Source organism: Salvelinus namaycush, chromosome 3, assembly GCF_016432855.1.
Source record: "Salvelinus namaycush isolate Seneca chromosome 3, SaNama_1.0, whole genome shotgun sequence".
NCBI classification, from domain to species: domain Eukaryota; kingdom Metazoa; phylum Chordata; class Actinopteri; order Salmoniformes; family Salmonidae; genus Salvelinus; species Salvelinus namaycush.
This window is the reverse complement of record NC_052309.1, coordinates 19848529-20136886: the sequence shown is the minus strand read 5'-3', so window position 1 is coordinate 20136886 and position 288358 is coordinate 19848529. Positions and strand designations below refer to the sequence as shown.

At 43.0% G+C, this 288358-nt stretch overlaps 2 protein-coding genes across 2 annotated transcripts in view; one reads left to right on the top strand and one right to left on the bottom strand.

Annotated features, from left to right (window-relative positions):
* Positions 1–49899, top strand: part of LOC120045062 (roundabout homolog 1-like) — a 184996-nt gene extending 135097 nt beyond the window's left edge. The window contains exons 3-29 of the mRNA XM_038989902.1: positions 6314–6471; positions 16355–16475; positions 17593–17731; positions 17981–18108; positions 25246–25254; positions 25387–25511; positions 25692–25863; positions 27471–27676; positions 27782–27863; positions 27993–28161; positions 28591–28757; positions 28946–29067; positions 34312–34546; positions 36502–36623; positions 36902–37073; positions 37880–38077; positions 43768–43794; positions 44894–44936; positions 45194–45348; positions 45582–45935; positions 46081–46194; positions 46286–46664; positions 46769–47271; positions 47387–47536; positions 47666–47887; positions 48094–48284; positions 48417–49899. Coding sequence (XP_038845830.1) covers positions 6314–6471; positions 16355–16475; positions 17593–17731; positions 17981–18108; positions 25246–25254; positions 25387–25511; positions 25692–25863; positions 27471–27676; positions 27782–27863; positions 27993–28161; positions 28591–28757; positions 28946–29067; positions 34312–34546; positions 36502–36623; positions 36902–37073; positions 37880–38077; positions 43768–43794; positions 44894–44936; positions 45194–45348; positions 45582–45935; positions 46081–46194; positions 46286–46664; positions 46769–47271; positions 47387–47536; positions 47666–47887; positions 48094–48284; positions 48417–48431 — 4478 coding nt within the window. The 3' untranslated portion in view covers positions 48432–49899. The remainder of the gene's footprint in view (positions 1–6313; positions 6472–16354; positions 16476–17592; positions 17732–17980; positions 18109–25245; positions 25255–25386; positions 25512–25691; positions 25864–27470; positions 27677–27781; positions 27864–27992; positions 28162–28590; positions 28758–28945; positions 29068–34311; positions 34547–36501; positions 36624–36901; positions 37074–37879; positions 38078–43767; positions 43795–44893; positions 44937–45193; positions 45349–45581; positions 45936–46080; positions 46195–46285; positions 46665–46768; positions 47272–47386; positions 47537–47665; positions 47888–48093; positions 48285–48416) is intronic.
* Positions 49900–60126: 10227 nt separating this feature from the next.
* On the bottom strand, positions 60127–197718 carry LOC120043561 (roundabout homolog 2-like). Its single transcript, XM_038988121.1, has 27 exons — positions 197664–197718; positions 193227–193553; positions 122846–123003; positions 122586–122706; positions 122299–122437; positions 112528–112664; positions 111818–111829; positions 111009–111133; positions 109874–110045; positions 98494–98699; positions 88694–88775; positions 87816–87981; positions 87274–87440; positions 86874–86995; positions 82730–82961; positions 80129–80253; positions 79712–79883; positions 78543–78719; positions 75164–75190; positions 74936–74975; positions 70020–70147; positions 67788–68060; positions 66371–66539; positions 65131–65388; positions 63779–63975; positions 62341–62505; positions 60127–60410 (listed from the first exon to the last, which is right to left on the bottom strand). Exons 1-27 carry the CDS (start codon positions 197716–197718, stop codon positions 60127–60129), a joined length of 4236 nt encoding a protein of 1411 aa, XP_038844049.1.
* Positions 197719–288358: the final 90640 nt, after the last annotated feature.

The following is a 288358-nucleotide window of genomic DNA, read 5'->3' as shown; positions in this document are numbered from 1 at the left end:
TATCGTCTGTATACCACGCCTACCTTGTCACACCACAACTGATTGGCTCAAACGCATTAAGAAGGAAATAAATTCCACAAATTAACTTTTAACAATGCACACCTGTTAATTGAAATGCATTCCAGGTGACTACCTCATGAAGCTGGTTGAGAGAATGCCAAGAGTGTGCAAAGCTGTCATCAAGGCAAAGGGTGGCTACTTTGAAGAATCTCAAATATAAATATATTTTGAAATTGTTTAACACTTTTTTGGTTGCTACATGTTTCCATATGTGTTATTTCATAGTTTTGATGTCTTCACTATTATTCTACAATGTAGTAAATAGTAAAAAATAAAGAAAAACCCTTGAATGAGTCGGTGTGTCCAAACCTTTGTCTGGTACTGTATATACTGTATATGCACTGTATAAGGGAGGCGGAATAAATGGCCTGACTTGCCATGAGCGCTAGTGGCTGTTAATGAACGCGCTGTAACGGATGGAGAGGGACTGGGAGTTGAAGGTTAGGGGCGCAGAAAGGAGGTTCGGTTTGATGTTCCTGAATCCAGAAAAGCTGAGGCTTCTCTCTCACTGTCAAACACTTTAATAAGCATTTGCTACTGGTACTACTCTTTCCCTCTCTGCCTGTCTCCTCCTGTGCCTGTATATCCCTTTATTTTGCTTTCCTACAACCTGTGATTTGGGAGGTTAAAGACATGCTCCGGAACTTTGGCAACATCTAAGTATTTTTGAAACTTCGCACAATGGGCTGGATGTGTCAATGTGCAGTATGACGTAGTACCCAATTTTCAGGGACCACTTCTGGCTTGTGAGCGCAACTTTCAGAACTACTGTCCAAGAAATTATACAGAACTACTGGATTATCCCTTTTGGCTGTGGGGTGTGAGTCCAAAATGAAGTGTTCTCTGTCTGGGTTTGGGGCTGTAAATGTCAGAGGTCCAAAGTGTACTTCACCCTAATGTAATTACCCCCTCAGTCAGTGTTGTTGCTCTTAGAGCTACGCTAAACTGAATTTGCCTTCACAGCCACAGTAAAAAATAGCAGTGACAGAAAACGGAGAATTTGACCTAGAAGAATCAATAGCAAAACATTCCAATATAAATGATAAACAGCATTCCATTCAGTAGTCTCAGGTAAACACACTGTTAGTCAGTGGGACTCTAGCTGGTATAATTATGGTGTCACACATGTATTTGTCATCAGACTCCCGTGGCCACTAACAATATAGTATATTTTGACAGACGTACATAATTTTGCTGTACCGATAAGGTTGTAGCGTCGTAAGCAACATGAGTGAGTATGCAAATTCTATTCATACCCAAATGTCAGGCACGTCTGTGATTACTCTCATTTGCATACATCACTGGTGGTTTGCATAGATGGGCTTACATGGCTTTTACAACATGCATGTTCCCTTGATAACCACCAACTGTTAAATATGACAGTTAGACATTCTGGAAGACTCTATACATTTTTTTTGTGATGAGTTCATGTAAAATTAATTTGTTAGCTGTAAGACATTATTCACTTTTGAGTGTGCACACAAATTCAACCTAGACACAGAGGAATGTCTTACAATACAGTACAATGTAACATAATGTCATATTGTGTAATGAGATAAAATATAGTGCCTGGTATTGAAATGTAGGGTAATGCAATGTGCTTCAATGTAATCTATGCAGTGAAATGTAATGTAATGTAATCTGGTTTGGGGAGACAGTGTTGATTAAATGCTGGCAGCGAGGGGACTGGGGAGAAGGGAGGGGGGCATCATTAACTGTATTGGGAATAGAGCCTGCCAGCTTGTAGTCCTAAAACCTGGAAATAAGTTACATCTGGTTTGTTCAGCCATTCCAATGGGGAAAATGAATGGGGAAAGATTAGTGTTTTCGGATAAACGCTGAAAATAAGTTCTGAGGTTAACACAGGCTTATGAGATCTTATACGTTTTGTTCTATGAGATAATATCAGTCAATTAACATGACCTTTTGTAACGACAGTCTAGTTCTTCCTCCTCCTCGGACGAGGAGGGGAGAGAAGGATCGGAGGACCAAAATGCAGCGGGTTGTGAATACATAATGAATTTATTTAAAGACGAAGACGAACACGAAAAACACTTGGAAAATTACAAAACAAAAAACCGACGTAGACAGACCTGAACATGGAACTTACATAAATAACCGAAGAACTCACGAACAGGAACAGACTACATCAAACGAACGAACAAACCGAAACAGTCCCGTGTGGTGCACATACACAGACACGGAAGACAATCACCCACAAACAAACAGTGTGAACAGCCAACCTTTATATGGTTCTCAATCAGAGGAAACGTCAAACACCTGTCCCTGATTGAGAACCATATAAGGCTAATTACAAGTGACCTAAACATAGAAACACAAAACATAGAATGCCCACCCCAACTCACGCCCTGACCAACTAAACACATACAAAAATAACAGAAAACAGGTCAGGAACGTGACACCTTTATGCATTATGAAGCCTTTATGTGCTTTTTTTAATTAACTTCTAGTTCCTCCCAATCCCGGATCCGGGAGCACCCCCGTCAGTAAAAAAGCTGACTAGCATAGCCTAGCATAGCGTCACAAGTAAATACTAGCATCTAAATATCATTAAATCACAGGTCCAAGACACCAGATGAAAGATACACATCTTGTGAATCCAGCCATCATTTCTGATTTTTAAAATGTTTTACAGGGAAGACACAATATGTAAATCTATTAGCTAACCACGTTAGCAAAAGACACCACTTTTTTTACTCCACCATTTTTTTACTCCATCAGTAGCTATCACAAATTCGACCAAATAAAGATATAAATAGCCACTAACCAAGAAACAACTTCATCAGATGACAGTCTGATAACATATTTATTGTATAGCATATGTTTTGTTAGAAAAATGTGCATATTTCAGGTATAAATCATAGTTTACCATTGCAGCCACCATCACAACTCTCACCAAAGCGACTAGAATAACTACAGAGAGCAACGTGTATTACCTAATTACTCATCATAAAACATTTCTTAAAAATACACAGCGTACAGCAATTGAAAGACACAGATCTTGTGAATCCAGACAATATTTCAGATTTTCTACGTGTTTTACAGCGAAAACACAATATAGCGTTATATTAGCATACCACAATAGCAAACATCACAACAGCATTGATTCAAGCCAAACATAGCGATTACGTATAAACCACCAAAAGATATTAATTTTTTCACTAACCTTCTCAGAATTCTTCAGATGACAGTCCTATAACATCATATTACACAATGCATATAGAGTTTGTTCGAAAATGTGCATATTTAGCGGCACAAATCGTGGTTATACAATGAGAAAAGTAGCCAAGCTGCAAAGAAAATGTCAGGAGAAATCTTGGGAAAGGCACCTATTCTAATCGAAAACTATTCATAAACTTGACTAAAAAATACAAGTTGGACAGCAAATGAAAGATAAATTAGTTCTTAATGCAATCGCTGGGTTAGATTTTTAAAATTAACGTTACTGCGCAATACAGCGTGCGCTAAAGCGAGACCGCCCCATAATTCATGGCGGAATTATTATTTAACATTTGTCAACATAAGTACGAATTAACAGCATAAAGACTGCTTACTATTAGCTGAGCTTCCATCAGAATCTTGGGCAAGGTGTCCTTTCTCCAGAACAATCGTCTTTGGGTTGAAAGATGTCCTCTTGTCCGGTCGAAATAGCCGCTAATGTTAGCCACCAACTGGAGAGGTGTCCAACTCGTGAAAGCTCATGACAAAGAATATCCCAGAAAATCGCAATAAACTGCTATAAACTGCTATAAGTCGGTTTAAATTAACTACCTTATGATGTCTTTAACACCTATAACGAATAAAAACATGACCGGAGATATAGAACTACTAAAACGAAAGCGTTTGCAGGACGCCATTGTGATGTCTTCTTGCGTCAGGCGCACCGTTGAAAAGGACGGTACTTCCATTCCACGGTCTTATATAAGGTCCCAGATTGCGCAATCCACTCCATTCAAATTCTCCCCGCTTACTGACATCTAGAGGAAGACGTATGCAGTGCATGTAGCCCGATGGCTTACATGGGGACTTATAAACTGACCTCAGAACAGGGACCTCGATTTCTGAAATCTCACTCCCCGACAGGAAATGTGCTGCAGAATGAGTTCTGTTTCACTCAGAGAAATAATTCAAACGGTTTTAGAAACTAGAGAGTGTTTTCTATCCAATAGTAATAATAATATGCATATTGTACGAGCAAGAATTGAGTACGAGGCAGTTTAATTTGAGAACGATATTTTACAAAGTTGAAACAGCACCCCCTATATTGACAAGAGGTTTTAAGTAAATGCTTCAAAATTCATAAAGGGTGACGTTAACTGATGAAGATTATCTCTTAGAACAAAACATATATCTCTTAGGCCTGTGTTTAACACATAACTTATTTTCGGCATTTATCCAACAAGCATACAAAAACTCCATTTTTTTCCCCTATAGGCTTTGTTCAATGAACCATGGCGGAGTTAGTGCCTACAAAAAGACACCATTACTATTGCTCTCTATAGAATGAAAAGAGCTGCGGAGAAGGGATGAACAATTTCTCCAATTTATGAGAGCATGATGTCCCTCAGGGTGTAGTCGCTAACTCGCTGTACATTCATCCAGAACGGGCTGGGAAGACAATGACTGGGACTCTGGGATTGACTGAAACAGCCTGGACTGGGCTGAAATAGCTGCTCTATTTTTTCTACTCTTCTCCTTTCTTCTTTTGTCTTCTCTTCTCTTCCCATCTCTTATCTTCTCTTCTCTTCCCATCTTTTCTCTTATTTTCCCATCTCTTCTCTTCTCTAGGCCTCTGTTAGCTAGGTCAGTACGCCAGTATGTTCATCCCTTCTTCAAGTCCAATCAGTGTCTAAATATCACCAGGAGCAGATACAGTAGCCTGTCTTCGCTCCCTGACAAACTCATTGTCTCTGTAGTCAAAACAGAGCCTCACACAAACGTATGATACCATTACCATTCACCTCCACAGCCATATATTCACTAACTACCATTACACTGTAATTGTGTCAGGCTGTTATTGCTGTGTGATTAGTGTGATTAGGGTTGCAAAGCTATCGATAGTTTACCAAAGTTACAGGACTCTTCAGCAATTTAGGTAATTAACAGAAAATCTATGGCAATCTATCGTAACTTTGGTAATTTATACTTTAATAAAACTTTTTTTTATTCATATAGAGTATTCATTTTTATATCTGCGTCCATATTGTCCATGAGTTTCTAGTAGATAGACTATATGGTTCAACAGAAAATAGCCAAATTAATGAAAAAGCATCTAATAAAAAATTGCATTATTTTCAGTTAACTCTGCAACTCTTCCAACTATTGACTTTTGTCACAACTGTTTGAGGCCGAAACATTGACAACAAATGCATACTGACATGGTAAAATAAATAAAATGTTTAAGTAAATGATATTTCATGCTGAAACCCTCATATTAAACACCAACGTTAGTCACTAAGTTGATGGTTTATATTTAAGATAATGTTTTACTGCTTTGTCATTACATTTTTTCTTTGGAAATCATGTTATTTCATATATTTTACATGTGATAAAGCCACATGTAAAGCAACCCTATGTATAATGTATCGAGATGTTGCGTTAATGGTCCTTAAACCTTTGAAGATGTTGAGTGTGTGTTTTTCACCTAGCTAGCTTGTTAATGGCTCTTGCGAAATATCCACCTATCTCTCTTGAAGTGTTTGATGGGCAAACATTGTATGGAAACATTAACTGGAGAGGTTGTATTTTGTTCGTGTTTATCTCACACTTCAAACAAAGTTCCTGGGAGTCGTAAATGGGATTGTGATGCAAATGTTTGCCTGTGTGTTTGTACGTTCCCTCAGGGCTGGAGTGGAGAGTGACAGTGGAGAGGCAGGTGGGAGAGAACTAGTCTAATCAGACAGAGAGAGTGGTAGTCCTATACCACTAAAGCACATCAGGGATTTGACCCAGCCCCCCGAGACCACTTTACACTATAGCATTATATCATGTCCAGATACCTCAAGACTCTATCTGTGATGGACATGATTGACTGCCTTTGCTCAGACTTCAGAGTTTTGTCATTACACATCGAGAGTCTGGTCATAATAGTCTTGAATATTTGACACGTATACCCTGTCCATTGGTGCATTAGCGAATTTTTTTGGGGTGCCTTTTTTTCTGTTTCATTTCGACCTGCAATGTACCTGCAATGCTAACAGGCCATTAACCCCTCCTCTCTTCTGTTCCACAGTACTGCGTGATGACTTTAGACAGAACCCAGCGGATGTGATGGTGGCGGCGGGGGAACCTGCCGTACTGGAGTGCCAACCCCCCCGTGGGCATCCTGAGCCCACCATCTCATGGAGGAAAGACGGTACCAACATCAATGACAGGGATGAGCGCATCACGGTAAGACACAAGCTCTGCTAACATCGGAGCACACTCTCTGTGTAGAGCATACACGGCACTGCCCTGGGCCTGCACGTCACACACACACACACGCGCGCGCGTGCACACAAACACTGCCCACTGCTTGCTGGCGAAGCTCCAGGAAGATCAAAGTGTCTCTGTTGGCAGACGTGTGGCATAATGAGGAGAAACAAGTGCATCATCTATTTGACAAACATAATGAAATCATATTGCACTGTGGTTTGGCCAATCAATGTCTATTTGGAACAAAGGCTATCTGGGGAAGCGTGAAAAGGAATCAGGGGAGGGTGTGTGTGTGCATGCAAGCATGTTTGTTTGTTTGTTTGTCTGTATAGGGTACTTGTTAGTTGGGATCCAAGGCTTATCCTCCTCCGGATTGACAGTTAGTCTGTCTCTGAGGAACTGCAGTGGACAGAGCAGCTCTCCTCCGCACCAACAAGAGGGAGGTGGAGGCTGTGTTGACTTTGTACTTCCCTCTTTTCTCCTGATTTATGTCCAGGATATCATGAGGACCAACACCTACAGTATATAAAATAAAATACGAAGTCAAAATCAACTAAGGTCTTGTAGTGTCAAGTCAGGGCAGCCATGTTGGCCCCAGTCCCTATAGCGTATGTGGTTTTCCCTAGTGTACTGGCTCAGTGTGTAAACAGAAGGCCGGCTTGGTTTCTGTCTCATAGCTATAGCTCGGCTCATTGGACTAATGGGCCTGCAGATAAGACTGTTTCCTTTTTTTTTTTTTACTTTTTTTTTTAAATTTTATCCCATTTTCTCCCCAATTTTCGTGGTATCCAATCGCTAGTAATTACTATCTTGTCTCATCGCTACAACTCCCGTACGGGCTCGGGAGAGACGAAGGTCGAAAGCCATGCGTCCTCCGAAGCACAACCCAACCAAGCCGCACTGCTTCTTAACACAGCGCGCCTCCAACCCGGAAGCCAGCCGCACCAATGTGTCGGAGGAAACACCGTGTACCTGGCCCCCTTGGTTAGCGCGCACTGCGCCCGGCCCGCCACAGGAGTCGCTGGAGCGCGATGAGACAAGGATATCCCTACCGGCCAAACCCTCCCTAACCCGGACGACGCTATGCCAATTGTGCGTCGCCCCACGGACCTCCCGGTCGCGGCCGGCTGCGACAGAGCCTGGGCGCGAACCCAGAGACTCTGGTGGCGCAGTTAGCACTGCGATGCAGTGCCCTAGACCACTGCACCACCCGGGAGGCCCACATAAGACTGTTTCCTAATGAGTCCTCAGGCCCTGTAAACAATACAGCGCTGGTGATGGAGTGTTGTGTTTGTACTCTGTTTCTAACACAACATCCACTCCCAAAGTTGTTGTTGTTTCTTAAAACCACGGCGAGTTCTGGGGTTCTGTTGTGGCCAAGCTTGAAGTAATGGGGTGAAGGACGTTTGGGGGAAGGTTTTGAGTGGGTGGGCACTGGACAAGCGGCCAGTGGTGCAGATGCATCATCAGTGCAACAATGCATCAGTGCAACAGTGCATCAACAGGAGTACTTCTAGATAGAGTACTATACTGTGGCATAACATCATATAACACCCTATATTGACTGTAGTGGGGTCAGGTTGGGTGGTGATGTGGCAGATGCATAAGGAAGGGTGAGAGCGAGAGAGAGGGATAGGAGAGAGGACGAGGACAGGAGTGATGTATTTGCTGGTGTTGTTGTGGATCTGACGTTGAGAGAGCTGGTAGTCCCATTCACCAAACTACCAGGTGTGAAACAGGGAAGGGACTCAGGGGGTATGCTAATTTGGTATAGAGCAGACCTAACTCACTCTATTAAATTAATAAAAACAGGAACATTTGGCTAAAAATTCAAAAGGAAATGATCTCAACATAGAAAAATGTCCTCCTGTGTGCTACCAATATCCCACTACTAGAATCCCCATAGTTAATTGGCTTCTCCATCCTGGAGGGGGAAATCAATAATTTCCAGGCCCAGGGACATGTACTAGTCTGTGGCGACCTAAATGCCAAAACTTGACAATAACCTGACACCCTCAGCACACAGGGGGACAAATACCTACCTGGAGGTGACAGCATTCCCTCCCCCATATGCCCACCTAGGCACAACTACGCCAACATAACCAACAAACAGGTCACAACTCTTGTAGCTCTGTCACATGCTGGGTATGTACATGGTCAATGGTAGGCGTCGAGGTGACTCGGTAGGTACACCTTCAGTATAGCTCATCTCTTGGCAGTAGTACTGTAGACTACTTTATCACTGAACTCAATCCGAGTCTCTCAGAGCGTTCACAGTCAGCCCACTGATACACCCTATCAGATCACAGCAACATCACACTTTCCTTGAACAGAGCAATGCTCAATCATGAGGCATCAAAGCCAAATTAACTGAATAATATTAAGAAATGCTATAGATGGAAGGAAAGTTGTGTGGGAACATACCAAAAAACAATTAGGCAACAACAAATTCAATCCCTTTTAGATAACTTCCTGGACAAAACATTTCACTGTAATAGTGAAGGTGTAAACTTGGCTGTAGAAAACTTAAACAGTATATTTGACCTCTCAGCTTCCCTATCAAATCTAAAAATTTCAAGCAGAAAATCGAAGAAAATCTAAGAAAATTGGAAAACACTAAACAAACAACAACACGAAGAGTTATCTGTCCACAATGGAGATGTATGGGTAAGCCACTTCTCCAATCTTTTTGGCCCTATAACAAAGAACAAACAGCAAAAACATTATACATGATCAAATACAAATCTTAGAATCAACTATTATAGACTACCAGAACCAACTGGATTCTCAAATTACATTGAATGAATTACAGGACAAAATGCAATCCCTCCAACCCAAAAAGGCCTGTGGTGGTATCCTCAATGAAATGATCAAATATACAAACCAAAAATTCCAATTGGCTATACTTAAACTCTTTAACATCATCCTTAGTTCTGGCATCTTCCCCAATATTTGGAACCAAGGACAGATCACCCCAATCCACAAAAGTGAAGACAAATTTGACCCCATAACTACCATGGGATATGCGTCAACAGCAACCTTGAGAAAATCCTCTGCATTATCATTAACAGCAGACTCGTACATTTCCTCAGTGAAAACAATCTACTGAGCAAATGCCAAATTGGCTTTTTACTTAATATGGTATGATATGGTCAATACGACAGACCACATATTCACCCTGCACACCCTAATTGACGAAGAAACAAACCAAAACAAAGGTAAAGTCTTCTCATGCTTTGTTGATTTCAAAAACGTTTTTGACTCAATTTGGCATGAAGGTCTGCTATTCAAATTGATGGAAAGTGGTGTTGGGGGAAAAACATTATAAAATCCATGTACACAAACAACAATTGTGTGGTTAAAAGTGGCAAAAAACACACATATCTTTCCACAGGGCCATGGGGTGAGACACTGTGACGGACCCACACTTAAGGAAAGCTTTGACTATGTACAGACTCAATGAGCATAGCCTTGCTATTAAGAAAGACCGCCATAGGCAGACCTGGCTCTAGAGAGAAGACAGGCTATGTGCACACTGCCCACAAAATGAGGTGGAAACTGAGCAGCACTTCCTAGTTGCTACATGCAGACAGAATGCACACCCACAAAGACACAAGGATTTCCCACATATTATCGCCAAAGGTGGACTTATAAAGGCTCGCACATATCGCACTGAATGTGGATCTATGTTTCATCTGCCCATCGTTCAGTGCGCTGTTTTAGGGACCACCTTCTGTAGTGGTCTGACTGACGAAATGTTTAACCATTTGTACATGTAAAATCGATGCGCATTCGGTTCGCAAATTACGTTCAGAGGTGCTAAATACTCTCAGCTAGCAACCGCTATTGTTGTGTCTGTGCCCTTACGGTGTTGTGTGTTTGTACTGAGTGGCTGAGTTGCATGCTGTTAATGCAAAACACATGCACGTGTGGGCATGCACTAGTGGTGTAACGGATCGTAGTTGATCCGTGATCCGTACGGATCACCCCCCACGGTTCGGCCTGCATGTGAACCGCGGATCAATTGCAAAGTTTAACCATCATAGTGTGAAATACAGTTTTACTGCCGCTGTTACTTTTTAAAGTAATAGTTCCCTAAATCTCGATGCAGAGTTGCAGTGAAAAGATAAAGACAAGACAGATGCTGTGTTTTACTCTGAAGCCTGAAGGTTGATTTGATTATTGTTAAAAAGCAGTTATGTGTACTGTTCACGTGAATGGGGCATGTTGAATCCCAACGAATCAATCCTGGATGCTCGTGTTGCAAAAAGCAAAGCAGAAAAAAGTGCAGTGACAGCCATGGCTAGCGGAGGAGCTGAAGAACTGGAAAAGCCTCCCGCTTCATTTAAGTCTCATGTATGGGGGCATTTTGGCTTCCCTGTCAGATATGATGACGGAAGAAAGGTGGTGGACAATACCATTATGGTGTGTAGGCATTGTGCCACAAGAAAGCCGTATGATCATGGAAATACATCACACATGGCCACACATTTAAAGCGTCATCACCCTGGTGTGTCAGTGACGGGAGCCAACTCAGCCAAGAGACAACAACTTCTCACCGCGGCATTTAAGCAGCCCTTTGCTGCAGAATCAGACCAGGCTAAAGCCATCACCAAATCTATTGGGATGTTTATCACTGCAGACATGAGGCCACCCTCTGTTGTGTAAAACAAAGGGTTTAAAAATATGGTGAAAGTGCTTGAGCCACGCTACGAAATCCCCTCTCGCCCACTTCAGTATGAAGATCGTGCCAGATCTTTATGAACAGGAAAATATCAAAATTGTCGACAAATTATCCAAGGCATCCTCTGTTGCCCTCACCACAGATGGGTGGACCTCCAGGGCAACGGAAATCTATGTGAATGTGACTGATCACTACACCACAGAGGAGTGGGAGATGCGAAGTCCGGTGCTACAGACACGCCCCCTCTATGAGAGTCACACAGGCACAAATCTGGCGCAGGTACTGCTAGAAGCAGTAGCAGAGTAGAAGCTAGAGAGGCCCAATAGCAATATCCCAATCACCACAGATAATGCCAAGAACCAAGTAAATGCATTGATAGAGGCTGGACTGAGGCCAAAGATAGCTTGCTTTGCACATGTGATTAATTTAACGTCCCAAAGGGGAATCTCAGTGAACCAGATGGACCGCCTCCTTGGGAGGATTAGGAAGGTGGTTTCCTTTTTTCACCGAAGCACAACAGCCACTCATGTGTTTAAGACCAAGCAAGAAATGCTACAGCTACTGTCCCACAAGCTCATACACAATGTCACAACAAGATGAATACTCTGCACTGCCAGACAAGACCCTGAAAAAAATAAAGACATCGTGGCAGAGGAGGTCCTCCAGGTGCTCAAACCCCTCAAACCAGTTACAACCCTACTGAGCACTGAAACTGCACCGTCTGTGTCCATGATCCTACCTCTGAAAACAAGGATTCTACAATCCATGGCCCCAAGTGAGGAAGACAGCACCATCACTACAGATGTCAAGGCTGCCATTAGAGAGGACTTGAACCCCAGATACCCCGCTAATGTACAGGACTACCTTCATAGATCTACTGCACTGGATCCAAGGTTCAAGTCCCTGTCTCACCTAGACCCTTGCCCTACACCGGGGGACATACAGTGATCTCACCACTGAGATTATGGCCACTGAAGAGGTAAAAAAAAGAAATAAGAGTGAATTACTTAAATATTAAATATACTGCAGTCTAATCTTAGTCTATGCTATTGCTATTAGAATCATCCATTTTTGGGGGGGGAATATGAAATATGAAATATGAAAATAAATAATTAGTCAGTTTAATAGATCATGTCATTTTTTCTGCAAGGTCAAGCCACTGAGCCAACAGGAGCTGACTCAGAGGCATCTCCTCCACAAAATAATTTGGCCATGAAGGAGCTTTTTTGGGAGACCTTTGCGAGCAAGGACACAGGCAAGACGTTTTCCAACACCATCAAAGAGGAAGTGACTTCCTACAAGGCAGCAAGCGGCATTCCAGTGGATAGTGATCCACTGGCATGGTGGAAAAACAATGAGTGTAAATACCCTTCCATGATGGCAAGACGCTACCTGGCTGTGTCTGGTACTTCAGTTCCTAGCAAGAGGGTGTTCTCCACGACAGGGGACATAGTGACTGCAAAGAGGTCTACCCTCTCCCCAGACAATGTAGACTTTTAGAAAAATAATGTGAAGTTATAAGCTCAGGTTTGCTTCGCTTTCTTTCTTTTTTAACTTTTTTGTATGACGGGTTGACACAGGCTATTTTTACATTCACTATTGTTCAAAGGAAGAAGGTATCATGCCTCATATTGCACTTTAATTTAACAATTGAGTATTGAATATTTCATTTAAAGATTTATACATTGAAAAGTTCCTTGCTTTAAGTGTTCTTTAAGTAATTAATGGAAAGCAAAGTTATATTTGTCTCCCTTTTTTTTTGCTGATCTGAAAAATGATCCCATCCGTGACTCAAAACCGTGATCCGAACTGTGAGATTTGTGATCCGTTGCACCACTAGCATGCACACACACACACACATGCACACACACACATGCACGCAGGCACAAACTCACACTCACACACTCACACTGAATGTATCACACTCCTCTGACCTTTGCCCCCCATTAAATGCACGGTAATGTGATGGCACTTTAAAAGTTGCCAACACCACAGGGGGTGGAACATGAAACAGTTCCTGGCCCAGTGACCTCTGAGACCTCTGGGATTTGAAACCTGGCCACTGCCCTCTCCCCTCATCTCCCTTCCTCTGCCCCTTCCTCTTCCCCTCCTCTCCCCTGCTCCCCCCCTGATCTCTCCTGCTCTCCCCTCCTCTCCCCTGCTCTCCCCCCTCCTCTCCTCTCCCCCTCATCTCACCCTCCCCTCCTATCCCCTCCTATCCACTCCTATCCCCTTCCTCCCCCTCCTCTCCCCTTCCAATTCAATTCAAGGGCTTTATTGGCATGGAAAACATATGTTAACATTGCCAATGCAAGTGAAGTAGATACACTCACAGAAGTTCCAAAAGAATAAAGACATTTCAAATGTCATATTATGTATATATACAGTGTTGTAACAATGTGCAAATAGTGAAAGTACAAAAGGGAAAATAAGTAAACATAAATATGGGTTGTATTTACAATGGTGTTTGTTCTTCACTGGTTGCCCTTTTCTTGTGGCAACAGGTCACAAATATTGCTGCTGTGATGGCACACTGTGGTGTTTCACCCAGTAGATATGGGAGTTGGGTTTGTTTTCGAATTCTTTGAAGATCTGTGTCTTTAATATTGTCATACACTGCAGAAGGTTAGGAAGTGCAGCTCAGTGTCCACCTCATTTTGTGGGTAGTGTGCACATAGCCTGTATTCTTTTGAGAGCCAGGTCTGCCTATGTTGGCCTTTCTCAATAGCAAGGCTATGCTCACTGAGTCTTTACATTGTCAACGTTTTCTTTAAGTTTGGGTCAGTCACAGTGGTCAGGTTTTCTGCCACTGTGTACTCTCTTTTTATGGCCAAATAGCATTCTAGTTTGCTCTGTTTTTTGTTAATTCTTTCCAATGTGTCAAGTAATTATCTTTTTGTTTTCTCATGATTTGGTTTGGTCTAATTGTATTGCTTTCCTGGGGCTCTGTGGGGTCTGTTTGTGTTTGTGAACAGAGCCCTCTGCATGCAGAGTCTCAATTTGATGTTTGTCCCATTTTGTGAATTCTTGGTTGGTGTGCGGACCCTAGACCTCACAACCATAAAGGGCAATGGGTTCTATAACTGATTCAAGTATTTTTAGCCAGAGCGTGACAGAACGTTCCTCTCCCTTCCTATCCCGTTCCTCCCTCTCCTCTCCCCTCCTAACCCCCTCCTCCCTCTCCTCACCCCTCCTCCCTCTCCTCTCCTCTCCTCTCCTCTCCCATCTTCTCCTCTCCCACTCTTCTCCTCCTCCTCTCCCTGTGTAACACATGATGACTTTTATGGCCTGGGAGAATATGTCAGTGTGAAGAGGGAAGGTCAACCTCCTCTCAGCAGGTTTCAGGTATTATGAGGGCGAGAGGGGCAAGGGGGGACAAGAGGTGGTGAAGAGGGTTAGTATTTGTGTATGAGGCAGAGAATGGGCGGGAGCTAGTCTGCTGTAAATCAGGCTGTGAGTAGATTAGCTATGACTGTTTGGCTGGTCTTCCCAGCATGGTTTACATACAAGAAGTTGTAACCTACTGGCCTGGCCATATCAGGACTCCTCCACTTCCCTCCTTTCTGACAGGCTCTGGTGCCTTATGATACCTCACACTCACTAACCAACGTCACTCTACACTGCACTTTACCACTGGGAAACAAGAGGCAGGGACTATAGAAAGGTTTTCCTTCACCCAACCTCACCCTAGTGTTTGAATAGCAATCCCTCTTTCAAGACATTTTAATGTTATTTGAACATTTCTGATGCATGATTTGGCTTTTACTTATCAGTTATGTTTGCAGAAACCCTGATTCCATATTTTCTGCACGGAGGTTCTTCTTTGAAACTAGCATAATTCTCCAACCCAACCATCTAAAGTTATTTCCCATTACAACAATCCTGTTGCATGTCACAGTACAGGATCTCTAGGCTGGTGCTGTAGCAGTGTTCTCTGAGGCCTGAGATATTGTGGGCTCACTGCTTCCTCTTTCAGTGGAAAAAAACCTGTCAGGCACTGCCCTCCCTGCCACGCAGCCAGCCAGCTGGGGCAGCTGGGAATGCACACTGTTTACTTCTTAAAGCTTCTGCCTTAAACCTACCAGATCTTTGTCTGGGCTCTATAGCAGTGGTCACCAACTGGTTGATCGTGATCTCCAAGGTATTCATAGTCGGTCACCAAACATTTCTGTGACAAACAACAACGATAAAGCCTTCGCGTTCCTGCTTTTTTCATTCGGTAAGTACACTTGATTCAGCAGGCAAAGTGTTCCAATTTTGAACTATTTCATGTATCTAAGTGTAGAACTCTGCATACCTGGCAGGCCCAGAGAGCAAATCAAGTGCACCTATAGGCCTACCGCTGGCCAATCAGATCACCGTATCTGCACAGTTTCCTCGAGACATAGGCTGTAAAAAGAGGCCTCGAGCGCACAGCAAAGTTGATGCTGTGAGATTTCAAAACTGTTAAAACCATCATGTTTAAGTTGTTATTCAGCACTGTCAACCGTTTCTTCAACACTTTTATAAGCCATAAAATGTGTATTCTCCCTACATCCACTCACACTAGAACCAGCACTGCAGCAGCAATGAATGAGTATAGCAAAGTATTTCGATAGGCTTGCGCTGTTATTATTAGCTGCTTGTCTTTTTTAATAGAGAGGAATATTTCACTTTCTCTGGTCATAGGAGTAAAAATTCTTATTACAAGCCCTTAACCAACAATTCAGAGTTTTGTTTTTTTAAGTAATTAAGAAAATATTTGCTAATTTTTTAAATAAAAAAAACCATTTAAATACAATGTACCACAATAAAATAACAACACAGAGGCTGTACACAGGGGGTATCGGTACCGAGTCAATGTGTGGGGGTACAGGTTAGTCAAGGTTAGTCAAGGTAATTGAGGTACATGTCGGTGGGTGTAAAGTGAGTAGCAACAGCGTAAAAAAGGGGGTCAATGCAAATAGTGTGGGTAGCCATTTGATTAACATTTAGCAGTCTTATGGCTTGGGGGTAGAAGCTGTCCTAGATTTAGTGCCTTCTAAACCACAAATAATTTCACCAAATCGCTTTTTGATAGCCTTTCAAAGCATAACTTGCCATATTCAGTGTGGTGTTATTTATATTTGGTTTATATAGGTATCTAGTTACAGATATGACCTTATAACTTGTATTTTTCTTCCCTCCATCTTTCAGATCCGCAGTGGGAAGCTGATGATCACCAACGCCAGGAAGAGTGACGCAGGGAAATACATTTGTGTGGGGACCAATATGGTGGGAGAGAGGGAGAGCGAGATTGCAGAATTGACTGTTCTAGGTAAGACCTTCTTTTTGTCTGTCTGTCTGTCTGTCTGTCTGTCTGTCTGTCTGTCTGTCTGTCTGTCTGTCTGTCTGTCTGTCTGTCTGTCTGTCTGTCTGTCTGTCTGTCTGTCTGTCTGTCTGTCTGTCTGTCTGTCTGTCTGTCTGTCTGTCTGTCTGTCTGTCTGTTTGTCTGTCTGTCTGTCTGTCCCTCTAGTAGAGTCTGTTTCCCTCTCCCTCCTCTCAGCCCCATTCAGTGAGTCTTAGTTGTGTCAGTGAGTCTGCATGTCCCCTTGGTAAAGGTTTTTCTCCCTGGCACATAATCCAATAATGGAACAGGTTACATAACAATGGCCCCCAGCCCTGCAGCTGTGAAGGCATTTCTCCTGAATCCTAAACTCAGGGTGACCCTGTCTTCCCACCGTGACCCCTGTCACCCCCCAGCTGTCCTGGACCAGGTTGTATCCCCACCCTCATCCCCCACTCTCACTCGTTCTTCTTGCTGCCAAGTGTCCCAGACCACTGACTCCTAGCCTGGTTCCTCTCTCCACCCCCACCTCCACCCTATGCAGTCCCCCTCTCCACCAGCACCCACCCCCTCTCCAAACACTTCCATTGTAGCAGACTGAGACATCTTATCACGGGAATGGCTAGGCTGGGCTGGGCGACTGGCCAGGGCACACCACACACATTTATAATAACTAGTAAAAACTTCTAGGGCTAATAGAATAATACTGTGTATTGAATAAACAGATCTGTTTTCAAATGTGCTCTGGGACCAATGTGAATAAAATGGCCCTAGTTTTAACAAGCCCTACTAGTTTTAAGTGGATTTAAGTTGTTTTCATTCACATAAATGAATGTGTTTTAGTGAAAATAAAATTAATTGTGGAACTACTTGTCCCAGTGGGTGAAAGAGGGTAAAACACGGGGGGAATGTGCGTGTGCTACATCCGTCCCATGGAGAGAGAGTTACAGGGTGCTAATGGTATTCAGAGGTAGCGTTTTTAGGTGCTTATCTAATAGCATTGTATAAGCCTGATTTTGCAAGGGCTAAGGGTTGGAGATCCAAGCAAAAATATCAGTCTATCACACAACTTTAAACACATTATGATAATGATCTCCCCCTTCTTCAGAGCGCCCAGGGTTTGTGAAGAGGCCAAGTAGTGTTATGGTTCTGGCAGATGAGAGTGTGGAGTTCCACTGTGAGGCGCAGGGAGATCCGGTCCCCACTGTCCGCTGGAGGAAAGAGGATGCAGACCTACCCAAGGGGAGGTATGGATGGATGGCCCAGCAGTACTCTTTATATTACGCTGTTACACATCATAGACACACACTCTAAACAAAATTAATATGCACACTTAGGTTAACGTCTGGTCATGGAATTAGATGCGTGGTATATTACAGTGTGCATGCCATCATGTGAAGCTCCTTTGTCTCATGTCCATCTCTCTCTTTATATCTCCCAGTCCCTTTCTCTCACACTGTGTGTATGTGTCTGTCTGTCTGTCTGTCTGTCTACAGGTATGAGATCCTAGAGGACCACACCCTGAGCGTACGAGATGTAAGACTGTCAGACGAGGGCTCCTATACATGTGTTGTGGAGAACATGGTGGGAAAGGCTGAGGCATCCGCTACACTGACCGTACACGGTCAGTGCAACCTCCACCGAGCGTAACCCTAACCCCAACCCTAACCCAGGTCACACCTGCTGTTTGACATGAAAGTGCACAGACTATGTAAAGTGCAGACTGGGTTTATGCTGTGCAGCTGTTGCTCTGACATTCATGAAACGTTAGATAAAGTGTGAAGGAGAAGACAGCTGTTCTCAGAGCAGTTGGATATCTTACCTAAACCTGTCTAGCCACACCAAAGAGTGTCATACCACTGATTTCTGGCCTGCCCTGATTTATTTAGCATGGATCAGTTTACATTCATATGTCGAGTCAAGCAGGTGCCAGAGTAACCGACTGAGTTGGGTTATCAGTTAAATGTGAGGTCATGTACAGTTGAAGTCGGAAGTTTACATACATTTAGGTTGGAGTCATTAAAACTCGTTTTTCAACCACTCCACACATTTCTTGTTAAACAAACTATAGTTTTGGCAAGTCAGTTAGGAAATCTACTTTGTGTATGACACAAGTCATTTTTCCAACAATTGTTTACAGACAGATTATTTCACTTATAATTCATTGTATCACAATTCCAGTGGGTCAGAAGTTTACATACACTAAGTTGACTGTGCCTTTAAACAGCTTGGAAAATTCCAGAAAATGACGTCATGGCTTTGGAAGTTTCTGATAGGCTAATTGACATCATTTAAGTCAATTGGAGGTGTACCTGTGGATATGGTTCAAGGCCTACCTTCAAACTCAGTGCCTCTTTGCTTGACATCATGGGAAAATCAAAAGAAATCATCCAAGACCTCAGAAAAAAAATAGTAGACCTCCACAAGTCTGGTTCATCCTTGGGAGCAATTTCCAAATGCCTGAAGGTACCACGTTCATTTGTACATACAATAGTACGCAAGTATAAACACCATGGGACCATGCAGCCGTCATACCGCTCAGGAAGGAGATGCATTCTGTCTCCTAGAGATGAACGTACTTTGGTGAGAAAATTGCAAATCAATCCCAGAACAACAGCAAAGGACACTGAAGATTATGGAGGAAACAGGTAAAAAAGTATCTATATCCACAGTAAAACGAGTCCTATATCGACATAACCTGAAAGGCCACTCAGCAAGGAAGAAGTCACTGCTCCAAAACCGCCATAAAAAAGCCAGACTATGGTTTGCAACTGCACATGGGGACAAAGATCGTACTTTTTGGAGAAATGTCCTCTGGTCTGATGAAACAAAAATAGAACTGTTTGGCCATAATGACCATCGTTATGTTTGGAGGAAAAAGGGGGAGGCTTGCAAGCCGAAGAAAACCATCCCAACCGTGAAGTACAGGGGTGGCAGCATCATGTTGTGGTGGTGCTTTGCTGCAGTAGAGACTGATGCACTTCGCAAAATAGATGGCATCATGAGGCAGGAAAATGATGTGGATTTATTGAAGCAACATCTCAAGACATCAGGAAGTTAAGGAAGTTAAAGCTTGGTCGCAAAGCGGTCTTCCAAATGGACAATGACCCCAAGCATACTTCCAAAGTTGTGGCAAAATGGCCTAAGGACAACAAAGTCAAGGTATTGGAGTAGCCATCACAAAACCCTGACCTCAATCTTATAGAACTCAGTTACACCAGCTCTGTCAGGAGGAATGGGCCAAAATTCACCCAACTTATTGTGGGAAGCTTGTGGAAGGCTACCCAAAACGTTTGACCCAAGTTGAACAATTTATAGGCAATGCTACCAAATACTAATTGAGTGTATGTAAACTTCTGACCCACTGGGAATGAAAGAAATACAAGATTAAATAAATCATTCTCTCGCCTATTATTCGGACATTTCACATTCTTCAAATAAAGTGTTCATCCTAACTGACCTAAGACAGGGAATTTTTACTATGATTAAATGTCAGGAATTGTGAAAAACTGAGTTGAAATGTATTTGGCTAAGGTGTATGTAAACTTCCGACTTCAACTGTATTTACTTGGCTTGAGTTCATATTAGTTCTGCAGCAATCAGCACTCTACTTGCCTTGTTCCCTACTCGTACAACTCATAGTCTAACCATGACTGGATCAGTGTAACAGTTCTGAATAGGTGCCCCGATGGGACTGTTGATGAGGCACCAGGAAGTGGTTTCATTTATGAGCAGGGATGCCCTTCCACAATGACCCCCACAGCACTGGGACTGATGGCAGGAAATGAGCAGCAACACCCCACTACTCACACATACTTGCGTGTACACGAATGCACACACACACACACACACACACACACACACACACACACACACACACACACACACACACACACACACACACACACACACACAGACACAGACACAGACACAGACACAGACACAGACACAGACACAGACACAGACACAGTGGCCCAGTGGCCCAGTGACACAAAGCAAGAGAGAGATAGACAGACAGTGAGGAGGAGCAGGGCTTAATTAAAGACAAGCCTGAGTCCCATGCAGGGAAATGACATGGTTCCAATTACAGAATCTACTCTACACAAAACCTGCCTGCCTCTCTGTCAAATTGGTGAAGTGAAATTAAAAAAAATAACTTGTTTAAAAAAGTTCAAATTAAAAAATATACAGAAAAGTGGTGCGTGCATATGTATCCATCCCCTTTGCTATGAAGCCCCTAAATAAGATATGGTGCAACCAATTACCTTCAGAAGTCACATAATTAGTTAAACAATGTCCACCTGAGTGCAATCTAAGTGTCACATGATCTCAGTATATATACTTGTTCTGAAAGGCCCCAGAGTCTGCAACACCATTAAGCAAGGGGCACCACCAAGCAAGCGGCACCATGAAGCCCACGGAGCTCTCCAAACAGGTCAGGGAAAAAGTTGTGGAGAAGTACAAATCAGGGTTGGGTTATAAAAAAATATCAGAAACTTTGAACAGATAACCCTGAAGGAGCTGCAAAGCTCCACAGCTTAGATTGGAATATCTCTCCATAGGACCACTTTAAGCCGTACACTCAGAGCTGGGCTTTACGTAAGAGTGACCAGAAAAAATCCATTGCTTAAAGAAAAAAATAAGCAAACACGTTTGGTGTACGCCAAAAGACTCCCCAAACATATAGAAGAAGGTACTCTGGTCAGATGAGACTGAAATTGATATTTTTGGCCATCAAGGAAAACACAATGTCTGGCGCAAACCCAGCACCTCTCAGCACCCCAAAAACGCCATCCCCACAGTGAAGCATGGTGGTGGCAGCATCATGCTGTGGGGATGTTTTTCATCAGCAGGAACTGGGAAACTGGTCAGAATTTAAGAAATTATGGATAGCGCTATTATAGCGCTAAATACAGGGAAATCCTTGAGGGAAACCTGTTCTAGTCTTCCAGAGATTTGAGACTGGGACGGAGGTTCACCTTCCAGCAGGACAATGACCCTAAGCATACTGCTAAAGCAACACTTGAGTGGTTTAAGAGGAAACATTTAAATGTCTTGGAATGGCTTAGTCAAAGCCCAGATCTCAATTGAGAATCTGTGGTATGACTTAAAGATTGCTGTATATCAGCAGGAACCCATCCAACTTGAAGGACCTGGAGCAGTTTTGCCTTGAAGAATGGGCAAAAATCCCAGTGGCTAGATGTGTCAAGCTTATAGATACATACCCCAAGCGTCTTGCAGCTGTAATTGCTGAGAAAGGTGGCTCTACAAAGTTTTGATTTTGAATAGTTATGCACACTCAAGTTTTCTGTTTTTTTCGTCTAATTTCTTGTTTGTTTCACAAGAAAAAATATTTTGCATCTTCAAAGTGGTAGGCATGTTGTGTAAATCAAATGATACAAACCACCCAAAAATCTATTTTATTTCCAAATTGTAAGGCAACAAAATAGGAAAAATGCCAAGGGGGGTGAATACTTTCGCAAGCCACTGTATATTTTTGTTTTCTCATGATTTGGTTGGATCTAATTGCGTTGCTGTCCTGGGGCTCTGTTCTCAAACACAAACAGACCCCACAGAGCCCCAGGACAGCAACACAATTAGACCCAACCAAATCATGAGAAAACAAAAAGATAATTACTGGCATAAATGAAACATAGCTCTATGGTTTCTCTGTTTTCTGCCCCAAACATAAACAGTCTAGTGGGCTTGCTGTGTTTGAACATATCCACTCGGCAGGCAGGAGATTAAGGGTTTGTTTCCTCTTTAAACAGTCTGGCCGTGTTATTGTTGCAGCCAGGCCACGTTATCAGTAGTGAAAATCAAAGCATATTGGATCCCCACTCCAGTCGAGCTGCGTTCAATCCCAACACACCAAGGCTAAGCTGTTATTTAAAAATAAAACGTTTTTCTTTTGTCTATTTATTATTATTTATTTAGCATTATTTCCATCATCTAACACTTTTACTGACGTCGTTCCTCACTCTTTAACTAGTGCCAACACTCCAGATCATCTTGTAGCGTTTTAATGTATTTCCTCCTCAAAGTCAAGTCTTCATTTCTCACCCTTTTCTGTTCTTACTACGGCTATTCTGCTTCATTCATTCATTCTTTCACCCCCTACTTTTTCCCTTTCTCTCTCTCTCTCTCTCTCTCTCTCTCTCTCTCTCTCTCTCTCTCTCTCTCTCTCTCTCTCTCTCTCTCTCTCTCTCTCTCTCTCTCTCTCTCTCTCTCTCTCTCTCTCTCTCTCTCTCTCTCTCTCTCTCTCTCTCTCTCTCTCTCTCTCTCTCTCTCTCTCTCTCTCTCTCTCTCTCTCTCTCTCTATCCATCCATGCATATCACTGTTTATCTCCAATAAGACTCACAGTGTGCCACAGCCTTCACAGAGAAATTAAGCCCTCAGTCAATAAGGCTCTATAGGCCTAGCTCGACACCCAGAGTTCCAGTCTCCGAGTGTCTGTTTTAGTTAATCCAGCACATGGAGCTGTAGTAGAATCCATCCCCCTTTCTTTTCCCTCAGGTTTATGTGTTTACGGGGGGGGTTGTAACTCTGTCCAAACAGGCTGCAGGACTGGCTGGCCTTGTAACTCAACCCAACACTCCCATGCAAGGCTTTTCACACCTTTGAGTCAACAGGTCCAATGGGTCTTGAAGGGTTGGGAACGCTGTGCCCCAGCAGCCTTACTGAGCACACATAGTAATATACACACACACACACACACAGGGGCACACACTCAGGGACACACACTCAGGGGCACACACAGGGACATACACAGGGACACACACATGGGAGCTCACACAGGGGCACACACAGGGACACACACACAGGGGCACACACACAAACACACACAGGGGCGCACACAGGGACACATACAGGGGCACACACATGGGGGCTCACACACGAGGGCTCACACAGGGACACACACACAGGGGCACACACAGGGACATAAACAGGGACACACACATGGGGGCTCACACAGGGGCACACACAGGGGCACACACACGAACACACACAGGGGCGCACACAGGGACACACATGGGGGCTCATACATGCACAACAAACAGGGGCACACAGATGCACGACACACACACAGGCACGCACGTACACATCAACGCAAATACACACACACACACACACACACACATTCACAAACACGCTTCAAGATACACTCTCACACTCTATCTTCACCTTTCACTGGCCCATTCAACTGACCAAACACAAGAGCTCACGTGTTCCCTCAGCACCACCTCCAGTCACCCCATAAGGCTGCCAGGGGACTTCCTGCCTCTGGCCCCAGATAGCTCCATAAAACACAAGCTACATGTCAGGGGTCATCACATTGGCTTTCAGTGTGGACCTATAAGCACGACACCAAACCTTTCAAACACTTCCAACAATATGTGTTTGTGTGTGTCTGTGTGCGGGTTTGCATGCATGTGCCAAGGAAATGTTTTCCTCCAAGATCCTGGGTCCTAAATATTACACAGACAAACATAGTGAAGGAAACATGGCGTTCTCCAGAGGCCAATGGAAATAATTTGGAAATAATTACATACGACTATATGAAATATGGTGGGAGCCTGTAGGCTGCGTATGTGGCCCGTAGAGGGGGTCTGGTCTGAGCTAAACACACTGAGGCAGGACGCTCCACTTCCTTTACCATACAGCATGGCATGCTGGGAGCTGGACCTCGGCTCTTATGATGTCCATGGTCACACATTCATCAAGTCCCGCTCCGAAAACATGGCTGTCAGGGGGTTAGAGGGTTAGAGGGTTCAGAGGGTTAGAGGGTTCAGAGGGTTAGAGGGTTCAGAGGGTTAGAGGGTTCAGAGGGTTAGAGGGTTCAGAGGGTTAGAGGGTTCAGAGGGTTAGAGGGTTCAGAGGGCACAGCCAAATTCAACAACAACAACACACTGCTTTCTCCTGTCTGTGTCCTCCCTTTCTCTCCGCCCTCTGTTTGGTCCTTTCTTTATGGTCTCATATGTCCCTCTGTGTCCTCCCTTTCTCTCCGCCCTCTGTTTGGTCATTTCTTTATGGTCTCATATGTCCCTCTGTGTCCTCCCTTTCTCTCCGCCCTCTGTTTGGTCCTTTCTTTATGGTCTCATATGTCCCTCTGTGTCCTCCCTTTCTCTCCGCCCTCTGTTTGGTCCTTTCTTTATGGTCTCATATGTCCCTCTGTGTCCTCCCTTTCTCTCCGCCCTCTGTTTGGTCCTTTCTTTATGGTCTCATATGTCCCTCTGTGTTCCGGACATTCTCTTCGTGTCTTTAAGAAAGGAGATTTCTACTTATCTCTATTAGTAGTGTAATAGTGATAAAATAGTAAAAGGTACATTGCTGTAATGTGCGTGTATGTGTGAGAGTGTGTATGTCCACAGTAACTACATGTGTGTGTTTTGCTAGTGTTGAGGAATTTAGATAGAGGGAGGGAGATGTATTTACGGTCAAACACACACTAAAGCATTCCCCCATTGGGGTCCCATTCATTGAACACACAAGCCGACTCCTCCGAAGATCAGTCTCAGTCAACACACCCTACCACGCATATCCCCCATTAATGACTGGAAAGTAGTCTAGCACACAAACAGAGCTTCTGCGCCTCATGGCCCCACTGTGTGTTAGATTGTTGTTTGTTCCATTCATGTATTCATTCATCAAAGTGTTTGTTGAAAATGTTTAATGATTGACTGATAATCTTTTCCCATTGCATGTGCCATCATTATTCATCTCCCGTGTTTGTGTCTCTTCTCTTCTCTTCTCTTGTAGTCTTCACTGGTAAGTTATCATCATTATGTCATCCTATTTCTATGAGATTTTAGTTGTTTATTCGATTATTATATTGCAATGCTTGCAAAGTTTTTCAATGGCTTGTCCTGTTAACCAAGCCACATCTCTCCACCCCTGCAGTGCCCCCAGCGTTTGCCATGCGCCCCAGAAACCAGGTGGTGGCGGTGGGGAGAACGGTCACCTTCCAGTGTGAGGCCACTGGCAACCCCCAGCCTGCTATCTTCTGGCAGAGGGAGGGCAGCAATGTGAGATACCATCTAGTCCATCTAATTTGTAAATGTAGATGCATAGAGTTTAAGTTATTGATCCATATCCTAGTGTAGGATATAGGATATTGATAACACCATGTCCAGTGGATGTCTCAAGCATAGACATGTAATTCCAGTCTCTCAAGACCCCTCTGTCTCTTTCTCTCTGTCCTCCAGAGCCTGCTATTCTCCTACCAGCCCCCCCAGCCCTTCAGCCGTCTCTCTGTGTCCCAGACTGGCAGTCTGACCATCGCAGATGCCCAGCGCTCTGACGCCGGGTACTACAGCTGTCAGGCCCTCAACATTGCTGGCTCCGTCATCACCAAGGCCCTGCTGGAGGTCACTGACAGTGAGTGAGGGAGTGAGGGAGTGAGGGAGTGAGGGAGTGAGGGAGGGAGGGAGGGAGGGATGGAGGGAGGGAGGGAGGGATGGAGGGAGGGAGGGAGGGTTTCGTCTTATCAACTGACCAAAGCTCCTCCGTTATGTAAGTTGACTCCACTGGCCTGGTTGGCTGAGTTGTCTCTCCATGATTGGAAAATACAGAATCTGTGGCCTCCAATGTCATGACTAAAAGATCACCACTGTGTAGCTGAATAGCTACTTGCTGCTTTGCTGACTGGATGTATGGCATATCAGCCTTTCCTGTAGACTGCTGAGATGCTGTGTCCTCTATGGTTCATTGTTTCTTACTGTTACTAATTGTTGTTGGAGTGAATTCAAGAACCCTCAGCTGCAGGCGTTTGGACTCCAAACCCCCTGTTCCCATGGTGACACTGCATGCAGACTGCCCATCCCCTCCTTACAAACTGAACCCTCCCCCAAAACCCACACACATATACTCACATTTTCACACACACACATTTTTACACACACACACACACACATATTTAAACAGACACCTTTCGTTCTCCTCCCTAATGTCATGCTGGTGAACCGAATGATGATAATCCTGATAATTGCATCAGTTATTAAAAACTGAATTAAAATGGTGAGGCTGGCTCAAAGGCCTACAACTGTAATTACAGCAACCATCACCACCAGCAAAGTCTACTTGGTTATAATAAACTGACTTGAGTGTGGGCATGCGTGCGCATGTGTGTGTGTGTCTTCACTATGTACATATATTATGTTAATTCACATAATTGCCTGAGGCTGGTACAGGCGGCAAGCATTGTCTGTGCATAAAGGTGACTTCAGCAGTGGTAGCTATTGGTTCTGGCTAATCATATGGTGATGATAAAGCTTTCTGCAGCTGCCAAGGTGTCGCAACGGACAAATAAGAGTCACCGACGTAATGTACACTCAATTACACTTAATGGAAATGAAACAAGGATGTAGCATGTTTAATCCAAGGAGGACTTCTCACTCTGCTATCCCTTATATTTCCTTCAAGTGAATAGGCCTACCCGTCTCTCCTCTCTCCCTTCCCCCTCCTCCCTCCCTGTTTGCGAGGTGTATTTGTATGGAAATAACTTGCTGCCATTTCCTCTGGCGGTTTTCAAGGTGTTTCCATTATTTTTCCCTCTGCCTCTGATTTTGGAGAGCTTTCCCCCCCCTATTTCCACAAGGTTGTGAAGTGGGAGAGTGATGGCTGCGTGACTGCTGTCTAAATGGGATTTGTTATTAGTTGGTCTGTGGTGCTCTGGTTATTGCCAGCTCCTACTGTTCCTGCTACTTCCCAGTGATTAGCCAGTTGCTCTGGGCATTGGGATAATCTGATTTCTATTCCCTCCACTGCCCCAACCGATCACTCCTATTGTGTTCTCCTCATATCAATTTCGCTCAATATCTCTCACATCACATCTGCCCTTGTTTTTCTCTCTGTCTTTCCCCATTCCATTCTCTTCTATACATTTTTTATTTCTCTCTCTATCTGAAGGGGTGATTTACTGAACTATTTACTCTCACAGTATAACTGGTATTAAACAGTACATTCTCCCGCTCTCTTTCGAATAGTGGTGTCGGACCGCCCCCCTCCCGTGATCCGACAGGGCCCGTCCAATCATACGGTACCTGTGGATAGCACAGTGGTCCTGGGTTGCCAAGCAACAGGGACCCCCACACCAACAGTTCACTGGAAGAAAGACGGGGTGATGGTGTCCCCCGAGGAGGCCCGCATCACCCAGATAGACACAGGAGCCCTGCAGATCCGCTACGCTAAGGTAGGGGGCAGCGTAACACCACCACCAACATACACTCACAGACCACCACTCAGCCACCACCAAATGAACCCACTCTTACACTGTCTCTGTGTCTCTGCTCCTCAGCTTGGAGATACAGGCGTCTATACATGCGTGGCGTCCAGCCCCAGTGGAGAGGCATCCTGGAGGGCTTACCTGGAGGTGGAAGGTAGGTTATGGACATCATAATGATCTTTTCAGCTGTATCTTTCACTCTCTGGAGTCATTGCTGTGAGTAAATGGGTATTTATTTGATTGTTTGATTGCCACTCTGACCTCTCTGTTTCGTGTGTGGCAGAGTTCGGAGTAGTAGTCCAGCCAGGTCGACCCACAGACCCTAACCTGATCCCCAGCGGCCCGTCCAAGCCTGACGTGACTGACGTGAGCCGCACCTCAGTCACTCTGTCCTGGAAATCCAACCCAAACGCTGGGGCCACGCCTACCTCCTATGTCATCGAGGCATTCAGGTAAGTCTAGGAAATCCAACCCAAACGCTGGGGCCACGCCCACCTCCTATGTCATCGAGGCATTCAGGTAAGTCTAGGAATTCCAACCCAAACGCTGGGGCCACGCCCACCTCCTATGTCATCGAGGTATTCAGGTAAGTCTAGGAAATCCAACCCAAACGCTGGGTCCACGCCCATCTCCTATGTCATCGAGGCATTCAGGTAAGTCTAGGAATTCCAACCCAAACGCTGGGTCCACGCCTATCTCCTATGTCATCAAGGTGTTCAGGTAAGTCTAGGAAATCCAACACAAACGCTGGGTCCACGCCCATCTCCTATGTCATCAAGGTGTTCAGGTAAGTCTAGGGCTGTATCTATATGCATGTATGCACTCATTTTTAAGACCTTGCCTGTTGTGAATGATTGACTATTGTTCCTCCATCTGTGTAGTCACGCGTCGGGGAGTAGCTGGGTGACTCTGGCTGACCACGTGAAGATGGAGACCTTTGTCCTGAAGAACCTCAAGCCAGGTGCAGTTTACCTGTTTCTGGTGAGAGCAGCCAATGCCTACGGCCTCAGTGACCCCAGCCCCATCACTGATGCAGTCAGGACACAAGGTGAGATAACCCTCTCCTCTACAAGCTTTACCTGATGATCGAATCACATTTAGCTGATGTCAGAGACACTGAGACTTAGTGGTCCTCATATTGTAACCAGCTGGCTTGGCAGGGGCAAAGTGAGTGCCTGAGTGAGCTAACATGGCCAATCTGTTTGAACCCTTTCCTCTCTCTGTGTCCCCACTCAGACACCCCTCCCACCAGCCAGGGGGTAGACCATCGTCAGATCCAGAGGGAGCTGGGGGATGTGGTGATCCATCTCCACAACCCCACCATTCTCTCTTCCTCTTCCGTCAGGGTGCAGTGGACAGTGAGTAGAACCCTGACCCTCGACCTAACTGGGCCTGGCCCGTCTGCAGATACTATCCATCCTAAGGAAAAGTTACCCTAGTGTCTGTCTGTGTCAGCTGATTGTGAATGATTACTCCCAGCTTCTTAGACTGCATGGTCTGTTGGTCTCCCTACACAAAGGAGGGGGGGAAGTACGGCACTCGGGCCGTATCTGTTCCACCGGGAACTTCAATCCAGCCCGTGAGACATAAAATAATAATAATTTTTTTAACCCCTTTTATCTCCCCAATTTCATGTTATTCAATTGTCCCATCGCTGCAACTCCCGTACGGACTGGGGAGAGAAAGGTCGAGAGCCGTGCGTCCTCCGAAACACGACCCAGCCAAGCCGCACTGCTTCTTGACACAATGCCCGCTTAACCAGCCGCACCAATGTGTCGGAGGAAACACCGTACACCTGGCGACTGTGTCAGCGTGCATGTGCCCGGCCCGCCACAGGAGTTGCTAGAGCGCGATGGGACAAGGAAATCTCGGCCTGCCAAGCCGTCTCCTAACCCAGACGAAGCTGGGCCAATTGTACGCCACCTCATGGGTTTCCCAGCCCATGTGACACAGCCTGGGATCAAACCCAGGTCTGTAGTGATGCCTCAAGCACAGCGATGTAGTGCCTTAGACTGTTGCGCCACTCAGGAGGCCCCCGCAAATTGATTTTAACAATTGTTCCCCCATAAAATGAGACCCTCCATTGAATTTCAAAATCCCGATGTGGCCCTTGAGCCAAAAAGTTTGCCCACCTCTGCCCTAAACCTTTCTGTGCTTGCGTGGCTATAACTGATATTCACAATAGGCTAATTTGATTGATTGAGAAATGATGTATTTCAGAACACATAGAGCATAGAATGTGCTGTATAACCAGCTGTGTAGAGCTGTGGGCAGGATGCAGGGGTTGGAACCTAAATTATTTTCCAATCGTTTCATTCTGAACAGAATCATACTTTTTTTCATTCCGTTCCAATTTTCCGACCAGCAAAGTCAAGTTCTGAACTGGTTCCAATCCCAAAAAAGTGATGGTTTATGTTGTTCCTTTCTGTTCCTTTTTAACCTTTCAGTAATACCCATCCCGGATCCCGGAGCATCCTCATCAAAAAAGCTGACTAGCATAGCCTAGCCTAACGCGACAGGGATATCATATAATATAATTTCATGAAATCACAAGTCCAATACAGCAAATGAAAGATAAACATCTTGTGAATCCAGCCATCATTTCCGATTTTTAAAATGTTTTACAGCGAAAACACAATATGTATTTATATTAGCTAACCACAATAGCCAAACACACAACGGCATGTTTTCACCATGTTTCCACCACATAGGTAGCTTTCACAAAACCCATAAATAGAGATCAAATTAATCACTAACCTTGAACAACTTCATCAGATGACAGTCTTATAACATCATGTTATACAATACATTTATGTTTTGTTCGAAAATGTGCATATTTAGAGCTGCAAATCGTGGTTATACATTGTGAATACGTAGCAACAATTCACCAAATTGTCCGGAGATATTTTGGACAGTCATCTAATCTAACCAAAGAACTCATCATAAACTTTACAAAAAATACATGTTGTACAGCAAATGAAAGATACACTGGTTCTTAATGCAACCGCTGTGTTAGATTTAAAAAAAAATAACTTTAGTACAACATACAGCATGCAGTATTGTGAGACAGCGCTCACATATTCTCCGCCTTGTTGGAGCCAACATTTACCACAAAAATACGAAATAACATCATAAATATTCTCTTACTTTTGCTGATCTTCCATCAGAATGTTGTGCAAGGAGTCCTAGGTCCAGAATAAATCGTTGTTTGGTTTTAGAATGTCCATTTCTTCTGTCGAATTAGCAACTTTGGCTAGCATTGTGGCGCGAACATGCCCATCAACTCTTGGCGCTTGAAACGAAAAATTCAAAAATTCCCAATAAACGTCGAATAAACTGGTCAAACTCGGTTGAAAATCCTACTTTATGATGTTGTATATATCCAATAAAATGAGAGCCGGAGCAATTCGTACTGTATACCGAACGCTTTTCAGAAGACAATGTGAGGTTCCCCTGCGCGCCGTCGAAAACTGACAAAAGACCGGACCTGCCACTCCAAAAGCTCTTATTCGGCCTCACATCAAGCTAGACACCCCATTCAAGCTAGACACCCCATTCAACCTTCTACTGCCTGTTGACATCTAGTGGAAGGCATATGAAGTGCATACAGATCCATAAATAAAAGCCAGTTGAATAGGCAGGCCCTGACACAGAGCCTCGTTTTCAGATTTTTCACTTCCTGTATGGAAGTTTGCTGCCAAATGAGTTCTGTTTTACTCACAGATATAATTCAAACAGTTTTAGAAACTTCAGAGTGTTTTCTATCCAATAGTAATAATAATATGCATATTGTATGATCTAGAACAGAGTACGAGGCCGTTTCATTTGGGCATGATTTTTTCCAAAGTGAAAACAGCGCCCCCCTATTCACAAGAAGTTTTAAACCTCTGAAATATAAAAATATATTTTTTACATGTCTTACCTTTTTGGACTTATTACAATGTGAAAGATGATAACTAAAGTATCCTTAAGTAGCATTGAAAAAGTGAATCCATTCTTCTCTCATAAAAAATCTTTCTCCCTAATTTCTGAATCACGCTTTTAACCTCTCTGCGCTACGGATCCCTTTAGCGGGATCATTTTCCTAAACAACCGCTGAATTGCAGGGCGCCAAATATTACTAAAAATATTTATAATCATGCAATCACAAGTGAAATATACCAAAACACAGTTTAGCTTGTTGTTAATCCACCTATCGTGTCAGATTTTGAAAATATGCTTTACAGCGAAAGCAATCCAAGCTTTTGTGAGTGTATCAATCAATGCTAGAACAGCTAGGCCCAAATTAGCATGGTCACGAAAGTCAGAAAAGCAATACAATTAATCGCTTACCTTTGATAATCTTCGGATGTTTGCACTCACGAGACTCCCAGTTACACAATAAATGTTATTTTTGTTCGATAAATATTACTTTTATAACAAACAACCGCCATTTGGGTTGCGCGTTATGTTCAGAAAACTACAGCCTCGTTCCGTTCGACGAAAATTCCAAAAAGTATCCATAATGTTCGTAGAAACATGTCAAATGTTTTTATAATCAATCCTCAGGTTGTTTTTAACATACATAATCGATAATATTTCAACCGGACCGTAACCTATTCAATAGAAGAGAGAAAGAAAATGGAGAGCTACCCCTCTCGCGCGCAGGAACTAATCAAAGGACACCTGACTAGTTTTGAAAAATATCGCTCATTTTTCAAAATAAAAGCCTGAAACTATGTCTAAAGCCTGGTCACAGGCTGAGGAAGCCATTGGAAAAGGAATCTGGTTTAAATGGTTTAAATGGAAGAAAGACGGGAAATGAAACACAGATTAAAAAAAAAAAATCACTTCCGGGTTAGATTTCCTCAGGTTTTCGCCTGCAAAATCAGTTTTGTAATACTCACAGACAATATTTTGACAGCTTTGGAAACTTTGGAGCGTTTTCTATCCTAATCTGTAAATTATATGCATATTCTACGATCTGGACCTGAGAAATAGTCCGTTTACCTTGGGAACGTTATTTTTTAAAAATTATAATAATCTGACCCCTAGCGTCAAGAAGTTAACATCAACAGGCTACAGTAGCCTGTGCTTTGGAGGGGGAGGGGCATGTAACCTACACACGTACACACACGTAAAGATTTTCAGCTAGCAGGCAGACACTGGAAAAAGTTTCTGAGTGACTGAGTGAGGGTTTTGCATTGGCACCTTGTTGTGTTTTTTGTGAGACTAGAAAAAGATTCCCTAAACGTAAAATAACGTTATTAACCAGTTCCCATGATTTTAAAATAACGTTTCTGTTCCAGAACAGTATAGATCACTTTCGTTCCCGGTTCTGATTGTTATTTTACAGTTTTCGGATCTGTTCCCTGAACCTGTTTCAACCTCTGGTAGGATGTGGACCGATGGCCTAATCAAGACCGCCTGATATTCACAATAGGCTATACAAATATAATTTGATTGATTGAGAAATAATGTACTTCAGAACACATAGAGCATAGAATGTGCTGTATAGCCAGTTGTGTGGAGCTGTGGGTAGGATGTGTACCAATGGCCTAATCAAGACCACCTGTGCTGACAGAGTGAGTTTTGATCCTGGTTTATGAAAGAGGACTTGTATATGTTGTGAGGCCTTTCTCCCTCTCTCCCCCAGGAAGGGCCAAGGGGCTCAGTGATGAATGAGCACATGTCAGGGGTGCAGTACTAAACAGAGTCAGAATGTAAATAGTTTAGCTGAGCAGGCCCAAAGCCAGACTGACAGGGAGAAGGCTCCCCATGGCCAATGTCTGTGGAACTTGGCTGCCTGGAGAGTTTTTGAGCTTTCCGCATACTTGGACCAAAAATTATTAATAGGGCCACTGGACAGTACAAATTAACATGATCCCCTTTAAAATAGGTGAGAACACTTTGTTATGGGCCATTGCCAAGTAAAAAGTATTGGGCCCAGTCATTCATAAAGTGCTTATGAAGTCCTAGCTTCCTTAGCCATATCTACGACACCTAACTCTGAGGCCCATGTTTCTTTGTGTGCTGGTTAGCAGTGCCCTCCTGGCAGTGTCCTAACCAGTCCCAGGCTCTCAGGAAACTGGTGGCTGGTGATGACCTCATGCTGTGGTTTCTCTGAGCTCTGGAAGATGAGAGGGGGTGTAACCTAAGAACTCCCCGTGGGCTTGGGGGGCAACATAGCACAGAACTAAAGACTTCTCCTGGAGGATGTTCATAATATGGTTAACAGCCCAACACACGCAGCAGAAGAGTTATGGTTTTATAATGTGTATTGTTTTTTTATTTCATCATGTGACACACTGGCCCAACATCTGAGATCGCTGTACCATTTCCTGCTGTTGTAATGGCTCTTTGACACTTGTGTCATAGATCCCAGGGCTTACTATGAAATAGTTTTGGTTGGAACTATAATATTAAATATCAGCGGCCATGGCAACCAAAATGTTATAGCAATTTAATAGACTAATTTACAGTAGGGTTCCTTTTTCTAGCGTTAGAATGTGTTCCAAAGTTCAAAGTGAGAACACATGGTCATAACACTGCTTATAAAATGATGTTGTGTTTTAGATGCCTTCTAAGAAACCCTAAAATCTGTTCCCCCTTTCTGCCACTAGGTGGAGCAGCAGTCTCCATACATCCAGGGTTACAAGGTGATGTACAGGGCGTCTGCGGAGCTGGGCCAGCCGGGGGGGCAGTGGGGCGTGTTCGAGGTGTGGAACCCTGGGGAGGACGGTGCTGTGGTGCCTCAGCTGAAGAAGGGAGTTACCTACGAGTTCAAAGTGCGTCCCTTCTTTGATGAGTTCCAGGGAGCGGACAGCGAGGTGAAGGTGGCCAGAACGCCTGAGGAAGGTGAGAGGCTGAGGCCAGGGGTCAGGGATCATGGGTCAAGGGCTTCTGTTAGAGAGGGTAGTGATGGGATGTCTGAGTGGAGATTAAAGGTTTCATACAGGAGTTATAGTATTAGAATGGAGTAGGTTGTTTTGTGAGAGTTTTAGTAGTCCAGGGAAGTGGTTGACAAAATCATCCTTTCACGTGTAGAAATAAATGAATGAGATTTCTGAGAAACCATAACACATCTCGGTAACACATTATTTGGATAGTCCATCTGTAGATGCTCTACAGACTATCTACAGACAATCAGTAATATTTCAACTCTGTACTAACCTTAGTTCTAACCCTAACCTTAAACCTTATCCACAGGAGGTTGGTGGCACCTTAATTGGGGAGGACGGGCTCGTGGTAATGGCTGGAGCTGCATAGGTGGAATGGTATCAAATACATCAAACACATGGTTTCCATGTGTTTGATGCCATTCCATTTACTCTGTTCCGCCCATTATTTTGAGCCGTCCTCCCCTCAGAAGCCTCTACTGCCCTTATCCTAATCCTAAACTTAACCCTTACCCTAACCCTAACCTTAACCATTACCCTAACCCTTATTCTAAACCTAATAGTAACCTTAGCAAGCAGTTGCTTATCAACAGATAGTTGGTGATACTATCTACAGAGCTTTTACCGATGGAAAATCTGTACTATCCAAATAAAGTGTGCTAATTGTTCCAGAGATGTGTGGGTGTTACTGTATGGTTGTTGCATAGTAATCAACATTGGTGAGATTTGGGAGTTTCACATTGTTTAAAGCTGATGTGTGTCTGTATTCTGTATAGATGAGTGTGTAGCAGCAGCTGTGCAGACAAATTGCGCTGCTAATTGTTTTCTGAGTTCATGCGTAGAGCCCCAGCCAGCCCGAGACAACAGACATGCCTGCTTTCATTATCTTTAACTAGGCGATGACTAAGCTCCTGAGGCCAACGCGCTACTGATTCACTTGAATTGCTCTCATCAGGTGACTAGCACCACCACCACCATCAACACCGTGGCACAGCACACAAAGCCTCCAGGCATTACTAGAGCTCGAGCAACGTATCATTCATCACAACATCAGCTCAGTCAATTCCTGTATTATACTGGTGACAAACTTGCTACATCGACCTGTGGCTTCATGTGGGTTTCATACCCTTAGGCAGATAATTGCAAGAAGATGTAGTGGGCTGGGCTAGATAGATAGATATGTGGAACGTTCAGTGCCCCAGCTCGTCAGAGATAACATTGTGTATACACATTTTTTTTTTTATCTTCTCATCTTACAAATACTAACAATTATCACAACATCCATACAAAGTCCCCACTGTCCCACTGGGCAAAAACTGGTTGAATCAACATTGTTTCCACATCATTTCAACAAATAAAATAAATGTGAGGACGTTGAATCAACCTGGAAAACAGATTATATTTGTAAAAAGTCATCAACGTAAGGGCATTTCATATTTTTTTACCCAACTTTTAACCTAAATCCAATGACATGGTAAAATGTTTTGTTGATTTCACATTGAATGCACGTTAGTTTACAACTCAACCAAATGTAAATCCAAACTATGCGCTGAACTGACATCTGTGCCCTGTGGCTATTCACTCTAGTTCCATACCCTTACAATTTAAAACTTCTAGAATATCAATCTGTATTTATTCCACATGCTGTTCATTAGCGCTTTATGATCATTCTGTTCAGTAACATTAGTCTTGTTTAGAGCTTTTGCATCACCTATTGTATTGAGAATAATCTGACTACTGCAGGTGAAGCAGTTGCATCTGATCTGAATTGTCACTAAATCTTCTTTAATGTTCAGTAAGAGACATGGCAGACGCTGAGCGGAGCTCTGACATGTACAGGATCAAATGAGAGTGGGGGTCTTTGATGTCATCATGATGTCTGTGCATCTGTCTGATGGTGTGTTCCCGTCTCAGCTCCCAGTGGAGCCCCCCGAGGTGTTACCGTGACGAAGAGTGATGCCAATGGGACCGCCATCCTGGTCGCTTGGCAACCGCCTCCTGAGGAGGAACAGAACGGAATGGTACAGGAGTACAAGGTAAGATGGAGAGAGGGTTTGATTTTCTGCTGAAGGAAAGAGGGGAACAAACAGAGAGAGGTATGGAGCAGAATCTCAAGCCTCCCACTTCCTCCCTCTCACTTCCTTGGGTTCGTGTGTTTTTAGTTGCTTCAGCAGAGGTGGACTAAGCACATTGATGTGAGACACTGTCATGGGCTAATGTTGATATGTCACATCAAATACAGTTTTTGCATTTACTGAAAAAAAATCCACTGACTCTCACCATCACACTCCTTCTTTCACCCTATCCTCTACAGATCTGGTGCCTGGGCAATGAGAGCCGTTACCACGTCAACCGGACAGTAGATGGCTCCACCTTCTCCGTGCTAATCCCCAGCCTGGTGCCAGGGATACGCTACAGTGTGGAGGTCGCCGCTAGCAACGGTGCTGGCCCAGGGGTCAAGAGCGATGTCACCTTCTTTCAACTTGGTGAGCTGCTCAACTGTAACACTTGATAGTCTCCCCTAAGTTTAGAGCATGTAAAAATACATTAAGAATGTTATCTTATCTCAGAACCAAGAAAAGAAGAGGTCAATTAACAGTGTTAATCCATTATCTATGCCTGTCGACTCACAAGCTTCAGGTCAACACCATTTCAATCGCTACCTGTCTACGGTCTTTTCAGTTATAGCCATGTGATAGATGGTCTGTGTGATTTGCACACTGTGTCAGTTCTCACCATGACAAATGTAAAGTACAGGTGTCTATCTAAAGTCCCAACATGAATATGTCTCTGAGTCATTTCACAATGCCTTTAGTTAAATAATTTGCATTCAGCCTCTCCTGCCCTAGTCTCAGGTTCACTATATGTGACAAAAAGCACACACACCACAGACATTTTCAACTCGATTTTCCACCTCTCCATCATATTAGTACATTCCAGCCTTTTCACATTACCAATATAAAGCTTTTAGAGTTACATGATGAAGCCCATTCACTCCAGTTCACCTCTTGGCCTAGCACTCTGATGAGCAGAGAATGAGAACATTCTCCATGACAGATTGTGTGACCAGATGTATTTAAAGATATCTCCTTTCAGCTGACTCTCCTGTCTCCTCTCTGTGATGTTGTTTTCCATCTCAGACTCCTGCCCATCAGTTGAACTTTAATGTTTTGAAGGATTGATGTTTGTCCTTCAGGATCCGCCTCAATTCTTCCCCGTCATTTTTCTATGATGGAGTTCACTATATACATGTCCTTCGTGTCAATCTCCTCTCCTCCTCTTCCTCCCCCAGACTCTACAGGTCAGATGATGGACAGTCGTGAGGATCAGGACACATTGTCTCAGATCTCAGACGTGGTCAAACAGCCGGCGTTCATCGCGGGCATTGGTGCTACCTGCTGGGTGGTCCTCATGGTGTTCAGTGTGTGGCTCTACCGCCACCACAAGAAGAGGAGTGGCCTCAGCAGCAGCTACGCCGGCATACGCAAAGGTCCATAGTGGATGTGGGCTTGGGTGTATTTATCAGTGGACATGTTTAACTATACTTGTGGGGATCAAGAAAAGTAAACGAACAAAACTTTGACCAACTGGGGACATTTTGTAAGTTTAGGGTTAGGCTTAGGAGTTTGGGAAAATATGATTATTTAATTAGTAAGTAGAGTATCAAATGTTGATCACACCCAGCTAATATTTTGTTGTGTAGAGATTGGAGGGAGATGAGAAGAGACTGGGATGGTGATAGTAATTAGATGTGGGGAGGTGGATAGAGGGAGGACATTAGGTTAGTGTTATGATCATTCAGCTGAACACTAGCAACCTAAGCCCTCTGACACACAAGTTTGAGACGGGACACTGTCCTCTGTGTCACCAGGGTAATTGCATTTATTCACTTCAATCACATTCTTTTAATGTATTTTTATTTCACCTTTATTTAACCAGGTAGGCCAGTTGAGAACAAGTTCTCATTTACAACTGCGACCTGGCCAAGATAAAGCAAAGCAGTACGACAAAAACAACAACACAGAGTTACACATAAACAAACGTACAGTCAATAACACCAAATAAAAGAAAAATAGAAACATCGATGTAGTGTGTGCAAATGTTAAAGAGTAGGGAGGTAAGGCAATAAATAGGCCCTAGAGGCAAAAATAATTACAATTTAGCATTAATACTGGAGTGATATATGTGCAGATGATGTTGTGCAAGTAGAGATAATGGGGTGCAAAAGAGCAAGAAGGTAAGTAATAATATGGGGATGAGGTAGTCGGGTGTGCTATTTACAGATTGGCTGTGTACATGTACAGTGATTGGTAAGCTTCTCTGACAGCTTATGCTTAAAGTTAGTGAGGGAGATATAAGACTCCAGCTTCAGTGATTTTTGCAATTCGTTCCAGTCATTGGCAGCAGAGAACGGGAAGGAAAGGCTGCCAAAGGAAGTGTTGGCTTTGGGGATGACCAGTACAGTATACCTGCTGGAGCGCGTGCTACGGGTGGATGTTGGTATGGTGTCCAGTGAGTTGAGATAAGGTGGAGCTTTACCTAACAAAGACTTATAGATGACCTGGAGCCAGTGGGTTTGGCGACGGATATGTAGTGAGGGCCAGCCAACAAGAGCATACAGGTCGCAGTGGTGGGTGATATATGGCGCTTTGGTGATAAAACGGATGGGACTGTGATAGACTACATCTAGTTTGCTGAGTAGAGTGTTGGGGGCCATTTTGTAAATGACATTGCCGAAGTCAAGGATTGGTAGGATAGTCAGTTTTACGGGGGTATGTCTGGCGGCATGAGTGAGGAGGCTTTGTTGGGAAATAGGAAGCTGATTCTAGATTTAATTTTGGATTGGAGATGCTTAATGCGAGTCTGGAAGAAGAGTTTACAGTCTAACCAGACACTAGGTATTTTTAGTTGTCCACATATTCTAGGTCAGAACCGTCCAGAGTAGTGATGCCATTCGGGCGGGAGGGTGCGGGCAGCAATCAGTTGAAGAGCATGGAATTAGTTTTACTAGCATTTAAAAGCAGTTGGAGGCCACGGAAGGAGTGTTGTATGGTGTTGATCTCATTTGGAGGCTTGTTAGCACAGTGTCCAAAGAAGGGCCAGATGTATACAGAATGGGGTCGTCTGCGTAGAGGTGGATCAGAGAATCACCAGCAGCAAGAACGACATCATTGATATATACAGAGAAAAGAGTCAGCCTGAGAATTGAACCCTGTGGCACCCCCATAGAGACTGCCAGAGATCCGGACAACAGGCCCTCCGATTTGACACACTGAACTCTATCTGAGAAGTAGTTGGTGAACCAGGCGAGGCAGTCATTTGAGAAACCAAGATTGTTGAGTCTGCCGATAAGAATGCGGTGATGGATAGAGTCAAAGCCTTGGCCAGGTCGTTGAAGACAGCTGCACAGTACTGTCTTTTATCGATGGCGGTTATGATATTGTTTAGGACCTTGAGCGTGGCTAAGGTGCACCCATGACCAGCTCGGAAACCAGATTGCATAGTGGAGAAGGTACGGTGGGATTCGAAATGGTCGGTGATCTGTTTGTTAACTTGGCTTTCTAAGATTTTAGAAAGGCAGGGCAGGATGGATATAGGTCTATAACAGTTTGGGTCTAGAGTGTCTCCCCCTTTGAAGAGGGGGATGACCGCGGCAGCTTTCCAATCTTTGGGGATCTCAGACGATACGAAAGAGAGGTTAAACAGGCTAGTAATAGGGGTTGCAACAATATTGGCGGATCATTTTAGAAAGAGTGTCCAGATTGTCTAGCCCGGATGAATTGTAGGGATCCAGATTTCGCATTTCTTTCAGAACATCAGCTGTCTGGATTTAGGTGACGGAGAAGCGGGGGGGGGGGGGGGGGGGGGGGCAAGTTGCTGCAGGGGGTGCTGAGATGTTGGCCGGGGTAGGGGTAGCTAGGTGGAAAGCATGGCCAGCCGTAGAGAAATGCTTTTTGAAATTCTTGATTATCGTGGATTTATCGGTGGTGACAATGTTACCTAGCCTCAGTGCAGCGGGCAGCTGGGAGGACGTGCTATTATTCTCCATGGACTTTACAGTGTCCCTCATTTTGGGGGAATTAGTGCTACAGGATGCAAATTTCTGTTTGAAAAAGCTAGCCTTAGCTTTCCTAACTGACTGAGTATATTGGTTCCTGACTTCCCTGAAAAGTTGCATATCGCGGGGGCTATTCGATGCTCATGCAGAATGCAACAGGATGTTTTTGTGCTGATCAAGGGCAGTCAAGTCTGAGGTGAACCAAGGGCTATATCTGTTCTTAGTTCTACATTTTTTAAATTGGGCATGCTTATGCTTTAAGATGGAGAGGAAAGCACCTTTGAAGAGCAACCAGGCATCCTCTACTGACAGGATGAGGTCAATATCCTTCCAGAATACCCGGGCCAGGTCGATTAGAAAGGCCTGCTTGCTGAAGTGTTTTAAGGAGCGTTTGACAGTGATGAGGGGTGGTCGTTTGACCGCGGACCCATTACGCATGCAGGCAATGAGGCAGTGATCGCTGAGATCCTGGTTGAAGACAGCAGATGTGTATTTAGAGGGTAAGTTGGTCAGGATGATATCTAAGATGGTGCCCATGGTTACTGATTTTGGTTGTACCTGGTAGGTTCCTTAATAATGTGTGTGAGATTGAGGGCATCTAGATTAGATTGTAGGATGGCCGGGGTGTTAAGCATGTCCCAGTTTAGGTCACCTAAAAGAACAAACTCTGAAGATAGATGGGGGGCGATCAATTCACATATGGTGTCCATGGCACAGCTGGGGGCTGAGGGGGTCTATAGCAAGCGGCAACGGTGAGAGACTTGTTTCTGAAAGGTGGATTTTTAAAAGTAGAAGCTCGAATTGTTTGGGCACAGACCTGGATAGTATTACAGAACTCCGCAGGCTATCTCTGCAGTAGATTGCAACTTCGCCCCCTTTGGCAGTTCTATCTTGTCGGAAAATGTTATAGTTAGGGATGGAAATGTCAGGATTTTTGGTGGCCTTCCTAAGCCAGGATTCAGACATGGCTAGGACATCGGGGTTTGCGGAGTGTGCTAAAGCAGTGAATAAAACAAACTTAGGGAGGAGGCTTCTAATGTTAACTTCTTATGGCTGCAGCCCGGCGTCGGTACACTTATGACAACAGCCACTTCAAGTGCAGGGCGCGAAATTCAAAAGATATATTTTTTAAATATTTAACTTTCACACATTAACAAGTCCAATACAGCATATGAAAGGTACACATCTTGTGAATCCAGCCAACATGTCCGATTTTTAAAATGTTTTACAGGGAAGACACAATATGTAAATCTATTAGCTAACCACGTTAGCAAAAGACACCACTTTTTTTACTCCACCAGTTTTTTACTCCATCAGTAGCTATCACAAATTCGACCAAATAAAGATATATATAGCCACTAACCAAGAAACAACTTCATCAGATGACAGTCTGATAACATATTTATTGTATAGCATATGTTTTGTTAGAAAAATGTGCATATTTCAGGTATAAATCATAGTTTACATTGCAGCTACAATCAGAAATTGCACCGAAAGCAGCCATAATAATTACAGACACCAACGTCAAATACCTAATTACATTTCTGAAAAATACATAGTGTACAGCAAATGAAAGACAGGCATCTTGTGATTCCAGCCAATATTTCCGATTTATTAAGTGTTTTACAGCGAAAACAAAATGTAGCGTTATATTAGCTTACCACAATAGCCAGAAACACTTGGGCGCCGACGACTAGTTCACATCTACGACAGATATATGAAATAGCATCATAAAATGTTTCTTACTTTTGCTGATCTTCCATCAGAATGTTGGACAAGGTGTCCTTTGTCCAGAACAATCGTTGTTTGGATTTAGAACGGCAACTTTCCCTCTTCATTTAGCAAGCACACTAGCCAAGTGGCACGACGCTCTCCATGTCAACAAACGGAAGAGAACGGAACATGGCAAAACTCCCGAAAAATTTTCAATAATCTGATGAAACTATATTGAAAAAACATACTTTACGATGATATGGTGACATGTATCAAATAAAATCAAAGTCGGAGATAGTAGTCGCCTATAACGGCAGCTAAACAAAAGGCAATCCCACTGTCCACCTCGCGCTCTTCAGAGTACCGAAAATGGTGGACACGTCATTCCAAGATGATGTGTTCCATCTCAGACCAAGATAATCACCTCATTTCTTCTCTCACAGCCTCTTGACACCCAGGGGAAGGTGTATGACGTGCATGTATACTAATAGGTCTCGTGCCCATTTATAGGCAGGAAGAAGAACAGAGCCTCGATTTCAGACTTTCCACTTCCTGGTCAGGAAGTGTGCTGCAGAATGAGTTCTGTTTCACTCAGAGAAATAATTCAAACGGTTTTAGAAACTAGAGAGTGTTTTCTATCCAATAGTAATAATAATATGCATATTGTACGAGCAAGAATTGAGTACGAGGCCGTTTGAAATGGGCACCTTTTATCTGGCTACTCAATACTGCCCCTTGCAGCCCAAACAGGTTAACATGCATGAAACCAATGCTTTTACATTAAGGTGTGTTTTTCTCCAGTAGCCCATAATGTGACTTGCCTAGTGTCAGCTGCTTTTATCCTCAAAGTAAGGAGCCTGATAACCACATCTCATATGGGGAATAAAGTAAGGAGCCTGATAACAACATCTCATATGTGAAATAAAACGGGTTTGGTCTAATCTTCTCCCCTGACTCGAAGACCTCAAAGGGTAGTGACGATGAGCCGGCACATCCCAGAATACGCTGACATTCAAACACTGACATTTAGGGTTCATTTCCAGGGCACTGCCCGCCGCCTCTCCCCGGTGAGGCACAGTTAGAGTAGGGACAAGCCTGTCACCCAGGTAATATGACACGTGTTCTGCTATCTCTGTTATCTCCTTCCGTCTGACCACAGGTGACCTCCATTACCAATAAGGCCACATGTTCCTGATTGATGAAGGACAGGGAGCCTCATCTGACTGTGTGTGTGTGTTTGAGTGTGCGTGCATGCGTCAATATGTCTGCCAGTTTTTGTGGGGCTTTTTTCACAGGCTTACGAAATGTCTATTTTGCAATCAATAAATGAACCATCTTCTCTCTTTCTCTCCCACCTCCTTTTCTTTTTATTCCCTCCTCCTCTGGTTGGGTTGGGTTTGTTCCTGCAGTTCCATCTTTCACCTTCACTCCTACAGGTATGTATGAAGGAATGTGTTCAGCTGTAAACATGTATTTGTTATTTAGCGGTATGTGTACTGACCTTGAAGCCCCTATGATTCAGAGATGCCTGTACACAAACACAGTTCTCTCTCTATGTCCTCAGTTCCTCCCAGCACTCACAAACAATCTGTTCCAATACACAAACAGCTAATGGAGCTAGTGTTTATCTTTGGTGGCCTCACATCCACAAACCAATGATATAAAATTCAAAATCTCACGGAGGGAGGTGCATTCAGGGCTACACAAAGGGGTGTTCTGACATAAGGTGAATCAGGGGGCAGACAGCTCCTAAAGAGGTCATTAGCCCATCCCTATCCCACCCTCTTAGACCAGGCATAGACAACGACACACAACATGGCCACCAGTTGGCCTGTCCTGTGGTTGTGGTGAAGACAGTTTAGAGTACTGCTGAGTCACTGTGCTTTGTGACAAGTAGAGAGGCAGTTAGTGCCATACAAAGCATAACCACAGTCCCATGTCCCCACTTGTCCTTTACACAGTGACCGTAGAAGTAGTAAAGTGTATCTAATCATGTGGTTGAAATGACTCACCCTCCATTGAAGAGGATGTGTCTGAAATGAAGGGTTATCAGTCATTGTGAAGTGTGCCTCAGGGTCAAGATATCATGTTTAACACTCTGATACTGATTTTGTTTTTCTACATGTACACCTCTCAATGCCAAGTGCCCCAGGTGTGTGTTGATGTGTGTGTGTGTGTGTGTGTGTGTGTGTGTGTGTGTGTGTGTGTGTGTGTGTGTGTGTGTGTGTGTGTGTGTGTGTGTGTGTGTGTGTGCGTGCGTGCGTGCGTGCGTGCGTGCGTGCGTGCGTGCGTGCGTGCGTGCGTGCGTGCGTGCGTGCGTGCGTGCGTGCGTGCGTGCGTGCGTGCGTGCGCGTGCGTGCAGAGTATGACTCATGACAGGATGTGTCTATCAGATGCGATGAGTCAGACTGACCTAAGGACAGCTGTATGAGTACAGAGTGACAGACAGGTCACACCAACCTGGATTCCCTCTTTCATTTGTCGTGCAGGTTGCTTTCTTGTGTTTCTCACATTTGGTCTCTTTCTTTAAATCAGTGAACTATCAGAGAGGAGGAGAGTCTGTCTGCAGTGCTGGGAGGTAAGGGGTGTGGTTTTATGTGTACACTTGACTGGATATGATTTCTCCACTGTCTATATAGGGCACTTATGATGGTGTTCAGAAATGCAGGAGGGAAGTGGTAAAAGCAACAGCAGTGTATTCCCTACTTGAACCACCAGAGGGAGGTCTCCCACTGTCTGAAAAATGACTGAGGACAGAAACTCCCATGCCCCTCCCTGACTGAAACCCTGTTTGTTCTGTGTGATAATGGTTCTGGTTTCATGCTTCTGGTTCAGACCCGGGCTGCTGAACATGGGCGAGAGTGTGAACCAGCCGTGGCTGCCAGACTCCTGGCCCAACGCCTGTGCCAACCACAAAGACTGCAGCATCAACTGCTGCAACACTGGAAACGGCACCAGCGACAGCAACATGACCACCTACAGCCGCCCAGGTCAGTACCGTTAAAGCTACAGACCTCCTCTGGGGGTGATAGTGGTTAGGTCCCAGCAATGGAACTTATAGTATAGAGATATAATGCAAATCAAATAAGCAATGAGGGTTATCATGGAAATGAAACATGGCTTCAACATGATAATTAATGGTGTTATGTGACTTCCTGTGTGAAGGGTTAATGAATAGGTAAAGTGTCTCTAACCCTAACCCCATGTGGTCTCCTTTCCTCAGCTGACTGCATCGCCAACTATGGCAGCCAGTTGGAGAACCAGCAGGGGGGTCTACTGGGGCCTGAACAGGCCGTGTACAGCGACGTGGACCTCTCCAACAAACTCAACGAGCTCAAGACCTTCAACAACCCCAGCCTGTGCTACATGGGCCCAGGGGCAGGGCCGCCCACCCCCTACGAGCCCACCCCCTACGCCACCACCCAGCTCATCCAGTCTAGCATCCTAAACAAGGCTGGAGCTGCAGGGGCTGCGGCTGGGGCCCCTGATATACGCTGTTGGAACCAGCCCCCCTCCCAGCTGCAGAAAGCACATATGCAGTACAACATCATGGAGCAGAGCAACAGGCTCAATAAAGGTGAGAGGATTGGACATAGCGTAGCAGTGGTGGGAGGGAGGGTATTTGGGAAGTTTCTTCTGTTTGTGTTTATTTGTTTTACTATGTGTAGTCTACATATCTGTTTAACTCTGTCTCTTTCTCTCTGTATCTGCTGTGTCTTCAGACCACTATAGAGGAGATGGGCCTCTGCAAGGCACCGTCCCGTACAACCAGGCCCACGAACACCACACAGGAGGCTCCCATCACAGCTCTGACAGGGGCAGCAACAGCACCTCTGGTGAGACACTGATTTCCCGGATCATAGCAATAGGACAAATAAGTATTTGTTCTGCAGTATGTTCTAAGAGTTTGTTCGATTACCTCTGCAGGGAGCCAAAGTCATAAGAAGGGAATTCGCACCCCCAAACTGCCCAAAACGAACACAGTGAACCGGGGTGAACCTCTACACCCTTCCTCTGCCAAGCCCCCACCAAGCCAAAGCTGTGACGAATATACCCTGCCCATGGAAAAAAGCTTTAACCCAGATGCCCTATGCCCAATGCTTCCCTCGCGGATGTACCTGCATCCGGATGAGATGGAGGAAGAGGAGGCGGAGGAGGGGATGGATAGGTGTCCCACCCCCCCTGTCAGAGGGGCAGCCTCATCCCCTGAGGGTCTGTCCTACAGTCACCAGTCTACGGCAACTCTCACCCCCTCCCCCCAGGGAGACCAGCACAACGGCCTACACAATGGAACAGACCACCACAGGTAACTATGAGCCCAACTCACACTGCATCTCACTCATCCCTGCTACAACCGTCAGCCATTTGTATTAATCAATGCTTTGATCCTTTCCCTTTTTCCCTTCTTAGACAACACGTGGCCAGCCCCCCTCCTTCCCCGCTCCCCCTCTCCCCCCCACATACCTACGGCTACATCTCCAGCCCCCTGGCACTGGATACTGACGGCCAGGAGGAAGAGGAGGAGGAGGAGGATGAAGAAGAGGCAGGGGATGAGACGGATGCAGACATGGCACAGAGTCACTACCACCAGCACCAAAATAACCACCAGCCCCACCAGCAACTGCGCCACCACCAGCACCCCCGTTCCCCACGCAGGCTGCACCTCCGGGGGCTGGAGCAGACGCCGGCCTCCAGCACGGGGGACCTGGAGAGCTCCGTGACGGGCTCCATGATTAACGGCTGGGGCTCGGCCTCCGAGGAGGACAACGGCTCGTCAGGACGCTCCAGCGCAGTCAGCTCCTCAGACGGATCCTTCTTCACAGACGCAGACTTCGCCCAGGCTGTGGCCAACACTGGAGACTACACAGCAGGCCTACGCATGGCCAGGTTCCCAGAGGACACAGGACCAGCAGGTGAGGAGGAGAGAGGGGCAGGAAACTGGGTCAGGGGAAAATATCAGAAATAAAATTCATAGATATGCCTTCTTAGATAAACTTTCATGGACTGACTGTTTGTCTGTTACCTCAGGGCGAAGACACCAGCGTCCCAGCAGCCCACTGTCCACAGACAGCAACATGAGCTCTGCAGTGATGCAGAAGAGACCGCCCAAGAGGCACAAGCAGCACCAGGCCCAGGTTGGCCACCAAGGTCACCAGAAGAGGAACGACTTCACAGACGGTAAGGGACTGGGTCTGAGACATGGGTCACTGCATGGAACAGCTCTCACATTGACTTCTCTAGCTATACAGTACATATGCCTTGGTGAATAAAGTTCCAATTTCCATGTCTGTGTTCTTCTCTCCTCAGACTCATGCATGCCCTTGAAGTCCCCTAGTCACATGTCGCGGTGTGGCTATGAGGTGAGAGGTGCCACGCTCCCGAGGATTGGCTCTGGGGAGGGTCGGGGCCGGAGAGGGAGTGCAGGAGGCCAGAGGACCAGAGAGGGCTCTGTAGAGAGACGGGAGGGCCAGGACAAGAACAGGACTCCACAGGGAGGCAAGGGGAGTAGCAAAGCCCATCAGCCACCAGGTACTTACTGCAATGTAGTTTACTTCCAATGTGGTTTGTGTGTTGGAACAAAGTACAAATATAAGCTTTATAACATTATGCTTGTATGTGGTTCCTACATGTCAAAATAAATCCCCTTGAAAACTAGATGATTCATCACAATGGAGTTTATCCAGCACAAACTAAGTAGAATGTGTTTAACCAACCACCATCTCTCTCTGTCTCAGGTTCTGAGGACATCCCCCCGTACAGCAGGCCCTCCTTCCCCTCGGTGCAGGGCCAGAGCCAGGCTCAGAGCTCCTCCAGCTCCATGTCCTCCCGGGGCTCAGGAGGACGGAGGAGAGATGGGGCCCGCAGGAACCCCACAGACACACTGCCCAGCATCACAGGCTTCCAGACCCAGGAAGAGGAGCTAGAGGTGAGAACAAGATACTCATAAAAGTGTCCATTTACTAGTTTCCAAGAGTTGAAAATCTAGTATGTCTATGATCTTCTTTTTATGGCAATTATTCATAAGGTTATATTATAAACTTGTGTCTTGAGTCTACAGCTTCTGGAGAGCTGAGGATCATGGGAGAAGAAAAGGAAAGGGGATCTGACATCACAATTCAGTGACTATTATGTAAATTACTTTTCATATCATACAGAACAAAAAAAACAGAACAATATTGAATATTTGTTTTTCTTATTACAATTTCTCATTCGATGTCCATCTTCCAGGAAAAAAGAAAGTGAGAAAAAAGGTGCAATCAGTGTGTTAACTCACTGGTATGAAGCACCATTAGATCATTGTTTACTTGACTTGTTGGTAGAGAACTGGCTTCCATTCGCCTCGACGAAAGTAGTCACAGCCTCAATGAAAGTACATGCACATTAGATGGCTGTTGTCAATGTATACAGATACCTTGTCTTGGACCACCTGATGTGGTACATGTCTGTTGCCCCTGTAATTCATATTTGGACATCACTATCCATCTTGTAAATTGTTTGTTAATTTTACTGCCACAAAAATTGCTACAATGGGAAATTTACATTTGTTTTTAATGTATTTTTGTAATGCACTGTTATTGTTTTGTTATTGATGTTGGTCTTGTCAATGTGCATTATTTGTTCTACTTTGGTTTCAAAAGCACAATCACTTAACTTTATTTTAAACTATTGTTATCTATGACCTTCTGTCATACAAGAGGAACAATGATACAAATGATCTTGTTAATCGTTGTCTATATACACGATTGGACCAGTGTTATGTGTCTTAATATTCTGTTTCTGTTAGGGGTTGGGATGGAAACTTAACTCCCCTGTCTAGTTTAGGTTTAATTCAAACCACTGTGTTCATTTGGACTCAAGGGGACACTGCCCAAAGCAGTGTCCCCTTGAGATTTATTATGACACAAACTACTGTGTTAATCGGACTATACTCTCATGTCTAAAATTGCACTTATGAGGAAGTGAGAGAGACAGTAGACAAGCTGACGGATACATTGTACCAATAGAGAAGGGTGAGGAAGCCCCATTAGTAGGAGTCTCCCCATCAGTAGGGAACGTTGATGGATACATCCTGGAAAATGGATTTCTCCATGCCTGATGATGGATAGCGTTTTCTCCATGAGCAACCAGTACACAGTGACACATCCACCATTGTTTCCCAGCAAGACAGAGGGCAGAGGAAAGTGACATTAATACTTACCCTAAAGAAGGACTCTATTACAGAAAGAGGACAACAGGTGACAAAAGACTGGGACTTGAAAACCATGCTGCTTGGCGATGGAACAGCATGTTGGGTTTAGGTTCTTTATGGCTACATCTAGGCCAAGCTTTGGGTACATTTTTTGGTACATCTACAAAATGTGTAAAACATTGTTCGCTGAGGACACCTGACATTTGTTTGGAGTTTGACATGTTTTAAAGAATTGCAACTATGTTCATGATGTCAGCCATGTTGTGTCATTACTGAGTATGTTATAAACGGGGATGAAAAAAAATATTGTCATTTTTACCACATTATTTATTATTAAAATGTCTTCAAATGACAGTGTCCACTTGGAATTTTTTTGTGGTTCAATCTTTGTTCACTTGTTAGGTTAATACCTTACTTCTCTAGCATTTCACCAGTCAATACATCCTAACACAAGGTTGAAGTGAAGAAGGAAAATGGAAGAGGAAGAGGGAGAGGCACCCAAAAGCCTGTTCTTTATGGGAATGTGATGACATGCTGCTTAATTAACCTCACTCATGAACCCTTGTGGTTAATTAACAGAGCAGCTGTGTGCTGTCAAAGGGAAAGAGATGCTCTGAAGCCGAGCACAGGTGTGGCTCTGTGTATGTGCCATGTATGTGTGTATGTGTAGTGGGGGGGTGGATAGCAGTCAAAACTACAGCTACGAGCGGCAGCCAAAATTCTTCTCTTTGTCCTCCTCAGAGCGCAAGATTGTGATGGAGAGAAAGAACCTGTCCATCAGCCACCCACACACAGATTCCTCCAGAAAGATTCTAATGTGTTCATATTGTTTAACTGTAAGTACATCTCTGCATAATCAGCGAGAGCAGAGCAGGAGACAGATGCTGAGCTGCTGGAAGTCCTATCACTGATTGAACTACACAATTGCATTCCATGAGAGATGGGACAGGTTGCTGATATTAGCTGGAGCTTCTCTCTCCTCTCTCCATCAGAGTGGAATGAAACCAGTGTCCCGGCAGCTGTACAGGGCTGTCTGTAAAGGCTAGCTACCTACATTTTAACATCAACAGCCCCAGTCACCACAGTGCTAATTCAGTGCCATAAAGGGTCGACACAATTAACCCAGAAAGACCACACTGTAGCCTCCTCTGCTTCTAGCCCACTCTATCTGCCTCCTCTATGTAATTCCCTGTGGTCCCGCAGTAGGACCTGCTGATTGAGTCATACTCTATCCTGATTGCTCTTTCCATTAATTAGGTAATCATCTATATTTCCCCTGCGCAATTCTCTTGTCTGTGGGAATGGATGACTCAGATTTACTGCTTTAAGTTACAGTAACAGTAAAGTGGAGAGGCCTTATGCCAGTTTTTTACCGACTCATCTGGTGGGCCCCACTTAAATTCTATATTGCATACTTATCAAGATATTGAAGTAACTCAGTTTAAAGGTCCAATGGAGCCGGGATTTTTTAAATCTCAGTATCAAATAATTTTGGGGTAATAATTAAGTAACTTACTGTGATTGTTTTAAAAGAAAATTGTCAAAAAGAAACAAAATAGCTTCTTAGCAAAGAGCAATTTCTCAGCAGGAATTTTGCTAGGACTATCTGGGAGTGGTCTGAGTGGGGAGGGTAAAACTGAAAACGAGCTGTTATTTGCAGAGAGATTTGGAACTCTCTTGTTGGTCTATTAACTAATCTACCGCCCAGTGATTCCATCCCAGCAAGATAAGCAGAACTTTAAGGCAGCCTTTTCAAACAGCTCTTACTCTAAAAGGGCATTATCATCATTTCCCCAATTTAACAGTTTTATTCCAAACTCATAGTTCGTAAATATATACACTCAGTGGCAGGACCGCTACCTCCGCCTTTGTGCAAGGAGGTGCACTGCCAGAGCCCTGCAAAATGACCTCCAGCAGGCCACAAATGTGCATGTGTCAGCATATGGTCTCACAAGGGGTCTGAGGATCTCATCTCGGTATGCACATTTGTGGCCTGCTGGAGGTCATTTTGCAGGGCTCTGGCATTGCACCTCCTTGCACAAGGCGGAGGTAGCGGTCCTGCTGCTGGGTTGTTGCCCTCGTACGGCCTCCTCCACGTCTCCTGATGTACTGGCCTGTCTCCTGGTAGCGCCTCCATGCTCTGGACACTACGCTGACAGACACAGCAAACCTTTTTGCCACAGCTCGCATTGATGTGCCATCCTGGATGAACTGCACTACCTGAGCCACTTGTGTGGGTTGTCGACTCCGTCTCATGCTACCACTAGAGTGAGAGCACCGCCAGCATTCAAAAGTGACCAAAACATCAGCCAGGAAGCATAGGAACTGAGAAGTGGTCTGTGGTCACCACCTGCAGAATCACTCCTTTTTTGGGGGTGTCTTGCTAATTGCCTATAATTTCCACCTTTTGTCTATTCCATTTGCACAACAGCATGTGAAATTTATTGTCAATCAGTGTTGCTTCCTAAGTGGACAGTTTGATTTCACAGAAGTGTGATTGACTTGGAGTTACATTGTGTTGTTTAAGTGTTCCCTTTATTTTTTTGAGCAGTGTATATGCCGGTGTCTACTCTGCTCGTGTTAATTTCCTGCTTCAGTGGAACAAGTCACTCCAGGAGTGGTTTGTGACAATATCCCGAATACCAAGCTGGAGAGAGAACCCTCGAGTTGTCGCTTACTGTTTAAATTATTACCAGTAATGGTGCCAGTGGTGTGGAGCCACTCACAGTCCTCTGTACCTTAATTTCACCATTTAGGAATAGGAGAGGAGTGGGGGGACAGACATTTCTTCTCCCTGTTATTTCAATCTACTAAAATATCATGAAATGAGCACGTCAGCATTCACAGAAATGTTACCATCCAATTATAATGCTATTTCTGCATGCTGTTTGTTGTTGTTTATAGATTGTATGCAAATGTAAACCTTATGCATGTGCTCCAGGACAATGAACCAAATGCAATCCATCGTGGTATACAAGCATTATGCAGTCTATTTAACAAATCTAAATGCACATGACTCTACAAGCTCTGCCATTATGACAGGCAGGCAGACAGACAGAGATGCAGACAGACAAGTAGGCAGACAGAGAGGTCATACGGTACACAAATCTATGAGGACATTGACATATCATTGTATTACCCTCCAGTCCCACATTGAAAGCAGTGTCAACGTAAATCCACATATAGCCCATGCAGCCCCAGGGAATCACACCTCATAGTTGACCTTCACAATGCACTAGGAGCAGGTCATATGGTTAGAGACCTGTCCTAAAGCGCTGGTGCCAAAGCAAACCATGTTTTAGAAACCATGTGTTTTTGATGTCTGTGTGTGTGTGTGTGTGTGTGTGTGTGTGTGTGTGTGTGTGTGTGTGTGTGTGTGTGTGTGTGTGTGTGTGTGTGTGTGTGTGTGTGTGTGTGTGTGTGTGTGTGTGTGTGTGTGTGTATGCACCACGCATTTCTGTGTTTGCATGCATGTGTGTGTCTGCGCATGTGTTTGTGTGTCTGCGTCGTGGTGTGTGTGCTTGCATGCATGTATGTGTGTGTGCACGTGTGTGTGTGTGGCACCTTAATTGGGGAGGATGAACTCATAGTTATGGCTGGAACGGAGTTATTGAATGGAATCAAACACATGCATGTATTTGATACCACTCCATTCACTCCATTCCAGCCATTATTATGATTCGTCCTCCCCTCACCAGCCGACTGTGCACGTGTGAGTGTGTGTATGCGTGCGTGTGTGTGGATTTATTTATCTCAGCCTGTTTATCCTTGGGCTCATAAGTGATTAATGGTGGTCTTCATGTCACTTTTTATTTGATTAAAAGAGAGACATAGCAGCTGCTTTGAAATAAAAGCAGGTAACTAGGCCATCTGCTGTGTTATTTACCAAAACTAAACTTTAGCAGAAGTCAGACAGGCAGCTGGAGTAGTGACAGTTGACTCTACAGTACGTGAAATGGCTAGGAAATGAGTTCATTCATGAGCTAAAATGCCAAGAAAAATCTATTATTTTGAAAGACAGAAGCAAAAATCTGAATTTAAGATACTGTATGTCTGTCTGTGCTGCCTATTTTCTCAATGTTATTCTTCAATTTAGAGATAACGGGCTATTGGTTACTCTGAAATCCAGTGGCAAAGAAGGCCTTTGTCTTGGACAACTACCTTATGTCTATTCAAAATGGTTTCTTAGATACTACAGGTGTGTGTGTGTGTGTGTGTTTGTTTTACATTTGAACTTTATTTAACTAGGCAAGTCAGTTAATAAGAACAAATTCTTATTTACAATGACGGCCTACCGGGGAGCAGTGGGTTAACTGCCTTGTTCAGGGGCAGAACGACAGATTTTTACCTTGTCAGCTCGGGGATTCAATGGTTAGAGCCCAACGCTCTAACCACTAAGCTACCTGCCGCCCCTCTAACCACTAGGCTACCTGTATGTGTATGTATGTGTTGTGCGTGTAGGTTTCCTTGTTTTCATTTCAAATGTCAGAATGTTTTCATTGCACTCTTGCCTCCCTCTGTTCACAAAGGGCTGTCCTTAATAAAAACCAAGGCTTTTAAAATGCAGGAGAATACCAGTGAGGCTGAGAGAGTGAAATTGAAGGCTGTCACCCCAGTAGGCCTACAGCACTTGATCAGAGCACACATCTACAGTACGTATCCGACATACAGAAATCCTGTCTCATAAATGATTTTATACAAAAGTATTTAAACTACAACATACTGTGTTCTGGGGTTTTCATCTGTATTGCGTAATGGTACACAATGATTTCAAGCATGGTGACAATGCACAATGTATCACACAACACTGACTCATGTTAATATATTCCCTATATTTCATATTGAGTGAAATGGCCTGTGTCACAGAGCCAGCATGGAAGTGCCCACTCCAGGGGGAGAGATTAATAATGACGGTGGGAGACAGAGACAAACTGGCCACTGAGGGAGCTGAAGATCAGAGGACCCCAAGTCTTTACCTACCCATCCATCTGGGGTTAGGGTCTACATACCCTCGTCAAGAACCAGGCAAGCCTGTTGAAGTCCATGGCACAAAATCAGCTAAAAAATCTATGTAAATCAGTGACGCCTTGCAACACGTCAAACCAATCAAATGCCTTGTTTGGGCGGAGGTGCTCACTAGATTAGTGTTGTAGGTACATCAGAGCGTGAGGATGGCCGAGAAATCGCAGATTAAAACCCCATCAAAATATATTGATATATGCCATGTTTCTGGTGAACCGTACAACTATAACAGGAACAAACATAACCTTTTGCAAGGTAAATCGTTTTTTATTGCGACCGGACTACATGATGGCTTTAGAAGAGATAACGGGACCTGTCACGCTGACTGATGGGTTTTTAAAAGCAGTATGTGGCCCCTGTCGCAATCTTCTACTCAAATATAAAAGAAGTGCCAATGACGTGGAAAGAATTGTCTGTTTGTGAGGGAAAGAGCAAGATTTAGAACGAAAAGATTTGCCGTGGCTGTCTTTACCCCCAGAAGTACCAATAATAGTTTCTGTTCAGGAAAGCACAGAGTCCGGTGAGAGGAGGCCTGCTGCTACCAGCTCTCACAGTCTCAGGTCAGATTTAGACGTTCATCCGTGCCTCTCAAACATCAAATTTCAAAGTTGTTCCAAACATCAATTTTCAAAGTGTTTAAGGTTAAGTTTAGGCATGAACTCTGAATGGTTAAGGTAAGGGTCAAGATTTAGGATAGGCTTAAAACAAAAATATCAAAAACAACTTTCTATCGCTTGATTCGAAATTGCACCCTTTGGAATCAGATGCTTATTCGAAACCTATTTGAAGGTAACAGCACTCACTTTTGCCACTAGCGGCTGGTTTTTGCATCACCTCCCGACGTCCTTAGACATGAAGGGACTTCGAATACTAACTTGTATCACATGACCTGGCTGGCCTATTCAAGGACCCAGCCCCAGCGACAGATGACCAGCCACCAGATAAAGGAATTCAACCACTACAAGCACTGTATTTTGGTGCATCATCGACTTTAAGTGACAACAACGAAAGTGATCACCGCATATTTAAAGTAAGTGCTCTATGTTTCGAACAACATAGCTAATCTACAGCAAACTTTTATCAATGCAATTTGATTTGTCGGAGTGTGACGTTTTGTCTGTCGATTATCCAGAGCGTGTGACTGGCTCATGCTAACTTAGGTACACTCTATTACTGGGTAATTAAAACAACTTTTGAGGTCATGAGAAGTATGAATTTAGGCAAAATGTGGGATTATTTACAAAAAGTTGTCGGAGGAGATATCGTGCGACTTCTTTCTACATCGCTCAACCGAAAGCTGTCCAAGAAACATTTTTCAACAGAATCGCCGGAATGAATACACCCCTGATCACACGTAAACACAGTTCACGTTCATAGCAGCCACATACAGTGCCTAGCAAAAGTATTCATCCCCCTTGGCGTTTTTCCTTATTTTGTTGCATTACAACCAGTACAGAGTGCTGTTGAGGCTACTGTAGACCTTCATTGCAAAACAGTGTGTTTTAATAAATTATTTGGTGATGTGAATATATTTAGTATATCTTTATCTAAAAAGTTTTTTAATGTTTCACTATTTTTTTAAATTAAATTTACTGAGGACGATGGTTCTCCCCTTCCTCCTCTGAGGAGCCTCCACTGCTTGAAATGTAACATCTAATCAAAATCTGGCCACTGGGAACCAGTAGACAATTCAACAAATTTTGCAACACAATATGATGGCTTGACTTTGGAGGTATGGCAATGCGAGACTAGGGCCCACCTGGGGTAATGGTGCTGTAGACTGGGGCCTCCACCCCCTCCACCTGGAGGTAATGGTTCTGTAGACTGGGGCCTCCACCCCCTCCACCTGGTGGTAATGGTACTGCAGACTGGGGCCTCCACCCCCTCCACCTGGGGGTAATGGTACTGCAGACTGGAGCCTCCACCCCCTCCACCTGGAGGTAATGGTTCTGTAGACTGGGGCCTCCACCCCCTCCACCTGGGGGTGATGGTGCTGTAGTCTGGGGCCTCTACCCCCTCCACCTGGAGGTAATGGTTCTGTAGACTGGTGCCTCCACCCCCTCCACCTGGTGGTAATGGTACTGCAGACTGGGGCCTCCACCCCCTCCACCTGGGGGTAATGGTACTGCAGACTGGAGCCTCCACCCCCTCCACCTGGAGGTAATGGTTCTGTAGACTGGGGCCTCTACCCCCTCCACCTGGGGGTATTGGTGCTGTAGACTGGGGCCTCCACCCCCTCCACCTGGGGTGATGGTTCTGTAGACTGGGACCCTCTCCACCTGGGGTAATGGTGCTGCAGACTGGGGCCTCCACCCCTCCACCTGGGGGTAATGGTGATGTAGACTGGGGCCTCTACCCCCTCCACCTGGGGTAATGGTTCTGTAGACTGGGACCCCCTCCACCTGGGGTAATGGTGCTGTAGACTGGCACCCCCTCCACCCCCTCCACCTGGGGGTAATGGTACTGCAGACTGGGGCCTCCACCCCCGACACTTGGGGGTAATGGTACTGTAGACTGGGACCCCCTCCACCTGGGGTAATGGTGCTATAGACTGGGGCCTCCACCCCCTCCACCTGGGGTAATGGTACTGCAGACTGGGGCATCCACCCCCTGCACCTGGTGGTAATGGTACTGCAGACTGTGGCCTCCACCCCCTCCACCTGGGGATAATGGTACTGCAGACTGGGGCCTCTACCCCCTACACCTGAGGGTAATGGTGCTCTAGACTGGGACCTCCATCCTCTCCTTCCCTCCGTCGTCTGCTGTCCTGTGGCCCATGTAATCACATCACACAAGATTACTGTTCAAACTTTGCAATTAGCCAAATTTCATGACTCATTAATGAGCTGTTCTAGCTCCAAGGCCACGGCTCTACAGAATCATTTCAAAGGTTTTGTCCACACACGGAATGGCAACACTGAATAGAGGAAAGGTGTTAAACATGATGGATGACTAAGCTGACATGGTTAATCGTTATTGCAATGGGTGTAAAGAAGGGTAATATTACAGAAATGTTAAGGAAAGGATGCGGGGTGGAATACGTTATAGCTTCCATTTCTGTCATTAGAGTTGTGTCCTGTTCCTCTGTGTTTGGCCAGTAGGAACAGCCAGGCTTAGCCCAGAAAGATGAGAGATGTACCGTATGTGACAGAGGCTGGAGCCAATGCAGTATGCAACAGTGATTTGGATAGTTGTAGTAGAAATGTGATCTCATGTAGCAGTTGTGATTCATTAGGTGTAGAGTGTACATTATATGATATGACAAATGGAGTTGAAAGGCATGGATGCCCCAGGAAAAGCCACCATAACTCTATAAATCAATGTAATTGCATTTCTTGAATGCAGTAAATGAGCTACAGTATGTAGACTGCTAATGACAAACATGTCTGAAATGTAATCACCACTGAATTCACATGCATCTTCAAAATCCCATAAAGATGATGGAAAATAACTGGAATAAAGGAGAGAATCATCGTCGTAATCTTTCGTTGTATCATGAAGTCCCCAAATTGCCGATGCTAGAGCTGTGTTCAATGTTTTCTTGGTAAATGGATAACTCTGACATTTCCTCCAGTGAGTAAATGTGTTCTGGTGTAGGAAAACAGAGAGTGAAGGGATGGATGCATAAAAATGGAGTAATAATTATTTAATTTTCCCATTAGCTCTGACTAATACTGATTTAACACGGAGACGCTTGAGAGAGGGAGACCGAGTATTGTTCTTATTCATATGTAACTAATCTCTGATCCTGTTAAAAGTGTGTGCATTATGCTAATGTGGAGCTTATAAGTGTATGCACATAATGTCCTAATGGGAAAATCAGTATTAAGAAAATCAGCATTAACATTTATCATATGAGGAGAATATCTTGGACCATCAACTCAAATGCATAGCACAGAGACTTATGGTTGATTCCACATACACATTTTATTTGTATCATAGGATTGGCCACACTGTACGTGTATTCCTGAGGGCAGACCGGCAGACCATACAAAGACCGGCAGACCATACAAAGAAGGGAATCAAAACACTTCATTGTGAATCTCTGCTGCCCTCCGTGACTGGTTACAGTGTTAAGGATATCCTCACTTGGCAAGGGGCTCACTATGCCTAGGTAACCATACGTGTCCTGATGAGCGTTCATCTGTTACCAGTCTGTTACCAGGGTGATAAAGGGGCCACATTATACTGCACCAGTAGGATTAAAACAGATGGCCATCACATCTATGATGGGTCTATTATTATAATCTAATTGCATATTGTTGTTAATCATGCTTGCTAGTCACTCAGAGCTCTGGAAACCCAGTCTGGGATTAGCTAGATTTCTAAAGGCCAATATCTCTTCATTTTAAGACCTGTCTCACTGTGTTATCACTCTATCCCCATGGGTAACACTGACAGAGTCCATCTGTGCACACAGCTGTCCACACCTGACCACACCTGAGTGGTGCTCTGTGGGCCCAACACCTCACTATCAACAACTAGCTATTGTCCTCTGCCTCTGCATTAACAGTTCCATTTGAAATGTTACACATAGATGGTTTAAATGTATTGATTATTCTGAACTGTCATTATTTGGAAGGTTTCAAGTACTGCTGTCTCACTGTAATGGGCATATAGTGTATGGGCAACATTGCACATCTGCCACATCATCCCCACGGACCACTGCAGATTGAAAAACAAAACATCATAACATGTGGGCGTCTTTTTCATTTCTGAATTTCTTTGTGTTTCTTATATCTCTCAATACATCTGTCTCTGAAAAGCATTTACTGTGTCAAATATTATATTTCTTAAATGTAAGGTATATTATAGACACTCCTCTTCATCATTCTTCTCTGAGCCTCAGCTGATGACTTTGTGCTTATCATCACAAAACGCTCTGTGCAAAGTAAACAACAATACAGTAGTTTCATCAAAATTAAGCAATATTTTGAGCATTTATGAAAAACAAATGTGGCACCACAGTCCATCAACTCACAATGTAAAATGACAAGTAAACGAGACAACTTCAATGTCAGAATTTGGCTTGCATAGCAAAGAAAAAAATTGAAAAACTGAAAATACAAAACCTATTTACAGGAAATGCAAGTCCTTTCACTTTCATGAGTCAATAGCTTAACTGTAGGGATTTTTATTTTTCATTAATGTGGAGTGAGTTTCTGTACATCATGTGACATGAAATAGGAGGGGCATGTGATATACAGTATATTCTTTTGGAAGGAGGGATGAAAGTAACACTGTAAAAAGAACACTGAGATGTGTGTCTGTGTGTCTGTACATCACATTTACAGCTCTGCGTTTCTCTCTGGCTCCCTCTTTCTCTCTCTTTCATCTTCCAGCCTTCTCTTTATATTCCATCCTGTAGCATTCGCAGAGGGGAAATCTCATTGCACTTATAGACAAGGTGTCCTGGGACAGGCAGCACTGGAGGGTCCGACTCACAAAGACTCTGAGAGATGAAGACACACAGACAGACAAAAGTGTGAATACAGTATATCACATATAACCAACAGAAAATTGCTTCACACCAACCAGAAACAATACCATTGTGTGACTACGGAGAGCCTGAATACATACATCGTTCTCCATAGCTATGCTCGGTGCTGTTGGGAGGCGGGTGGATGTTGTGTGGATGGTCTGTGCCCGCCCCAGCCGCAGCCCTGTGGCGTGTCCTGCCCAGAGTGGCCATGTTAGAGGGTCTGCCGCTCCAGGAGGCCATATGCTGCCGCTCCAGCGTTGAGACCATACACTCCTCTGGTGGGTCCGAGCCCCCAGACGCCCATGACCCATGCAGCCTTGCCCCCACACTGTGGACAGGCTCAGGGGTAGGAGAGGCCACTGATGAGGGAGAGGAGGACATAAGGCACTGGTTAATACTGCTCCCAAGATGGGTTATACACAGCGGCCTTTGTAATCGGTTGAACATGTCACAGAGATCAGCATGGCTATATACACTGAGTGGACAAAACATTCTGTAACATAGATTGACCAGGTGAAAACTATGAACCCTTATTGATGTCACTTAATAAATCCACTTCAATCAGTGTAGATGAAGGGGAGGAGACAGCCTTTTATGGCTGCAGTCCCGTTAACGGGATCGATATGACAACAGCCAGTCAAAGTGCAGGGCGCCAAATTCAAAAAACAGAAATCTCATAATTAAAATTCCTCAGACATTCATGTGTCTTATATCATTTTAAAGGTAATCTTGTTGTTAATCCCACCAAAGTGTCCATTTCAAATAGGCTTTTCAGCGAAAGCACTACAAACGATTATGTTAGGTCACCACAAAACCACAATAACCACAGCCATTTTTTCCAGCTAAAGATAGCTTTCACAAAAACCAGAATAGAGATAAAATTAATCACTAACCTTCGATTATTTTCATCAGATGACACTCATAGGACTTCATGTTACACAATACATGCATGTTTTGTTTGATTAAGTTCATATTTATATAAAAAAATCTGAGTTTACATTGAGGCGTTAGATTCACTAGTTGCAAAAACATCAAGTGACTTTGCATAGCCACATCGTTTCAACAGAAATACTCAACATAAATATAAATTATAATACAAGTAATACACATAGAATTATAGATATACCTCTCCTTAATGCAACCGCTGTGTCAGATTTCAAAAAAACTTTACGGAAATATAAACCATGCAATAATCTGAGACGGAGCTCAGATGATTAGCCAAATTAGCCACCATGTTGGACTCAACAGAAACCAGAAAATACATGATAAATGTTTCCTTACCTTTGATGAATTCATCAGAATGCAGTCCTAGGAATCCCAGGTCCACAATAAATGCTTGATTTGTCTGTTATTTATGTCAAATTAGCTACTTTCGAATTGTTTACCAAACGCCCTAACCAAAGTCCCAAAGCGCGACCACTATAACGTGACGAAATGTCCAAACGTTCCGTTACAGTCAGTAGAAACATGTCAAACGATGTACTGAATCAATCTTTAGAATGTTGTTAACATACATCTTGAATAACGTTCCAACCGGAGAATTACATCGGCTTCAATTGAGAGATGGAACGGAGCTCACTCTCACATGAACGCGCCAGTTCAATGTGTGGGCACCTCATGGCAGTGATTACTAATTTCTGTCTCCTTCAACCCCCCTTCACATTAGAGTCATCAGACTTAGTTATATTGACTGTTGACATCTAGTGGAAGCCGTAGGAAGTGAAAACCCATCCATATCTCTCTGTATTTTCAATGAGAGCTTGGTTGAAAATATGGCACCCCCAGAAAAAAATCCAAACAGGAAGTGGAACTTCTCAGGTTTTTGCCTGCCATATGAGTTCTGTTAATCTCACAGACATAATTCAAACAGTTTTAGAAACTTTAGAGTGTTTTCTATCCAATACTAATAATAATATGCATATATTATATTATTAAGAACCGCAACACTGCCTGGTTTTTCATGCTCAACAGTTTCCCGTGTGTATCAAGAATGTTCCACCACCCCAAGAACATCCAGTCAACTTGACACAACTGTGGGAAGCATTGGAGTCAACATGTGCCAGCATCCTTGTTGAACGCTTTCGACACCTTGTAGTGTCCATGCCCCGACAAATTGAGTCTGTTCTGAAAGAAAATGAGGTTGTGCAACTCAATATTAAGAAGGTTTTCTTAATGTTTTGTACACTCAATGTAGTTCGCTATAAACCACATTCAACAAAGAGAGATCCCATCCACCTTCCCCATCTCTCTCTCTGTCTGTCCTCTCTGCCCCCTCACCCCATGTCTTACCATCTGTGGGGGAGTCTCTCCGGCGGGGCAGTGTCCCAACAGTTTCTGCCTGGGGTTTGCGTCCAGTGTGTGTGGCCCTCTGGTGACCGAGGCTCTGTGTACCCAGAGCACTGCTCTCTGTGGAGCCTGAGCTGACTGGTCGACCCCGCTGGGAGTAACCTTTACCTCCAGGGGGCGATGGAGAAAGGACAGGGACACAGGGACAGAGAATTAGGGAGACGCACAACATAGTTAATCAGTTTAGATTAGCAAGAAATGACTCATTATCATAGCTTTGCACTGCTAAACTATATGCTAGAAATGATTCAGTGTAGTACTAAAATGAACTCAAGTATGAAAAAATACATGTTGTAAATCAAATTAACTGAGGAGAGGAAGATAGAGGGGGTACAAATCAGTGCAAGAAACCTTCCTAGATAAGACTGTTTGTGTGGGTAGTATGGGTAAACGTTCACATCTTGACAATTCAAGGTAAAGGATACGATGTGGTTATAATTCCTGGCTCCCACCCTAAGTGCATTGGACTTTCTGTGTGTGTGTGTGTGTGTGTGTTGGCCTGGTCTTTGCGGGAGAGGAGACAACGGAGAGACCATTGTAGAGATAAGCTGATCTAGCATAGCATTCTCCCCATAGAGGCAACACAGCAGATTACTGCACATCACCTACTTTATCACAGACACACCACAGTATATTAGCACAGTTTCCCGTGTCTCAGCCAGCACGCCATACGTTCCATGATCTCCTTGACTAGGACTGAACCATGGTCTCACTCTCCCCCACAACACAGACTAGTGGTCTACAAAAACACATCACACTTTTGACCTCTGGATCTGTCCCCACACCTTGTGCTCTCACTCTCCTCATAGCTTTTGAGGTTAGACACTCTTCCGAGTCATTCGCTTTAGAGAGGCTAAAAGACTAAGTGTTTAGACAATATGGTCATAAACTTGAAATGGCTTTGAGTGATTGAACAAAAAAACCAAAATTAGATATTGTGGAGAAATGATTGCTTCCATCTGAAATAAAAAAACTAGCCAGTTTAACGTTTCTTTATTTAATGGAGATGGATTTCACTCATGTGTCCACACCAGACTACAATACATCTTTCCCTTTCATTAAATTCCTTGTTCAAATTAATGAGTCTGAATATCACAATATGAAACAATCAGACAATTGGTTCTGAGTATGACACGATACGGTTGAGAAAATTGGAAATAATAAAACTGTCAGTCGAAACTGCATAATGAGCAAGGCATTTAGTCTCCGTAAGTGGTGACTGAATAAAACCATATTGCTATTGCCAATTTTTCTCACTGCTCCCAAATCTTTGTCATCCTGCTCGATGTAAAGACGGGTGCACCTGTCTGCACTGTGAAGAAATGTGGGGCATGATCTGAGTGTATGTATTTGTGTGTGTGTGTGTGTGTGTGTGTCTCACCTGAGTCCTCATGGTTGTCCATGCTGCATCTGGCCGTGTAGTCAAAGCCACAGAGCTGATGTGACACTCCGTAGGCTTCATCCTCCTCCTCTTCCTCACACGGGATGTTGTTTCCCAGGTCAGACCCAAGCGTGCTAGACACGTACCCCATCGGAGGGACAGGGGCCATAGGTGGGTGTTGGCTGCCCTTCATATGCCTGTATAGAACATGAGGGAACATGTTATGGCGCTGAGGTAGAGGTAGAGAAAGACACTAACAAACAGGAAGTAAAGGCCAAAACACAAATCCACGAACAACCAAATACCAGAGTGCAGTACTAGAGCCCCGTTCAGCATGTTTGAGTGAGTGCCTGTGTGGGAGATTGAATTAATTATTTTCCATGTGCGGCGCGCGGCGATTACTTTGGCTAATTCTGCGGTGCTCGTGCTCGCACTAACACAATGAACTGGTAATTGTCTGGGGGAAGGGAGAAGAATGGCAGGCTAGGCAGGGCTGTCAGTAACATGTCTGTTATCTCCCCCACAGCTGTCCCCTCTGAAGCCTCGCCCCACGCCTCGCCCCACGCCTCGCCCCACGCCTCGCCCCACGCCTAGCCCCACTATGGATGAGACACCCATGTAATTAGCAGTTCTTGTTCCTGTTGTCAGAGCAGCACGCTAGGCCAAACCCCATCATTACCACCTCAACGCTATTTCCTACTGACATAACAAGTTTCCCAATGAGGTGTAATCAATGAAGGGCTGTTTTTATATTTTGCAGGAAACATGAAACCAGGGGATAGGATGACATACCTAAATACCACACTGATATGAAACACTCAAAAAAACTGGCTATTGATATACAAAAGCATCCAGATCAATTGGAGAGAATGACACCTCATTCATCCACAGCACAAATCAGAAATTGCAGGGTAAATGTCTCATGATTGAAATATCATAGGCAATTTAGTCTAACAAGTACCTGTGGCAATTCAAAAGAACACAAAGTACAGTACTTTGTGTTCTTTTCATAGTGGAAAGTGGATACATAACACACTGAAAACATGTAGCAAAGACAATTGTTGTATCATATCATGATCTACGGATACATAGAAAGTAGTCTCTCTCGCCAGACTCAGACTTGAGAAGAGACTAGAAAGAAAGTAGTCTCTCTCGCCAAACTCAGATTTGAGAAGAGACTACATGGAAAGCAGTCTCTCTCACCAGACTAAGACTTGAGAAGAGACTACATAGAAAGTAGTATCTCTCACCAGACTCAGACTCGAGAAAAGACTACGTAGAAAGTAAAGAGGTATAATATATTTTTTTAATAAAGACATTGACAGATCCACAGTAAATTCTCTCCTGCTCACCACGTCTGTTTGGCCACTTGGTACTGGTAGGCTCTGGTCAGCTCATCCAGGTGGGCCTGCAGCATGGACTGCATCTCCTCGTGGTGGGTGGAGCTAAGGGAGGAGGATGACGGTTGGCTGTAGGGAGCTGCTGCCGGGGAGGAAGCCACTCCCCTGAGGGGCGGGGTGGGCACTCGCTCCTCCTCTAGATCGCTTTCCAATCCCTGGTGGAGGTACGTCTGAACAGGAAGGGGCGGGGCCCAGATGTCGCTGTCATACCTGCAACATGAACTACAATGTGAGTAATTTGAACTAAAACCGTATCCTGCACTTCTCTGTGGATGTGTGTGTTTAAGGTGTTTAGAATTCTAATTGTTATTGCTAGTGCACAGTGACCTGCTCTCAGTGTTGTACGCTTAGCTCACAGACAAATACAATTGTTTTTCTACTGGTTTGTATTTTGCCAGACCATTAAAAACATTGTTATCTGATGTTCTATCTCTCAGCAGAGGGAGAGAGGGAATTACACACATTTGCTGCTGTTTGTAATTACAAATCCACTGGCAGGGATGGGATGGTGAGATCAAATTACAAGATCTAACCACATGCTGTTTTGTCATAAGTGGTGGTTAAACCAGCCAAAGCTGTCTGAAACGGGCTGCAAGATATGTGTGCACACCCCAAGGGTTTCCCACTGCCATCCTTTCAAAAAATGCCTGTGACAAAAACAGTGTATTTTTCATGTAATACCAAGCAGAGTAATGAAGGTTTCCTCAGTATGACTAGTACAGGCATCGGCAGAGGGAGCTTACTACTCCATGTAGCAACCTCCTGCTCGTCTGTGCTTAGCGCTCTCCTTGAGTACACACACACACACACACACACACACACACACACACACACACACACACACACACACACACACAAACACACACACACACACACACACACACACACACACACACACACACACACACACACACACACACACACACACACACACACACACACACACACACACACACACACAGCAAGAGATATAGGAGAGTTCAAGGAGAGAGAGAGAGCCACGCTGGTTACAGCCAATTAGGAGAGGGTTTGCTTTCCTCTCAGTGGTTCACAGACATACCTCAGATCCCTTATAGACAAGAGAGGCTGCATGTGTTCCTTGTCATTATTTCACTTCCTGTGTAGCATCATGATATGATGTGTATAGGTGTATGTTTAGATGTGTGTCCAGACAGAGAGAATATTATCTTACCCTCCTCCATGGTTCTCTGGGGGGTAGTGGTCCACCTCGGTGCCTGGCAGAGGGTGCATGGGTGGGGGAGGCAGGGGCATGTTGACCCAACAGGACCCATTGGATTTGGAGGTCTTTGTCCCACCCTTTGACTTCTTTTTCTTGCCGCCCTTTCCACCTGAGGAGGAAAGAGAGAGAGAGAAAAAAAGACAGATAGAGAAAGGGAAGGGAAGTCAGAGATTGATAGTTTATCTTATCAGCCTGGTCTCTGCCTCACAATACGGAGATATCCCTATAGCCCTCAAGCTGTGGGTTTTAATGAGCTGATACTATTCCCCATTGGGTTCAAACACACACACATACACACACACTGCTGCTTGGAAAGCTATTTTATCATCACCTGGGCTTTCTCCCTCTCTTTCTCCCCCACCTGGCTCTCATTATTTCTCTCCTCTCAGTGTGCTGACGGAGCACTAAGACTTTTCCTCTATGTTGACATTTCTTAAAGAGGCGTAGAGACCTGGGGCCCGGGGCTGCAGGCTGGCTTCCTCCCTCCGTCTGTTCTCTCTCTTCCTCTTCCTCTCTGTTCATTATCTCTCTCAGGTAACCAGCATTCAGCTGAGCATACAGCCCAGAGCACATAAGAGAATGGACGTCCGACCAACAGACAGACAGCCTGAGACCCTCTCAACAATACGCCTCCCCTCCGCACAGCCAAGGTAATTGTATATCCACGGGTCAAAACACGGGTCAAAACACTGCCTCTGCTAATCAAATTAATCCAAAGAAATGTGCCTTAATTCTCTGACATTTCTAGGGTAGAAAAACTCCTGAGGCTGAGGAGTAAAAATCGACATGAGGAGAGAGGAGCGATTAACAACAATATCCTCAGGGTCCATTTTCAATGAAAATGTAAATATAACATTCTCCTCTCTCTGCTGCCCCCCTCTCGCTCCCTCTTTCTCTCGCTCTCTTTAATTTGTTTTTACGCAGTGTGTGTCTCTCTCTCTCTCTCTCTCCAAGGTGGCAGGTAGCCTAGTGGCTAAAATCTGTCAATGTGCCCTTAATTGCTCCTGTACTGTAAGTCGCTCTGGATAAGACCGTCTGCTAACATGTCAACTAAACATTCTGCTCTTTTCCAATCAATCTACTGAAAATAATCTCTTCTTCTATTGTTTCTAGACTCGAATGTTCTTTCTTCATCTCTCTTTCTCTACTCCTCCTCTACTAGTCCTATTGTTATTCCAAAAAGGCATCTAATGAATGCTAAGCTTCACTCTGTGACTGACCATCCAGCCGATGCTACAACCTAGCGAGATCTGATGCTATGCTTTAGAGCACGCTCCTTCGGGGCACACACACATTCACACATTCAAAACCACACAGCCCTACCCTGCCCATCCCCTCCCTGTGTTTCCCCAGTGTTGCTGTGGCGTACCGTTGCAGGGGCGTCCGTCGGTCATTGAGTAGCCCAGGTTGGCTATTTCCTGCTGGGCTCGAAGGGAAGCCTTCCAGCGAGGGTCTGGTCTGTCCACAGCCAGCTCATGGAAGCTGTTGGAATGCAGGATCTGAGTGGTGGCATAGGGGGTGGCCTGGCTGCCCCGTGCTGGGCTGCTGTAGCCCGCCTTGCCTGTGAAGTCTATACTGCTGTATATAGCACCATCAGACAGCATGGTACCTGTCTTTTCACCCGCTCCAGAGGGCAGCACGTCTGAGATGAGCGAGACAGCAGGGAACAGACAGAGATTCATGGAGAGATAAAGTTACCAATCTTTAAGGTCAGTGTGTAACACATTATCACTCCCTGCTGTTCCAGTGTTAGGCTCCCTGGATTAGTTAAACTGATATCAAATGAACTGAGATGAATCAAAGTGATTAGCTAGCAGAATAATTATCATGTTGTCATGCAATGCCTACGCTGTGACACAGGGAAAGGGCCTGTCACACAAGGCTGACCTTCAGCTTTACCCACAGGAGCCCCAGGCCTCTCATCAGCCTGGTGGGAGTTAAATGAGCTACAGGAAAATGGCACCAATACACACATAGCATCTCTCCTTCTCAAACAGCCACACACACAAGTACACAGACATAAACACTCACCACCACAAGCCCACATCTATTATTAGGAGATCAAGCTAACGAAGCTGGTGAAAACCTATTGAATTTGCTGCCGTTGGTTATTATTATTCTGCTTATGGATAAAGTTCTAACAACGCAATATTTTCCAGACAAGTACTTAAAACAACATGGCCGTTACTGACCAATAAGCATTTAATTTTGCGTGATCTGGCACATAAATCAGTCACAGATATTCCTATTGTAATAAAACTTGGTACACATGTTCCAAACAATCTGAAGGCTCAACCTGTGTCAGCACAACACAGTCGAGCTATTTTTATTTAACGAGGCAACTCATTTAAGATCAAGTTCTTATTTACAATGACGGCCTACCGGGGAACAGTGGGTTTACTGCCTTGTTCAGGGGCAGAACGACAGATTTTTACTTGTCAGCTCGGGGATTTGATCTAGCAACCTTTCGGTTACTGGCCCAACATTCTAACCACTAGGCTACCTACCAGCTATAACAGGAACATGTTTATATCTCTTAATCTGTGTGTGTTTGACTGTGGATTTATGTATGTGTGTAAAACGTTTCATTGTGAAACACTATCAATACTCCCGATGCACCTCTTCAGGTACTACTAACACTTTTGCCCTCTTTTAACAACTTTTCAACTCACTTCAACATTTATCAACAATGAATAACAGTATGTCCCTCTCGCTCTCTGTCTCTCGCTCTACCGCACCTGCTGTCTTGACCTCTGAATTCTCCACTATGAAAAGCCAACTGACATTTACTCCTGAGGTGCTGACCTGTTGCACCCTCTATAACCACTGCGATTATTATTTGACCCTGTTGGTCATCTACGAACGTTTGAACAACTTGAAGAACGATCTGGCCTTAATGGTAATGTACTCTTATAATCTCCACCGGTCACCGCCAGAAGAGGACTGGCCACCCCTCAGAGCCTGGCACCTCTCTAGGTTTCTTCATAGGTTCCTGCTTTTCTAGGGAGTTTTACCTTGCCACCTTGCTTCTAGGTCTGCAATGCTTACTCTTTGGGTTTTAAGCTGGGTTTCTGTTTAAGCACTTCGTGACATCTGCTGATGTAAAACGGGCTTTATAAATACATTTGATTGATTGACCTAGCTTGAACCCTGGCAATGCTGCTTGCAGGTTTAATTATTACTATTATTATTATTACTACAGCTAGTATGAAAGTGTATTAAATCAATCATGGACAGACAGAAGAAACACATACACACTCTCAAGTTCTTGTCAGTTATTTTAAGCCAATAGTGATGAGAGAGTTAACGTGATCCAGAGAGACTGAAAGTCCAAAGTGTGTGTGTCAGCCTGTCAGTGTGCCTGCTGAAGTATACCCTCCACACTGAATAATGCATGCCGCTCATACATGTATTAACATCCTCTCACTCTGGGCACATGACCTTTGACCTCTGGCCTCACTGTGGGGCCATGGTGTGGCCGTGGCATAGAGTGACACCGTGGTCAGCTGGGAGGGTCTGGGTCAGCCCTCTCTCAACCTCCATTCTCTAGTTCCCTGGGTTTGGTTCTGTTTGACCAGGGGTGATACCTCTGTGTTCTTACCTCCTCTGCCAAAGTTTCCTCTTTCCTTTGTACCTCCCATGCCCCCATTTGCTGGCAGGCTGGTGGAGGGCCAGGAGTCAGCCAACCAGGGGAATCCTGGGTCACCGGCTTTCAGCAGACCAGGATGACTGTTTTTTAGAAAGATATAGAGGAGAGGGAGGGAGAAAGAAGGGATACATAGAGAGAATGGGAAAGAGGGGAGGGAATGTGAGATTGTTATTAGACAAACCTCTGGTGCTGTCTGAATCCCAGCAATATTATTCATTTTCTCACATGTTGTAATAACGACTGCTTCAACAACAAATTGCTGTGGAACCTCATTCAGCATATCTGCTCCTCTGGAGCAGCCTGGAGCAGAGGCAACAATAAACAAGCAAACAGAGAGACATAAAAAACTGACAAGTCCACAAATCAGTGCTGGGCTTTAGCGCCCCTAACACCCCCTGGAGAAACGGACCAGGACTAAATGCACAGACATTAAATCAGTTTTAGAGCCCAGCACTACAGAAATTTCCATTTTAAATGTAGAATCATGGAGGGCCTTCTGGCGGTTAGTCTGCCAGCCCGGGGAAGTTGGGTAGTGTCTCCATAGCAACACACACGGCAACACTCATAGGATGGTTTGGTGAAACCACCCCTCCCATATTGCACAGGAAATTGGCAATTTCACTCCATTGTCTGAAATAAATACAGAAATACTTGTATTTTGTTACTAAGAGTTGAATAAGGAACATATATAGGATCTTAACCTCTTTGGGCTCAAGGGGCAGTATTGAGTAGCCAGATAAAAGGTGCCCATTTCAAAAAGGCCTCGTACTCAATTCTTGCTCGTACAATATGCATATTATTATTACTATTGGATAGAAAACACTCTCTAGTTTCTAAAACCGTTTGAATTATATCTGTGGGTGAAACAGAACTGGACTTAGAGCAATTTTCCTATGTGTATGTCATAATGCAGAATTTTGCTGGCTGTTCTGAGACCTGTGTATTAATTTGCCTGTCCTCTATTGGTTGAGATGCACTGCATACGCCTTCCACTGGGTGTCAGCGAATAGGGAGAGTTGAAATGGAGTTTCTACGTAGGTCCCAAAGGTTATAAATTGCTTGGAACCGAAGTGTCCCATCTTTCCACTCTTCGCTCTGACGCAGGAAGGGTCTTGGCATGTCATTTTAGAAGCTCCCGTATTAGCTCCTAGATATATCCGGCTCTGTTTTTATTCGATATAGGTGTTGAAGACATCGTAATGTTGTTATTTTAAACCAAATTATATCAGTTTATGTCAGTATATTGCGATTTTCGGGTATTTATTTTCGTGACGTTTTAGGAAGTTGGGTATCTCTGGCCCACATGGCTATTGTTTATTGCTAATTGCAACGTTGAAGACGACGTTCTCCAACCTAGCAACGATTCTTTTGGACAAAGGACACATTTCCCAAGATTCTGATGGGAGTTCATCTAAAAGTAAGAACTATTTATGCTAATAATTCATTGTTCTGTTGAAAAATGTCAAATGCATAAGACGCCATTTCCTGCAGTGTAGCCTTGCGTTATCGCAGCCTGTATTGCGCAGTAAGGTTAATTTTAAAAATGTAATTCAGCGATTGCATTAAGAACTAATTTGTCTTTCAATTGCTGTCCAACCTGTATTTTTTTAGTCAAGTTTATGAATAGTATTTGATAAGAAAAGGTGCCTTTACAAGATGGCGCCGGACAGATTGCTTGACGTTATGGACACTATTCTCATTGTCTAAGCACGATTTGTGCCGCTAAATATGCACATTTTCGAACAAACTCTATATGCATTGTGTAATATGATGTTACAGGACTGTCATCTGAAGAATTCTGAGAAGGTTAGTGAAACAATTAATATATTTTGGTGGTTTATACGTTATAGCTATTTTTGCCTTGAATCAATGCTGTTGTTATGTTTGCTATTGTGCTAAGCTAATATAACGCTATATTGTGTTTTCGCTGTAAAACACTTGATAAATCGGAAATATTGTCTGGAATCACAAGATGCCTGTCTTTCAATTGCTGTACACTATGTATTTTTCAGAAATGTTTTATGATGAGTATTTAGTTATTTGGCGTTGGTGTCTGTAATTTTTCTGTCTGCTTTCGGTGCAATTTCTGACTGTAGCTGCAATGTAAACTATGATTTATACCTGAAATATGCACATTTTTCTAACAAAACATATGCTATACACTAAATATGTTATCAGACTTTCATCTGATGAAGTTGTTTCTTGGTTAGTGGCTATTTATATCTTTATTTGGTCGAATTTGTGATAGCTACTGATGTAGTAAAAAACTGATGGAGTAAAAATAGTGGTGTCTTTTGCTAACGTGGTTAGCTAATAGATTTACATATTGTGTCTTCCCTGTAAAACATTTTAAAAATCGGACATGTTGGCTTGATTCACAAGATGTGTACCTTTCATATGGTGTCTTGGACTTGTTAATGTGTGAAAGTTAAATATTTAAAAAAAATATCTTTTGAATTTCGCGCCCTGCACTTGAAGTGGCTGTTGTCATAAGTGTACCGACGTCGGGCTTGCACGCCAAACAGGTTAATTTGACCTGTATTGTCACAGCAAAATAATCCTGCAGCAACAGGATTTGAACCTTTAGTGTCGCTTGATGAGTGGTTAGGATGCCATGGTCGGTGGTTAGCTGGTCAAAATGAGGCTACATGAAAAGTGGAATACTGTTAATATAATGTGTTTGTGTGGGTTTTCAGGGAATTTATGTAACTCACGAAGCTCATCTGCATTTCCTGCGGCTCAAGAAAATTCTCAGCAACAACAGAGTGATCAAATTAAGATCGTATACTGTATCTGTATTTTTCACAATTTTATATCCGTGTTTTACCCTATTACCTTATCTAGCTGTTGGTTTAAAGAGAGGCTTCAGTCACATGCCTTTGTTTGCATTTGGTTAATTAATGCAGTAGTCCACAAATGCATTTCCCTGTGAGCCAAGCCTGCCAAGCGCTCAGGGAATTGTACACATCTGACTTGTGATGGCTTTAAAGGTGTTTAAACAAGTATGGGAGTAATTTCCATAAAAATCACACAGGCGTGTTCACACAAATTTACACAGACACACACATTGAATAATGCACACACACATGCGTGCGTGCACACACACCCGCACACACATAGACAAATACAGAGAATTCGGAAAGTATTCAGACCCCTTGACTTTTTCCATATTTTGTTACGTCACAGCTTTTTTCAAAAATGTATTAAATAAATAAAAATCCTCAGCAATCTAAACACAATACCCCATAATAACAAACTGAAAACAGGTTTTTCACATTTTTTGCACATTATTGTCTTTTTGATGGAGGCCACTGTGTTCTTGGGGAGCTTCAATGCTACAGAAATGTTTTGGTACCCTTCACCAGATCGATCGGGACAAGTCTCTGAATGTCCTTCAGTGGCCCAGCCAGAGCCCGGACTTGAACCCGATCGAACATCTCTGGAGAGACCTGAAAATAGCTGTGCAGCAAGGCTCCCCATTCAACCTGACAGAGCTCGAGAGGATCTGTAGAGAAGAATGGGAGAAACTCCCCAAATATAGGTGTGCTAAGCTTGTAGCGTCATATCCAAGAGGACTCAAGGCTGTAATCGCTACCAAAGGTGCTTCAACCAAGTAAAGGGTCTGAATACTAATGTAAATGTGATATTTCAGTTTTTTGTTTTCATAAATTGTATATATATATATATATATATATATATATATATATATATATATATATATATATATATATATATATATAAAAAAAAAATGTTTTTGCTTTGTCATTATGGGGTATTCTGTGTAGATTGATGAGGAACATATTTGTTTACATTTTAAAATAAGGCTGTATGTAACCTAACAAAATGTGGAAAAAGTCAAGGGGTATGATTACTCTCGCAAACACACACTTGTTGACACAGGCAACACAACACAGTTTATTTTAGTGTATTTTTTTGCTATATTTGTTTCAGCTCAGGACTGGATCTGTCTGCTCAGGTGTGACAAAGTAGAGAAATAGAGACGAAATAGAAAAAACACAAGACAGCAGAGAGAGAGAGGACAACCCTGATCCCTAGCTGCTGTGGGAGCTCTCTTCATATTCTCACTGAATCAGTGCCCAATGATATTCAGCCAATGATATTCAGAGCTAGGTATCTCTCTGCTCTGTAAGACAGACCACACTAGACTAGCTCTAGAAGACAGGGGTGATCTACATTCTTATACTGCCAGTGTCTGTAAGCATTAATATTAATTTCACTGCACCTGCGATAACATCTGCAAAACTGTGGATGCGACCAATAAACTTTGATTTGATCTGTCTGCCTGCAAGCCTGCCTGGGGTTTAGTGGGACTGGGGAGTCCCCTCTCCGGCCCCTCTCTCCTGGGTCATTATCACTGTACATCGTTACATATGCTTGCATTCTGGAGGCGTGCCGTGAGCCTCGCGGTAGCCTGTCTGTCGACAGGCAAATTCATCACCCCCTGGAAACGCCGCCACCGGCACCTCTGCACAGGATGAACGAGCCAATAAAAAAACCTGCTCTGCATGCATTAATCGTTTCTGATCATTTCACGGGAGTGATTGATGACTCACACAATCGATACATCAACGCACGTGTTGCACCAGGATGAATAAGTGGAGGAGCGTTGGAACATATAAGAAGTTAATTCATATTCCAATGACTTTGTGCCCTCCATGAAGGTTGATCAAGTTCCATCATCACACTAACATCTATGTCGTTCCACAAGGGATGTACCATCACTTCTAATGTTTATTTGTTACTGTAAAGCCCATGGCATGACAATGTGTTTGAGTGATGGGAGGGTTGAGTGACTTAATAAGGATTTTGATTGTATTATGGAAAGGTTTTAGAGGTGTGGTCCTCACCTTCCATTTCCAATCAGGCCTCTGTCTCGTTGGAATGTCACTGTGGTCCAACCAGAGAGAGATGGCAGGGAGTAGAGAGAGAGAGAGGGAAGAATTTTAATCAGAAGAGTTCTTTGTTAAGATTGAATGTGTTTCAAGCTGTTATATATTTTTCTCATATATATTCTCTAAATATATTCTAGCCCAATATCCAAAGTTAGCTGACAAGACAGGACAAATGGTCAATACCTGCACGGGTAAAGGTGAAGGACTGAACTGCAAAACAAAAAGACAGAGAGTGTGTGTGTGTGTGTGTGTGTTAAAAGCCTGTCGACACTCGACACAGTCGATGTAACATCAGCATAAACAAACATGAACACAACCACAGACATAAAAAATATGCAAACACCATCCTTTTGACGATGGTAGTCACATTTTGATCAGGAAAAATGTGACACAAGAATAACTAGAGTATGGAGGTTGGCTGGATGAGAAATACAAAGCAGGCAGGAAAAAGGAGACAGAAACATTTAACTGGATATTGAAGATACATTTGCTCTGAGAGGGGTGGGATCAGAGGAGCAGCGATGGTGAATAAAGTAAATCACTATTGAATTAGGTAATCAACATGGTTTCCACACCAGCCACTGAAGCATGGTGATAGCAATACACATTATAATGAGAATAGTCCAGAGCTACATGCTACCCACCCATCCCCCAGAAGGCCAATCGAAAAATAAGCATAACTAAATCTGGAAAATGCATTTACGGCTAATGTGTGAACATGGGTCACGGTTCCATAATGAAAGGGAATGTGAATTACTTATTTGAAATGAGTGTATTTGAGTTTTAATGTGCAGTTTTGATGGGATTGTGTTTATAGCCGATGCATATAGGTGCACAATGGATTAAAGCAAATATGACTTATTTCCGTCTGAGCTGAACATCTCTACCTTTGTTCTGCATTAAATGATATACCATCGAGCCAAAACACCTCTGTCTCTCACCTCTGGGATTCCACTTACTCACACTAGACACATCCTCTAAAGGCAGTTGGGAAAGCTAGTCTACACTGTGTTTGCATAGTGGTTCTGATCTCTGTTGATATTACTCAGGCCTGTGTCTGTAACAGTATATAGTGTGTCTGATCTGTGTTGATATTACTCAGGCCTGTGTCTGTAACAGTATATAGTGTGTCTGATCTCTGTTGATATTACTCAGGCCTGTGTCTGTAACAGTATATAGTGTGTCTGATCTGTGTTGATATTACTCAGGCCTGTGTCTGTAACAGTATATAGTGTGTCTGATCTGTGTTGATATTACTCAGGCCTGTGTCTGTAACAGTATATAGTGTGTCTGATCTCTGTTGATATTGCTCAGGCCTGTGTCTGTAACAGTATATAGTGTGTCTGATCTCTGTTGATATTACTCAGGCCTGTGTCTGTAACAGTATATAGTGTGTCTGATCTCTGTTGATATTGCTCAGGCCTGTGTCTGTAACAGTATATAGTGTGTCTGATCTCTGTTGATATTACTCAGGCCTGTGTCTGTAACAGTACATAGTGTGTCTGATCTCTGTTGATATTACTCAGGCCTGTGTCTGTAACAGTATATAGTGTGTCTGATCTCTGTTGATATTACTCAGGCCTGTGTCTGTAACAGTATATAGTGTGTCTGATCTCTGTTGATATTGCTCAGGCCTGTGTCTGTAACAGTATATAGTGTGTCTGATCTCTGTTGATATTACTCAGGCCTGTGTCTGTAACAGTATATAGTGTGTCTGATCTCTGTTGATATTACTCAGGCCTGTGTCTGTAACAGTACATAGTGTGTCTGATCTCTGTTGATATTACTCAGGCCTGTGTCTGTAACAGTATATAGTGTGTCTGATCTCTGTTGATATTACTCAGGCCTGTGTCTGTAACAGTATATAGTGTGTCTGATCTCTGTTGATATTGCTCAGGCCTGTGTCTGTAACAGTATATAGTGTGTCTGATCTCTGTTGATATTGCTAAGGCCTATGTCTGTAACAGTATATAGTGTGTCTGATCTCTGTTGATATTACTCAGGCCTGTGTCTGTAACAGTATATAGTGTGTCTGATCTCTGTTGATATTACTCAGGCCTGTGTCTGTAACAGTATATAGTGTGTCTGATCTCTGTTGATATTACTCAGGCCTGTGTCTGTAACAGTATATAGTTGTCATGACGTTGGCCTGGGGGAAGGTTTATGACAGTCATAAATACCTCTTTCCCCCTTTTTCCCTCTCCCTACTATAACTGATGTGACATAAGAAAACCCATTGGTTAACATAGAGATTCTGGGAACATCAGAAGTTGGGGGGAAATGAACTATATTCTGGTAATCCGACCAACTGAACATATGCGGTGGTACTTAAGGTATATTATGTCAGTTCGGTTGCCCTCTGACACATTCTCATCAATGATAGAATGACATAAACTCTACTGTGGAAAGTCTAAACGTCAGAGGTATCGGATTCACATGGAATTGTTGTTTAATTCAAATGTTTGAATATGAAATTATTTGTGAAGAGATGAAATGTAATTTTAGCTTCCAAATGAGAGATTTGGGTTTTCATAAGTTTGGCTTCTGCTCAACCAGGGGCCCGCCCCTGTGAAGAGACATGGGTTATAAACTTTTCAGACACACCCCTCTCCCTCCACTATAAAAGCCATTGACAAAAATATAACTTCCTGTTCCGGGGACACTAGGATGACGATCCGATGTCAGAATGGTTCAGATAATAACTACAGAACTAAGCCAACATCAGCATGGACTTTGGTTGTAAATGGTATGAACTTTGAACTCGTATTCACTACAGAAGTGATACCTCCTAGCCGTTGAATAAGCAACAGCTGCTACAAACGCAGGTTAGGAAGGACAGTCAGAGTATCCCGTCTACTCCACAACGACGTTACCACATATCCAGTGACCACCAGAGACATTCTTCAAAGGACAGAGGACTCGGGTTGGCGATACGGTCTTCCATCTACCACCAACCTACTGAAGCGCAGCTCAGAGTAAATATTTATTGCATTTTCCTTTTTCAAATGGGCGGTAATTTAGAATGCATAAGATACTGTATTTACGATAGCACAGCTCGCCTATGTTCCAGTCTCCCGCTCTTTCACTAATATCCCGCCCCTTTTCTTTGTGTAACAAGCTGTCATATTTATTCCGCCCGCTAGGGACGTTTGCCTTTATGACGGCAATTTGTGATCAAGTTATGATTTAATTGTGTATGTGTGATTCTGTGTGATTAGTTAGGTATTTAGTAAATAAATAATTAAACCCAATTTTGTATTGCTGATTCAACTTGTTAGCCAGGATTCTTGCAGATAACCAAGGATTTACAACTTTCAGATGAGACTGAATAAAATGACGATTAATGTGACTGCTATGGATGTAAAATATTACTAAATCTTTAAGAGTTTATTCGAAAGATAACAGCTCTATAAATATTCTTTCGTGGTGTCCCTCTCTAGTTAATTACATTTACATGATTACTTCAATCAGGTAATATTAATTACGGAGAAATTATTTTATAGAATAGCATGTCATAGCAATTAATCTGGCAAAGCCAAAGACACGACATAGTGGTTCTGACCTGCATAGTTGCTGAGGCCCTTCCTCTTCTTCCTCCTACAGTACAGCCAGGCGCTGAAGCCCATGAGGACGATCCAGCAGGCCCCTCCCAGCCCAGCGATGAAGGCTGGCTGCTTCACCACGTCTGAGATGCTGTTGTTGCCCTCCACCCCCGTCATCACATCACGCAGCTCTGCACCTGGGGACAGACAGGAGGGGACAGGGGACACCCATCGGATTGACAGCATGGCATCTGGTGGATGGATAGTGCTATGTTGTCCACTAGACCTAAACCAGTCAACAGCTAACATCTTTCAAAATTGATTAAAATCAATGTTTATCAATAGGTAATATCAAAATCTACTATATGATTTAAAAACAATAAACTCTGTACGAAAGGTACAATCACGTTACAGTTATTTTCTAGGTTTAAAACAATACAACACCATGAAACACTATAGATAAAGAATATCAAATAAAAAACACACCATCGAAACCATAAAAAAACTGCAATATGTAGGCAGAGTGTTCATCAATTCAGCAGTGCTCTCATCAATTTGAACTCCGAGACGGGAGATTGACAGAGCAGCTCAGACAGTTTGATTTTCTGCTGCAGCTACTGTGCTGTGAAATTAGATTCACAGTCTCCAGCGTGAGCAGGAGTCCCAGCCCCAGTCATTAAGCCTTAGTCCACAGGCCTCTGTTTGCCTGTCTCTGGCCGTTAAGGATATTTTCCCCACACATCAGTCAAAAGTCACGGATGAAGAGCATCTGGCCTGGTTCTGCTATTGATTTTAGGCCTATATACTCAGCGCATCCCTCAGCTGTTTGATAGGATGATAAACCCACCCCAATAACACTGTCTACCATTTTTAGCGACGGCCCCACAGATATCGAGGATTATTATTATGGCTAACAGCTCTCAACACACTGTTACTGGACACTACACTAAATGAAACGCTATTGATTTCCTGATAGATCACTATGTATGTAGCCTGCCTTACAGAACTCACTGAACCCCTCGTTTCAAACCGTACACATGTGATCTCCGACAATGCACAATTGTATTTTTCCCAAGTGTGATAAATTGATCAATCATTCTTCCAGACCGCCTGCCTGTGAAGCAGGTTAGGGTTCCCTGCTATTATGTGGGTTGCCTCAGACCTTGTGCCCTGTGTGTTTATGTGTTACCTATGATAATAGGCTGGGGCTCGCTCTTCACTCCCACCCCCGAGCTGGTGCCTGCCGCCACCTCCACACGGTACTGCACCCCCGCCTGAAGACCCCCCACCACCACCGAACGGATGGCCGCATCCACCGTCTTATTCACATGGAAATGGGTCTCGTTTGCCAGGCACCAGATCTAACACACACACACAGGGACAGGAATTTGTGGTGAGAGACAGTTGATACCCAATTTCAAATCAAATCAAAGCGTATTGGCACAGGTAAACAGTGTAATAAAATGCTTAATAGCAAGCTTCCTCAACAGTGCAATGTAAACATTTCTTGTAATATTTCTACACAATAAAAATACAGTGAACCTGTATGCCAGAGCCTTTATTCTCAATAAGACTACTGTATCCTATACAGATTGCTGCTCCCTACCTTGTACTCCTGGATGATGCCATTCTGGTGTTCTGTGGGAGGGGGGTCCCAGGACACACTGATGGAGGTGCTGTTATGGTTCCCTACTGTCAGCACTGTCACCTGCTGAGGAGGAGCGCTGGGTGCTGCATTGGGAGGAGGCACAACAAAACACATCAACATAAATATTACCACATACCGATATTCTCATTCCAACAGAAAACTGCTGCTGCTGCCTGCCGTTGCTGTTTACCTGAGCACAACAGAGAGCACTACCTTGATTTATATGAAACTAGTTCAGTGAGGCAGGCTTTCTCTGTAGCAGCAGAAAAGCTCAGTGCCACTGCTTTAATAACATTTGTTAAAGCCCAATGCCACTGCTTTAATAACATTTGTTAAAGCCCAATGCCACTGCTTTAATAACATTTATTAAAGCCCAATGCCACTGCTTTAATAACATTTGTTAAAGCCAACATGTGTTAAAGCAGCGGCATTGTGCTTTGCTGCTTGGGAGAGACAACACTCTCTACACTTCATGCTTCCAGACTCTCTCTCTCTTTTTCTTCCTCTCTCCAACCTTCATCCCTTACAGTATACTTCAATCTTGCTTTTTCTAATATCTCATTCCTTTTCCGCTCTTTTAAAGTTGCAACAGAGTAACAAAGTAGCAGAGGTCTCTTGGTGCCTTCATAGGTTTAGGGGAATCAACTATAACAGTCCATCTAATAGAACAGCCAATTAGAACCTCTAATGCTACACAATACTATTGGATTTCATATTAATGGATCACGGCCAACACACGCAGTCACACACTAGCACTTGGACGCTAAAGATGTGCATATCTGAGCTAAATGAAAGCACTCCATTCTGGTGTACAGTAATGAAGGAGATGCTAGTAAGTCCATTAGCTCTGTGATGTATCGCCGGCAGAAATATGACCCGCGGTGTTTCACGTAATGTGCTAAGTGACACTATGGCAACCCCAAGGCCAATCGTTTGAGATCTACAAAACACTCTTTATCCCCTGTGTGGGCAGACAGACCACTCAGACCCTTCACTTTCAAAAGCTGTATGGGGATTCAAACAGCTAGCAGACACCTGCAGGCTAACAGCATGGCTATGGGATCGCTTAACACATGGGCCTATTGTTTCTATAGTGTTGGAGGTTCATTATTATTCATTCAGTCAGCACTCTACAGTAACTTCATACTTTGAACTACCATCTCTGTATTTCCGAGGTACAACTCATTCAAATCAGATTGGTTGGATGGGAAAACTCAGGACTAAACTCAATTGAGAAGCCACAAGTTTTGTAATGGCATTATACAGTCTGTGGAAGAACCATGTGAATCAGCTACTGGATCAACCTGGACTCAGGGGTAGACATAACATAGTAAATGAAAATCCGGGACACTCATATGATATATTACGTTTGGTATGGTATGTATTAATTTGTGGATGTCCATCGTTCATTTTGTATGATATGTTAAGAATTACAATTTGTATGATATGTTACGAATTGCAGTTTGTTGTAGCTAACGTTAGTTAGGTGGCTAACACACACGTTAGCTAGGTGGCTAACGTTAACTAGGCTAGGGTGAAGGCTAGGGTGAAGGTTAACATTAAAGTTAGGGTTTTATTTTTCACATGCGCTGAATACAGCTGGTGTAGACTTAACTGTGAAATGCTTGCTTACAAGCCCTTCCCAATGATGCAGAGTTTAAAATAGTAACACAAGAGGAATAAAATAAAATACACAAGAATGGAGCTATATACAGGGAGTACCAGTACCAGATCAATGTGCATTAGGGGAATGAGGTATTTGAGGTAGATATGTACATGAAGGCTAGAGGGACAAACTGAACATTCCCAGAGCATGGGACGTGGAGAACAGCTACTGTGTGGGCCTAATTGTGTTAATGTACACAAGGAATAAAAAGCAACCCAATTAATCAACCATTCACAGAGGGCTGAATCTTAACCTGAGACACCTGTGTAACTTGAGCTTCTGTTCAAATCTCTGACTGACATCAATGTTTGATTTAACTTAAGTAACTTTTCATTTATGCATGTATATGATGGAAAGGGGGAGAGTTGGTGAGACAGAGAGAGAAAGAAAGAAAGAAAGAAAGAAAGAAAGAAAGAAAGAAAGAAAGAAAGAAAGAAAGAAAGAAAGAAAGAAAGAAAGAAAGAAAGAAAGAAAGAAAGAAAGAGAAGGGGTGGAGGGAGGGAGGTAAAATCAAAAAGTCACAGCATGAATGTTGTATGCAACAGGGGCATGGCAGGTGACATCAGGTGTCCAGGGAGATAGGGACAGGGAGAGGTGCAGGGAGAGAAGCAGGAAGAGGGTTGAGCTGGTGTCACAGGAAACAGCCCCCCCACCACCCCCCCCCCCCTTCTCTTGAGTGTGTCTGTTTGCAGAGAGAGTGTGTGTGTGTGTGTGTGTAATGACATTCTGTATCAGCTTCTAGGTACAGTATGTGGCCATTACCTGATGTAGCAAACAAGTAGCATTGATGTAAAATAATTTCAGGAGTTTCTGACAGTGAAAATAATACCTCCTACACAGTTGGCAATATCTGTTGCATCACTACACATATTGAGTCGGTAAAGGTCCTTTACCTTCCTCCAAGGTGCGTGCTGTCATTGATTCACTGTCTGCTCCCTGGAATTCGTTGAAGTACGGACGGACTTTTATCTCGTAGACAACACCCTTCTTCAAGCCAGACAGAGCCACGTCTCTCTCTGAGGGGACCTTCACGTCCTGCACCTGCCAGGCCCCCGGGGAGGGCAGGCCTGACGTCTGCCTGTACAGAACACGATAGCCCTGGATAAACTGTGAAGGTTTCTCCACCTGAAGGAGAGAAAAGGAGGCAGACGTATATATTGTAGATTTTTGAAGGGATTTTTCTTCAACATTAGCTAAATTATATCAACTTTGATTCATAGTAACTACTTCCTGCATATTTAAATACACCACATGCCAACCAAACCAGCAAAACAGAGAGCTACGAAGCTCTTACACCCTGACAGAGTGGATTAAAACCACACGTTATCCTTTTCTGTAAACAAATCGTGTTACTATGGCGGGGGAAAGTTGCAGTGGTGGGGTCTGGGGATGGAGTGTGCAACATAACTCACAGTAATGGCTTGTTAACAGGGGCAGAAGCAAGCAAAAGCTTTTACAGGGCAAATAAAGCAGCTGTTTACCGTCAGCCCAGTCCAAATAAATCATGGAAACGTGCTGCTGATGCTCTGCCTCTACGGTTGCCTGCTTGCATTTCATTTAACGATATGATTCGTGAATCTAAAAGCTTTATGAATGCCCGCCCCCACACTCTCTCTTTCCCCTCCCTCCCTTACCTGTAATAGAACTGCTTGATCCATCTAGATGCAGCCATAGTGGGAGTAAATATCATAAACAAGCCCATTCTGTTTAGTTTTCCCTTGTCTTATAGGACAGGTATGCTAGGGTATGTTAGGAGAAGGGTTTTGCTTGACAATAATAGTATTTGTGAAGAATAAAAACCTACGCTTATTCTGAGACTTAATCTGGCCTGTGTTACAATGTAATTACATACTAGAAATATTATCATGTCACTAACTGAAGATGGTAGATGGTATCTCAAAGTGTAATTTCAATTGAATGGTATTTTGGATTGTTCCCTTGAATAAGCCATGTTATGAACTGATGTACCTGTCATAGGTGTGCGTACTGGGAGCGGAGTCAGGTGCAGGAGAGCAGAGAGTTGTGAACAGGCGCACACTTTATTTAGGCAGGAGAAACCAACAGACGGACGCCACTGCGTCGAAACCTCCAGCCAATGCAAAAGTGCAAACGCGCAAACAGTCACAATAATATTGTATAAACACAATAACATACCTCGTGAAATAAAACACGGAATAAACACATATCAGTAAAACGCGTCAACATAGACACGTAACACAAAACAATCTCACACAAAGACATGAGGGGGAACAGAGGAATAAATACATGAGGTGTGATTGGGGAATGAAAACCAGGTGTGCAGGGAACAAGACAAAGCAAATGGATAAATTAAAATTGGAGCGGCGATGGCTAGAAAGCCGGTGACGTCGACCGCCTAACACCGCTGGAACAAGGAGAGGGGCCGACTTCGGCGGAAGTCGTGACAGTACCATCTGCTAAACAAAACAATGGTGCTATGCAGCACTATACAAATCCATTTCTCAAAGAGAACCAGATACCTAATAATGTTAAAATGACATCAAGGCACCGGTGCATACAGTGCTGAAGCATATGGAGTGCATGGGTGTACGTGCGTGTGCATGTGTATGTATGTCAGTGGAGGCTCCTCAGTGGAGGGAGGGGAGGACCATCATCTTCAGTGAATTGTATAAAAATAAAATGTTTAAAACATTACAAAAGTGATCCTTTATAGATAAAACTACACTAAATATATTCACGTCACCAAATAATTTATTAAAACACACTGTTTTGCAATGAAGGTCTACAGTAGCCTCAACAGCCCTTTGCAGGGTAGCACCATGATGTAGCCGGAGGACAGCTATTTTCCATCCTCCTCTGGGTACATTGACATCAATACAAAACCTAGGAGGCTCATGGTTCTCATCCTCTTCCATTGACTTACACAGTAATTATGACAACTTCAAGAGGATGTCCTCCAACCTATGTTGTCCACCCAATCAAATGATCAGAGAATGAATCTAGTACTGGAAGCATAAGCTACAGCTAAGACTGCAGTGCATAAAATGTGGTGAGTAGTTGACTCAAAGAGAGAGAAAGAGAATAGTTGGAACAGTTTTGAACAAATACATTTTTTTCTAAAAGGAAGGAGAAGCGAGAGAGCGGGAGAGAGAGCTATATTTCATTGTACTTTTTTTCACCTTCACTTACCTAGCGAATGCAGGTAGCTAGTTTAGCCTACTCAAACACAGAAGGATGCTATGTTAGCTAGATGGCTATGGCTATCCAACACTGGAACGCTTCCAAGTTAAGGTAAGATTTTGGTTTTATTAATTTACTGCTTGATTGTAGCGGGTTTACTAACGCGTTAGTTCTAATGGCTAGAGTATGTTGACTAGCTATGACATTAGCTAATATGGTGACAACTATGTAGGCTGTGTGTAGTGGTTATGTTATGAAGGTTTGGCCTGGGAAGTTTTTTTTTTGCATGGTCACAGACAACTGATGTGTTGTACACTGAAGTCCACATGCGAAGGGAAACGGTTAGAGGAGGAGAGCGCGTAGATGCAAGAAGGAATTCTACAACAAGCTAAACGATCATGCTGTTTGTATGTGGCTGCTATGAAAGTGGACTGTGTTTGCGTGTGATCAGGGGTATATTCATTCCACCGATAATGATTACACCCTACATCAGCTAGAGTGTGCAAGGCGGTATTGAATGTGTCACTGTCTGTCACCTAGATTACTAAAAATGTTCTCTCTACCTGTGCACCTAAATTGTAAACTTGAATTCATATGCTAGGTTGTAGCAACCTAATGATAGGTATAGGGAAAATTTGAATATCTTGTAGTAACCTAAACCTATCGATTTTACATTGAGCTGGGTCTAATCATACCAATGTTATTTGTCACATGCGCCGAATACAACAGGTGTAGACCTTCCCGTGAAATGCTTACTTACAATACCTTAACCATAAAATGTTTACTAAATAAACAAAATAAAATGTAATAAATCAAAAAGTAACAAAATAAATGTGCATGACAATAACGAGGCTATATACACGGGGTAACCGTGTACAGGTTAATCGAGGTAATTTGTAAAGTGATAGATAATTTGTAAAGTGCATAGATAATAAACAGCGAGTAGCAGCAGTGTAAAAACAAAAGGGGGGGAGGGGGTTCAATGTAAACAGTCCGGGTGGCCATTTGATTAGAACATGAATGACAAGTCATCCGATATGCTGTAATAGAAAAAGATGCTCATAAATTTTTTACAAATTGTCCTCCCTCATCCTAAATGTCACCGACCGCCACTGATGTATGTGTACTTGTGCGAGGAATGGAAGAGCCTCTGTCATTAAGCAGTGCTCTCCAGAAGCCAGAAGGGAAAATATGAATAACCTCCAGATAAAGAGCTGACTGCAAACCGCATCCAAAAGAGAGAACACAACATGTTGCCGCTGATGGTGATCTATTTGTCTCAGTGAGAAACATTTGTCTTAATTCCTGCGTCACCCCAAACAATCACAGATTGATGGAACACCAGCTGTCCCTGGACTCCACGTCCACCCGTCTCAGACACTTGCACTGTGTGTGTGTGCGCACACGTGTGTGCGTGCGTGTGTTTATGCATGTGTGTGTGCCAACTGAGAACAGACAGTGGGTGACACACAGCATATATGAGTGAAAAACTAAACTCAAACTGTGTATGAAGCTTGGAGATAAGCAAAGGCTTGGAACTGGCTCTGTTCCTGAACGATCCTAACGCTGTACAAGGCTCATCTCTCTCGCTACTCAGCTCTTCAGGTTCTATACTGCCTGTTTGATTCAGTGAGAATAATAACTCAGCACAGAGACAAAGCATCCTTGTTCATACCAAACCTACTCATACCAGTTCCTCATTGTGACATCTATACATAAATTAATAATTGGGCTCTGCAAGTCTAAATCTTAAGTTAGAGTGTGTTTGTTGCGTCCCATTACAGATGGTCAACAGATGCTCAAACTGTCAACTGCAATTCTGTCGATATGCAACAATAAAAACAATTGACAGTATAGATTCCTATCAGTAGTACTCACAGCCCATGTGACCTGGACAGAGGTGGAGCTGATGACCACAGGGTTATGCATGCTGACCACCACATCACCCAGCTCCTTCTGAACACGTCGATGGTCGACACCCTGCACCGGAGGGCTGATGTCTGAGAGAGAGAACGAGAAAGAGAGAGAAAGTGAGAGAGAGAGAGAGAGAGAGAGAGAGAGAGAGAGAGAGAGAGAGAGAGAGAGAGAGAGAGAGAGAGAGAGAGAGAGAAAGAAAGAAAGAGAGAGAGCGAGCGAGAGAGACAGACAGAGAAAGAGAGAATGTGTGGGAGAGAGAGAGAGAGAGAAAGAGGATGATGCCAATTGCGATTAAACCCTTATGAAAATGTTCTAATGCCATGAGGTACACTGAGACACAGTGGTTAGTTTGGTACAGTACCTTGGGTGCGGACAGGCTCAGACATGGGGCTGGGGTCTCCGAGACCCTGGGCATTGACCGCTCTGATGATGAACAGGTAGACCGTGTTGGGTCGCAGGTCCTTGACCGTGAACTGTGTGGTCTTCCCGTGGTCAGCCACAGTCTGCCAGCTGTTGCTGACCAGCTGACTGCTCACAGAGAAAACAGGAGGAAGATATTTAGTGAAGCAAAAAAAAGCTTTTACGGAAATAACATTCCATACTGTAGCTATGGCAGTCCTATTGTTTTTCACTTAGCTAATTTAACTGGCAACATCAAGACATCTGAAACTCTAGTCTGAAACCTAAACACTTTTTAGTGGTTCAAAAAAACTCTGAACAACCTTGTTGGACTGTACATGATTCTTGTATGCAGACTATTCAGCCAAAGCCCTAGGATGTATGTGCTTGCCCTGAACAGGCCAGTGAACCTTATGCCCACATACATGCATACATCTATCATTGCTCTGAAAGTTTGGGGTAATTTACTGCAGCTTCTCTTAGGGCCAAGGTTCCCAGACATACCCAAAGGCCTCAATGACATAGGAGGAGATTGGGGAACCCTCCTCGGCCCCAGGTTCCCAAGACAACGAGACTGTGCTCTTGGTGACATCAGTGACCACTGGCTTGGAGGGAGGCCCTGGTAGGGTACTGGCATTGTGGGACATGGAGTCTGTGAGGTCACTGGACTCTGAGATGGAGAAAAGGAGAACAGGTTCTTTCAAAATGAATCAAAATGGACATGGCAGATTGAAGGAGAAACAAACGCATCAGGTTGATTGGCTTCAATCAATGGTGTGTACTCTACACTCTTAGAAATAATGGTTCCAAATGGGTTCTTGGCTGTCCCCATAGGTCAGGGAACCCTTTTTGGTTTCAGGTAGAACCCTTTTTGGTTTCAGGTAGAACCCTTTTTGGTTCCAGGTAGAACTCTTTTGGTTAATCAAAAGAGAACCATTGTGCTCTCCCAAAAGCTTGGCTGGTGCGTAAAACCTTTGAATTCAGACAAACAAAGAGGTGTAATGGGTTCACACACTATTTTTTTTTACATACTGTAAAGCTTACTTTATTGTTTGATGTTTTACCACCTCAGGGATAGTGTACACAGACGTTTTGGCTTTAGAGCCTTCTTCAGTGTGTAGGTACACTTTTCGTTAATTCCAAACAGCATTTGTAAAGAACAACAGATTAGCAACAGGTGCTTCTAATCGGGGTTGCCACTCATCTGCCAATCAGGGACTATTTTGGGTTCCACGTAGAACCATCTGTGGAAAAGGTTCTACATGGAACCCAAACTGGTTGTAAGTGTTCTCCTACGGGGACAGTCGAATAACCATTTTCGGTTCTAGATAGCACCTGTTTTTCTAAGAGTGTAGAATCAGATGGACACATTGTTACTATACCTCTGACATCCAGGAAGGCACTCCATGAGGTCTCCCCACTGGAGCTGGTGGCCACACAGGTGTACAGCCCAGAGTCAGATAGCTGAGGAGGACAGAGGAACACATCAGAACACATCAGAACATACACTGACCAGACAGTTGACAATGAAACAACTGTCTTCCCATTTATTTCTCAAAAGAGAAACAACCAAACATGCAACCCTAAAACTGATCATACAACTGACCAACCAAACATTCAGCTGATGAACAAATCAATCAACTCCTCAATTAATAACAGTTTGGAAAGACAAACATTTTTATATACAGTACAGTGCCTTCAGAAAATATTCACACCCCTTGTAATGTTACCTCCTGAATTTAAAATAGATCAAATTTAGATTGTGTGTCATTGGCCTACACACAATACCCCATAATGCCAAAGTTGAATTACAAATAAATAAAAAATGAAATGCTGAAATGTCTTGAGTCAATAAGCATTCACGCCTTTGTTATAGCATGCCTAAATAAGTTCAGGAGTAAAAATGTGCTTAACAAGTCACATAATAAGTTGCATGGACCTTGTGTTTAACATTATTCTTTTTATGACTACCTCATCTCTTTACCCCACACATACAATTATCTGTAAGGTCCCTCAGTTGAGCAGTGAACTTCAAACACAGATTCAACAAAAAAGATCAGGGAGGTTTTCAAATGCCTCGCAAAAAGGGCACCTATTGGTAGATGGGTAAAAAAACAGACATTGAATATCCCTTTGTGCATGCTGAAGTTATTTTTTAATTACACTTTGGATGGTGTAAAAATACACCCAGTCACTACAAAGACACAGAGGGCCTTCGTAACTCAGCTGCCGGAGAGGAAGGAGAGGGATTTCACCATACGGCCAATGGTGACTTTAAAACAGTTACAGAGTTTAATTGCTGTGATAGGAGAAAACTGAGGATGGGTCAACATTGGACTAAGGAGTTTTTGTTTTATAGAAATAAACTGAATAGAGCTCAGCACAGGCTAAATCCTAGAGGAAAACCTGGTTCAGTCTGCTTTCCAACAGACACCAGGAGACAAATTCACCTTTCAGCAGGACAATAACCTAAAACATAAGGCCAAATCTACACTGGAGTTGCTTACCAAGACGGCAATTAATGTTCCTGAGTGGCCTAGTTACAGTTTTAACTTAAATTGGCTTGAAACCTATGGCAAGACTTGAAAAAGGAACAACCAACCTGACAGAGCTTGAAGAATTAAAAAAATAATAATGTGAAAATATTGTACAATCCAGGTGTACAAAGCTCTTAGAGACTTACCCAGAAAGACTCACAGCTGTAATCAATGCCAAATGAGATTCTAACATGTATTGACTCAGGAGGTTGAATACTTATGTAATCAAGATATGTGTTTCATGAATTTTTTATAAATGTTAGAATTGTTGTTCCAATTTGACATTACAGAGTATTTTGTGTAGATCATTGACGTTTTTTATTTTATTTTATTTTTTTACAATTAAATACATTTTAATCCCACCTTGAAACACAACAAAATGTTGAAAAAATCCATCGGTGAGAATACTTTCTGAAGGCACTCACTGGCGTACCGGACACCCCAGCAAGGCAGGGGCCGATGAGCTCTGGGGGGCCATGCGCCTATCATTGATGTACATTTTTATTATAATTTTTTATTATTTTGACATTAACCCTCTAAAAAGTAATTCATAAAACGTTTTATTTTCTATGTGTGCTAGGAGGCTAAGTGTTTGTTTCTTGGGCTTCAGGAATGTGACTGAAACATTTAAAATAAACTGATTATAGGTATGAGGGAATATCAGTGAACAAATGCCGTGGTCAAGTCTACGATGACGCCAGTGCAATGAGTGGAGCTTACTCAGTTGTTCAAAAGCACATATCAGACTGAGAGCCTAATGGTTCTTAGGTAGTTATTAGTACGTTTTAAATTAGAAAATTATCTCTCCACAGAAGTGACAGTTACAGGAATGGTAAAAACAATTTGATTGCGTTAGCAACATCAGGGAAACTGGGCAGAACGGAGTTGTGCTTGAAATACAGCAGTTCTGTAACATCTCTAATTAATCCTCTCATTCTCCTTAATTGCCAGCATCAACACATTACGGAAAGAGATTCACTGTATAGGAAGCTCTGGGGACAGCTCGTCTGAATACTGGGCAACCAATAAATTGACAGATGCAAACAGATTATCATCTTTAGCAGACAACAGTTCTTGGGGCTTGAACAAAAAAAGCAGTTTGCGATTTCTTTCATACTAGTGAACCAGCGCTTAAATTGTGTGGTTGCAATATCAACAGTCCCTTATCTATGTTATATCTTGGCATGCATCATTCAAGACTAAGTTGAAATTGTGTGCAGCACAATGTCTCAGAAAAGACTGTCTAGGTTGGTAATACTCAATATATAAAACAGTCGGTTCCGCAACCTGGGCCTACAGGCAGTGGTGGAAACATTAGCTCACAAAAAAGGAGAACTTCAGAAGACCAGGGGAGTCTCTCAAGTTGGATTTAATATTAATTTGATTTTATTTACCTTGAATATTGCAGCCCAATAGCCAGACAAAAGCCGCTGAGTTCAACAATAAATAGTGGCTGAATTTATCCTCAAGCCGACTACTTTTTTCCTCAATGTTTGGCTATTTGATGTGTCATTTTTATAACACGTTTCTAAATCGAAGCTAAATACTGTATATAGCTATAGATAGTACACTGCATAATGAAACAATCCCTAGTAAGCTAGTGTTTTGAGGGTGGACTGATTGTATTATTTGGCATCAATGGCCTGGTTTTACGCACAACTTTCTATGCAAGCTGGGAGAGAGTGCGAGGACGGCTCATGTCATTCAGGTTCAGGTAGCCTATACGGGACAGTTAAAAAAATCTAGCTGATTAGTATGCTGTTGCATCAAACATTTATTTTACAATCTGAATGTTTGAATTTGCCACCAGTCGGCAGTATAAAAATTGCAGCATTGTGACACCATGTAGACCTTCGTGAAATGTTAGGCTTAATATGAGAAAATGACGACCAAATAGGCCTACCAATAAACATGTATCTATTAGCTAAAGCTAAGCTAAGCCCTGGCATCACAGAAAGCCTATCGTCGGTTCGATAGGTATGCAGCCACATAGACGTCAGCACTATGGACAGTGATCAGTAGTCTATACTTAAATGTTTTATTTTATTTAAGGGGGGGTCCAGACCTTGCAGGGAAGTCCAGAGAAACTGCGTTATGCCAGTGAAGGCACTGTATGCTCATTAAAACCAGTGTGCCGTTTTGATAGTAGTAATATTGTTTGTTGGTGATGCTTGGTGGCTCCATTGGTCTTTCCAGTCCAACCTTGATCCCAGTTGGCCTTCACAGCCCTTTTGTCAACCTCTGCTATTGAAAGGGCAGGCAGCAGTACACAAAAAATGCATTAACCTCCACTGGCCTGATTCGCACCCAGGGAGAGAGGGAGTGGGTGACAACAAGAAGATAGAGCGAGGGAAGATGCTGTAAGTGCTGAAGTTATTTAAAAAATAAAATACATCGCTTAGTACTAGTCAGCCTCCCACATCCTCAGCCCTATCATCATCAGTACGGATCAGACACAGTGAAACAGGGACATGATCATCTATTTAACGCTGGCCTCTTTAATACTGGGGCTGCTCCTTTACACACTCTCTCTCTCGCTCTCCTTGTTCCCGCTCACTCTCTCTCCTTTGTTCCTGCTCTCTCTCTCTCCCTTGTTCCTCTCTCTCTCTCTCTCCCTTGTTCCCCCTCTCTCTCTCCCTTGTTCTCTCTCTCTATCTATCTCTCTCCAAAATAGGAGAGGGTTGTCAAACTTTTTGGGGGGATTTGGGAAGGGTTGTGTGTTTTTTACAATTGCTCTTTTGCAAGTTTCTTCCATCCTAGCCACATTTCCTTACCTGCTTGTGTGAACCTCCCCTATATCACTGTGTTTTGGTACTCCCCTTATGCAGTACGCTATTCCATGTGCTAACTTTTACTATACCACAGTATAGTAAACCTAACGGTCTTGTATGCCCTTTATCCACCATTTATAGTGACAATAGCGGTAGGTGGATCGTTTGTCCAGATCTGCAATAGGCTAACTAGCAATCATACCACACATTAAAACATTCAAAGCTGCATACACTTTTTATATGAATCGACAAGAACAAATAGGAATAGCTGATAGGCAGCAGAGAGGCCAGATGCCTCCTTGTGCATGAAAGAACAGTGAAGACATGAGACACACAGCTAAAACAATTCCCCTATTGATGTTGTTTAGGGACAATGCAATGATCCTACCTAGACTAGCCTACCACACCACAATGCAATGGAAAATGGCATTATTGTTTTCCAGTGAGTACAACATTCTAGCCTACTCTAGGCTGCAGTGAAATTGTCATTTGAATATTGGCGCAAAAGCCCTGTGATTTGAATGTTTCATTCAATTTGGATCAGTTTTGGGTCTACTCTTTATAAGGTCTAGAAACACACTGTAGCAGGCCAGTCTTGCTGTATTTTTACTTCTGATACTGAATGCGCAATCTGTTGCAGATCATCATTTCAAAGTCTTCCTATAGTAATGTGGCCACATATGCTCCCGGCAGGCCCAGTTATTCAGGAAATTTCAACACACTCTGGCCTCCTCTCCAATCCATGCAGCTATTCCTTGCACACCTAGAAACTAATGCTTCAATATAGCCTAAATATGTATAATTTAATTGTTTTAATATGAACACAACCAGTCACAATGTGCCATCTGATTATGCTACTTCAAAAGTTTCCTGTAGGCATGCGCACGTTCATCCAAAATATCATTCCAGCATCCTCAAAATAGCTTGACATTAACCAGGTTTCCATCCAAATTGTTTATGCGAGTAAAGTATCCTACATGTCTGATAAAAAATGTCAACACATCATAGGAAAGCATGCAGTTTATTAGGCTCCAGATGAAATAAGTTGTGATGAACTTCACAGGGGGGTGAAAGTGCACATTGATACGGTTGATGCTCCTTTCAATAGATATTGAGGGTCTTATTCTGGTGACATGATGATCCATGCTTGGCTGCCGTTTGACAAATAAAAATAATCTCACACTTTGTCCATAATAATATCATGATGTAGTAGGCTATACCTGCACTGTATCTGCAAGCTGTTGACTAGACCGCATGTGCCAATACCGGTGGGCACATTCGCTATACCTACGCAACATTTTTGTGACAAAACCTTCAGCAGGCCTAGAGTTGAACATGCAATGGAAACCCTTTTACCTTGTATTTTTTATTCGGTACATAGCAATTTAAACCCAAAATATATTTTTGTATGTGCACTATGTATTTACGCACAGATTTTATCTGCAACAAGTCAATTTAATGGAAACACAACTATGATGGGAAAATACTCCAGGTTTTCCGTTATGTATATGGTAATTGCCTGCATTTGGGCAATAAAAAAATTCAAAGCCAATAAATTAAATTGTAGAAGGCCAAATTGTCCAGGAGAGGCTGTCTATCATAGCCTATACCCCGAATTCGATCGTCAGCACCATTCTCTCACGCCTTGCGCTCACGTACGCCTGCTGTTGAGGAGAGAGAGAGCAACAGAGGAGCCTTGGCCTAGGCTACTGTTGATTGTGAAGATGGAGGCCTTTTTCATTGAAGTAAAACAAAAGAGGAAAAAGAGTATGCTATGCCTACAGTATTGTGAAAAGCTTATGAGGGGAATTTAGTGTACTTTTTAATATTGTTGTGGACTAAGATCTGAAGAATGCAGCATTTTGGAGCTTTATAGTAATTCGTTTTATCTGTATTATTATTACTGTATATAACTGTTATTTTTGTAAGCTTATTTATTATTCCAAACCAGTTCTTTAAATATGAAAAACCTGTTTTGTTTAAATATTTTGAGACATTTTCATTGGCTACAATTACATCTGTCTTTTTAATTGTGTGCTTAGATAGGTTATAAGTAGGCCTGTTTTAAAATAAATAACATTATACTTTTTCTGTCATTTGTTGGGTATGGTAGGCACTTGCCTTTGTTGGTAATTGCTGCAATATAGCCTGTTCAAAACTTCTGTAAAGGTTTAAACCAAATTAAGTTCCAACTTTAATGCTGTGTTTGCCTGCTCGTATTTTCCCTATAAACAATGGCTTAAATTACTTTTGACATTACCTTAATAATACACTTTAGTGAAGGTTTGGTGTGGCTGATATTAAGCTTTAGCCACTGCAAGCATATGATATGAAGGCAGTGTGCACTGGCGCTCCAACTGACTCCAACAGTAGAACTTGAGGTGAGGAAGAATGTTTCATGCCTACCAGAGTTACTACTATAATCTAATAAAACAATGCTTATCTTTATACCAGATATTCTGATTGAAAAAGAACAAATTAGCCTCCTTCTGTACATCTGTACTATCTAGCCATCTGACATAAAGAAATGCATGTCAGTGTTGTAGCATGCCACAAGCATATCTGTCTCTATCTCTCTGGGGCTAGGCCTATGCTTCTCTTCCTTATATAGGCTCTATATATTTTGTAATGTTAATATCATATAGTGGACACCTAAGCCTATGCATGCAATGCACTTAGTGCTCAAATCTCTGACAGCTGAATTGTGAGGTGGACAATATTTTTTTTAGGAAAGAAGCCTAAAAAACAATATTTTTTGTTGTTGCATATGCTACACATCGAAACATAAGGAATAATGATTAGGTAATTTGATATAGGTTGTTTTTAGGGACACGTAAATGTGGCTCATTTGGCCAATATCCCTCATTTACTGATGGCGCTGGTGCCGCCAAGTCGGATCTGAATGCAAATGGATGTCCGGTAAATTTCTCAAATGTCTAGTAAATTAAAATCTTCCCAGTCACATTGTCAGGCGACACATTTTCCAAAAGGAAACCCTGAAATATGCATATTGTTTTGATGCATATTTTAGAATATTCACATGAAAATCTGTTGCCAATTAGATGGAAACCTATAGACACCCTAAAGACTCTGTCAAGTGTGCTAGTCCAGTGTCACTTTGATTATGCCTGCACATCATGGTTCACCAGCAGCCCCAAACATCTAAAAAAGAAGCTACAGACTAGGTTTGAATAATTTCCCGGTATTTTACAAAATGTTCCACCTCGAGAATAACCACTTTTCTCCCAGGTTATCCGGTATTTCCCGCCCAAACCGGAAGTGCCATTCTAAAGCATATTAATACATGTATGTCTGGATTTGATTAGAGCTTTGATCGGCATGAAAATTCAAGTCTGATGCTACCTGAGGCTGATGAGTCATACATTAAATAAATGTTATGAGCCCAAGCCCAAAAAAGCCCAAATGATTGAGCCGTTATCCAATACATGTTAAAAAATAAGGTGACCCCCAAAAGCCAGATGGAGAAGTGTAAATTAGGCGTGCATTCAGTCCTTATATTTCTGCAACATGTGCTGCAGAAAATGTAGTGACCACAATGTGACCACAAAGTCCCTGACTTTATTGTGCAATCCCAGTCACTTTAAAAATGATTTCTGTATTCAGAAAGTATTCAGACCCCTTGATGTTTTCCACATTTTATTACGTTACAGCCTTGTATGAAATATTTTTTTCTCTCATCAATCTACATACAATACCCAATAATGACAAAGCAAAAACAAGTTTTTATAAAGTTTTGCAAATGTATTAAAAATAAAAAACTGAAATATCACAAGACTCCTTACTCAGTACTTTGTTGAAACACCTTTGGCAGCGATTACAGCCTCGAGTCTTCTTGGGTATGACGCTACAAGCTTGGCACACCTGTATTTGAGGAGTTTCTCCCATTCTTCTACAGATCCTCTCAAGCTCTGTCAGGTTGGATGGGGAGCGTCGCTGCACAGCTATTTTCAGGGCTCTCCAGATATGTTAGATCTGGATCAAGTCCGGGCTCTGGCTGGGCCCTCAAAGACATTCAGAGACTTGTCCCGAAGCCACTCTTATGTTGTCTTGGCTGTGTGCTTAGGGTTTTTGTCCTGTTAAAATGTGAACTTTCTCCCCAGTCTGAGGTCCTGAGCGCTCTGTAGCAGGTTATTATTATGGATCTCTCAGTACTTTGTTCCCTTCATATTTTCCTTGATCCCGACTAGTCTCCCAGTCCCTGCCACTGAAAAACATCCCCACAGCATGATTCTGCCACGACCATGTTTCAACAAAGGGATGGTGCCAGATTTACTCCAGACGTGATGCTTGGCATTCAGGTCAAATAGTTCAATCTTGGTTTCATCAGACCAGAGAATCTTGTTTCTCATAGTCTGAGAGTCCTTTAGGCAAACTCCAAGTGGGCTGTCATGTGTCTTTTAATGAGGAGTGGCTTCCATCTGGCCACTCTACAATAAAGGCCTGATTGGTGGAGTGCAGCAGAAATGGTTGTCCTTCTGGAAGGTTCTCCCATTTCCACAGAGGATCTCTAAAGCTCTGTCAGAGTGACCATCGGGTTCTTGTTCACCTCCCTGACCAAGGCCCTTCTCCCCTGATTAGTCAGTTTAGCCGGGCGGCCAGCTCTAGGAAGAGTCTTGGTGGTTCCAAACTTCTTCCATTGAACAATGATGAAGGCCAATGGTTCAATGCAGCAGAAATGTTTTGGTACCCTTCCCCAGATCTGTGCCTCGACTCAATCCTGTCTCGGGGCTCTACGGACAAGTCCTTTGACCTCATGGCTTGGTTTTTGCTCTGACATGCACTGTCAACTGGGACCTTATATAGACAGGTGTGTACCTTTCCAAATCATGTCCAATCAATTGAATTTCCCACTGGTGGACTCCAATAAAGTTGTAGAAACATCTCAAGGATGATCAATGGAAACAGGATGCACCTGAGCTCAATTTCAAGTCTCATAGCAAAGGGTCTGAATAATTATGTAAATAAGGTATTTCTGTTTTTCAATTCAATACATTTGCAAAAATGTATAAAAACCTGTTTTCGCTTTGTCATCGCGCGGTATTGTGTTTAGAATGATGAGGAAAATAAACATTTAATCAATTTTAGAATAAGGCTGTAACGTAACAAAATGTGGAACAAGTGAAGGTGTCTTAATACTTTCCGAATGCATTGTATGTATATTTTTAACTTTGAATCAATCAATCAATCCAAACTGTGCAGATTCAATTTGATGAATGGAAAGAGACATCTGGTACAAAACACCAAAATGTCGAATGAAATTCAGAGATTCGATACTGGGTAAGCCTACAAGATCGGGAGGGATGTGTTTTTACATTTATTGTTATTTGTCAATTTCGATCTGTCCCTTACATGGTTGCATTCCCCCCAATCACTGTCCTTGGGTTAGAGCATCTCTAAATGCTGCCTAGGCGAATGGCTCTAAATGACAGCTTTAAATGACTTATAAAAATCAATACCCTCTATTCATCTTTAAAGGCAACCTGCCTGCACTTGTCCATTTGAATTAGATCCAACTGACATCAGATGGGAATTTGTCTCTCCTCTCTCTCACAAGCAATATAAAATAATGGATAAAATAAAATAAAAAATGTGAGGCAAGCGCATAAACACACGTAAGCACGCACACACACACACAAACCTTAACAACCTGCCTTTGAGAATAGAGAGAAACTGTAAAGAATGGGCAGTTTATTGAAAAGAAGGCAATGAAAGTAGAGAAGCAGAGAGAGAAAAGATGGAGTCACTATGGCAGGCAGACTCATGGCCAAATCAATCATGAGTGAACACAGTGTGGAGGCTTGCTGCTGTGACTGTGTGTATTGTGTTTGTACACCATCAGTCCTATGAACCCACCCTGGTGCTTTGGATCTGCAGGCTGCCAGGCTCCAGCAGGGCCATGCGAAGGTCCTTCCCCAGCAGACTGAGGCCATCCTTCAGCCAGGTAACGGTGGGCTCCGGGTCCCCTGACGCCTGGCACCTCAGCAGGGCCACACCCCCAACAGCCTGCGTCTGGTTGGACGGGCCCTGCCGGATGATGGGCGGGGGGCGGTCCTTTGAGGCTGGAGAAAAACAAGGAATCACAATGAAAACATTGAAACACAAACTATGAATTACAGTTTAGTGCTATACTAAATTACAAATTTGACCCCATAAACGTTCATGAATTTATCATTGGAGGCGCTAGGTCTTCTTGATGTATCTGTTGTGATAGGGGGTACCTGTTTTGGGGGTCGTTTGCAGGTTTCTGATAGTGTGTGCTAATGGCACCACATCACACCATAGCGCTCTATTTACAAGGTGTAGAATAACGATGGCTCGCCTACGGCGCAAATTACCCTGCCTTCCTCATAACACATTCACACCCTCCCTCCTTCCTTCTCTTCCTCCTTCTCTTCCTCCTCTGACTCACTGCTGCACCTCACAGCTCCCTCCCCCAGACAAGAAACAAGCCACTGCATTTCTGGGGTGTTCAATCTTTTAATATTGTCTCTTCTTCCCCTGCTTATCAGTGCTGTTAGTCTCAATTCAGACAGAGTATTTGCACCAGGTTCTAGAGCTCTAAAATTCTATCACAGCTCCTTCAGACTCAGAGGACATAGTCACTAAACCAGAAATGCAGAGAAACCAATCAGACACCAGCCTTTATAGAGTGAGACATCCTTTTACTCTGCTAACTTTCCTGCCGAGACCTTTATGCTATACCCACTGTATACGTAATAATTGTCAGCACCGCATTAAATGATTAATATTGAACAATTGCTAGACTCAAAAAATATGACTTAACTGTAATCAGATGCTATAACAAAAGATTACTTCTTTCTTGCATCATTTTTCCAGCCAGACCGCTCAAGATTGTACGCCTGTCCATGTCCTGAGGACATCTGTAAATGCCTTCGAAACCGGCCAATAGATCGCTATAACGATCAAGTAGGCTTCGGTTTGCTAAGGCGTGGATAGCGGTGGTGGAATGGGAGAGTATATATGGATACGCCCAGTGCCCAAATTGATGACGTATGTCACGCAGCTGAGAGTGGAGTGTAGATTTTTATTTTTTTTATTTTTTATTTCACCTTTATTTAACCAGGTAGGCAAGTTGAGAACAAGTTCTCATTTACAATTGCGACCTGGCCAAGATAAAGCAAAGCAGTTCGACACATACAACAACACAGAGCTATACAGGGAGTAAAACAAACATACAGTCAATAATACAGTAGAAAAATAAGTAAGTGAGCAAATGAGGTGAGATAAGGGAGGTAAAGGCAAAAAAAGAAAAAAAAGGCCATGGTGGCGAAGTAAATACAATATAGCAAGTAAAACACTGGAATGGTAGATTTGCAGTGGAAGAATGTGCAAAGTAGAGATAGAAATAATGGGGTGCAAAGGAGCCCCCCCCCCCAAAAAAAAATACAGTAGGGGGAGAGCTAGTTGTTTGGGCTAAATTATAGATGGGCTATGTACAAGTGCTAAATTATAGATGGGCTATGTGAGCTGCTCTGATAGCTGGTGCTTAAAGCTAGTGAGGGAGATAAGTGTTTCCAGTTTCAGAGATTTTTGTAGTTCGTTCCAATCATTGGCAGCAGAGAACTGGAAGGAGAGGCGGCCAAAGGAAGAATTGGTTTTGGGGGTGACCAGAGAGATATAACTGCTGGAGCACGTGCTACAGGTGGGTGCTGCTATGGTGACCAGCGAGCTGAGATAAGGGGGACTTTACCTAGCAGGGTCTTATAGATGACCTGGAGCCAGTCGGTTTGGCAACGAGTATGAAGCGAGGGCCAGCCAACGAGTGCGTACAGGTCGCGGTGGTGGGTAGTATATGGGGCTTTGGTGACAAAATGGATGGCACTGTAATAGACTGCATCCAATTTATTGAGTAGGGTATTGGAGGCTATTTTGTAAATGACATCGCCGAAGTCGAGGATAGGTAGGATGGTCAGTTTTACAAGGGTATGTTTGGCAGCATGAGTGAAGAATGCTTTGTTGCGAAATAGGAAGCCAATTCTAGATTTAACTTTGGATTGGAGATGTTTGATGTGAGTCTGGAAGGAGAGTTTACAGTCTAACCAGACACCTAGGTATTTGTAGTTGTCCACATATTCTAAGTCAGAACCGTCCAGAGTAGTGGTGTTGGACGGGCGGGCAGGTGCAGGCAGCGATCGGTTGAAGAGCATGCATTTAGTTTTACTTGTATTTAAGAGCAATTATAGGCCACGGAAGGAGAATTGTATGGCATTGAAGTTCGTCTGGAGGGTTGTTAACACAGTGTCCAAAGAAGGGCCAGAAGTATACAGAATGGTGTCGTCTGCATAGAGGTGGATCAGAGACTCACCAGCAGCAAGAGCGACATCATTGATGTATACAGAGAAGAGAGTCGGTCCAAGAATTGAACCCTGTGGCACCCCCATAGAGACTGCCAGAGGCCCGGACAACAGGCCCTCCGATTTGACACACTGAACTCTATCAGATAAGTAGTTGGTGAACCAGGCGAGGCAATCATTTGAGAAACCAAGGCTATCGAGTCTGCCGATGAGGATGTGGTGATTGACAGAGTCGAAAGCCTTGGCCAGGTCGATGAACACGGCTCCACAGTATTGTTTCTTATCGATGGCGGTTAATATATCGTTAAGGACCTTGAGAGTGGCTGAGGTGCACCCATGACCAGCTCTGAACCCAGATTGCATAGCGGAGAAGGTATGGTGGGATTCGAAATGGTCGGTAATCTGTTTGTTGACTTGGCTTTTGAAGACCTTAGAAAGGCAGGGTAGGATAGATATAGGTCTGTAGCAGTTTGGGTCAAGAGTGTCCCCCCCTTTGAATAGGGGGATGACCGCAGCTGCTTTCCAATCTTTGGGAATCTCAGACACTCTTTCTCACGAAAGAGAGAGGTTGAACAGTCTAGTAATAGGGGTTGCAACAATTTCGGCAGATAATTTAAGAAAGAAAGGGTCCAGATTGTCTAGCCTGGCTTATTTGTAGGGGTCCAGATTTTGCAGCTCTTTCAGAACATCAGCTGACTGGATTTGAGAGAAGGAGAAATGGGGAACGCTTGGGCGAGTTGCTGTGGGGGGTGCAGTGCTGTTGACCGGGTTAGGGGTAGCCAGGTGGAAAGCATGGCCAGCCATGGAAAAATGCTTATTGAAATTCTCAATTATAGTGGATTTATTGGTGGTGACAGTGTTTCCTATCCTCAGTGCAGTGGGCAGCTGGGAGGAGGTGTTCTTATTCTCCATGGACTATACAGTGTCCCAGAAGTTTTTTGAGTTTGTGTTGCAGGAAGCAAATTTCTGCTTGAAAAAGCTAGCCTTGGCTTTTCTAACTGCCTGTGTATATTGGTTTCTAGCTTCCCTGAAAAGTTGCATATCATGGGGGCTGTTCGATGCTAATGCAGAACGCCATAGGATGTTTTTGTGTTGGTTAATGGCATTCAGGTCTTGAGAGAACCAAGGGCTAAATCTGTTCCTGGTTCTAAATTTCTTGAATGGGGCATGCTTATTTAAGATGGTGAGGAAGGCATTTAAAAAAAATAACCAGGCATCCTCTACTGATGGGATGAGATCAATATCCTTCCAGGATACCCCGGCCAGGTCGATTAGAAAGGCCTGCTCGCTCTAGTGTTCCAGTGTTTCAGGTTTGACAGTGATGAATGGAGGTCGTTTGACCGCTGACCCATTACGGATGCAGGCAATGAGGCAGTGATCGCTGAGATCTTGGTTGAAAACAGCAGAGGAGTATTTAGAGGGCAAGTTGGTTCGGATGATATCTATGAGGGTGCCCGTGTTTACGGCTTTGTGGTGGTACCTGGTAGGTTCATTGATAATTTGTGTGAGATTGAGGGCATCAAGCTTCGATTGTAGGATGGCTGGGGTGTTAAGCATGTTCCAGTTTGAATGAATGGATGAATGGATTCGGTTCAGTTAGTGGTCTTGATGAGAACTTCCCAGCATACTAGTTTATGCTGGCCACAACAGCAGTATGGCGCTAGTTAAAACTTGTAAAAGAAAGTGATGTTTATTTCGATGGTCGAGGGAGAAATAATTTGTCGGATGTCACCATGGCATGCCAATTAGCTAACATAATGACAAGAAGTTGCGAATGACCAGTGCAACAGTGTTCTATTGAGGCGCTTGCTAGCATCTTTTCTCCGGGCAACAGGTCTCCCGGAGCAATGCAATATGGTTGGGCTTAGAGGCTAGTGCTTGCCGACGTGTGCTGCTTCCCACTGGCCAGCAGTTGCCTCCCACCAGGTAGCAGCATAACATGTCACTGGCGGTAGCTAAATTGGGCAATTTATTCCATCCCACTTGATTTTATTTAGAGTAGGATAACATCCTACACGAGAGTTAACTTGTAATATTGGTATTTGATACTAGTCACCATGTGGATGTCAAAGTGATACAGTCTACTGCTCAATGGGGAGAGTTTGCACTGCAAGCTGGTAACACAACAACACAGGGCACAGTGTCCCTTCGATCCTGCTTGCCGCAGTAAGGAAAGGGAAGTAGCTAGATAGTGTAGCCAACATCAGGCCAGGGTGAAGGCTAAAGCACATTTATTGTAGTGATTTTCAACGAAAACTTACAACTACGGCATTAACGTCTACATAAAAAAACTATTCTAAGCACGCTCCCAAGTTCCAACTTTGGCAGGCAAGCAACTTCTTTTTAGCAACATCTATCAACTAGCAAGCTGGGAAGGGCTCAATAGGATGACTTACTGAACCGAATCTGTTTGTCTCCACTCTACTTTTGCTGCACCAAATATCTAATACATTTGGGCACTAGGCATGTCCGTATAGCCTCTCCCGGGTTCCGAAGGTCCCGTGTTCAATTCCAGTTGTAGAGACAAATTTTGACTTTATTTTTACCTTAACCCTTAACGTAACCATTTGGAATGAATGCCTAAACTTAAAGATGCACTACGCAGAAATTGCCTAATTTCAGTTTATGTGACAAACAAGCAAGTATAGTGTAGGTGATCATTGTACCATCTAAACCGTTGTTAATATATGTTCCATAACCAAAAATATTGTATTTTCAAATGCTTGAAGCTGGTGTACAAAACCGAAAGAAAAAGATACAAAAATTAAACTTTAAAACAGGAAGCATAGAAATAGTGCACATAGAACATATCTACAGCTTCTTAGCCAGGTAGGCTTGCAATGAGAATTACATATCTATAACTCACATTTCTAAGTGAATTTTGTCAAGTCGCCCAAAAAGTTACACATTGGAGCTTTAATGTTTTAACTCTATCCAAAACCTTAACCCTTAATTTAAAAAATGTGAGGTTTGAAGTAGGGCTGATTCGGTGACCATATTACCGCCACACCGGCGGACACGAGTCATGAAGGCAGTCAAATTCCACGTCACCGTTGAGTCACGGTAATTAGGCTTCTCCAAGCTCTGATGCTGCTGATGGTCATTAGTAGCCTACCAAACTTGCTAACTGCCTGGTACTGCCTGGTACTCAGCACTCTATTGCCCCTGTAATCACGCTGACATCAATGCAAATGTCATCAAAAATTGAATCAAACACTTCATGAGAGCCCATGAGCTCATGTTACTATCTATAGGCGATGCAATTGCGTGAGAAAACAGTGACGGCCTCTATTAAAAAGAGGATCCAATCAGCTTTCTATAGGCCTACTATATTTATTTCTCAACTTTCCTAATACTAAGCACATTGCTTATCTTTACAACAAGAGTATAGCCTACCTGGCTGGCATGAAAATGAATCACGGGAAAAGCGTCCTCCATTCGCTATTTAAGTGCATAGATGACATGTATTTTTTCCCCTTCCCCTGTTTGGAGACAGGTGCATGATAATGGTCCATTCTAAATCAAAACAAATTTCACACATATATTATTTAGTATACGTAAAGACAAGATTAAATCAAGAATAGTCTGATGGGTGACAATATTAGCCTATCACTTGTGAATTACATATTATCACTTGTGAATGATGCCCAGCGTAAGGCAAGAAACAATGCCTTTTTTTGCAACTTTTTCAAATCATAGTTGCACACCTCATGTAGCCTATCCTATAGGCCTATACAGTGGTATAAAGTACTTGTGTAAAAATACTTTAAAGTAGTACTGACGTAGTTTTTTTGGGTATCTCTACTTTACTTTACTATTTAAATGTTTGACTACTTTTACTTTTACTTCACTACATTCCTAAAGAAAATAATGTACTTTTTACACCATACATTTTCCTTGACACCCAAAAGTTCTCGTTACATTTACAATGCTTAGCAGGACAGAAAAATTGTCCAATTCATACACTTATCAAGAGAACATCCCTGTTCATCCCTTTTATTTCTTATCTGTCAGACTTCCCAAACACAAATGCATGGTTTGTAAATTATGCCTGAGTGTTGGAGTGTGCCCCTGGCTATCCGTAAATAAATATAAAACTAGAAAATAGTGCCTTCTGGTTTGCTTAATATAAGGAATGTGAAATGATTTATACTTTTACTTTGATACTAAAGTATATTTTGGCAATTACATTCACTTTTGATACTTAAGTATATTTAAAACCAAATACTTTAAGACTTTTAATCAAGCAGTGTTTTACTGGTTGACTTTCACTTTTACTTTAGTCATTTTCTAATGAGGTATCTTTACTTTTACTCAAGTATGACAATTGGGTACTTTTTCCACCACTGGGCCTATATGTTTTGATAAGACTGTATCACAACTAAAGTGGCCAAATAACTTCTTAAAATTAAACACATTAATCCACTTTACAATGAGTTTAGAGCATACCTGGCATACATAAGTAGCGCGTGAGTTTCAAGTTTGGGGAAGATACTTTTCACCATAAAAATGCACCTTTATAATCAAAGCATTACATGCATAATCTCACTTTTGATAATGGTGTTTTCCCGCTAATGGAACATTCACGCTTATCACCTACTGCCATGTGTGCATTGCTGCGCTTATAATGTGAAGAAATAGCCTAATAGTTAACGAGATGTCAAGCTAAATGTTCTGATCTGTTGCGTCAGCCACATTGCTGTCACGATCGTTGTAACGTGGAAGAGAGGAGGACCAAGGCGCAGCGTGATAACAATACATCTTCTCTTTTTTTGAAGACGAAAACGAAACGAACACTGACAAACTATACAAAACAACAAACGACCGTGAAGCTATAAAACGAAAGTGCAGACACAAGCAACTAACGTAAAGACATAGACAATCACCCATGAACTACCTAATGAATATGGCTGCCTAAATATGGTTCCCAATCAGAGACAACGATAACTGCCTGGTACTGCCTGGTTCTCAATCTCTCTAATTGAGAACCAATCTAGGCAACCATAGACATACATACACCTAGACTGAACACTGCCCCATAAACATACAAAACCCTAGGCAATACAAAACACATACATCCCCCATGTCACACCCTGACCTAACTAAAATAATAAAGAAAACAAAGATAACTAAGGCCAGGGTGTGACAATTGCATTAAAAAAAAGTATGCTAGTGGTTGCATTCATTTAGGATCTATTGCATCCCACAACTGTACCAGACTATGTTTAGAATATTTATTTCTGGCACAGAATAGAATAGGTAAACTTTTGTACTTTGGGGGATAGTAGATTGACATAGGCTAGCGCTTTTGCTGTTTGTTAGGCCAACTCATCTTGTTGGCTGACGAAAAGTAAATGTGGACAGTTCTTCCAATATCTTCAATATGCGCCTCGGAATTGGATAAGCACGCACCCAGTTGCGTCCCCGATGTGTCTATCTTCACTTGTAGCCTGTGAGAAAGACCCGATCACGTGATGGAGAGCCATGTGAGTGAGAAGTGATTCGGGGCACTTAGCACTCAGGGAGAAGGCAACAACTGGCCGCAAAAGTCATTAACTTTTTTTAGGGTGCATTATGGCCACACAAAGGGGATGCCGTCGTGAAATTAGAGGCATTATCAAGTGCTTGTCAACTTGTGAATGAGAGACTGATGAAGTGTGTACAGCCTGCGCAAAAAACAAAGCAGAGCTCATGCCTTTCAAGCGACTTTTTTCAAATCATCATTAGAGTTGTGTCATTCAGCCTAAAGTTACATTAATAACTATAAATTAAACATATAGGAGTACCTATTTCTTTGCTACCGCTCAACACGCATGCAATAGACGCATGCACGCACTCCCTCAAACAGTTTGGAGAAAATATCCTTTCTATTTTATTCAGCTTAATTCAATTGTATTCTTCAGACTATAAAACAATATAAAATAATGCCCCATAATTCTAACCAAATCTTGTCTGCTAAATGAACTAGTGTAGCCCACAGCCACATGGCATAGCCAGATTAGGACCTAACATAAGGACAACTGAGAGTATGCTAATTTGTTCCTCTGAAATAAATTACATTTTCTTTATATCATATTTCTTTAGACCTGTCTAAAATAAATAATAGATTTCTTGTGAATGTGTTGGCTATATTACGTGGATTTATTAGCCTTTTTAAAATGTAGATGTTCCAAAGGTCTGCATCTGTGGCTTGTAGGCTATGTGTGGAAACTAGGAGATGCTAAATGTGTTTATTACCGTGAGATCGACAGTTATTTGCTTGACAACCACCGGGTGACGAAATTTTGTGACCACACAGCCCTAGTTTGGAGCAACGGACAACGGAACTATGCTGAGCAAAAAGTTCTACAGCTGCACCATCGAGAGCATCTTGACTGGCTGCATCACCGCTTGATATGGCAAATGCACCACCCTCGACTGCAAAGCACTACAGAGGATGGTACGGACAGCTCAGTACCGAGGTCCCTGCCATCCAGCACCTCTATATCAGGCAAACGTAAGACTGCTAAATAGTTAGTTAATGGTTCCTCTGCACTGACCCTGTCTTGCACTGACTCTATGCACACTCACAAGACAAAATATACACACTATATACACACTCACACATATACCATACGGACCCACTCACACAAAACCCACACACATTCACTACTGTACATACGCACATAACACACAAATGCATACAGACACAACAAAAACACACAACACACAACAACCTCTCCCACAATGTGATCAAGACAAAGGAGATGATCGTGGACTACAGGAAAAGGAGGGCAGAGCACGCCCACATTCTCATCGACGGGGCTGTACTGGAGCAGGTTGAGAGCTTCAAGTTCCTTCCTGCCCACATCACCAACAAACTATCGTGGTCTAAACACACCAAGATAGTTGTGAAGAGGGCACAACAACACCTATTCCCCCTCAGGAGACTGAAAAGATTTGGCATGGGTCCTCAGACCATCAAAAAGTTCTACAGCTGCACCATCGAGAACCTCCTGACTGGTTGCATCACCATCTGGTATGACAACTGCTCGGCCTCCCGTACGGCCCAGTACATCACTGGGGCCAAGCTTCCTGCCATCCAGGACTTCTATACCAGGCGGTTTCAGAGGAAGGCCCTAAAAATTGCCAAAGACTCCAGCCACCCTAGTCATAGACTGTTCTCTCTGCTACGACATGGCAATCGGTACCGGAGTGCCAAGTCTAGGTCCAAAACGCTTCTGAACAGCTTCTACCCCCAAGCCATAAGACTGCTAAACAGCTAATTAAATGGCTACCTGGACTATTTGCATTGACCTCCCCCCCTTTTTTTTATGCTGCTGCTACTTGCTGTTTATTATCTATTATCTATGCATAGTCACTTTACCCCTACCTACATGTACTTATTACCTCAATTACCTCGACTAACCTGTACCCCCGCACATTGACTCAGTACCGGTACCCCCTGTATATAGACTCGTTATTGTTATTTTATTGTTGCTCTTTCATTTTTTACTTTAGTTTATTTAGTAAATATTTGTTCTTAATTCTTGTTTTTCTTAAAACTGCATTGTTGGTTAAGGGCTTGTAAGTAAGCATTTCAAAGTAAGGTCTAATCTTGTTGTATTCAGCGCATGTGACAAATACAATTTGATTTGATTTGACATACTCATCATATGCTGTTGCTACTCTGTTCTTTATTTTAGTCTTATTATTATCTATCCTGATGCCTAATCACGTTACCCTGCCTTCATGTACATATCTACCTCAAATACCTCATTCCCCTCCCTGCACATTGATCTGGTACTGGTACTCCCTGTATATAGCTTCATTCTTGTATATTTCATTCCTCTTGTCTTACTATTTTTATTTTTACTATTATTTTTTAATTCTGTATCACTGGGCTCGTAAGCAAGCATTTCACTGTTAAGTCTACACCCGTTGTATTCGGCAGATGTGACAAATACAATTTGATTTGATTTACTTGATTTGAGCATTAGGAGCAACCCAGGGCGTCAAAAACACTTCAAAATTTGACCTTTGGAGCATCTTCAAAATTTGTGTCTGAATCTGAAGTCAAATTGGTAAAACCGTGAGCTCTTGTTGCATTTTTCACACTCAACCACTTGATCATTCCTTCAATCCCCTGTACTGTATACAGCAACACTATTTACATATTTTCCAACTCGCATGGCAAAGTATGTTCTCTTTCCAAAAAATCCTTTAGCAGATGTTAATTCAATAATGTGTTTGAGAGGAATCCAGGAAATGAGTGAGAAAGAGAGAGAGCGACGGAGACAGAGATAGAGAGCGAGAGAGAGAAAGAGAGAGCGAGAGAGGCGTAAACAGCTCCTAACTGGCACTAGCTCAGCACTTAAGATAATGATGCTCTTTGAGAGGAGGAGAGAGGTGTACATGTGACTCTCCATCAGGGAGAGAGTTTTCATTTGAACAGTTTCTCTCTTTGCAGGCCTTTCATGGCCTCTCTCTGGTGCAACTTCCCACAGTGACATGCTAATGAAATGGATGAAGGCATTTGACCGATTAGCTCTTACACCTTTCAGCACATCTCAGCCAAGACAAGTGCCAAGCATTAAACAGTCAGCCTCTGATGCATTTAATGCACCTTCAGTGCATGTGGTCAAGCAAGTGTGTGTGCTTGCACTTAGTTGTGCATTGTTCTCAGGCAAGGCGCACAATTCTGTTGGCAAGGATAGCTCTGCAGGTGCGCATTGATATGACCACATCTACCAGTGTGTGTGTGTGTGCGTGTGTGTGTGTGTGTGTGTGTGTGTGTGCGTGTGTGTGTGTGTGTGTGTGTGTGTGTGTGTGTGTGTGTGTGTGTGTGTGTGTGTGTGTGTGTGTGTGTGTGTGTGTGTGTGTGTGTGTGTGTGTGTGTGCGCATGTGTTTGTGCATGGCATGCTCTATATGCTCTCACCGTCTGCCACCTCTAGCTGAGCCTTGGCCAGGATGCTGCCGGCCACAGTGAGGGCCTGGCAGGTGTAGTAGCCTGCATCAGAGCGCTGTACGGAGGAGATGGTCAGCTCTCCACTCACTGCCACTGACACACGGCTGTCTCCCTGCGCTGGCTGGCTGGGGAACAGCAGATCCTGGTGAGATAACATAGATTCATTATGAAAAACAGCATGGTGTTTTGTCCTGTGCTCCATAGAAAACATGGCGAGATTCAATGTAGGCCTAAATGTTGCCGTTGATAGTATGAGTAAATAGTAAATCATAACTGTACTGTGCAGTTATGAGTCATAATTGCTGTCAGTGACAACCTTGGCAATACAATGTTATATAACAGTATAGTCCCAATCACCGTACATGTGCAAGGCAAGATCAGGCTGCATTAACTAAAAAGCAACAACAGGTCAAACCAATCATCTGAAACCTTGCTCTATTTTACTCAATTTCCATTCTCAGTGTGTGTTCATTACTGACTAGGATGTTATGTCCTTAGTCCTCCTATTCACTCACTTGTCCTAGAAATGTGTGTGTAATTCAGTAGTAAGGGTTTGTGGTCCTCTATCTGCTCGGAGTGGTCGGTAATTTACACTGTGGGTGAGACGCAGTCAGCCCTGCCAGTGATGATGCCCTGCACTACGGGTCTTGAAGTTAAGTGAGTCCTCACGGCCGCCCACACATAGCCTTGACGTCTCTACCTCTTTCGCTTCAATTAGATTTTTTTCCCATTCCGCTACATGAGAGCAGACAAACGGAGGGGAAGGGAAGGACATTAGCCTGATCCCATTATGCCTAACAACAAATGTAGCAAATTAATGTAATTTTTTGTGAAATAAATTGCTGGTCAGAGCCCTGCAGAGTGGACTGATGATTGATGACCACTTCATTATGTAACTGTCACCGTGCTCGGGAATTCGGAGTGCCCTCTCTCGTTCCACGGCTCTATCCACTGTCGAATCAGGACCCAACCTTCATGTCTCAATTAGGTAAACAAGGATATTTTTTTTTTGTTTATGTGCATTGGAGGAGGCCAACACACTAAGGGGAACTCTCATGTATAAAACAGACATTCAACACACGTTATTCAAACAAGTGTTTCTTACCTGGCTGCCCTCTCGTTGCCAAAACACAGTGGGTTGGGGGTTGCCCTTGGTCTCACAGGGGAAGGTGGCTGTGCGCCCTTCAGCCACGATCTGGTCCCGGGGTCGCACCACAAACAGGGGAGCCTCTGAAGGTCAAAGGTCAGAGATGTGAAACTGTCACCACAGCACAGCAGGAACACATTTAGAGAAAATTATGTTCATGTACACAAACTAAGCAAAGAGCGCTACAGGTTTCAGCTACAAGCTACAGGCTGCAGGGAACATGCAACAGGTGATTGTCTAGTAGTCTCTCTTAAGAGCCATTACTACAGGTAACAGACCACAGAAGCCATAGATCCAGTTGGCCGCAAACCTGCATGAATGAGACCAACTCATGAGCACGGCTGCTTTAACACACATTCTCCCCTTCTAGTCTCTACATCAGAACTACTGCATATCAACTACTATGTCTTGATACTGTTGGAGAAACAAAGGGTTTTCAACTAACTTTACAACACACAACTAAAAGGAGGGCAGGGTTGGGTGGTTCAAACTAAGGAACTAAATGTGCATGTATTAGTACTGTATGTTAAATAATCAGGTGTGAATGTGTGTTTTGTGTTTATGGGTGTGTATGTATGCAAGTGTAGGAACATTTACTGAGCCCTTTAAAGCATGAGCCTTTGCGTGTGTGTGTGTGTGTGTGTGTGCATGTGTGTATCGTTGTGTGACAGAGAGAGAGAGAGAGAGAGAGAGAGAGAGAGAGAGAGAGAGAGAGAGAGAGAGAGAGAGAGAGTAATACATGCACAATGGGATCAGGTCTTACTTACCAACAGGGCGAGCTGGTGAAAGAACAATGGTGTGGATGGGTGAGGACAAAACACAAGACCGAGAGGAGAGGAGGAGAGGAGGAGAGGAGAGGGAAAGAAAAATAAATGAAAATCAGAAATGAATGACATATGGTGTTGGGTACAAAAGTCTAGCAGGTACGGATGAGGAGAGTGGGGCTCAGTCACCATGGCAGGTGATGGCATGGGGCTTAGGTAAAGGAAATAAACCTGGCATAATCTTGGGTTGGAAGGGTTTTATAGTAATACAATGTTCACATTGTCTTATGCACAGTCACAGATGTGGAAACATCATAGCATCACCACTGACGCACTGTGTGCTTATGTACAAACAAACAAAGGCAAAATTAGAACGCTGAGTTTCGCCTGCCCTTACCCTCTTCAACTCAAATACCCTTAAAATACCCTACCAGAGTCTCACTGCACCAGTTCTATTAGCATCCCAGTGGAGAGAGGGATGCAGGGTGTGTAGCACAATTGGTTCTGGTTAAGTTGCTCATCTTTCTGTGGAGGCTGGAGGTCCTGGTGTAATCATTCACTGGGAGCCCTGGGAGAGAGAGGGACTGAGCCCAGCTCCAGGCTCACATCAGGGGGGCAATAACACTCGCACAGACTCACCCTGCTGAGACTATTACCACAGCTCCAGGAACAGGACTGGTGTTTGTCTGTCTCCTACAGTAGCATATACTCACCCCTGATGGTGAGGGTAGCCGAGACCTCCACTTTGCCCACACGGTTCTCAGCCACACAGGTGAAGGTGCCCTGGTCGCCAGCTGATGCCTTCTTGATCCTCAGGAGGAAATCCTCCTTCTCATAACGGATGTCATATCTGAGGAAGGAGGAGAGGAGAGGTTGACATTAAACAAGTCAAGAGTGAGAGTGAGAGAGTGAGAGAGTGAGAGAGTGAGAGAGTGAGAGAGTGAAAGAGTGAAAGAGTGAAAGAAAGAAAGAAAGAGAAAGAGAGAGGCTGTCTAATCCCAGAGCCGGCAAGGTGGAAAAATCTTCCCTTCTGCCCTTAAGCGAGGCAGTTAACCCCCACAACAACTGCTCCCCGGGAGCCGATGAGGCGGAAGTCGATTAAGGCAGCCAGAGCAGGGCTAACAGTTCATCACTTAGAGAAACACCAGTCCTAACAGAGCAGGGCTAACAGTTCATCACTCAGAGAAACACTGGTCTTAACAGAGCAGGGCTAACAGTCCATCACTTAGAGAAACACCAGTCCTTACAGAGCAGGGCTAACAGTGCATCACTTAGAGAAACACCGGTCCTAACAGAGCAGGGCTAACAGTTCATCACTCAGAGAAACACCTGTCCTAACAGAGCAGGGCTAACAGTCCATCACTCAGAGAAACACCAGTCCTAACAGAGCAGGGCTAACAGTTCATCACTCAGAGAAACACCTGTCCTAACAGAGCAGGGCTAACAGTCCATCACTCAGAGAAACACCAGTCCTAACAGAGCAGGACTAACAGTCCATCACACAGAGAAACACCAGTTCTAACAGAGCAGGGCTAACAGTTTATCACTCAGAGAAACACCTGTCCTAACAGAGCAGGACTAACAGTCCATCACTCAGAGAAACACCTGTCCTAACAGAGCAGGACTAACAGTCCATCACTCAGAGAAACACCAGTCCTAACAGAGCAGGTCTAACAGTCCATCACTCAGAGAAACACCTGTCCTAACAGAACAGGGCTAACAGTCCATCACTCAGAGAAACACCAGTCCTAACAGAGCAGGTCTACCAGTCCATCACTCAAGGGCAGAGGGTTTGACATGGCTACAGAGCATGGAACATTATGGAGCTGGACTCTCCCCTCTAAGGGGCCTCCTCTGGTCTCTGAAGCAGACAGACCAGCAGACGGTAATCTGTCCAGTCTTCCATAACGTCTGGACATGTGAGACGAGCAGAGCACTGAAACAGAATGAGGGGGGTGGGGCCACAGATACAAGAGGTGAGAAAAGTGAGGGGGAGAATATCGATAGAGCTTTCTGTCCGTTCGGACAGTTGGTATGTCTGTCTGAAACTTGTGAAGACTCCAGTCACGTCACGTCTCTGACCCACATACACACATCCCTGGAGGGCTGGTCTGGGAGGGATGGGGAAAGAGAGGGCGGGAAGGAAGGAAGGAGAGAGAGAAAGAGAAAGAGAGAATGGCAGGTCTGAAAGTAGGGCATGTTTCTGGAATCAGGGGGAAGGATGGAGAAAGGAGTGAGCAGGGAGTAGACAGAGAGACAGCCAGACGGAAGTACAGCCAGACAGACACTACTTTATTCTACGCCAGTCTGAGAGAATGTTCCTCACGGCCACTTCCCGTCTCGGACACATGGTCCTGCTGAACACACAGACTGAAGCCAACACTATCTTAATTCTCTCCCACACCACTACTACTTCAGGGCACTTCCTTTAGAAATACACACTTCAATTATATCATGGACTGAAACATATATTTCCTCTCATACAGATCCCAATAGGGTCAAAGACGTTATATGGGATTTGACATTGGCGAACTGTGAAAGGGTTTTCAGTTACTGTGAAACAAGCCAGGCCAACAGAGTAAAGCCGGCTGCTGGGAGGGACAAAGAGTTATGGTAAATGTTGTTTTATGCTGTGGACCTAACCACATATTGACTCCATTGGCAGCGTAGTCCTCCTGCTGTGACACCAGGCTAAGGACTCTAACCTCAGACTACCCTGCATGTCCAAAGCCAGTTGTGTAAATGGATTATTGCTCTGGACAGTTGTCCTGATGGCACTTCAATTAGATAATGATACATAATAGTGGCCTAAATATATGGTATTGCTAGAGCTTAGGTCTGTGTAGAGTAGCTATATAAATAAAATGACTATTTCTATGAGTCTAGCTAGAACGGGTAGAATGCCTTCAGAAATAATTCATACCCCTTGATGTATTCTACATTTTGATGTGTTATAGAAATATCTAATTTACATAAGTATTCACAATCCTGAGTCAATACATCACCTTTGGCAGTGATTACTGTGAGTCACTAAGAGCTTTACACTCCTAGATAGTACAATATTTGCCCATTATTCTTTTTAAAATGATTCAAGCTCTGTCAATTTGGGTTGTTGATCATTACTAGACAGCCATTTTTAAGTCTTGCCATAGGTTTTCAAGTTGATTTAAGTCAAAACTGTAACTAGGCTCCTCAGGAACATTCAATGTCGTCTTGGTAAGCAACTCCAGTGTGCAATAGGCCTTGTGTTTCAGGTTATTGTTCTGCTGAAAGGTGAATTAATCTACCAGTGTCTGGTGGAAAGCACACTGAACCAGGTTTTCATCAGGTTTTCATCTAGGATTTAACCTGTGCTTAGAACTTCTTAAGGCTAGGGGGCAGTATTTTCGTTTTTGGCTAAAAAACGTACCCATTTGAAACTGCCTATTTCTCAGCCCCCAAAACTAGATTCGGGGGCTGATTACGATAGAAAATACTCTGAAGTTTCCAAAACTGTCAAAATTTTGTCTGTGAGTTAAACAGAACTGATATTGCAGGCTAAAACCTGAGGAAAATCCAATCAGGAAGTGCCCCTGTTTTTGAAACCTCTCTGTTACTATGCATCCCTATTGCCCATTTAAAGGGATATCAACCAGACTCCTTTTTCTATGGCTTCCCTAAGGTGTCAACAGCCTTTAGACATAGTTTCAGGCTTTTATTTTGAAGAATGAGCGTGAACGACCACATTGCGTAAGTGGATAGGTGGGGGCTCTCAGAGTGAGTTGTGCGCAAAAGAGAAAGGCAGCCATTGTTACTCCCGGTCCTAGTGAAAAGCCAACTGTCCCGGTTGATATATTATCGAATAGATATTTGAAAAACACCCTGAGGATGGATTATAAAAAACGTTTGACATGTTTCTGTGGACATTATGGATATAATTTGGAATTTTTGTCTGCGTTGTCGTGACCGCTCTTTCCGGTGGATTCCTGGGCATAACGCACCAAACTAACGGAGGTATTTGGATATAAAAAGTATCTTTATGGAACAAAAGGAACATTTGTTGTCTAACTGGGAGTCTCGTGAGTGAAAACATCCGAAGATCATCAAAGGTAAACGATTAATTTGATTGCTTTTCTGATTTTCGTGACCAAGTTACCTGATGCTAAGTGTAATTATTGTTTTGTCGAGCGATCGATAAACTTACACAAACGCTTGTATTGCTTTCGCTGTAAAGCATAATTTCAAAATCTGAGACGACAGGTGGATTAACAAAAGGCTAAGCTGTGTTTTGCAATATTGCACTTGTGATTTCATGAATATAAATATTTTCTAGTAATATTATTTACCTGTGGCGCTATGCTACGCTATGCTATTCAGCGTTGCTGATGACAATTATCCCGGATCCGGGATGGGTGGTTCAGAAAGGTTAGCTCCATTCCGTTAATTTTTATCCTGAAAAACTCACCAGGCCTTAACAATTACAAGCATACCCATAACATGATGCAGCCACCACTACAGTATGCTTGAAAATATGAAGAATGGTACTCAGTGATATGTTGTGTTGGATTTGACCCAAACATAATGCTTTGTATTCAGGACATAAAGTTCATTTATTTGCCACATTTTTGGCAGATTTACTTTAGTGCCTTATTGTAAAAAGGATGCATGTTTTGGAATATTTTTATTCTGTAAAGGCTTCCTTATTTTCACTCTGTCATTTAGGTTAGTATTGTGGAGTAACTACAACGCTGTTAATCCATCCTCAGTTTTCTACTATCACAGCCATTAAACTCTGTAACTGTTTTACAACCACCATTGGAATCATTTTGAAATCCCTGAGAGGTATCCTTCCAATCCAGCAATTGAGTTAGTAAGGACGCCTGTATAATTCTAGTGACTGGGTGTATTGATACACCATCCAAAGAGTAATTAATATGCTCACGCTGCTCACAGGGATATTCAATGTCTGCTTTTTTTTAACCTTTCTTCCAATAGGTCCCCTTTTTTGCGAGGCATTGGAAAACCTCCCTGGTCTTTGTGGTTGAATCTCTGTTTGAAATTCATTGCTCGACTGTGAGTCCATGAAACGTATTAATTGACTTGTTAAGCACATTTTTTACTCCTGAACTTATTTGGGCTTGCCATAACAAAGGAATTGAATACTTATTGACTCAAGACATTTCAGCTTTTCATTTTTAATTAACTTGTAAAAATGTCTAAAAACATTATTCCACTTTGACATTATGGGGTTTCGAATTCAGGCTGTAACATTATTTATTTAATAAGTCAAGTGGTGTGAATACTTTCTGAAGTGCATTCGGAAAGAATTCAGACCCCTTGACTTTTAACACATTTTGTTACGTTACAGCCTTATTCTAAAATGGATTAAATCGTTTTTTCCCCTTAACAATCTACACACAACACCCCATAATGAAAAAGTAAAAAATGTTCGTAAAAAATGCAATGTCACATTTACATAAGTATTCAGACACTTCACTCAGTACTTTGTTGAAGCACCTTTGGCAGCGATTACAGCCTTTAGTCCTCTTGGGTATGATTCTACAAGCTCGGCACACCTGTATTTGGGGAGTTTCTCCCAATCTTCTTTGCGGATCCTCTCAAGCTCTGTCAGGTTGGATGCTGAGCGTTGCTGCACAGCTATTTTCAGGTCTCTCCAGAGATGTTAGATCGGGTTTAAGTCCAGGCTCTGGCTGGGCCACTCAAGGAAATTCATAAAGTTGTCACTCCTGCATGGTCTTGGCTGTGTGCTTAGGGTCGTTGTCCTGTTGGAAGGTGAATATTCACCCCAGTCTGAGGTCCTGAGCACTCTGGAGCAGATTTTCATCAAGGATCTCTCTTTACTTTGCTCCGTTCATCTTTTCCTCTATCCTAACTAGTCTCCCAGTCACTGCCGCTGAAAAGCATCCCCACAGCCTGATGCTGCCAGCACCATGCTTCACCGTAGGGATGGTTCCAGGTTTCCTCCAGATGTGACGCTTGGCATTCAGGCCAAAGAGTTCAATCTTGGTTTCATCAGACCAGAGAAGCTTGTTTCTCATGGTCTGAGAGTCCTTTAGGTGCCTTTTGGCATACTGCAAGCGGGCTGTCATGTGCCTTTTTACTGAGGAGTGGCTTCTGTCTGGCCACTCCAACATAAAGGCCTGATTGGTGGAGTGCTGCAGGGATGGTTGTCCTTCTGGAAGGTTCTCCATTCTCCACATAGGAACTCTGGAGCTCTGTCAGAGTGACCATCGGGTTCTGGGTTGACTCCCTGACCAAGGCCTGTCTCCTTCATTTGCAAAGTTAGCCGGGTGGCCAGCTCCCGGCCAGCTCAAACTTCTTCCATTCAAGAATAATGGAGACCACTGTGTTCTTGGGGACCTTCAACGCTCCAGAAATGTTTTGGTACCCTTCCCCAGATCTGTGCCTCGACACAACCCTGTCTCAGAGCTCTACGGACAATTCCTTCGACCTTATGGCTTGGTTTTTGCTCTGACATGCACTGTCAACTGTGGGACCTTGTATAGAGAGGTGTGTGCCTTTCCAAATCATGTCCAGTCAATTGAATGTACCACATGTGGACTCTAAGCAAGTTGTAGAAACGTCTCAAGGATGATCAATGGAAACAGGACGCACCTGCACTCAATTTCGTGTCTCATAGCAAGGGGGCTGAATACTTATGTGAATCAGGTATTTCTGTTTATAATTTTTAATAACTGTAAAAACTTGGTCATTATGGTCATTTCCGAATGCACTGTATATCATCGAAAATCAAGAGCTTGAATACTAAAATATACATACAGAAACACAGACAAAAAGGAGGAAGTAGAGTAAAGAAATTGAATTGCGTGCATCATACACTATGTATACAAAAGTATGTGGACCCCCCCTCAAATTAGTGGATTTGGCTATTTCATTCGGCTATTTCAGCCACAATGTTGCTGACAGGTGTATACAATTGACCACACAACCATGCATACACAAACATTGGCAATAGAATGGGCTTACTGAAGAGCTCAGTGACTTTCAATGTACAGTCGTGGCCAAAAGTTTTGAGAATGACACAAATATACATTTTCACCTTGTTTGCTGCTTCATTGTCTTTAGATATTTTTGTCAGATGTTACTATGGAATACTGAATTATAATTACAAGCATTTCATAAGTGCCAAAGGCTTTTATTGACAATTACATGAAGTTGATGCAAAGAGTCAATATTTGCAGTATTGACCATTCTTTTTCAAGACCTCTGCAATCCACCCTGGCATGCTGTCAATTAACTTCTGGGCCACATCCTGACTGATGACAGCCCATTCTTGCATAATCAATGCTTGGAGTTTGTCAGAATTTGTGGGTTTTTGTTTGTCCACCCGTCTCTTGAGGATTGACCACAAATTCACAATGGGATTAAGGTCTGGGGAGTTTCCTGGCCATGGACCCAAAATATCGATGTTTTGTTCCCTGAGCCACTTAGTTATCACTTTTGCCTTATGGCAAGTTGCTACATCATGCTGGAAAGGCATTGTTCGTCACCACACTGTTCCTGGATGGTTGGGAGAAGTTTCTCTCGGAGGATGTGTTGGTACCATTCTTTATTCATGGCTGTGTTCTAAGGCAAAATTGTGAGTGAGCCCACTCCCTTGGCTGAGAAGCAACCCCACACATGAATGGTCTCAGGATGCTTTACTTTTGGCATGACACAGGACTGATGGTAGCGCTCACCTTGTCTTCTCAGGACAAGCTTTTTTCCGGATGCCCCAAACAATCGGAAAGGTGATTCATCAGAGAAAATGACTATACACCATTCCTCAGCAGTCCAATCCCTGTACCTGTTGCAGAATATCAGTCTCTCCCTGATGTTTTTCCTGGAGAGAAGTGGCTTCTTTGCTGCCCTTCTTGACACCAGGCCATCCTCCAAAAGTCTTCGCCTCACTGTGCGTGCAGATGCACTCACACCTGCCTGCTGCCATTCCTGAGCAAGCTCTGTACTGGTGGTGCCCCGATCCCGCAGCTGAATCAACTTTAGGAGAAGGTCCTGGTGCTTGCTGGACTTTCTTGGGCGCCCTGAAGCCTTCTTCATAATAATTGAACCGCTCTCCTTGAAGTTCTTGATGATCCGATAAATGGTTGATTTAGGTGCAATCTTACTGGCAGCAATATCCTTGCATGTGAAGCCCTTTTTGTGCAAAACAATGATGACGGCACTTCTTTCCTTGCAGGTAACCAAGGTTGACAGAGGAAGAACAATGATTCCAAGCACCACCCTCCTTTTGAAGCTTCCAGTCTGTTATTCAAACTCAATCAGCATGACAGAGTGATCTCCAGCCTTGGCCTCGTCAACACTCACACCTGTGTTAACGAGAGAATCACTGACATGATGTCAGCTGGTCCTTTTGTGGCAGGGCTGAAATGCAGTGGAAATGTTTTTTGGGGGATTCAGTTCATTTGCATGGCAAAGATGGACTTAATTCATTGCAATTCATCTGATCACTCTTCATAACATTCTGGAGTATATGCAAATTGCCATCATACAAACTGAGGCAGCAGACTTTGTGAAAATGTATATTTGTGTCATTCTCAAAACTTTTGGCCATGACTGTAGTACCGTCATAGGATGCTACCTTTCCACTAAGTCACTTCATCAAATTTCTGCCCTGCTAGGCTTGCTCCGGTCAACTGTAAGCGCTGTTAGTGTGAAGTGGAATTGTCTAGGAGCAACAACAGCTCAGACGCAAAGTGGTAGGACACACAAGCTCACAGAACGGGACCGCCGAGTGCTGAAGCACTTACAGCGTAAAGATTGTCTGTCCTCGGTTCCCATACTCACTACCGAGTTCCAAACTGCCTCTGGAAGCAACGTCAGCACAAGAACTGATCGCCGGGAGCTTCATGGAATGGATTTCCATGGCCGAGCAGCCGCACACAAGCCTAAGATCACCATGCGCAATGCCAAGCATCGTCTGGAGTGGTGTAAAGCTCACCGCCATTGAAATCTGGAGCAGTGGAAAGACGTTTTCTGGAGTGATGAATCACGCTTCACCATCTGGCAGTCCGATGTGCGAATCTGGGTTTGTCGGATGCCAGGAGAACGCTACCTGTCTGAATGCATAGTGCCAACTGTCAAAGTTTGGTGGAGGAGTAGTAATGGTCTGGGGCTGTTTTTCATGGTTATGGCTAGGCCTCTTAGTTCCATTGAGGGGGAAAATTAACGCTACTGCATACAATTACATTCTAGACGATTCTGTGCTTTCAACTTTGTAGCAACAGTTTGGGGAAGACCCTTTCCTGTTTCAGCATGACAATGCCCCCTTGCACAAAGCGAGGTCCATACAGAAATTGTTTGTCAAGAGTAGTGTGTAAGAACTTGACTGGCCTGCACAGATCCCTGACCTCACCCCCGAACACCTTTGGGATGAATTTGAATGCCAACTGCGGGCCAGGCAATAATAATCGTCCAACATCAGTGCCCAACCTGACTCTTGTGGCTGAATGAAACCAAGTCCCCTCAACAATGTTCCAACATCTAATGGAAAACCTTCGCAGAAGAGTGGAGTCTGTTATAGCAGAAAAGGGGGGACCAAGTCCATGTTAATGCCCATGATTTTGGAAAGAGAAGTTCGACAAGCAGGTGTCCACATGTTTTTGGTTGTGGTGTATATATTGTACATGCAGTCATGCACAGGTAAATGGCAATATATGCTATACTAATGCACTCACACTCACAGACAACATACACAAGAGCATGAAGACATACCAAATCTAATCTGTACCTCAGGGTAGCATGCGTATGTTAAGTAGCATATTACATTTAATCTGGGCTTAAGAACAGGACTCCGTGGGCTTTGAGAAACAATGTTAGGCGCCGTGATCAAAGCAACGCTGTAGTAAAATGTCAGGTGTTTACCTGCTCCAGCTTCAGCCTGGGACTCATTAGTCCTGCCTCACAATCCATATATCAACACGTTTCAACCATGGCCACAACAGGAATCATAAAAGACAAGAACGCACACACAGCCACTTAGGGCACATAGGCACACCCACACTCACAAGCATGCACACACACACATACGCACAGGGGTGGAAAAAGAACCCAATGTTCATACTTGAGTCAAAGTAAAGATACCTTCATAGAAAATGACTCAAGTAAAAGTGAAAGTCACCCAGTAAAATACTACTTGAGTAAAAGTCTAAAAGTATTTGGTTTTAAATATCCTTAAGTATCAAAAGTACATGTAATTGCTAAAATATACATAAGTATCAAAAGTAAAAGTACAAGTAGAAATCATTTCAAATTCCTTATATTGAGCAAGGCAGACGGCCACATTTTCCAGTTTTTATTTATTTATTTATGGATAGCCAGGGGCTCAATCCAACACTCAGACATCATTTACAAACTAAGCATTTATGTTTAGTGAGTCTGCCAGATCAGAGGCAGTAGGGATGACCAGGGATGTTCTGCATACGCACATGCACAAACATATGCACACACACACTTTCTCTCCTCACCTGCCGCGGGGTATATCCACATTATCCTTTCTCCAGCGTAGAGAGGGAGGTGGGTCTCCCTGCACCTGACACCTGAGCTCCACACTCTCCTCCACCAGGACCACCTGGTTCACCGGCCGACGCACAAAAGTGGGTCTCTCTGGAAAACCACGAAACACATAGACAGACAAGACAGTAGTCTATAAGCTTTCTAAGCAAGGTTTTAAAACATAAACAGATAGCATGTAGCCACTGCAGCCATTACAGGTAAGCACAGAGAGAAGTGTCTGTCCAGTATCTGTCCTTACCGAACACAGAGAGCTGAGCCGTCTCACTGTCTCTCTCCCCCACCATGTTGGTGGCCACACACACGTACATCCCTGCATCACTCTTCCTGGTTTTGGAGATGGTCAACTTCCCTCCACGAATCTGACAGTCAGACAACAGAGATGCCTCAACAAAGTCTACATCAGACAATCTGGGATGGGGGGTCATTTAATCTGTATATTTTAGCTATCCATAATGAGAGCAGACACAATGGACCGGGTCCTCGGGACGTAGTACTCACAGTGATCCTGTCATCTTTGAGGTCCAGACGGGCCTTGTCTTTCCTCCAGAAGGTGGTAGGCTCAGGGTGCCCACGAGGAGGCTGGCACTCCAGGGTGGCAGGTTCCTCCACTGCCACCACCAAGTCCTGGGGGTTCTGTCTGAAGTCATCACGCAACACTGGGAGAAATAGAGAGAGAGAGGGGGGGGGCGGGGTAAGGGTCTTTCTAAGCAAGGTTTTTAGTTGGTTCATCCCACAACATTTGTGGACATAATCCACAGTTCTTCTACTTTGAGGATAAACCAAACAAATGCATGGACTGCACACTGTAAAATGACAAGTAAATACAGTACGGTGTAGAAATTAGATCCATTCTGTCTGTCAGTAATAGAGTCCAGGTACGGCAGATAGAGTATATTGTGGTGCGAATAACTGGAGGAGAGCCAGAGCCCAGAGCAGATCTCTAGTCAAACAGGAACTCTGCCAGAGCCCAGAGGCTGCACTGTCAATCACAGTCAGCTGTGGAAGACGAGCTCATGGGTGTCTCAGTCACACAGGCCTAGCCAGGTCTATAGAGCTATATGGCTGGGTGGGTTCTGCCCATAGAATTAGGAATTATATTTATTTTTTGTATTTTTTACTTACTTACTTAGTAATTTAATAGGATCTCTATGGTTCTGTCACTGTCACACATCTCTCCTCTCCTCACTCAGACAAGCCCTTCTTCCTCCTCTTCCTCCCACCCCAGTCACTCCTGCTGTGCCACATCAAACATGGCACCTCCAAAAAGCGTTGAGCGAGATATTCCATATGGAAAGTGGATACAACACAACTCACAAGCTGTATAAGCCACATATGCCCACATTCCAGCTGTATTTGTTTCCCAACAGTGATGACAAAAAGAAAACTCACAATGGTGGGAGAGCACACATTTTGATCAGCAATAAGTGAATTTAGATGCAATAATGCACACCTCTGAGAGGGTAGCAACCCAACACAATGAGATGCCCTCACAGATGCCCTCTGTTCATGGCCAATCATGCTGGTGTGTGTTCTGATTTGAAGACATTGAAAGTCAAGCCCCCTCCCTGCAGTAGAAGCCGTGCATAGTGTGTTGTCAGGGTGTAATTATTTCAGAAATAGGGGCCCACCGCTGTCTACCGCTGTCTGATTGGGTATCACTCAATTATTCCAAACAGCCGTTCAGAGTTGGCTTTCTGCATTTATCCTGTCAGGATATAGAATGATTCTGAAATGGGCTTCAATCAGTGGCAGTCGGTGCTGTTTAAGATGAGGGAGGATGATCATTTTTTTAATGAGCATGGCCTTATTTTTTAGTACAGCATATTGGATGACTGCTATTCATATTCTATTCACCCAGCTCAATGTAACATTGATAGGTTTAGGTTACTACATCATACTCTAATTTCCCTTTACCCATCATGAGGTTGCTAAGTGAAGTGAGAGAATTTTTAGTAAACAAAGTGACAGACAGTGACACATTCAATACTGCCTTGCACACTCTTGTCTGCATCTAGCTGATCTAGGCTGAAATCTGTAGTCCAACAATTGCAAATTAGAGTTTCTATTGGACAAATTCAGGTATCAGGTACACCCCTGATCACACGCAAACACAGTTCACATTTCATAGCATTGTAAATATAATTCCTTCTCGCAACTATGAACTCTCCTCCTCTCACCTTTTCCCTTCACTTGTGGACTTCAGTGCACAACACATCAGCTGTCTGTGACCAGGCAAAAAAAACTTGCCAAGCCAAACCTTCAAATTATAACTGCTAACCACTACACACAGCCTACATCGTTTTCACCTCATAGTCAACATACTAAAACTAACGCATTAGTAAACCCGATATAATCATGCAGTACAGTGTACAGTCAGAAAGCAGTTTAGCAGTTGTAATATCGGGCCCCAGTGGCAATACATTTATAAAACCAAAAGCAAACCTTGACTTGAAAGAGTTCAAGTGTTGGATAACCATTGCCAGCTAGCTAACATGGCATCCCTCTCTGTTTGAGCTGGGTGTTCGCTAGCTAAGTAAGTGAAAGTGAAAGTGAAAAAAATACAACGAAATATAGCTAGATCGCTCGCTCTCTTGCTTCATAGCATCCCTCTCTGTTTGAGCTGGATGTTTGTGTAGGCTTAACTAGCTAGCTAGCTACATTCACAGGCTAAGTGAAAGTGAAAGTTTAAAAAAATTCAACCTAATATAGGTAATGCTCTCTCTCTCTCTCGCTCTCTCAATTCAATTCAATTCAATTTGCTTTATTGGCATGACATAACAATGTACATATTGCCATAGCTTACTTTAGATATTTACAATATTATGACAATAAGAATCAAAATTGTCAGCGGGACAACAGTAACAACAATAACCAAGGGTCAAAATAACCATACATTGAACAATAACAATAAGTATACAGTAGAGGAAATGTGCAGGTTGATTAGTCTGTCCCTCATCTAATGACAGGCAGCAATGTAGTGCGCTGCCAACCCACAGCTCTCTGTGTCTTCCCCCAACAGGACGGGTAGCCTATTGTCATCAGAGAGGTCTTTGAAATCTTGAAAAAGTTGCGGAAATGACACTCTCTAATTGTTTTATATTTTTTACATTTTGTCAGGAAATGCAGCTCTGTCTCAGGTTCTGCTGTGGTGCAGTGGTTGCACAGCCTTTCCTCTTCAGGGAGCCAGGTTTTCCTGTGTCTACCCTTCTCAATGGCAAGGCTGTGGTCACTGAGCCTGTACTTTGTCAAGGTTTTTCTAAGGTTTTGATCAGTAACCATGGTCAAAGAGTTAGCCACAGTGTATTGTCGATTTAGGGCCAGATAGCACTGCATTTTTCTTTGTGCTTGTGCTTGTGTTTCCCAATAAGCAAAGTAGTTTTGTTTTGATTGTGTTGTAATTTGTTTTATTCTGATTGATTGGATGTTCTGGTCCTGAGGCTTCAGTGTGTTAGTAGAACAGGTTTGTGAACAGTCTGGCAGTACTGCTCTAGCAGGTTCAGGGTCTGCTGTAGGCCATGTGCTGTGGGAGACGCAGGCATAGGTCATCTGTGAAGAGAAGGCATTTAACCTCTGAATTGTGGAGACTAACACCAGGGGCTGTGGATTTTTCTAGAATAGTGGCCAATTCATTGATGTAAATATTCAAGAGTGAAGGGCTCAGATTGCAACCCTGGCGAAGGCCCCGCCCCTGGTTAAAGAATTCTGTTATTTTCTTGCCAATTTTAATGCTGCACATATTGCCAGTATACATTGATTTGATGTATATATGTTTTACCCCCTACACCACTTGCAAAAACTTTGTAGAACTGTCCTGTATGCCAAATAGAATCAAATGCTTTTTGTAAGTCGATAAAGCAGGCGTATATTTTGGTATTATTTTGGTGGACATGTTTATCTATCAGGGTGTGTAGGGTGTAAATATGATCAGTCGTGCAATGTTTTGGTATGAATCCAATTTGGCTTTTACTCAAGACATTGTGCTTATTAAGGAAGTTTAGAACTCTTACATTTATAATACTACAGAAAACCTTCCCCAGGTTACTGTTCACACAAATGCCTCTGTAAATGTTAGGGTCAAATATTTTTTTTGTTCTTAAAGATTGGAGTTATGAGTCCTTGATTCCAGATGTCAGGGAAATAACCTACACTCAGGATCAAATTAAACAGTTTTATTATAGCCAATTGAAATTATGCACTTGTGAGTTTGAGCATCTCATTTAGGATGCCATCAGGTCCGCATGCTTTTAAAAATTTGAGGGCCTGAAGTTTCTTATAGAGCTCCTGGTCAGTAACTGGGGAGTCCAATGGATTTGATTGTCTAATCCATTCAACTTCTCATGAGCGGTGTTGTAGAGTGTTTTAAAATGGGTTGTCCATATGTCACCATTTTGTATCGCTAATTCTCACTCTCTCTCTCTCTCTCTCTCTCTCTCTCTCTCTTGCGTCTCCTTAATTTTGGAAGAAATTAACTTGTTCAAAACTGTTCAACTATTGTCTTTCTCTCTCTTTGATTCAACTACTCAACCACATTTTATGCACTGCAGTGCTAGCTAGCTGTAGTTTATGCTTTCAGTACTTGATTAATTCTCTGATCCTTCGATTAGGTGGACAACATGTCAGTTCATGCTGCAAGAAGTTGTCATAATTACTGTGTAAGTCTATGGAAGGGTGTGAGAACCATGAGCCTCCTAGGTTTTGTATTGAAGTCAATGTACCTAGAGGAGGACAATCTACATTATTTCAGAAAGGCTGCTTTGCTAAACACCAGAAACAGAGAAATTAAAAGAGAGATATTGATTTAAAAAGAGAGCAGATGTTAAATAAAAGATGGTTATTGCTTTTTCTGGCTTTGGGCTCACAACATATCCTAAATCAGGTATGCAAATATGGCATGATGAATCTTAAAAAGCCATACTGCATGAAGGCCAACTCTGGCAATCAAGTGCTTTTACTAACTTCTTATCAAGTTACCATCTAAATGCTGTCCAACAACTTGGACTACTGCTGGCGTTGCTGGCTGTGGAATGGTGTTTTATAATATGATCTCTCTTGACAGAGGTCTGCTAAAAAGTAGTTGGAGTTTGTTGAATATTCTATGTGATGAGAACAGCCTGCAGGGGCGAGTTACTTTCTCAACAGCAGTCAGAGGGCTGTCCCATTTCTGTCACACATGACAAACACACACACACACACACACACACACACAGATTCAGACACACACACGTACGCTCGAACACTATCTCTCTCCAACGTAAACATACTGTATACACACACACACGCATGTGCGCACGATCACACACTCTCTCTCTCAAACACGCACACACATGCACACACAGATCCAGACACATGCACGATTGCACACTCTCTCTCCAACACACACACACACAAATATACACAAATACAGTTGCCTAGGTCACGTACAAACATTTTCTGATGAGCATATTATCCTTTTTCAAAAGAGCGAGAGACAGAGATATATAGAGAGAAAGACAACAGACACACAATGGGGGATTTGGGGGATTTTTGAATAAATAAACAATGTATCATGTCTGTGCCCTGAAAAAGTAATCAGCAATCAGTCGGGAGAAACTTCAGAGTGAAGACATTGAGCATTTACCCAGCGTCCCCCAGGGCCATGCGCCCAGAACAGATGCACATTACCTATTAGAACATGATCTTTTTAGCAGCCAGACAATGGTCCAAGAGCCCCTCACAGAAAGGATGTGGCTGGCGGCAAACAAATGATCTATTTGAATTGTTTATACAATTGTATAAGCAAGTGAAGCTTGAGGAGCAAGGGGGAAAGGATGCACAGTGATTTTTATAGGTTATGACTTGAAGTAACATCAATCAGCAGGTCACATCACATCCCTGATCTTTAATCCCATGACGCACCCAATTGCATCCTAGTCCTTAGGTGTATGTCTGCCTGGTGGCATGTCTTGGCTGTAACAGTGAGTGCTTCTCCCTTCATAACTTTTACCATTGGCACATGAATATACACACTCCTCTCACGTGTACCAACGTCTCCTTCTTCTAGTTGCATGTTGGCTAAAGCCAGCCAGCCACCATGAAGGTTTAACGTTAGTTAAACCTTAACTACAGTCATGTAGCATTAGCATCTCCTCCTCTTGTCATGTAATATAAATTGAAGATGTAGATGGGTGAGGATGCTCTCCTCCCTCCCCTATTCCATCCATCCCTCGCTTTCTCTCTCCCGTCCTCCCAATTACAGTATCAGTGCTCCCACAGACCACACTTCCACATCTATAATTGATTAACGTTCCTTCTGTCTCTTTATGCATTCACTGACTCTCACGCTTCTCCTGCTCTCAACCTAACCTAACCTACTTTCTCTACTGCTCCCTTGTGCCTCTCTCTCACCCACTTAAAGCTAGATGAGCTGCCTTCTACTGTACAACAGCATCTGGGGCTGGAACTGTGAATATTTTGGTTTGTAGCCTACTGTGTCTGAGTGCACCGTAGCACTGACGAGATGCTTTGATGGTATGGTATATAGGTTTCAACAGGCCTGATTTGGTACAATTCAAATCAAATCAAATGTTATTGATCACAAGTGTTTAGCAGATGTTATTGCGGGTGTAGCAAAATTCGATTTTAGTCTGGTGTTTGGTGCTCTCTAGTGAATGAGTGATTCACTGGGTTCTAATGTCATCTCTTGCCCAGTCATACTGGAACAGACGTACTGGCCCACAGGCCAGGTGTGTTTCTAGGACTGGACACTGAGAGAATGCCTTCTGCTACATTACATTGTAGGTTTGGGTGGGAGAGAGGGAGAGGGAAAGAGAGAGGGAAGGAGAGAAAGAGACAGAGAAAGAGAGAGACAGAGATAGAGAGAGCGAGAGAGAGAGAGAGAAAGAGAGAGAGATACAGAATTGTGTTTTATTTCGGAAAGCGATCGCTCGCATCATAAAACCTTCCAGCAATATTGTGAAAATGTTATGCATCAGCGGGAGTGTGAGTCAGGGATTTGAATCTGCCCTTTTATCTGCCTTGTTTCACTAAAGCAGCTATTGCCCGGGGAGTGTGGGCTTTCTTACATGCACTTGTCTTACTTCGGTGAGATCACACAGTGCAGTGTTGCAAAAGGTTGCTCAACCACAATGGAAAGAACTAGATAATGCAAAATAATGACCATACATGTGTTCATGTTTTCTCACTAAACCCAGGTTTAATTACCAATTTAACTGTACAGCTTTTCAGAGTAGGTGTGTAAGAGAAACAATGAGAGACAGAGAGAAGCAGAGAGAGGGAGGGGAATAGGCATGTGAATCTCAGAGAAAAAAAGGCTTCCATTTTTCTTCTCCAAAATAACTGCTGTTCTCTCCTCTCTTCTCACAGACAAATGATAAAACAGCAACCAGGCAGATGAATGCATTAAATTCAGCATTTCTCTTCATCGGTCAAATTCTGCTGGGATTTAATTGAGAGAAGTGATGTCAGAGAGAAGCAGTGAAATGCCTGGGACCATCTGTGCCTCGAAACCATCCAGCATGTTCAAACACATCAGTGGAGAGGAGAGCTGCCTAGCTAACTGAGAGAGTGGAGTGGGGAGGGATATTCTAAACTTTGTTTACTGCAAGGCTACGATTACATTATTTCTGCTGGACACATGCAGATGGCACACAGCATGTACAGCGCCTTGCAAAAGTATTCACCCCCCTTGGCGTTTTTATTTTGTTGCATTACAACCTGTAATTGAAATGGATTTTTATTTGGATTTCATGTAATAGACATACACAAAACAATCCAAATTGGTGAAGGGAAATGAAAAAGTATTACTTGTTTCAAAAACTGCAAAAAAATTAAAAACGGAAAAGTGGTGTGTGCATATTTATTAAACCTTTGCTATGAAGCCCCTAAATAAGATCTGGTGCAACCAATTACCTTCAGAAGTCACACAATTAGTTCAATAAAGTCCACCTGTGTGCAATCTAAGTGCCACATGACCGGTCACATGATCTCAATATCTATACACCTGTTCTGAAAGGCCGGAGGTCTGCAACACCACTAAGCAAGCGGCACCATGAAGACTAAGGAGCTCTCCAAACAGGTCAGGGACAAAGTTGTGGAGAAGTACAGATCAGGGTTGGGTTATAAAAAAATATCCGAAACTTTGAACATCCCACGGAGCACCACTAAATCAATTATAAAAAAAAATAGAAAGACTATGGCACCACAACAAACCTGCCAAGAGAGGGCCACCCACCAAAACTAATGGACCAGGCAAGGAGGGCATTAATCAGAGAGGCAACAAAGAGACCAAAGATAACCCTGAAGGAGCTGCAAAGCTCCACAGTGGACATTGGAGTATCTGTCCATAGGACCACCTAAAGCCGTGCACCCCACAGAGCTGGGCTTTACGGAAGAGTGGCCAGAAAAAAATAGTTTAAAGAAAAAAATAAGCAAACACGTTTGGTGTTGGCCAGAAGGCATGTGGGAGACTCCCCAAACATATGGAAGAAGGTACTCTGGTTAGATTTAACTAAAATTGACCACCCGAGAACACCATCCCCACAGTAAAGCATGGTGGTGGCGGCATCATGCTGTGGAGATGTTTTTCATCCGCAGGGACTTGGAAACTGGTCAAAATTGAGGGAATGGTGGATGGCGCTAAATACAGGGACATTCTTGAAGGAAACCCGTTTCAGTATTCCAGAGATTTGAGACTGGGACGGAGGATCACCTTCCAGCAGGACAATGACCCTAAGCATACTGCCAAAGCAACACTCGAGTAAACATTTAAATGTCTTGGAATGGCCTAGTCAAAGCCCAGACCTCAATCCAATTGAGAATCTGTGGTATGACTTAGAGTTTGCTGTACACCAGCAGGAACCCATCCAACTTGAAGGAGCTGGAGCAGTTTTGCCTTGAGGAATGGGCAAAAATCCCAGGCGCTAGATGTGCCAAGCTTATAGAGACATACATACCCCAAGAGACTTGCAGCTGTAATTGCTGCAAAGGGTGGCTCTACAAAGTATTGACTTTGGGGGGTGAATAGTTATGCACGCTCAAGTTTTCCGTTTTTTTGTCTTATTTCATGTTTGTTTCACAATAAAAAATATTTTGCATCTTCAAAGTGGCAGGCATGTTGTGTAAATCAAATGATAAAAATCCCACAAAAGTATTTTTTAATTCCAGGTTGTAAGGCAACAAAATAGGAAAAATGCCAAGGGGGGTGAATACTTTGGCAAGCCACTGTATATGGTTAGAGCTATAGAATGTAAACAGGGCGAGGATGTGACTACAGGAAAACGACATAATTTCCAACAACTGACATTCAGGACAAAGAGAAAGCTCATTCATATAATAATCAATGGTATCAATCCATTATCATACTTGTGCATACATACACGTCCTGTTGGTTATTTCATTGTAAAGCAGGGGTCAGCAACAGGCGGCCCGCGGGCCAAAGCCAGTGTTGGTGAAGTAACAGCTGTTCATAAGGTCACCACCACCAACCCTCTGTGCCAGGGGCAAGCGTGGATCAAAACAAGTCCAGCCAAATGGGTGAGGAGGGGGAAGGGATGACGGCCAGGAAGTTGAAACAGGTGTGTTCTGCCTACCACAGGCGCTACTGAGCCCCTGGAAGCAGCTTCTAGGATTACTCACACCAAATCTCTGTTAATCACATTTGGGCACATGCCCCCTGGTCTGTGCTAACCTACCATAGATTTATCAGGACTGTAGACGGAGAAGCAGTCTGGGGGACAGTTAGAGGTCAAAGGTAGCAGTGGAGGACATCGTCACTGGTATCCCACACACTGACACAGTCTACCAACACCCAGAGAGCATAGGCACTCACATTAAACCATCTCCTGTCCCTCCTCCCTACACATTGCACCTGGGCAGATAAAGATGGACTATCAATCAGAGGCCTGACTGCAATGCCACCTCAGCAAATGGCATCAATTCTTTACGGATGACAGTTTTATAGACAGATAGGCATGGGGAATCAGTCAAAGCTTTCTGATGATAGCTCATCAGAGGGTGATCACAATGAGTCTCCTGTGATGGAGGACATTCCATCTCCCCTACACACTGCATACACAGACGCACACACACACACACACACACACACACACACACACACACACACACACACACACACACACACACACACACACACACACACACACACACACACACACACACACACACACACACACACACACACACACACACACACACACACACACCACATACACTCCTCTCAGGGAGCTCTATTTTAACATGTTGCAAAGTGCCTCTGTGTCAAACATTACTTCCCATTCAGCTGTCTGTGCTGGCAGTGAGAGTGAGCTGAGAGTAAGCAGGGTGAAAGAGAGAGGAAGGAGAGCAGAGAAAGATTAAAACATAACCGCTCATCCCACAAGAGGCCTTTCAGTGGCAGACTTCCAGGAATCAGGTTTAATTTTTTACCCCTCATCTTCTGTCAGTCTTCTGTCTTCTGTCTCTGTCTTACACACACACACCCACACACACACACACACACACACACACACACACACACACACACACACACACACACACACACACACACACACACACACACACACACACACATACACACACACACACAACACACACACACACACCCACTGTTCCCTGTTTCTTCTGGCAGCAGCAGTAGTTCTGCCTGCATTCTCTTGTCCTCCATGACTCTCTATAACTCCACCGAAAAACCATCTTGTTTATTTATTCACAAACCTTAGCACTAATCTCTCCCACAACCATCACTCTCTCCTCCTTCAAAAATGTTCTGCCACCGCTTTCACAATCTATCCCTCCATCTCTTCTACACTATCTGTTTAAATCCCTCACTCCCCATCTCTTTATCCATCTCTCCCTGAAGGGTATAAAAGAAAATACCATGTTAAAGCAGCCTGTTAATGTATTTTTGGGGATCATCCTGAGCCCGCAATCATAATAGAAAACCGTTACAGTAAATACAGATATAGCAGGTCATTACCAGAGCTGTGTGAAGTGAACCTCGGAGGACAGAGGACAGTGTACACAGTGCATTCGGAAAGTATTCAGACCTCTTGACTTTTTCCACATTTTGTTACGTTCCAGCCTTATTCTAAAATGGATTAAATAAAACAATTTTCTCATCAATCTAAACACAATACTCCATTATGACAAAGCAAACACAGGATTATAGAAAATGTTGCAAATGTATTAAAAATAAAAACATGAATACCTTATTTACATAATTATTCAGACCCTTTGCTATGAGACTCAAATTAAATCATCAAATCAAATCAAATTGTATTTGTCACATACACATGGTTAGCAGATGTTAATGCGAGTCTAGCGAAATGCTTGTGCTTCTAGTTCCGAAAATGCAGTAATAACCAACGAGTAATCTAACCTAACAATTCCACAACTACTACCTTATACACACAAGTGTAAAGGGATAAAGAATATGTACATAAAGATATATGAATGAGTGATGGTACAGAACGGCATAGGCAAGATGCAGTATATGGTATCGAGTACAGTATATACATATGAGATGAGTAATGTAGGGTATGTAAATATAAAAGTGGCATAGTTTAAAGTGGCTAGTGATACATGTATTACATAAAGATGGCAAGATGCAGTAGATTATATAGAGTACAGTATATACATATACATATGAGATGAGTAATGTAGGGTATGTAAACATTATACTAAGTGGCATTGTTTAAAGTGGCTAGTGATACATTTTTGATAAATTTCCATCAATTTCCATTATTAAAGTGAGCTGGAGTTGAGTCAGTATGTTGGCAGCAGCCACTCAATGTTAGTGGTGGCTGTGTAACAGTCTGATGGCCTTGAGATAGAAGCTGTTTTTCAATCTCTCGGTCCCTGCTTTGATGCACCTGTACTGACCTCGCCTTCTGAATGATAGCGGGATGAACAGGCAGTGGCTCGGGTGGTTGTTGTCCTTGATGATCTTTATGGCCTTCCTGTGACATCGGGTGGTGTAGGTGTCCTGGAGGGCAGGTAGTTTGCCCCCAGTGATGCGTTGTGCAGACCTCACTACCCTCTGGAGAGCCTTACGGTTGTGGGCGGAGCAGTTGCCGTACCAGGCGGTGATACAGCCCGACAGGATGCTCTCGATTGTGCATCTGTAGAAGTTTGTGAGTGCTTTTGGTGACAAGCCGAATTTCTTCAGCTAGTGAAAGTGCAGGGCGCCAAATTCAAAACAACAGAAATCTCATAATTACAATTCCTCAGACATACAAGTAAGTCAGAACCGTCCAGAGTAGTGGTCCGGATAACAGGCCCTGACACACTGAACTCTATCTGGGAGGTAGTTGTTGAACCAGGCGAGGCAGTCATTTGAGAAACCAAGGCTATTGAGTCTGCCAATAAGAATGCAGTGATTGATAGAGTCAAAATCCATGGCCAGGTCGATGAAAATGGCTGCACAGTACAGTCTTTTATCGATGGCGGTTATGATATCGTTTAGGACCTTGAGCGTGGCTGGGGTGCACCCATGACCAGCTTGGAAACCAGATTGCATAGTGGAGAAGGTACAGTGGGATTCAAAATGGTCAGTGATCTGTTCGTTAACTTAGCTTTCGAAGATTTTAGAAAGGCAGGGCAGGATGGATATAGGTCTACAACAGTTTGGGTCGAGAGTGTCTCCCCCTTTGAAGAGGGGGATGACCGCGGCAGCTTTCCAATCTTTGGGGATCTCATGTGATACGAAAGAGAGGTTGAACAGGCTAGTAATAGGGGTTGCAACAATTTCTACGGATAATTTTAGGAAGAGAAGGTCCAGATTGTCTAGCCCAGCTGAATTGTAGGGATCCAGATTTTGCAGCTCTTTCAGAACATCACCTGTCTGGATTTTGGTTAAGGAGAAGCGGGGGGGGGGCTTAAGCAAGTTGCTGCAGGGGGTGCTGAGCTGTTGGCCGGGTTAGGGGTAGCCAGGTGGAAAGCATGGCCAGCTGTAGAAAAAATGCTTATTTAAATGATCGATTATCGTAGATTTATCGGTGGTGACAGTGTTTCCTAGCCTCAGTGCAGTGGGCAGCTGGGAGGAGGTGCTCTTATTCTCCATGGACTTTACAGTGTCCCAAAACTTTTTGTAATTAGTGCTACAGGATGCAAATTTCTGTTTTAAAAAGCTAGCCTTAGCTTTTTAAATTTGATTTGATGTTAATGCAGAACGCCACAGGATGTTTTTGTTCTGGTCAAGGGAACTCAAGTCTGGGGTGAACCATTAATGGTCTGCGCTGCTTCATAGCCTTACGTGGTGCAGTTCGTCAGATTAAAAGTGACCAAGGAAGCAACTTTGTGGGAGCCAAAAATGAACTGTCACCACTCAAGGAAGTTAACATGGACAGGCTGACTGCCTATCTCGTTGAGAAACAGTGTGACTTCAGCTTGAATGCTCCCCATGCAAGTCACGTGTGTGGCATCTGGGTGCGATGGATCAGGACAGTGAGAGGTATCCTTAGCTCCAAGCACACTCACTCTCTTCTGGTAGACAATGATTATTCTCTATGAGCCTTCTTCTACGAAGCAATGACAATTGTAAACAATCGCCCACTCACCAATGACAACCTCAATGATCCAAACACTCACCATCAGGCAGCGCTGGCCATCAGGCAGCACTGGCTCACCCCGAAAAGAAACCTGCAAATCGATGACATAGTGATGATGAGAGACGATGACCTGCCTAGAAATGAGTGGCGGTTGGGTAGAGTTTCAGAGATTACTGTTGATAAAGATGGACTAGTAAGGAGAGTCAAAATATGTGTTGGTGATCGGAAGTTAGACAAGACAGGCAAGCGTCTCACCAAGCTGTCAGTTTTTGAATGCCGAGTTCAAAAGCTGGTCTTGTTACTGGAGACTGGTTCGGCGCCTTTTCTTTCCATTTTCACTTAAAATGACACACGCAAATCTAACTGCCTGTAGTTCAGGCCTTGAAGCAAGGATAAGCATTTTTTTGGTAACATTTGAAAGGAAACACTTTGAAGTTTGTGTAAATGTGAAAGGAATGTAGGAGAATATAACACATTAGATCTGGTAAGAGATAATACAAAGAAAAGAACAACCGTTTTCTTGTATTTTTTTGGACCATCGTCTTTGAAATGCAAGAGAAAGGCCATCATGTATTATTACAGCCCATGTGCAATTTAGATTTTGGCCACTTGATGACAGCAGTGTATGTGCAAAGTTTTAGTCTGATCCAATGAACCATTGCATTTCTGTTCAAGATTTTGTATAAAGAATGCCCAAATGTGCCTAATTTGTTTATTAATAACTTTCATGTTCAAAACTGTTTACTCTCCTCAAACAGTAGCATGGTATTATTTCACTCTAATAGCTACTGCAAATTTGGACAGTGCAGTTAGATTAACAAGAATTGAAGCTTTCTGCCAATATCAGATATGTCTCTGTCCTGAGAAATGTTCTTGTTACTTACAACCTCATGCTAATCGCATTAGCTTACGTTAGCTCAACTGTCCCAAAGGGGACTGACCAATCCTGAAGAAGTTTTAAGATAGATGCCACCCAAATCTCTTTACATATTATATCTAGCCATGATCTCTTGTACCTTGAAATGGTTTATGTTATGATTCCATAACTTTCTGATACCCTATTTCTGGTCTTAGGTCATTTAAAGTACAGAAATAATTTGTTCTTTGTGTATACCATGCACATTGTTCCAAATCACTCCGGATTTGATGGGAGTGTAAATGAACCCCTAAAGCGAGTGTCCGAACACAATGTCTGCTTCCTATTTGGACTTTATTTTCTTGTATGAGATTTATATTTTCAATGTATATGTCACGAATACTACCGAAGGTGACTCCCCTTCCCGTTCGGGTGGCGCTCGGCGGTCGTCGTCGCCGGTCTACTAGCTGCCACCGATCCCTTTTTCCTTTTCGTTTATGTCTGTCTAATTGTTTTCACCTGTTTCTTGTTGGGGTTTTGGGAGGTGTACTATTTAGGTTAGTTTCGCCCGCTAGTGTTTGTGCGGGCTTATTGTGTGTTCATGTTACGTCAGGAGTGGATTATTTGATTGTGGGTTTTTCGCTGTCCAGTTTATTTTAAACAGTTGGTCTGTGGGTTGTGTTTGCGCCTGTGTTTTGGCGTCACCCCTTTTGTACCTGTTCCTGTTTTCACTGTGGACATTAAAGCGTTTTTGTTCCCGTAAACTTCTGCTCTCTCTGCGCCTGACTCTACACCCATCATTCTCCTGGCGTTACAGTATATTTGACAGTTTAGTGTGACTTTTATTTTGAAATCAGGTGTTTTTTTGCCTTCTCTGGTTTATGCGCCAAGGGTAAAAGGGAAACGGGTGCGAGAGACGAAAAGGAAAATAACTTTTTGTTAAGGTTGTTCAAACACCCAAGAAACAACGTCAAACTTAGCACCTAGCTCGAAAGAGAACAATGTATTTACCGTCTTTCAATATTGGTCTTGTTTCAGAAATCTTTCAATTTTTTTGGAACGTGTACAAAAAATATATTTGTGTTGTAATTGATGTTCTGAAGTCTGCTAGGAATATGACGTTATTAGATGTAGCCTAGCTCCACTGTGTGCTGGCTAATAATACTTAATCTTGCGCCACATTAGCAAGCTATTAGCACCTAATCAACAATTCTGGTATGTATTCTCAAGGTTTTGATGTATCAAGCACACTCATGTAAAGTTGTGTAAAAGTGTATTGTTTGTGGAATGTATTGTTCATATTGTAAAGCATTTTTGGTTTGTTTCTCCATCAGCTCTTACGGTGTGTTTATGGAAATAGTACCGCATTAAATTTTCATGAACCATCAGTTTGAGAAATGACCATTCATTCAGCTGGGGATGCTAAGAAGGGGTCTAAATACTTTCTTTCCTGTAACCCCAAGTCCTAATATGAAGTAATAACATCGTCATTCAGCAGATCTGTTTATCAAAAGTGTCTTTTAGTTGGCACAGTCCTGCCGTGTTGCACTAGCTACCATAATTCTGTTGACAGTTGTAATGTCATGGCCTGTATGGTCCGTATCATGTTGATGACCTTCAAGGCCATACAGAACATTGTAGGGGAGAGTGGGGTAAGTTGAGCCAAAGGGGTAAGTTGAGCCTCCCTTGTTTCTAGGAAACCATACACATAACTCATAATTTGACAAAATATTTAGGAAGAGTCTGTGAAGTAAGAAACCAAAAGTCAAATAAATGTATTGTGTTAGCGGTTTCATGATGGTTGTATCTAAACTAAAGTAGATCATTGTTCTATACATCAGTTGGTGTCTCTATAAGCTTCAATATGAGGTCCTAAACATAGCATGAAAGTGCATTCTTGTAGCTGTTTGGGCTAATATAGTCAACATTTTGCCTTTAGGTAAGTTGAGCCAATGGCCATGGGGTAAGTTCAGCTAATGGTTGAACCAATGGCAAGTTGATGCAAGGCATTATTGCTGGGATATGAGGTAAAAGCAGGACCTGGCCTATGTTAATAGTGTAAAAATAAGTACAAAGTGTTTGTTAGGTGTTAAGCCTGTTAAGTGGAGCAGCAGTCTAAGGCACTGCATCTCAGTACTAGAGGCATAACTACAGACACCCTGGTTCGATTCCAGGCTGCATCAAAACCAGCTGTGATTGGGAGTCCAAGGGCGGCGCACAATTGGCCCAGCGTCGTCCGGGTTTGGCCGGTGTAGGCCATCATTCGAAATAAGAATTTGTTCTTCACTGACTTGCCTAGTTAAATAAAGGTTAAAAAATATATAAAATATGTTTAAAATGATTGAAAAGCAATTGAGATTGTGTTGAATTGTGTTTGGGAAATAAAGAAAGATATGGTTTTAAAAGGAAAGTGGTAATATTTCATTCAGTACAGATATTTATAGGTGGCTTAATTTACCCTGTCCATGATTCAGCTTACTCCATACCTGGGGTAAGTTGTGCCAAGAGACTGCTTTTTTGGGACAAGCTATGTTTACAAAACTGTATTGTTTCCATGAATTCTGATTATTTCCAGGGATACACAACATCCTGAAATATATGTAGCAGTGCTTGTCGGTGCCGTTCAATACCGCCTTGCACACTCTTGCCTGCATCTAGCTGATTTAGAGTGTAATCATTAATCCAACAGTTGCAAATGAGAGTTTCTATTGGACAATTTCAGGTATGTTTATCCTGTTTCCTTATGTTTTCTTCCATTTAAGAAAAGTTTTTCAACAGAATCGGCAGAATGAATACACCCCTAATCACACACAAACACAGTTCACTTTCATAGCAGCCACATACAAACAGCATGATCACTTTGCTCGTTAATTCCTTCTCACATCGACGCGTGCTCCTCTCACCTTTTCCCTTCGCTTGTGGACTTCAGTGTACAACACGTCAGCTGTATGGGACCAGGCAAAAACACCTTTCCAGGCCAAACCTTCATATCGTAACCGCTAACCTCTACACACAGCCTACATCATTGTCACCAAATGAGCTAACGTCATAGTGAACATAGCTACTAGAACTAAAGCGTTAATACACCTGCTACAATCATGCAGTACAGTGTCCAGTCAGCAAGCAGTTTAGCAGTTATAATGGCGGGCCCCGGTGGCAATAAATTAATAAAACCAAAAGCTTAAACTGACTTGGAAGAGTTCCAGTGTTGGGTAGCCATAGCCAGCTAGCTAACATGGCATCCCTCTCTGTTTCAGCTGGGTGTTTGAGTAGGCTAAACTAACAACCTGCATTTGCTAGCTAAGAAAGTGAAAGTGAAAAAAAATACAACAAAATAGAGCTAGCTCGCTCTCTCTTTGTTCAAAACTTTTCCAACTATACTCTTTCTCGCTCTTTGAGTCAACTACTCACCACATTTTATGCACTGCAGTCCTAGCTAGCTGTAGTTTATGCTTTCAGCACTAGATTAATTCTCTGATCCTTTGATTTGGCGGACATGTCAGTTCATGCTGCAAGATCTCTGATAGGTTGGAGGACGTCCTCCAGAAGTTGTCATAATCACTGATTGTTTGCCATCCCAGAGACAGAAAGACAGGCAGCCAACACACACCAATGGCTGGTCAGAGCACTAGCATATGGCTGACAGGAAGCTAACAGTAGGATGCCTGACCGTCCCACTGCCTGGCCAGCTGAACGCTGGTCAATATGCAGACTAACCTGGACAGATCCATGGATTAGCTTCTGCCCATTCATTCACTTATTACTCATTTGATTTCTGCAGTAATCTGACTGGCCAGGGCTAGTGAAAGGAGGAGATGGAGAGAGAAGGGTTAATGCAAATTCATGCCAGTGGATGATATACTAGTCGTAAAACATAGCAGACACTGAACCACTTGTCTCCTATAAACACACCTGACCACATCCAGAGACCCACACACAGGCACACACACACATGTTCTTTATCGATATAGCTCATTCATATGCTCTCCACATAAAGACATCGGACACATTTTATTCCATTGTCTGTTGTTTTATCTTATTTTCATCAAGGTGAAACCCTTCCAAATCTTCATTCACCCTCGCCTGTGTCCAGGCTTTGGTCCAAAAACTGATATAACTGACATAAACTGATTGATCACAGAAATCTCACCATCAGCAGAGACAGAGAGAGAGGATAAATAAAACAAGTGAGGGATGGCTCTTTCCCTGTGGGCAATGTAATAATCCTTTAAATCATCTTAAAATGAATGCTGTGACAGCCAAGCTGCCTTTGCCTCTGCCTCTCTCTGCATCGGTCTACCTCTGACTACATCTGCCTCTACATGCCTGCCTCTGCCTGGAGAGATGAACAAGAAGAAGCATCAAGACAACACTGATGTGACATATTCGTGGAGGAGGAGGTCAAATAGCGATGCACGCAATGAATGAATGGCAGGCACATACAGTACAAGGACATGGATGCTAGCACAAATAAAAACACTGCACAATACAGTATGACAGACTTTTGATCTCTACTCCTTTTCCTGGTTTAAGGGGGGAGAAACAACACACCATATCCTCCAGTGGATGAGCATGTGTTTGGGACTCACCTTGGCTGAGGTAGTTATCACTGTGGTAACCCCTGCATCTCCAGTGACCGTGATGTCATCAGAGGTGAGAGAAGCATCCCAGTGGTGCTTCTAATTACAACAACAACCATTCCTGGTTAACGAGGGCCTAATTACCTGAACATGGCCTCTGCCAAATGGGACACACAGACAGACAGACAGACAGGGAGGGGATGTTAACTGGCAGGTGAGAGAGGACAGAGTTAACGTTGAAGCATTGCGTATGAATTGAATACTTTAGCCAATATCTCACTGGTTTAATTGACGCTAGGGGTCAGATTTATTTTTTATTTTTTTAAATAACGTTCCCAAGGTAAATGGACTATTTCTCAGGTCCAGATCGTAGAATATGCATATAATTTACAGATTAGGATAGAAAACACTCCAAAGTTTCCAAAACTGTCAAAATATTTTCTGTGAGTATAACAAAACTGATTCTGCAGGCGAAAACCTGAGAAAATCTAACCCGGGAAGTGATTTATTTTGATTTTTTATCTGTGTTTCCTGGCCCGTCTTTCTTCAATTTAAAGGGGTATCAACCAGATCACTTTTCCAATGGCTTCCTCAGGCTGTGATCAGGCTTTAGACATAGTTTCAGGCTTTTATTTTGAAAAATGAGCGAGATTTTTCAAAAGTAGTCAGGTGTCCTCTGATTAGTTCCTGCGCGCGAGAGGGTAGCTCTCCATTTTCTTTTTCTCTCTTATTGAACAGGTTACGGCCCGGTTGAAATATTATCGATTATGTTTGTTAAAAACAAAACTGAGGATTGATTATAAAAAACATTTGACATGTTTCTACGACCATTATGGATACTTTTTGGAATTTTCGTCGAACGGAACGAGGCTTTGGTTTTCTGAACATAACGCGCAACCCAAATGGCGTTTTTTTTAAATAAAAGTAATATTTATCGAACAAAAATAACATTTGTTGTGTAACTGGGAGTCTCGTGAGTGCAAACATCCGAAGATTATCAAAAGGTAAGCGATTAATTTTATTGCTTTTCTTACTTTCGTGACCAAGCTAATCAAGCCGAAGATTATCAAGCCGAAGATAAGCCTAACTGTTCTAGCATTGATTGATACACTCACAAAAGCTTAGATTTCTTTCGCTGCAAAGCATATTTTCAAAATCTGACACGATAGGTGGATTAACAACAAGCTAAGCTGTGTTTTGGTATATTCCACTTGTGATTGCATGATTATAAATATTTTTAGTAATATTTTTGAATCTGATACATTTGGGAATTTTCTTCTGCCTTTCAGGACCGGAACGAGGCTGTAGTTTTCTGAACATAACGCGCAACCCAAATGGCGTTTTTTTGTTATAAAAGTAATATTTATTGAACAAAAATAACATTTGTTGTGTAACTGGGAGTCTCGTGAGTGCAAACATCCGAAGATTATCAAAGGTAAGCGATTCATTTTATTGCTTTTCTGACTTTCGTGACCATGCTAATTTGGGGCTAGCTGTTCTAGCATTGATTGATACACTCACAAAAGCTTAGATTTCTTTCTCTGTAAAGCATATTTTAAATATCTGACACAATAGGTGGATTAACAACAAGCTAAGCTGTGTTTTGGTATATTTCACTTGTGATTGGATGATTATAAATATTTTTAGTAATATTTTGCGCCCTGCAATTCAGCGGTTGTTTAGGAAAATGCGTAGCGCAGAGAAGTTAAACTTTAGAGTAAGCTCCTTAACAGCCTATCCTGATCCTTTAAAGACCAGCAAATATTAACATCCCATAACCCCTGCCCCACTGTCTGCACCAGGAATTGAATGTAAAAGAACCCATGAGCACACGTGTGAAATCCTAGGGGAAAATCTGGTTCAGTTTGCTTTCCACCAGACACTGAGAGATGATTTCAGCTTCCAGCAGGACAATAACCTAAAACACAATGCCAAATCTACACTGGAGTTGCTTACCAAGAAGACAGTGAATGTTCCTGATTGGCCGAGTTACAGGTTTGACTTAAATCTACTTGAGAATCCATGGCAAGACCTGAAAATGGTTGTCTAGCAAAGATCAACAACCAATTTGACAGAGCTTGAAGAATTTTGAAAATAATTAATGGACAAATGTTGCACAATCCTTTTGTTGAAAGCTCTTAGAGACTTACCCAGAAAGACTCAGCTGTAATCACTGCCCGAGGTGCTTCTACAAAGTATTGACTCAGTGGTGTAAATACTTATGTAAATGAGATATTTCTGTATATCATTTTCAGTAACTGTGAAAAAAATTGTAGGTCTGCAACTCTTCCAACTATTGACTATGTTCACAACTGCTACCAGATTGATGCCAAAACATTAACAACAAATAATTATTGACATAGTAAAATAACTAAAAGTTGTAAAAAAAATGTATCAAAGGATATTCCATGCTGAAACCCTCATATTAAACACTAATGATATTCACAAAGTTGATGGTTTATGTGATGTGCTGTGCTGTGCTGTGCTGTGCTGTGATATGCTGTACTCCATTGCGTGTACCCCGCCACACTAATTTAAAATTATTCACATTTAAAAATATATATGTATATATATATATGTATATATATATTTTTTTTAAATAAAATGAAATCTTCACATTTTCAAACAGTCCATTTATATTTTCCAAAGGGGCTTTACATTTGGGTGAGTTTTTTTTCTTCGACTGAGTAGCCTCGTAACACTGCCAAAAAATAATATAAATAAATAAAAAATAAAAAATGTTCAGCCTACGACTGTTTTCAATGGCTGTATTTTTTATTATAAGGCAAAATCCTCACAGATTGCAGTTCCTAGAGCTTCCACTAGATGTCAACATTCTTTAGAAAGAGTTTCATGCTGGTTTTTCGAAAAATTTGCCAGAAATTGTAGTTTTTCTAGGTGGCTCCCATTTTGGCTGTAGTGTTTCCAAGTGTGTGGAAGAGAGCGCGTTCTTTGGTATTTTTCTCCAGTAAAGACAATAACGATTCTCCGTCTTAATTTTTATAATTTACTTACGTATTAGGGTACCTAAGGTTTGATTATAAATGTTGTTTGACTTGTATGGAAGAGTTTATTAGTAACGTTTGGGATTCATTTTGTATGCATTTTGATGGAGGGAAACTGGGTGGATTATTGACTGAAGCGCGCCAGCTAAATTTAGTTTTTATGGATATAAAGAAGAACATTATTGAACAAAAGGACCATTTGTGATGTATCTGGGACCTTTTGGAGTGCTAACAGAAGAAGATCATCAAAGGTAAGGCATTTATTATATCGCTATTTCTGACTTTCGTGGCACACCGGCCTGGTTGAAATATGTATTTCATGCTTTTGTATGCGGGGAGCTGTCCTCAGATAATTACATGGTGTGCTTTCGCCGTAAAGCCTTTTTGAAATCTGACACAGCGGCTGGATTAACAAGAAGTTAAGCTATATTTTGATGTATTACACTTGTGATTTTATGAAAGTTAAATTTTTATAATTCTGTAGTTTGAATTTCGCGCTCTGCAATTTCACCGGATGTTGGCCAGGTGGGATGTTACTGTCCCACATGCCCATAAGAAGTTGAAAAGCTTGGAAAATTCCAGAAAATAATATCATGGCTTTAGAAGCATCTGATAGGCTAATTTACATCATTTGAGTCAATTGGAGGTGTACCTGTGGATGTATTTCAAGGTCTACCTTCAAACTCAGTGCCCCTGCTTGACATCATGAGAAAATCAAAAGAAATCAGCCAAGACCTCAGACAAAATATTGTAGACCTCCACAAGTCTGGTTCATCCTTGGGAGCAATTTCCAAACTCCTGAAGGTACCACGTTCATCTGTACAAACAATAGTATGCAAGTATAAACACCATGGGACCACGCAGCCGTCATACTGCGGGAAGGAGACGCGTTCTGTCTCCTAGAGATGAACGTACTTTGGTGCGAAAAGTGCAAATCAATCCCAGAACAACAGCAAAGGACCCTGTGAAGATGCTAGAGGAAACAGGTACAAAAGTATCTATATCCACAGTAAAACGAGTCATATATCGACATATCCTGAAAGGCTGCTCAGCGAGGAAGAAGCCACTGCTCCAAAACCGCCATAAAAAGGCCAGACTATGGTTTGCAACAACAAAGATCGTACTTTTTGGAGAAATGTCCTCTGGTCTGATGAAACAAAAATAGAACTGTTTGGCCAAAATGACCATCGTTATGTTTGGAGGACAAAGAGGGAGGCTTGCAAGCCGAAGAACACCATCCCATCCATGAAGCACGGGGGTGGCAGCATCATGTTGTGGGGGTGCTTGCTGCAGGAGGGACTGGTGCACTTCACAAAAAAGATGGCATAATGAGACAGGAAAATTATGTGGATGTATTGAAGCAACATCTCAAGACATCAGGAAGTTAAGGTAGTTAAAGCTTGGTCGCAAATGGGTCTTCCAAATGGACAATGACCCCAAGCATACTTCCAAAGTTGAGTAAAAATGGCTTAAGGACAACAAAGTCAAGGTATTGGAGTGGCTATCACAAAGCCCTGAACTCAGTCCTATAGAACATTTGTGGACAGAACTGAAAAAGTGTGTGAGAGCAAGGAGGCCAACAAACCTGACTCAGTTACACCAGCTCTGTCTGGAGGAATGGGCCAACATTCACACAACTTATTGTGGGAAGCTTGTGGAAGGCTACCCAAAACGTTTGACCCAAGTTAAACAAGTTAAACGCAATGCTACCAAATACTAATTGAATGTATTTAAACTTCTGACCCACTGGGAATGCGAAGAAAGAAATAAAAGCTTAAATAAATAATTCTCTCTACTACTTTTCTGACATTACACATTCTTAAAATAAAGTCATGATCCTAACTGACCAAAGACATGGAATTTTTACTTTGATTAAATGTCAGGAATTGTGAAAAACTGAGTATAAATGTATTTGGCTAAGGTGTATGCAAACTTCCGACTTCAAGTGTATATGTCCGTTATGTTTATGGGGGGTCAATTAACATTCTCTTCGGCAAACCACTGGAAACCAGGACAACAGGAGAGTATATTTTTTAAGTACTGGACAGCTTTGTGACATCAAATGGACTTTGGTGGTCAAGATGTGTTGATATCTGTACTGATGACGTAAAAGCCATGACAGGGAGACATAGTGAAGTGGTAACGTGCTTGCAAGCAGTTGCTCCCAACGCCACTTGGGTACACTGCAGCATCCACTGAGAGGCTGTTGATGCCAAAGGAATTCCTGACAGATTGAAATACGTTTTGGACACTACAGTGAAAATTGTTCACTTTGTTAAAGCAAGGCCCCTGAACTCTCATGTATTTTCAGCACTATGCAATGATATGGGCAGATACAAACGTGCGCTGGTTATCAAGGGGCAAAGTATTGACACGTATTTTTAAATTGAGAGACGAGCATGAAGTTTTCTTTACTTACCATCATTTTCACTTGTCTTACCGCTTGCATGATGACGAGTTTCTCACATGACTGGCCTATCTGCGTGATGTTTTTTCTCGCCTGAATGATGTGAATCTACGATTACAGGGACTCTCAGCGAACTATATTCATTGTGCGGGACAAAATTGAGGGTATGATTAAGAAGTTGGAGCTCTTCTCTGTCTGCATTAACAAGGACAACACACAGGTCTTTCCATCATTGTATGATTTTTGTGTGTGCAAATGAACTCAAGCTTACGGACAATGTCAAATGTGATATAGCGAAGCACCTGAGTGAGTTAGTTGCGCAATTATGCAGGTACTTTACCGAAACAGATGACACAAACAACTGGATTCGTTATCCCTTTCATGCCCTGCCTCTAGTCCACTTAACAATATCTGAACAAGAGAGCCTCATCAAAATTGCAACAAGCGGTTCTGTGAAAATTTAATTTAATCAGAAGCCACTGCCAGATTTCTGGATTGGGCTACGCTCAGATTATCCTGCCTTGGCAAATAGTGCTGTTAAGACACTGATGCCCTTTGCAACCACGTACCTAAGTGAGAGTAGATTATTGGCCCTCACTAGCATGAAAACGAAATACAGGCACACACTGTGTGTGGGAAATGATTTAAGACCGAGACTCTCTCCAATACAACCCAACATTACAGAGTTATATGCATCCTTTCAAGCATACCCTTATCATTAACCTGTGGTGAGTCATTCACAATTTTCAATGAACAAATACAGTTTTATATGTAAGATGGCTAAATAAAGAGCAAAATTCTTTATTATTATTATATTATTATTTGTGCCCTGGTCCTATGAGAGCTCTTTGTCACTTCCCACGAGCCGGGTTGTGACAAAAACTCACGCTCATTCTTATGTTTAATACATTAGTGTGTGTGTGGCAGGCTTACAATGATGGCAAAAAACAACATTTGAGAGTGCGCTGACCCGGGTGCTAGAGGGGGTACGCAGCTGGAAGTTGAATGTTTGAAGGGGTATGGGACTATAGAAAGTTTGGGAACCACTGGTCTGGACCAACCAAACATGGTAGTTTTGGGGCTGCGGAGCTCATTAGAATAATAGCCTGTGTGTAGAACAATGCCCTAACAAGGATATGAAATGTTTCTACCTTTGTGTACCTATGCAGGATACATCACCATAAAGAGAATGACATTTCTGTATAGTACAGATCAAGGACACATGATGTAATTGTGTTACCACCATTCTGTTATCGGGTGTTGATCAACTTCATATTTTTCAAACTCAAGTTGTCATATCATAGCTGACACCCCATTCTTTCTGCAGACATGTTTGAATCTTAATGCAGAGCAGATATTTAACAGAGTTTTTGGAAAACGTGGTCACATAATAAACTGATGGAGATTTTACTGTCATTCTGTTATCAAACTTCTAATCTGCACTCTTCCTCAAGTAAATGTATTTTAATAACATTTTAAGTGGCAATTGTTAGAAGTAGACTTTTGCATATTTGTATGGATTGTTGAACTTTGCAATCAATGGTTTTTCCTTAGCATACATTTTAATGTTAAAAAGAGAGTCTCAGCGTCACTCTGTTACCATGGAATTGCTGCTGACCCTCAGCAAGAATAGCAGCTTCAACTGACTTCCCAAGGGCACTAAACTAATATGCTCAATGCCAAATTCACTTTTCTGAAGATGCAACATGTTGGCACACAAACACAGAGACAGCTTGTTAATTAGATACACAAACTGGTGGAGAGAAAACATTTTCACCAATTCTGGGAGAATTAAAATCTAAATAAAGCACACACATACACGATACACACACATTTGTTTCTCTCTCACAACAGCTTTGAAAGTAGAACATCCACAAACCCAGCTGTGCAGCTAGTTGATTGCCATTATCACTATCAACAATGCCTCTTGAGTGATGAAATAACATTTAAACAAGCACTTGGAAGTAAAACCATTTTATTTTATTTATTTTATTTCACCTTTATTTAACCAGGTAGGCTAGTTGAGAACACGTTCTCATTTGCAACTGCGACCTGGCCAAGATAAAGCATAGCAGTTCGACACATACAACAACACAGAGTTACACATGGAATAAACAAACATACAGTCAATAATACAGTAGAAAAAGTCTACATACAGTGTGTGCAAATGAGGTAGGATAAGAGAGGTAAGGCAATAAATAGGTCATGGTGGCGAAGTAATTACAATATACCAATTAAACACTGGAATGGTAGATGTGCAGAAGATGAATGTGCAAGTAGAGATACTGGGGTGCAAAGGAGAAAGATAAATAAATAATACAGTATGGGGATGAGGTAGTTTGATGGGCTTTTTACAGATGAGTTATGTACAGGTGCAGTGATCTGTGAGCTGCTCTGACAGCTGGTGTTTAAAGCTAGTGAGGGAGATATGAGTCTCCAGCTTCAGTGATTTTTGCAGTTAGTTCCAGTCATTAGCAGCAGAGAACTGTAAATCAACATGAAGGAACATTAAGGAAATCGACATTACATTGTGAAAGAAAAATACCAAACACCATTAAAAAAGTAAGTCAGGAGTTGACAATGGAAAACTGAAAAAATGTAAGAGAAGGAAGAGGAGAAGAAAGCAAGGGACAGTTAATAAGTTAGGAATGAAGAAGAGAGGGGAAAAAGAAGGTTGAGGAATAGGGTTCTTCTTCTGACCTCCAGCTCCCCATTGGGATACACAGCCTCCCCCACGGACTGACCACCATAGAAAATGTTTCATTGACAGAAACACAAAATACTCTTACAGGGACTACTTTTGGTGATACAGACTGTAAAAAAAAAAAACTCACAGACAACACTGTCCCATTGCAGATGATTGCTTTGGTCTCTCTGTGTGTGAGAGTGCGAGTGAGTGTGTCTTTTTGGATTTGAACGGTCTGACAATTTCATACATTATGCATCTTGGTTATTTGATACTGGTAATGTCAGGGGTGCCTTAAGTACTTGCTAGCACTTTTTCTGGAAAACATTTTGAGTTACTCTTACAGATAGAGCTTGCCTGCTTGGTCTGCATGCCAGGTCCGAAAAGACACAGAGGATTTCAGGTCTTGGTAAACATGTCTGTAGGTCTAGGTAAACAAGTCAGAACTACCTAACCAACAGCACTAATTTAGTTTCAGCCTGTCAGTGTATATAAATAGTATTGCTGTCAGTGTAGATAAACACATGATTGAGTATAGTATGTCATATAAACACATTTCCTCTGACTGGGGCTCTTAGTAAACACATTTAGAGATGTGCAGTGCTGTGGCAGGCAAGCAAGCAGGCAAGCAGGCAGGCAGCTGCATTCTGGATGTCCTCAGCAGACAACCTAATCCGACACAGCAGGGGAATTATAAACCTCACACAAACTTCACTAGAATAGCACTGCAAGCCTCAGCTCCCATCAGCAACGCAGAAAAACGTATCAGACACCAGGGTCATTTCCAATGCTTTGCTGGGCTACGCCATTTGGTGAGATCAATCCAACTTTCTTTATGGATTTCTACAGTGCCTTCAGAAATGTTGTTACGTTACAGCCCTATTCTAAAATTGATAAAATATTTTTTCCCCTCATCAATCTATACACAATACACCATAGTGTCAAAGCAAGAACAGGTTTTTAGAAATTGTTTGTTAATTTAATTTACTTAGTACTTTGTTGAAGCACCGTTAGCAGTGACTACAGCCTCGAGTCTTCTTGGGTATGACGGTACAAGCTTCGCACACCTCGATTTGGGGAGTTTCTCCCATTCTTCTCTGCAGATGCTCTCAAGCTGTCAGGCTGGATGGGGAGCGTTGCTACACATCTTTTTTCAGGTCTCTCCAGAGGCGATCGATCGGGTTCAAGTCCGGGCTCTGGCTAGGCCACTCAAGGACATTAAAAGACTTGTCCCGAAGCCACTCCGGCATTGTCTTGGCTGTGTGCTTTGGGTCGTTGTCCTGTTGGAAGGTGAACCTTTGCCCCAGTCTAAGGTACTGAGCACTCTGGAGCAGGTTTTCATCAAGGATCTCTCTTTACTTTGCTTCGTTCATCTTTGCCTCGATCCTGACTAGTCTCCCAGTCCCTGCCGCTGAAAAACATCCCCACAGCACAATACTGCCACCACCAGGCTTCACCGTAGGGACGGTGCCAGGTTTCCTTCAGATGTGACGCTTGGCAACCAGGCCAAAGATTTCAATCTGGTTTCATCAGACCAGAGAATCTTGTTTCTCATGGTCTGAGACTCTTTAGGTGCCTTTTGGCAACTCCAAGCGGACTGTCATGTGCCTTTTACTGAGGAGTGGCTTCCGTCTGGCCACTCTAACATAAAGGCCTGATTGGTGGAATACTGCAGAGACGGTTCTCCCATCTCCGCAGAGGAACTCTAGAGCTCTGTCAGGGTGACAATCGGGTTCTCGGTCACCTCCCTGACCAAGGCCCTTCTCCCCCGATTGCTCAGTTTGGCCGGGCGGCCAGCTCTAGGAAGAGTCTTGGTGGTTCCAAACTTCTTCCATTTAAGAATGAGGGAAACCACTGTGTTCTTGGGGATCTTCAATTCTTTAGAAATCTGTTGGTACCCTTCCCCAGATCTGTCCCTCGACACAATCCTGTCTCGGAGCTCTATGGACAGTTCCACTGTTGGACTTTATATAGACAGGTGTAGGGCCTTTCCAAATCATGTCCAATCAATAGAATTTACAACAGGTGGACTCCAATCGAGTTGTAGAAACATCTCAAGGATGATCAATGGGAACAGGATGCACCTGAGCTCAATTTCGAGTCTCATAGCAAAGGGTCTGACTACTTATGTAAATAAGGTTTTTCTAAAAAAATATATATATATATTTGCAAAAATGTCTAAAAATGTATTTTAGCTTTGTCATTATGGGGTATTGTGTGTAGATTGCTGAGATATTATTTATTTAATAAATTTTAGAAAAAGGCTAAAACGTAACAAAATTTGGAAAGAGTCAAGGGTTCTGAATACTTTCCGAAGGCACTGTATTTGTTCCATCGCAATGTCATCATGACCGACTGAGTCGATTGATGCGCCCAAGTGTCAATCTAGTTGGCATAATAAAACAATCCTCATCAAAATCCATCTGTTTAAATTGAGATATCTGTTTTCAAATCAAATGTTATTTGTCACATGCTTCATAAACAACAGATGTAGACTAACAGTAAAATGCTTACTTACAGTCCTTTTCCAATAATGCTGAGATAAAGATAAAAATAAATGTTTTCTTGCATGGGCTGTGTCTCCATCCACTGCATCCGCCGGTCAGCCTCCCGCATTTCTGGTGGAAGGTGGCAGAGCGGTGTTTGTCAGAGCAGGAGACAACCAGAAAACCCTTCTCACAAAAACGTCTGTAGCGTCCCAACGATGTGGGTTACAAACTAATGACCCCACCATCGAAAGCAGAGACTGTCACGGACACGTACTGTACATGTCGGTTGTCTCTTTGACACAATTTTCTGTCCGAAATGCTCATATACTCTGGCTTACCGTGTGTAAACACAACAAAGCACATGGTTCTCCTTGCAAATATCATCCTTCAAAAATGTACTTGAACATCATGTATCCGATAATCTGGATGAAGCTATGATAATATAATCTATAAATCTAAAATATAATCCACAGAAAGCCCTTGTTTGAAAAGGGATTTCTCTTGTCTTTTGTTTAAGAACACACATAATAATACACTGTTTCTGGGAATGTCCCTCTATAGGCCATACTGTTTGGCTCAGATGAATAAAGGACAGAATGAAATTAGAAGCAGGAAAAATAACTTCCAAATGAGCATTATGTCAGACATTCTATATCCAATGGGCTTTTACTCATTTACAGTTTAAAGCTCAATACAGTTGTAATGTCCTTTAACATTAATTTATTCTGCTTCATCGCATTAGTCCCAATGTACTGATCTACACACCAACATTTACCTTTCTCCATCTCTCTCTCCTCCTCTCCCTGACCTCAGTTCAACCCTTCACATGGCTCTTCACTACATGAGAGTGTAACAGACAGGGGGAATTCATTGATCTGCCTGAGATCAAAAGAGGAATAGGAGAAATGGGAAGAGGGCGGAGGATGTTCTCTCTTTCACCCCAACCTGGGCCGGAGGAGATACCGGCCTCTGCTCCTCTAGGTCATCTATACATTCGGTGTCTCTGCTCACTTAGTGAACGGCTGGGAGGGAAAGTGAATGTACGACCCTGGGAGAGTTGGATTCATGAGGATAGGGTAGGATTTTAATGAGGAAGAACCCATCTATCTGACATACCTTAGAGGTCTATGAATTCCAACAACCCGGCTGATGAATGGCAGACATTTTGTGTCAGAATGGCAATCAGCAGTCAGTTTGTAAAGGAAAAAATAGGAATCACTACATCTAGACAGACACACTTCCTCGGGGGTGTCAACAAAAACATCTCAGCTTTGTTTCTCTCCTTCGGCCACTGGACACTTATTTTCCATGGCAACATGTTGTAGTTAGGTTGTTACAACTGACACCAGCCCAACGGAAGTTGTCCTCCCACTGTTCTATTATAATTGAATTGATCAAGAGAAAGGGCTGTAGTAATGAATTGTTTCATAACACATGTTTCAATTACAGAGCTCAGCATGTGGCCATAGCTCCTTCAGGACATTCATTATTACATTAGCTTGGACACCCCCACATTTACACCAATAATCAGTCATTAAACCAATGCTACATTATTGCAACAAAACATTTCTCCTCCAGCGGTTAGAAAACAACACATTCCACCATCGACTATGTAAAACATTACATCTTTGTTTCAGGGGAGTAATTAGTGATTAGCCATGTTTGCCCATCTCTGCTAAGTAAGTCAATTGAAAGAATAATTATGTATGAGAAAGAAAGAGGGAGAATGTGAGAGACTGAGAAAGACAGAGATAGAGGGAGAGAGATAGCATGAGAGACAGGGAGGCGTTGAGGGGTGTGTGATGTGGAGAGAAGAGCGTTCAGGCTGGTCAAGCTGTTCAGTCTGGCTGCTGTGTCATTAGGGCTCCGTGGTTGTGCAGTTGAGCGCTGCTGGTTGGGTTTGGCGCGATCAGCGATGTGACTCACTGTGGGCCGCTCTGTAAGCCCTCACCCACTGAGACCACCAGTACCATCACATGCCTCTTTCCCGGAGAAAACATTCACACACACGCACACACAGGCACATACGGTAGAGCCATTTTCATTAACGGAACCACTGGCACTCTCAGCCCAGCTGGTCTCTGAGCCGACACTGGAACTGTACATATGGTGTCAACACTCTCTGAGAGAGGGGGCCATCTTGAGAGATGGGAGGGAGGAAGAGAGAAATGGGAAGAGGGAGAGATAGATAGAGAGAGAGAATGTGAGAAATAGAGTGATGGAGGCATAGCGGATAAGAGGGAGAGGTAGAGGTAGAAAGTGTAACATGGAAACGGAGACAGCAAGGAGAAAAGTTACCATTCCCACCCATGTCATTCACCTGAGTGTACAGTATTCACCAAATATAGGACAGACACTTCAAAACAAACTTCCTATTGATTTATTTTTTGATTATCTGTTTTTCCATGTATGAATCTGTTTTTCAATGCATTTCTATGGGTTAATAGCAGTAAGGGCAAATTCAATGTTTCATAAAAAATTTTTTTTACATATACAGTTGAAGTCGGAAGTTTACATACACCTTGGCCAAATACATTTAAACTCAGTTTTTCACAATTCCTGACATTTAATCCTAGTAAACATTCCCTGTCTTAGGTCAGTTAGGATCACCACTTTATTTTAAGAATGTGAAATGTCAGAATAAGAGTAGAGAGAATAATTGATTTCAACTTTTCTTTCTTTCATCACATTCCCAGTGGGTCAGAAGTTTAAATACACTCAATTAGTATTTGGTAGCATTGCCTTTAAATTGTTTAACTTGGGTCAAACGTTTTGGGGAGACTTCAACAAGCTTCCCACAACAAGTTTGCTGAATTTTGGCCCATTCCTCCTGACAGAGCTGGTGTAACTGAGTCAGGTTTGTATGCCTCCTTGCTCGCACACACTTTTTCAGTTCCGCCCACAAAATTTCTATAGGATTGAGGTCAGGGCTTTGTGATGGCACTCCAATACCTTGACTTTGTTGTCCTTAAGCCATTTTGCCACAACTTTGGAAGTATGCTTGGGGTCACTGTCCATTTGGAAGACCCATTTGCGACCAAGCTTTAACTTCCTGAATGATGTCTTGAGATGTTGCTTCAATACATCCACATAATTTTCCTGCCTCATGATGCCATCTATTTTGTGAAGTGCACCTGTCCCTCCTGCAGCAAAGCACCCCCACAACATGATGTTGCCACCCCCGTGCTTCACTGCTGCCACCCCCATGCTTCACGGTTGGGATGGTGATCTTTGGCTTGCAAGCCTCCCCCTTTTCCTCCAAACATAACGATGGTCATTATGGCCAAATAGTTCCGTTTCTTTTCCTTCAGACCAGAGGACATTTCTCCAAAAAGTACAATCTTTGTCCCAATGTGCAGTTGCAAACCATAGTCTGGCTTTTTTATGGCGGTTTTGGAGCAGTGGTTTCTTCCTTGCTGAGCAGCCTTTCAGGTTATGTCGATATAGGACTCATTGTACTGTGGATATAGATACTTTTGTACCTGTTTCCTCCAGTATATTCACAAGGTCCTTTGCTGTTGTTCTGGGATTGATTTGCACTTTTCACACCAAAGTACGTTCATCTCTAGGAGACAGAATGCGTCTCCTTCCTGACCGGTATGACGGCTGTGTGGTGCCATGGTGTTTATACTTGCGTACTATTGTTTGTACAGATGAACGTGGTGCCTTCAGGCGTTTGGAAATTTCTCCCAAGGATGAACCAGACTTGAGGAGGTCTACAATTGTTTTTCTGAGGTCTTGGCTGATTTCTTTAGATTTTTCCATGATGTCAAGCAAAGAGGCACTGGGTTTGAATGTAGGCCTTGAAATACATCCACAGGTACACCTCCAATTGACTCAAATTATGTTAATTAGCCTATAAGTGAAATAATCTGTCTGTAAACAATTGTTGAAAAAATGTGTCATGCACAAAGTAGATGTCCTAACCGACTTGCCAAAACTATAGTTTGTTAACAGGAAATGTGTGGAGTGGTTGAAAAATGAGTTTTAATGACTCCAACCTAAGTGTATGTAAACTTCCGACTTCAACTGTATATATATATATTTATATTTAAAGGGGTCCTAAAATTCAAAATCAAATAGCTAAATGATCCTTGGTAAAACCATTTTAGGCTTAGACTCTAGGTTTTAATGGTTCTAGTCCTAGTTAAAACATGTCTATGCAGGACACGAATAATGCCTTGCATGGTTCTTCATTAGCATGCTGTCCAAGGGAAGTACACTACTTAACACTTAATATTACATACAGTACACTAGCTATATTTCTTATTCATCTAAAATTGCTTTAAAATAGCACTGTGGATAGTACAGACTGAGTTATCTTGTCAGTGTCTCCATTAGAACAGACAGTGACATTGTATGGATGTGTACATCACCTCTTCACCCCTCCACTAATCTGTTCCTATTAGGAAGACAGTGGTGGGGCATGTCATGCCTGGAGACAAACCCGACGTGATTATAATGATTATCATCACTGTGACTGTCTTGACGATGTCGGTGCTGCCGGTTCTGATGTCCTCTGCATCACCTGGCCTGGCCATAGATTGACCGCACAGAGACAGTGGGAGGACGGAGATGGGCTGCTCTGAACTACAGCTCTAGGACACTGAGTTAGAAGAGGGAAGACGATGAAGCAGTGCAGGACTGCACACACTCACACACCACACACAGTAGAATTCCCCATCTCCCCTGCCCCCACTGTGACTGGATGGCTGGAGCTAAGCCGCAGATACGCCTCCATCCGAATGCTCATATGAGCTAGGACATTATCCACTTACTGTTATTAATGCTGCAGGTCTCTGGAGAGACCATGGAGAGGGAGGGAGAGAGGGGGCGGCACTCATAATCCACCACTGCAAACTCACGCAGACTGCATGGAGCTCTATGGTTGTGGGTGGGACTATGGGTGTACGGGCAATGCAAAGTTGTCCATTGCCATGTAAGCTAGGGTATCAGACAAAAAAGTAGACACATTGACATTCAGAGTAGACACATTGACATTCAGAGTAGACACATTGACATTCAGAGTAGACACATTGACATTCAGAGTAGACACACTTACATTCAGAGTAGACACATTGACATTCAGAGTAGACAGACTTACATTCAGAGTAGACACATTGACATTCAGAGTAGACACATTGACATTCAGAGTAGACACATTGACATTCAGAGTAGACACATGACATTCAGAGTAGACACATTGACATTCAGAGTAGACACATTGACATTCAGAGTAGACAGACTTACATTCAGAGTAGACACATTGACATTCAGAGTAGACACATTGACATTCAGAGTAGACACATTGACATTCAGAGTAGACACATTGACATTCAGAGTAGACACATTGACATTCAGAGTAGACACATTGACATTCAGAGTAGACAGACTTACATTCAGAGTAGACACATTGACATTCAGAGTAGACACATTGACATTCAGAGTAGACACATTGACATTCAGAGTAGACACATTGACATTCAGAGTAGACAGACTTACATTCAGAGTAGACACATTGACATTCAGAGTAGACATTTACATTCAGAATAGACACATTGATATTCCGAGTAGAAAGAAAAATGCTATCTAGAACCCATAGGAGAACCCTTTGAAGAACCCTTTTTGGTTCCATGTAGAACCCATTCCACAGAGGTTTCTACATGGAACCCAAAAGGGTTCTACCTGGAACCAACCATCTCTGCCTGGCCGGTTCCCCTCTCTCCAGTGAGATTCTCTGCCTCTAACCCTATTACAGGGGCTAAGTCACTGGCTTACTGGTGCTCTTCCATGCCGTCCCTAGTTGGGGTGCATCACTTGAGTGGGTTGAGTCACTGACGTGATCTTCCTGTCCGGGTTGGCGCGCCCCCCCCCCCCCCCCCCTTGGGTCGTGCCGTGGCGGAGATCTTTGTGGGCTATACTCGGCCTTGTCTCAGGATGGTAAGTTGGTGGTTGAAGTGATCCCTCTAGTGGTGTTTTTTCTAGGGAGTTTTTCCTAGCCACCGTGCTTCTACACCTGCATTGCTTGCTGTTTGGGGTATTAGGCTGGGTTTCTGTACAGCACTTTGTGACATCAGCTGATGTAAGAAGGGCTTATAAATACATTTGATTGATTGATTGAACCAACAAGGGTTCTTCTATGGGGACAGCCAAATAACATTTTTGAATCCTGTTTTCTAAGAGTGTACCAAACTGGAGACACAAATAAGAAATGCTGAAATTATTGCATTTCTGCCCAAGACTCCAAACTGAATGTTGTAAACAACACAGAGACCCACAATACATCAGGATGACCTTACATACAATATAAATAGATACAGTAAATGCCCAGCTTCACCTCATGCTGTCTCCCCACCTAGCAGAAACAGTGAGGAGAGAGAGAGGGAGAGAGAAAAGAGGGGTATGGATTCATCCATCCTTCTCCTCTCCTGCACTTCAACCCCAGCCTTGCTTAATTATAAATTCAGAGATGTTCACTTTGTAGAGCACGAGTGATCCTGTCAATTAAAACTGTGCACAGCTGTCTGCACGTCCACGTGAAGAGAGGGAGAGAGAGGGAGATGAGGAGGAGGAGGAAAGGGGGTGTGCTACTTTATCTGATGGCAAAGGCACAGGTAGATGGATGATGGTGTTAATTGGTTGGCTGTAAAAGAGAGAGAGAAAGAGAGAGAGAGAGAGAGAGAGAGAGAGAGATAGACTGGAACCACTGTGTCGGTTCACAACTGAAGCTCTATAGGTTTAACAGACATGGAATAGTTAAGTGATAATGCCAGAGAAGCCGGCGTTTGGAGAATATATTGGTACGGGTGTTGTTAAGCCAGAGAAGAAGTCGAAGGGCCGGCAAACCGTGCCAATTTATCCTCCAAACACCGGATTCAAGGGCATTATCACTTTTATACAACGGGTTACCAACATATTCAAATAATGATTGACATATTTTCATTAAACATGTTATTTTGATGAATTTATTCATACTATTTCATCCTTCCATGACATATAGTCCCAACACATATCTAGGGTTGCTACCCAAGCAACTATCGATTTGAATGTTAGAGACGCGACCCAGTCATTAAGTATTCGTTTTCTAAATCTATGTACGCGACCCAGTCGTTCATTCTAAATGTTCCATTGCCATGATGGCTGGGAATGTTCTTATCCCTTGCTTGCTAGCTAGTCAACTTTGGCTAACACATTCATGTCAAACAGTGCAGCCAGAATAACAACAAAGTAGCTGTATTTGCATTTGTTTAAGCCGTGCTCTAGTGTTCTTTTTCATACATCAGTAACACGCTAATGATGTGCGATTTCGCCTGGCATAAAACATTTGGTCTCTCACCAGGCCACTGTTCAGAAGAGCACAAACACAATCACTTCAAACTGAAGCTGGAATGACAGCAAACTAGCTGCATTTCGTGTTTTTCTATTGACATGTCTTTGCATATATCCATAACAATTATGCTGATTCATGATTTCGACTGGCTGAGAAAATCTGCCAGCCTGTATGTCTCGTCCTACTCTCAACACGTTCATTACCATAGGGCAGCTGGAGATCAAATATTGAAACAATGTTGCAAATGTCGCAGAGACAGACAAATGCTAGCCTAAAAGAAATGGGAGATAATGTAGATGCTTTTTACAGTGTACTGTAGATCTAGTATATACATTGCCTGACTGAGCTGATGAGACAGTGGATTGTGCAGTCTGATGGAACAGAGTACATTCAACATCATAGATTTAGCTGGTGGTAACTTGTGGAATAGACACAGGCTGGAATGCGTTTTTAACCAATCAGCATCCAGGATTAGACCCACCCGCTGTATAATTTCCCACAAAGAAGTACTATACGGTACAGACTGATGATGCATCTACTGAATAACTAATAAGTATGCAGTCCAGAGAGAGAGTGAGAGAACGTGAAAGAGAGAAACAAAGAGAGCATATACTGTATATGCATGTTTTCTAAGCACAGCGCATAAATATGTAAAGTGCATGTGTGTTTGTGTGTGTTTCAGGGGTAACGGAGGTCCAGACCTCTCTTGTACCCTCCCTCTCCCCTCCCTGCATCCCTCCTTTCCCCTCCTTTTCACTACCGCCCTCCCTCCCTCCCTCTCACTACCTCTCATTACCTCCAATTGACCTCTGAAGCAGCGGTGTGATCGTGCTTTGAGCACAAAGTGCTTTCCTCTGTACCCATAGTTTGAGATTCCCCCCATTTGATGATGTATATGACTGAGCTAACCTTTCTCCTCACCACACACCACCACACAGACACACAAGAAGTCTTTCCATATCCTACTGGCTTTAGCTTCTCCAAAACCACTGGCCTCAGGCTGTGTACTTTCAGAAGCTCTGCAGTCTTATTCCATAAGCCATAATACTGCTTCCCAGAATCACACAGCATATGGCAGCTGAGCCAGCCACCCCTGCCTGCTTGTTTCCCAGAAGCACCAGTCCAGGGTGGGCACTGCCTCAAAGGTACAGGCCGAAGCCAGAGTGTCCTTCTGCCTGGAGAACACACACACCCAGGACCAGTAAGGGAGAGCCAGCCAGGCAGGCATACTGTTCTGCAGGGACCAAGGAGCTCATCCAGGGATGTTATGGAGCTAGAGCCTAGACTGGATCAGTCTTTGATGGGGAGGCATGACGAGAGGGGAGACGCTCTCTCAGAGGGAAGCAGGTGTGTGGAGAAGTGATAAGGATGCTGTGGCAGCCATTACACACACACACACACACACACACTGCAGCATCTCCAAAAAATTCCTGATGCAAATTCAAATGGCCTCCCATCAAATGAATGAGTTACTTTTGGCATGGTGCGTAACACTCCCTTCTCCTTGTGCAGTAGAAAGAGAAAAAGAGAGAGAGGGAGATAGAGGAATAGAGAAAGGGAATGAAAGAGATGGATGAGGGGGAAACGGAGAGAGTGAGAGGGGGCTCTGAGGAGCAGACAGAGGAAATGCATTAATTTATTACAGGGGAGGAGGGGAAATGTGTCTGTGTGTGTGGCTCTCTCTCTGTAAGGAAGTTCAAGATTTTGGATGTGTGTGCTGTGGTGCAGACATACGTAATTTATGAAAAACACACAATTTGTTTGGCTGACTTATTCCAAAAGCCATTAAGATGAATTAAGTATGCAAAATGTGGTTCTTTAGAGTTAGCATTTCACAGATACATTACCATTATTAGCTCTACAGCAGTCAGTCAACTACATTTACGTGTATGTATAATGACAAAGACTGAGCACATTTACAGACTGCAACATGGAAATATAAAACATATCTCACAGAAGTGTGTGTGTGTGTGTGTGTGTGTGTGTTAATCAGAGGAGTAGGCTACAGTGCCTTCAGAAAGTATTCATACCCCTAGACCTCTTTCACATTTTGCTGTGTTACAGCCTGAATTTAAAATGGATTACATTGAGATGTTGTATCACTGGCCTACACACAATACCCCATAATGTCAAAGTGGAATTATGTTTTTAGAAATGTTTTCAAATTAATAAAAAATGGAAAGCTGAAATGTCTTGAGTATTCAACCCCTTTGTTATGGCAAGCCTACAGGAGTAAAACTGTGCTTTAACAAGTCACATAATAAGTTGCATGGACAATTCTAAAATAATGTTTAACATGATTTTTGAATGACTACCTCATCTTTGTTCCCCACACACACAATTATCTGTAAGGTGCCTCAGTCGAGCAGTGCATTTCAATCACAAATTCAACCACAAAGACCAGGAAGGTTTTCCAATGCCTCACAAAGGGCACCAATTGGTAAAAAAAGCAGACATTAAATATCCCTTTGAGCATGGTGAAGTTATTAATTACACTTTGGATGGGATTTCACCATGAGGCCAATAGTGACTTTAAAACAGAGTTTAATGGTGGTGATAAGAGGATGGATCAACAACATTGGATTACACGACAATACTAACCTAAATGACAAGAGTGAAAAGAAGGAAGCCTGTACTGAATAAAAATATTCCTAACCTTACCTGAATACAAAGCGTTATGTTTGAGGCAAATCGAACACAACATTTACATTTTTTACATTTGTGTCATTTAGCAGACACTCTTATCCAGAGCGACTTACAGGAGCAATTAGGGTTATGTGCCTTGCTCAAGGGCACATTGCCAGATTTTTCACCTATTCGGCTCGGGGATTCAAACCAGCAACCTTTCGGTTACTGGCCCAACGCTCTTAATTGCAAGGCTACCTGCCGCCAACACACACTGTGTACCACTCTTCATATTTTCAAGCATGGTGGTGCCTGCATCATGTTATGGATATGCTTGTCAATGGCAAGAACTAGGTTGTTTTTTACAAATTCACCTTTCAGCAGGACAATCAACTAAAACCCAAATATACACTGGAGTTGCTTAACAAGACTACATTGAATGTCCCTGAGTGGCCTAGTTACAGATTTGACTTAAATCGGCTTGAAAATCCAAAGCTTCACTTGTAAACAACTGTCTAGCAATGATCAACAAAAAACTTGACAGAGCTTTAACAATTTTAAAAAAGAATGTGCAAATATTGTACAATCAAGGGGTGCCACGCTCTTACAGACTTATCCAGAAAGACTCACAGCTGTAATCACTATGAAAGGTGATTCTAACATGTATTTACTCAGGGGTGTGAATACTTATTTAAATGAGATATTTCTGTATTTAATTTTCAATACATTTGAAAATGTCTAAAAACATGTCTAAAAACACGTTTTCACTTCATCATTATGGGGAATTGTGTGTAGATGGCTGAGAAAAACAAAACAACGTAATTTGTTTTGAATTCAGACTGTAACACATCAAAATGTGAAATAAGTCAAGGGGTATGCATACTTTCAGATGTTTTCTGTATGTGTATAAGTGTGCACCTGCCTATGCTTATGAAAGCCAGACAAAAGAGGACGAAGAGAGACAGTGAGCAAGACAGAGAGGAAGCAATTACAACCTCCATCATTAAATATTTGGTTTCCTTCACTGGCGGATCATGTGAAATGGAGACGGCCATGTAGGCAGGAAGGCAAACCCAGACCAACCCACCTCATATACTCTCATTTTACACTCTCTCAGTGTAAGCAATTAGCTGCAATCAGAGTTTAATTGAGCAAACACAGAAGGATAGCGCTCAAACGGTTCTGCCTTAGCGCTTTCCTTTCCCTCAGTCTAATTAAAACATTCAGATGTGCCTGACTATGGATTGTGTGTGTGTATGTGTATATTATTATGGTCATAGAGCAAATGTTAGCACTACATTCACTCTTTCATATTTCTTCCATCCATCTTTCCCTCTTCCTTTTATTTTCCACAGTAATTTATGTCACACTCTTCCGTCACGTGGAATAGAGGAGACACACAGACACTGTGGGTTGTAACAGCTTGCCTGGGAATAATTGGTCTCAAGTGAATTTGCCCTGTTCCCACTCAGACAGAGATTCTCCCCAACGACTTCTTACACCTCTCTCTCCTCAACCCTAGGGACCAACCATTTATTAAGTGACTCTTTCCTCTCATGTGATACATACAACACAAACCTTCCAAACAAACCACAGTCATGACTGCATTAATTTGTTTCTCTACCTCTACCAAGCCACAGTGAAATTAAACATTGGTGAATAAATTCTATCATGAGGGTCATTTTAATGAATCATGAAAAACAGATCAGCAAACCTTTAAGCTCATTGTACAGTAGTTGAGGGCAATGCTAAGAGTGCACTACTCTAGACGTGTCAGTGAATGACCTGATGCATGTGGGAAATGTGAATGATCCAACCGGTGCGGACACAGACAGGCCAAGTTTAGCCTAACACTAGCGACCTAATTATTTGAAGGGGCCCATAACCTCCATGACTGAGACTTCTCTACACTACCGTGCTGTGACTAGGAGACTATGAGCCCTACTGTATCTACACTCCACCACCAGGCTCTGACACAAAGAGCTGAGGAACATGGCAGAGGGCTGGAGAGGTTTTCCAAGGAGATCTGGGGAGAAGTGGTGAGGGTCTGAGCCTCCATGCTTGTCTAATGTGAGAGAGTGTAGGAGACAGACCCTGTTGGCTTTGGGAGTGTAATTATACTGTATCCAAGGCCGTAGGGAAATCTTCCTTAACAGACTCTGTCCACCGGGCTACAGCCCCACAGCCCCAGAGCCCCACAGACAGACAGACAGGCCCCTCAGACAAACATTTTCCCCACGGAGAAGCGTCGCTGCAGGGCCAAAACGCTGCCATGACCCCTACCACTCAAGCCTCCTCTCCAGGGGGTAGCCCACTGACCATGCCCTAACTCTCTCCCTGTCTGTCTGCATTGCTCACCCCATTTATCTCTCATACATACACAGAAGCACCGATGTACACACACTCACTCGCGCTCTCTCACTACAATACACACACTAGTCGATGCAATTGCAAGCAGGCCACTACATTAGAAGCCATCTCTATATCAGAATTACAGTATTGCACTCTTTCTTTTTCATCAGAGCCATAACATGAAGAGTTAAATGTTTCATCTACAAACATGAAAGAGTTACAGAGGAGAGACTTGAATCATTCCAGAGCTGCTTCCTGACAAATGAGTGCAGTTTTCGAAATCACATATCAGACTGTAGCACTTCTTCAGAAAACATCAACACCAGTGGGGATGGAGACTCCATTGAAAATGAATCATAGATGAACCAAACACTCTCTGTGGTGCTTAGTAAAGTGAGAAACGGGAGAAATGGTGATGATGATGAGCAGTATAAAGTATAAAGTTATAAAATATGCAGCTTTGTATCATTCGGGCTCTGTAACACCGCTCGTCTTCCATCCATCCCCATGTACTGAATAATATTAAGAAAAAAAGCAGAGGAGAAAATAGAAGCATTCCCCTTAGGTTCCTCATCATCATCATCCTCATCATTATTACATCCCATGGTGTATTATGACCGAGAGCAGCATCCCACAATGCCGTGCAAACGTCGGTGTGAGTTAGCATTAAGAAAACACAAGAGACATGCACGCATCATGTAGTCAGGAGAACATGACTTGTGGGATGACAGCCAGAGGCCCTGGAGAGGGGAGGAGGGTGGTAGAGAGAGAGGCAGAGAGAGAGAGGGGGGGGGGGGGGAGAGAGAGGGGTACAATGTAGAAAGTCAATCACAGAAAGGGAAAATAACATCCTTGTATAAATCTCCACTTGTTGAATCAAGAGTAGAGAGTAGGCCAGATATCTGACAACTATGTTGTGTGTGTCAGGCTGTGAGAGTTTGTGTGTGTGTGTTTGGAGTGGTACTGGGGTTGAATGTGTGTGTGTGTAAGTTCAGAAGGGGTTCCTCCAGAGGGAACAGACAGCTGGGATCCATCCCCCCCCCCTCCTCCTCTGATACCAGAATGCCCTTGACTGACCAGATTAAAGCCCAGATGACAAATGCACAGAGACCACTGCACTGCATGAACACATCTGCTCAGGGACACAGTCCATTCTTCCCCACGTTCATGTCCTGTATATCAGGTCCTGTATACCCCCAGTCCCCCGTCCTAGTCCCCACACACACAACATATGCAGGGACGGCCAAGTGCACAATACCCAGCAGAGCATGACCCCCAACTAACATCTATCCCGCTAACCATCAGAGCATTATCAATCTGTCCACCTTCTGGTTTGAAAGGTGACGCAGTGCTGCACCCTAAATAACAAAATGGACAACACCTGGCCTGCCATGAAATTTAAGCCATTTGACCTTATTTTGTCTTATGAGATAAAGCTGTGGTCTTTAGTTAATGCCAGTAGAGATGATACAAAGGGATTAGTTGGTCTTAACAAGATCATGTACAGCTACGGTCAGAAGTGACATTTCATAGCAGGTTAGGAAAATGTATGCAGCAGGTTAGGAGAATTGGTTTAAGGTTAGGAAAAGGTTAGGGTTAGATAAAAATAAAACATTCTCCCCAAACATGCAACTTTTGACGTCAAATTGACATAAACTGTATCACATCTAGCCATGACCAACTTAATGAGGGTACTGTATAATGTTGGCCAACCATGGGGTGCAGCCTAGTGACTCACTGGCCCTCACTGTGCTGTTTAGATCTGAGTTCCATGGGTTCCCCTGTCCCCTGTTAGGCAGATCAGGGCAGGGGGCTGCAGGGCTGTAGGCCCAGGATTGCAGATTGGCTCTCAGTGCACTTTGTCCACAGTGCCCTCCCTTTCTGGGCTGGACCCTGGCAGGATGGCACGGTGCTAAGGGGGGCAGTAGGAGGGTGGGAAAGAGGAAGAAACTGGGAGGTCATGGGGGCCATGAAGGTTATATAGTGGTGGGGAGTGAGGAGAGAGGTTATGCAAGCAGGCTGACGTTTATTGTCATGAGGCTTGTCCTGGAGGCAGAACTGAGTGATCCACTTAGATAGGCCCACTGCAAAGTCTAAATTGGCTATATTGAAAAAATGCATGTTTTTTTGTCTTAAGGTTAGAGTTAGGCAATAGGGTTAGCAATGTGGTTACAGTTAAGGTTAGGGTTTGGTTTAAAATCCGATTCTATGACTTTGTGGCTGTGCCAGCTAGTGACCACTCTGTAGAGCTGCCTCCGAAACGCTAACCTGCATTATGCAATGGTATGTAGGAGCAGAGAGGGGTGATAGTGCACGGCAGAGTATGTAGAGATGTGTGTGAGCACAAAGGTATTGAATGAATGCAGGATTGTGGGATAGTGAGGTGAGACCAAATGAAGAGGTAGCTATGGAACAAGAAGGTGAGGGCCTTGAGTGAAGAAAGATTCATTGGAGGATGTGGGATCTGTCTGGGTGCCAGAGTGCCCCCCGGGCTAACACTTGCCCAACTGGCTCTAATCCTGCCACCCGCTCCACCCATCTGCAGCACGCCGCCATGGCTAGCCCCTGGGGAGACGCAGGCAGCATGGCCTGTAAACCGTAATAGAAGGATGCTAACATGCTAATCAAGAGATGTGAATGGAATGTTGTTTGCTGTCACAGTCCCAATTATGTCCTGTATAGCGGAGGAGAGTGAATTGACACACATTAGGGAGCAGCACAGAGGGCTGGGATTGAGACTGACAGGTACAAGAGGCTGTGGTAGCCCACATCAAGCTGTTCTCTCTGCTTTTACACATGGACCTGCATTATAAAATAACCTACCATGGAAAAGAGAGAGTGAAAACAGATGGATGGATGAGAGTAAAAGTGCAGAGGAGATATAGGAGATATGACATATGACAGGGGCGGTCAGTGCCGTTTATGATGAGGGAGGACAATTTTTTTTTCATGAGCATGGCCTTTTTTCTATTACAGCATGCTGGATGACTGTCATTCATTTTCGATTCACCCAGTTCAATGTAACATCGATAGGTTAAGGCTACTACATGATAACCGAATACTCCCTATAGTCATCATGAGTTTGCTACAACCTAGCCTATGAATGAAAGTTTACAACGTAGGTGCACACAGGTTGAGAGAAAAAACTGAGCTGACAGACAGTGACACATGGACAGACAGTGACACATTCAATACCACCTTGCAAACCTTTGTCTGCATCTAGCTTATCTAGGGTGTAATCAGTAGTTCAACAGTTGCAAATGAGAGTTTCTATTGGACAAATTCAGGTATTTTAATCCCCATTTCGTTTGCTTCCGTTTAAGAAACATTTGTCAACAGAATCAGAGGAATGAATATAGCCCTGATCCTGCATAAACACAGTTCACTTTCATAGCAGCCACGTTGTATTCCTTCTCGCCTATATGTACTCTCCTCCTCTCACCTTTTCCCTTCATTTGTGATGAACAACACATCAGCTGTATGTGACCAGGCCAAAAAAAACTTTACAAGCCAACCATGTCATAACCGCTACACACAGCCTACATCGTTGTCCCCATATTAGCTAAAGTAATGTCATAGTCAACTTAGCTAATAGAACTAATGCGTTAGTAAACCCGCTACAATCATACAGTAACGTTACAGTGTATAGTCAGTTAGCAGTTACACCGACGGGCCCCTGTGGTAATAAATTAATAAAACCAAAAGCTTACCTTGACTTGGAAGAGTTCCAGTGTTGTGTTGGATAGTCAAAGCCAGCTAGCTAACATAGCATCCCTTTGTTTGAGCGGGGTGTTTGAGTAACTGACCTAGCCAGCTGCATTTGCTAACTAAGTAAGCGAAACTGAAAGTGAAAAGAAATTACATCATCTCGCTCTCTTGCTTCTTTTTCAGTTTTAAAGACATTCATTTGTTAAAAACTGTTCAACTATTGTCTTTCTCTCTCTTTGAGTCAACTACTCACCACATGTTGTTCACTGCAGTGCTAGCTATATGTAGCTTATGCTTTCAGTACTAGATTCATTCTCTGATCCTTTGATTGGGTGGACAGCACGTCAGTTCATTCTGCAAGAGCTCTGACAGGTTGGAGGATGTCCTCCGGAAGTTGTCATAATTACTGTGTAAGTCTATGGAAGAGGGTGAGAACCATGAGCTTCCTACGTTTTGTATTGAAATCAATGTACCAAGAAGAGGACGGACGCTAGCTGTCCTTCGGCTACACCATTGTGCTACCCTACAGAGTACTGTTGAGGCTACTGTAGACCTTCATTGCAAAACAGTGTATTTTAATCAATTATTTGGTGACATGTAGTATAGTTTTATCTAAAAATGATTTTTCAATGTTTTAAAAACTTTATTTTTATGAAATTCACTGAGGAGGATGGTCCTCCCCTTCCTCCTCTGAGGGGCCTCCACTGACATACTACTACTGTACTGTATAAGCAGTGGATTTCATCAATTAATAAAACTTGTGGATGTTCCTCACTTTTTACTCCGTGAAGGGGATGCACTGTAGAAGTCTGATGTCACCCTAATGCTGTCCTAGCGAAGCACTGGGTCTTTCTCTCCTCTCTGTGAATGGGAGGTGGCTGATGCCAGATGGTCTGCTGTGATGGAGCTGAATGACTAGGTTAGACAACAGGAAGCACTGAACAGTACAGTACTGGGTGTGACACTCAGCAGTTAGAATGGAAGGTAGGTTGCACTAGATAACAGAGGTTTGTAGGGTAGGGCACATGAATAATACAGTCACTATGGAGCCACTGGCTGACAGTGCAGATGCTCCTCTCTCTCATATCTCATCTCTCACCCTCAACCAGTCAGGGTGGAGGGTACTGGGGGTGGAGTTGAGGGGAAGATGGGAGAGAGGGGAACTACAGTGGCTTTTTATTATTTTGTTGCCTTTCAGCCTGGAATTAAAATAGATTTTGGGGGGGTTTGTATAATTTGATTTTCACAACATGTCTACCACTTTGTAGATGCAAAATATTTTTTCTTGTGAAACAAACAAGAAATAAGACAAAAAAACGGAAAACTTGAACATGTATAACTTTTCACCCCCCCACAAAGTCAATACTTTGTAGAGCCACCTTTTGCAGCAATTACAGCTGCTGGTCTCTTGGGGTATGTCTCTATAAGCTTGCCATATCTAGCCACTTGGATTTTTTCCCATTCCTCAAGGCAAAACTGCTCCAGCTCCTTCAAGTTGGACGGGTTCTGCTGGTGTACAGTCATACCACAGATTCTCAATTCGATTGAGGTCTGGGCTTTGACTAGGCCATTCCAAGACATTTAAATGTTTCCCCTTAAACCATTCGAGTGTTGCATTAACAGTATGCTTAGGGTCATTGTCCTGCTGGAAGGTGAACCTCTGTCCCAGTCTCAAATCTCTGGAAGACTGAAACAGGATTCCCTCAAGATTTTCCTGTATTTAGCGTCATCCATCATTTGTTCAATTCTGACCAGTTTCCCATTCCCTGCTGATGAAAAACATCCCCACAGCATGATGCTGCAACCACCATGCTTCACTGTGGGGATGGTGTTCTCGGGGTGATGAGAGGTGATGGGTTTGCGCCCGACATAGCGTTTTCCTTGATGGCCAAAAAAGCTCTCATCCCCCCGAGTACCTTCTTGCATATGTTTGGAGAGTCTCCCACATGCCTTTTGGCAAAAACCAAACGTGTTTGCTTATTTTTTTCTTTAATAAGCAGTGGCTTTTTATCTTGCCATTCTTCCGTAAAGCCCAGCTGTGTGGAGTGTACGGCTTAAAATGGTCCTATGGACAGATACTCCAATCTCTGCTGTGGAGCGATGCAGCTCCTTCAGGATTATCTTTGGTCTCTTTGTTGCCTCTGATTAATTCCCTCCTTGCCTGGTCTGAGTTTTGGTGGGCGGCCCTCTCTTGGCAGGTTTGTTGTGATGCCATATTCTTTCCATTTTTTTATAATGGATTTAATGGTGCTCCGTGGGATGTTAAAGTTTTGGATATTTTTTTATAACCCAACCCTGATCTGTACTTCTCCACAACTTTGTCCCTGACCTGTTGGGAGAGCTCCTTGGTCTTCATGGTGTCGCTTGCTTGGTGGTGCCCCTTGCTTAGTGGTCTTGCAGACTCTCGGGCCTTACAGAACAGGAGTATACATACTAGAGGTTGACCGATTAATCGGAATGGACGATTAATTAGGGCCGATTTCAAGTTTTCATAACAATCAGTAATCGCCATTTTTGGACACCGATTATGGCCGATTACATTGCACTCCCCGAAGAGAATGCGTGGCAGGCTGACTACCTGTTATGCGAGTGCAGCAAGGAGCCAAGGTAAGGTGCTAGCTAGCACAAACTTATCTTATAAAAAACAATCAATCAATCTTAACATAATCACTAGTTAACTACACATGGTTGATGATATTACTACTTTATCTAGCTTGTCCTGCGTTGCATATAATCAAGCAGCAGGCTCGTAAGCATTCATTCAAACAGCACTTTCCTGCATTTGCCAGCAGCTCTTCGCTGTGCTTCAAGCATTGCACTGTTTATGACTTCAAGCATATCAACTCCCGAGATTAGGCTGGCAATACTATAATACCTATTAGAACATCCAATAGTCATAGGTATATGAAATACAATGGTACAAGAGAGAAATAGTCCTATAATAACTACAACCTAAAACTTCTTACCTGGGAATATTGAAGACTCATGTTAAAAGGAACCACCAGCTTTCATATGTTCTGAGAAAGGAACTTAAACGTTAGCTTTTTACAAGGCACATATTGCACTTTAAATTTATTTTCCAAAATCTTGTTTTTGCATTATTTAATTGAGACTCAGTTGATTGTATTGATGTATTATATTTAGTTAAAATCAGTGTTCATTCAGTATTGTTGTAATTGTCATTATTACAAATATATATATAAAAATCGGCTGATTGACCGGTATCGGCTTTTTTTGGTCCTCCAATAATCGGTATCGGTATCGGCATTGAAAAATCATAATCGGTCGACCTCTAATATATACTGAGATCATGTGACAGATCATGTGGACTTTATTTAACAAATTATTTGACTTCTGAAAGTAATTGGTTGCACCAGATCGTATTTAGGGGCTTCAATGCAAAGGTTGAATACATACGCACGCACCACTTTTCCGTTTAATTTTTTTTTGAATTTTTTGAAACAAGTTATCTTTTCATTTCACTTACACAATTTGGACTATTTTGTGTATGTCCATTACATTAAATCCAAATAAAATCTATTTAAATTACAGGTTGTCATGCAAGAAAATAGGAAAAACGCCAAGGGGATGAATACTTTTGCAAAGCACTGTACATTAAGGGCATTATGTCATGAAAGGACATGTTTGTTTGTGATGGTCTTACATGGATCCTGAAAGTCTCCGTCCAGTTTGACATTGTGTTTTCATGATATTGTAAATAAATAAATAAATACAATATATGTATATATGGTACCAGTCAAAAGTTTGGACACACCTACTCATTCAAGGTTTTTATTTTATTTTACTATTTTCTACATTGTAGAATAATAGTGAAGACATCAACACTATGAAATAACACATATGGAATCATGTAGTAAACAAAAAAGTGTTAAACAAATCCAAATATATATTTTATATTTGAGATTCTTCAAAATAGCCGGCCCTTTGCCTTGATGACAGCTTTGCACACTCTTGGCATTGTATCAACCAGCTTCACCAGGTGAAGCATACTACTAAAGTACAGTAATAGTATGCTTAACCTGGTTGATCATCCTTGAGATGTTTGTACAACTTGATTGGAGTCCATAATGTCAATTGATTGGACATGATTTGGAAAGGCACAAACATGTCTATATACTGTAAGGTCGAACAGTTGACAGTGCATGTCAGAGCAAAAACCAAGCCCTGAGGTCAAAGGAATTGTCCATAGGGGGAGAAGGGCCTTGGTTAGGGAGGTGACCAAGAACCCTGTGGTCACTCTGAAAGAGCTCCAGAGTTCCTCTATGGAGATGGGAGAACATTCCAGAAGGACATGTATCTCTGCAGCACTCCACCAATCAGACCTTTATTGTAGAGTGGCCAGATGAAAGCCACTACTCAGTAAAAGAGACATGACAGCCCGCTTGGAGCTTGCCAGAAGGCACTTAAAGGACTCTCGGACCATGAGAAACAACATTCTCTGGTCTGATGAAACCAAGATTGAACTCCTTGAAAGGAATGCCTAGCGTTGCGTCAATTTTTTTTATTTCACCTTTATTTAACCAGGTAGGCCAGTTGAGAACAAGTTCTCATTTACAACTGCGACCTGGCCAAGATAAAGCAAAGCAGTGCGACAAAAACAACAACACAGAGTTACACATGGGATAAACAAAAGTACAGTCAATAACAATAGAAAAATCTATATGCAGTGTGTGCAAATGGAGTAAGGAGGTAAGGCAATAAATAGGCCATAGTAGCGAAGTAATTACAATTTAGCAAATTAACACTGGAATGATAGATGTGCAGATTATGATGTGCAAGTAGAAATACTGGTGTGCAAAAGAGCAAAAAAAAGTAAATAAAAACAATATGGGGATGAGGTAGGTAGTTGGATGGGCTATTTACAGATGGGCTGTGTACAGCTGCAGCGATCTGTGAGCTGCTCAGATAGCTGATGCTTAAAGATAGTGAGGGAGATATTACTTCAGCAATTTTTGACATTTGTTCCAGTCGTTGGAAGCTGAGAACTGTAAGGAAAGGCAGCCAAAGGAGGTGTTGGCTTTGGGGATGAACAGTGAGATATACCTGCTGGAGCGTGTGCTATGGGTGAGTGTTGTTATGGTGACCAGTGAGCTGAGATAAGGCAGAGCTTTACCTAGCAAAGACTTATAGATGACCTGGAGCCAGTGGGTCTGGCGACGAATATGTAGCGAGGGCCAGCCGACGAGAGCATACAGGTCGCAGTGGTGGGTGATATATGGGGCTTTGGTGACAAAACGGATGGCACTGTGATAGACTGCATCCTGTTTGCTGAGTAGATTGTTGGAGGCTATTTTGTAAATGACATCGCCGAAGTCGAGGATCGGTAGGATAGTCAGTTTTATGAGGGTAGTTTGGCAGCGTGAGTGAAAGAGGCTTTGTTGCGAAATAGGAAGCCGATTCAAGATTTAATTTTGGATTGGAGATGCATAATATGAGTCTGGAAGGAGAGTTTACAGTCTAGCCAGACACCGAGGCATTTGTAGTTGTCAGAACCGTCCAGAGTAGTGATGCTAGTCGGGCGGGTGGGTGCGGGCAGCGATCGGTTGAAGAGCATGCATTTAGTTTTACTAGCGTTTAAGAGCAGTTGGAGGCCACGGAAGGAGTGTTGTATGGCATTGAAGCTTGTTTGGAGGTTTGCTAACACAGTGTCCAAAGAAGGGCCAGATGTATACAGAATGGTGTCGTCTGCGTAGAGGTGGATCAAGGAATCACCCGCAGCAAGAGAGACATCATTGATATATACAGAGAGACTGCCAGAGGTCTGGACAACAGGCCCTCAAATTTTACACACTGAACTATATCTGAGAAGTAGTTGGTGAACCAGGCGAGGCAGTCATTTCAGAAGCCAAGGCTGTTGAGTCTGCCGATAAGAATACGATGATTGACAGAGTCGAAAGCTTTGGCCAGGTCGATTAAGACGGCTGCACAGTACTGTCTTTTATCGATGGCGGTTTTGATATTGTTTAGTACCTTGAGTGTGGCTGAGGTGCACCCTTGACCAGCTCGGAAACCGGATTGCACAGCGGAGAAGGTACGGTGGGATTCGAAATGGTCAGTGAACTGTTTGTTAACTTGGCTTTCGAAGACTTTGGAAAGGCAGGGCAGGATGGATATAGGTCTGTAACAGTTTGGGTCTACAGTGTCACCCCCTTTGAAGAGGGAGATGACCGTGGCAGCTTTCCAATCTTTAGGAATCTCGGACGATACGAAAGAGAGGTTGAACAGACTAGTAATAGGGGTTGCAACAATTGCGGCGGATAATTTTAGAGATTGTCTAGCCCAGCTGATTTGTACGGGTCCAGGTTTTGCAGCTCTTTCAGAACATCTGCTGTCTGTATTTGGGTGAAGGAGAAGCTGGGGAGGCTTCGGCAAGTAGCTGCAGGGGGTGCGGAGCTGTTGGCCGAGGTTGGGGTAGCCAGGAGGAAAGCATGGCCAGCCGTAGAGAAATGCTTATTGAAATTCTCGATTATCGTGGATTTATCAGTGGTGACAGTGTTTCTTAGCCTCAGTGCAGTGGGCAGCTGGGAGGAGATGCTCTTATTCTCCATGGACTTTACAGTGTCCCAGAACTTTTTGGAGTTAGAGCTGCAGGATGCAAATTTCTATTAGGAAAGCAAAGGCTAGCTTTTTCTAACTTTCTGTGTGTATTGGTTCCTGACTTCCCTGAAAAGTTGCATATGGTTGGGACTATTCGAAGCTAGTGCAGTACACCACAGGATGTTTTTGTGCTGGTCGAGGGCAGTCAGGTCTGGAGTGAACCAAGACCCAAGCACACAGCCAAGACAATGCAGGAGTGGCTTCGTGACAAGTCTCTGAATGTCCTTGAGTGGCCCAGCCATAGCCCGGACTTGAACACGATTGAACATCTCTGGAGTGACATGAAAATAGCTGTGCAGCGATGCTCCCCATCCAACCTGACAGAGCTTGAGAAGATCTGCAGAGAAGAATGGGAGAAACTCCCCAAATACAGGTGTGCCAAGCTTGTAGCATCATACCCACAAAGATTCTAGGCTGTAATTGCTGCCAAAGGTGCTTCAACAAAGTACTGAGTAAAGTGTCTGAATACTTATGTAAATGTTATATTTCATTTGTTTTTTGCTTTGTCATTATGGGGTATTGTTTGTAGATTGAAACAATTTAATCAATTTTGGAATAAGGCTGTAACGTAACAAAATGTGGAAAAAGTCAAGGGGTCTGAATACTTCCGAATGCACCGTGTATATAATCACAAGGACAAAACATATTAATGTGTAGACACAAATACACACATGGACAAAACAGCTGTACAGTACATAACAGAGTACATAAACGGTTCTACATGTGTTTGTGTTTGTGCATGTTGTGCATAGTGTCACAATAGATGACCATGTCTTTGATTAACTAATCACCAGTCTGGACTAAGACCAAATAGAAACTATTAACCCCAGATATTAACTTTGCCTCTTTGCAAAGCCTTTAATTTCCCTGTGGACCAGAGCCGAGGGCCAAGGGCCCTGTTGAATCGGCTCAATACAGCCCAGGTGGGCAGGTTACCTATTAAATCCATACAAACTCATTTAAGCCTTTAATGAAGCTCTGATTGACTTTGCAAACCAACACATGTCTGACTCTCAGTCTCTTTAAACACACCAAGTCAACAAGAGGTGGCCTTTATGACCAGCACTCCCACCATGTCTCCTCATCTGGATTTTATACCGGTACCTTGCCTCCTCTTTGGATGCCTATAGCTGCTTGATTAAAGATATCCTGTTCTCTCTGTAATATGATTATGTTTTCACCTAGATACATGTAATGTCAATAGCTAACTGAATAATACATACTACTAAGTAATAGAGATTGAAGAGGGACTACAGTCATAGTCTGCCCTGGGTTAGTCACCCAACTGGACTGCTCTTTTATATTACAGACCAAGGGTTACAGTGACGGCAGCACTGCACTACTGCAGGACTCACAGAGGGAGAGTGGCATAGGGATGCTCCTCTAAGAACATTAGTCAAGTGATATATGGCTGAGGCACTAAGGCAGCGGTGCAGTCAGCCTCACGTCATTAATCAGGCCTTCTCAGAGAACGCAGTCGCAATTTGCTCCGAACAGCAGCTACAGTATGCTCGGCTATGAAAAGCCAATTGATATTTACTCCTGAGGTACTGTCCTGTTGCACCCTCTACAACCACTGTGATTATTATTTGACCCTGCTGGTCATCTATGAACGTTTGAACATCTTGAAGAACAATCTGGCCTTAATGGCCATGAACTCTTACAATCTCCACCCGGTACAGCCAGAAGAGGACTGGCCCCACCTCAGAAACAGGTTCCTCTCTAGGTTTCTTCCTAGGTTCTTGCCTTTCTAGGGAGTTTTTCCTAGCCACTGTGCTTCTACATCTGCATTGCTTGCTGTTCGGGTTTCTGTATAGCACTTTGTGACATCTGCTGATGTAAAAAGGGCTTTATAAATAAATGTGATTAATTGATTGATCAACACCATGCTCATGTCACTAACTGATATACTGTATCCTACATTTTCTGTGAAGTGAGAGGGTGGGGTGGTGGAGAAAGGTTCACATTCTCACAGGGTAGAGATACTTTAAGACAGGAGAGGAAAGGGAAACAGGGAATAAAAACATGGCTTCCTTTTCTTCATAGTCTTTTTTTGCTTATTTCCTTTTATGTAGATGATGAACTACCACTGACACTTATTCCAAATCATAGAGTGGGTGATTTATAGTGTAAACTACAGCCCATTTAGTGATGTTAAAGGAGTGGACAAAGACAATACACAACACGGCAAGTTAGCATGCTAGTTCACACCAGACGCAGCCAGCCTTATGCTAACCAACTGTAAGAAAGTGCAGCAGAGCTGATAAAGGGGTTTGCACGGTCCAACTAACACCAGATGCTAGGCTTTAGCCAACTTACTTGAACAAGTAATGCACATCTAAGGAGTTAGCATGGTCCAGTTAGCACCAGATGCTAGCCCCTTAGCTCATTCTCTCTGGCCAAGATAAATATGGAGAAATTAGTTCCAGCGACGTGCCCTAGCCACCTCTGCCTCTGTTCCACCAAACAAGTACACCCACACAGAACACACAATCTTACAATCACTTACACAGATTAATGCTTGATTGTTGCTTCACAGATATTCTAATCTCAATGTGTTGACTGTACAGAATAGAGCCTACCCATCCCATTAACACTAATTCATCATTTATATTTTTGTCATTTAGCAGACACTCTTAAGCATGAAACACATCGAGAATCTCACTGCTGATAGATACTTATCAACAACTTGCCTTTGAGCCAATCAGAGAGCAGTGGGAATCCCAAGTGGCACAGCAGTTTAAGGCACTGCATCTCTGTGCAAGAGTACCTGGTTCAAATCCAGGCTGCATCACATCCGGCCGTGATTGGGAGTCCAATAGGGTGGTGCACAATGGGACCAGGGTAGGCCGTCATTGTAAATAAGAATTTGATCTTAACTGACTTCCCTAGTTAAAAAAAATACAACCATCCATGAATTAGCCAGTCACACTTCATATGCAATGTAGGCTTTGGGATGGTAGCTAGCAAGGTGTACAGAGGCAATGCACACAACACTAAACACTTCCTCCAAGCTAACCACAGTAGTTAGTATTGACATAATAATTAAATCACAGTGGATTAGCTAGTTTAAAGGGAACAGCTGCTGAGTTAGTGCATTGTCCTTAGCTAGCCATGTTGTGCTAGCTGGCTAAACATTTGGCTATGGGCTGGCACTGGCAGTATAGGATTATGGAGAGTGAATTAAATTCTTTGTAATCTTGCTATTTGGTTATCTAAACTCAGCAAAAAAAGAAACGTCCCTTTTTCAGGACCCTGTCTTTCAAAGATAATTCGTAGAAATCCAAATATGAAAACTCAGGACACTAAAGAGGCCTTTCTACTGACTCTGAAAAACACCAAAAGAAAGATGCCCAGGGTCCCTGCTCATCTGCGTGAACGTGCCTTAGGCATGCTGCAAGGAGGCATGAGGACTGCAGATGTGGCCAGGGAAATAAATTGCAATGCCAGTACTGTGAGACGCCTAAGACAGCGCTACAGGGAGACATGATGGACAGCTGATCGTCCTCGCAGTGGCAGACCACGTGTAGCAACACCTGCACAGGATCGGTACATCCGAACATCACACCTACGGGACAGGTACAGGATGGCAACAACAACTGCCCGAGTTACACCAGGAATGCACAATCCCTCCATCGGTGCTCAGATTGTCTGCAACAGGGTGAGAGAGGCTGGACCTAGGGCTTGTAGGCCTGTTGTTAACCAGACATCACCGGCAACAACGTTGCCTATGGGCACCAACCCACCGTCGCTGGACCAGACAGGACTGGCAAAAAGTGCTCTTCACTGACGATTCGCGGTTTTGTCTCACCAGGGGTGATGGTCGGATTCGCGCTTATCGTCGAATGAATGAGCATTACACCGAGGCCTGTACACTGGAGCAGGATCGATTTGGAGGTGGAGGGTACGTCATGGTCTGGGGCGGTGTGTCACAGCATCATCGGACTGAGCTTGTTGTCATTGCAAGCAATCTCTATCTCGTTACAGGGAAAATATCCTCCTCCCTCATGTGGTACCCTTCCTGCAGGCTCATCCTGACATGACCCTCCAGCATGACAATGCCACCAGCCATACTGCTCGTTCTGTGCGTGATTTCCTGCAAGACAGGAATGTCAGTGTTCTGCCATGGCCAGTGAAGAGCCCGGATCGCAATCCCATTTAGCACGTCTGGGACCTGTTGGATCGGAGGGTGAGGGCCTTTGTTCAGGAACGCATTATTCTTTTTCTATTAGTCACATGTCTGTGGAACTTGTTCAGTTTATGTCTCAGTTGTTGAATCTTGTTATGTTCATACAAATATTTACACATGTTAAGTTTGCTGAAAATAAACGCAGTTTACAGTGAGAGGACGTTTCTTTTTTTGCTGAGTTTAGCTGTGGCTATCTGGTTAGTTGTAAGGCCCAACGCCGGCCAGGAGAAGCAGATATGGGGAGTCAGACATTTATTCGGGAACAGACAAGGAAACAAGACAGGAACAGCGCCGGAAACACGGGTAACACGGACATGAAATAATTAATCCCGAAGCAGGGAACAGAGCTTGGGAACAGACAGATATAGGGAAGGTAATGACACAAGTAATTGAGTCCACGTGAGTCCAATGATCGTTTTTTTACATGTATGTTAAATACATGCAATCATTTTATTTTTGTCAATAAATAGTTTCCGCATACAGAGTACCAGTCAAAGGTTTGGACACATCTACTCAATCTAGGGTTTTTCTTTATCTTTACTATTTTATACATTGTGGAATAATAGTGATGACATAAAAACTATGAAATAACACATATGGAATCATGTAGTAACCAAAAAAAACAACAACAAAAATTTGTAACAAAAAGATAGTCCTATTTGGTAAAAGACCAAGTCCATATTATGGCAAGAACAGCTCAAATAAGCAAAGAGAAATTACAGTCCATCATTACTTGAAGACACGAAGGTCAGTCAATCCTTAAAATTTCAAGAACTTGAGTTTCTTCGTGCAGTTTCAAAAACCATCAAGCACTATGATGAAACTGGCTCTCATGACGAACCACCACAGGAAAGGAATACCCAGAGTTACCTCTGCTGCTGAGGATAAGGTCATTAGAGTTACCAGCCTCAGAAATTGCAGCCCAAATAAATGCTTTACATAGTTCAAGTAACAGACACAACATCAACTGTTCAGAGGAGACTGTGTGAATCAGACCTTCATGGTCTAATTGCTGAAAAGAAACCACTACTAAAGGACACCAATGAGAAGAGACTTGCTTGGGCCAAGAAACACGAGCAATGGACATTAGACCGGTATAAATCTATCCTTTGGTTGGATGAGTCCAAATGTGAGATTTCTGGTTCCAACCACCGTGTCTTTGTGAGACTAGGTGAACAGATTATCTCCGCATGTGTGGTTCCCACTGTGAAGCATGGAGGAGGTGTCATGGTGTGAGGGTGCTTTAGTGGTGACACTCTCCATAATTTATTTAGAGTTCAATGCCCACTTAACAGCATGGCTACCACAGAATTCTGCAGCGATACGCCATCCCATCTGGTTTGCGCTTAGTGGGACTATCATTTGTTTTTCAACAGGACAATTACCCAACACACCTCCAGGCTGTGTAAGGGCTATTTGACCAATAAGCAGAGTGATGGAGTGTTGCATCAGATGACCTGGCCTCAACAATCACCCGACCAACCCAATTGAGATGGTTTGGGATGAGTTGGACTGCAAAGTGAAGGAAAAGCAGCCAACAAGTGCTCAGCATATGTGGGAACTCCTTCAAGACTGTTGAAAAAGCATTCCAGGTGAATCTGGTTGAGAGAATGCCAAGAGTGTGAGCTGTCATCAAAGCTGTCATCAAGGCAAAGGGCGGCTACTTTGAAGAATCTCAAATATAAAATATATTTTAATTTGTTTAACACTTTTTTTGGTTACTATTAGTTTTTAGGTGTTCACTATTATTCTACAATATAAAAAATAATCATCAAATAAAGAAAAACCCTTGAATGAGTAGGTGTATCCAAACTTTTGACTGGTACTGTATTTTTCTGACTGTTAACGGGTCTTGTGAGGCCTTCAGACGAGTCTTGTGAGGCCTGTGGGCGCCCTAGAGCAAAACATGTACATGTTCGTGAGAGTCTCACCTTTACACAGAGGTGTCATATTAGTGTGTAACAAAAACTGTTCAGACGCTACAAACAGAAGTTGGCAGTACCGACTTCAGACGAGTCCCAAGACGATTGTGTGGGTCGTAGAAAAACGTAGAATCCCATCCTGTTCGTGAGAGTCCCATCTTTCCATAGAGGGGTCATACTACTTTGTAGGCCAAACTGTTCGGATGCTACAGACGGTTATGTGAGAAGACCGATTTTGAGGATGTCTCATGGTCTGACACCTTTCTCTAGTTCTGTCACCTTTCTCCAGATATCTCTACCTTAAACTGACAGATTCTTATGGGTATTTTTGTATGATGCTAATTAATTTTCAGCGGAGGCGCGGGCATCGGGAGGGTTAATCAGCTTCTTGATAGGCCACACCCGTCAGGTGGATGGATTATCTTGGCAAAGGATTAGTGCTCACTAACAGAGATGTAAACAAATGTGTGCACAACATTTGAGAGGAATACATTTACATTTAAGTCATTTAGCAGACGCTCTTATCCAGAGCGACTTACAAATTGGTGCATACACCTTATGATATCCAGTGGAACAACCACTTTACAATAGTGCATCTAAATCTTTTAAGGGGGGGGGCGGTTAGAAGGATTACTTTATCCAATCCTAGGTATTCCTTAAAGAGGTGGGGTTTCAGGTGTCTCCGGAAGGTGGTGATTGACTCCGCTGACCTGGCGTCGTGAGGGAGTTTGTTCCACCATTGGGGTGCCAGAGCAGCGAACAGTTTTGACTGGGCTGAGCGGGAACTGTACTTCCTCAGAGGTAGGGAGGCGAGCAGGCCAGAGGTGGATGAACGCAGTGCCCTTGTTTGGGTGTAGGGCCTGATCAGAGCCTGAAGGTACGGAGGTGCCGTTCCCCTCGCAGCTCCGTAGGCAAGCACCATGGTCTTGTAGCGGATGCGAGCTTCAACTGGAAGCCAGTGGAGAGAGCGGAGGAGCGGGGTGACGTGAGAGAACTTGGGAAGGTTGAACACCAGACGGGCTGCGGCGTTCTGGATGAGTTGTAGGGGTTTAATGGCACAGGCAGGGAGCCCAGAATACGCTTTTTATGCTTCTGGAACACTTCTGGGATCTTTTATTTCAGATCATGAAACATGCGACCATCACTTTACATGTTGCATTTATATTTTCAGTGTATCTAAACATTTTTTCATGAAATTCCCTGAGGAGGATGGTCCCCTTAAACTAGAGTTCCACCATCTCCTACTCACACACCTCTTCCTCTCTTAGGAGCTTTATGCTAAGTAAACTTACTCTTACGCATCACTATCTTTTCTTTTGTACTGTGCTGGAGATGTTGCTTCTCATGTCAAAGATATAGTACACCATAATGAAAAGAAGATACACTATACACCTCATATCTTAAGATACCTAAACTCACTTCTTTCTAGTCTAGTATACTGTGCTAAGTGGTTTTATACCCTAGCTCTTTAGTGGGTGGCTAGCCCACATAATGACAACATTGCCATGGACAACTAGGTCCCATGACATTTGAAACTGTCAGAAAGTGCATGGTGGCCCAGCCAAGTTCACTCACCTATGATCTCGTTTCTCAACACAGGCTTTACACAGGCTTGACAATTGGGAGGTGGAGGAGGATTAGTACATGAGAGGGGTGTCAGTTGACTGTCGGCAGCCTTTCTCCACGCTCAAGCCACCCTGTCCCCACACCTTCCCAGGACACTCAGGGAGGCATGGCATGGGGCTGGGAAGGCTGGAAGGCAGCAGGTTGGGAGCTGTCAGTGTGAGAAAGCGGGACCTATGATTAATGAGAGCTGGCTGGGTGCCAAATACCCATTCATACATTCCACTCAGCAGCTCTACCACGGTCTAACCACAATCATAATCTCACAATGACACTTACCACAAATGTGTTGAAAAAATATTGAACAAACCACTAACTCAGCACCATCTCACCACAATCTAATACAGCACTACATGATCAGTGACTTCAAACACCGCAATGTCTGCCATATCAACCACATCCTCACTGACCACTAAGTCCACACACAGCATCACAATATGCAATACTGTACATTGTGTGCAAGCCAAAACATCTGACTACTCCAGGCGTTTATCCTAACCGTCTGTTAGTCTGTCTGTCTGGCTATCTGTCTCTGACGATGAGGACTTATTGACTGACGATTGTCTGTCTGTCTGGCTACTCTTCTAAAAGCCAGAGGGGTGTACAGACAGAGAGGTGAGGTGGTGAGTGGGTGGGGGGGTTGTTTGTGAATTATTTATACAAATCAACACCCTCGCATTCGCCCTCGGCTCCCCCACCCCACCCCACCGCACCTCACCCCTCCTCTCGCAACACATCATCATTAATGTGATTCTGTCAGTCATTATAGCTACTCCTAACACCATCAGCAGCCAGTCATTCCCATTAAAGCCGTCTGCAGGGGGTCGGGGGGGTCAGAGGGGTGTTTGTGGGTGCTATAATGCTATAACTGAAATAGCGTTCAGCTGCAGTGTTGGAGAGGTCAGTGGGGCGGCTGGGAGGTGGGAGGACGGCTGGCTGGGTGTTGCTGACATTGACAGCAAGTGATGATTGTTATTAAAATAATCCCTGGCTATGCTGACAAAACAGCAGAAGCCTGCCGACACTGTGCCCGCACTGTGTAACAGCGTCAGAAACACACTTTGTCACAGTGTCAGAAACACACTGTGTGCTCCTCAGACCTGATCCACCTGCCCTCGAAGGCACAATGTTACTAAAGCTGTTTCTTAGGCATCCCAGGAATTAACACTTCATCGTAATTCTGCTCTTTAGTCAACTACTCAAAAAGTCTAAATAAAATGTAATCTATATTCACATTAACTAACAATTTTATGCGTGAGAGCCCCCAAAAAGATGGCTTAGAGACAGCCATTGAGTGGGAGACATCTCCTCATTAGTCTGTTTCACACCCAAAGACAACATTCCCACTCAGCACCTGCTATCATTTCCTGTGTTAAGACATGGAGGCAGTCGTCATCGAGATAACTATCTGATTAGCATCTAAATTTGAGCTTTCTCACTATGAGCAAGTCAGGAAGGTATCTGGGTGGATTTTTTAAAACCAGAACGAAGGCTAACATTGAGGTCTAATGGGACTAATGTATCTGCATTTTTAAAAGAGGGTGGGGTTAAGGTCAGGGCTAAGGTTCAGGGGCTTGAAAGGGGGTGTCAAAAACAATATCAGAACTAGAGCCAGAATTTTGAAAAGGCCAGGCCAAGGTGAAGTCCTCCGCTTTTGCTGTCTCTAACACAGTTAGATGAAATCCCATAGCTATCCTGTTATCTTACCACACACTAACCCAGCATAATTTAAAATACACTACATAATCGGAAGTATGTGGACACCTGCTCGTCGAACATCTCATTAAAAAATCATGGGCATTAATATGGAGTTGGTCCATTCTTTGCTGCTATAACAGCCTCCACACTTCTGGGTCGGCTTTCTACTAGATATTACTGCAGGGATTTGCTTCCATTCAGCCACAAGAGTAATAGTGAGGTTGGGCACTGATGTTGGGCAATTAGCCCTGGCTCGCAGTCGGCGTTCCAATTCATCCCAAAGATGTTGGATGGGGTTGAGGTCAGGGCTCTGTGCAGGCCAGTCAGGTTCTTCCACACTGATCTCAACAAAACATTTCTGTATGGACCTCGCTTTGTGCGCAGGGGGCATTGTCATGCTCAAACAGGAAAGGGCCTTTCCCAAACTGTTGCCACAAAGTTGGAAGCACAGAATCGTCTAGAATGTCATTATATGCTGTAGCGTTAAGATTTCCCTTCACTGGAACTAAGGGGCCTAGCCCAAACCATGAAAAACAGCCCCAGACCATTGTTTCTCCTCTACCAAACTTTATAGATTGGCACTATGCATTCGGGCAGGTAGCGTTCTCCTGGTGTAACTGAGGTGAAATGGCTAGCTAGTTAGCGGTGGTGCGCGCTAATAGCCTTTCAAACGGTGACGTCACTCGCTTTGAGACCTTGAAGTAGTGGTTCCCCTTGCTCTGCAAGGGCCGTGGCTTTTGTGGAGCGATGGGTAACGATGCTTCGTGGGTGACTGTTGTTGATGTGTGCAGAGGGTCTCTGGTTCGCGCCCAGGTCGGTGCGAGGGGACGGTCTAAAGTTAAAACTGTTACACTGGCAACCGACAAACCCAGATGTGTACTGCCAGATTGCACTGCCAGATGGTGAAGAGTGATTCATCACTCCAGAGAACGCGTTTCCACTGCTCCAGAGTAGAATGGCAGGGAGCTTCACCAGTTTGAAATTCGGAAGTGAGTGTTGCAACCGAGGACAGATGATTTTTACCCTCTATGCGCTTCAGCACTCAGCGGTCCCGTTCTGGGAGCTTGTGTGGCCTACTACTTCACAGCTGAGCTGTTGTTGCTCCTAGATATTTCCACTTCACAATAACAGCACATACAGTTGACCGGGGCAGCTCTAGCAGGGCATACATTTGACAAACTGACTTGTTGGAAAGGTGGCATCCTATGACGGTGCCACATTGAAAGTAACTGAGTTCTTCAATAAGCCCATTCTACTGCCAATGTTTGTCTATGGAGATTGCATGGCTGTCTGCTCGATTTTATACACATACTTTTGTATATTTCGAGTATGTACCATTTAGAGGTGTATTTAATCTGCAACATGTAATTGTTTTCATATCTCATCATCCCATGGCATCCCATAAAAAACAAAAACAATACAAGCCAGCACATCTCCCTCCTACTCACACACTCTTCCCTCCCACCACACACTCTCACACTCACAGCTGTCTAGCTGGAGAACTGATGTGTGTGTCTCAGATATCCTGCGGCTCTTCACCCATAATCCTTTCACAGGACAGCAGGGCAGTATTGATTACAAACCAGGCAGAGGAAATAGCAGGAGGAGGAGGAGAAGAGTATGGAGGGATAAAGGATAGAAGCGGAAAACGGAGCGAATTAATATTTATTAGGATCCCCCATGTGATAGGGGAAAAGAGTTAAGAAGGAGAAAGCGGGGAGCGAGGGGATGGGATGCACAAAGACACACAGAGTTTTTAGGTTTTGTCTTCATCCAGCAGCTGTTGTGTTTGAGTGAGAGGGGTGTCCTCCCGGGTGCTCCTTCAGTCTCACATGCTGGCTCACGCCAAACACAGTTCCACCCGTGTAAAGATCAGCATGTGTCATAACCATACCAACCATACTAACAATGCTTCATCACTGACCCCAGGGCACCGACAGACAGCAAGGCAGATGTCTGATGACAGATTTAAGGCAGTAAAAAAGGGAGGGACCCCCCCCCCTCTCCTCACCTCTCCTCTCACCCCAGGGAGGAAAGTGTACACAACGTCATCAGGTCATACTTTCCCTTAACACACTGCAAACCACCAGTGTAGTATGGGAACGAATGTGGATATTTATGTAGCTACAGTATGTGTTTAGCTCATTTACATTCACAGACCATTCACATTTTGTGCATTGTTTCTCAGTTGTCTGCTGTGAGTGTGCAGAATGTTTGTGCAGTGGCAAGGAACCAGTTCAGTTTAGCACATATTGGAGATGTGAATAGTCCAGTGAATATTCAACCCACCCCCCCCATCCAATACCTTTTAAGAAAGTTGAAGCTCATTTACTAAAAGCTAAAATGACCCCAGCCATTATGACATTGGCTGCTGTAGGTTCATTCACCTCAGTCGATCTACAAACACATAGCCTATTAGCGATCATTAGCCGCTACACATTAACTTACATTAACTCAGCACCGGGATTAAAAATAATTTAATACATACAGAGGGATCTGTTAGAAGAAAAATATTTTATTAACAAAAGGTAAACAAATAAGTATTCTTTACAGATTTATTTTGTGTGCAGTTTTACAGCTAATTTCCTGCAATTCTACTTTTTTTGCCATGACTTATGCCATTTTAATATGATATCAGAGCGAGAGTGACTAACAAAATCATTGGGGGCCCCCTGGAAGTTAGGGCCCCTGGGCATGTGCCCTGCATTCCCAGTCGATAATTTGGCCATGATTGCTACACATTTACTGTAGATGAGTGATTTGGAGGCCACAGGATGAGACCAGTGTTTTTTTTAATGAATTTTATAGTAAAGATGTAACTTAACTGTAAAAATGTATGAACTTTTAATGTGCCATGAACACAACCAGTCATGATGTTTCCATCTGATTGTCAAACAAATCAGAGCAAAATTTAGGTTACCTTCGATCGATCATCAAAAATAATTCCAGCATCCGAACAGCGTACTGTGCACCCGCCAATGTTCCTTCAATCGCAAGTGGCTGAAACTATCTCACCGGAGAAAGTATCAGAGTGAGTGAAACAGTGCCCTTCTGTTTTACTACATGTAGCCCATGTATCTGATGCTGTCTGGCAACATCAGATACAGTACATGGGCTACACATACATGTCCTCTGCCTCTGCAACGATTATCAGCAGCAAAGAAATGCGTATTGTATCCCCCTAGAGCAAGGCTCTCCAACCCTGTTCCTGGACAGCTACCATCCTGTAGCTTCTCACTCCAACCCTGTTCCTGGACAGCTACCATCCTGTAGCTTCTCACTCCAACCCTGTTCCTGGACAGCTACCATCCTGTAGCTTCTCACTCCAACCCTGTTCCTGGACAGCTACCATCCTGTAGCTTCTCACTCCAACCCTGTTCCTGGACAGCTACCATCCTGTAGCTTCTCACTCCAACCCTGTTCCTGGACAGCTACCATCCTGTAGCTTCTCACTCCAACCCTGTTCCTGGACAGCTACCATCCTGTAGCTTCTCACTCCAACCCTGTTCCTGGACAGCTACCATCCTGTAGCTTCTCACTCCAACCCGGTTCCTGGACAGCTACCATCCTGTAGCTTCTCACTCCAACCCTGTTCCTGGACAGCTACCATCCTGTAGCTTCTCACTCCAACCCTGTTCCTGGACAGCTACCATCCTGTAGCTTCTCACTCCAACCCGGTTCCTGGACAGCTACCATCCTGTAGCTTCTCACTCCAACCCTGTTCCTGGACAGCTACCATCCTGTAGCTTCTCACTCCAACCCTGTTCCTGGACAGCTACCATCCTGTAGATTCTCACTCCAACCCTGTTCCTGGACAGCTACCATCCTGTAGCTTCTCACTCCAACCCTGTTCCTGGACAGCTACCATCCTGTAGCTTCTCACTCCAACCCTGTTCCTGGACAGCTACCATCCTGTAGCTTCTCACTCCAACCTTGTTCCTGGACAGCTACCATCCTGTAGCTTCTCACTCCAACCCTGTTCCTGGACAGCTACCATCCTGTAGCTTCTCACTCCAACCCTGTTCCTGGACAGCTACCATCCTGTAGCTTCTCACTCCAACCCTGTTCCTGGACAGCTACCATCCTGTAGCTTCTCACTCCAACCCTGTTCCTGGACAGCTACCATCCTGTAGCTTCTCACTCCAACCCTAATCTAGCGCACTTGATTCTAATAATTAGCTTGATGATAAGCTGAATCAGGTTAGTTACAACTGAGTTTGGAGTGAAAACCTATAGAAGGGGAGCTCTCCAGGAACAGGGTTGGAGAGCCCTGCCCATGAGTCTAAGGGCCCGAGGCTGGCCTCGTCCAAAACCAGGCTTCCTTAATATGGGTAAGCCTGGGGAAGTTCATGGCAAAAAAAATGCTAAATAGGGGTGGAGACCCAGTTTAAATCAGTGACGCCTCACTATACATCAAACCAATAAAATGCCTTGATTGTGCGGAGCTCCAATAGTGCTCACTAGATTAGTGTCGTAGGTGCAACAGTGCATGATGGTTATTTTTACAGTCTATGGTGAGGATGGCTGGGAAATTGCAGATTAAAACCCCATCAAAATACAGTATGTAGATCTATGTCGATTTTGTGTGTAGAGCACACTTCTGACAAAACATTATTTTAAATTCCTCCAGGTTTTGCTCCATTTTCTGCTATGTTGCTAACTAGCATACAGAACAATTCTCTGTAAAATGTGTCCTTCCTGGTTTGAAAACAGTGACGAACAGAACACATAGCACCAACGGGCATGTGGCGGGAAGGCTTCTTGAAATGTAACATCATATCAAATTCTTGCCACTGGGAGCCAGCGGACCATTCAAACCGTTTTTGCAATAGAAAATTCTCCAGACCTCCAAGGGAGGCGTGACAGTGACGTGATTTTGAAGGTATGGTAACGTGAGACTACTACTAAGCTAACATATGGAATTGTTTTAAGATGGTCAAACCAAGGATAATTAAGTGATATGACTTTGCATTTTAGGACCCCTGTAGGTATAACATTTAAAAAAAAAAAACATTTTGAATAAACATTGAATTTGTCCGTACTGCTATTAGCCCATATACATGCATTTAATAACAGATGAATACATATTCAAACATAGTCAAACATTTTATCAAAAGGAAGCATGTTTTGAGATACATTAGAAAGCTCTGATGATCTATATAGCACATTTCAGACATGAATGCAATGCGCTTCACAGGAAAGAAAATATAAAAAACAATGCAAATAAAAACAGAAATATTTACTACAAAACAAACAAAACAAACAAAAGAATAACAATAAAAACAGAAAGACCAAAAAAGCACCCTAAGCAAAAGCAAAGCTAAAAAGGTGTGTTTTACGATATATGTCCGCAGTTTAAATATGTCCACAGTTTCGGCCTCCCTCAGGTTCTGCCTCTCCATGCCTCTTGGTCCTAGGCTTTGGGATAGTTAAAAGGCCAGTGTGCTAGAGGACATTAGGGACCTACTGGGTACATAACTCAAAAGCATGTCTGATATGTATTGGGGTGCACAATCGTAGATAGATTTAGAATAATAGAATAGAATAATCTTAAAATGTATTCTAAACTCACAGGCAGCCAGTGCAGAGAATTCAAAACCAGTGTAATGTGTGCTCTCCGTCTGGTCTTGGTCATTATCCGTGCTGCAGCATTCTGTATGTTTTGCAGTTGACCAATGGCTTTCTTAGGTAGACCAGACAGGAGAGCATTACAGTAGTCAAGCCTGCTTGTAATAAAAGCATGGATAAGTCTCTCTGTATCAGCCTGAGAAAGAAACGACCGCAACTTGGCAATGTTCCTCAGTTGGTAAAAATATATTTTGGTCACATTCCTGTTCATACACTCAATAAAATCTGTAGCAACTTCAGAAGTAAGGTAATGTTTTTTAATAATGCGTTCAGTATTACCCTGTGCTATGAGCAACACGGTAGTAAAAATACGCAGTGGTGATCAGATAAAGCAGTGTCAACAATAGTGGATACATCAATAGAAAGCCCCTTGGTAATGACCAGGTTGAGAGTATGGCCGCGGTTATGGGTGAACCCAGTAACATGTTGGATAAAGTCCATTGAGCTAAAAAGATTCATAAATTCAATGGCCTTGGAGGCAGTCTCTTTGTCAAAATGAATATTAAAATCGACCAACACAATGATTTTATCATAGTTCTCAAGGACAATAGACAATAGTTCAGAGAATTAAGTAAAGAAAGTGGGGCTGTGCTTTGGTGGCCTATACAGGGTTATGGCCAGCATTGGTGGCTGACTTAAACATTATTGCATAATGCTCAAAAGACCCAAAGTTGCCAAATGAAATGTCCTTACAGCTGAGAGCATTAGTAAAAATAAAGGTTGTCCCCCCACCCTTTTTAATTTTGTTGGGAGAGGCTTCAATAAGAGCGGCACTACAGTCTGAAGACAGCCAATGCTTTAGTGAGAAACGTGCAATCAACGTTGCCCTCACTAATGAGGTCATTCACAAGAAATGTTTTACTAGTGATTGCTCTAACATTTAAAAGCAACACATTTAATGAGTGTGGGCCACACCTGGGCATCTACATTATGGTAACCAATGGAATAACAACCAAATTATGAACGTTACAACAACGTTTTCTAACAGTCTCCAATCTATCAGAATGGTAGGATATGACAGTTTGTATGAACTCAGTAGAAGGCGGAGTTAGAGGAAGATAAATTAGGCTACTCACAATAACCATAGTGCCATTTTTACGGGAGTTGATGGGGGTCGTAGAGCAAATTAGAGAACACCATCGTGAGAGTCTCATCTTATCCATAGAGGGGTTATATTAATGTGAAGGCCAAACCGTTCGGACGCTAAAGAAATTTTCGTGAGAAGACCGATTTTCGAGATGTCTCATGGTCTGACAAACACCGCTGTAGCTTTGCCACCTTCCATCGTAGATGTGAAAGGCCAACATTTGCGGATGCAGTGGATTTAAACGCAACCCAGCTCGAGGCCCCTTGGTATTTTTTTCTCTGACATGGGCTTATTAAGTGACTGTCAATGAGTGATATATAACAAGAGAAAAACTGCTGATGCACAACCAACGTTTCGAAATTGCAACTTGTGTATTCCACTATTCTAACTCTCAACACTAAGTGGAGACCACAAATGAGTTCCTAAAAATATATATATACACTACCAGTCAAAAGTTTGGAAACACTTACTCATTCCAGGGTCTTTCTTAATTTTTACAATTTTCTACTTCGTAGAATAAAATTGAAGACATCAAAACTATCAAAACTATGAATTAACACAAATGGAATCATGTAGTAAACAAAAAAGTGTTAAACAAATCACCCTTTGCCTTGATGATAGCTTTGCACACTCTTGGCATTCTCTCAACCAGCTTCATGAGGTAGTCACCTGGAATGTATTTCAATTAACAGGTGTGCCTTGTTAAAAGTTAATTTGTGGAATTGCTTTCCTTAATGAGTTTGAGCCGATCAGTTGTGTTGTGACAAGGTAGGGGTGGTATACAGCAGACAGCCCTAGCCCTAAGTCCATATTATGGCAAGAACAGCTCAAATAAGCAAAGAGAAATGATAGTCCATCATTACTTGAAGACATGAAGGTCAGTCAATTCAAAACATTTGAAGAACTTTGAAAGTTTCTTCAAGTGCAGTCGCAAAAACCATCAAACGCTATGATGAAACTGGCTCTCAAGAGGACCGCCACAGGAAAGGAAGACCCAGAGTTACCTCTAATGCAGAAGATAAGTTCATTAGAGTTACCAGCCTCATAAATCAGCAATTAACTGCACCTCAGATTGCACCTCAGAGAGTTCAAGGAGCAGACACATCTCAACATCAACTGTTCAGAGGAGACTGCATGAATCATGCCTTCATGGTTGAATTGCTACAAAGAACTACTAAAGGACACCGGGTTCCAACCGCCGTGTCTTTGTCAGACGCCAAGAAGGTGAACGGATGATCTCCGCATGTGTGGTGAAGCATGGAGGAGGAGGAGGTGTGGTGGTGCTTTGCTGGTGACACTATCTGTGATTTATTAAGAATTCAAGGCACACTTACCAGCATGGCTACTACAGCATTCTGCAGCAATACGCCATCCTGTCTGGTTTGCGCTTAGTGGGACTATCATTTATTTTTTCAGGACAATGCCCCAAGTCACCTACAGGCTGTGTAAGGGCTAATTTACAAAGAAAGAGAGTGATGTAGTGCTGCATCAGATGACCTGGCCTCCACAATCACCTGACCTCAACCCAATTGAGATGGTTTGGGATGAGTTGGACTGCAGAGTGAAGGAAAAACAGCCAACAAGTGCTCAGCATATGTGGGAACTCCTTCAAGACTGTTGGAAAAGCATTCCAGGTGACTACGTCATGAAGCTGGTTGAGAGAATGCAAGGCTGTCATCAAGGCAACGGGTGGGTACTTTGGGTTACTACATAATTCCATATGAGTTATTTCCTAGTTTTAATGTCTTCACTATTATTCTACAATGTAGAAAATAGTCAAAATAAAGAAAAATCCTTGAATGAGTAGGTGTGTCCAAAGTTTTGATTGGTACTGTATATATATATATAGAAATGTTTGTATTAATTTAAAAAATGAGGTCCAGACCTCTGTGTCCTAATTTTTAGCTATAGTCCTGTAACACCTCATTTAACGAAAAGCCCTCCCATCCCAGAGGCCACATTAACGTCCCAGTGAGGGGCAGAGAGAGTGCACGACGTCAAACAGAAATCAAAGAACAATCTAGAGACTTCATCCATTTTTCATGATTTTTTTTTCATTTAGCCTCTTAGGATCCCCAGTAATGGCAATCAATAGATCAAGCTGCAGTCACACCGTTAAGACCTATAGGGACCACTATATAGGTCTATAAACACACACACACACACACACACACACACACACACACACACACACACACACACACACACACACACACACACACACACACACACACACACACACACACACAATGCCTTTATTCAACACAATAGTATTCTCTACAATTATTCTCTATAATTATACTTCTTCATAACTATAATTTATGACTGCAATATTACCATCCACAAAATATGTGCTACTACTATCCTTTTAATGGTCATATCATCGAGTTTACAATAACAGCATCATTAAAACACATACACATAGGCAACACAGCTCGTCCAATGGGGCACTCTATCTTTCCAATTTCATGGCACTCATTCATAACATAAAGAATTGTGGGTGGGACTTACATGCTACTTCTAACGATGCGTTTCTGCTCACTGCCTCCCCCAGGTAGTTACGGGCCACACACACGTAGCTGCCGTCGTCTGGCTTGCTGCGTCGGCCGTGGACGATGCGCAGGAAGAAGAGGGAGCCGCTGGGCAGCAGCATGCGGTGGGAACGCGGGTTGTCCCTGTCTGTCTCCACCCGCTCCCCGTCCTTGTACCACTCCACCGTGGGGGCGGGATGCCCCTCCGCCTTGCAGTTGAGGGTGGCCGGCTCCCCCTTGGACACGATGAGGTCAGAGGGGTGCTCCACGATCCGAGGAGGGGAGTCATCCTGACGCAGACGAGATCCTGGGAGGAGAAGATTGGAGAAATGATTAGCTACACATATGCCAACATAAGATATGTTCAGTAATACCAACTGACAATATCGGTAAGTCCGGATTGATGTGTAAAATATACAGGGAGAAAGTCTGAGAGAAAGCCTATAAATGAGTGCCAGGCCCTGACAGGCAGCACACACACCATGGCACCACACAAAAACGAGCCGCAATATCCACACTGACAGACAGAAGCCAGAGAGTTATTATTTACGCATTCCGTCAAGTGCTCTGTTCCTCTTAGATGCTGCTGGGTGGTGAGTGGGTGAGAGAGTTGGTTGTTATTGGTTAGTGTGTGTAGCAAAAAAATGTTGAATGTCGGTTTCTATTTCTAAGCGTGTCTTCAGATAGGCACATGTGTGCCCATTAGGGATATAGAAAAGCATAATCAACATGTGTGTCTTCTGTTCCTCCTTGACAGATGCAGACTTTTGCATTCAGTGTGAATGAGGAGTCTGTTTCTCTGTCCCTCACCCAGGGTTTGATGTCACCGTGAACAAGTCAACAGGAACACATTCCTCATGTCGTGTGTCAGCTGGAAGTGGAGGAAAAGCAACCCAACCATGCTATGGGAAGGAGAGGAAGCAGCAAGTGTTTGATGTCATTACCAAACGCTTGCTCCCACACTGCCTCCAGCTCTACCTAGTACCACAACCCTCCTCTTCTCCCCTTGTCTGTGTCGGTGACGCAGCGAGGCATCACAACACAACATGATTCTATCATTACTCATACCAAGACAAATGGGATATGACAAACACTACTCTGTTTTTCTGTGTAAGGATGGGAGTAAGCACTAAACAGGGTAACCTGGGAGAGAGCTATAGTGTTCAGTTGGATGACGAGACTAGCTGAGCTATGACAGAAATATGTTTTAGTAATGGGTTTAGTTTTCTGCAACTGTTGCTCTTTCAAGTCTGCACAGCTCTTTTTGATGGGAAATCTGCTAAAAATACACAAAATAAGTATATTTCCACCTTCTCAAATCCATCAGACTCTACCTAGTCCAACAGGTGGATTGCTAACCTGAGCGAAGCTGCCAGCCACTTGCATGCCACACTCCAAAACGCTACTCTCAGATGATTACCAATACCCAGCCCACTCAAGTGTGCCGACTCCCTGTCCGTCTGACTTACTCTCACTCTCACTCCATTCCCCACACCCACCCCCACCTAGTGTTTAATGGCCCTAATGGGGGCTGGCTGGATCCATTCAACTACAACCACAGTTATAAATTCATACATAACCAAAGATCTCCGCCCTCCAAAAAGCTTCTCATTTCATTAGTCCCTTCAGTGAGCCTGTTCATGGAACTGCCCACGCAATTCATGCACTCAGTTTCACCCAAGTCCTGAGAGCAGTACAGAAACTGAAACAGACTAATGCTCATTACAGCCACCCAGGGCTTACTCTACTACGGCCCTGCATATGAGCAGTGGTTTTTACCCCTGAATAAACTAGTCTTAAAGGTCTTCCGACAACCTGAACTTTCTGAGATAAGGTTTCCCCATAGATCAGCTATGGTCTTTCCAAACTCATTACTCTCTACCTTATCTTGCTCTCTCTGAGGTAAAACTGTACGCCCAGGCGACAGCAGAAATGTCATGGCTACGCTTGACTGGGATTTAGCTGTACTCTGGCTAAACAAAAACATATGAAAACAGCATCTCCCTCTGCACTTTAACTTTGACCATATCAACTGTCACATCCATTACAGCTGACATCCCTCTCCTACTGAACATAGCTGTTGGCTGGAATATTCATGAAGGGAAGTGTACTGAGGGAACCCAGTCAGGCAGAATAGTTATGGTGATACCATCACCTACCACTGATATTATCAACACGCTGTATTGACAAATTATAATGTCCCTTGAAATTACAGTGGAATAACAATTATACTTTTAAAGTGTATGTACAATGAATGTATTTGAATTGCTGATTGATGAACTGCACTGTGCACATACAGAGTTTGCACTTCACCCAATGTGCAGTTATCAGGATTTGACTGAATATAGACTAATGATTTTGACCATCTTAGACTCTCCCATCACAGCAGAGGATGATAATGTGTCTTTCTCTGTTACATGGCGTTGTCTCATAATGGGTCTGTTTAATCTCAAGCTTACTTTCAATAACACAGCGCTGCCAAGACCTTGCCATTTAATCACCCACAGACAGTCAAATGGCCTTTTGCCAAAAACTCTCCATGTCACCCTCTTTCATACACAACAATAACACACATGCACAGGCAGAAAACAACCTCAAAGCCAACTTGACAAACTTATAAAGCAAAAAATCGATGAAGAGAGAGGCGAGTGAGTGTGTGTAAAAGAAAGTGAAAGACAGAGAGAGAGAGATACTGCTACTAAAACACAATCTAATACTAGCACACAGTATAACACCTGCTACCCAATTGTAGATGTACAGGAGTTTAATGAAAGCCCTGTAAAAGTGGTTAAGAGTGTTGGGCCAGTAACTGAAAGGTCGCTGGTTCAAATCCCCGAGCCGACTTTGTGAAAAATATGTTGATGTGCCCTTGAGCAAGGCACTTAACCATATTTGCTCCTGTAAGTCGCTCTGGATAAGAGAGTCTGCTAAATGACTAAAATGTAAATGTGGTAGAATATAAGCAATGGAGTGGGGCACCACTGTGTATATGGTAGTCAACAGCCATAGGGATGGAACCAACCCCCTCTCTCACAGAATCAATGCTTTCAATGTGGACATGGTCATCAAAAACAGCTGCATGTCCAGTGGGGGACAACACAGTGGCATTGGCCTGGAAAGCCCATATCGACCAAGACAGGGAGCTCAACCGTTATGAGTGCTGTGTCCTCACCAGTGATGGTGCTCAAGGGACAGACAGTACGTACAGTATGTCCCGTGACCAGTGGACACAGTGTCCATATATAACAGATTGAAACAAGCCACAGGACTATAAGATAATTCAGCATAATAGTCTCCATTACATTTTTTGGGGACTTTTCAGACAAAGAATCTAAGTTCCACCAGCTGCATCTCAGAACCCAAATCATCTGGGTCTAACACAAGCCTTCTGATGTTCGGGGTTCAACTGTATAGATCCATCAACTCCACCCATTTTTTCCCCCTTCTTTACATTTCTTAGACACTATTGATGTCCCTCTAAATTCTTAAATGGAAAATCCACTCAAAACTATATTTTGCTATTTTTTTCAGTCCGCTGTTGACACAGTCCCAAAATGTTTTCTATGTCAGGAGTCAAGTTTCAAGACTTAGGACTCATCATGATGATGTGGCAAGTGGCACTATGCTTCTTGAAAATCCAATATCTTAAAAACTTGACTGCTGACATGCAAAACATTTTGGGACTGGATTAACAGTGGACTAATGAAAAAAATACCAAAATATAGTTTTAAGTGGATTTTTCCTTTAAGACTGCGAAACTTTACTAGGACATAACAACAGAAATATGACAATGAAAGTGAAAGCTGCTGCCTATTAAATATGTGAGTCACCTATGGGTAATTGACACAATACAGTGCTGAATGTCATTAAATTGAAACCGAATAAATGGTGCATTCATTTATCAGCCAAGGGCACAATTAAACCTTTCAAATCCTCCCTAATGATAGACTTACATATATTAGGAAAATGTATTAATTAACAATGAAATTAATCAGGAACCCCTAAATAAGCATATGTTTCGAATTGCAATACATTATTCATTTGTATGAATTCAATCGATAAAAAACACATTGACAATCCATTGCTCATAAAATAGTCTGGTGCAACAAAGCCAAGTTGAAAGGATTGACCCCTGCATGTTGAGACACATTAAGTGCGCAAAGAGAAACCACATGTGTGCACACCTTTTTCACCTGCTTTTTGCAACGTTTTGAAATGAGGAATAAACAGAACAAGTCAGGCAAAATACAGTTGCTACTGCAGGTGCTCTAATCAAGCGCGGGGTTGTTCGATGTTTTATGTGGGGTACCAACACTTAGACTATGTGTACATGTAAAACGAAAAACAGGGAAAAGCTATGTTTTTATTACAAACTTCATTGTGGTGACCAAATCAAATTAAAGGTTCCAGGACTTACCGTTGACTTGGGTGTGCAATAGTCCATAGAAAAATAAAAACCGTAGTTGACCCATTCTGGCATAGTAACCGTCCACGGTATATTAGCGCAAAACTCGTCAGATAGACTTCTTTACCTTGCTTATTGTGCGACTGTAGTCGGTTCTGAGCACATAAACTGTTGAAATGATTTAAGTTATATTTTAATGGACAACGAAATCATTCACGATACGACTTCATGTTTTCTCACCAAGAGCGCACCCGATGGGTAGCCTACTTCTCCATACAACATTTGGAGGTGTCTCATCACCAGACACTAACCAAAGAGCGACGATGTGCTCGCCTCATAGCATCACCCCGACCGGCTCCCAGAGCCTATTTCATGCAATGCTCCTTCTAGCTAAAATCGTCGAAAACGAAGCCCATGGGCTACAATATCGAATATAAATGGTCTGAATGACCATCATTTTGAAAATATCACTCCGGAAGATTACGCGCAGTTCAGTAACCTACAGGCGGGACTGTTGTGAGACAACGGTGGTGGACTGTGGTGGTGGTTTCAGACCGAGGTGAATAGCTGCACAGTTACAGCCCCCTTCCTCGTGGAACTAACTGTACATTGGTAGGCTACAGTAGCAGTGGGCTACAAAACGCGAATACGCAGAATTCCATCAAACCATCTCAAAATGTGTTAGCTAGAGGTTGCCCCTATGCGCTGATCTGAAGTCAGTTTGGGATAGATTAGAGGGGCAAACAAGTCCTAGATCTGAACTGTCGACATAGCTACAGAGCGCTGTGGAAACCACATACAAATCACATAACCACATTAAGCTATGCCAATATATCTTGGGAAGATTTGCGCATAGAAATGTTGTTTGGATTTGGTGTTTAAATTGCTATGCATTTGATTTGCAAATCAAGGCAATTAATTTAATGGCACTGCTCTGTGCGCGTTATAACATATGGAGTAGGCTGAACATCAAATCAAATTGTATTGGTCAAATACACATATTTAGGAGATGTTATTGCGGGTGTAGCGAAATGCTTGTGTTCCTAGCTCCAACAGTGCAGTAGTATCTAACAATTCACACACAATACACACAAATCTAAAAGTAAAATAATGGAATTAAGAAATATATAAATATTAGATCGAGCAATGTCGGAGTGGCATTGATAAAAAAATACAGTAGAATAGAATACAGTATACATCAAAGTTCAATCATGTTGCGTCCTCTATCGACGACATGGTTATCTCATAGATATCATCTGGCATAGACAGAATGTGACTGCAAAGTGGTTTGTTCCTATATGGCAATTATCTCAGTGAATATCAATGACAACTTGACTGCTAATAGCCGATGGCACATACTGTCTACTGCCAGCAGTCGATTCCATCCACATGAAAAAGAGGAATGAAAACCCTGGGCTTTATTCTTGATGAACTGGGCACTCAATGAGCTATTGACAGAAATACTCCTCCCAACAAGCACATTCAATAATGCTTATCTACTGATGATAATTTAGTTAGCCCAATGAACTGAATTGAAATGTACTGTAACTTTTTGGTTAATCACTTTACTATAAAGGGAGGTATCATCTTTAGCAGGGGTCAGCAGCAGGCGGACCGCTGGCCAAAACCGGGCCATGAGTAATTTTTGGGCCCCCCAAAGTTTTTAGTAAAAAATAAATAAAACATTTAAAAAGACTGTAAAATCAGCAAAACATTTGTTTAATTCAGGAAATCTTTTCCCAAGTGTTCCCACAAATAAAAAAAGAGACATATGTGATCGTGTCTCAATGTATGAAATGATTGTTCTTTTAAAACACGATCTCTTTTTGTGTTTAGTTATGGTCAATTTGCAGCCTGCAAATTATTATAATTATGTTCCAGCCCTTTGACTATCCACTCCCACAAAAATCGTCCCGCGGCTGAATTTAGTTGCCTACCCCTGATCTACGGTGTCAGGAGAAATCCAGGTGGTGGAGAAATGTGTGTGTGTGTTTTTCCCTGTTGAGAAAAATGTAAATGTATGATGGTAGGTGTAAAGTGAGGTGGTTCATCGTAGATTGCCATTCTACAGGTAGATTTTTGGTTGTGATTAACCAAAAAGTCACAGAAAATGTTAGTTCAGTCCACCAGGCAAACTAAATGATCACCTGTGCAACTAAAAAACTGTAGATCAGCTTTACTCCACACACAGAGATGCATACAAAGCTCCCTCACCCTCCATTTGGCAAATCTGACCTTAACTCAAATCTGACCATAATTCCTGTTTACAAGCAAAAACTCAAACAGGAAGTACCAGTGGCGTGCTCAATATGGAAGTGGTCCGATGAAGCGGATGCTGAGCTACAGGACTGTTTTGCTAGCACAGACTGGAATATGTTCCAGGATTCATCTGATGGCATTGAGGAGTTTACAACATCAGTCACGCAAGCCCCCCAGATGAGCTAAATGCCTTCTATGCCCGCCTCGAGGCAAGCAACACTGAACCATGTATGAGAGCACCAGCGCTCTCCGTAGCTGATGGGAACAAGACTTTTAAACAGGTTAACATTCACAAGGCTGCAGGGCCAGACAAACTATCAGGATGCGTACTCAGAGCATACGCTGACCTGCTGGGCAAGTATCTTCACTGACATTTTCAACCTCTACCTGACCCAGTCTGTAATACCTACATGTTTCAAGCAGACCACCATAGGTAAATCAAATTAAATCAAAGTTTATTTGTCACGTGCGCCGAATACAACAGGTGTAGACCTTACAGTGAAATGCTTACTTACAGGCTCTAACCAATAGTGCAAAAAAGGTATTAGGTGAACAATAGATAAGTAAAGAAATACAACAAAAGTAAAAAGACAGGCTATATACAGTAGCGAGGCTATAAATGTAGCGAGGCTACATACAGACAACGGTTAGTCAGGCTGATTGAGGTAGTATGTACATGAATGTATAGTTAAAGTGACTGCATATATGATAAACAGAGAGTAGCAGCAGCATAAAAATAGGGGGGATGGGGGGGGGAACACAATGCAAATAGTCTGGGGGCCATTTGATTACCTGTTCAGGAGTCTTATGGCTTTGGGGTAAAAACTGTTGAGAAGCATTTTTGTCCTAGACTTGGCACTCCGGTACCGCTTGCCATGTGGTAGTAGAGAGAACAGTCTATTACTGGGATGGCTGGGGTCTTTGACAATTTTTAGGGCCTTCCTCTGACACCGCCTGGTGCAGAGGTCCTGGATGGCAAGCAGCTTAGCCCCAGTGATGTACTGGGCCGTACGCACTACCCTCTGTAGTGCCTTGCTGTCAGAGGCCGAGCAATTGCCGTACCAGGCAGTGATGCAACCAGTAAGGATGCTCTCGATGTTGCAGCTGTCGTGACTTTGGCTATGCCGGATTAAGTGATATGACATGCTATTCTATAAAGTAATAGCAGTCAATATTAATCGTCACCTTATTTCAGTCTCATCTGAAAGTTGTAAATTCTTGGTTATCTTCACGGACCCTGGCTAACAAGTTGAGTCAGCAATACAAAATTGGGTTTAATTATTTATTTACTAAATACCTAACTAATCACACAGAATTACATATACACAGAATGAATCATACCTTGATTACAAATTATGTCATAAAGGAAAACGTCCCTAGCGGACGGAACAGATATGACAGCTGGTTACACAAAGAAAAGGGGTTTGGGTTTGAGTGAAAGAGCTGGAAGACTGAAGAACAAAGGGAGATGCTATGTCTCTATCCGGCCGTAGGCAGCTACTCTATCGTAAATACAGAATCTTATGCATTCTAAGTTACCGCCCATTTGGAAAAGGAAAATGCAATAAATATTTACTCTGAGCTGCGCTTCAATAGGTTGGTGGTAGATGGAAGGCCGTGTTGCCCAACAGAGTCCTTTGTCCTTTGAAGAGTGTCTCTGGTGGTGAACGGGATACGTTGTAGTGTCGTCGTTGTGTGGTAGATGGAATACTCTGTCCGTCCTTTCCTAGCCCACGTTTACAGCGGCCGCTGCTAACTCAACGGCTAGGAGGTATCACTTCTGTAGCGAATAAGAGTTCAAAGTTCATGCCATTTGCAACCAAAGCTCACGCTGAGGTTGGCTTCGTTCTGTAGTTATTATCTGAATCCTTCTGACATCGGACCGTCGTCCTAATGTACCCGGAACAGAAGGTTCCATTTTCGTCAAGGGCTTATATAGTGGAGGGAGAGAAGGGTGTGTTTCATAGTTTATAACCCATGTATATTCACAGGGGCGGGCCACTGATTGAGCAGAGCTCTAATCTTATGAAAACCCAATTCTCTCATGTGGAAGCTAAAATTACATTTAAATTTAATTTTCACAAATAGTTTCATTTAAATTGCATTTAAATTGCACAACAATTCCATGTGAATCTGATAACTATAATGTGTAGACTTTCCCAGATACAGTTTATGTCATCCTGTCATCAGTCATAATGTCTCAGATGACAACCGAACTGACATCATATTCATTAAGTACCAATGCATATTTTCCACTGGTTGGATTACCGAAATATGGTTCCTTTCCCCCCCACCGTTTGATGTTCCCAGACTCTCTATGTTTAACATAGGCTATTCAAGAGTACTTCAGTAGAGTCAAGAGAAAGAGAGGGGAGAAAGGTATTTATAGGGGGTCATAAACCTTACCCACAGGCCAACGTCATGACACAGCTGTAGAACCTTTTGAGGATCTCAGGACCCATGCCAAATCTTTTTAGTTTCCTGAGGGGGTATAGGCTTTGTCGTGCCCTCTTCACGACTGTCTTGGTGTGTTTGGACCATTTTAGTTTGTTGTTGATGTGGACAACAAGGAACTTGAAGCTCTCAACCTGCTCCACTACAGCCCAGTCGATGTTAATGGGGGGCGTGCTCGGTCCTCCTTTTCCTGTAGTCCACAATCATCTCCTTAGTCTTGGTTACGTTGAGGGAAAGGTTGTTATTCTGGCACCACCCGGCCAGGTCTCTGACCTCCTCCCTATAGGCTGTCTCGTCATTGTCGATGAGCATGCCTACCACTGTTGTGTCATCTGCAAACTTAATGATGGTGTTGGAGTTTTGCTTGGCCATGCAGTCGTGGGTGAACAGAGAGTACAGGACGGCACTGAGCACGCACCCATGGAGAGCTGCAGTGTTGAGGATCAGCGTGGCATATGCGTTGCTACCTAGCATTCTCACATAAGTGTTCCTTTTGTCCAGGTGGGAAAGGGCAGTGTGGAGTGCAATAGAGATTGCGTCATCTGTGGATCTGTTTGGGCGGTATGCACAAACACTTTTTTGGTTACTACATGATTCCATGTGTTTTGTTTCATTGTTTTGATGTCTTCACTATTATTATACATTATACATTATACAGTGCTTATAAAAATATGCTTTATTACAGACAGCCCCCCCCCCCCACACCCCCCCACTCCCCTCCTCTGACGATCCAGCAGGTGAAGAAGCCGGATGCGGAGGTCCTGCGCTGGCATGATGACACGTGGTCTGCGGTTGTGAGGCCGGTTGGAAGTATTGTCAAATTCTCAAAAATGACATTGGAGGCGGCTTATGGTAGAGAAATGAACATTCAGTTCCCTGGCAACAGCTCTGGTGGACATTCCTGAAGTCAGCAATCCAATTGCACGCTCCCTCAAAACTTGAGACATTTGTGGCATTGTGTTGTGTGACCAAACTGCACATTTTAGAGTAGCCTTTTATTGTCCACAGCACAAGGTGCACCTGTATAATGATTATGCTGTTTAATCAGCTTCTTGATATGCCACACCTGTCATGTGGATGGATTATCTTGACAAAGGATAAAATGCTCACTAACAGGGATGTAACACATGTGTGCACAAAAATTGAGAGAAATAAGCTTTTTGTGCATATGGAACATTTCTGCGATCTTTAATTGCAGCTCATGAAACATGGAATGGCACCAATACTTTATATGTTGTGTTTCTATTTTTGTTCAGTTATAGTTTCGTTATAGATCTTTTCTTTTTTGTTACTATTTTTAAAAAAATGTTGCAAAATGTTTGTACTTTTTAACTCTGCATTGTTGTATTTGGCGCATGTGACAACTAACATTTTATTTTATTTTTTATAATATGAGAGGGCTGAGTGCAAAGCACTCACAGGAATAGGTGGTCTCTGCAGATGATGGGATAAGTGCTATCATGAAGTGAAAATAAACCATACCGTCTGTGATTGCTTCTGATGGGAGAAAGTGACCCTTTTCCCATCCCACACTTTCCTTTCTCTACCTCTGATGCGCACCTCTGTGGCCTTGTCTTCTAGATGATGCCTTTACATCTCCCCTGCCATTATTGGCACTCTGTATCTGAAAGACACTTTGGCAGAAAGAAAACATGTAGTTTATAAAAGTTTCATGAATTGAATGTTTTGAGGTGCATAGGCCTACTCACACCCACACACACACAACACTAGTTCCATTGAGGAACACTGAAGATAGTTGTTCGCCAAATAAGCTCTCATTGGAAATGTAATGGTCTCTCACTCAATAATACATAACAGAATAGTTCATGAACCTGACATCTTAAAACTTCTTGCGACTACAGGGGGTGCTGTTCCGAATTAGCATTTTGTCGTCTCCAAATTAAACTGCCTAGTACTCAATTCTTGCTCGTACAATATGCATATTATTAATTCTATTGGATAGAAAACACTTTCTAGTTTCATACAAAGTTGGAATGATGTCTGTGGGTGACCCAGAACTCTTTCTACAGCGAAATCCATGACAGACAGTGAAAGGTCTGAGAGCGAAGCTCTGGTTTCAGATCAGTTTTTAAGGTCTCTGTCTATCCTATGGAACGACACGAACTGCACCCGCCTTCCCCTGGATGTCAGTAACCAATGAGAAGTGGAATGGGCCTTCTCCGTAGCTCTCAGAGGTTATAAAAGACCAAGGAGTGAGAGTAGCCCCCCTTTCGACGCTCGCCCTTACGCAGGAAGGGACCTCCGGATGCCATTTTCACAGGCTCGGTTATCAACTTGAAATGTATCCGTCTGTAATTTAATTCGATATAGGACTTAGAAACATCATAAGGTAGTTAATTTAAACCGTTTTATAGCAATTTATATCCGTTTAGTGCGATTTTGATGCATTTCTATGTGAAGCACCGGGCACATTTCGGGGTCCCGGTCGAACGTTAGCGGGCATTTAGACGGACAAAGGACATCTTTCGACCAAAAGAAGATTAAACCCAAGAAAGAATACATTGCCCAAGAATCTGATGGAAGAACAGCTCAAAGTAAGCAATATTTAATATGATAAATCGTTGTTCTGTCGAAATATTTTAAACGCATATTTCGCCATTTTGTTTGGTATAGCTTCACTTGGCGAACCCTGTATTGAAAAGTAAGGATAATTTTAAAAATGTAAGTCAGCGGTTGCATTAAGAACTAATTTGTCTTTCGATTCCTGTCAACTCTGTATTTTTTAGTCAAGTATATGATTAGCTTTGGATTAAACTAGATCACTCTGAAAGCTGACGTCCCTCATTTTGATGCTTGAGTTGTGACTATTTCCATTGTATAACCACGGTTTTGTATGGCTAAATATGCACCTTTTCGAACAAACTGTATATGTATGTTGTAAAATGATGTTACAGGAGTGTCATCGGAAGAATTCTGAGAAGGTTAGTGAAAAAATTAATATATTTTGGCGATGATAACGTTATAGCTCCCTTTGCCTTGAATTCATGCTCTACTAACGTTTGTACATGTGGTATGCTAACTTATCGATTTATTGTGTTTTCGCTGAAAAACGCTTAGAAAATCTGAAATATGGTCTGAAATCACAAGAACTGTGTCTTTCCATTGCTATGCTTTGTCTATTTTTATGAAATGTTTTATGATGAGTAAATTGGTCATACACGTTGCTCTATCTAGTAATTCTAGTCGATTTGTGATGGTCGGTGCAATTGTAAACTGTGATTTCTACCTGAAATATGCACTTTTTTCTAACAACACCTATCCTATACCATAAATATGTTATCAGACTGTCATCTGATGAGTTTTTTTCTTGGTTTGTTGCTATCAATATCTTAGTTTAGCCGAATTGGTGATAGCTAGTGGTGGAGAGAGAAAATGGTGGACAAAGAAAGATGGTGTATTTTGCTAACGTGGTTAGCTAATAGATTTACATATTGTGTCTTCCCTGTAAAACATTTTAAAAAACAGAAATGATGGGTTTATTCACAAGATCTGTATCTTTCATCTGGTGTCTTGGACTTGTGATTTAATGATATTTAGATGCTACTATTTACTTGTGAAGCTATGCTAGCGATGCTAATCAGTGTGGGGGGGGTGGGGGGTGATCCCGGATACGGGGTTGATACTCGTGAAAGGTTAATGAAATCGGCACAGGCATTCACATATGTACAGCCCTCACACAAACACACAAAAAATGATGGTTCATGATTTTGTCAAACGGTATAGCTCATAGGCTATCGTGTCTCACGGCCAATGGAGGTGAACAGTAGCCTACACTGTACATTTTTACATTTACATTTTAGTAATTTTGCAGAAGCTCTTATCCAGAATGACTTACAATTAGTCCATTCATCCTCAGATATGTGTGACAACACAGAGGCGGATGCAAGATGCAAGCAACGATGGTTTAATGAAATACAGTTTTACAGCAGCAACAGGACAGACAGACTGTACTCAGACGGAATCCGACCCAGGGACTAGGGCGCCGAGAGAAAGAGCCCAGACACACGACATAACCTCAGGGAAGTAACAATGATCTGACAACAAGAAACACTGGTTACAGAACATATAAAGGGAAGATAAGTGATTCCAGCTGGCGCAGACAATCAGGCCGAGATTGGGAACCACGCCCACACAAACACGGGAGAGAGAGAGAGAGAGAGAGAGAGAGAGAGAAAAAGAGAAAGAGAAAGAGAAAGAGAGAGAGAGAGAGAGAGAGGAAGGCAGTGGATTCATGAATCGTGACAATACCCCCCCCCCTAGGAACGCCTCTTGGCGTTCCCAGGCGAATTACCCTGTCGATTGAAATCATCGATAAGGGAGTGATCCAGAATGTCCCTAGTAGGTACCCAACTTCTCTCCTCCGGACCGTAACCCTCCCAGTCCACCAGGTACTGGATTCCGCGTCCCCTCCTTCTAGAGTCCAAAATACGATTGACAGAAAAGGTGGGTTCCCCATCAACAAGTCGTGGCGGCGGGGGAACTGGGACCGGCGGGTTAATGCGTGCCTGAAACACAGGTTTTATTTTAGACACATGAAAGGTAGGATGAATTCTCCTATACGCCGGAGGAAGCTTGAGCCGGACCGCCACCGGACTAATGATCCTGGTGACTTTGAACGGGCCGATAAATTTGGGGGCAAGCTTGTTCGAAACGGATCGGAGTGGAATGTTCTTAGTAGAAAGCCACACTTCTTGGCCAACGACATATACCGGAGGCTTCGACCGGCGGCGATCGGCCTTAGCCTTGGTGCGCGCCCCCACCCGGAGAAGAGTCTCACGGGCTCTGCTCCATGCGTGACGGCACCTCTGGATGAAAGCGTGAGCGGAGGGAACAGTGACCTCGGACTCCGTACTGGGAAAGATAGGTGGCTGGTAACCTAAACTACACTCAAACGGAGAGAGACCCGTGGCTGCCACTGGCAACGAATTGTGAGCGTACTCAACCATAGAGAGTTGTTGACTCCAGGAAGAGGGATTCTTAGAAACCAAACATCGCAACACTCTCTCCAAATCTTGGTTGGCCCTCTCCGTTTGACCGTTGCTCTGGGGATGAAACCCTGAAGACAGACTAACACTCGCTCCCAGTAACCTACAAAACTCTTGCCAAAACTTGGACACAAATTGGGGCCCCCTGTCAGAAACTACGTCCATTGGCAGGCCATGTAAGCGAAAGACGTGATCCACGACAGTTACCGCTGTCTCCTTGGCAGATGGTAATTTAGGCAAGGGAATAAAATGAGCCGCCTTCGAAAACCGGTCCACCACGGTCAAAACAACCGTCTTGCCCTGGGAGGGCGGGAGGCCGGTAACAAAATCTAGCGCGATGTGGGACCAGGGTCTCGAAGGGACCGACAGCGGTTGGAGTAACCCATCTGGAGGTCGATTAGAAGTCTTCCCAGTGGCACAAACCGAGCAAGCCAAGACAAAACTGTGAATGTCACGAGCCATCAGTGGCCACCAAAAGCGTTGCTTAACCAAAAAGCTAGTGCGGCTGACTCCTGGATGACACGCTACGTTGGAGCAATGCCCCCACCGAATAACATCGGACCGACACCCCTCCGGCACAAACAACCGATTAGGCGGGCAACCGGCCGGAGGCTTTACCCCTTCTAAGGCCGTTTTGACCCTCGATTCAACCTCCCATGTGAGTGTGGAGACCACTAGGGTCTCGGGTAGGATGCACTCGGGAGTGGATGGGCGTTCGGAATGGTCAAAAATGCGAGAAAGGGAATCGGGTTTGACATTCTTGGAACCCGGGCGATACGAGAGAGAGAAGTCAAAACGTCCGAAAAAGAGTGCCCACCGCGCCTGCCTGGAGTTGAGTCGCTTGGCGGTTCTGATATATTCCAAATTCTTGTGATCGGTCCAAACTATAAAAGGTACCCCCGAACCCTCTAACCAATGGCGCCACTCCTCCAGTGCTAACTTCACTGCCAACAACTCTCTGTTGCCAATGTCGTAGTTGCGTTCCGCAGGTGATAACCGATGGGACAGGAACGCGCAAGGGTGCATCTTGTCGTCAGAAGAGGAACGTTGGGAAAGTACCGCACCTACCCCCACCTCTGAAGCGTCCACCTCCACCACGAACTGACGCGAGGGATCGGGAGCTATGAGGATGGGGGCCGAAACAAAGCGGCTCTTGAGTTTGGCAAATGCAGCCTCGGCTGTATCGGACCACCTGAACGTCACTCTGGGGGAGGTTAAGGCGGTAAGAGAAGCGACTATCTGGCTAAAGTTGCGAACGAAACGCCGGTAGAAATTGGCGAATCCCAGAAACCTCTGTAGGGCCTTACGGGAATCTGGGCTTGGCCAATCCACCACAGCCTTAACCTTGTCAGGATCCATGTGAATACCTTCAGTCGAGACGATGTAACCTAGGAATGGAACGGATTGTGCATGAAAAATGCATTTCTCCGCCTTGACAAAAAGTCCATTCTCCAACAACCTCTGAAGCACTCGTCTGACGTGCTGAACGTGTTCCTGGAGAGAAGAAGAAAAAATCAGTATGTCATCCAGGTAAACATATATGAACTGATCAATCATATCTCTCAGCACGTCATTGACGAGTGCCTGGAAAACCGCTGGGGAGTTGGATAGCCCAAAAGGCATGACCAAATATTCGAAGTGCCCTCTGGGGGTGTTAAACGCGGTCTTCCATTCATCCCCCCTCCTTATGCGAACCAAATGATATGCATTACGTAAATCCAACTTAGTGAACACGGATGCTCCCTGTAACCTTTCAAAGGCTGAGGACATCAACGGTAAGGGATAGGTATTCTTCACTGTGATGTTATTCAACCCACGGTAATCAATGCAAGGACGCAGAGATCCGTCCTTCTTCCCCACAAAGAAGAACCCCGCCCCCGCTGGAGAAGAGGAAGGACGAATGAATCCAGAAGTCAGAGAATCAGAGATGTATCTCTCCATAACCTCCCTCTCAGGAACAGAGAGTGAATATAACTTGCCTTTAGGCGGAGACTCACCTGGCAATAATTCTATTGCACAGTCATAGGGACGATGCGGAGGAAGAGAAGCAGCACGGGACTTGCTGAACACCTCCTTCAGGTCGAGGTATTCAACGGGCACGTTAGACAAATCCACTGCCTCCTCTAGAAACACAGAATCAGACACAGATGAACAAGCAGACACTAAACAGGACTCAAGACACTTGTTACTCCACATGGATATAGAGTTATGACCCCAGTCAACTCTGGGGTTGTGTTGGGTGAGCCAAGGGTGGCCGAGAACTAATGGTGCAATGGGTGAGTCCATGAGTAGAAATGATAGTGTCTCAGTGTGATTGCCAGAAGTGATGAGTGTGATAGGTTCAGTGGTGTGAGAAATGTTGGGGAGTTCTTGACCATTGAGAGCGTTGACGGATATCTTGTGCGTGAGTGAGGTGATAGGAATCTGGAGTTTGTGAGCGAGCTTGAAGTCCATAAAATTACCCTCTGCTCCTGAGTCCAGTAAGGCTTGGGTGTCGTGCGTGTGGGTGGCCCATCTTAGTCTTACCGGGAGGAGAGTAGATGATGAGGTCTTCTCTGTGGTGACACCACCCGATAGTAGCCTCATACTTACTACCGGGCCTGATCTTTTACCGGGCAGGAGTGGATAAAGTGGCCCGCTCTACCACAGTAGAGACAGAGTCCTTGGGATCTCCGCCTCTCCCTCTCTTCCCGGGAGAGGCGAGCTCTCCCCAGCTGCATGGGTTCGTGAGTGGAGGCTGAACTGGCCGTGTTCCCGCCGCTGGCATGCCAGCCCTCCGTGTCGTTATACGGTCTGTTAGGGCATGCTCGGCGGCCAATACGACTCAGACGAGCGTCGACCCTCAAGGCTAGTTCCACTAGTCCATTTAAACTCCTGGGAAGGTCCAGAACATAGATCTCCTTCTGGATCCGGTCCTCCAGCCCATGCAGGAACCTGTCCCACTGCGCCTCCTCGTTCCACTGACACTCTGCGGCCAGAGTGCGGAATTGGATGGAGTATTCCGATACTGAACGGTCTCCTTGGCGAAGGTCAGCGAGTAGTCTGGCCGCCTCCCTACCCGCCACGGCCCGATCGAAGACCCTTCTTATCTCCTCGGAGAGTGTCTGGAAAGAGGTGCAGCATGGGTCCTGGTTCGCCCACACCGCCGTTCCCCAAAGAGCCGCTTTGCCTGATAGCAGTGTGAGTACGAATGCTACCTTAGACTGTTCACGATTGAAGGTCCGTGGCTGCAACGAAAAATGCATGGAACATCTTGTAAGAAAAGCTCTGCAATAGTCAGGATCACCTGAATAACCCTCTGGTGTCGGTAGCCGTGGCTCTAGCTGGGAATCCGGCTCTGGCGGGGCGGGTTGAACTGCCGGTGTAGGTGGCGCAGCGAGACCCCTCAGATGTTGTAATTGTTGGGTCAGCTGGGATACCTGCGTCGCAATGGCTTGTACTGCCCGACCTGTGCTGGAGATGTTCTCCTCTTGTTGATCCATTCTCGTGATACTGCGGGAAATGAATTCGGTCAGACTCGTTGAACTCGCTGCATCCATGGTAAGGTCAGATCATTCTGTGACAACACAGAGGCGGATGCAAGATGCAAGCAACGATGGTTTAATGAAATACAGTTTTACAGCAGCAACAGGACAGACAGACTGTACTCAGACGGAATCCGACCCAGGGACTAGGGCGCCGAGAGAAAGAGCCCAGACACACGACATAACCTCAGGGAAGTAACAATGATCTGACAACAAGAAACACTGGTTACAGAACATATAAAGGGAAGATAAGTGATTCCAGCTGGCGCAGACAATCAGGCCGAGATTGGGAACCACGCCCACACAAACACGGGAGAGAGAGAGAGAGAGAGAGAGAGAGAGAAAAAGAGAAAGAGAAAGAGAAAGAGAGAGAGAGAGAGAGAGAGGAAGGCAGTGGATTCATGAATCGTGACAATATGTAGGTGAGACAACCACATATCACAGTTGTAGGATTTATTTAAGTAGCATTTCAGACGTTTTCAGAATGTAAAACATTTCCTGTTACTTACAGGCAGCCAGTTTCCTGTTTAGTTACCGTATTTGATGGTATCCAATACTGTTACTGTAAGCTCTTTTACCATTATTTTTCCGGTAATTTACAGTCAACTGGTGCCTGTAAGCTGAATTTGGTTGTCAGTTGGATGGTGTTTCCTCCGACACATAGGTGCAGCTGGCTCCCGGTTAAAGCGCGCAGTGTGTTAAGAAGCAGTGGGCTTGGCAGGTCATGTTTCGGAGGACGCATGACTCTCTCCCGAGCCCATTGGGGAGTTGCAGGAATCAGACAAGATTGTAACTACCAATTGAATATTATGAAATTGGGGAGAAAAAGAGGGTAAAAAAATACAACTATTTTTCTGCCCACAACATTTTTCAACAATGCACCATAATATACAGTCTAATTTACACTATAATTCTTCACATTATTTTATTGTTGATAAATGTAAAAATGTACCATATGAATCAGTTTTCCATTACAGTGTAATATTCTGTATAATTAATTTTGTAAATTATATAAATGTTGTAAACGTTGTTTGGTTGGTTCACTTCAGACCTTGATGTCTCTCAATCAGATCACTCAGAGTTGTTTGTAAAAGTTGCCCGTTGCCAATCACACAATGCTGTGTGGATACAGTAATGTACAGTAGCTGTAATTACTGTTACAGTAATGTACAGCAATTAAGCAGTTTACTTCAAAGCACTGTGCCAATGCTTGTATCACTTTATCAGAAGCACATCATCAATGACATCCAAAGCTTTGTTTGATCACATGCCTTTTCAAAGCGTGTGGTGCAAAATGCAGATCCCACTGATTTCACCATGATTCCAGTGCTTTCTTTGATTCCAAGCTGCTTTTAAACATCGACCTCTACTGGACGCCGTACTTACAAATGTAATTACATTTTTTAAACAAGTTGTTTCACCTGACTGGTAGCTTAGCAGCTAGAGTTTGAAACTATAGAACATTCAGGGACCCTAAGGTATGGGGTAGAATCATGGTGGAGGCACACTGAAAATTATTTTATGTGAAATCCCACTTTCTGCACATTGTTGTTCAAATAATTTGTTTTATTTAGTATAGTATAAGCTTCTGTTTAGCACTCTCCTGGGCGCATACGCACAAACCCCCGGAGAACAAGGCAATGCTACAGTTATTAAATAAACACTTTTCTTAAATACTGGGATAATAATAATAATCTTCTCACTCAAAAGGCAGGGAACATATCGAAACAACATGATTGTAATCCTATAAGGGATATGGCCACAGCATGATTGTAATCCTATAAGGGATTAGGCTACAACATGATTGTAATCCTACAAGGGATATGGCTGCAACATGATTGTAATCCTACAAGGGATATGGCTGCAACATGATTGTAATCCCTATAAGGGATATGGCCACAGCATGATTGTAATCCTATAAGGGATATGGCTACAACATGATTGTAATCCCTATAAGGGATATGGCCACAGCATGATTGTAATCCTATAAGGGATATGGCTGCAACATGATTGTAATCCCTATAAGGGATATGGCTACAACATGATTGTAATCCTACAAGGGATATGGCTGCAACATGATTGTAATCCCTATAAGGGATATGGCCACAGCATGATTGTAATCCTATAAGGGATATGGCTACAACATGATTGTAATCCCTATAAGGGATATGGCCACAGCATGATTGTAATCCTATAAGGGATATGGCTACAACATGATTGTAATCCCTATAAGGGATATGGCCACAGCATGATTGTAATCCTATAAGGGATATGGCTACAACATGATTGTACTCCCTATAAGGGATATGGCTACAACATGATTGTAATCCTATAAGGGATATGGCTACAACATGATTGTAATCCTACAAGGGATATGGCTGCAACATGATTGTAATCCCTATAAGGGATATGGCCACAGCATGATTGTAATCCTATAAGGGATATGGCTACAACATGATTGTAATCCCTATAAGGGATATGGCCACAGCATGATTGTAATCCTATAAGGGATATGGCTACAACATGATTGTAATCCCTATAAGGGATATGGCCACAGCATGATTGTAATCCTATAAGGGATATGGCTACAACATGATTGTAATCCTACAAGGGATATGGCTACAACATGATTGTAATCCCTATAAGGGATATGGCCACAGCATGATTGTAATCCTATAAGGGATATGGCTACAACATGATTGTAATCCTATAAGGGATATGGCTACAACATGATTGTAATCCTATAAGGGATATGGCTACAACATGATTGTAATCCTATAAGGGATATGGCTACAACATGATTGTAATCCTATAAGGGATATGGCTACAACATGATTGTAATCCCTATAAGGGATATGGCTACAACATGATTGTAATCCTATAAGGGATATGGCTACAACATGATTGTAATCCCTATAAGGGATATGGCTACAACATGATTGTAATCCTATAAGGGATATGGCTACAACATGATTGTAATCCTATAAGGGATATGGCTACAACATGATTGTACTCCCTATAAGGGATATGGCTACAACATGATTGTAATCCCTATAAGGGATATGGCTACAACATGATTGTAATCCTATAAGGGATATGGCTACAACATGATTGTAATCCTATAAGGGATATGGCTACAACATGATTGTAATCCCTATAAGGGATATGGCCACAACATGATTGTAATCCTATAAGGGATATGGCTACAACATGATTGTAATCCTATAAGGGATATGGCTGACGTTTCCTGCCAAATAGTGGCCTGCTCGGACATTAGTCCTCAAGCATTTGCAATTGGCTTTTACAAAATAATAATCAACTAGAAAACTAGACATTAGCGGCAACAAACACTGCAAAACACTCAACAACATGTTTACAGTGTGGGGTGTAAAGTACACATTTTAATAGTGAATGTCCGACTGTCTTTAGCAATGTGAGAGTATTTCCTTCTAGGGAAAATGGCGCACTACAGTCACGCTATAGTCACTCTGGCCTCAGACTATACAAATACCGTGATCTCTAAATAATCTATGTCAAGTTCAAACATGAGGCAAAGATGCATTTCAATTGATTGTAAAGAGAAAGCATCTCCTTTTCAATCATCCCTTCCATTTTCATAACATGGCGAAACAGGCTATTTAAAAGGTCTGTACTACAGCTCTAATGAAATGGCACTTAGTTGTAGTTCACTGCATGTGTTGCCAGCCCTCCAAGCCTAGTCAATACCGGTCAATACTGTCAATACGATTATGAATGCAATTCATTGCCATGAAATGAAAGTGAGACATGCTGCATTAGGAGCTATTGATCCAGAGAGTGAAATTAAATAGCTTTTTACTCAGGGCATTCAGAATTGTGGATCAAATTAGAATTGTTGATAATGACACAATGAAATCACAAATGATGATGGAGCAAGCTGTGCTAACCGATATTAAATGTCACTATAGATGAAAATGTTACGTTTATTGAGAGAGGTTTTGCGTTGTATTGCTGTTCTTCCATATTGTGGCCATGGAAACCACATCTGAATTCACACTACAGAACAAGGCCACTGGCTATTCATTGGCACTATCAGGTATTAAGGTAAGACCCAGATGCAGACACGTCAAATTAACAAGGGTTTAATAATCCAGCAGGGGCAGACAATAGACAGTAAACCAGAGGTGGGGTCAGTAAACCAGAGGTGGGGCATTGATACCGGACGGCAGGCAAGCTCAGGGTCAGGGTAGGCAGAGGTCAAAAATCCAGAGGTGGGGCAAAGGTTCAGGTCGGCAGGCAGGCTCAGGGCCAGGGGCAGGCAGAGTGGTCAGGCAGGCGGGTTCAGAGTCAGGACAGGCAAGGGTCAAAACCAGGAGGGCGAGAAAAAGTGAGATAGGGAAAAGCAGAAGCTGAGAACAAAAACACTGGTTGACAAACAAGACGAACTGGCAACAGACAAACAGAGAACAAAGGTATAAATACACAGGGAATACTGGGGAAGATGGGCGACACCTGGAGGGGGGTGGAGACAATCACAAAGACAGGTGAAACAGATCAGGGTGTGACAGTCACCTTGCGTAACACACCCATTCAATAGAACATTTTATTTCCCTTATTTGACATCTGCAACAACTGAAAATATATTTGTTTCCCCTTTTGAATCCAGAGACAGCTAACACACCAGTGGTGTGCCAGTCATATGGTGCCAGGCCAGTAGCAGAAACTTCAGCCATCATTCTAGTCCAAGCCCTTTTCCGAAGATGTCCATACTTGTAACGCTCGTCTTCGGGTGAAAGAGAGGAGGACCAAGGCGCAGCGTGGTAAGTGTTCATGATGATGAATTTTAATGCTAATCCAACAAACAGAACACTACAAAATACAAAACAACAAACGAAGTGAACAAACAAACGAAACAGTACCGTGTGGCGAACAAACACTGACACGGCAACAAACACCCACAACTCAAAAGTGAAACTCAGGCTACCTAAGTATGATTCTCAATCAGGGACAATGATTGACAGCTGCCACTGATTGAGAATCATACCAGGCCGAACTCAAAACCCCAACATAGAAAAAGACACATAGACTACCCACCCCAACTCACGCCCTGACCATACTAAATAAAGACAAAAATAAAGAAAATAAAGGTCAGAACGTGACAGTACCCCCCCCAAAGGTGCGGACTCCGGCCGTAAAACCTGAACCTATAGGGGAGGGTCTGGGTGGGCGTCTGTCCGCGGTGGCGGCTCTGGCGCGGGACGTGGACCCCACTTTACCATAGTTTTTGTCCGCCTCAACCGCCCCCGTGGCCTCTTACGAGCGGCGATCCTCACCGCAGACCTCCGACCGGGGACCCTAGCCATGGGTCCCGAATGGACGGGAGATTTCGGCAGCACCGGAGTGAAGGACGACTCCGGCGCTTAACCGCATAACACGGTGCCTGACCAGTAACGCGCTGCTTATAATAAGCATGAGGAGTGAGCTCAGGTCTGCTACCTGACTTAGCCACACACCCCGTGTGCCCCCCCCCCCCAAAAAAAAAATTGGGGCTGCCTCTCGTACCTGTCGCGCTGCCTTGCTGCCTCCTCATATCGCCGCCGCTCAGCTTTCGCTGCCTCCAGCTCTGCTTTGGGGCGGCGATATTCCCCAGCCTGTACCCAGAGTCCTTTCCCATCCAGAATCTCCTCCCAGGTCCAGGAGTCCTGCGATCACTGCTGCTGCCCGTTACCACACTGCTTGGTCCTTTTGTGGTGGGTGTTTCTGTAATGCTCGTCTTCGGGTGAAAGAGAGGAGGACCAAGGCGCAGCGTGGTAAGTGTTCATGATGATGAATTTTAATGCTAATCCAACAAACAGGACACTACAAAATACAAAACAACAAACAAAGTGAACAAACGAACGAAACAGTACCGTGTGGCGAACAAACACTGACACGGCAACAAACACCCACAACTCAAAAGTGAAACTCAGGCTACCTAAGTATGATTCTCAATCAGGGACAACGATTGACAGCTGCCACTGATTGAGAATCATACCAGGCCGAACTCAAAACCCCAACATAGAAAAAGACACATAGACTACCCACCCCAACTCACGCCCTGACCATACTAAATAAAGACAAAAATAAAGAAAATAAAGGTCAGAACGTGACAATACTGCTATCGCGAGTACTCGTAATAGGATCATGTACGCTCTTTATTTTATTTGAGTATATTAGTCTATTTCAGGGGTTCCCAATTACATTCAGCCGTGGGACAATTTTTACTTGAGCAGTCGGTCGAGGGGCCGGAAAATACAGTAGTTATAAATCATTTGTACACCACAAATTGACAGCAAGAATCCCAAGGCAGATAGTATTTGACAAAAACAGAATCATTTCAAAACTTGATTACATTGGCAAATCTCTGTTTATGCGTGGGAATACTTGAGAACAGATTTTATAGTATTTTATATCCAACAACGAAAAGTATTTTTTTGCTCAGAAAACTTGGGGAACACTAATCTATTTGTTTCTAGATCAGATCTTAGTCCATGATAGGCAGCAGTATATGTATAGATCAATTCACAGTGTGAATAGACTAACAAGCAGGAGGCTGACACTGCAGTGATCACAGTCTACAGAAACTTGTTACACAAACAGAGCAGAGGTCAAGGCATATGCTGCCCCTGTAGACAAGCTTTGCTTCATTCCTCATACAAACAAACACACACACGCACACGCAAACACACACACACACAAACACACAAACAGGCACACACGCGCACACACAGGCACACACACACAGAAATCTATACACTTTAATCTATCACTTTATACCAAATTATGCTGATCCACTTCAAAGGGTCCTTTTGATGTGACCCGGGCTTTACATTGAAGCATTTATCTGGCTCTCAGCGGCCCATTTGGTCTTCAGCCTACACATGAACCCTGTGTAAAGTGTCATTATTACCAACAGCCTTTTCACATCTAATTGAGAGACCCAGATTATGAACTAATCAGCCATAAAGACATGCATGAGTACCTAAACCACCCACACACAGTGTATCGTATGGACATGCTGATGACCAGCCCTCAACAGTGTTTCTCTGATGGCCACACTGCACATTATCAACACCCTGCCCAGTGCACAGCAGCCTCAGAGACCAAACACAAAATCACATCAATCAATTGAATGCATTGTAGATCATCTTAAGCATTATGTTTTCCTATCAGGCTTTTATACAGGCTATATCAATAAATCATCATATAATTTGTCAAACATGCTAATGTGTTTGATGTAGTGGCCATTTTCTGAACCATATATTATTATAAGGAACAGCTAATTTAATACACCTAAAAGGAAAAGGGGGAAAATGAAACCATTCCTCCAACTTGATTTCTTCCACAGAGCATGGAGCTGAAGTAATGAGGCCATAATTAACTTGGTGACAGGGCCAGTGGTGGTGACACCTCGCTCAGGGCCAGCGCACACAGGGCCACACTGCTCCTAGAGGTGGGAGGAGCTCTGAGTAAACCAATAAAAACAGATGCTTTATGCTCAGACTGAGGCTTGGAGAGAATGCCCATGCAGGGGGAGCAGGACAGAAGGACAGAGAAGTGATCTTGCGTGGTAGAAAAGGGTGAACTGTTTCTTTCAAAGTTCCACCAAACCCAAATATATTCCTACTTCAGTCACAGGCTCAGCAGACTCCACCTCTTATCCTACTTCCATCACAGAGACAGACGTGTTGCCAGACAACGTGAGTGCTCTACTCTCACTAACCCAAGTTACACCCAGCAGCACTGACTATCATGTATCTATCTCTCTCTCTCGATCACACATTGAACAGTGTCAAGGTCGTGGGCCTCTTTGTCTGCACCATTACACTCTCATCCCTGTGTTTGTCCCTGTGTTTGTCCATCAGGGGGAACAGATGGTGTTAGTGACAGAGTGGTCAGGGCCAGGCACAGGCCACAAACACACACACACACAAGGCCAGCCTAGTGAGAGTGGACACCTGTCCTGACCGTGCATGCCAGCGATGGGGATGAGAGGCAATGGTTTCTGTGCCCAGTGACAAACCTCTGTCTCACAGTTTAGAAGCCTGTTATAAACACTGGGCATGGACCCAGAGCTAACAGACCTCATGTTGAGGTTCAGTCTGTAGAGTTATCTCATTTTCTATTTCATGTTCTAACTAGTGATGGGTTGTTTCGGGAACGAACAGCTCTTTTTAAACAGATACAGTGGGGCAAAAAAGTATTTAGTCAGCCACCAATTGTGCAAGTTCTCCCACTTAAAAAGATGAGAGAGGCCTGTAATTTTCATCATAGGTACACTTCAACTATGACAGACAAAATGAGAAAAAAAAATCCAGAAAATCACATTGTAGGATTTTTAATGAATTTATTTGCAAATTATGGTGGAAAATAAGTATTTGGTCACCCACAAACAAGCAAGATTTCTGGCTCTCACAGACCTGTAACTTCTTCTTTAAGAGTCTCCTCTGTCCTCCACTCGTTACCTGTATTAATGGCACCTGTTTGAACTTGTTATCAGTATAAAAGACACCTGTCCACAACCTCAAACAGTCACACTCCAAACTCCACTATGGCCAAGACCAAAGAGCTGTCAAAGGACACCAGAAACAAAATTGTAGACCTGCACCAGGCTGGGAAGACTGAATCTGCAATAGGTAAGCAGCTTGGTTTGTAGAAATCAACTGTGGGAGCAATTATTAGGAAATGGAAGACATACAAGACCACTGATAATCTCCCTCGATCTGGGGCCCCACGCAAGATCTCACCCCGTGGAGTCAAAATGATCACAAGAACGGTGAGCAAAAATCCCAGAACCACACGGGGGGACCTAGTGAATGACCTGCAGAGAGCTGGGACCAAAGTAACAAAGCCTACCATCAGCAAGGGCATTGAAGATGAAACGTGGCTGGGTCTTTCAGCATGACAATGATCCCAAACACACCGCCCGGGCAACGAAGAAGTGGCTTCGTAAGAAGCATTTCAAGGTCCTGGAGTGGCCTAGCCAGTCTCCAGATCTCAACCCCATAGAAAATCTTTGGAGGGAGTTGAAAGTCCGTGTTGCCCAGCAACAGCCCCAAAACATCACTGCTCTAGAGGAGATCTGCATGGAGGAATGGGCCAAAATACCAGAAACAGTGTGTGAAAACCTTGTGAAGACTTACAAAAAACGTTTGACCTCTGTCATTGCCAACAAAGGGTATATAACAAAGTATTGAGATAAACTTTTGTTATTGACCAAATACTTATTTTCCACCATAATTTGCAAATAAATTCATTAAAAATCCTACAATGTGATTTTCTGGATTATTTTTCTCATTTTGTCTGTCATAGTTGAAGTGTACCTATGATGAAAATTACAGGCCTCTCTCATCTTTTTAAGTGGGAGAACTTGCACAATTGGTGGCTGACTAAATACTTTTTTGCCCCACTGTAATTTTGGTGAACCGGATCGCTGTGGAAGAGCTGTTCATTTGGCACCCTGATTTGCATACTGGTATTATTGCTTTTTGAGCTCCAGACAACAATTATTTGCTGATAAGTTCTAAAAAACATTCTCTGAAGATGGTAATTCTTCACTGTATGAAGAATAGGCAGTGAGGAGAGATCCTCATTCTTGTCCACATACATTTTTTCTGTGTAATCTAATAATTTCTTTAGCTAAAAATGTATTTGAACTCAGATATCACGATCTATAATAATGGTAGGCTACATTGTAGGCTATATATTAGAAATGTGCCTTTTTCAAGGTTTTACCTCACCTGCAACTTTTTTGAAGTAGATGAACAGTGTCTTTAAGATCTTATTAGAAAAGTGTGGCAACATGGGCCTCCAGTTGCCTGAGGGCCCTGACTCACTGTCTGCATGGAACACAATCTGTCCCCTTCAAACATCCAAGTAACAGTGCACAGGTCTGAAGTAAAGATGTTCTCTTCTGCAAGCCGCACAACGTTAAAAATAGCTTCACGATCTGTGTGCAATAGACAAGAAAAACACATTTTAGCTCCATAATAATTACTGTAGGATCCAATGGAATGTCTCTATTGGATTTGTTTATTTCTTGGGGCATTGGGAATCATATCCTGGAAATGTGGACCACAATTAGTTTCATTGACATCCTCCGATTACTATCTGTCATGCAGCCCTATAAACCCAACCCTGTTATTCCTGTCAGTACATACACCTCATGGAGCTAACGTTTCCATTAGTCAGATAACTCTGACTGTTGTTACCGTTATTGACTTGAGAATTCATAAATGCAGTGTCTAAACTGCACAGTCGATGCCGGGAAGATGTCCAATAGACTGAGCCCGAAGAGAAAAACTGCATTTCTGTTGTCAAGGAGATGAGCTATGACCTTCGACTCCCTTCCTGTGCCTGTGGGGAGGTCATGTGACTCTCTCGTTGTCTCAGATTGATCAATTTCCCTGGACTACAGCATCATGAACTCATTTCAGGATCAATGGGTAAATAGAGTGCATCGCCACTCTCCAGCCCTGCAGGGTCTGTCTGACAATGTCTCTCAACAGTCACACAACATATTAAAGCCTGGCCTCCGTCAGCACAGGTTGACTCTAGCAGATTTTTGTATGAACTATAGCCTAGACTGCATGCTTAAAGTCACTATTTCCAGTGGTCTTAATGTGACTGGTACTATTATCACTATTACTACTATGTTTGCTTTTAAAAATATATTCTACCTCTGGGAAATGACATTGGCTTTCACCCCAAATGTACCATTCCTCTTAGGACATGTTTTATGTAACATATTGAGGGCTCTCAAGATCATCGTTGAGAGCTCACAAGATGTCTTCTCTCAAGTGTAGGGCTCTTTTCTCCCTGATATTTGAGTAGTGTCCTTTTTTTCCCTGGTACCAGCAGCCACAGACAGCACAGACCCCTCCAAACCCTGTAATGAGGTTCCATCCGCCACTTCCACCACTGAGCCCCAGATACGCCCCACTGAAGTGCAGAGAGAGGAACTTAATCCCAACAGCATGGCCATTTAAATGCATTAAAGGTGAAAAAGGCCCGGGTCGCCCTCTGGAAGAGGTGCTTTCGGAGATGAAGCAGGTGAGATGGCTCTCTGGATACACTGTGAGGTGGAGCCGAGTAGAGGAGGGGTTGCTGGGTAATCAAGCGCAAGGACATTTACACAATTTGTTTTTCCTCTAAATGAGGAAAGGAAAAAAGATTGGGAGGGAAAAAAAGTGTGAGAGGCTGAGAGGAATCAGACGAGAGAGAAAACCAAAAGTCTGCTGTCCTTTTTACGTGCTCAAAATGGCATATAATAGACTTCTCCCATGCGTGTAAACATCACATTTCCATAGAAATGGCCTCTTTCCCGTGTCTCCGGTGGGTAGTCGGGGTGTGAGGGAGGGATGCGCCACTTGCCTCTTAATCCTGTTAGCCATTCCTAGAATTGTGCCAATGCTCCGGTTCCAATGTTCCGGCTGGAAGAAGTGAATTAGAACAAACACATACACAGCAAACTGGCCGCAGAGACTCAGAGAACATGCTGGCGGGCAGAAAAACAAAAATCTCCAGCCCTCTGCCTCCCTTCCCCCGGTCCAAACACTAAACAAACACCTCTCACTGCTCATTAGCATTATCGGTTATCTTCACCATCACCCCCGGCCACTACTATAAGCTTTGCTGTTATGCACTTTTATGTTTTGAGAGCTTTAATCAATTTTGTCTTCATCTCCTTTTTCCGATTGCAATTTCCTTCCTTACTCAGAGTAAAGCTTCTCACCAGGATGCAAAACAAATGCTCATTACATCTGTTGAGAAAAGCTATTAGAAAGTAGCTTGAGGTCATTATAAGGGCAATCACATGAATGAAGAGCATCCAACAAAAGCCTACTGTTTTGTGTTCCTGTCCTGAAACCTTTGGTGAATGTGCTTGCATTTTTGGTCAATGGACATTCATCGTCAGCCTTAAAGGACAGGGATGATGTCCCTGGTGTAAGAGTACCAGAACCTGGTAGCAGTAGTACTGTTTAAGGGCATCCTAACTCAATGTATAGTCATCAGTTTGGATGGTTGGTTAATCCTGAGGATGAGTTTAAGATGTCCCTCTCATACACACTAAATCTCTCTGCTATGCTTGTCTCAACTCTGCAGACTGACCCTCAGCAACAGCAGTCTGTCTTTGCTTTAGTGTACTGCACTGCTGCCCCCTACAGATTAACTTTGATATGTACACCACAAATACAAAAATATATACAACATGCCATATGCATGTATATAGAGAATGTTTAGCTCTCCTAAAGGACATCATTGTCATTAACCATGTAATGGCCACTGGAACTGTGGATATGGATGAGTTAGGTCTGCATGACATTTATGATAATGTATGCTTCTCCAATCTCAAACATTACAATGTCTACACTATCTAATAAATTAACTCACAAGTTTAAGGAACATACATGAAATGGGATTCAAATATTTATTGAGGAAATGGAATTGTGAGAATGAGGATTCAGTGGGGAAATGAGAATGGATCGGATGAAGCCAAGGGCTGCAGATGAAGGATCTAAAGATGTTGACTGTAGAATTTGGCTTGGACTCTCAGGTAGACATAACCGTCAGCCCATGGTAGTTAGGCTGCTGTGGTGATGGCAATCTCCCACAGAATAACCTTTAAGACACTTAAGTAAAAGGAGAAAGAAGACGGTGAAGGGGAGGAGGGATGTGACACAAAACAGAGAAGAGGAATCACTGTTTGGTCAGGTATAAGTAGGGTGGTAGTAGTGGTTAAGGAGGGTGAAAACAAGTATGGAGGCTGATTAGCGGTTAGTAGCAGCTGGAGCTTGTTTGAGGAGTTACGTTCAAGGCAACTAGTTAAGTGTTGCAAATAATAGTTGAGGCTGATTGGCAATGGTTAGCATCTGGTGCTTGTTGAGTTAGGGAGCTGCGTTCAAGGCAACTAGTTAAGTGTTAAATTCAAGTCTGGTCCTTTCTGCTGAATTTTTGTTAAGCCTTAAAGCCTTTAAATAAAACCAATACTTGTGTCTCAAAGCAAACAGAGCATTTCCATAAAATGTTGTGTACATTGTGTCTAAAATCCCTGGCACTATTACCCGTGGGCAGGGTCGTGACCAGACCTTTCAAGGGGCAGGTGCTCCAACTGAAAAAAGCCCCCCGCTTGAAAAGAAACCAACTTTCATAATTCATATCTCAAAATTCATAACATGCAACTGCCTCTGTAGCAATACTTTTTGTTGTTTTTGTTGCATAGGCCAATTTATTTCTGCAACACTCACTCATCACAAAATTGTAAGCAAGCTAGTTACAGTGCCTCCTAAAGACATGATTGACATCGGGAAAAGAGGATGGTGATTGAAAATCTGCTAGTTAGCTAGCTCAAATGTTTTACTGATTGTGATTTATCTTAAATGCTCTTAAATAATAACTTTATATAATATTCAGAATATTCTAACTCATAAATATATGGCTGGATGGCTAGTGGATTGTGTGGATATTTTAATATATGGTGGTTAGCTAGAATCTACTCCAGACTTACATGTGTTGCTGCTGCAGACTGAGGAAGGGATGGAGTTGGGTGGGAGCGAGGGTCGTTGATATGTAACAGGTGTGAAATGGCTAGCTAGGTAGTGGTGTATGCTAGTAGCGTTTCAATCGGGGACGTCACTCACTCTGAGACCTTGAAATAGTTGTTCCCCTTGCCTTACAAGGCCACAGATTTGTAGAGCGATAGGTCACGATGCTTCGTGGGAGACAGTTGTTGTTGTGTTCAGAGGTTCCCTGGTTTGAGCCCAGGTTGGGGCAAGGAGTTGGACAGAAGCATCACTGTAGCACAGCCGCTACGCTCTGTCCTTCTGCTACGCATATCAGCCAACCAGACCAATTATTGATGATGATGTAAATCAAGTCTCACCAAATGTTAATAATCTAATGTTATGCTGCTGTGGCAATACTGGTGATATTTAAACTAGGTAGCTAGCTACACACTCTCCACCGGTGACCGCATCTCAAGCCATGCATGTTTGGATACCGGGAGTGCGCAATCTCAGTACAGGGCAGACTGGGAAAAAGGCGCAACCTGGTGTGTGAGAATTCTGCAGGCAATGGGTTCAGAACAACAGCAACAAAACTTTATACATAAAATAATAATTATACCACCACCCAAAATGGCACTTGGTGAGTGGGAGTGCAAAGGGGATGTGCTGGGCACAGGTCGACTCCTATCTGTGCACGTACCTGCCACGTGGGGCATGAGAGGGAAACTGACAAGTGCCTTTATTATGTCTAGCAGGTTCTAAACACTTGTCCATCTTATGTGATTGTTGTTGTTGTTGGAGGTAACAGAGAGAAAAAGTAAAAGGCAGGGCTGTTCATGTGGAACATAGACTCATGGCAGACAGCATACTATTTGATTGAGGAATCAATCAAATACATTTGCATTCATCCCAGGGAGAGTGGTGCCTGCCTGCTGCATACCTGCATATTACAATATGGGAGAACATGCAGTCTCAGGAATAAAATGATGTATAATTGCCTCTCCACTGTTGGATAAATCAGCACATATGATTTCAAAGGCGATTGCTCTGTAGAACAAGAATGACACCCAGGTTTCCGCTCTTATCCACAAAAAAAAAGTATCATGACCTCTTTTCTATTAAGTAATACCCATCCATCATCTGTTGCCATAGCACTAATCTTGGTTAACCCAGAACTAAAGTCTTGCACAATTGGTCAACTGCTCGATTAGTTTCCAAACATGTTAAGAGAAGACATGAAGAGACGCTAGAATGAGGAGCGGAACCGGAACGAGGAGCTCCACCCTTTTTCTTTGCAAGTTACGGGTAAGTCTACGGGCCGAACGTTCCCTCTGCTTCTGAAATTCGAAAGATGCTAACACCTGCGGAATTGTGATTTGTCCAAAAAAACAGCGACGAAAAACCCAAGCACTGGAACTATTGGAGCTCATTAGATATCGGTGCCCATAGTATAAAGACAGAACTGTATAAAGTATAAAGACAGAACTGCGGTATCATTTATGCTTACATAGTCTGCCCACGTGAGATTAGCACAGCACCCATGGAGGAAACCTATGGAAAACTGGTAAAAAGACTGACTGTAACCAGGTTTCCATCCAAACTTTTATGCGAGTAAAGTACATGTCGGATAAAAAATGTCACAACAGGCCAGATGAACACAGCCTTTAATCCACAACAAGTCAATTTGGTGGAAACGCATCTCTGGTGGGAAAATGCACATATTGTTTTTATGCAGATTTTAGAATATTCGCATGAAAATCTGTTGCCAATTGGATGGAAACCTAGTTTATGAGAGATGCAGATAGGAATTCCTGCTTGAGTGGTACTGTACAATATATTGTACCCACAGGCAATGCATTTAATGTGTGTTAGGTGCTTAACTTAACACGCCTTTAAACACTTTCAGCTTCAGAAGCCGATTAGGTGAGTGAATGTGAAGGGTGTGTGCAGCAAGCTGTGTACGAGGAGGGCACCTGCTGGGCAAATAAACGATAACATCAACTGTTTCATAACCAGAGTGTACTGGTTTGAACATGTCACCCGCGGGACTAGAGGGAGGGAGGAGTGTAGGGGTGGTGGGGGTCTGGTTGGCAAAGAGATCAACGTTTGCACACCACCACAGGGAAAGAGCAGAGGAGAGCAGAGCGGGATGAAGATGGTGGAAAATAGGAGGGAGAACGGAGCGGGTCTGTTGAATCTACAAAGCTACTAATGCTAATAAGGCAAAGCTTAGCTGTTGGAGGGGTTTTAAGGAGCTTACAGAGGAAGAGTGACTTGATTCTGTAGAGGCTTTTTTTCATCAGACTGAAATCTGGAGGGGTTTAATAACTCTTTCGCTTATGACAAGGAAATATACCCCGCAGTCAAAAACTCAGTCTCAGTGCTTAGTGTGTGGTAGTTGGGGCTATTTTGAACCAGAATGAATAAGCTCTGTTTTGCAGAAATACTGCCTACTGCTACAGTTTTATACAATTCTAACATTACCACTAATGCACCACCAATTTGCAGTTCAGTGTCTTTGAGTCATTGTATTTTCTTTATAGGGTCAAATTATATTGACTTGAATCCTAAATGTATCTGATATCTAATCTCATCCAGATTGGTCAATCTCCAAACAGGTTGGTAATCTAGTTTCACAGAAGTCTGTCCTAATAGGCAGGCATCGACGTGAAGCTGCTCAGTGAGGTGGAAAGTGGGAAGTGACCCTGGCTGATTCATAGGAGGTTGACCTCTAATGTTGACACTTAGAGTTTGACGTCTTTCTCTCCTTTTCTTTCTACACCCCCGGTGCTTCCCCCTCTTTCAACTGAAGATTCAATCAATACCAGAAACAAAATGCCTGTACTGTGGAGTGGACCTTGGTTGATGCTCACAGTGACGCATACAAATGCATTTTACAGGACATATGGCACAATAGCCAAATATAATTTTATATAATATTTCAAGAGAGCGTCCATCACAACCATCAGTCATCAGTATATGTCTCAACCATAGATGCCTCCCTGTAGCTCACCCAATCACAGGCCCCATTCGGGGTCTCACTTTCCCCCTTCACTGTCATCTGGCCTTTCCTGTGATGATAACACTCACAAATGATGGCAATAATCCCAACATGCTATGCAGCTCCATCACAGCCTTGACAGAGAGCGGGATTAGGAAAGGGGATGGCAGGCGGAAGAGGAGAGGGCTGACGGCGCTGTTACTGGGAGAAGGGGAGAGAGGGAATGAGAGGAAGAGAAGCACAGACCAAAGCCAGTAAATCCCATATAGCCTGTCAAAAGCTGACAGAGCAGTCAAGCACGAATAACTTGTGTGTGTTTGCGCACGCGAGCAAGTGTGTGTGTGTTCATATTATGTGTGTGTGCTGTGTGAGAGCGATTTTGTGTGTACTGTATGTGTGTTCATGTGAAACCATGTGAGTCAAAATAGAGAATTTGTGTCAATATGAAAGATGAGAGGACAAGACCTGATGTTACTTTCATGTGTGTGTGATATAATGTGAAAGATAATGAAAAACTGAACATAGGTAGAACCTGCTGTGACTATGCTCTACCACTGTTCAGCTCAAGACTGGGTGGACCATGCAAACAGACTTTACTACAGTGGATTTGGGAAGTGATGAGCATCGTGCATCAGTAGCCCCATTCTCCCTTCACATCATACCTCGGTGTGTGTCATTTCCCATAATATATTCAATGTGACAGGCATCTTAACGGATCTCTATAGTGTCACATCCATAGGAGAAACATTGTCTGCACCGATTTCGAAATAGGCTCTATGACAGCCAGTCAGACCTACTGTAATATCTGTATTTCAAATGGATGTTGATTCAATGTACTAAGATGGTCAGAACTTTCCAGCATTCTTCAAGAGAATCTGGCAGCAGCTACTCTTCCTGGGGTCCAAACAGGATTAAAGTAAAAATACTTTGAAGTACTACTTTTTTTGGTAACACTTTATTTGGATAGTAGATTCTCTACAGACTATCTATTTCAGAAACATTTCAACTAACTATCTACTAACCCTAACCCTAACCTTAACCCTTATCCTAACCCTAAACTTAACCCTAGCCCTAGCCCTAACCTTAACTCTTACACTTCTTCTAAACCTAACCGTAAGTAGTTGCTTATGTATATTTGTAAACAACAGCTGGTGCACGATATCTAAGGAGGTCTCAAGGCTTTGCTTGCCTGAGGTAAAGTACTGTTTTGCTAGCACAGACTGAAATATGTTCCGTGACTGTACGTACATACCCCAACCAGAAGCCATGGATTACAGGCAACATCCACACTGAGCTAAAGAGTAGAGCTGCTGCTTTCAAAGAGCGGGACTCTAACCCGGAAGCTTATAAGTAATGCCGATATGCCCTCCGACGAACCATCAAACAGGCAAAGTCAATACAGTACTAAGATCGAATCGTGCTACACCGGCTCCGACACTCGTCAGATGTGGCAGGGCTTGCAAACTACTACAGACTACAAAGGGAAGCAGAGCTGAGAGCTGCCCAGTGACACGAGCCTACCATACGAGCTAAATTACTTCTATGCTCACTTCGAGGAAAGTAACACTGAAACATGTATGAGAGCACCAGCTGTTCTGGACGACTGTGTGATCACACTCTCCACAGCCGATGTGAGTAAGACCTTTAAACAACATTCACAAGGCCGCAGGGCCAGACGGATTACCAGGACGTGTACTCCGAGCAAGCGCTGACCAATTGGCAAGTGTCTTCACTGACATTTTCAACATCTCCCTGTCTGAGTCTGTAAAACCAACATCTTTCAAGCAGACCACAATAGTCCCTGTTCCCAAGAACACTAAGGTAACCTACCTAAATGAATTCCAACCCGTAGCACTCACGCCAGTAGTCATGAAGTGCTTTGAAAGACTGGTCATGGCTCACATCAACACCATTATCCCAGAAACCCTAGACCCACTACAATTTGCATACCTCCCCAACAGATCCACAGATGATGCATTCACTATTGCACTCCACGCTGCCCTTTCACACCTGGTCAAAAGGAACACCTATGTGAGAATGCTGTTCATTGACTACAGCTCAGCGTTCAACACCATAGTACCCTCTAAGCTCATCACTAAGCCAAGGACCCTGGGACTAAACACCTCCAAAGTCCAAGCACACTAAGACAGTCGTGAGAGGGCACGGCAAAACCTATTCCCCCTCAGGAGAAGAAAAATATTTGTCATGGGTTCTCAGATCCTCAAAAGATTCTACAGCTGCACCATAGAGAATATCCTGACTGGTTACATCACTGCCTGGTATGGCAACTGTTCAGCTTCCGACCGCAAAGCACTACAGAGGGTAGTGCGTACGGCCCAGCACATCACTGAGGCCAAGCTTCCTGCCATCCAGGACCTCTATACCAGGCGGTGTCAGAGGAAGGCCCTAAAAATTGTCAAATACTCTAGCCATCCTAGTCATAGACTGTTCTCTGCTACCACATGGCAAGGCTTTAGTTTTGTCTAAACTTGATTATTCTCCCGCCGTGTGGTCCAGTGCTGCAAGGAAAGACCTAGTTAACCTGTTGAGGACAGAGGGCGCTGTTTTCACTTTGGGGGAAAATCGTGCCCAATTTAAACGGCCTCGTACTCAATTCTTGCTCGTACAATATGCATATTATTATTACTATTGGATAGAAAACACTCTCTAGTTTCTAAAACCGTTTGAATTATATCTGTGAGTAAAACAGAACTCCTTTTGCAGCAAACTTCCTGACAGGAAGTGGAAAATCTGAAATCGATGCACTGTTCTAGGGCCTGCCTATTAATGTCCTTGATATTTATTCGAATACATGCACTTCATACGTCTTCCACTAGATGTCGACAAGCAGTGAGAGAAGAAATTGAGTGTGTAACTTGATCTGGGGTTGAATAATAGCTCTTGGCATGACGTGTCACCAGTTTCCTGTTTTCTGGAGAGCGCGAGAAGGGACCTGGATTTGCCTTCTGATAAGCTGTCGTTATGGACGACTAATATCTCCGGCTTTGATTTTATCTGATACATGTGACAATATCATCGTAAAGTATGTTTTTTCAATATAGTTTTATTAGATTATTGAAATTTATTCGGGACGTTAGGCGTGTTGCGTTGTGTGCCTTTGTTCAGGAAGGAGAGCTTAGCGCCACTTTGCTAGCTTTCCGTGCTAATTGACTGGAGAAGAGGACATTCTAAATCCAAACAACGATTGTTCCCGACAAAGGACCCCTTGTACAACATTCTGATGAAAGATCATCAAAAGTAGGACCCATTTTATGATGCTATTTCATATATCTGTCGAACATGTGAAATAGTCATTTGCGCCCAGAGTTTGGGCACTCTCTCACTATACCTAAGCTGGATGTCGTAATGAAGTTATTTTTAGAATTCTAACACGGCGATTGCATTAAGAACTAGTGTATCTATCATTTCCTATACAACATGTATTTTCTAGTAACGTTTATGAATAGTTATTTGGTCAGAATAGTTGGAGTGTCATAAAAATATCCGCACATTCTGGGAAAAAGAAGCTACGTTAGCACAATGTATAACCACAGATTTCAGCTCTAAATATGCACATTTTCGAACAAAACATAAGTGTATGTATAACCTGATGTTATAGGACTGTCATCTGATGAAGGTTTATGAAGGTTAGTGAAAATTAATATCTTTTGCTGGTTTATTCCCTATCGCTAACGTGCCTATTGCTATCGCTAATGTGCCTTGATGAATGAATGCGGTAGTGTGGTAGGCTATTGTAGTAAGCTAATATAATGCTATATTGTGTTTTCGCTGTAAAACACTTAAAAAATCGGAAATATTGGCTGGATTCACAAGATGTTTGTCTTTAATTTGCTGTACACCATCGATTTTTCAGAAATGTTTTATGATGAGTATTTAGGTATTTGACGTTGGTGTCTGTAATTACTCTGGCTGCTTCGGTTCTATTTCTGACGGTAGCTGTGATGGTAGCTGCAATGTAAAACTGATTTATACCTCAAATATGCACATTTTTCGAACAAAACATAGATGTATTGTATAACATGTTATAAGACTGTCATCTGATGAAGTTGTTTCTTGGTTAGTTTGGTTGGTTCTTGGTTAGTTAGGTTGGCTTTGTGCATGCTACCTGTGCTGTGAAAAATGTCTGTCCTTTTTTGTATTTGGTGGTGAGCTAACATAAATATATGTGGTGTTGTCGCTGTAAAACATTTTAAAAATCGGACATGTTGACTGGATTCACAAGATGTGTATCTTTCATTTGCTGTATTGGACTTGTTAATGTGTGAAAGTTAACTTCTTCTGGCTGCAAGCCCGAGGCCACCCACAATATGACAACAGCCACTTCAAGTGCAGGGCGCGAAATTCAAAATATATTTTTTAGAAATATTTAACTTTCACACATTAACAAGTCCAATAGATTGTCCGATTTTTAAAATGTTTTACAGCGAAAAAAGCACATATATTTATGTTAGCTCACCACCAAATACAAAAAAGGACAGACATTTTTCACAGCACAGGTAGCATGCACAAAGCCAACCTAACTAACCAAGAACCAACCAAACTAACCAAGAAACAACTTCATCAGATGACAGTCTTATAACATGTTATTCAATAAATCTATGTTTTGTTCGAAAAATGTGCATATTTCAGGTATAAATCATAGTTTACATTGCAGCTACAATCAGAAATTGCACCGAAAGCAGACAGAATAATTACAGACACCAACGCCAAATACCCAAATACTCATCATAAAACATTTCTGAAAAATACATAGTGTACAGCAAATGAAAGACAGGCATCTTGTGATTCCAGACAATATTTCCGATTTATTAAGTATTTTACAGCGAAAACACAATATAGCGTTATATTAGCTTACCACAATAGCCAGAAACACTTGGGCGCCGACGACTAGTTCACATGTACGACAGATATATGAAATAGCATCATAAAATGTTTCTTACTTTTGCTGATCTTCCATCAGAATGTTGTACAAGGTGTCCTTTGTCAAGAACAATCGTTGTTTGGATTTAGAACGGCCTCTTTCCCTCTCGATTTAGCAAGCACACTAGCCAAGTGGCACGAATCTCTCCATGTCAACAAACGGAAGAGAACGGAACACGGCAAAACTCCCGAAAAAATGTCAATAATCTGATTAAACTATATTGAAAAAACATACTTTACGATGATATGGTCACATGTATCAAATAAAATCAAAGCCGGAGATAGTAGTCGCCTATAACGACAGCTTTTCAAAAGGCAAATCCAGGTCCCTCTTCGCGCCTTCCTGAAAACAGGAAATGGGGGACACGTCATTCCAAGAGCTGTAATTCGAGTCCAGATCAAGTTACACACTCTATTTCTTCTCTCACTCCTTGTCGACATCTAGTGGAAGACGTATGAAGTTCATCTAAACTAATAAATAACAAGGACTTTAATAGGCAGCCCCTAGAACAGAGCCTCAATTTCAGACTTTCCACTTCCTGTCAGGAAGTTTGCTGCAAAATGAGTTCTGTTTTACTCACAGATATAATTCAAACGGTTTTAGAAAGTAGAGAGTGTTTTCTATCCAATAGTAATAATAATATGCATATTGTACGAGCAAGAATTGAGTACGAGGCCGTTTGAAATGGGCACCTTTTATCTGGCTACTCAATACTGCCCCTGCAGCCAAAACAGGTTAAATATTTCTAAAAAATATCTTTTGAATTTCACGCTCTGCCTTTTCAGTGGAATGTGGGAGGAGTTCCGCTAGCGGAACGCCAGAGCCAGACAGGTTAACTTCTTCTTAATAGGGGGCGCTGTTTTCACTTTGGGAAAAAATTGTGCCCAAATTAAACGGCCTCGTACTCTGTTCTAGATCATACGATATGCATATTATTATTACTATTGGATAGAAAACACTCTGAAGTTTCTAAAACTGTTTCTAAAACTGAATTATATCTGTGAGTAAAACAGAACTCATTTGGCAGCAAACTTCCAAACAGGAAGTGAAAATTCTGAAAATGGGTGTCTGTGTAAGGCCTTGCCTATTCAATTGCCTTATATTTATGGATCTGTATGCACTTCATACGCCTTCCACTAGATGTCAACAGGCAGTAGAATGTTGAATGGGGTGTCTAGCTTGATGTGAGACCGAATGAGAGCTTTTGGAGTGACAGGTCCGCCATATTGGCAGTATTTGGCTGCGCACTAGAGGTCACCATATTCTTTTCTGAAATGCGTTAGGTAGACACAACGAAATGCTCCGTCTTGGACGTTATTGGATACATATGAGAAAAACATCATAAAGATGGATTTTCAACTGAGTTTGACCAGTTTATTCGACGTTTATTGTGACTTTTGGAATTTTTCGTTCCATGCGCCAAGAGTTCATGGACATGTGCGCTACACCATGCTAGCCAAAGTTGCTAATTCGACAGAAGAAATGGACATTCTAAAACAAAACAACAATTTATTGTGGAACTAGGACTCCTTGCACTACATTCTGATGGAAGATCATCAAAGCTAAGAGAATATTTATGATGTTATTTCGTATTTTTGTGGAATATGTTGGCTCCAACATGGCGGAGAATGGCTGGGCGCTGTCTCAGATTATTGCATGCTGTACTTTGTACTAAAGTTATTTTTTTAAATCTAACACAGTGGTTGCATTAAGAACCAGTGTATCTTTCATTTGCTGTACAACATGTATTTTTTAGCAAAGTTTATGATGAGTTTTTTGGTTAGATTACGTGACTGTCCAAAATTTCTCCGGACAATTTGGTGCATTTTGGCGCTGTATTCACAATGTAAAACCAGGATTTGTAGCTCTAAATATGCAAATTTTCGAACAAAACATAAATGTATTGTATAACATGATGTTATAAGACTGTCATCTGATGAAGTTGTTCAAAGGTTAGTGATTAATTTTATCTCTATTTGTGGGTTTTGTGAAAGCTACCTTTGCGGTGGAAAAATGGCGGTGTGTTTTTGGATATTGTGGTGAGCTAACATAAATATATGTTGTGTTTTCACTGTAAAACACTTTAAAAAATCGGAAATATTGGCTGGATTCACAAGATGTTTATCTTTCATTTGCTGTACAACATGTATTTTTCATAAATGTTTTATGATGAGTATTTATGTATTTCACGTTGCTCTCTGTAATTATTCTGGCTGTTTTGGTGCTATTTGTGACGATGGCTGCAATGTAAAACTACGATTTATACCTATAAATATGCACATTTTCGAACAAAACATAAATGTATTGTATAACATGATGTTATAAGACTGTCATCTGATGAAGTTGTTCAAAGGTTAGTGATTAATTTTATCTCTATTTGTGGGTTTTGTGAAAGCTATGTTTGCGGTGAAAAAATGGCGTTGTGTGTTTGGCTATTGTGGTGAGCTAACATAAATATATATTGTGTTTTCGCTGTAACACATTTTAAAAATCGGAAATGATGGCTGGATTCACAAGATGTTTATCTTTCATTTGCTGTATTGGACTTGTAATTTCATGAAATTATATTATATGATATCCCTGTGGCGCTAGGCTAGGCTATGCTAGTCAGCTTTTTTGATGAGGATGATCCCGGATCCGGGAGGGGGGGTCGGTAGAGGTTTTAAGCTGCAGCTGGCCCAGAACAGAGCGGCACATTTTGCTCTTAATTGTAATCAGAGGGCTAATATTAATACTATGCATGTTAGTCTCTCTTGGCTAAGAGTTGAGGAGAGACTGACTGCATCACTTCCGATTTTTATAAGAAACATTCATTTGTTGAAAATCCCAAATTGTTTTACAAACTTACAAACAGCTCTGACACACACTTATCCCACCAGACATGCCACAAGGGGTATTTTCATAGTCCCCAAATCCAGAACAAATTCAAGAAAATTTATAGTAACTTTCTTCCATTCCATTCCACTTTCTTCCATTCCATTCTTCCATTGCTCAAATAAACAGCAAACCTGGTTTCAAAAAACAGATAAAGCAACAACGCCTCTCCCTTATTTGACCTAGATAGTTTGTGTGTATGCATTGATATGTACGCTACGTGTGTGACTAAAAATGTATGTAGTTCTGTCTTTGAGCTGTTCTTGTCTAATTATGTTCTGTATTCTGTCATTCTGTATTATGTTTCATGTTTTGTGTGGACCCCAGGAAGAGTAGCTGCTGCTTTTGCAACAGCTAATGGGATCCTAATAAAATACAAAATACCAAAAACGGTACCGGAGTGCCAAGTCTAGGTCCAAGAGGCTTCTAAACAGCATCTACCACCAAGCCATAAGACTACTGAACATCTAATCAAATGCTACCCAGACTACCTGTTATTATCTATGCATAAGTGACTTTAACAACTCTACCCACATGTATATATTACCTAAATTACCTCTACTAACCAGTGCCCCCACACATTGACTCTGTACCGGTACCCCCCCTTATATAGCCTTGCTATTGTTATTTTACTGCTGCTCTTTAATTATTTATTACTTTAATTTCTTATTTTTTACTTATCTATTTTTTACTTATCACATATTTATTTTCTTAAAACTGCGTTGTTGGTTAAGGACTTGTAAGTAAACATTTCGCTGTACAAATAACATTTGATTTGATTTGATCTGTAGAACATTTTCAGGTGGAAAATCTGGACTATTCAAATAAAGTATGAATGTTTTTCATACTTTTTCCCTGACACCCAAAAGTTCTTGTTACATTTCGAAAGCTCAGACAGGAGAGTAATATGATCCAATTCACCCACCTATTAGTATAACGTCTCTGATCTGGCATACTCACTAAACAAAAATACTGAGTTTGTAAATTGTCTGATTGTGTCTTTGCCTGTCCGAAATTAAATTAAATTGTTAAATTGGCCCCAAATTGTGCCATCTGTTATGCTTAATATAAGGAGTTTGATGTATAGCTTTTACTTTGTACTTTTACTGACAATTAAGTAATCTTTCCGCCACTGTACTTAAGTTCATTTAATAACAGATACTTTTAGACTTTTACTCAAGTAGTATTTTATTGGTTGACTTTCACTTTTACTTGAATCATTTTCTATGAAGATATCTTTACTTTTAATCAAGTATGACAATTGAGTACTTTTCCCATCACTGTCAGTCACAGAGAAATGATTGCCAGAGAGCCAGACTGAAGTTAATGAGTTTTGAATAGTAAGAGAATAACAGTCAGTAAACGGAACACTGTAATTAACAACATGTGTCAATCATATGCTCTGTCTGGGAGATCTCCTATTAGAAGTGATGGGAGGCAATTCATGCAAACTGATAAACACTTGTTGTTCCTAATGAATAAATAACTCTCCTTCACTGCCTTACTTTATATTAAACACTGTTTTTCTTCTAATGTTAATGACTTGACAATGACTGATTAGTACCTGCATCATGAATGGCAAGTTGTCATATAGTTTTATAATCATTTTGTATGGTTGTTGGCTCCAGAACCAGGTTCTAATGGGAAGATTTAATGGTTATTCAGAGTGGTAACTTAAGTTGGTTTGAAAGTAAAGTACAGCCCAGTAGTGTGTGCACCAGTGGAGGCTCCTCAGAGGATTTCATCAAATAAAAATGGTAAAACATTGAAAAAGTTATCATTTTTATATAAAACTATACTAAATATACAGTGGGGCAAAAAAGTATTTAGTCAGCCACCAATTGTGCAAGTTCTCCCACTTTAAAAGATGAGAGAGGCCTGTAATTTTCATCATAGGTACACTTCAACTATGACAGACAAAATGAGAAAAAAAAATCCAGAAAATCACATTGTAGGATTTTTAATGATTTTATTTGCAAATTATGGTGGAAAATAAGTATTTGGTCACCTACAAACAAGCAAGATTTCTGGCTCTCACAAACCTGTAACTTCTTCTTTAAGAGGCTCCTCTGTCCTCCACTCGTTACCTGTATTAATGGCACCTGTTTGAACTTGTTATCAGTATAAAAGACACCTGTCCACAACCTTAAACAGTCACACTCCAAACTCCACTATGGCCAAGACCAAAGAGCTGTCAAAGGACACCAGAAACAAAATTGTAGACCTGCACCAGGCTGGGAAGACTGAATCTGCTGGTTTTGGTTGTATGTCTTTCAACACCCCTCATTATCACATTTATGCACGCAACCACTCAATTACACTACTGATTACTGTCTACACACACCATTGTTAATTATATTTAGTTTAATTTAGTTAAATAAATAAATATATTTTGTTATTCCTTATCTCCACGTTGTCTCCTTTTTTGTTACGCACTTTGAGCCGGTTCGTGACACTGGTCACATGTGTTGTTCATTGAGCTGATGTGTTGTTCATTGAAGTCAACAAAAAAGGGAAAAGGAGAGGAGGAGAGTATATAGAGGCGAGAAGGAATACAACGTGGCTGCTTTGAAAGTGAACTGTTTATGCGGAATCAGGGGTGTATTCATTCCGGCGATTCTGTTGAAAAACGTTTCTTAAACGGAAGCAAACGAAATGTGGATAAAAATACCTGAATTTGTCCAATAGAAAGTCTTGTTTGCAACTGTTGTACTAATAATTACACCCTAGATAATCAGATGCAGGCAAGAACGTGCACGGCGGTATTGAAAGTGTCACTGTCTGTCATCTCAAATTTTTCTCTCGACCTGTGTGCACCTACATTGTATACTTTCATTCATAGGCTAGGTTGTAGCAAATTCATTATGGATATAGGGATTATTTGAGTATGATGTAGTAGCCTAAACCTACCGATGTTAGATTGAACTGGGTCAATGGAATATGAATGACAGTCATCCAACATGCTGTAATAGAAAGAAGACCATACTCATGAAAAAACAAATCGTCCTCCCTCATCATAAATGGCACTGACTGCCACTGGTGTGCAAATAAACTCAGCAAAAAAAGAAATGTCCTCTTACTGTCAACTGCATTTATTTTCAGCTAACTTAACATGTGTAAATATTTGTATGAACATAAGATTAATCAACTGAGACATAAACTGAACAATTTCCACAGACATGTGAGTAACATAAATGGAATAATGTGTTCCTGAACAAAGAAGCGGTAAAAATCAAAAGTAACATTCAGTATCTGGTGTGGCCACCAGCATTAAGTACTGCATTGCATCTCCTCCTCATGGACTGCACCAGATTTGCCAGTTCTTGCTGTGAGATGTTACCCCACTCTTCCACCAAGGCACCTGCAAGTTCACGGAAATTTCTGGGGGAAATGGTCCTAGCCCTCACCCTCCGATCCAACAGGTCCCAGACGTACAAAATGGGATTGAGATCCGGGCTCTTCACTGGCCATGGCAGAACACTGACATTCCTGTCTTGCAGGAAATCAAGCACAGAACGAGCAGTATGGCTGGTGGCATTGTCATGCTGGAGGGTCATGTATGGATGAGCCTGCAGGAAGGGTACCACATGAGGGAGGAGGATGTCTTCCCTGTAACGCACAGCGTTGAGATTGCCTGTAATGACAACAAGCTCAGTCCGATGATGCTGTGACACACCGCCCCAGACCATGACGGACCCTCCACCTCCAAATCGGTCCTGTTCCAGAGTACAGTCCTTGTGTAACGCTCATTCCTTCGACAATAAATGCGAATCCGACCATCACCCCTGGTGAGACAAAACCGTGACTCGTCAGTGAAGAGCACTTTATGCCAGTCCTGTCGGGCCTAGCGAAGGTGGATTTGTGCCCCTAGCGGACGTTGTTGCCGGTAATGTCTGGTGAGTACCTGCCTTACAGCAGGCCTACATTCCCGCAGTCCAGCCTCTCTCAGCTTATTGCGGACAGTCTGAGCAGTGATGGAGGGAATGTGCATTCCTGGTGTAACTAGGGCAGTTGTTGTTTCCATCCTGTACCTGTCCCGCAGGTGTGATGTTCGGATGTACCGATCCTGTGCAGGTGTTGTTACATGTGGTCTGCCACTGGGAGGACGATCAGCTGTCCGTCCTGTCTCCCTGTAGCGCTGTCTTAGGCGTCTCACAGTACTGGCATTGCAATTTATTGCCCTTGCCACATCTGCAGTCCTCATGCCTCCTTGCAGCATGCCTAAGGCACATTCCCGAGGATAAGCAGAGACCCTGGGCATCTTTCTTTTGGTGTTTTTCAGAGTTAGTAGAAAGGCCTCTTTAGTGTCCTATGTTTTCATAACTGTGACCTACCGTCTGTAAGTTGTTAGTGTCTTAATGACCGTTCCACAGGTGCATGTTCATTAATTGTTTATGGTTCATTGAACAAGCATGAGAAACAGTGTTTAAACCCTTTACAATGAAGATCTGTGAAATTTTGGGGATTTAACGAATTATCTTTGAAAGACAGGGTCCTGATAAAGAGACGTTTATTTTTTTGCTGAGTTTGCATATGTACAGTACGTGATATGTACGAGGTCACCTACTTCCATTCTCACCAAGCAAAAGAGCATCTGTCATATTTCCTCCTCCACTTGACTACAGAAATAGATTAGGGTCTCCAAATCGACTGCACACACTCTCACACTATCCACCTGATCAGCCATTACGGGGCCACCTGAGGGGTATACTATGATGCAAGCTAGATCTACTCAGCGTTATCTAAAGCTAGCTAGCTTTAGTTAGCTTCACATTCCAGCTCAGGTTTCATCCATACTACGACAGTGGATTTTGCTCGTCCGCCTTCAGGTGCCTCTAAACGCAGCGGTGGAAAAAGTACTCAATTGTCATACTTGAGTAAAAGTACAGATACCTTCATAGAAAAGGACTCAAGTAAAAGGGAAAGTCACCCAGTAAAATACTACTTGAGTAAAAGTCTAAAAGTATTTGGTTTTAAATATACTTAATTATCAAAAAGAAATGGAATTGCACTTAAGTAGCAAAAGTAAAAGTATAAACCATTTCACATTCCTTATAATAATTCCTTATTGACGGATAGCCAGGGGCACACTCAAACACTCAGACATAATTTACAAACAAAGTGTTTGTGTTTAGTGAGTCTGCCAGATCAGCAGCAGGAGGGATCACCAGGGATGTTCTCTTGATAAGTGTGTGAATTGGACCATTTTCCTGTCAAAATGCAATGGGTACTTTTGGGTGTCAGGGAAAATGTTTGAAGTAAAAAAGTACATAATTTTCTTTAGGAATGTAGTGGAGTAAAAGTAAAAGTTGTCAAAAATAGTAAAGTAATGTACAGAACCCCCCAAAAATGGAATTAAGTAGTAATTTAAAGTATTTTTACTTAAGTACTTTACACCACTGTCTGAACGCAAGCAGGCTTGTAACTGCGCATGCATGTCGCATATGACCAGTCGAACGCCAAACTCTTAATTGAGACAATGCTGAAACATCAATTCATGGGAGAGTCAGTGTCACATTTTCATTTGTGCCAAAATCAAAATGAAAGAAAAGTTATCTTGCAAATTCAGCAGGCTATGGTGTGAAATAGGCTTTTAGAAGCGGCTTCTTTCTTGTATTACTTATCGTTAATGCCATCTTTGGTCTGCTTTATAAATGCACAAGCACCTTTTCCCCAGTTCAATCAATAAAATGTTATTAAGTAGTACAAAAGTTTTACTGTGCGTGAAGTTTCAAATGCATTCTTTCATTACTAAATGTGTAATGTGATAGGTATTTAAAAAGTATTGTTTTATAACACGCACAAAAACATTTGATTAATAAGGGGATGAAGGGCATGATGATGCAATCTTTGCAAGAGGTTGGAAATCTTATTTCATTGGTCCTCAACTCGCGGCTCAGACACTTCATTCAGTATAAATAGTTAGCCCCGAGTTAACCTGCCCAGGAGCATGTTAGTTCTGAAGAATTTCTTGCCATAGAAATGTACATAGCTGAAAGGTGAGTCACTCTTGTGGTACTGGTTATTGTGAGTTTGACTCAGAGTTGACCAAAGTTACCTCACTAACTCCTCAAGCCAGGTACATAGTATAAGGCTCAGGGGCCACCTGCATGGACCTGCTTCCACCAGGGAGGCCCTGGTAGGAGCCACTAGGAGCCACTGTCAATTGGACTCTCCAATCAGTCATGATGACCTACAGGATATGTACTGTAAATGCTATCAAAAGATCGGCGTCACGTGACCTGTGCCTCCTGACATTAAAACAACACACGCTAGGCACACCCTTCACTGCAGAACGTCCCAACACCCCCCACTTCTTATCCTAATCAGTTCAAATGAACCTTAATATGCAAAGGGCCCCGGGGTGTGGACTCCATGCTCTAGACTGCTGACATACCCTGTGAAAACTTCTCTACGATTACCTAGAATGACAGCTACAGAGAAGGACTTGACTGAAGGGGGGAGATAGAGGGATTGAAATACAGTTTGTTTGATGTGCTTTGACACTGCCTAATGTAATTATCCACATTTGTGATGTTTTTGATGGTTGCGTTGATATTTGTGTTACGTTGCCTAATAGGCAGTGAATTCAGCAGTCCTGCCTGGAGCTGTCCAAGGTGCTGATCTCCCACTCCTGCTGCATAACCTTGTTCCATCGTTTCATACATGTTTTTATGTCAACCAAAATATATATCTCTAAGAAATAGGGAGATGCTGACTTGAGTGTGTGTCACTACTATTCATTGTTGTTGGTGAGGATGCTCTGCTCTGAAGTATGGGGACTATGCGTACAGTATGTCTGCCTTAGGACCTGCACTATCTGTACAGAACCTGATCTTCCAGACAGATACAAACAATGATAACAGCAAACTGTGCTCTATGTTCTGTGCTCCGTGTCTGCCCAACGTGTTCACTTCCCTGAGCAGAGGAAAGATGAAAAACACTACTTTCAGTGACACCCCAACCCTAAAATTGAACTCAGTGTATGTGACCATCATTGGGTGGGAGTATAACTTGACATTTGAAAACATAGACTTAGTATACAGCCTGTGTTTGTTTACTGAAATAACTACCCATCCAGCTCACATGTCAGCCTCATCTCTGTCTGCCTTATTCCTAGCTCAGGCTGGCTAATGATCAATATGCAAAGCAGGCCGTGTCTACAGCACTTAGCCTGAAAGCTAAAGATGTGATCTGTGAGAGGTGTCAAAGAACCCTGGCCTCTCTTTGAACACGCCTTATTAGCCTCTTCCCTCCACACACCCCACCCACCTCTCTCGCTCCTTGTATTATCTGCTTAGTAAATAGGTCCTGTAATTATGTCAAATAAAACATTTCACATGCATCTCAACAGGGATTATAACTGGCTGCTGAGCAAAATATTTGTGTAGGGTGAGCTGTTGGATTGTAGCAGATTATGTTGAGGATGACAGACCTCGTCTTCTACAGTGAGCTCTGTGAGGAATGAATGTCTCAGAACCGTTTAAGACACACAGGGATGTGAACACTGGTAAACCTGAGGTGTAGTTTGGTATAAAAAAAACAATAAGGCCAAACAATACAAATATATTAATTGTAGGAACCACTTTCACCGTTTTTAACTCATGAAAGTGTGTCTTCATGGAAACACTGCTGCTTACATGCTAAGTAACCTAAAATTGTGGAGACAGACTGGAGAATGTAATGGAAAAACACAAGCACAGTAGTGCTGAGACTGCAACACTGCAGTGTGAGGAAAATATACAGTTTATTTTCCAAGTTAATGCTTATATTTTCTGCCATCCTCTTCCACGTCCGTTTGCAGAAAATCCTATAATTCCTCCTAAACGCGTAACAAATTGAAGAGCGAATCCTAGACCCCTTGGGTGAGAGAGAGAGGCACACTGAGAAACGTGCTGTGAGCTAATGTGAGTGTGCCTGTGTCAGAATGTGTGTGACAGCAGAGGTGAGGATAAGAGTGACGAGAGAGTCTTGAGGGAAGGAGGTGGAGGAGAGGGGCAAACAGCAACACATGGCCTGCAGTGTCCAATAATGTTTGATATGATTCTTTTGAGGACTACTGTATTGTGTTTTGCTGTCAACAAAGTAAATTCAGCCGTGACTCTCACACACATGCTTTACCTGAGGGACATCCATAATGAATAGATAATCATTCAATTCCTGCACCAGCACCCAGAGACCACACACAACCCACTTCTTCACCTAAATGAATGCCAGCCTGTACTTATTGCCCGTATCTCAAAACTGTGATTAAATAATACAACTTTTAATTAAAACATCCACACCAATGTCACTTATTGTTATTTTCATTTAGCAGATTCTTATCCAGAGCGACTTACAGTAGTCTTGATCTGAAATATGGTTCTGTTGGATATCTAATACACATGACCTCTTATGTAGTGTGCCCTCTGTTGATCACCCATCACTCGTGTCTCAAAAACCCTCTTGATCTTGAAATGCATGATATACTTATCAATCTATACATCTGGGTAGTATGTTAATCCTAAAGAGACAATATGGCCAGTCACACGTGAAAGAGGATTTTTCAGTCTTTCACACATACTGTATGTCAAAAGGACAGACATTCACAATCACAAATGAAGGGCTGAATACAGGCATTGAACAGATTATTGTTTTCCATTTGTAAAGGAAGATCAGCAGATACACCAGTAAAACCATTTTCTAAAAATGTACTGTACACAGAGTATTCTGAATCTGTTAATTGCTTGCATTGGAGTAATTGTGATTGGCCACACTAAAACTGCGGATTGATTCATTATGTGTATCTGTCTTTCATTCGAAAGGGTCACCACTGTGCTAGAGAAGTAAAAGCTTTCCTCTCATTCTCTTTCTCTCTCTCTCACATACATTCTCTCTATTTGGAAAATCATAGAAGTGAGACCATGCATTATTGAGCTTGTTGAAAATGATTACAGAGAAAATATAAGACAGTGTCTGTACAACTGGGAGAGGTAATCCTCTGTGGTGGAGTTAGTCTCTGTGAAGAGTCGTTAGTCAGCAGGCTCTCACCGGCACCGGTTGAAAAGTCTCTAATGACCCGACAAGAAGCCATCGATCGGGTGCTCAGGGCCATGGTTCATGTACCACAAACATGCACACACACACACACACACACACACACACACACACACACACACACACACACACACACACACACACACACACACACACACACACACACACACACACACACACACACACTCACACAAACACACACACAACGGGGAGTGCAGTGAGGAATGCCATTTATCCCCTCTAGACATGATGAAGCCCCTGATTGAACCTCTTCCCTCACATCCAGTTAGATCAATGTTACATCTCCTATTAATTATTCACCTAGCTTTATCTCCCCCTCTGCCATCCTAAATCACCATCACAGTCCCACTGATGAGCTAGGCCCTCCAATCCCCTGCCTCCGCCGCCACGTCTTCCCTATCTCTATCAATCCAGCCAGATAGGTAGCATTCTCACCACTACCTTTCTCGCTCTCCCTCTGTCATTCTCACCCTCACTCCTCTATCTCTTCCTCTCTGTTCATCTCTCACTCTCTCACTCTCTCTCTCTCTCTCTCTGTTTCTCACATCCACTTTCCCCCACACTCTCTCTCCATAGAGTAATTCAGATGAGTGATATCAGATTTGGCCCATGCACAGTGAGTGTTTAATAGACAAGAGGATAGCTTTCCTGCCGTCCACTGTTTGTTGTTTAGGGACAGACTTACTTTTCTGCATCTCTCGCCACAGTGAACACACAGGAATTCAAATAAATATTATCTTGCATAATGATGATCAACCACAGCTCATCTACTTATAGTTTTAGGTTCCCTGGCTGCATTTGACTATATTTGCATGATAATGCCGCTTACACATTGTGAGTGTAAGGCTTCGTGTTGTTTGTCCTAATTCCAATTTGAAGTTGTAAGCTGATCCTCAGTGGGGCTAGACGCCAGAGGAGGACCGCTGGGGAATCAGGGAGAGGAAGACACTGGCAGGGAAGCAGTGAAAACACACATCAAAGCCTGCATTTCTTCATCTCTTATTCCCATGACACATGTCTACTTACATCCAAGAGTAAGTTTGACTGAGATGTTTGGAGAGAGGGATGGAAGGAGGACACTGATATGGAGTGAAGAAAAGGGAGAATTGTTTGAAGACTTGTTGTCTTATTGTTTGTTGGAGATTAATTGCTTCTGTCTGTGGATTTTACAGATAATATACAGTAGGCCGTCAAAATCAAATCAAAAGTTAACTTTATTTGTCACATGCGCTGAATACAACAAGCGTAGACCTAACTGTGAAATGCTTATTTACAAGCCCTTAAACAACAGTGCAGTTCAAGAAGAGTTAAGAAAATATTTAACAAATAGACTAAAGCAAAAGATAATAATAAAAAGCAACACAATAAGAATAAGAATAACGAGGCTATATACAGAGGGTACTGGTACCGAGTCAGTGTGCGGGGGTACAGGATAGTTGAGGTAATTTGTACATGTAGGTAGGGGTGAAGTGACTATGCATAGATAATAAACAGCGAGTAGCAGCAGTACACAAAAGGGGGGGGGGGGGTCCTAGATGGCAAGTCCTGGATGGCAAGAAGCTTGGCTCCAGTGATGTACTGGGCCGTACGCACTACCCTCTGTAGCGCCTTACGGTCAGATGCCGAGCAGTTGCCATACCAGGCGATGATGCAACTGGTCAGGATGCTCTCGATGGTGCAGCTGTAAAACCTTTTGAAGATCTGGGGACCCATGCAAAATCTTTTCAGTCTCCTGAGGGGGAAAAGGTTTCGTTGTGCCGTCTTTATGACTGTCTTGGTATGTTTGGACCCTGATAATTCGTTGTTGATGTGGACACCAAGGAACTTGAAATTCTCGACCCGCTCCACTACAACCCCGTCGGTGTTTATGGGGGCCTGTTCGGCCCGCCTTTTCCTGTAGTCCACGATCAGCTCCTTTGTCTTGCTCACATTGAGGGAGAGGTTGTTGTCCTGGCACCACACTGCCAGTTCTCTGACCTCCTGCCACTGTTGTGTTGTCAGTAAACTTAATGATGGTGTTGGAGTCGTGTTTGGCCACGCAGTCATGGGTGAACAGGAAGTACAGGAAGGGACTAAGTATACACCCCTGAGGGGCCCAAGTGTTATGGATCAGCGTGGCAGACGTGTTGTCTTACCACCTGGGGGTGGCCCGTCAGGAGGTCCAGGATCCAGTTGCAGAAGGAGGTGGTCCCAGAGTCCTTAGCTTAGTGATGAGCTTTGTGGACACTATGTTGTTGAATGTTGAGCTGTAGTCAATGAGCAGCATTCTCACAAAGGTGTTCCTTTTGTCCAGGTGGGAAAGGGCAGTGTGGAGTGCGATTTAGATTGCGTCATTTGTGGATCTGTTGGGGAAGTTTGCGAATTGGAGAGGATCTAGGGTGTCCGGGAGGATGCTGTTGATGTGCGCCATGACCAGCCTTTGAAAGCACTTCATGGCTACCGATGTGAGTGCTACGGGGCAGGTTACCTTCACTTCCTTGGGCACAGGGACTATGGTGGTCTGGAATGAAACATGTAGATATTACAGACTTGGTCAGGGAGAGGTTGAAAATGTCAGTGAAGACACTAGACAGTTGGTCCGCGCATGCTTTGAGTACACTTCCTGGTAATCCGTCTGGCCCAGCGGCTTTGTGAATGTTGACCTGTTTAAAGTTTTTGTTCACATTGGTTACCGAGAGCATTATCACACAGTCATCCAGAGCAGCTGTTGCTCTCGTGCATGCTTCAGTGTTGCTTGCCTTGAAGCGAGCATAAAAGTAATTTAGCTCGTCTGGTAGGCTAGCGTCACTGGGCAGCTCGTTTCTGGGTTTCCCTTTGTAGTCCGTAATAGTTTTCAAGCCCTGCAACATCCGACAAGCGTCAGAGACGGTGTAGTAGGATTCATTCTTAATATGTATTGACGCGTTGCTTGTTTGATGGTTCGTCTGAGGGCATAGTGGGATTTCTTAAAAGCGTCCAGATTAGTCTCCTGCTCCTTGCAAGCGGCAGCTCTAGCCTTTAACTCGATGCGGATGTTGCCTGTAATCCATGGTTTCTGGTTGGGAGATATACGTATCTGTATCAATTTAGTAAATAGCATTAGATAAGGGAGGTTGTCTTCACTGGTATTCAGGTCATAAATAGTGTATGAACACAGGACCCACACACAACTCACAGTTTACAACTGTGATGTTCTTGCCCTCTCTTTCTCCCTCTCTCTGCTTCTTCCTTTTCCTCCTTCTCTCCATCAACAGTTTTCTGGGAGTGATCTCTCTGTGAGCCCTGTGTACACTGTGCTGTAGTTAAGGTGTGTGGGTGAGGTGGCTGCTCTCCTCGTTTAACAGTCACGTATCTGGAAGGCCACACTAATTACATATGGGGGTGTTCCACTCCCCCGATGACTCTTTCAAACTGTCACCGCTGCATCAATGATGGCAGCCGCCCCACTGCCACTTTAAAAGGCCCTGAACAGACAACACATTTTACTGAGGAAACAGGCACAGAGTAGTGAGGCACATAGAACATGTTTTCAGTTTTACAGCCACAAGAGCCAGATGGCCTGCTGTACCAAATTGAGCAGAGTCTGACCACGATGCAAGTGTTTGTTCAATGTAGCGGTACATGATGCAATGGAGAGAGTGGGGTGTAAAATGGTGAACAGCTGTTTCTCATAAGATCATTGTTTCCCTTTCACTCATTGAACAGACTTGTGTTATGGCACTTCTGTGTCTATGTTTGTGTGTGTGGTCCGTGCATGCATGCATTCGTAAGCAGCCTCATGTGTCCCTTGTCTCTTCCAAAAAGATGCTATTTCATATCAGCTAGGGAAAACAGACTCAGTATAAATTGAACTCAATGAGAAGAGGGAATATATATATTAAATGGCATAGTCTTTCATCATGAGGTCTAGAGAATCTCAGTTCATGAGGCTGATGAATCTTTAATGTGACACATTGCAGTTGCATATTCTGTTTGATCCTTCAAATCATCAGTTTATGGATCAAAGCTCTGGTATGAGCTCTAAAAAAGGAATCCAAAGAAATGTAAACTCAAAAATATTCCATTCAGCAAAATAAAATAAAAATAATTCATATCAAAGTCAGTTCTGCACATAAGGCTTTGCCAATGCTGAGCAGAACATCTGTACTGCCATTTATCAGTCTATAGTCCTAAGCTACTCAGGCACAAAGATAAAACAAGACTAGAATGTTTCACTTTGCAATGGGTAGAGATGTGCAAATGGGTAAGCACTGAGACAATACACAGTTACAAGAGAGATGCTATTGATAAGCCAACGTAATATAAATACTGTTCACATACTATAATACTGTGTTTAGGTATGTACACACACACGTCAAATACAGTTTGGGGGGCATTTCAAATACCCTGGTACAGTGGAATACAATAATAAACAATACGTTGCTGATTAAACTTAATCTGATCTCCAAAAACGAATTGGAAAATGTGAAATTTAGTATGATGGGGTATACAAAGAGCAGTGAGAGCATGGCTTGTGGCGAAAGATGCAGAGTCTATAATACATCAAATGAATGCAGTACAGTTGGTTATGCACTGTGGCCTTTCATTTCAACATTTCGCCTTAAGATACAGCTAAATAAATCAGCACTTGTTTGTTAATATATAATAACTACTAGGAGCTTATAATTTTCATAACAACATGTTATTATTAATTAAAATATGTTTTAATACCGAAGTTAGCTTAGGGAGGTGTACACTGTGATGAAATGTCAATGCTTAGGGAAAATACCATGTTTTTGTTACAGCATTAAGTAATACAGGCTGTGACACCAGTATCCCTCTACACCCCAGTGAGCAGGACAGGGCCCACTGGCTCAGTACAGTACAACCATGTACTGGTTCACAAGACATGAAGTTTCATAGAGAGCATTAGATCACTGAAACTGATCCTTAACTTTCCAATCAGGGCTTTTGGTCTGGACCTCATAAAGACAATGATGCACTAGTATTATTGGAATGTCCCTCTCAAACCAGTGCATCCAAACACATACAGTGAATCAGCACTGTCTCTCCACTTCTCAACCAAGGTTTTCTTTATGGATCATTACTGCTGAACATGGGAGGATGGAGCAACTAAACAACATTTGGTGAGGAGTGGGGAAAATATTTGTAGCCATGATATGAATAGAAGTGTTAACGAGAAAGTGAAAGAGAGACTTGAGGATGTCTGGGGAGGGCAAATATTGTATTCTGGGAGTTGCCTTCTGCTTGCAGAAAGGATAAAAGTATTAAGACCATCTGGAGAGATAGAGAGAAAGATAGTAAGACTGGACTGTCTGGAGAGATAGAGAGGAAGAGAGAAAGATAGTAAGACTGGACTGTCTGGAGAGATAGAGAGGAAGAGAGACAGATAGTAAGACTGGACTGTCTGGAGAGATAGAGAGGAAGAGAGAAAGATAGTAAGACTGGACTGTCTGGAGAGATAGAGAGGAAGAGAGACAGATAGTAAGACTGGACTGTCTGGAGAGATAGAGAGGAAGAGAGAAAGATAGTAAGACTGGACCATCTGGAGAGATAGGGAGGAAGAGAGACAGATAGTAAGACTGGACTGTCTGGAGAGATAGAGAGGAAGAGAGAGAGATAGTAAGACTGGACTGTTTGGAGAGAGAGAGGAAGAGAGACAGATAGTAAGACTGGACTGTTTGGAGAGGAAGAGAGAGAGAGACATGGTAAGACTGGACTGTCTGGAGAGATGAAGATGAAGAGAGAGAGACATAGGGAGACTGGACTGTCTGGAGAGATGGAGAGGAGGAGAGACATTGGAGGGTACGAGCGTCAGACAGTGATTATGCTGTGAAGGCATTCCTTCGGTCACTCACTCTCCACAGAGTTATTGCTCATGACATTTAATTGCGAGCGAAGTGCTCTACTTCATATGTTATATCCTGGGGCATGTAATCGGGCTCTGATGAGAGGGAGAGAACATTTGTTTTTATGTCATATCCTGCAGCATGGCATGATTCCTCATAAAAAGGGAGAGACCACACGCTAACCTCTATATTTCAGTTTGTCGGTTCCTCTTCTACTTCCTGCAAAATAGGCTATTTAACATTTTTGGAATCAAAAGTAAGATTCAATAAAATAATACAAATGGTTACGGTTTTTCAAACAAGTTTAAGGACATGGAAATATGTGTTGCCTACAGTCAAGGACACTATCTACCAGTGATGTGCAAATTTTTTGACTGAGTCGAGAGCCATGATTTGTTTTTCCGAGCGACTTGTTTCATTTTAGTCATTCATTTGACCTGCTAGAGGCTGACCACAATGAGTCCTACCTACAGCAGGATTAATACACGCTCCTCTGGTTTAGCGGCACCAGAGACTTGCCCCGACCACCAACTATCTTTCATATGCACACAGGGAAATAGATACATACATGTTTGATTGTATGGTGCAAGAATGAATGTGAATGAATGAACTAATTATTGAATGTTGTGATGGATACAGCTTTGTAGAACCAAAACATATACACACAGCCTCTTTTCAACAAACTCGAATTCGAGAACACATTTTTTAGGGGCTGCAGTTCGCGAACGACACTGTGCTTATCACCCTCACGGCAGTTTAGCAATGCATTCCGCCAAGAGTCATTCACAATTTAGTCCGGTTGGGCCACAACATACACAGCTAGACTTGGTTAAAATGTATCAACAAATAATCTTATTTGCAGTGGTGGAAAAAGTACCCAAATATCATACTTGAGTAAAAGTAAAGATACCTTAATAGAAAATAACTCAAGTAAAAGTGAAAGTCATCCAGTAAAATACTACTTGAGAAAAAGTCTAAAAGTATTTGATTTTAAATATACTTATGTATCAAAAGTAAATGTAATTCTAAAATATGCTTAAGTATCAAAAGTAAAAGAAAAACTATAAATCATTTCAAATTCCTTATATTAAGAAAACCAGATGGCACCATTTAAATATATTTTTTTTTTTACAGATAGCCAGGGGCATACTCCAACACTCAATTACATCAATTACAAACAAAGCATTTGTGTTTAGTGAGTCCTTCAAATCAGAGGCAGTAGAGATGCCAGGGATGTTCTCTTGATAAGTGCATAAATTGGACCATTTTCCTGTCCTGCTAGTACTTTTGGGTGTCAGGGAAATGTATGGAGTAAAACATACATTATTTTCTTTAGAAATGTAGTGAAGTAAAAGTAAAAGTTGTCAAAAATATAAATATTAAAGTAAAGTAGAGATACCCCCAAAAAACTATTTAAGTAGTACTTCAAAGTACACCACTGCTTATTTGTATGCCTAGCAATCAACAAATGTACATTGTTTAAAGCATGTGTTTACAAGTCTCAGTAACAAATGACAGCTCCAATAAGCCCCTTATTATGAAAGACATGTGAACGAGAGGCTTGTAGAATTATGACTCATTCGAGTTTTCAATTCATTGTTCGCCGGTAAGGGATCCTGCGTGCTCTGGCCATTACTGATTCAAATATGTATTTTTTTGACCGAACTATCATCTTCACACTAATAAGCTATTGGCTTTCTTCAATAACGATCTCATTAAACACATTTTCATAGGCTGACCCACATACTCCAAAACAAGCAGGACGAAATGCCACGTTTTGCAAACTGTTTTACTGTGAAGGAATAATCATATTTCCTCCAGTGTAAGGATATTAATGGGTCCCCTCTCAGGATGTACTCTAGTACAGGGTAGAGGATTAAAATCCCAACCCAGCTACCATCTGCAAAATTGTGCTACATTTCTTAACAATACATTATTGGCCATGTGAAAAGGCTGTTAACTAGCTGGTGTGCTGAGCCTGGCCTGGGGTGGAGATAGAGAGACATTCTCCGGCTGTGACTGGCTGGTGTGCTGAGCCTGGCCTGGGGTGGAGATAGAGAGACATTCTCCGGCTGTGACTGGCTGGTGTGCTGAGCCTGGCCTGGGGTGGAGATAGAGAGACATTCTCCGGCTGTGACTGGCTGGTGTGCTGAGCCTGGCCTGGGGTGGAGATAGAGAGACATTCTCCGGCTGTGACTGGCTGGTGTGCTGAGCCTGGCCTGGGGTGGAGATAGAGAGACGTTCTCCGGCTGTGACTGGCTGGTGTGCTGAGCCTGGCCTGGGGTGGAGATAGAGAGACGTTCTCCGGCTGTGACTGGCTGGTGTGCTGAGCCTGGCCTGGGGTGGAGATAGAGAGACGTTCTCCGGCTGTGACTGGCTGGTGTGCTGAGCCTGGCCTGGGGTGGAGATAGAGAGACGTTCTCCGGCTGTGACTGGCTGGTGTGCTGAGCCTGGCCTGGGGTGGAGATAGAGAGACGTTCTCCGGCTGTGACTGGCTGGTGTGCTGAGCCTGGCCTGGGGTGGAGATAGAGAGACGTTCTCCGGCTGTGACTGGCTGGTGTGCTGAGCCTGGCCTGGGGTGGAGATAGAGAGACGTTCTCCGGCTGTGACTGGCTGGTGTGCTGAGCCTGGCCTGGGGTGGAGATAGAGAGACGTTCTCCGGCTGTGACTGGCTGGTGTGCTGAGCCTGGCCTGGGGTGGAGATAGAGAGACGTTCTCCGGCTGTGACTGGCTGGTGTGCTGAGCCTGGCCTGGGGTGGAGATAGAGAGACGTTCTCCGGCTGTGACTGGCTGGTGTGCTGAGCCTGGCCTGGGGTGGAGATAGAGAGACGTTCTCCGGCTGTGACTGGCTGGTGTGCTGAGCCTGGCCTGGGGTGGAGATAGAGAGACGTTCTCCGGCTGTGACTGGCTGGTGTGCTGAGCCTGGCCTGGGGTGGAGATAGAGAGACGTTCTCCGGCTGTGACTGGCTGGTGTGCTGAGCCTGGCCTGGGGTGGAGATAGAGAGACGTTCTCCGGCTGTGACTGGCTGGTGTGCTGAGCCTGGCTGGGGTGGAGATAGAGAGACGTTCTCCGGCTGTGACTGGCTGGTGTGCTGAGCCTGGCCTGGGGTGGAGATAGAGAGACGTTCTCCGGCTGTGACTGGCTGGTGTGCTGAGCCTGGCCTGGGGTGGAGATAGAGAGACGTTCTCCGGCTGTGACTGGCTGGTGTGCTGAGCCTGGCCTGGGGTGGAGATAGAGAGACATTCTCCGGCTGTAACTGGGAAGAACTGAGTGGCCGCTGGTGGTGGTACATTTGTGTCACACATACATTTGTTTGTTGTGGTCGCTTTTTTTCTTCTTTAATCTATGCTGTGCGTCTGTGTGCTCGCACGTGTGCATGCATGCGTGTGTGTTTGGTAGAACTCAGGGATTGAGTGGGAAGTGTGAGTCAGCTCCACCCGCCCTGCAGAGTAAGTTTTTACTTTATTAAACACCAACATATTCAGTGACTTATTGGCTTCTTAATCTTTCCCTGATATAAAGCTGAATTCTGCACATTCTGCATGAAGCTTCTTAGAGTGGCCTCTGAGAATCCCCCCTCAACTCACCAAATTCCTGCACATTACTCAGACTCCCACTCTTTTTGTTTCATTTTTTTTCTCAATTCATCCTTCTCTCAAATTCCTTTTTTATATTATTAAAACTTAACTTTCCTTGACTCCCACCTCCCACTTGTTATGCCCCCCTTTTTAAATGAATGTGTCACACACCCCTGCTCACCTATCCATCCCCATCCAACACCATCTCCCCAGTGAGTGTGTTTTTTCTTTATTTATATTTGTACAATATTTATCTGTCTCTCTTAATTTTGCAGTAATAAAAAATGTCAACTGTTGATTCCCAAATCATGAAGTGTTAATGTAAAATGTTAAGTTATCGGTTAATGATTAGTTTTTCTCTCCGAAGGTATATTTTCCTTCTCAATCATTCGTGATGAAGGATGATGGCAGTGAACAGACATGTCTCTGGTGTGGATGATCTCATAGTCAAAAGGTCTCATGTTCATCACATGCACTCTCAAATCCAGGTTGAACCCAACAGTGTGTCGCTCTGTTGTACAGTAGATCTTCGAAGGGGTGTGAGATGCTGGCCCCACATAGACAGGACTGTACCTGAAGGATACTGATATCATATCAATGCTCCTCTGTTTCACCTTTGGTCAATTGGTTATATTTTAATCACCTCCACCTTCAGCCAGGAGAGATTGACATGCATATTATTAATATTAGCTCTCTGTGTACATCCAAGGGCCAGCCAAGCTGCCCTGTTCTGAGCCAATTGCAATTTTCCTAAGTCCTTTTGTGTGGCACCTGACCACACGACTGAACAGTAGTCAAGGTGCGACAAAACTAGGGCCTGTAGGACCTGCCTTGTTGATAGTGTTGGTAAGAAGACAGAGCATCACTGTCACGATCGTCTTGCGAAGAGAGTGAGGACCAAAATGCAGCGTGTTCAAAATACATCTTCTTTTATTTCAGAAGAGAGAAAAAACAAGAAACGAACAACTATACAAAAACTAACAAAATAACAAACTGACGACCGTGAAGCTATACATATAAATAGTGCTGACACAAACACTACACATAGACAATTACCCACAAATGCATGATGCCCATGGCTGCCTTAAATATGGCTCCCAATCAGAGACAAATGAAAGACATCTGTCTCTGATTGAGAACCACTCAGGCAACCATAGACATACCTAGACACATTCACTCAACCATAGACATACCTAGAAACATTCACTCAACACAAACTCATACACTACACCCAACACCCCCTTCACCATATAACCACCCAAAATGACAAAACACAAACATTCCCCATGTCACACCCTGACCTAACTAAAATAATAAAGAAAACAAAGAATACTAAGGCCAGGGCGTGACATAACCCCCCCCTTAAGGTGCGAACTCCGGGCGCACCAGCATAAAGTCTAGGGGAGGGTCTGGGTGGGCGTCTGTCCACGGTGGCGGCTCTGGCACTGGTCGTGGTCCCCACCCCACCATAGTCACTACCCGCTTTCGTAGCCTCCTCCAAATGGCCACCCTCCACATTAACCCCACTGGATTAAGGGGCAGCACCGGACTAAGGGGCAGCACCGGACTAAGGGGCAGCACCGGACTAAGGGGCAGCACCGGACTAAGGGGCAGCTCCGGACTAAGGGGCAGCACCGGACTAAGGGGCAGCACCGGACTAAGGGGCAGCACCGGACTAAGGGGCAGCACCGGACTAAGGGGCAGCACCAGGATAAGGGGCAGCACCAGGATAAGGGGCAGCACCAGGATAAGGGGCAGCTCCGGACTGAGGGACGGCAGCTCCGGACTGAGGGACGGATCCTGGCTGGATGACGGCTCTGGCGGATCCTGGCTGGACGGCTCTGGCGGATCCTGGCTGGACGGCTCATGGCTGGCTGACGGATCTGGCTGCTCATGGCTGGCTGACGGATCTGGCTGCTCATGGCTGGCTGACGGATCTGGCTGCTCATGGCTGGCTGACGGATCTGGCTGCTCATGGCTGGCTGACGGATCTGGCTGCTCATGGCTGGCTGACGGATCTGGCTGCTCATGGCTGGCTGACGGATCTGGCTGCTCATGGCTGGCTGACGGCTCTGGACGCTCATGGCTGGCTGACGGCTCTGGCAGATCCTGTCTGGTTGGCGGCTCTGGCAGATCCTGTCTGGTTGGCGGCTCTGGCAGATCCTGTCTGGTTGGCGGCTCTGGCAGATCCTGTCTGGTTGGCGGCTCTGGCAGATCCTGTCTGGTTGGCGGCTCTGGCAGATCCTGACTGACGAATGGCTCTAGCGGCTCCTGACTGACTAACGGCTCTGACGGCTCGGGACAGACGGGCGGCTCTAATGGCTCGGGACAGACGGATGGCTCAGATGGTGCTGGGGAGACGGATGGCTCAGATGGCGCTGGGGAGACGGATGGCTCAGATGGCGCTGGGGAGACGGATGGCTCAGATGGCGCTGGGGAGACGGATGGCTCAGATGGCGCTGGGGAGACGGATGGCTCAGATGGCACTGGGCAGACGGATGGCTCAGATGGCACTGGGCAGACGGATGGCTCTGGCCGGATGAGGCGCACTGTAGGCCTGGTGCGTGGTGCCGGAACTGGAGGCACCGGGCTAAGGACACGCACCTTCAGGCTAGTGCGGGGAGAAGGAACAGGGCATACTGGACCCTGGGGACGCACATTAGGCCTAGTGCGTGGTGCCGGAACTGGTGGTACCGGGCTGGGGACACGCATCTCAGGGCTAGTGCGGGGAGAAGGAACAGGGCATACTGGACCCTGGAGACGCACATTAGGCCTAGTGCGTGGTGCCGGAACTGGTGGTACCGGGCTGGGGCGGGGAGGTGGCGCCGGAAATACCGGACCGTGCAGGCGTACTGGTTCCCTTGAGCACCGAGCCTGCCCAACCTTACCTGGTTGAATGCTCCCCGTCGCCCGACCAGTGCGGGGAGGTGGAATAACCCGCACCGGGCTATGTAGGCGAACCGGGGACACCATGCGTAAGGCTGGTGCCATGTATGCCGGCCCGAGGAGACGCACTGGAGACCAGACACGTTGAGCCGGCTTCATGGTACCTGGCTCAATGCCCAATCTAGCCCTACCAGTGCGGGGAGGTGGAATAACCCGCACCGGGCTATGAACACGTACAGGAGACACCGTGCGCTCTACTGCGTAACACGGTGTTCGCCCGTACTCCCGCTCTCCACGGTTAGCCTGGGAAGTGGGCGCAGGTCTCCTACCTGCCCTCAGCCCACTACCTCTAAGCCCCCCCCCAAAGAAATTTTTTGGGTTGACTCACAGGCTTCCTACCGCGTCGTCGTGCTGCCTCCATTCGCCGGTATCCCTCCTCGCACTGCGCCAGAGAATCCCAGGCGGGCTCCGGCACTCGCCCTGGGTCGATCGCCCACCTGTCGATCTCCTCCCACGTAGTGTAGTCCAGATTACGCTCCCATTGCCATTCCTCCTTGCGCTGCTCCTGTTGCCGCTTATCACACTGCTTGATCCCGCATAGGTGGGTAATTCTGTCACGATCGTCTTGCGAAGAGAGTGAGGACCAAAATGCAGCGTGTTCAAAATACATCTTCTTTTATTTCAGAAGAGAGAAAAAACAAGAAACGAACAACTATACAAAAACTAACAAAATAACAAACTGACGACCGTGAAGCTATACATATAAATAGTGCTGACACAAACACTACACATAGACAATTACCCACAAATGCATGATGCCCATGGCTGCCTTAAATATGGCTCCCAATCAGAGACAAATGAAAGACATCTGTCTCTGATTGAGAACCACTCAGGCAACCATAGACATACCTAGACACATTCACTCAACCATAGACATACCTAGAAACATTCACTCAACACAAACTCATACACTACACCCAACACCCCCTTCACCATATAACCACCCAAAATGACAAAACACAAACATTCCCCATGTCACACCCTGACCTAACTAAAATAATAAAGAAAACAAAGAATACTAAGGCCAGGGCGTGACAATCACTTTATTATTGACAGATTTCTCCCCATCTAAGCTACTACTGCATCAATATGTTTTGACCATGACAGTTTTATTTTATTTTGTATTTTTTAAGGGGTGATTCAGCTTAATATTGCGGAAAGAATGTTGCTTCCATCAATGTAATTGTCTGCACCATTTCCAATCCCCCATATTTTTTGGGTAAATATATATATCCATACACGCATGCATAAATATAGACATATATACATACACATACCTATATAGACATACTTTTTTAAAGAATATACCTTTAATATTATTCCCCGCAAACCCTACCACCGATCCCCCAATTTGAGTAAACTAATAAACACTTCTGCTTTTACCGTCAAGTTATACATCTTATACACATTTTACAGACACAGTCTACTTTACAATAGTTCTCTCTTGTTTGTTCTTAGTCCTTCCTCTATTTCTCATGTCCATCCAGTTTGATTTCTATTTGTAACTGTGCTATTTCACACAAGTTCCGAACATATATACATTTTACAGATCCCGTATGTTTTACATTGTTTATCTTGCTATTAGTCCCACCCTTCAGCTCCATTCAACCCCTTCCATCTATCTCTCAACATGATCCATTTCAGATTTCTCTTTGCCATATATTTTTCGACTGTGCTGTGATGCTTCACACAAGAATTGAACCTTCCTATTCTCATAGCTTCTACAGATTGTAAATTAAAAATAAATATTTTTGCTAAAATAATTATTATATTATTGACTGATTGACTATGGCTTTTCAAATCACCCATTGCTATCTGTAGCGTTAGTTCTAGGGAAATGTTGCAATTCTTCAGCCATTCCTGGACCTGTGACCAAAAACGAGCTACATATGGACAATACCAAAATAAATTATCTAATGACTCTGCCTTCTCACAGCATTATCTGCAGAGCTGGGAAGATTGTATCCCCCATATATATAACATTTTATTAGTTGCAAGAATTTTGTATAGTAATTTAAATTGAAAAATTAGAAGCTATGAATCCGGCATTGTTTTGCGTATCAATTCATAAACCATGTGCCATGGAATGGGTACATCGAAAATCTCGTCCCAACTATTTTGCAATTCATATGGCACAGCATATGGCACAAGTTCCTTACTTTTTTCCCTTTCTACTTGCCTCTTCCATTTTTGTGGTAATGCTGCAATTAATTGGTTGTAATTTTGGGTAGAGCAGACATTTCCATATGTCTGTGTTAGCTGCATGTGTGACATTACTCCACCAGTCCTATTTATGATATCATTCACAAAAATTATACCTTTTTTAAACATTTCTTCGATAAATACAGTTTTTTTTATCAATTACTATATTTGAATTTAACCACAATATTTGTTGTACTATTTGTTCCGTCCTTTCAGGTGGATTAAACTGAAATTGCAACCAACTTTCTAAGGCTTGTTTAAAAAATAAAGATATTTTGGAGATTATTTCCTTTTCAAACAACCGAAAGTGAGCAGGTGTAATCTGAATAAAGGGAAAAAGGCCCTTCTTGAACATAGGATGAGACATTCGTACCAATCTACTAGAGAACCAGTTTGGATTTAAGTATAACTTTTGTATGACTGATGCCTTTAGTGAGAGGTCTAATGCTTTAATATTTAATAATTTCTGCCCTCCGAATTCATATTCGTTATATAAATAGGCCCTTTTAATTTTATCTGGCTTGCCGTTCCAAATAAAATTGAATATTTTTTGTTCATATAATTTAAAAAGCAGGTCACTAGGTGTAGGCAAAACCATAAGCAAATAGGTAAACTGTGATATGATTAAAGAGTTAATCAGGGTGATTTTCCCACAAATAGACAGGTATTTTCCTTTCCATGGTAGCAAGATCTTATCTATTTTTGCTAACTTTCTATAAAAATTTATTGGAGTGAGATCATTTCTTTCTTTTGGGATTTGTATACCGAGTATGTCCACATCTCCGTCAGACCATTTAATTGGTAAACTACATGGCAATGTAAAATGTGTATTTTTTAGTGATCCAATACGTAATATGGTACATTTATCATAATTTGGTTTTAATCCAGAGAGGATAGCAAATGTATCTAGATCCTCTAAGAGGCCGTGGAGAGACTCTAGTTGTGGTTTTAAAAGAAAACATGAATCATCAGCGTACAATGACACCTTCGTTTTTAGGCCCTGGATTTCTAATCCCTTAATATTAATGTTTGATCTAATTTTAACAGCTAACATTTCGATGGCAATAATAAATAGATATGCCGATAGTGGACAACGTTGTTTTACTCCTCTAGATAGTTTAAAACTTTCTGAAATGTAGCCATTATTTAGTATTTTACACCTAGGATTACTATACATAACTTTAACCCATTTTATAAGAGATTCCCCAAAATTGAAATATTCTAGGCATTTATATATAAACTCCAGTCGTACTTTATCAAAAGCCTTTTCAAAATCAGCTATGAAAACCAGGCCTGGTGTCCCCGATATTTCATAGTATTCTATTGTTTCCAGTACTTGTCTTATATTATCTCCAATGTATCGTCCATGTGAAAAACCTGTCTGATTATGATGAATAATATCTGACAATACATTTTTAATTCTATGCGCCAAGCATTATGCTAGGATTTTTGCATCACAACACTGAAGTGTAAGAGGTCTCCAATTTTTTTAATGGACTGGATCTTTATATATACCACTTGGGTCCTGTTTCAGTAATAATGATATCAGACCTTCTTATTGCGTGTCTGATAATCTACCATTTATATAGGAGGGGTTAAAACAAGCTAATAATGGTCCTTTGAGTATATCAAAAAAGGTTTTGTATACTTCCACTGGTATGCCATCAAGCCCTGGAGTTTTCCCATCCTTAAAGGCCCCAATTGCATCAAGCAGTTCCACCTCTGTAATTTGGCATTCACAGGGGTCTTTCTGTACAGATGTTAATTTTACATTATTATTAGGAACAAATCCATACAATTAGTTTGTTAGTGGAGATGGAGGAGCCTGAAATGAAAACATATTCTTAAAGTACTTTACTTCCTCTTTCAAAATATAATTTGGTGAATCATGCGTGACTCCATCATTTGTAACAAGTTTTAATACATTTATTTTGGTAGCATTTCTATATTGAAGATTGAAAAATAATTTGGTGCATTTTTCCCCATATTCCATCCAGTTCGCTTTATTTTTATAATATATTACACTGGATCTTTCTTGAATAAGTTCCTCCATTTATTTTTGTTTTTCCTCTAACTTATTCTGTGCCTCTATGGTACCGTTTTTATTGCTATCTAACTGTACTGTTAGTCCTTCAATTTCCTTTATTAAAACTTCTTCTTAATAGGGGGCGCTATTTTCACTTTGGGGAAAAAACGTGCCCAAATTAAACGGCCTCGTACTCTGTTCTAGATCATACAATATGCATATTATTATTACTATTGGATAGAAAACACTCTGAAGTTTCTAAAACTGTTTGACTTATATCTGTGAGTAAAACAGAACTCATTTGGCAGCAAACTTCCAAACAGGAAGTGAAAATTCTGAAAATGGGGCTCTGTGTCAGGGCCTGCCTATTCAACTGGCTTATATTTATGGATCTGTATGCACTTCATACGCCTTCCACTGGATGTCAACAGACAGTAGAATGTTGAATGAGGTGTCTAGCTTGATGTGAGACCGAATGAGAGCTTTTGGAGCGACAGGTCCGCTCTTTTGGCAGTATTCAACTGCGCACCAGGGAACCTCATATTGTCTTCTGAAATGCGTTAGGTATACACGACGAAATGCTCCGGCTCGGATTTTATTGGATACATATGAGAAAAACATCATAAAGTTGGATTTTCAACCGAGTTTGACCAGTTTATTCAACGTTTATTGGGACTTTTGGAATTTTTCGTTCCATGCGCTAACAGTTCTTGGACATGTGCGCTCCACATGGCTAGCCAAAGTTGCTAATTCGACAGAAGAAATTGACATTTAAAACAAAACAACGATTTATTCTGGAACTAGGACTCCTTGCACTACATTCTGATGGAAGATCATCAAAAGTAAGAGAATATTTATGATGTTATTTCGTATTTTTGTGGTTTATGTTGGCTCCAACAAGGCGGAGAATTGTTGGGCGCTGTCTCACAATATTGCATGCTGTACGTTGTACTAAAGTTATTTTTTTAAATCTAACACAGCGGTTGCATTAAGAACCAGTGTATCTTTCATTTGCTGTACAACATGTATTTTTTTGTAAAGTTTATGATGAGTTTTTTGGTTAGATTACGTGACTGTCCAAAATTTCTCCGGACAATTTGGTGCATCATGGCTACGTATTCACAATGTAAAACCAGGATTTGTAGCTCTAAATATGCACATTTTCGAACAAAACATAAATGTATTGTATAACATGATGTTATAAGACTGTCATCTGATGAAGTTGTTCAAAGGTTAGTGATTAATTTTATCTCTATTTGTGGGTTTTGTGAAAGCTATGTTGGCGGTGAAAACATGGTGAAAACATGGCGTTGTGTGTTTGGCTATTGTGGTGAGCTAATATAAATATATATTGTGTTTTCGCTGTAAAACATTTTAAAAATCGGAAATGATGGCTGGATTCACACGATGTTTATCTTTCATTTGCTGTATTGGACTTGTGATTTCATGAAATTATATTATATGATATCCCTGTCGCGTTAGGCTAGGCTATGCTAGTCAGCTTTTTTGATGAGGATGATCCCGGATCCGGGAGGGTGACTCGTTAGATTAATATGGACTCTGTTGATCTAAATTGCTTTTGTTTTATAGATACAGTAAGTACTGTATTGCATGGCCTCTAAAGGCACACTTAAAAGTGTCCCATACAATACAAAATCTGCTGTTATGTTATGTCTATGTTATGTCTGAAAAAGTCAGTTATAAATTCTTCTGTCCTAGTTCTAAACAATTTATCATCTAGTAGGCTTTCCCGCGTGGAAATTTTGTAAGAGTAAAATATATGCCAATTATGTGATGATCCGACCGCATTCTGTCCCCTATCAACACTTTTTAAACTTTTGGTGCCAGAGAGAATGGCATAAGAAAGTAGTCAAGACGACTAGCTTGATTAAGCCTCCACCATGTATATCTCACCAGGTCAGGGTATTTAAGTCTCCATATATCCACTAATTCCAATATATCCATGACATTCATGATTTCCTTAAGTGCCTGAGGGTAATAGTTTGTAGTGTGATTTCCTTTCCGGTCCATAGAGGTATTTAAGACCGTATTAAAATCTCCCACCATAATAATAGAGTCTAGTGTTGCTTGTAGAGTTGATAAATTCTTATATATATTTTCTATATATATTTTCAAAGAAGCTTTTAAAACTTCTACTTGGTCACCATCCCGGATCCGGGAGCATCCTCATCAGTAAAAAAGCTGACTAGCGTAGCCTAGCATAGCGCCACAAGTAAATACTAGCATATAAATATCATGAAATCACAAGTCCAAGACACGAAATGAAAGATACACATCTTGTGAATCCAGCTATCATTTCCGATTTTTTAAATGTTTTACAGCGAAAACACAATATGTATTTCTATTAGCTAACCACGATAGCAAAAGACTCAACCGCATATTTTCACCATTTTTTTACCGCATAGGTAGCTATCACAAATTCGACCAAATAAAGATATAATTAGTCACTAACCAAGAAACAACTTCATCAGATGACAGTCTTATAACATGTTATACAATAAATCTATGTTTTGTTCGAAAAATGTGCATATTTCAGGTATAAATCATAGTTTTACATTGCAGCTACAATCACAAATATCACCAAAGCAGCTAGAATAACTACAGAGAGCAACGTGAAATACCGAAATACCCATCATAAAACATTTATGAAAAATACATGGTGTACAGCAAATGAAAGACAAACATCTTGTGAATCCAGCCAATATTTCAGATTTTTTAAGTGTTTTACAGCGAAAACACAATATAGCATTATATTAGCTTACTACAATAGCCAACCACACAACCGCATTCATTCACCGCAAAGGTAGCGATAGCGAAAAAAACAGCAAAAGATATAAAATTATTCACTAACCTTGACAAACTTCATCAGATGACAGTCCTATAACATCATATTACATAATACATATATGTTTTGTTTGAAAATGTGCATATTTAGCGGTACAAATCGTGGTTTTACAATGTGAATAAGTAGTCAAAATGCACAAAATTGTCCGGAGAAATCTTGGAGAGTCACCTAATCTAATCAAATAACTCATCATAAACTTTACAAAAAAATACATGTGTTACAGCAAATGAAAGATACACTAGTTCTTAATGCAAACGCTGTGTTAGATTTTTAAAAATAACTTTAGTACGATATACAGCTTACGTTATAGCGAGACAGCGCCCAAAATAAGGGCGGAAAATATGACTAAACATTTTCAACAGAAATACGAAATAACATCATAAATGGTTCCTACTTTTGATGAGCTTCCATCAGAATGTTGTACAAGTTGTCCTTTGTCCAGAATAATCGTTGTTTGGTTGTAGAATGTCCTCTTCTCCTGTCGAATTAGCAACCAAAGCTAGCCATGTGGCGCAAACGTGCCCAACTTCACATAACGCAAAGAAAAGAAAATGCCGAAAATCTCAATAAACGTTCAATAAACTGATATAACTCGGTTTAAAATAGCTACTTTATGGTGTTTTTATCACATATATCAAATAAAATCAGAGCCGGAGATATCTAACGTCCATACCGAAAGCTTTTCAGAACGCAACCTGGGGTTCCTTCTCGCGCCTTCCAAGACAATGAAAATTCCAGACACGTCATTCCAAAAGCTCTTGTTCGGCCTCAGATCAAGCTAGACACCCCATTCCACCTCTCACTGCCTGTTGACATCTAGTGGAAGGCGTATGCAGTGCATGTAGATCCATAGATTTCAGGCAAATTAATAGGAAGGCCCTGGAACAGAGCCTCGATTTCAGATTTTTCACTTCCTGACAGGAAGTTTGCTGCAAAATGAGTTCTGTTTTACTCACAGATATAATTCAAACGGTTTTAGAAACTAGGGAGTGTTTTCTATCCAATAGTAATAATAATATGCATATTGTACGAGCAAGAATTGAGTACGAGGCAGTTTAATTTGGGCACGATTTTTTACAAAGTGAAAATAGCGCCCCCCTATTGACAAAATTAATCATCATTATTCGGACCGTATAGGTTAATAAGCCATATCTGTTTATTGTCCAATAACATATTTTAAATAATCCATCTACCTTGAGGATCTGTTTGGACAATTTGCACATTTGGATCAAAATTATTGTTAATTAAAACAATCACCCCTTTTGAATTTCTTTGCCCATGGGAGAAATATATATATCGCCCCCCCAGTTCTTTTTCCACGAAACTTCATCTAAAACTGTTGAATGGGTTTCCTGTAAACAATAGATATTATATTTCTTCTCTTTTAGCCAGGTAAATACTGATCGTCTTTTCTTATTATCTGCTAGGCCATTACAATTGTAACTGGCTATACTTATTTCACCACTTACCATAATGAGACACAACTTTCAATTCTTTTGATCAAAATATATGTTTGTAAACGTACCATTAAAAAGTAACATGATGATTGAGTGTCTATATAGCTGTACCATGATATTTGCATTTCTACTAAGTAAACCTCCAATTGGTCCCTACTATTCCACCCGCTAAAAGCCTTCCTCATCCCAAGTTGGGTTGTCATCCCAATGTCCGGCAGACCACCCTTGACCCCCTGCATCCCATAGCCCTGAACCGATTGGGATCCATCCTTTGAAAAGAGCACACAGTGCCATTTACCGAATTGAAGTAGATCAACTGCCAAATGCATTTCCATCGCCCTCACCTCGATTTGTATTATATATAGCTGTGGATCATCCTCTATTGTCCCTAACATATTTTACTCCTTCGCAACAGTTGTGGGATAGACATATACACCCACACACACACACTCAACCCTTACCCCCACACAACCATAAGCTCACTTTCTCAACAATTGCGCCATCCCAGAGCCCAACTCAAGATAGGTCTTGATTTACAAATGCACTTACAGTTGCAGCTGCATGAGAAGGCCTGCAAGACCGCGCAAAAAAAACATTGTCACATCCTAGATGATGGAGGTCAAATGTACACCTTTTCCCTGAAACACCCACAATACGGTCACCCGTATTGACCATATTCCCAAGCATCTCCATGCAGTCCGACTTTGATTTTGTGCCACCAGGGTCACAATAATATACCCCCTCTCTGAATGTCCGAGTGTGACCCCCTCCCTATGGGTTACTGCAGCTAGTGTTGCCAGCACTGCCACTGCCTGGGTGGGGGCACCCCACCGGAATCCCCACCGGCTAGGTATAAGGTCGTCAAGGTTCTCCTTAGCAGCTTTGAGAATTTCCGTGTGTAGTATGCTCTCCCTTTAGGGGGCTTTGGCTTTGCTCGGAATCTTGAGGGGGCAGTGCTGCTCTTGGTCTCTGACCTCATTTTGGCTGCATACAGACTGCTTACAGCAGGCACATAAAACAGTTAGGGAGTTCTCCTTAGTATCTGGGTCATTCAGGTGGGTGTCTAGGGTATAGGGTCATGGACCGTACCATTAAAATAGGATAATGAATAAATAATTAGATATAATTTATTTTAAAAATGTAGTTCCCCATGATAGAACAATAATAAATTAAATGTATCATTAATTTTAAAACTGTTCCACCATGATAGGACAATAAATAAATAAGACGTATAATTCATTATAAAAGTATTTCCATCATCTGAACAACATTGAAAGCCCTCTCATACCCCGGCTCACAGCAATACATTGGCTCTGGGATACGCAACCATTTCATTACTCACTCACTCAACTTTCCAAACATAACAAATAAAATAAAAAATAAACACACACCACACCATCCACACATACTGTGCCTTCTGTTTACTTAGTTTTTATCTTCACCATGTTGAATTTGTGTTTTTGTGTTCCAATTAGTTATATGTGAAGATATATAGAACAGCTATATTTTTTATTTTATTGTTACAATCCATAACTGGGCTAGAATTGTGTAATTTTTTGTAATTTTTTAAATAACCATGGAGTAGTCTTTGTGTCTCTGAACAACTGGTTATCAATATATAGTTTATCAACGACGAGAGCTACTCGTTTCGCTTTTAATCTATTTTATTTGAAAATTGGATACAAAACTTTACGCCGTTCTGCAATTTCCTTCGGAAACTGATCATTCATGACAATTTTGGTCCCAGCTAATCTTTTATCCAGGCTTTTAACCATTATTTTATCTTTAAATTAAGCAAATTTGGTAACGATTGGGCGTTCATACCTTTGGCCTCTTGACCATGACAGTTTACAATCTAGGGTTACTCCAAGCAGTTTAGTCATCTCAACTTGCTCAATTTCCACATTACTTATTACAAGTTTTTTTTTAGATTTAGGGTTTAGTGAGTGTTTTGATCCACATTCAATGTTTTTAGTTTCATAAATATTTAGGACTAACTTATTCCTTGCCACCCACTCTGAAACTAACTGCAGCTACCCTGGGGAATTCCTGATTCTAACTGGATCATATTTTAGAGGCTTCCATTAAAGAACACCCTCTGTGTTCTGTTAGACAAGTAACTCTGTATCCACATTATAGCAGGGGGTGTAAAGCCATAACATATAGGGTTTTCCAGCAGCAGACTGTGATCGGTAATGTCAAAAGCTGCACTGAAGTCTAACAAGACAGCCCCCACAATCATTTTATCATCAATTTCTCTCAGCCAATCATCAGTCATTTGTGTAAGTGCTGTGCTTGTTGAGTGTCTTTCCCTATAAGCATGCTGAAATTCAAACCTATGCTACTGTATGTGTCCATGAAAAGACAAGACTGTGATGGAGAGTGGGGGAAGGGATTCAGAGAGAGGGAGAGAGAGAGAGAGAGAGGTGTGGTTCTATTTCATAATGGGCAGTTTTAAATTAAAGTGACCCATTTTTCTCTGTCATTTTAAGACCTGGTCATTTCCATGTATAAGGACCCATGAACACCAACTTGTGATGGTCATAGCATATCAGATTGGGTGTAAAAAACTGTTGTTGACTAAGTCGTTCAAACGAGATACTAATTAGTTCCAATGAGATAATTCCAAGTCTACTTTTTATTTTGTTTGGGTTCAGGTCATCCATAGTTAACCATTTTGTTTATTAATTATTAATTGAACAAAACTCGAAATCTGAAAAATCGGTAATGCAATTTCTGCAATTGAATTGGCTGCAATGGGAAATCAGAGTAGTCACAAACCACACTTGGGTTCACAAGTTTGGACAGCACAGTACAGTATAGCACAGTAGAGTACAGTACAGTGCAGCAAAGAAGAGTTGAGTGTAGTACAGTACTGTACAGTAGAGTTCAGTACAGTAAAGACAAATAGAGTGTAGTTTAGTACAGTACAGTATAGTACTGTAGAGCAGGTATTCCCAAACTGGGTTATGCCGACACAAACAATGGGATTCATTATCTCTTTCATGCCCTGCCTCCAGTCCACTTACCGATATCTGAACAAGAGAGCCTCATCGAAATTGCAACAAGCGGTTCTGTGAAAATTTTATCAGAAGCCACTGCCAGATTTCTGGATTGGGCTGCGCTCATAGTATCCTGCGTTGGCAAATCGCGCTGTTAAGACACTGATGCCCTTTGCAACCACGTACCTATGTGAGAGTGGATTCTCGGCTCTCACTAGCATGAAAACTAAATAAAGGCACAGACTGTGTGTGGGAAATGATTTAAGGCAATTACAATCCAATACAACCCAACATTGCAGAGTTATGTACATCCTTTCAAGCACACCCTTCTCATTAACTTATTATGGCTGCAGGGGCAGTATTGAGTAGCTTGGATGAAAAGGTCCCAGAGATGCCCAGAGTAAACTGCCTGCTCCTCAGTCCCAGTTGCTAATATATGCAAATAATGATTAATATTGGATAGAAAACACTCTGAAGTTTCTAAAACTGTTTGAATGATGTCTGTGAGTATAACAGAACTCATATGGCACGAAAAAACCTGAGAAGGAAATCCAAACAGGAAGTGGGAAATCTGAGGTTTGTTGTTTTCAACTCATTGCCTATCGAATACACAATGGGATATGGGTCAGTTTGCTCTTCCTACGGCTTCCACTAGATGTCAACAGTCTTTGGAACCTTGCCTGATGCTTCTACTGTGAAGTGGGGCCGAAGGATAGGGGAATGAGTAAGGTCTGCCATGAGCTGACCATGCTCTGACCATGCGCCTTCACATGAGAGGGAGCTCTGTTCCATCGCACTTCTGAAGACAATGGAATTCTCCGGTTGGAACATTATTGAAGATTTATGTTAAAAACATCCTAAAGATTGATTCAATACATCGTTTGACATGTTTCTACTGACTGTTACGGAACTTTTTGACATTTCGTCTGCTTTTAGTGAACGCGCTTCGTGACTTTGGATTTGTTTATCAAACGCGCTAACAAAAGTAGCTATTTGGACATAAATGATGGACATTTCCGAACAAAATAAACATTTCTTGTGGAAGTGGGAGTCCTGGGAGTGCATTCCGACGAAGATCAATAAAGGTAAGTGAAGATTTATAATGCTATTTATGACTTTTGTTGACTCCACAATTTTGTGGGTAACTGTATGGCTTCCTTTTGTGGCTGAACGCTGTTCTCAGATTATTGAATATCATGCTTTTGCCGTAAAGCTTTTTTGAAATCTGACACAGCGGTTGCATTAACTTAGCGCTAGGGGTCAGAATATTTTTTTTTTTTCAAATAACGTACCCAACGTAAACGGAAATTTTCTCTGGCCCAGATCGTAGAATATGCATATAATTTACAGATTAGGATAGAAAACACTCCAAAGTTTCCAAAACTGTCAAAATATTGTCTGTGAGAAAAATAATATTTATTCTGCAAGAGAAATCCTGAGAAAAATTTACCCGGAAGTGATATTTAAAAAAAAGAAATCTTTGTTTCCTTTCCCCTCTAACCTCCATATAAAGGGGTATCAACCAGATTCTTTTCCCAATGGCTTCCTCAGGCTGTGACCAGGCTTTAGACATAGTTTCAGGCTTTTATTTTGAAAAATGAGCGAGACGTTTCAAAAGAGGTCAGGTGTCCTCCGAATATTTCCTGCGCGCAAGAGAGGGGCTCCCGATTTTTCTTTTGTCTCTTCATGAATAGGTTACGCTCCGGTTGAAATATTATCGATTATGTTTGTTAAAGACAACCTGAGGTTTGATTATAAAAAACATTTTAAATGTTCCTACGACCATTTCGGATACTTTTTGGGATTTGTCGAACGGAACACGGCTTTTGATTTTTCATCATAACGCGCAACCCAAATGGCGTTTTTTTGTGATAAAAATAACATTTGTTGTGTAACTGGAAGTCTCGTGAGTGGGAACACCCGAAGATTATCAAAGGTAAGTGATTCATTTTATTGCTTTTCACACTTTCGTGACCATGCTAATTTGGGGCTACCTAATGTAGCATTGAAAGCTACACTCACAAAAGCTTGGATTTCTTTCGCTGTAAAATATATTTTCAAAATCTGACACCATAGGCGGATTAACAACAAGCTAAGCTGTGTTTTGGTATATTTCACTTGTGATTGCATGATTATAAATATTTTTAGGAATATTTTTGAATTTGGCGCCCTGCAATTCAGCGGTTATTTAGGAAAGTGAACCCGTATTCGGTATCCGTAGATCAGAGAAGTTAAGAACAAGTGTATCTTTAATTCTATGTAAAACAAGTATCTTTCATCAAAGTTTATGATGAGTATTTTTGTTATTTGATGTGGCTCTCTGCAATTTCTCTGGATATTTTGGAGGCATTTCTGAACATGGCGCCAATGTAAACTGAGGTTTTTGGATATAAATATGAACTTCATCGAACAAAACATATATGTATTTTGTAACATGAAGTCATATTAGTGTCATCTGATGAAGATCAGCAAAGGTTAGTGATTCATTTTATCTATATTTCTGCTTTTCGTGACTCCTGTCTTTGGCTGGAAAAATTGTGTGTTTCTGTGATTTTGTGGTGACCTAACATAATCTTTTGTGGTGCTTTCGCTGTAAAGGCTTTTTGAAATCGAACACTGTGGTGGGATTAACAAGAAGTGTATCTTTAAAATAGTGTGAAATACTTGTATGCTTGAGGAATTTTAATTATGAGATTTCTGTTGTTTGAATTTGGCGGCCTGCACTTTCAGTGGCTGTTGTCATATCGATCCCGTTAACGGGATTACAGCCCTAAGAAGTTTTAACCTGTGGTGAGTTATTCACAATTTTCGATTAATAAATAAAGTTTTATATGTAAGATGGCTAAATAAAGAGCAAAATGATTGATTATTATTATATTATTATTTGTGTTTTGGTCCTTTAAGAGCTCTTAGTCACTTCCCACGAGCTGGGTTGTGACAAGAACTCACACTCATTCTTATGTTTAATAAATGTATTGTATAGTGTGTGTTTGGCAGGCTTACAATGATGGCAGAAAACAACATTTGAGAGTGCATTGACCCTGGTGCTAGAGGGGGTACACAGCTGGAGGTTCAATGTTTGAAGGGGTGCTGGACTATAGAACGTTTGGGAACCACTGCTGTAGAAGAATCCTGATATCTCCAGGAGTGATTAGTATAATTTTTGTCTTCATCTGTTGTCTAGTACTGTCTTTTTGCTAGTTAGGGCCATCTACTTTAAATGCTGCCTGTCTTCCCTTTAGCCTAGTTGGTGCTGAACTGCTGACTGCTCATAAATTGCAGATGATTGTTGACATGTCAACCAGGATTAAGGGGCAAGGCAATTTGTAACTTGTTTTGGTAATCAGTGCCTGTATTGGAGGGGGAGTGGTTTCTCCTCTCCTCGGCAATCAGCAATTTGTACAGGGAGGTGTGCTCTTCACCTCTGCTAGGCAATTAGCAATTAGTGTTAGTACTTCAGTCTCCATTGGTCTTCCCAGCGGCAGCTGTAAGCAGCGGTCTCGTTGGCAAAACTAAGACAGTCGACAAAACTTAGACTGTTCTGTGGAGTTGTTTGAGGAAGGAAAGACAGGAAGTCTCCACACCTCTCCATTACTTTAATATCTTACCTAGTTATTTTCTGGTTTTGTTATTTGTTATATATGTTTGTTATGTATGTTTTCTTTACCTGTTCACTCCTCTCCCTGTAGGCTTTACAAACGCTCCCCTTCCCTTGGCTGCAACCATTCTAATGTAGTGTACCTGTGCGCACAACCCATGTGGAGTTCCGGGCCTCAAGCATGCAGAGTTCGGGCTTCCTGAGTGGTGCAGCGCTGAGGCGCCACTACAGCCTCGGGTTTAGCCGTGCCCGGGAGCCCCACAGGGCGGCGCACAATTGGCCCTGCAGCGTCTGGGTTAGGGGAGGGTTTGGCCGGGGCGGATCATGCTTCTTGGCTCATCATGCTCTAGCGACTCCTTGTAGTGGGCCGAGCACCTGCAAGCTGACTTGATCGTCAGTTGAATTGTCTTTCCTCCTACACATTGGTACGGCTGGATTCTGGGTTAAACAAGCAGTGTTTTAAGAAGCAGTGTGGTTTGGCTGTTCATGTTTGAGAGGACAAATGAATTGACCTTCACCTCTCATAAGTATCAGTTGGATATCACGAAATTGGGGAGGAAAAGGGGATTCATTTTTAAAACAAAAATATACAAATAAACAAGAGTTCATCTCAGCCTATGCTGCCCTTAAGACCACTGACTTTTTGGACCTAACAGAGACATGGATCACCCCAGAGAACACTGCTATTATAAACTCGGCAAAAAAAGAAACGTCCTCTCACTGTCAACTGCGTTCATCAGCTAACTTAACATGTGTAAATATTTGTATGAACATAACAAGATTCAACAACAGACATAAACTGAACAAGTTCCACAGGCATGTGACTAACAGAAATTGAATAATGTGTTCCTGAACAAAGGGGGGGGTCAAAATCAAAAGTAACAGTCAGTATCTGGTGTTGCCACCAGCTACATTAGGTACTGCAGTGCATCTCCTCCTCATGGACTTCACCAGATTTGCCAATTCTTGCTGTGAGATGTTACCCCACTCTTCCACCAAGGCACCTGCAAGTTCCCGGACATTTCTAGGGGGAAATGGCCCTAGCCCTCACCCTTCGATCCAACAGGTCCCAGACGTGCTCAATGGGATTGAGATCCGGGCTCTTCTCTGGCCATGGCAGAACACTGACATTCCTGTCTTACAGGAAATCATGCACAGAACGAACAGTATTGCTGGTGGCATTGTCATGCTGGAGGGTCATGTCAGGATGAGCCTGCAGGAAGGGTACCACAAGAGGGAGGAGGATGTCTTCCCTGTAGCGCACAGCGTTGAGATTGCCTGCAATGACAACAAGCTCAGTCCAATGATGTGGTGACACACCGCCCCAGACCCTCCACCTCCAAATCAATCCCGCTCCAGAGTACAGGCCTCGCTGTAATGCTCATTCCTTCGATGATAAATGCAAATCCGACCACCCCTGGTGAGACAAAACCACGACTCATCAGTGAAGAGCACTTTAAGCCAGTCCTGTCTGGTCCAGCGACGGTGGGTTTGTGCCCCTAGCGGACGATGTTGCCGGTGATGTCTGGTGAGGATCTGCCTTACAACAGGCCTACAAGCCCTCATTGCGGACAGTCTGAGCACTGATGGAGGGATTGTGCTTTCCTGGTGTAACTCGTGCAGTTGTTGTTGCCATCCTGTACCTGTCCCGCAGGTGTGATGTTCGGATGTACCGATCTTGTGCAGGTGTTGTTGCACGTGGTCTGTCTGCCACTGCGAGGATGCTCATCTGTCCGTCCTGTCTCCGTGTAGTGCTGCATTAGGCATCTCACAGTACGGACATTGCAATTTATTGCCCTTGCCACATCTGCAGTCCTCAAGCCTCCTTGCAGCATGCTTAAGGCACGTTCACGCAGATGAGCAGGGACCCTGGGCATCTTTCTTTTGGTGATTTTCATAGTCAGTAGAAAGGCCTCTTTAGTGTCCTGAGTTTTCATAACTGTGACCTTAATTGCCTACTGTCTTCAAGCCGTTAGTGTCTTAACGACCGTTCCACAGGCACATGTTCATTAATTGTTTATCGTTCATTGAACAAGAATGAGAAACAGTGTTTAAACCCTTTACAATGAAGATCTGTGAAGTTATTTGGATTTTTACGAATTATCTTTGAAAGACAGGGTCCTGAAAAAGCGACGTTTCTTTTTTTGCTGAGTTTAGCTGCTCTCTCTTCATCTGACTAAGTTTTCTCTCATTGTCCAAGAGCATCTGGTAATCGAGGTGGTGGCACAGGGCTACTCATTTCTTCTAAATGGAGGTTTCTCTCTTCTCTCTCTCTCACCTATACATCTCATGTCATCTCATGATTCAAATGCCATGCTTTTACTGTCACTTATTTGATGACTTCAACCTCCTGAAGTCTGCCTTCGATTAAGTTCTTTCCAACTCTTTATTTATCACCCTTGCCTCTCTTGACCTCACACTTTCTCAATACCCTCCAACTCACAAGGCAGGCACTGTGCTTCACCTCATCTTTACTAGATGCTATTTGCCTACTAATTTCACCGCAACTCCCTTCTAGGGGCCTCATTTATAAACGTTGCTTAGGCACAAAATAAGTTGTACGCCACTTTCTAAGCAAACTTTGTGAATTATAAAAGACAAACCTGACGGGAGAATGTGCGGTCCTCCACGGACACTTTGACCCATACGTACGCACATAAATTGGAGAAAAGAGAAACTGCGAATACGATGGCAGAAGGATGAAACTCGAGAAACGCTTTGAAATGAAACCATTGTGTAAAATAAATTGAAATATTACCTCTCACGTATTATATATGAAGAGTGCACACAAAAAAACATGATTTAGGATAATAAATACAAACAGAGATATCTGTTTTTGCAAAATAGCCCCTCAAATATGTTGTACAGTTTAAAAACTTCTTGCCACTATAGGGGGTGCTGTTTTTGCATTAGCATAATTTCCTCTACAGATTAAACTGCCTCTTATTCAATTATTGCTCTTACATATGCATATAATTAATACCATTGGATAGAAAACAATCTATAGTTTCTAAAACCGTTTCAATTTTGTCTCTGAGTTAAACAGAAGTCATTTGACAGCACTTTCCCTGACCAAGAAGAAGAATGCAAGATGTGTATGCTCGCTTCAACGCTCTGCCTATATATGGTCACGCCACCTATGACCCGAAACACACTTCATTCGTCTTCCTCTGGGTGTCAAGAGGACGTCAGAGGAGAAATTTTTTGTTTACCTTGTACTGACGTGAAATAAGACCTATTTCTTTGGCGTGACCGACAACTTCCGGTTCTCTGACTCGCGCTATTTGGAGGTGCGATTGTCTACTGTTTTGCTGCCGTTACGGATGAAAACTATCTCCGTCTCGAAGTTTGTTTGATACATGTGACCATATCATCTTAATGTATGTTTTTTCAATATAGTTTAATCAGATTATTTGAATTTTTTCGGGAGTTTTGCCGTGTTCCGTTCTGTGACTTTTTTTTACTTTGGCCAGTCGACCAGTACATATGCTAAATGAAGAGGGAAAGTTGCCATTATGAATGGATTGAACGACTCATCAGGACTAAGGACACATTGATCAACATTCTGATGAAAGATCAGCAATAGTAAGACCCAATTTACGATGTTATTTCATATATCTGTCGTGCATGTGAACTGGTCGCGGGCGCCCAGCTGGTTCTGGCTGGCGTGGCTATGCTAATTTAGCGCTACATTTTGTTTTCGCTATAAAACATTTAATAAATCTGAAATATTGTTTGGATTCACCAGATGTTGGGCTTTCAATATCTGTACGCTGTGTATTTTTCTGAAATGTTTTAAGATAAGTAATTAGTTATATGACGTTGGTCTCTGTAATTGTTCTGGCTGCGTCAGCACTATTTCAGATTGCAGCTGCAATGTAGAACTGTGATTTATACCTGAAAAATGCAAATTTTTCAAAAAAAAACTATGCTATACCATAAATATGTTATCAGACTGTCATCTTATGAAGTTGTTTCTTGGTTAGTGGCTATATATATTTTTATTTAATCGAATTAGTGATAGCTACTGACGCAGGAAAAAACTGTTGGAGTAAAAAAATTGTGTCTTATGCTAACGTGGTTAGCTAATAGATTTACATATTGTGTCTTCCCTGTAAAACATTTTAAAAATCTGAAATGGTGGCTTTATTCACAAGATCTGTATCTTTCATCTGGTGTCTTGGACTTGTGATTTAATGATATTTAGATGCTACAATTTACTTGTGACGCTATGCTAGCTATGCTACTCAGTGGGGGGGGAGTGGGGGGTGATCCCGGATCCGGGTTGGTGACTCGTTAAAGGTTAATCGGGAATCATATTTAATTGGATCTTTAATTATTAAACAATACTTGCATGTTATGAAATGTATTCACATAAATAATGAAGGTGAACAGTAGGACAAATTACATTTCAACTGATGCCATTTTCGATGCCTCAGTTGGACAGATACGAGTGCAGTTTCATATATTGTTATCACATGTTCGTTGCGCAGAACTGTCAATGTGATAATGGCCCTGTCATTGTCAGTTACAATCAGGGTAATTACCACACCTGAAGGTGTTACACAATTGGGTAGCTTTGACAATCAAATCAAATGTATTTATATAGCCCTTCTTACATCAGCTGATATCTCAAAGTGGTGTACAGAAACACAGCCTAAAACCCGAAACAATCAAATGGTTGGGTATAACAAGGCATACAATTACAATGCGTAATGACGCACAATGGCTGCTTTGGCACTGTTGGAAGATTTGGGGAATGGAAGAATTCGGAGAGAACGAATTTTCAGAGATCAGCAAGATTTCCTGGCCAATGAGGATGAGTGGCTTATGAGCTGGTTCTGATTACCAAGAGCTGTGTCAATGGTGTCTCTATGCGTTTGTGGGACTGCATCTGTGAGGACACGGCCACTGGAGGGTGCAGCACCACCGACCCGCTGGAACACTCAGCTCCTGCTCAGCTGCAGCACCACCCACCCGCTGGAACACTCAGCTCCTGCTCAGCTGCAGCACCACCGACCCCGCTGGAACACTCAGCTCCTGCTCAGCTGCAGCACCACCAACCCCGCTGGAACACTCAGCTCCTGCTCAGTTGCAGCACCACCGACCCCGCTGGAACACTCAGCTCCTGCTCAGCTGCAGCACCACCAACCCCGCTGGAACACTCAGCTCCTGCTCAGCTGCAGCACCACCAACCCCGCTGGAACACTCAGCTCCTGCTCAATTGCAGCACCACCGACCCCGCTGGAACACTCAGCTCCTGCTCAGCTGCAGCACCACCAACCCCGCTGGAACACTCAGCTCCTGCTCAGTTGCAGCACCACTGACACGCAGCGACTAAAAACAATAGAAAATGTCACAATTGTTTGTGTAAATAAATATTTAAACACAACTTGAAAGCATTTGGTTTACTCTTTTCAAACGAGGGAATACTAATTACATACCTGGATCATCTGGTACATCTTGCATGTCTGTGTCCCCCTCCACCTCCGTCACTAGTCCACTCAGGAGGGATTCCCCTATAATACCGGCAAGTCGCTCATCAAGGGGGTTGAGCTCCAGTGTCCCCTTTCCCCCGTTTGTGGCACAAACACTTTGTCTGTGTAAGGCTATGCGCCTTTTGGCCTCTACTTTTATGTCGGACCAAGTCTTTTTTATTTCTGAGAGGGTCTGACCTGAGCCAGCAGCATTCACCACGTCCGCCACATGCTGCCACTCTAACGCCTTTTTGGCATTTGTATTGCCCACACTGTGTCCACCAAACAATATATTTTTTCTTGCTTCAACCTCCCATCAAGAACTTCCATTTCACACTGGGTGAAATTAATTTTTTTGGCCTTCCTGTCGGGATTTGCCGTCATTGTTGTCATGCAGTCAGTATGGATGAATATTATTTAAGGGTGATTCACTGACTACCTATAGGCAACTATGTGCGTTAAAAGGGACACTCGCTCACGTGCACCAAATTTCGAGTTGATTGTGATTTATAAAGGGAAACTGGCGTGGGACGTGCGTGCGCACTGTTAGAAATCAGAATATTTTTGTGCGTAAGCACTTTCTGTTTCGTCCCTATGCCACCTTTTGACATGATCCTCCGCACAGTTTTATAAGTGAGACCCCAGGTCTCTGATCAGTACTCCCCCCCCTTTTTCCCCCCTTTCCTCCAACCCTAGTCTCTCTCCTCTTCTGTCCTATCATCTCTCCCTTCTGCTAAATCCTTCTCCCTCTTGTCTCTGCCTCTTCGACGCTACTCTCCTCCCTTTCCACATCCTAGGACTCGCACTGTCCCCTTTCCTCTCGGCTGGCTCGGCCCTCCCCTCCTGCTCCGTGGCTAAGTGGCTCATTGCGAGCTTACAGGGCTGTGGGCAGCTGAGCAAAAATGTGGGAAAACTAAACTTCCGGAAGACCTATGATCCGTTCACTCCCTCCTCTCTATTTTATATTCCTCTGTATAGGATGCTAAAGCCACTTTCTTTCACCATAATGTCAAACTAGTAAGGTCTGGCCGCCCGACAACCTGCCCACTCGACCCTATGCCCTCCTCGACCCCATGCCCAGACCATGTATGGAGACCTTCTCCTATTCCTCACTTCTTCACTTCTCTCATCAATCATCTCTGACCACTGGCTGTGTCCCCTCTGACTTCAAATTACCCGAGTCGCTCCCCTCCTCAAGAAACCAACACTCAACTCATCTGACGTCAAAAACGTTAGACCTGTATCCCTTTCTTTTCTTTCCAAAACACATGAGTGCGCCATCTCTGATTATCTCTTTCAGAACGATCGTCTTGACCCTAACCAATCAGGCTTCAAGATGGGTCACTCAACCGAGACTGCTCTTCTCTGTGTCACAGAGGCTTCCGCACTGCCAAAAGTGACTCTCTCCTCTGTTCTCAGCCTCCTAGATCTATTCCCTGCCTTTGACAACGTGAACCATCAGATCTGTTACATTGATGCTGTTGACCCGGATCACTGGTTGCTGCGGAAAAGGAGGAGGTTGAAAGGGGGGTGAGTGTAACGGATGTGAAATGGCTAGCTAGTTAGCGGGTACGCGCTAGTAGCGTTTCAATCAGTTACGTCACTTGCTCTGAAACCTATTAGTAGTGTTGCCCCTTGCTCTGCAAGGGCCGTGGCTTTTGTGGAGCGATGGGTAACGACGCTTCGTGGGTGTCAGTTGTTGATGTATGCAGAGGGTCCCTGGTTCGCGCCCGTGTCGGGGCGAGGGGACGGTTTAAAGTTATACTGTTACATTGTTACACTGTTACAACTCCACCCTCTCAGGGCTGGGCGTCTCAGGCTCTGCACACTCTTGGATTGCATCCTACCTAGCAGGCTGCTCCTACCAGGTGATGTGGAGAGGATCTGTGTCTGCATCATGTACTCTCACTACAGGCCTTGGTTCTAGGCCCTCAACATCTTCTCCCTATAGACCAAGTCACTCAGCTCCATCATATACTCACATGGTCTCTCCTACAGTTTCATTGCTATGCGGATGACACTCAATTACTTTTCTTCTTACCCCCTTCTGACACCCAGGTGGCAACATGCATCTCTGCGTACCTGGCAGATATCTCAGCTTGGATGTCGGCCCACCACCTCAAACTCAACCTCGACAAGACAGAGCTGCTCTTCCTCCCGGGGAAGGCCTGCCAGCCCAAAGACCTCTCAATCATGGTTGACAACTCCACAGTGTCGCCCCCCCAGAATGCAAAGAACCTTGGCGTGACCATGGACAACACCATTTCTTTCTATGCAAATGTCAAAGCAGTGATTCGCTACAGCCGGCATGGTTTTCAACCTTCCCAAGTTCTCTCATGTCACCTCGCTCCTCAGCACACTTCACTGGCTTCCAGCCGAAGCTCACATTCACTACAAGACCATGGTATTTGCCTAAGGAGCAGCAAGAGGAACTGCTCCTCCATACCTTCAAGCTATGTTCAAACCCTTTACCTCAACCCAAGCACTCCATTCTTACCCTTCTGGTCTCTTGGCCCTCTTACCTTTTTGAGGAAAAGTGTACTTACCATGCCTGTGATATGTGGTTGTCCCACCTAGCTATGTTAAGATGAATGACGTGGTTGTCCCACCCAGCTATGTTAAGATGAATGATGTGGTTGTCCCACCTAGCTATGTTAAGATGAATGATGTGATTGTCCCACCCAGCTATGTTAAGATGAATGATGTGGTTGTCCCACCTAGCTATGTTAAGATGCATGATGTGGTTGTCCCACCCAGCTATGTTAAGATGAATGATGTGATTGTCCCACCCAGCTATGTTAAGATGAATGATGTGGTTGTCCCACCTAGCTATGTTAAGATGAATGATGTGGTTGTCCCACCCAGCTATGTTAAGATGAATGATGTGGTTGTCCCACCCAGCTATGTTAAGATGAATGATGTGGTTGTCCCACCCAGCTATGTTAAGATGAATGATGTGGTTGTCCCACCCAGCTATGTTAAGATGAATGATGTGATTGTCCCACCCAGCTATGTTAAGATGAATTATGTGGTTGTCCCACCCAGCTATGTTAAGATGACTGATGTGGTTGTCCCACCCAGCTATGTTAAGATGAATGATGTGGTTGTCCCACCTAGCTATGTTAAGATGAATGATGTGGTTGTCCCACCCAGCTATGTTAAGATGAATGATGTGGTTGTCCCACCCAGCTATGTTAAGATGAATTATGTGGTTGTCCCACCCAGCTATGTTAAGATGAATTATGTGGTTGTCCCACCCAGCTATGTTAAGATGACTGATGTGGTTGTCCCACCTAGCTATGTTAAGATGACTGATGTGGTTGTCCCACCTAGCTATGTTAAGATGAATGATGTGGTTGTCCCACCTAGCTATGTTAAGATGACTGATGTGGTTGTCCCACCTAGCTATGTTAAGATGACTGATGTGGTTGTCCCACCTAGCTATGTTAAGATGACTGATGTGGTTGTCCCACCCAGCTATGTTAAGATGAATGATGTGGTTGTCCCACCCAGCTATGTTAAGATGACTGATGTGGTTGTCCCACCCAGCTATGTTAAGATGAATTATGTGGTTGTCCCACCCAGCTATGTTAAGATGAATGATGTGGTTGTCCCACCCAGCTATGTTAAGATGAATGATGTGGTTGTCCCACCCAGCTATGTTAAGATGAATGATGTGGTTGTCCCACCCAGCTATGTTAAGATGAATGATGTGGTTGTCCCACCTAGCTATGTTAAGATGAATGATGTGGTTGTCCCACCCAGCTATGTTAAGATGAATGATGTGGTTGTCCCACCCAGCTATGTTAAGATGAATGATGTGGTTGTCCCACCCAGCTATGTTAAGATGAATGATGTGGTTGTCCCACCCAGCTATGTTAAGATGAATGATGTGATTGTCCCACCCAGCTATGTTAAGATGAATGATGTGGTTGTCCCACCCAGCTATGTTAAGATGAATGATGTGATTGTCCCACCTAGCTATGTTAAGATGAATGATGTGGTTGTCCCACCTAGCTATGTTAAGATGAATGATGTGGTTGTCCCACCCAGCTATGTTAAGATGAATGATGTGGTTGTCCCACCCAGCTATGTTAAGATGAATGATGTGGTTGTCCCACCCAGCTATGTTAAGATGAATGATGTGATTGTCCCACCTAGCTATGTTAAGATGAATGCACTAACTTGAAGTGGCTCTGGATAAGAAGGTCTGCTAAATTACTAAACTGTACAAAGTAGATCAAACCTAGAGTTGCGTAGACTATAATGTACTGCACTGTACTGAACTCTAGTCTACTGTAATGCACTCTACTGAGCTCTACTTTGATTTTGTTTGCCTCTCTTCCAGGCTTTATCTCTGGCCTGACTAGCCTGGGAGAAAATGGACTACAAATCAAAGATCATGGCTCCTCCATTCGAGAGTGGAAAGGATGCAACAGGCTGTTGCATATCATGAATGTATTTCAGGTGAAGCGCATTCACTTTCTGACTGTATATTATGAGATTAGCTGGATGTTCACACACATGAGCATGCTTGCACGCACACAAAGTTCTCAACTATTCATCATCCTTCACAGTGTATTCATGGTGATGCGAATGTTTGGATCCTGAATGGCGCAGCGGTCTAGAGGTGTCACTACAGACCTGGGTTCGATCCCGGGCTGTATCACAACTGGCCTTGATTGGGAGTCCCATAGGGAGACGCACAACTGGCCCAGTGTTGTCCAGGTTAGGGGAGGGTTTGGCTGGGGTAGGCCATCATTGTAAATAAGAATTTGTTCTTAATTGACTTGCCTAGTTAAATAAAGGTTAAAATAAATAAAATGTGCATGCAGAATTTTTGCAGTCGGAAAGTATTCAGACCCTTTGGGTTTTTCCACATTTTGTTACGTTACAGCCATATTCTAAAATGGATAACATTTTCCTCATCAATCTACACGCAATACCCCATAATGACAAAGCAAAAAATATTATGTATAGGCTCTGCCCCCAAATAAGACCAAATAGACAATTTTGGACATCAAAGTATAGCACAGTAGAGTGCAGTACAGTAGAGTAAAGTTCAGTACAGTGCAGTACATTATAGTCTACGTAACTCTAGGTTGTGGATATTTTACATTTTAGTCAATTAGAAGACCCTATCCTATGAGACTCGAAATTGAGCTCAGGTGCATCCTGTTTCCATTGATCATCATTGAGATGTTTCTACAACATGATCGGAGTCCACCTGTGGTATATGCAATTGATTTGACATGATTTGGAAAGGCACATGCCTGTCTATATTAGGTCACACAGTTGACAGTGCATGTCAGAGCAAAAACCAAGCCATGAGGTCAAAGGAATTGTCCGTAGTGCGCTGAGACAGGCTTGTGTTGAGGCACAGATCTGGGGAAGGGAACAAAAAAATTCTGCATCATTGAAGGTCCCCAAGAACACAGTGGCCTCCATCATTCTTAAATGGAAGAAGTTTGAAACCACCAAGACTCTTCCTAGAGCTGGCCAACTGAGCAATCGAGGGAGAAGGGCCTTAGTCAGGGAGGTGACCAAGAACCCGATAATCACTCTGACAGAGCTCCAGAGTTCCTTTGTGGAGATGGGAGAACCTTCCAGAAGGACAATCATCTCTGCAGCACTCCACCAATCAGGCCTTTATGGTCGAGTGGCCAGACGGAAGCCACTCCTCACAAAAAGGCACATGACAGCCCCCTTGGAGTTTGCCAAAAGGCACCTAATGATTCTCAGACCATGAGAAACAAGATTCTCTGTTCTGAGGAAACCAAGATTTAACTCTTTGGCCTGAATGCCAAGCGTAACATCTGGAGGAACCACCATCCCTACGGTGAAGCATGGTGGTGGCAGCATCATGCTGTGGATATGATTTTTAGCAGCAGGGACTGGGAGACTAGTTAGGATCAAGGGAAAGATGTACGGAGCAAAGTACAGAGAGAACCATGATGAAAACCTGCTCCAGAGCTCTCAGGACCTCAGACTGGGGAGACGGTTCACCTTGCAACAGGACAAAGACCCTAATCACATAGCCAAGACAATGCAGGAGTTGCTCAATGTCCTTGAGTAGCCCAGCCAGAGCCCGCACTTGAACCCGATCTAACATATCTGGAGAGCCCTTAAAATAACTGTGCAGCGTTGCTCCCCATCCAACCTGACAGAGCTTGAGAGGATCTTTAGAGAAGAATGGGAGGAACTACTCAAATATAGGTGTTCCAAGCTTGTAGCGTAATACCCAAGAATGTGATCATTCCTTTTTTTTTATACATTGGCAAAAATACCTAAAAATCAATTTTTACTTTGTCATTTTGGGGTATTGTGTGTAGATTGATTAGGGAAACATTTTTTTAATCCATTTTCGAATTAGGCTGTAATGTAACAAACTGTGGAAAAAGTCAAGGGGTCTGAATTATTTTGTAATGCACTGTATGTGAGTGGGGAATGGTTGGGTAAGGGGGAACAACATGTGACCCTTTTATCCAATCCACGACTCACCTTGAGTAGAAAGGGTGAAGAGAGAAAATGAGCAGTCTAACACAGTTGCTTGCCTCAGCGAAGACTGTGTAACGTTAAATAGGTAATTGTATTTGAAGATGAATATTTTATGGTGAATGCAACAGCATGCATTGAGATTACCCCTGTGCTGAGCAGAGAGCCTGCCAGGCAACCAGATCCCTCTGCTCTGCTTTATGGAGTCTGCTGTTTGTCTTGAGTACTGTACAATGGTAGTGATAATTAGGAGGACGTTGCCGATATTCAAGACAGGGTTCAGATTACTGGTGAACTCTCTCTACTAGCTGGACAGTGTATACCTAATTAACTAATTTAGTTGGAAAAGGAAGTGACAACCTTTGCCAGTGGGCTGCCTCTAGTCTCCATGATGGTGACAGGCTGATATGGGATCACAACACACTGCTTAGCATTTCAAACAGGAGACCACCAGACCGCTAGACCACAACATTGTACATAGCAGGGAGAGGATGAGCAGATACCATTCTATTCACATTATCATATCCTGCCTGGTTGGCTCTGTCCGGGGGTATAATCGCACAGGGCCACAGTGTCTCCCGACTCCTCCTGTCTCAGCCTCCAGTAGCAATGCTGCAATAGTTTGAGTCAGGGGCTAGGGTCAGTCTGTTATATCTGGTGTAATTCTCCTGTCTTATCCTGTGTCCTGTGTGAAGTATGCTCCCTCTGATTATCTCTCTCTCAATCTCCTCCCGGAGGACCTGAGCCCTGGGACCATGCCTCAAGACTACCTTGCCTGATGACTCCTTGCTGTCCCCAGTCCACCTAGTCGTGCTGCTGCTCCAGTTTCAACTGTTCTGCCTGCGGCTATGGAACCCTGACCTGTTCACCAGATGTGCTACCTTGTCCCGGACCTGCTGTTTTCAACTCTCTCTCTCTACCGTGCCTGCTGTCTCGAACTCTGAATGCTTGGCTATGAATAGCCAACTGACTTTTACTCCTGAGGTGCTGACCTAGTGCACCCTCTGCAACCACTGTGACTATTATTATTTGACCATGCTGGTCATCTATGAACGTTTGAACATCTTGGCCACGTACGGTTAAATTCTCCACCCAGCACAGCCAGAAGAGAACTGGCCACCCCTCAGAGCCTGGTTCCCCTCTAGGTTTCTTCCTAGGTTCCTGCCTTTCTAGGGAGTTTTTCCTAGACACCCTGCTTTTATATCTGCATTGTTTGCTGTTTGGTGTTTAAGGCTGGGTTTCTGTATAGCACTTTGTGACACCGGCTGATTTGATTTATTGATCATGAATATGGATATTATTATTATTTTCAATTTAACCCCTATTTACCTAGGCAAGTCAGTTAAGATCAAATTCTTATTTACAATGAAGGCATACCCTGGACTACGCTGGGCCAATTGTGCGCCATCCTATGGGACTCCCAATCACAGCCGGATGTGATAGAGCCTGGATTCGAACCAGTGACTGTAGTGAAGCCTATTGCACGGAGATGCAGTGCCTTAGGCCGATCACCCACTCAGGAGCAATACTGTACTGTTAATACTGTATGATGACAGGTAGTCAGATGACACACAAGGAGAAAATAAAAAGCTAGTGTATGAGAAGATGAAAATGATTCTCAAACATTTGACTAGCTAGCTTCTCAAGAGCAACACTCAATACTCAGTTGAACTGAGTGGGTATACAAGGGTCATGAACTACTACACTTTGAGTAACTTTGTCTCAGATTGATAACGGCATGGCAACATTGATGTTGTAGCAAAATATGACAATGATGTGACTAATTATGATGATATAACTTTAATCCAAATACATTTTCAAAGTAACAAGCAAATACATTTTTGTTCATGGCTCATTTTGGAATAAAAATACTTATTCATTAACCATTAAAATGTGTTAGGCAGGAACAAATGGATTTTGTTTCCACAGTGAATAGTTTTGATGTTTTTAGCCAAATAAGGCACAAAAACGTCTGACACTTCCGACACGTTTTATTCTACGGTAGTCAGTCTTACCCTCAAGATTCTTTGGCCTACAAATATGACTGTATGTTAGCTATGGAGTCTGCTGGTCACTGTTTTAACAGAACATATAAATATATAAGTTAATAGAAAAACAAATGGTGCACACACCAAGTCACACTGTCTCTCCGGCTTCCCTTCACATTCTCCCTGCATTGGCATGTCGAAGTCAGAATGGCAGACAATGTACACTTCAAAAGATAAGAGAAACAGAAAAGCTTATGCTTGCAAATTCAGAATTAGCTTAATTCTTTTGTATCTCCGCTGAATGTTTTCTAAGGCACCCTATGAAGCTCATTTCGCTTGACGAATGGTTCAGCGCAGTAACGCTTAATTTTGAATGAGCTGATAACGATACAGTGTTTGTTCCATCCTCACAACATGAAAAATGCTCTTTGTTTTGGATTTGGTAATACACTGTCACAGGCTCTAAGGCTGGGAGCGCTCTACCCAAATGTTTGTTGAATGATTTAGCATAATCTGCTGAGTGATTCTGGGGTGCTTCAATGTGGCCAAATAAAAACATCCTAATCATATCAGTGAAGGTGAAGTTATCTATCGTATCATCACATCAGTGGCTCGTAGGTGAATCATCTCCTCAAGGCAGAGCTTCAGACTGTGTCAAGCCAAACCCGAGTGAGTATTTCCCCCCCTATGCTGTGTATCAACATACAAGTGTAAATAAATTCCAGTGGTTAACCCCTAAACCCTCAGTGTGTTACTAGGGAAGAGTGTGTAGAGACCTGATTGGCTGACCTGGAGCCTGCTTTCCTTTCACAGTTGGATAGAAGAGCATGGGATAGATACTACTGGGGCCATCCTAGGAGCGGTCCGGGGCTCATTGACATTCCGTGCATAAGTTCTGAAGAGAAAACCAGCCCCAGCCATTACACATTCAGAGATAGCAGCCTGTGTGCACGGCAGATCTGAGTATGATGAAGCAGACAATAAACAGGGCGATGCAACATGATAAGGTTGTAGTTGAGGAGAGTCGCAGACAAATGTAACCTGACAACATGTAGCGGACCTGTGAGCGTTAGTCCCTCATTGAGAGGTCCTCCATTAGGATGGTCAAGGTCACCCTGACTTTGGCCGCAATGCAACCCTGCATGGAACAAATAGACACCTTCATCTTCGTTATTTACCCTCAGATGCTGAAGTACAATATGTCTGGTGTTAAAGTTATGGCAACTTCTTCTATTGGGTTGACCATGACGGTTTAATATGTGTCATTCAAGTCATATCTGGTTGGGTAGGATATCAGTTTGTTGACTAATCATAGAATCAATAATTGATAATGAATAGAGTGATATGAATAACGGCAGATGTGCACAACAGGAATGAGCGGAAATGGGTGACACAAGGGAAAATAGATACGAGCTAGAGATTCACTCTACTCTAGAACATGGACAATGCCAGATGGGCAAAACTACAGCCTTCAACAGAAGCAGCCCCTGTTGGTGCTGGCACCCTGTCAGCATGTCATGTTGTATTCCTTTACAGTGATTTATGAAATTTGAGGAGCATGTGTCATATCTTCTCAAAATGATTCCCTTTTTCAGCAGCTTGGGCAGAAAAACGGGACGCAAAACAGGATATACATGCACACACAAACAGTTTTGTTTTGATGTCATGTCGGAATTATGTCCTGCCACTGTCACATCAGTGTGAGCAATAAAGGCCATCAGCCATGCTGCCTCTACAGTTTGACAAAAATTACACAGAGAGCATGCCTCTGAGCAGCTAGCCAGCCACTGGGACTATTTGTTTAGTGAGGTCAGTGGGGGCCACCGAGGACAGGATGGACATGGAGGCATAGATCGTGGGCAGTAATGTCCACTGTACACACCCAGCAGTCTCTAACTGTCACTTCCACTGATCTGAGATCTGTCCACCCTCATTACAAAGTGTTGGAGAGAGGGAGGAGGGGGAGGAAGGACAAGTAACAAGCAAAGACCAATGGAAGGCAAGAATTAGAGGCACAATGAGGAGAAGAATTAAAAGGAGGGATGGAAAGATGTAGATGGAGAGGATGGGGTTGAGGAGGTCAGAATGGCTAACTTGTCAATCCCACCATGTTAACTGGACTCTGCTGGCCATTAGGCTCTCCTGAGGAGAGTGTCAGGTCAACACACCTGGGTCAGATTGGCTCGTAACTCATGGCAACGACTCCTATCACGAGGGCCCTAAAGGAGTACAGCGAAGATGGAGCTTGGCGTGGTGTTACAACATTATGCTACTGTAGCCCAGAGCAAGGAACTGCATCAGAGCATCTACACATCTGGAAGGTCAACAAGGTGAACACTAAATGAGATTATCTACTATTTCATCTCCGATGTTGGCAGGAGGTCTATAAATGTACTGTATTAGTTGAATTACTTATGATTTCAAAACATCAGAGCTGGAGATCAGGGGAGTTTTTGTTTGGCCCTCTCCTACTATTGGCAAGCATGGATGTAATGCTGCCTTGCAGGCTAGACTCCTGGTCTCTAGCTCTGAGAGTGGTGAAGATAAAGATATGGACAGAGATACAGTAGGGTTAGATTCCACCGCCTTGATACCACATCCTG

Bases quoted from the DNA above. Each gene is read 5' to 3' on its own strand.
- LOC120043561 (XM_038988121.1), bottom strand. From the start codon at position 197,718: ATGGGTCAACTACGGTTTTTATTTTTCTATGGACTATTGCACACCCAA. The intron at 70,148-74,935 runs GTGAGGACCACA...TCTAAAAAACAG, and splicing joins GGCCTGATTGGAAATGGAAG to TCATCCTGGTCTGCTGAAAG. The intron at 65,389-66,370 runs GTAAGATAATAT...TTCATGTTGCAG, and splicing joins CCAGAGAACCATGGAGGAGG to GTATGACAGCGACATCTGGG.